Source organism: Dipodomys spectabilis, unplaced genomic scaffold, assembly GCF_019054845.1.
Source record: "Dipodomys spectabilis isolate Male_0828 unplaced genomic scaffold, ASM1905484v1 ptg000145l, whole genome shotgun sequence".
In the NCBI taxonomy this organism is placed as follows: domain Eukaryota; kingdom Metazoa; phylum Chordata; class Mammalia; order Rodentia; family Heteromyidae; genus Dipodomys; species Dipodomys spectabilis.
Window position 1 is genome coordinate 21,346,384 of NW_024870822.1, and position 243,793 is coordinate 21,590,176.

General features: G+C 42.9%; 1 protein-coding gene across 1 annotated transcript; it reads right to left on the reverse strand.

The window, feature by feature from the left end:
- Window positions 1–90,773: 90,773 nt before the first annotated feature.
- Parva (parvin alpha) lies at window positions 90,774–243,190 on the reverse strand. The gene is made up of 13 exons (XM_042691446.1): window positions 242,965–243,190; window positions 141,544–141,633; window positions 141,392–141,462; window positions 137,818–137,920; window positions 121,381–121,521; window positions 112,855–112,970; window positions 108,111–108,169; window positions 106,278–106,297; window positions 105,220–105,281; window positions 104,629–104,697; window positions 102,484–102,585; window positions 101,739–101,811; window positions 90,774–92,917 (listed from the first exon to the last, which is right to left on the reverse strand). Exons 1-13 carry the CDS (start codon window positions 243,098–243,100, stop codon window positions 92,841–92,843), a joined length of 1,119 nt encoding a protein of 372 aa, XP_042547380.1. The 5' UTR covers window positions 243,101–243,190; the 3' UTR covers window positions 90,774–92,840.
- Window positions 243,191–243,793: the final 603 nt, after the last annotated feature.

Sequence of the window (243,793 nt, forward strand, 5' to 3'; positions counted from 1 at the left end):
ACATTTGGGTCATATTTCCCTCACATAATTCTTCTCTGCCTTTTAATTGAAGTGTTTATTTATATTTAATATAATAACATAAATAAGGGCCAGATACAGTAGCTATGGTCCCAGCTACTCAGAAGATGGAGCTGGGAGAATTAACAGTTCTAGGCCAACCAAGGCAAAAGTTAGTGAAACCTTATTATTTTTTTTTTTTAAAGCTGAATGTGGTAGCACACATCTGTAATCTTAGCCACTTGGGAGACACAGATAGAAAAATTACAATCTGAGGCCAGCTCTGATCAGAAGCATGAGATTCTTACTTTTTTTTTTTCTTTCTGAAAAATTAAGTAGAAAGGGCCACAAATGTAGGTCAAGTGATAAAATGATTGTCTAGGAAGAGCAAGGTCCTAAGTTCAAATCCCAATTCCACCAACAACAAAAATCCTGATATCTTGATATATTAAGAGTTATATAATATATACCATTTTACTTTTTTGTATGTGTACTGTGGTTTTTTTTGTTTTTTCTTCCTCCTTCCTCCCCCACCCTCTTCCTCCTCCTTCCCTCCTGCTCCTTCTTCCCAGTCCTGGGGCTTGAATCAGGGCCTAGGCACTGTCCCTGAGCTTCTTTTGCTTAAAGCTAGCACCCTACCACTTGAGCCACAGCGTCACTTCCAGCTTTTTCTGTTTATATGATACTGAGGAATTGAACCCAGAGCTTTATGCATGTGAAGCAAGCACTTTACCACTAAGCCACATTCCCAGCCCTGTCTCTTTATTCTTCTATTTCTGCTTTTATTTTTATTTTTTTAATGTACTGGAACTGGGCTTGAACTTGGGCCCTTATGCACTCAACTGGCTTTTTCACTTGAGTCTATTGCTGTACCACTAGAGCCACAGCTCCACTTCTGGACTTTTTTGCCCAGCTTCATACCTTGATCCTCAGATCTCAGCTTACTGAATAGCTGTAATTACAGACATAAGCCACCAGCTATTTTTGCCTTTTTATTCTTTAAGCAAATATTATCTAGTACACCATTTTGACTATCTACCTTTGTTTTATTCTTGTCTGTTAGAAGGTCCCCAGGTATTACAGTTTCCATCTTAATTTATAACAAGCTAATTTTCATTAGTACTAAACTTAATTACAATAGTTAAAAAAGCTTTTGCTTTTTCAATAATCCCTCACCCCCTTTTTTTTTTGGGTCCGGTCGTGGGGCCTGAACTCTGGGCCTGGGTGCTGTCCCTCAGATTCTTCAGCTCAAGGCTAGCGCTCTATCTACCACTTGAGCCACAGCACCACTTCCAGCTTTTTTCTTTTTGCTTATGTGGTGCTGAGGAATCGAACTCAGGGCCTCATGCATGCAAGGCAAGCGCTCTACCACTGAGCCACCTTCCCAGCCCCTCAATAATTCCCTTTTTTGTGCTTTTCTTTTCACATGAACTATATATTATTTCTTGTCCTAGGGTCTGACCTCAGGGCTTCATGCTTGATAGACAGGTGCTCTACTGCATAGTCACATGTATGTGTGTGCATAAATATGTAGACATGTATGTGCACATATATATAAAATCTAATATAAGCCAATAAAATAAAAAATTAATACATCGAAGACTGTGACAATGAAGACTCAGGTCTCTTGACTATAGACCTAGACACATTGATAGGTCCTCGTTTCCTAAGGTGTTTGTAGAAAAAACACTAGATACAACACTGTCTCAACAGAAGTTGTTTTTATTCATATGGCAGTGCAGTGTAAAATTTCATGGCTTGCTTTCCTGTGACTAAACTAGATCCCATTTTCTTCCAGTTCCTGGGTCCTCAGAATTGATAGAGAAACATGGAGAGCTCTATTTGGTTTTTGGAACCCTGACCCAGAAGAAGCCTAATGTGGTCATTAGGAGCATGGATTATAAGATTAGGCCTTATGGACTGGCACTTTACTTCTGTCATGATCACTGTATGATTCAGCTGTTCTGAGCCTCAGTTTTTTCACTTGTAAAATGGAGAAATAATAAAACTTACTGTTATGCACTCTCAGTCAATTAACATTTATCAAGTATTTATTTACTCTTGGCATAAGTGCTTTCTACATGATGAGGATGATAAAATATAACTTTTCATACTACATTAGTTTTACTTGGCTAGAAGGAAGCCAGGTAGCTATTTCCCAATGACAAGTTTATACCATGGAAGGGGAGGTTTTGATAAATGTTCATCTTTACCCAGCAATAAAGTTTACTCTGAATAGGAGAGTAATGGCTATTGTTAAAGGTATTGTGCATAGAAACAAATGATTCCAGCTACTTGTCTTTTTTTTTTTTGGTCGGTCGTGGGGCTTGAACTCTGGGCCTGGGCACTGTCCCTCAGCTCTTCAGCTCAAGGTGAATGCTCTACACTTGAGCCACAGCACCACTTCCAGTTTTCTGGTGATTTATTGGCTATAAGAGTCTCATGGACTTTGCTGCCCAAGCTGACTTTGAACTGCGATCCTCAGATCTCAGCCTCCTGAGTAGCTAGGATTACAGGCCTGAGCCACCAGCGCCCGGCTACTTGAATCTTATGACAATGATCTTTTAGTTATTTGGAGGTGAAATTATGTGTATCATTTTATTCTGTGAGCAGGTCTGAATATGTTCCATTTTAGTTAAAGAGAGTTAAATGGGACATAGGGAATATCAAATAATAGGAAACTTCTTTCATATACATCCTTGCTGCTACTCAACAAAAGGAATATACAGCTAATACCAAAACTACTGAAGAGAGAAAATTGCTCCAGAGAAAACCAGGGTTATAAGAAATTAATCTCATAAAATCTTTCTTACTAATATATATATATATGCTTGTTATGCTGAAGAATTGTCCTTTAATTTTTTTGAATATTTCTATGAGATTTATTTTTGTCTGTCATGGGGCTTGAACTCAGGGCTTGGACTCTGAGTTCTTTTGCTCAAGGCTAGCACTCTACCACATTGAGCCACATTCCCACTTCTGGTTTTTTGGTGGTTAATTGGAGATAAAAGTCTCACAGCCATTCCTGCCCAGGTTGGCTTTGAACCACGATCCTCAGATCTCAGTCTCCTAAGTAGCTAAGATTACAAAATTCTCCTTTATAGATCTAGGAATACTTAGACTATTCACAAATAGCCATTTCCCCTTTTAGGAAATAGCTTTTCCCATTTCATTCTGAAGTTAGGCGTGGTCATCTGATGTGCTTTGACCAACACTTCGTGTATGGCTGTTGTGATGTCATTCTTTATTAATTTTTTATTTATTTTTTTTGTCGATCATGGGGCTTGAACACTGGGCCTGGGTGCTATTTCTCAGCTCTTCAGCTCAAGGCAAGCGTTCTACCACTTGAGCCACAGTACCACATCTGTTTTCCTGGTGGTTAATTGGAGATTTTCCTGCCCAGATTTTCCTGCTGTGAACTATGGTCCTCAGATCTCAGCCTCCTGAGTAGCTAGGATTATAGGTGTGAGCCACCAGCACCTGATTAGTAATATCATTCTTGAGTAGAGATTTTCTTCTTTTGCTGTAGTGGGTCTAGAATTCCGAGTCTTGGGCTTGTTCAGCTTGTTCACGCGTGGCTGGTACTCTACCTTTTGAACCATGCCTCCAGCTCAGTTCTTTGTTAATTGGAGATGGAGTCTCTTTGCGGTCTGGGTTGGCTTCAAAGTGTTATTCTCCAGATCTCAGCTCCCTGAACAACTAGGATTACAGGCACCTAGTAGAAGATTTAAGTTTCAGTGTTTCATTTGCCATGTTTCTTCCTTTGCTGTGGGGACCAGGACCCCTCTTCCAGTCAGGTCTGAGTATTGACAAAGAATGTCACCTCAATATCAATCAGAATTGCACATACAGCCCAAACAAGAAAACAAAACAAAACAAAAACAACCTTGCAGTGTTAAGCCACTGAGATCTAGAGCTGTCACAACTAACTGATCTTAACTAATGCAAGAACTATCTGATTCTCTTTTCTTTAAATAAGTTGAGGTATGTAGCATAGATGGTTAGAGGCACAGGGGGATAAAGAAACATATGTTCAGTGATGGGTTACTCCAGTGGGAGCCAAGACAACATGAAGAAAAGTTCCACCCAAACCTCATTCTCTTTTCTTTTTTCTTTTGGTTGTGGGGCCTGAACTCTGGGCCTGGGCACTGTCCTTCAGCTCACAGCCAATGCTCTAGCACTTGAGCCACAGCATCACCTCTGGCTTTTTCTGCTTATGTGGTGCTAAGGAATCAAACCCAGGGCCTCATGCATGCAAAGCAAGTACTCTACCACTGAGCCACCATCCCAGGCCCCAAACTTCATTCTTAAATCTCATCTCCTCCTCTGGGCTAGTCTGACTCCATCCAGGGGTAGCTTAGCGCTTTTCTTGGCCATCACAGCAATATCACAGGCAGTGTTTCAGCCTTGCTTTATAACAGATTTATTTTACATCTAATGTCAGTTTTACTTAATTCATAGTGGCATAGTGGGTATTGGTTTATTGGACAGTATCTCGAATTGACAGGATTTCTTTCTATCTTGAAGACTACAGATCTCTTATAATTCTTTATTAAAAAAAATTTTTAATTAGCCTACTTTAACTGTACAAGGAAGGTTTCCTCTGACATTTCACACATGTATGCAGTGTATTCCAATAATCTCACCCACTTCATCACTTTCTCTTACTCCTCTTCTTTCTTAAAATAATCTCAACAAGTTTCCTTGTTCTATTTTTATACATGTACATAAATTACATGAACCACACGCATTCATCCTCTTTGTTAGCCCTACCCCTCTGACAGGTACCCAACCCCCTATCACATTGATTCTTACTGGACAATACTACATTCAGTTTATTTGGAAAGCAATCAAATTTTAATATCAGGCATTTCTTTTTGCAATCAATGGAGGTTATTTTTCCATCCTAACAGAAAGAAAGGCTAACTTTAGAAGTCACTGTAGAAAGATAAGGTCCCTTGGAGCTACTGTTTGTATAGGTAGTTGATTCCAGATCACAGGTTGGACTGTTTGTTGAATCACAATGGACCATTGTGTAGATAAAGGTGCTAAGTACACACTACCTGAGGGAATTACTGAGTTAAGCCAGGTGCTTCCTTGATGTCAGCTGGAAAAGAGAGGTAGCTCCTTTATCTTGCCCACAGATGGGACAAACACCTTCATAAAAAAAAAAAAAAACTTGTTCATCTAGTGTTCATTTAATTTATTATCTTGTTTATTTCTCAAATCACAGTGGTCACATATGGAAAAGTTTTAAGCATTTGATGTTACAATATTTATTGTTTAAAAAAATTAGAGCTTAGATGCAGTGGTGTATGAATGTAATTCCATCTACTGGAGAGGTAGAGATCAGAAAGATTATGGCTTGAGGCCAGTCTAAACCATATAGTTTGTGAAGTAAATAAGCCAGGTAAGGTGGTGAGTGTCTGTATGCTATCTAGGCAGGAAGTGTAGATAGGAAGATCATAGTTCAGGCGGCCTGGATAAAAATGCTAGATTATCTGAAAAATAACTAAAAACCAAATGGGTTGAGAATATGGCTCAAGTGGCAGAGTGTCTGCCTAACTAGATCAAGGCCTCGAGTTTAAACCCCAATACTGCCCCAAACAAACAAACAAACAAAATACCTGGGTTATTAAAGTCAAGTCACAAAATAGTTCTGAGCACCTTCCTTTTTTTAATATCAGAATGACATTCCTATCTGGTTCCCCTCTACCATGTGAAGTAGAATTCAATTGCCATATAGCTTTATTTGAATTTTAAACTTTTCATTGCTGGCTGGTTATTTAACTTCTTCAACTTTGTGCTTTGTGCCCTTCTCAGATTTTGCATTTTTATATAAATTTTAGAATCAGCTTGACAATTTCCACCAATAAACATTGCTGACATTTTCCTCAGGATTACATGTAGTTTGTAGATATAGGGGTTTTGAGAAAGCGGTCTACAATCCTGAAATCCATTTAATTCATAAAAATGGTATGTTCTTCCATTGCTTAGCTTTTTATTTCAGCAACCTTTTGTGGCATTTATTAATATTGTGTTTTTTTATTCAGTTTCCTCTTAGATGCTATTCTACTTGTGGTAGCTACAAAGTGGTTCCCCAACGTACTGAGTCCTAATCCATGAAACTTAAAACTGTACCTTATTTGGAAAAAGCATTTTTGCAAATGTGATTAGGGATCATAACATTTGGAAACTAACCTGAATTATCTGGTCAGGTTGTAAGTTCATTATAGGTATGCCTTTCCTGACCGCCCCCCCCCCCCCCCTGTCTTTTGGTGCTGTGGAGTGAACTCAAGTACTCATGCTTGCTGAGCAGGTGATCTACCCCTTGAGACACTCCCCTAGATCATTTTCTTTCTTTCTTCCTTTCTTTTTTTGGTTGGTCATGGGGTTTGAACTCTGGGCCTGGGCGCTGTCCCTCAGCAATTCACCTCAAGGCTAGTGCTCTACCACTTGAGCCACAGTGTCACTTCCAGGTTTCTGGTGGTTAATTGGAGATAAGAGTCTCACAGACTTTCCTGCCTAGGTTGGCTTTGAACCGTGATCCTCAGGTCTCGGTCTACTTAGTAGCTAGGATCACAGTCGTGAGCCACCAGTGCCCCGCCATAGACCTTTTTCTTTTAGTTATTAAAAAAAAAAAAAGGATCTTAGTCTATACCCAGGCCAAACTGATCCACAGTCCTTCAGCTTATGTTTCCCAAGTAGCTGTAATGGCAGTGACATGCTACCACACCCAGATTTTGTTGTTTGAAAGCGGCTTTTTTTTTTTTGGGTCTGGTCATGGGGCCTGAACTCTGGGTCTGAGCGCTGTCCCTCAGCTCTTCAGCTCAAGGCTAGCGCTCTACCACTTGAGCCACAACGCCACTTCCGGCTTTTTTCTTTTTGCTTATGTGGTGCTGGGGAATTGAACCCAGGGCCTCAGGCATGCAAAGCAAGTGCTCTACCACTGAGCCACCTTCCCAGCCTGAAAGGGGCTTTTTTTTTTTTATCTTTTAACTTTTCCCTTGGTTTACCCTAAACTTCATTCTCCCAATCTCTGTCTCCAGAATAGCTGGAATTATAGGCATGAGCCACACCCTTTGACCCATCACAGGTATTCTTTTGAAAGTAGAAAGATATTTGCATAGACACATGAGGGAGAGAGGTTATGAAGATGGAGCAGAAAGACTTGAAGATGCTAGCCTTGAAAATTGGAGAGATTGGGGGCTGGGGGGAGGATGGGAAGGGATGGGAAGGGGAAACAAAGGAGGAGGCTACAATGCTTGATAAGAAATGTACTCATTATCTTGCCCATGTAATTGTAACCCCTCTGTACAGTATTTTCACAATAAAAGAAAATTGGAGAGATTATGGGATTATAACCTGTTTATACAACTATGTAGCAATAAATAAATCAACAATAAATAAATAAAAACAATAAATAAATGAGAAAGATGATCCCCAGCCTTCGAATGACCCCACCCTCTAGACACTGAAAGGACCAAGGAACAGGTTTCCTTAGATCCTCTAGAATGTACTTGGTTCTGTTGAAATCTTGATATTCCCCTCGCCCCCACATGCCCCACGCCCCTAGGTGAAACTCATTTGGTGTCCAGAGCTACAAGAAAAAGAAAATTTTATTGTTTTAAGTCACCAAATAAATTTGGTGATTTGTGCAGCCTCTGGAAAAACAACATACTTGTTTTTAGGATTCTTTTCAGGTATAATTTACATTCAGTAAAATGTACAGTTTAATGATACATGACTGACAGATGCACACAGGTAACCACTGCTGCAGTGGAGATTCAGAACATTTTCACTAGCACTAAAAGTCCCCAAAGGCCCTTGGAAAACAATTCTCTCCCTATAGCTACTTGCCATAGCTGCTGATTTAATTTCTTCCTCTAGAGGTGCTTTTTCTATATGCCATGTAAATGGATGCGAATTACACCATCTATAGCTTTTAGAGGTTGACAACGTATCTGATGAAGATGTTTGCATCTATATTTATAAGAGAAACTTTTTTTTTTTTTAAATTTTATTTTATTTTATTTGAGAACATACTGTACAGAGGGGTTACAATTACATGGGCAGGATAATGCATACATTTCTTACCAAGCATTGCAGCCTCCTCCTTTGTTTACCCTTCACCTCCCTTCCCAGCCTCCCCCCTCCCTCCCACCCAATCATACCCCCCCACCCCCCCCACCGACATTGTAAAGCTGGTTTTGACATGACATTTTGTACTTCTCATTGTTGCAACAGGTCCACCTGAATCCTTAAACGACTTGTTTGTCCCCTATAAGAGAAATTTTTATGAAGTTTTCTTGTGTTTTTTTTTTCCATGTTTCACAATCAGATAAGCTGTAGATTTGCAATATGAGAAGTTGGGATGTTAAAGCAGAACTAATATAACTTTTTAAAATATTTGCTATTATTTACCAAAATATTATCAGGACTAGAGTTTCCTCTATGGAGATATTCGAAACTACTCAATTTCTTAATGCATCTAAACTACTCATGGTATATGTTTCTTCTTGAGTGAGCTGTGGTATTTCACAATTTTCAGGAATTTATCTATTTCATCTGTCAAGTGTGGTTTTCATAATGTTTCCTTGTTACCCTGTTCTGTCTGTAGGATCTGTAGTGATGTCCACATCCTCCTCGTTCCACATTCCTGTTGTTAGAAATGTGTACGTTCTTTGTGAAAATATTTCTCTTGGTTCATTTGACTTATCAATTACAATGAGACTTTTTAAACTGATCAGCTTTATAGTTACATTACCTTTTTCTATTTTCAGTTTTGAATATTATTTATTTTGAAGGCAAGAATTCCTTGTTTTTATTTCTATGGAAATTTGAGTTGATTTCTTGCATAGATTCTGCTGAGGAGTCAGCTATCAGACTGTTCTGGTGCTTTCATTAGGTAATGTTTTTCTCTCCCTTCCCCTCTCCCCAATCTTTTTCTCCTCTTCCACTTCTCCTCCTCCCACTCTCACTGGCTGTCTTCTCTTGTTCTCTCGTTGCCCTTAATAGTTTTCAACCTTTTTGATTTTGGTTTACATCGCTTTTTTTTAGTAGTACTAAAAGTTGTACTCAGGGCCTCATGCTTGCTAGGCAGGCACTCTACCATTGAGCCATGTCTCCAGTCCATTCCAGCACTTTTAATGTGATATATGAAGATTTTATTTTCCTTACATATACCCTGTCTTGGTTTGTTTCTGTGACTTTTGATTTTTTTTCCAGTTTGTGCACCATCTTCTCACTTCCCAATTATGTATTTACCATTTCATAGTTTTCTATTAGAAAAGTTTTCTCTAGAAGCTTTTTGCATGTGTGCATGTGTGAGTGTGTGTGTACATGTGTATATGCGCTTGCACAGTGTGCACTGGTACTGAGAACCTCAGGGTCTGAGTGGTGTCACTTAGCTTTTTCCACTCAAGGCTGGCTTTTTGGTGGTTAATTGGTGGAGATAAGAGTCTTACATACTTTATTGTCTGGGCTGACTTTGAACTGTGATCCGGACATTTCAGCCTTCTAAGTAGATAGGATTACAGGTGAGAGCAACTAGTGTCTGGCTTCTTTCCTTGCTTACTGTTAAGTGACCTAGCTTCTAGTTTACCAATCATTTCCTTCCTAGATATATCTAATCTTTAACCTACTTAGGAATCACCATATGTTTCAGTCTTCTTCTTCTTTTTTTTGAGTTTGTTACAGAAGATTTCTTTTCCATATCTTGGAGTTCATTTTGATTAGTATCATCTTTTTTTTAGTATATATTTTTTATTGTAAAGATACTGTACAGAGGGGTTACAGTTTCATGAGTAAGGTAATGAGTACATTTCCTATTGAACATTGTTACCTCCTCCTTTGTTTTTCTATCATCCCTTCTCTCCCTACCTCCCCAACTTACCGCCTCCCCCTCCGCCAAGTTGGAGTTTCAGTCTTCTTTTTTTTGTTGGGTCCAGTCATGGGGCCTGAACTCTGGGCCTGAGCGCTGTCCCTCAGCTCTTCAGCTCAAGGCTAGCACCCTACCACTTGAGCGACAGCGTCACTTCTGGCTTTTTTCTTTTTCCTTATGTGATGCTGAGGAATCGAACCCAAGGCCTCAGGCATGCAAGGCAACCACTCTACCACTGAGCCACCTTCTCAGCCTGTTTCAGTCTTCTTGAGGGCTTGTGTATTCTTGGTTTTCCCTACCTCTAAACTATGTTTTATTTTCTTTTTCAATATGGGGTTGGAACTCTGGGCTCGTGCATTTTCCACATAAACAGTCTACCACTTGAGCCACATCCTCAGCTCTTTTTTGCTTTGTTTTTCTGGAAAGGTCTCAAGTGTTTGTCTGGGGCCACCCCTGGACTATGATTGTCCTTGGTACTTGGTCCTTGGTATTTGGCTTCCCAAGTACTTGGGACCACAAGCACATGCCACCATGCCCAGCTTATTGACTGAATGAAGTGAGATCTTGTTAACTTTTTGCCCAGGTTGGTTCTGAGCCAATTATCATCCTGATCTTTGCCTCCTAGGTAGTTGAGATTACAGACATGAACCACTACATTTGACTGAGACGTAGTTTTTGTTGTTGCTTTTGGCAGTTGTGGGGCTTGAACTCAGGGCCTGGGTGCTGCCCCTGAACTCTTTTGCTAGCTCTTTTGCTCAAAGCTAGTGCTATATACTACTTTGAGCTACAGCTCTACCTCTGGTTTTTGAGTGGTTTATTGGAGATAAAAGTCTCACAGGACTTTTCAGCCTGGACTGGATTTAAACAATGATCCTCAGATCTCAGCCTCCTGAATAGCTAGGATGACAAGCATGAGCCACCAGTGCCTGGCTTAAGGTATAGGGTTTTTCTTGTTTGTTTGTTTTTGGTTTTGGTTGGGATATGTGTATATGTGTGAAGTACTTATTGAAAATCCAACATTTAAAATGCAATTTTACTGTTATTATTGTACAGAGGGATTACTTCATAACTCATAAGAAACAAGGGGAATGTGGCTTAGTGGTAGAGTGCTTGCCTAGCAGGCATGCAGCCCTGGGTTTGATTCCTTAGTACCACATAAACAGAAAAAGCTAGAAATGACGCTGTGAAATGAATACATTTGGACAATGTCATCCTTTCACTTTCCCCCAGTTTCTACCTGATAGCCCTGAAAACTCAACCTTTATGCTAGGTCTTAATAATCCAATGTCTGTTTCCAAGTACTGTGGGATAGCAAATTCTGCCTGATTTCTTACTCTTTTATCAGCATCTTTGTTTCTCTATATTTATCAACTAATGCCTGGCATGGAAAATTCATGTCTATCTATCAGATTCCCTCACATTGCTCCATGTCTAGATTGTGTCAGGAGCTTTCTGTTGTCTTCAAGGTTTTAAAGAAAATTTTAATAAGTTTTCCTGGTAATCTTAGCTACTCAGAATGCTGAAATCTCAAGATCATGGTTCAAAGCTAGCCCAAACAGGTACATCTGTGAGTCTTTTATCTCCAATTAACCAACAAAAAAAGCCAGAAGTGGAGCTGTGGCTTGCTCAAGTGGTAGAGTACCAGCCATGAGCAAATGAAGTTCAAGGACAGCACCCAAACCCTGAGTGGCACACACACACACACACATAGACACACACAGACACACACACACACATACACGCTTCCTCACAATGGCACCTGAGTTTCATAGTTTAGGAATTATTTTCAATTCTGACTAAAACACTTGCCTTTTATTCAATGTAAATTTTTTTCAAGTCTGTTGAATCTTGTAAATCTGAGTCTTTTGTATCATCTATCATTTTTCCTGTGTTGCTTTTATGTTGCTTAGGCTGGTTATTTTTACATCATATATCAGACTTTGTTTCAAAATTATTTGAAAATTGATGTGAGGATATAGTAACTGTGTTCTTTTCCAAAGATGTTTGCTTTACTTTTGCAGAATTTCTAGAGCCACTAGTAATTTAGGATATGCTTAAACTCATTTCAGCACATGAGTTGATTTGAAAGTTGGACTTTTTCATTCCTGCAGGTGACTCACTTCTGATTCATCTTAGTTCAGATGTAGCCCTTTTAGGATTCAACCCCAAGTCCAGCAAAGTTGATCAGCTTCTCCTTCTCTTAGTTCTCAAGTCTGCAAAGCCATCAAAAGTTGCTTAATCTCTAGATAATTCTTGTCACTTCTGAGCATCTGTCTCTTCATGTATCTTGGCTCACCCTATCTTGACAGTCTTTTGGGATTTTCACTCTTTTTTTTCCCTTGAACTCAGGGCCTGGTTGCTGTTCTCAGCTTTTTTGTTCCAGGCTAGCACTCTACCAGTTAGCCACAACTAGACTTCTGGCTTTTTGGTAATTTATTGTAGGTAAGAGTCTTACAGAGCTGGGCGCTGGTGATTCACACCTGTAATCCTAGCTACTCATGAGGCTGAGATCTGAGGATTGTAGTTCAAAGCCAGCCCAGGCAGGAAAGTCCAAGAGACTTTATCGCCAATAAACCACCAGAAAACCAGAAGTGGCGATGTGGCTCAAGTGATAGAGTGCTAGCCTTGAGCTGAAGAGCTGAGGGACAGTGCCTAGGCACAGAGTTCAAGCCCTATGACTGACTTGGAAAAAAAAAAAAGTCTTATAGACTTTCCTGCCCACACTGGCTTTGAACTGCAGTCCTCCGATGTCAGCCTCCTAAGTAGCTAGGATTACAAGAGTACACCACTGGTGTCCAACTGATTTTTACCCATGTAAGTAGGTATAACTATATTTTAAAATCCAGTTGGATAGATGTTTTTAACAGAAAATGCGTTTATTACTTCTGCATTATTCAGTAACCCCATCTGCCACTTTCTTCAGTGTTTTATAATTTTTAGAAGTTCATTTTCTAGGTTGTTTCCGATTCATATATTCTTTTATTCCTCTCCCGTATTTTCTCCTTCTGTGTTTATATTTTTGTCTTAAGTTAGTGTACATAAAAAAGCTTTCCTCAAAATGCTCATCATCCCTGGCCATAAAGGAAATGCAAATCAGAACAACTCTGAGATTCCATCTCATCCCAGTAAGATTGGCCAACATTGTGAACTTGAACAACAACAAATGTGGAGGGGGATGTGGGGGAAAAGGAATCCTACTGCGCTGTTGGTGGCAATGTGAACTAGTACAACCACTCTGGAAAGCAGTCTGGAGGTTCCTCAAAAAACAAAACAGACTTTCCCTATGACCCAGCCATACCACTCCTAGACATCTACCCAAACATCATGAGCCAGGATATAAGGACACCTGTACATCCATGCTCATTGTTCCACTATTCACAATAGTCAAGATGTGGAAACAGTCCAGATGCCCCACCACAGATGAGTGGATCCAAAGAATGTGGTACCTATATACAATGGAATTTTACACAGCCACTGCTGCGGCTGCCGCCGCCGCCGCCGCCTCCTCCTCCTCCTCCTCCTCCTCCTTCTTCTTCTTTTTCTGTCAGTTGTGGGGCTTTAACTTGGGCCTGGGCACTGTCCTGAGCCTCTTTGTGCTCAAAGCTATCAGTCTACCACTTGAGCTACAGGGCCACTTTTGGTTTATGAGTGACTAATTGGAAATAAGAGTCTCACGGGGACTTTTCTGCCTGGGTTGGCTTCGAACCCTGATCCTCAGATCTTACCCTCCCGAATAGCTAGGATTACAGGCATGAGACACTAGTACCTGGCTTTCTTTCTTTCTTTTAGTTTTTGATGATTCTGTCTTCTTTACCTTATGTATGGTGTATTCAGTGTACATCTTCGGGAGGGTGGGGGGGTAGGCACAGAACTTGAGGGGAAAAATAGTGAAAAAGTGCAGCAGTAGAGCTCACTGGAAATTGATGAAAGTGAACTATACAACTCGTGGGTGAAGGTGGGAATGAGGGACTGGGAGAGAATGAGGAAATCCATGACACTGTATGAAAGGAAATGTACCTATTACCTGACTCATGTAATCGTAATCCCTCTGTACATTACCTCTATAATAACAATAAAATAAAACTTTAAAGCTTCCCTCAACTACATGGTAACAAATTTTTTTTTTTGCCAATCCTAGGGCTTGAACTCAGGGCCTGGGTACTGTTGATGAGCTTCTTTTGCTCAAGGCTAGCACTCTACCACTTAAGCCACAGTGCCACTTCTGGATTTTTCTGTTTATGTGGTACTAAGGAATCAAACCTAGGGCTTTGTGCATGCTAGGCAAGCACTCTACCACTAAGCCACCTTCCCAGGCCCGCAAATACTTTGTAATATGTCATGTATATAAGCAGTACTAGGGCTTTATCTCAGGCCTCACACTTGCTCTCTTGCTAGGCAAGTGCTCTATTACTTGAGCCCCACCTCTAGCCTCTTTTTACATTGATTATTTTTTGTCAGTTGTGGGGCTTGAACTCAGGGTCTGGCCTCTATCCCTGAGCTTTTTTGTGCTCAAGACTAGTGCCCTACCACTTGAGCCATAGTGCCACTTCTGGGTTTTTGGAGTGGTTAGAGATAAGTCTCATGGGGATTTTTATGCCTGGGCTGGCTTGGAACCTTGGTCCTCAGATCTTAGCCTCCTGAGTAGCTAGGATTACAGGTGAGAGCCACTAGCACCCGGTTTTGCATTGGTTATTTTTTGAGGAGGCTTCTCACTTTATGCCTGGATTCAACCTGTGATCCTTCTACTCATGCTTCCCTGTATTGCTAGGAAGACAGGTTTATACTTCCTTGCCTAGCCTTTGTTTCTTCCCTGTAGCTGACACAGCAGATAGATGTGTATCATCATGCCCAGACATTGGTGGCAATAATTGTATGAATTTCTTTTTGTCTAGGTTGGTCTTGAACCTTAATCTTCCAATCTCTACCAAATACATAGCTAGAATTAAGGTTTAAACCATCATGCCTGGTCTAATGTATCTTAAAAGTGAGGCATAAATGCTGGTTGGAGAGGTATGTGTGGGAGTGTGTGTGTGTGTGTGTGTGTGTGTGTGTATGTGTGAGAGGGGGGGGAAGAGGAGAGAGAGACGGTGTGGGGGAAGAGTTGTTAGTAGACACCACTGAGCAGGTAATCTTCATGATTTCTTTCAGGGGAGATGAAAATGTCAGTATCTTTGCCTTTGCTCCTGAGTATGTTGATATTCTTAGCTGCCAATGTCTGGGACAATTTGATTGCTCAGTCTAATGACTTCTCACTTATTTCTTCAATACTGATGGCAAGGATTTTTCATTGGGGACAACCAATGTCCTTCTGTCTGTTCACATTAGCTGAGCATTTCAGTAACCTTGGAGATTCTGTTCTTTTTATTTAAAATAAAAATAATAAGGAAACCTTGGTGCTTTTGAAAATATAAATATGTTAAACACATGGTAATTTTTCTCATGCCCATGTCTCAATTCTAATGAGTTCTGCGTATCATGCAATTTGGACTCCAGTGAGAGAGCCAGGTTCATTCCTGGTCTGTTTTGCTGAGTTGTTCCTGGACCAGGAGATGATATACAGAGAGCCTGGATCTGGAAGGATTCAGGAGCTGAAATTGGTGGTATGAGGGAGTGGTTAGAGGGGCAATGTCTTGGGGAAGAGGTAAATGAATTGGAGTAAAACTTGAAGAATGAGTCATGAGTGAACTTTGAAGTGGGGTTACTAGGCAGGAGTCTGGAGACAATCCCAGAACCCCGAGGTATAGCTTCTCCATTATAGGCAGGATGTGGGCTCCTCTGATGATTTTTTAAAAAATTGTTTACTTATTTTACTTTGTTTTACTTATTATACTTTATTTACATAAGGAATAGAAAGTAAAAGTCCATCTTTCTCTTTCCCTTCAATTCCTGCCTTTATGCATTTATATACACACACAAAATATGTCTGTTAGCTGGTGCTGATGGCTAAGCTTTGTAATACTAATTACTCACAAGGCTACATCTGAGGATTGAGGTTCAAAGCCAGCCCAAGAAGGAAAGTTGGTGAGACTCTTTTCTCCAAATAACCACCCAAAAGCCAGAAGTGGAGCTATGGCTCAAGTGGTAGAGCACTAGCCTTGAGCAGAATAACTCAGGGATAGCACACAAACTCTTAATTAAAAAAAAAAGTCTTCCAAAACATAAATGAGGTCTGTACACACTGCTTTTATTTTTTATCTTTATTTTTTGGTCCAGTCGTGGGGCCTGAACTCTGGGCCTGGGCGCTGTCCCTCAGCTCTTCAGCTCAAGGCTAGCGCTCTACCACTTGCGCCACAGCGCCACTTCTGGCTTTTTTTCTTTTTGCTTATGTGGTGCTGAGGAATCGAACCCAGGGCCTCAAGCATGCAAGGCAAGCGCTCTACCACTGAGCCACCTTCCCAGCCCTGTACATCCTGCTTTTAATTCAATAATGTATGTTGAATGAGTGGGAGTATAAGTCAGTGGTAGATAGAGCCTGGCATGTGTGAGACCCTGGGTTCAATCCCCAGCCTTGAAACATACCCCTCCCACCCCTCATACACATATCCATGTATCTTTGTATATTTTGTAGAATCAGAATATCTGTCATTGTTGTGTATTATTTTAGATAACAGTGATACATACAATAAAACAGAAGAAAATCCATATTTCTGAAGTCTTCTCATATTGGGATACATAGATCTATCATATTTTAGAGTTACAGAATTATTCTATTTATTTATTTTGTTGGTTGTAGGGCTTGAATGAGCGCTGTCCCTCAGCTCTTCAGTTCAAGGCTAGCCGCTCTACCACTTGAGCTACAGAGCCACTTCTGGTTTTCTGGTGGTTTATTGGAGATAAGAGGTTCATGGACTTTTCTGTCTAGGCTGGCTTTGAACTGAGATCCTTAGATCTCAGCCTCCTGAGTAGCTAGGTTTATAGGCATGAGCCACCAGCACCTGTCTAGAATTATTCTATAGTCTGAGAGATATCTATTATTTTCTCTGAGTCTTGCCCTCCAATTTGTAATGGTTTCTCTATTTTCTAGTGCTAGGGTATAAACTCAGCCATATGTCTGCTAGGTAGGGGCTCTACCACTTGAACTATGCCTCTGGCTTTTTTAGCTTTTCAATTATTTTTCAAATAGGCTCTTAGGCTTATACCTACATCTTCTTAGATTGTCATCATCCTATTTATGCCTTCTGCATAGCTGGATGAACAGGGGTGAGCCACCATGCCCAACTTTTTTTTTTTTTTTTGAAAAGGTGATGAGCTGGGGGATTACAGTTACTTAGGTATGGCAATAAGTACATTTATTTTTAATCGTTGTTAGCCTATCCCTCTTTATCTCCCACTTACCCCATGCCCAATTTTTATTAGCTGAGATGGAGTTTCACCTAGTTTTTGCTTGGGCTGGTCTCAAATTGTGATCTTTTTATGTCCATCTCACAAGTAACTAAGATTATAGGTATGAGCTACTGTGCCTGGTTTTGATTGGCTAATCAAATGATTTTTAAGTCTAATTTATCTTTATTAAATCTAGTACTTTATTTTGTCTTATCTAAGAAAACCTTTGCCTACTCCCAATGCTATGAAATTTTCTTGTGTTTTATTTTAGAGTTGCAATGATCAATAATCTATGGGTTTTTGTTTGTTTGTTTGTTTGCTTGCTTGTTTGTTTTCAATCCTCAGGCTTGAACTTCAGGCCTAGGCACTGTCCGTGAGGGTTGCTTTTGTTTTTGTTTTGTCAGCCATAAGGCTTGAATTTAGGATCTGGGCACTGTCCGTGAGCTCTTTTTGCTCAAGGCTAGTGGCCACTTGAGCCACAACACCACTTCCAGTTTTCTAGTGGTTCAATGAAGATAAGAGTTTCATAGACTTTCTTGCCTGGGCTAGCTTTGAACCACAATCTCAAATCTATACCTTCTGAGTAGCTAGGATTACAGGAGTGAGCCACCAGCAACACATACCCTAAGCTTAGGTTGATATTCTACAACTTGAGCCATAGCTCTACTTCTGGCTTTTTGTTGGTTAATTAGACATAAGAATCTCAGACTTCCCTACCAAACTGACTTTAAATTGCAATTCTCAGATTTCAGCCTCCTGAGAAGCTAACAGATGCTACAGTGAGCCACCAAAGCCCAGCTGATATTTTTTTAAGTTATATCAGTTCCTTTATTATTTTTATTATATTTTATTATTATTATTATTGCTCTAGGGCTGGGAAGGTGGCTCAGTGGTAGAGCGCTTGCCTTGCATGCATGAGGCCCTGGGTTCAATTCCTCAGCACCACATAAACAGAAAAAGCCAGAAGTGGCACTGTGGCTCAAGTGGTAAAGCACTAGCCTTTGAGCTGAGGAGCTAAGGGTCAGCGCCCAGGCCCAGAGTTCAGGCCCCATGACTGACCAAAAAATTGCTCTAGAAATGGGCACTCACAGAACTTTTGCTTGAACTAGTGCATCAGAGGCTCCTTACCTTTTGTGATAGTAAATTTTACATGATAAAAGTCAGTGCTACTAATGGGTATTACATTAGTCCATTTTTCTTCTTCTTTTTTTTTTTTTTTTTTTGGGTCCAGTCATGGGGCCTGAACTCTGGGCCTGGGCACTATCCCTCAGCTCTTCAGCTCAAGGCTAGCGCTCTACCACTTGAGCCACAGTGCCACTTCCGGCTTTTTTTTTCTGCTTATGTGGTGCTGAGGAATCGAACTCAGGGCCTCATGCATGCAAGGCAAGTGCTCTACCACTGAGCCACCTTCTCAGCCTGTCCATTTTTCATAATTACAATAATGGAGGTGGGATGGCTTCATAAATAATGGAGAGGCCACGTGCCAGTAGCTCATGCCTGTAATCCTAGCTGTTCAGGAGACTGAAATCTAAGGATCACAGTTCAACGTCAGCCTGGGCAGGAACATCTGTGAGACTCTTATCTCCAATAAAGCATCAGAAAACTGAAAGTGCTGCTGTGGCTCAAAATGGTAGATGGCTAGTCTTATACAAAAGAGCTCAGGGAAAGCACCCAGGCCCAAGTTCAAGGTACATGACTGACAAAAAATTAAAAAATAAAAATAAAAGGAAAGAAGGTTCATGCAGATTACAGTTTTAGAGGGTGAGTCCAAATAGCATGCTCAAATTCCAGCAATGACTTTCTTGGGGTCTCTTTACCTTAGGGGAGATGACAGTGATGGGAATATAGGTGTGAAGAAGAGATCACATCTCTAAATAGCAGATCCAGGGGACAACATTAATACCTGGATTGCATTGTACCTGAAGCCATATATCTGTGGACTCTCACTTACATGAACCAGCAAATCCTTATTTTGACTTCAGAGATGTTGAGATATGATTATTTTAACTAGGAATGACTCTTAGGTCGCTAATTAAAATTAGTAAGTATTTAGCATTACTCATTTTATCAGTCTTCTATGTACATTTAAATTACTCCAAGTCTGCATTGTTATAAGTGCTTTGGCTCCAACTTGGGTGGTTAGAGAAGAGGGGAATAGAGGAAAGTGTTAGCTAAATAGAAAGACTCATGTTTAGTGAGAGAAGCATTGGATTTCAAAAGAAAAATGAAACTAGCCAATGCTAACTTTGAGGCCATAACTAAGCCAAGGAGAGGGTATTGCCCCATCAGACTCTTCTTTGGAGAATTGGTAGCCTCTGCCCTGGGACAAAGCATTAGCCAGAAAGGACATGGGGGCTATTCATAATGCCTTTATATTAGTGCCAGGTGAGGGGAGAAAGTAGAGGAGCCATGGGGCTGTCCTGCCATGTGCCTAGAGCTGGGCTTTTCACAGTTTTGCAGTATTTATGGTCATGGTCTTGTCTTCAGCCCTCTCCCATATCTTCTCTATTTACTCATATACCATGTCATGGCACTCTGCAAAGGTGGCTTGTAGACCTTCTCTTAGTCTTATAAGAACTCCAACAGTTATAACAAAGAACCATAGACCAAATAGCTTACTATACTATAGACATTTATTTCTTGTAATTCTGGAGGCTAGAGATCCCAGATCAGGGTACCAGCATGATTGGGTCTGATGAGGGTCCTCTTATGGTTTGTAGGTTGCTGTTGAATCATTTTATTCTTACCTGGCAGAAAAAGAGTAAGAGAGTTCTGGAATTTCATCCATTATCCATCCATCCATCCATCTATTCATCCATCTATTCATCCATCCATCCATCCATCCATCCATCCATCCATCCATATGTTTATTTACTTAGCGTTTTTGAGACAGGGTCTCACTAGTTAGCCCAGTTTGGCCCAGAACTCATTGTGTAACTTCAGCTGGCCTACAAATTCCTAATTTTCTTCTTTCAGCTTTTGGCATGTACTTCTCTGCCTTGATTTCTTTCTTTCTTTCTTTTTTCCTTTGTGGTGCCCTGATTTATTTCTAAATGATTTTTATAAGGGTCCTAATCAAATTTGTGAGGACTTCATCCTTATGGCCTTATGATACTCTCTCCCCAAACCTATCTTCCTAATACCATCACATGAGGGGTAAGAGTTCAATATTTAAATCTTAAAAAGGACACAAATAGTTCACTACAGACTCTAGACCTTTTTGAAAACAATTATTTGAGTAATTTTAATATTTTTAAGGCCAAAATCTGTGATAATGACATTATTATTAAATGACATTGTTATTTAGTAAGTGACAGACAGCCAGGCGCCGGTGTCTTACACCTGTCATCCTAGCTACTCAGGAGGCTGAGATCTGAGGATCGAGGTTCAAAGTCAGCCTGGGCAGGAAATTCCATGAGACTCTTATCTCCAATTTATCACCAGAAAACCAGAAATGGTGCTGTGGCTCAAGTGGTAGAGCGGTAGCCTTGAGCTGAAGAGCTGAGGGACAGTGCCCAGGGCCAGAGTTCAAGCCTCTCAACTGACCAAAACAAAACAAAAAAAGAGGCTTCAAGATAAACTCTTTAAGTTAGAAAGATCTAGGTCAATAACTGTAATGAATTAAAAAATGAAGGTATGGTTGAGTATGGTGATACAAGCCTGTAATTCCCAAAGGGGGAAAGAATAAGAAGTGAAACCCTATCTCAAAATAACAAAACAATGAAACTTCGGGTAAGTTGTTTCTTATGCCTCTTTTGTTTGTTTGTTTTGTTTTTGCTAGTCCTGGGCTTGAACTCAAGGCCTGGATACTGTCCCCTAGGCTTCTTTTGCTCAAGGCTAGCACTCTACCACTTGAGCCACAGCACCACTTCCACCTTTTTCTGTTTATGTGGTACTGAGGAATCGAACCTAAGGTTTCATGCATGCTAGGTAAGCACTCTACCACTAAGCCACATTCCCAGCCCTTATGTCTGTTTTTAACCTATCATATGGTGTTAACAGACACTTTCTATAAGTGTTGTGAAGATTAAATGCCCTAATATTTTGACAACAGATAGGGAGAAGAGTTGTTGAATGCTAATAGACACTTTCCTTGAACCTTTATTATCTGAGATGTGTTCAGAGTCTCAAAATGAGGGAGGTCTAGAATAATGTGGAATCCATGACTTTAATTCTTTCCCTCCACTACCCAGCTGTTCACAGGACAGAGAAGGCTTAACTAGCACCATTGCTAGGGAAGGGAGAATATAGAGATAATATGATACTTGCTCTTTCTTCTTCTTCAGTATTGGATGATTTACCTTTCTCAAACATTCTGTAAGCCCTGGTCAATGTAGAATAAGATCTCAGGCCTCTTCCAACTCATGTCAAGACTTCCTGCTTGCCCCTAATCCCCCCCAGTTATCCAAGTTCTCAGGGCTTCCGGCCCAGGCTCCCCCTAGTGGCTGCTGTGGAAAAGCATCCAGTGCTGCCAACTGGAGCAAGAAGCCTTGGTGCCCATGGAGGAGAGGGGTCAAGAACACATGATGGCAGCCATTTATATTTACTGAGCCCTAACAGAACAAACACTTCACAGTGCATACCCAGCTTGTGATGCAATCCTTCCCCAGTGAAGCAAAGCACTCATACTCTGCTCCGGGGATTCCAGGGCCAAAAGAATAAACAGAGATGGGAGCCGAAAGGGTGGGGGAAAAGCACAGAGTTGAGATTGAGGGAAGTGGATGAAGAATGGGTGGAGAAGGCCAAAGCCTTTTATGACCCTGCTCAGTCTGAAGTGGCACCCATGTCCCTCTAGGCTGGAAGGACAGTGCCACAGGGCTCAGCCAATCTTGGCTGAGGGAACAACGTTGTCCAATCTGGGCCTGCCCAGGGGGACTGGGCTCTCAGCAGTCAGTGCCTATTCAGAGTCACACATTCACACCAATGCCAGCCTCCAAGAGGTCTCTCAGAAGCCTCTGCTGTATAATAGCCAGTACTCCCTGTAAGCTAGGTCCTTTGTTATCTCTACCTTAGAGATGAGTAGACTGCCTTTCAAAGACTGTATGTTCCTGCCAAGGATCATAGGACACACAATGGAAAAGTTGGTAGCTCTCTACTTCTGGCTTGGTGCTGGTGGTGCACACCTGTAATTCTAGATAATCAGGAAGCTGAGATCTGAGGATCAGGGTTTGAAGCCAGCTGGCGCAGGAAAGGCTGTGAGACTCTTTTAAGCTCTAATTAATCACCAAAAAGTTGAAAGTAAAGCTGTGGCTCAAGGAATAGTGATTGTCTTCAGCAAAAAAAGAAAAGGAAAAAAAAAAAAAAGCCCAGAGGCAGCACAAAGTCCTTGAGTTCAAGCCCCAGAACTGGCACAAAACAAAAAACTCTCCTCCCTCAAACAACAAACAAAAAACCCCCAAATCTCTCTACTTTGACAATTGCAAATCTTGTTTTCTTTCCATCAGACAATCTTACACCAAATACAGCAATTGTCTGTTACCTACAGACACTATCAATCACAGAACTGAAGAAAATCTCAGAATTGCAACACAAAGGAAAAGCCTTCTATTCACAATTCCACTTGCATATCCTTCCCTTGTATCTTACCCATTTCACTCCGTCCCTCCCTTCCTCGCCGGTTATGGTTTGTTCCACAAGCTGTTCTTTTATCTAAGAACCACTGCCAAGCCACAGTTTCCTGTGTTTTGTCTTATTATCCAGGGAAGAAAGTGGTGTCTGCTGGCCTGGTCTGAGACTCTGAGCCATAATTACTTCTGGACTGTTTGAGTCTATAAGGCTGGTTGAATTTCTCCAAGAAACAGCACAATTTTTTTTTTTTGGTCGGTCATGGGGCTTGAACTCTGGGCTTGGGCACTGTCCCTCAGCTCTTCAGCTTAAGGCGAGCGCTCTACCACTTGAGCTACAGCGCCATTTCCAGTTTTCTAGTGGTTTTATTGGAGATAGGAGTCTCATGGTCTCTCCTGCCCAGGCTGGCTTTGAATCTGGATCCTCAGATCTCAGCCTCCTGAGAAGCTAGGATTACAGGCGTGAGCCACCGGCGCCCAGCAAGAACCATAATCTTGCTGGGCACCAGTACTTCATACCTGTAATCCCAGCTACTCAGAAGGCTGAAACTTGAAGATCATGGTATAAAGGCAGTACAGGTAGGCAATCAGAGATTCTTTTTTTTTTTTTTTTTTTTTTGTCAGTCGTGGGGCTTGAACTCTGGGCCTGGGTGCTGTCCCTCAGCTCTTCAGCTCAAGGTGAGCGCTCTACCACTTGAGCTACAGTGCCACTTCCGGTTTTCTGGCGGTTTATTGGAGATAGGAGTCTCACGGTGTCTCCTGCCCGGGCTGGCTTTGAACCGCAATCCTCAGATCTCAGCCTCCTGAGTAGCTAGGATTACAGGCGTGAGCCACCAGCACCCGACTCAATCAGAGATTCTTATCTCCAATTAACCAGCAAAAAGCCAGATCTGGAGCTGTATCTCAAGTGGTAGAGAATCATCCTTGAGTAAAAGAGCCAATCAAGACTGTGAGGCCCTTTGAGATCAAGCCCCAATACTGGAACAGACCCAGACCTAGACTCACACACACACACACACACACACACACACATTTCTTTCTCTCTCTCTCTCTCTCTCTCTCTCTGCACCTATCAAGAATCATATTCTGAACATAGAAATGAAGTTTAATATGTAAATTTACTCATCACCATAACCATTTGATGGAGGCAAATCCAGCATATGGATGAGAAATGGACTAAAGTGATCTGTCCTAGGTCGTATCTTTGGGGTAAAGGAGCAGGGACTTGAACCTAATAAGTCTGAATTCCAGTCTCTCATCTGTCTCCTGTCCTGTATTACACTTCTTTCTTGTTTAAAAAAAGTTCTTTCCTGGGGCTGGGAATGTGGCTCAGTGGTAGAGAGCTTACCTAGCATGCATGAAACCCTGGGTTCAATTTCTTAGTACCACATACACAGAAAAAGCTGAAAGTAGTGCTGTGGCTCAAGTTGTAGAGTGCTAGCCTTGAGCAAAAGAAGTTCAGGGACAGTGCCCAGGCATTGAGTTCAAGACCCAGGACTGGAAAAAAACTGCTTTTCTTTTTAAGTCAACTCTAGCTAGATACTAGCATAATGAAATATACCTATTATACATATATAGTGTGAATTTAGATAAATGTGAGCTTAGATAAATTTGTACTACCCTAAAAATTTGCTTCAATCCCAACCCAGGTAACTAACCACTGGCCTGCTTTCTATTAGTAGGTTAGTTTTGACTTGTCCTAGGATTTCTTTATATTCTTTTATTTATTTTGCTCTAAGGCTTGAACTCAGGGCCTTATGCTTATTCTTCTTGCTTGCTCAAGACTGGTGCTGACTTTTGCTGCTTAATTGGCATTTCTTGGAATTTTTGACCTGGGCTGGATTTGAGCAGCTGTTATTGGAATCTCAACCTCCTAAACAGCTTAGATTAAAGGTATGAGCCACCGGCATTTGGTTTATAGTTTCTTTCTTTCTTTCTCTTTCCCTCCCTCCCTCCCTCCCTCCCTTTCTTCCTTCCTTCCTTCCTTCCTTGCTTCCTTCCTTCCTTCCTGTAGGTCACAGGACTTGAACTCAGGGCCTGGGTACTATCCCTGTCTCTCTGTGCTCAAGGCTAGTGTTCTACCACTTGAGCCACAGCGCCACTTTCAGTCTTTTCTGAGTAGTTTATTGGAGATAAGAGTCTCTTGGACTTTTTTGTTAAGCTGGCTTCCAACTGAGATCCTCATATCTCAGCCTCCTGAGTAGCTAGGATTACAGGTGTGAGCTACCAGCGCTCAGCTTATAGTTCCTTATTAATAACATAATGTAATATCAACACATCTGGGCTTTTTTCCTTAGCATAGCCTTTGAGATCTTCACTTTTCAATCATGCATAGTAGAATGCTTTTTTCTTCTTTTTTAATCACATAGTAGTCTGCTGTGCCCATTTACCACAATTTGCTTATTCATTTATCATTTGTCTTTTTTTTTTTTAAATTTTGTTTTTGGGTCCAGTCGTGGGGCCTGAACTCTGGGCCTGGGCGCTGTCCCTCAGCTCTTCAGCTCAAGGCTAGCGCTCTACCACTTGAGCCACAGTGCCACTTCCGGCTTTTTTCTTTTTGCTTATATGGTGCTGAGGAATCGAACCCAGGGCCTCATACATGCAAGGCGAGTGCTCTACCACTGAGCCACCTTCCCAGCCCCTATCATTTGTCTTAATAAGCATTTGTGTGGTTTCCAGTTTTGAAATGTTATGAAAAGTGCTGCTAGAAACATTTGTCTATACGTTGGACTGCCTTGCATTTGCTAGGCAGGTGTAGCCTGCACAAACATTTATATTTGTGTTAATATGTATTTTCTATTAATGAAATTTTGAGTTGTATGCAAAATAGGTAACAAAGAAATAGCCCCTGGTTTTTCCAAGTGGCCCCATTCTATCCAACACTGTTGTTGCAGATTCAGTTGTTGTAATCCTCACCAACACTTAGTATTGTCTTGTTTGAAATAGTTAGCTTTTACGCAAAAACTTCAGGTTATTCATAGTGGTTCTTATTATGATTTTAACTTATACTTCCCTGAATATAAATAAATCTTTCAACTGGGGTCTTTTTCAAATTGTCTTTGTTATTAGATGCCTTTGCTAATTTGGAATTAATCTCTAAAACTTTCCAAAAGGGATTGAATTAAAGATACATATTTTGGAAAAATTGATGTTACTAATTTTCTAGTCTATGAACATGATATATTTATATATATATATATATATATTCTGTAGTTTCTCTCAGAAGTGTTCAGTTTATTTTATTAAATTTATCCTTAAGTAGTTCATCTTTTTAGATATCTTTATGAATGATATTGTAATTGCTTCTCCAAAAGGTTGTTGCTACTTTGTTTTGAGGTTGAAGAGTTCTTATCATAAATGGATATTGAATATTGTCAAATACTTTTCCTATATCTACTGAAACATACCATATCCTGTTGATAAAGTAAATTACATTAATTGGTTTTAGCAATATAAACCAAGTTTATATTCTAGGAAGAAGCCCCACACATATTATAATTTACTGTCCTTTAAAAATATTCCTAGCGAGCAAGGCACTGGTGTGTCACATCTCTAATCCTAGCGACCCAGGAGGCTGAGATCTGAGAATCATGGTTCAAAGCCAGCCTAGGAAGGACAGTCTATGAGACTCTTCTTTTTTTTTTTTTTTTTCTGGTCGTGGGGCCTGAACTCAGGGCCTGGACACTTTCCCTCAGCTCTTTAGCTCAAGGCTAGCGCTCTGCCACTTGAGCCTCAGTCCCACTTCCGGATTTTTCTGCTTATGTGGTACTGAGGAATTGAACCCAGGGCTTCATGCATGCAAGGCAAGTGCTCTACCACTGAGCCACCTTCTCAGACCTTGTTTTATTGTTTTTTTTTTGCGGGGGGGGGGTGTCTGGTCGGGGGCCTGAACTCTGGGCCTGGGCGCTGTCCCTCAGCTCTTCAGCTCAAGGCTAGTGCTCTACCACTTGAGCCACAGTGCCACTTCTGGCTTTTTTTTTCCTTTTTGCTTATGTGGTGCTGAGGAATCGAACTCAGGGCCTCAGGCATTCAAGGCAAGCACTCTACCACTGAGCCACCTTCCCAGCCCCTTTTATGAGACTCTTATCTCTAATTAACCACCAGAAAACCAGAAGTGACGCTGGCTCCAAGTGCTAGAGCTAGCCTTGAGTGAAAGAGCTCACCAACAATGCCCATGTCTTAAGTTCAAGCTCCGCAACGGACAAAAAAATAAATTCCTAGAGCCTGGCATTGGTGCCTCGGCCTGTAATCCTAGTTACTCAGGAGGCTGAGATCTGAGAATCACAGTTCAAAATCATCTAAAGCACACATGTCCACAAGCTCCTTTTCTCCAAATAACCAGCAAGAGGGAAATAGGACTCCATAGTAGAACTTCAGCTTGAGAGAAAAAGCCAATAAGAGTACAAGGGCTAGCTAATGTTTATTCTTCTTATTTCAGACAAGCAGCTTTCATTGATGTTTGCCTATTTACCTAGGTTTTTTATTTTATGCTATTGGATATCATGTTTCTTTTTTCTTTCTTTTCTTTTTTTTTTTTTTGTTGGTCATGGGCTTGAACTCTGGGCCTGGGGGCTGTCTCTGTGCACTTCAGCCCAAGGCAAGCGCTTTACCTCTTGAGCCACAGCACCACTTCTGGTTTTCTAGTGATTTATGGATAAGAGTCTCATGGACTTTCCTGCCCCGGCTGGCTTTGAACTACGAGCCTCAGATCTCAGCCTCCTGAGTAGCTAGGATTACAGGGCCCAGCACTTTGTTTCTTTTAATTTGTGTATTTTAGATTTTAGATTTAATTTCCTCATAATTTTCTATCTTTTTTTTTTGTGGTACTTGAGTGTGAATTTGCTAGACAGGAATTCTACTACTTAAACCATGATTCCCACATTTTTGCTCTAACTACTTTTGAGATAGGGTCTTAATTTGTGCTCAGGCCAGTGTGTCTCTTAATCCTCTTATTTACACATCCTGCTGTAGTTGCCATGACAGGTGCATTACCACCACACCCAACCTTTTCTGTTGAGATAGGGTCTCGAGAACTATTTTGCTTAGCCTTGCCTTGAACCTCTATCCCCCTGATCTCAGCCTCCCAAGTAGCTAGGATTACAGGTGTGAACCACTGCATCTGACTTCCTTTTTCTAGCTCTTTAAGGTAAAAACTAAAGCCACCAATCTCATTGTTTGCTCATTGACTTAAAGTTTGTTTTCCTGCTTGCTCTTTCATAGCCAGGGTCATGTTAAATGCTTTCTCCATTGTTTATATATTTTATTATTTTGTAACGTCTGGTCTCCTATAATAGAGTATGTTTTGTTTTGTGCTGATCCTTGGGCTGAACTCAGAGCCTGGGTACTTTTGTTGAGTTTTTGTGCTCTAGGTTAACACTCCACCATTTGAGCCACAGCTGCACATCTGTCTTTTTGGTGGCTAATTAGAAACAAGAGTCAGATGGACTTTGCTGTCTGTGTTTGGCTCTGAATCATGATCCTTGTATTTCAGCCTCCTGCTTAGCTAGGATTACAGGCGTGAGCCACCAGTGCCCAACTGGAATCTTTTTTTTTTTTGGTTGGTTTTGGGGCTTGAATTCTGGGCTTGGGCACTGTCCCTGCACTCTTCAGCTCAAGGCAAGCGCTCTACCACTTGAACCACAGTGCCACTTCTAGTTTACTGTGGTTTATTAGAGGTAAGAGTCTCACGGACTTTCCTGCCTGGGCTGTCTTTGAACCACGATCCTCAGAGCTCAGCCTCCTGAGTAGCTAGGATTACAGGTGTGAGCCACCAGCACCCGGCTTGGAATTTGTTTTAATAACTTAAATAGAGCCATATCTTTTCATGTTGCACAAATGTGGACATAAGGTTGTATACATTCTGATCATTTAGTAAGTTATTAATATAACAGCACTTTTGTGAGTTTCCAAACCCTAGATATGGATGTAAACAATAGGGGTCATGGATGTAAGAGCTATTGAGTTAAGATTTCTAATCAATCATCACAAGCCAATTCAGCCAGCATCTCTCCTTGGGAAGGGTCTTGTAGGGATGGACACTCTCCTCCATCATTCATCCCGTTCCTCATCTTGTATATTTTCTTTTTTTGTACTTACGTTATATAACATGAAAAGGTAGTGTGTGGGTCTGTCTTTCTTACAGTAGTCTTAGTTTTTGAGAAAGGGGCTCTGTTTTCTTCCTTGATGTCAAGCACAATGCCTTACATATAAAATCATTCAGTAAATGTTTGTGGGGAGAATAAGAGAACAAAGGCCTTTCTCTACCTCTGGAGTCTAGTGAAACATTTGGAACATATGTAGCCGTCTGTGTGCTCCCTCGTGCTGTATTTCAGAGAATAAACATGCAGGCCTATTGTGTGTGTTTTTTTCAAATGCATTGGAAATGGAAAAAATGTCCAGCATGTGTTGTGAGTTACCGCTCTTGCTCAGAGAAGGGTCCGGAATCAATCAACATTTAGGACCTGGCCCGCAAGTGGATGGCCCCACCGCTCTCAGCCTTCAGCCTTTCGCTTGTCTCCAGAGAAAAGAATCTCTAGCGGATAGAACTGGTTCAAGCCAAGCTCGCCTCTCTTGCCTTTGTTCTTCAGGATGACAATGGCTTCACAACGTAAGAGGGCCTGCAGCTCCTGTCTTTTCAGAAATGCTGGATTCAGAGCTCTTACACAACAGAAACTCCAGCCAGATCAATTTGTTCCCCCTCCCCAGGCTATTATCACAGTGCCCTTGCCAAAGCTCTCCACACGTCTTCATAATCTTACATGTTTAGTTCTCCAAGCACTCCCCACCCTGTTATCTCGTCTAATCGTCACCACAGCTGTCAAGTAGTCCAGAGGGCCCCAAATGGAGGAGAGGCAGGCAGCCCTGCAGCCAGCAGCCCCAACTCAGGCCCTGCACTGCTGCTGACTGCTGGGCAGCAATGGGCACGTGTCTTCACTTCCCTGAGCCTCGGTTTTCTTATTTGTGCAATGCGGATAGTAGTATTTACTTGGAAGGTTTCTTAAAGGTATAATCATTTAGTAATACTAGGAACCTGGCAGGTGCTTGCTTTCTACATGATAGACAGTAACATTTTTTTGTGTTCTGTAGTGTTCTAAGTATTTGGGGCTCCTGTAAGCCCCAATCCAGGTAAGATCGAAGTGTAGTGAATGAAATAACAGAGTGTCAATGGACAGCATCTTATGCTCTCAATCACCTATCTCCAGCATAACAAGGGTAGGAGAAACTTAAAAAATAAAGTCTATCATCCAGGTGTGGTGATGCATACCTGTAATCTCAGCTATTTGGAAGATGAAGGTCAGAGGATTACAATCTGAAGTCAGAGACCCTCTCTGAAAAACACAAAAATCACAAGCAAGTGTCTGGAGGCATAATTCAAGTGTTCCCTTACTTATTTAGCAAGTGTGATGCCCTAAGTCCAGTCCTCAGCACTGGTCCCACAATGTAAAGGAATAAAAATAAAATTAAAAACTACCAGCTGGGTTCCTGTGGCCCAGTCCTATAATCCTAGCTATTCAGGAGGATGAGATCTGAGACTCATGTTTCAAAAAAATTCTGGGCACACATTTCCAAGAAAATATAACTACTGAGCAAAAAGAAGTGCAGTTGTGGCTCAAGTGATAGAGTACACTGGCCTTGAGTGAAAAAGCTAAGCTATGAGGTTCTAAATCCAAGCCCCAGTACTGCCACAAAAAAAACAGGTATTTAAAACTATCAAAGAACAAAAGCCCTAAAACCCTTGAACAAAGAGGTTCTATAATTTAAACATGGCAGGAGAACAAATACCTGCTTTGGAACTGGTGACCTTGTACTTAGAAAGTGGTCACTTTGGGGAGTTTGGTTGCTAGGAATATAATTTAACAAAAATTGAACCAGCACCTATACTGGGCTGGATAAAAGTTTAAAGTGGTAAGCGACTAGATCAGTAACAAGAACAAAGGTTTGCTCTTCAGCAGGGCTGCAAAGATATGAAAGATACCCAGGGTGGAGCTACACTGCCTGGAACATCAGGAAAGACTCTGTAAGAGCATGGAAGGGACTTTCCTCCCCTAGTATAACACTTACTCACCCAGCCCTGATGAGGTTCATGACCATCAATGTGGTGTGCTGAGTGTTCGCAGGCAGAAAGACGTGAGAATCCACACTGTGTGGATGAGCTGTACAGTCTGCAATAAGTTGGCTCAGTGCTTGTGTTCATGCACCTTGAAGCACAGATGCTAACGATACAAACTTGGGATACTGAAGGATCGACATTGACTTTTCCAGCTTCTTCATTTAGGCAACTTCCGTCACCTAAGAGGACAGAAGTTAGATTAATATAAACATGTTTTCCTAGGAAATCAGCTGTAAACAAAGGTGTGTGTGTGTGTATACATACATATATATATATATATATATATATATATACATATATACACACTGGTACTGGGTTGAACTAAAGGCCTTGTTTGTTTGTGTCTTAGCTCAAGGTTAGCACTTAACCCTTGAGCCAACCTCCACCTCCAGGGATTTTTTTTTAAATTTTAATTTTTTTATTTTTTGGTGGTTAATTGGAGAGAGAAGGGTCTTATGCACTTTCCTATCCAAGCTGACTTTGAACTACAATCTTTAGAATCTAGCCTCCAGAGTAGCTAGGATTACACAGGTGAGCCATTTGTGCCTGGCATATATCAAGCTTTGATGCTTAGAAATTCTAGGCTTGCTATTCCTGCAACCCAACATTAGACATACCCATGAGGCCCAGGCAGTGATTGAGATCGTAAGTCCCCTTCTAGGGACAGCTGTATTCCAGTAAGCTCCCTGAGCAAGCAGACCAGAACACAGGCAGATCAGAGGATCACCATGTGGCTGAGGCAGGCATGTCTGATTTACTCCTCCCAATTAACCAATGGGATGCGCCACTCTCTCCAGGGCAAATGAGTGAACAAAATGCTGAGAACTTGACTTCATTGGAGATCCTTCATTCCACACAGAAACATGAAGCCTCAGGGAGGAGGCTTACCTCATCACCAATAGTCAGGAGTTGTGAGGATTGACTAGTAGGCAACATGTTTATCACACTAAGCACAGTGGCTGGCACTTTAGAAGCTTCTAGAGCAGCAAATTAGCAGGACTCTGTACTATATATTGTCCTTCATCCTTTTATTAACATATGCACAAACAATGCAAAACTACAAATCCTGGCTGCTAAAAAAAAAGAGTGTATGGCAAAGTCTTCAGGGGACTTTCTTCAGCTGTTCTGTTCACAAGGAACCTGGGTAAGGTTCTTCTTAGCCTAGAACTCCCTTTGGGAAGCAATGGCTTAAACTGATCTGAAATATCAACACACCTTTATACCATTACATCCTGTCTTCATTTGGAGATTATCTTTTAGCTTGAAAGTAGGGGGTCCTAACCCCCTTATTTCCCCCAAACTCTACTCTACCCATATTCAGAAGCTGCAAATCTCAGGATGTATAAAGTACTACATCCTGGAACGAGTAGTTTTCTAGGGAAAATCATTTTGGTAAAAATGGTAGGATTCTGGGAATAGTATGGTAGGTAGAGGTGGGTAGCAATGGGAGAAGGAATAGGAGCCAAGGATGGGGCCTTGTATGCTTCTATCCATAAATGCATCTGACCTAAAAGTCAGCAAGAAAATTCAATGTCAATCATGTGACATGATTCCCCAGCCCAGGTGATGAATAGATTTTATTTTTAGCAGTACTAGAGTTTAAAACTCAGAGCCTCATACTTGTTAGGTTGCACTGCTTGAGCCACACCCTTACTAAGTCTAATTTTATTTTATCCTTAAGATGTTGTACAGAGGGGTTTCACTTACATGAGTAAGGCAATGAGTACATTACTTGTCGATCATCGATACCCTTTTCCCTTCCTTGTTGTTGTCCCACTATCCCTGCCCCCACTCCCCACCTCCCATACTCCTCCCACCCCCCCCTCACTGCCCAAAGTTGTAAAGTTTGTTTCCAATATACTGTCCTGTGGGTATCCTTGTGGCAATGGGTCAGCCAGTGTCCTTGTTTCAGCATTTTGTTATTCCCCTTCCCCTCCCCAGATTAGATGTATGTATATACAAGATACAAGGTATCAAAATCAAATACAATGACAACAGGAGATATGCCATAGGGAAGGAACATACAAAGGAAACAACAACAAAAAATAAAATCACATGGTACATTTAAAACAATAGCAATAAAGACCTCTTGTGTCTTGGGGTTCATTTCACTTAGCATCATCTTATATGGTCATTTGTACATGGTTTTTGAGCTTTTCAGCTCATTTGATAAGATTATCCTATATGCATACTAATTATTGCAAATAAGGGAAACCATGGAATCTAAATTTCTTTGGGACTGGGTAACTTCAATTAATATGATTTTTTCCCAAGTCTTTACATTTCCTAACAAATGAGGAGAAAGACAATTTTTTATTTATTTTTTATTTTTTTTGTCTGTCGTGGGGCTTGAACTCTGGTTCTGGGTGCTGTCCTTCAGCTCTTCAGCTCAAGGCTAGCACTGCACCACTTGAGCCACAGCATCACTTCTGGCCTTTTTCTGCTTATATGGTGCTAAAGAATCAAACCCAGGGCCTCATGCATGCAAAGCAAGCACTCTACCACTGAGCCACCTTCCCAGCCCTAAAGACAACTATTTTAACACACAAAGGGAGCAAGAGCAAGGGGATCTCATGACACCATGACCTCTACTTATTGGTATAAATTGAATCCTATTCAAAAATAAGTTGAGGTTTATTATTGTTATTGTTATGTTTTTTTAAAGTGCTCTATAGAATTACTATAGCATAAAGTAAATGGAAAATTATTCTCTGAGTGCAAGAGAGGAACCATAACCTTTAAAAATGTATTATTGCAGGTGAAAGAAAAATCTTTTCTTTTTAAAATTGGAAGTCTTGGGGTTTAAACTTGAGTAGGCAGTGTTTTACCCTTGAGCCACACCTCCAGTACAGGTGTTGGAAAATCTGATGTTAGCCATGGAGGCAAGTATCTTTAGAGGCAAATTTCTATGTTTAGGTGTCTTCACAGTGGTGCTTCCTTTTTGTTTCAGCTAAAACTCTGGATAAACTTACAGAACAAGCCAAGGTCACTGAGTTACTCTGACTCATTCTTTTAGGTGAGCTATAGCAAACTTGTCTCATTTTAAATCTGAGCATGCCCAGAATTGTGCCCACTATCTTTGCTTTTGCTTTTTTTTGGTGGTTGTGGGGCTTGAACTCTGGGCTTAGGCGCTGTCCCTTAGCTGTTCAGCTCAGGGCTAGTGCTCTACCACTTGAGCCACAACACCACTTCTGGCTTTTTCTTTATGTGGTGCTTAGGAATTGAACCCAGGGCCTCATGCATGCGCGGCAAGCACTCTATCACTGAGCCACCTTCCCAGCCCTATCTTTGCTTTTGAACTTTACTTTTGAAATACTTTTTTTTTTTGTCAGTCTTGGGGCTTGAACTCTGGGCCTGGGTGCTGTCCCTCAGCTCTTCAGCTCAAGGTGAGCGCTATAGTGCCACTTCCTGAACTTTACTTTTGAATCTTAAACTGAGCATGACCAGAAAGGTACCCACCCCTATACATACCCGTCCTTTGTTTGAGGGGAAAGTCTTACTTTGTAAGAAACTCTGATGCTTTCCTTATTCACTGCTGGTGGTAAATCTTTCACCATTCTTTGTTTTGCTTGAGCTCATTGGCTTTACACTCACCAAAATGAGAACCTATGGAACTTAGTTATAGTGGCCTTCTGACAAAAGACAAATGCTCCTTGGACAAAAAATAGCATGGGGTAAACAAGCCATTTCCTAAAGCAGGACTAATATTACTGTCAATGGCCAACATGATTATATAGATAAATATGAAAACTTAAGGGCAACAAAATATTCCATAGGAATTTATGTAGAGAAAGCACAAAATAATAGATTACCAACAAAGGAACAGAATTTCTCTTTGACAATATTGAATAATTAAAAATCAGAGCAATGTTTACATAATTTTGAAGGAATATAAAAAGGAACAAAGAATTGGTCAGCAACCAAATGAGAGGTGGGTCTTAATATAATAATTCATTTGGACATGATGGCCTAAGCCTATAATCTCAGCATTTGGGAAATAGAGGCAAGAGAATTATAGGCTATAGACCAAGATTTGTCTCAAACCAACCAACAAAGTTGTAATAGAATAGAATAGGTGATGAGTGCTCAAAACAGGTGACAAGGTGAACAAAAAAAATGAATCAGTTAGGCTCCTGCCAGAAAAGAGAATCCATCCATGTATCTAGGTATTTCAAACAGAAGGAAATTTAATATAGGCTATTTGTTACTTAGGGGACTGTAGTTCTGAGGACATGGATCATTTACTTATATTTTTATTTATGGTGTTGGAAATCAAACCAGGGCCTCAAGCATGCTAAGCAAGTACTCTACTGTTGAGTCCCCTCTCTAGCTCACCTGGATCTCAAAACATATGTAAAAATACAGATTCAGACTCAGCAAGTTTGACCTGGGAGCCTGAGATTCAGCATTTTAAGATGTTCCCAGATAAAGCCAAAGCCACTGGTTCCAGAAGTACTTTTTGAATGGTCAGGAAGTAGGGGAAGTTGAGGAAATCCAAGATTAGCAATAGCAGGAAGTCACAACTTTCCTTAGGGCTGATGGAACACAGGGAAAAGATGTTGTTTTGGTGGACTGAATGGTAACTAGCAACAGCTTCCTGATGGGGGTGAGGCCTGAGGCGGGAGGGGCCTTCTGACTGGATCTGGAATGTCAGTGCACACACACACAACAGCTGCTGTAGACCTCTGCTGCAGGCAGAGCTCCAGAAAGTGAAATATCCCATCTTCTCTCGTCCTCCCAGCTTGTGATCCTCAGGCTACCACAGTAGTCTAATCTACCTCCCTAAGGCACTGTGAAGACTCCTTGGCTCTCAGCCCTCCCTTTGGCTCACTCTTGAGGTTTTTATTCCATGAATATAACAAACAATTATACTCGGTCACAACTTATATCCTCAACATTTTTTTCTATCAGAAGTAACCAAAAGGGCTCTGTAGAAAGAGGATCCACTCTCTTAGAAAGTGCTGGAGAGGCCAGGCGCCAGTGGTTCACATCTGTAATCCTAGCTACTCAGGAGGCTGAGATCTGAAGATCACAGTTCAAAGCCAGCTGGGGCAGGAAAGCTGTGAAACTCTTATCTCCAATTAACCACCTAAAAACTGGAAGTGGCGCTGTGGCCCCAAAGTAGCGGAGGGCTAGCCTTTAGCAAAATAGCTCAGGGCCAGCACCCAGGCCCAGAGTTCTAGAAAGTGCTGGAGAGGGAGAGTAAATAGGAGAATGAGGAAGAAATAGAGTCTATATTAATAACCAATAGTTTTTTTTTAGTGTGATTGGACTATTGTAGCTCCTGTCTTTCATTGCCTTGGACCAAGTTCTCTCCTGCTTCAAGGCCTACCATGGAATGCTTTTCTGCTTTGTGGTTGTGTGACTTCTGCTGATCTCAGATCTTAGCTTAAATATCTCTTTTTATTGTTAATATAAAGGTGATGTACAGAGGGGGTACAGTTATGTAAACCAGGTAATGAGTACATTTGAAGAATGTCTCCTCTTATTCCCAGTTTTTCTCTCTCATTCCCACCTACAAGTTGCATAGTTCATTTTCAACGTAGTGAAAACGCTGCCTTTGTTCACCCTTGTACCCCTGTTTCTGTGTTAAATGTCTCTTACAAATAGAAAGTTCCCCAAGGACCCCAGGCTAAGAAAGATCTATCTGAAATAATTGACTCTTTTCTTTGTTATTCCTGGTACTTACAACACACGAAACCATGCATGTGCTCATGTGGTTAGAGTCTATGTCCCTCTTCTCAACTAGGCCACAAGAATGAAAATCTTGACTACTTCAAGTGCTATATTTCCTCCTATGCCTGGAAAGCTTGATTAATGAATGGATGAATCCTCTAGTTCATTAGTTAAGACAAAGGCAGATTGCGTGTTTGAAGGACATAGTCTTGGTTTTAATAATGAATGTGGTTATCCTCTTGATAAATGGAAGACACTTCACTTGATAATGACCTGAAACATCAGGATATTATTCTAAACATTTCTTTCTTTTTTTAAGGTTTTTTTTTTTTTATCGTGTGTGTGTGTGTGTGTGTGTGTGTGTGTGTGTATGTGTGTGTGTCAACCACTTTGAGCCACAGTGCTACTTCCAGTTTTCTGGTGATTAATTGGAGATAAGAGTCTCACAGTTTTCCTGCCTAGGTTGGCTTTGAGACAGCATCCTCAGATCTCAGCTTCTTGAGTAGCTAGGTGTGAGTCCCCAGTGCCAGGTCATATATAACAAGCTTTAAGTTTAATTTAGTAAGTATTTGTTTCCTTTTTCTAACCCAAAGGAAAAAGAGAAGATCTTGACTGTGAATAGCAGAAAGTCTTCGAGGAAGGTTCAGATCTGGATGACAGGTAAGCACAGCAGGCTGTAGAGATGCAGCAGCCCCCAAGGCATCTGGTGTGGTTCTGTATATCCCCACTGCAGAGCTGGGGGCGGGGAGGGAGTCTTTGTAAGAAGTTGAATCTGATTTGGAGTCATAAGAAAGTCTGGCAGGTTGTGATTCCGGTAGTCGTGAGCTGAATTGTAAAATGTCTGAAATTTTCTGAGATGGTTATTAGACGTAATCATTATTGAAAATAAAGGCTTATAAGCATATAATTGCATTGAAAACAAAGGTATCCAATGTCCCAAGTTGATTATTTCTGAATCATCACATTTTACTGTTATCTATGCTCTTGAGTTGTGCATGTCTGTTGAACCTGAAGGGTGGAACTAGCACCTACTGGCCATCTCTTGTCACTCCATGTTCAGTGACGTGATGGACATTTTGAATAGTCTAGAATGGAATGATTCCACCATGGAAACTGGCAACTGCAACAACCCCCCCCCCCCAACCTTCCTGAAAGCTGGTTATTAAGTATTTGTCAGCACACCACTGGTTTAATCCCTGGATGAAGGGCAAAGTTCAGAGAGTTATGTAAAAAGCCTAAGAAGGGGACAGAGAGGGCGGACTGTGCTTTCTACCGTCAGTTGTCTGAGATAGCTAGCCCTTTGCTATAGGTGGCTGAAGGCTGGAGTTGGAAACTTTTGGCACAGTCCTCTTTTGGTTTTAAAAAAGGAAAGGAATTGGGTGTGGTGGTTCACACTTCTGTGCTTGAGGCTAGTGAGGACAAATTCAGAGATACTAGCTCAGTCAATAAAAAAGCTGGGCGTGGTGGCATGTGCCTGTCTTCCCAGCTGTGTGGGAAGGGCATGGAAGAGGACGGAGTGGTCCAGACCTTCCTGGGAAATAAGTGAAATCCTATTTGAAAAATTACAAAAGCAAAAAGGACTGGGGGTATGGCTGAAGTGGTAGGATACCTTCCTAGCAAACGCAAATCCTGGAGTTCAAACCCCAGTACCCCTCCCCGCCTCAAAAAAGGTGTGTGTGTGTGTGTGTGTGTGTGTGTGTGTGTGTGTGTGTGTGTGTGTGTGTAAAATGCTGGTGAAAATGTAACCATGAAATAAAAACTTTTACGGAATAGGTCTCTTGGGTATATAGTAAGTAGCTGCAGAAGCGGGTGGGATTATTTTTCCTTTTAGACCTAATTAAACTTGGAAGTGACATGTAAGTTTGATATATGTTCATAAATTTCACAGTTGTCCCACCTGGCTACTGCCCACTTACTGCCTTGTCCATGGCTGTGGAAAATTACAGGCTGCTTGGGAAAGATTTGGAGTGTTTTTGGCTCTTGTATTTGGAAGAGGGTCTGGGATGTTGTGTAAAAAAGTTGGCCAGCCTGCTATGCTTTCCTGGCACATTTTTATCTGCTAGAAGGTCTTATTTTAATTAATTACAAAGTTGTATGTACTTATTGCAAAACCCCAGACTACAAGTAGGTTACAGAGATACAGAGACAACACCCTGTAAGTAAATTAATATAATGTTTTGGGATTTTTCTACCTATATGCATATAACACACAAAGATGAGAGTTAAATGAGAACATCTACAAACTTTTCGTTCACTTTAAAAACCTGCAACATGTGAAAATATATGCAGAAGATGCCATGAAAAGATGGCATCTTTTTTAGTAAATTTTAGTAAATTATAACTAAATGAACACCGGCGCCATCTCTACTGAGGTAGAGACAGCAAACTGCAGCTTAGATCTGTGCCCTTCATAATCATAGCACTTCCTGATATTCAGTGGGAAACCTTCATTAAATCGTTTTTTGTTTGTTTGTTTTTTGTCGGTCGTGGGGCCTGGGGCACTGGCACTCTACCACTTGAGCCACAGTACTACTTCTGGCTTTTTCTGTTTATGTGGTGCTGAGAAACCCAGGGCCTCAGGCATGCTAGGCAAGCGCTCTACCACTGAGCCACCTTCCCAGCCCTCATTAAATAGTTTTAACTATTTTGAACTTTATAATAGACAGACACCAAGCTAATGCATTTTTGCATCACTTTTCCTTTTATTTATTCTTTTTTTTTTGGTCGGTCGTAGGGCTTGAACTCTGGGCTGGGCTTGGGCCCTGTCCCTGCGCTCTTCAGCTCAAGGCGAGTGCTCTACAGCTTGAGCCATAGCGCTACTTCTGGTTTTCTAGTGGTTTTATTGGAGATAAGAGTCTCACGGACTTTCCTGCCTGGGCTGGCTTTGAACTGTGATACTCAGATCTCAGCCTCCTGAGTAGCTAGGATTACAGGCGTGTGCCACTGGTGCCCGGCCTTTTATTTATTTTTATTAATGAGGTTCATCTTACTTTAAGTAGCTCTAGTTCATTTTTATTGATATATAGTAGTCCATTGCAGGGATACAAATCACTTTACTTATTCGTTGGCTGCCAAGTATCAATGGACATGTGATTTTTCTAGTTTTTTTTAATATTATTTATAATGCTATTTTGAATGTTTCACATTTTCTAATATAAGTGTGTAAAATTGTCCTATGATGAAAACTGAAGAATACTGAGTTTTATAACTTAGTAATATGACCTATGTCTTGATAATTGGGATCCTTATTAATCTTTATGTATGTATGTATATTTGTGTGCATGCATATATAAGCATATATATGTGTATCTATACACATGTATATATAAAAAATTTCTTTTGAACTTGTGATCTTTGCCTCTGCCTGCCAAGTGCTAGGATTACAGGTGTGTGCATTTACACTTTATTAATTTCCCTTGAGAATGTATTTTCGTTTTGTGAGTATCTTGCATATTTTGTGTAATATTTATTTCTGGTTTCTACTTATAAAAGCTATTTTTGTGTTTTTGTTTATAAAAACAATATAAAATATATTGTCCTTGTATTCAACATTTTGTTCAAACATACTCTAGTAATTTATTTACAATTTTAACAATTCTGCATATACCATAGCATCAGTGAGCATTATCTGTTCTGCTTATTTGTTTGCCATTGTGTATAGTCTGGGATTCCTGCTGTGACACTTGAATAGAGGTGACACCAGTGGGCAATTCTCTCTCTGTCTGCTATGGTGCTCTCCTAAAGGCCCATGTTGATTCCCAGGTGGCATTATAAGGAGGTAGTGGAGTTAAGTGGTCATTGAGGGTGTCTTCAAGGGGGATTGTGGAACCTTAGTCTCTTCCTTTTCCGCTTTGCTTCTTGGCTCATGAAGTGAACAATTTGCTCTGCCACATGCTCCTCCATGATGTTCTACACTACACAGGAGCCAAAAGCAACAGGGCCACTGGACCTTGAACAGGGACCTCCAGAACCAGAAGGTCAAATAAGCCTATTCCCTTTATCACTTAATGGCCTCAGGTATTTCATTAGAGAGATGGTCAACTCAAAAGGTACATGTCCAATCCCCAAGATAGTATTCCATAGGTCAAATATAAGGATAGTATTTTCTATTAAGCTTTTGTCTTCCTAGTTATAATATATAAGACTCTTAATTTCCTGGGGTTCAAAACCAAGCACACGAATAACTAGCTGGGTGATCTTTAGCAACTCTCCTGACCAATCTGTGTGTTAATGTCCTCATCAGACTTAAAGAATACCCTCTATTTGATCTCATGATGGACAGTTGGAACATAGATTAAGTCCCAAGGCATCAAGTGAGAGAAGTAAGCCCAGGCCAGCAAGAGTGAGAATGAGAAGCAATGTGAGGTGGGGAAGGCTGTGGGGAGGGGATGCAGGACACTGCCTTGCTTGCACTGGCCACTGTCTCATGACTGGCTATGAAGACATCACCTGTTGCTCAGCAGTGAGTCACTCAGCCACATATGATGACTCTCGAGAGGCTGCACAGCCATCCTGGCCTGGCCTGGGCAGTCAGAGGGAGGCAGCGGAACAGCCTTAGCACATCTGCCTATGACTGACTAGTCATCACTTGCCCCTGGGATTTCTCTTTCCCTCACTTCTTGGCTGTATCCTCAGGCTGTCAGGAGAAGCAGTGAACAGCTAGCCCTGTATTCTCCCAGGCGCACTTCATCTGAGTGTGATGGGTGAAGAAGGGTCAGAAGCTTCTGGTAAGAAAGAGCCAATCAGCCAGGAGCAGCAGGACTGTGTTTGCCGAGGCTGCTGTAAGGAAGAACAATGGCTGCATTTGGGGGACAGGTGAGGCCAGGAGCTGCCTAAGAGATCACTTTAGGAGATTAAGTATGCACCACTTAGATTTAATTGTAGATAGATTAGATCCTTAGAACTGTCCCACACGGAACAGGCTTTCTATACCATTAGCTAATGATCAATTTATAACCTTTTTTTTTTTCTCCTATAGACACCAAACTTGGTGAAATGCTTAGAGAAATCTTCCCCACTCAGCTATTATAAAAATAGAATCCATCTGGATTTTATTTGGGTATAAGCAGTGAAGTCAGAATCATACTTTATGTTTTTCCAAATGACGTGGCACCAGTCCAAACACCACATTTTAAAATCTCTTGTATTTTTCCTTTTGCTTTGAAATTTGATTTGTTATATATTAAGTTTGCATATTTACTTGCTAATTTATTAAGTTTCCTGTTCCATTGACAAGTCTGTAAATTCTATTATACTGTTGTAAGGATCATGGCTGTGTGATAAACAAGCAATAGAGGACTTACTGCCATGTTATGTTCCTCTTTTCTCCAAAGGGTTTTCCTGGTTGTTTTCATATTTATCATTTTTAGATGAAGTTAAAAATTACTTCCTAAAGTTCTTTGTCCTAAAAAATGTTCTATTGGGATTTTGGTTACAAATACATTGTTTATGGTTTAGGTTGTAAAAATGTATACTATTGAAATATAATTTTTAAAATAGTTTTCCTATTCAAGATTTAGTATTTTTTAGTAGAAGTTTATAGTTTCTTATAAGTACCAAACATTCTGTGTTTTATTATTTCTGGAAAATTTACAACTTTCTTTAGTTGTGGATTGTTACCTTCTATCTTTATTTTGATCTGCTATTATTTGTGTATCTGGAATTCTTTTTCTTTTTCTTTTTTCTTTCTTTCTTTTTTTTTGGGGGGGGGGTCGGTTGTTGGGCCTGAACTCTGGGCCTGGGTGCTGTCCCTCAGCTCTTCAGCTCAAAGCTAGCACTCTACCACTTGAGCCACAGTGCCACTTCTGGCTTTTTTCTTTTTGCTTATGTGGTGCTGAGGAATCGAACTCAGGGCCTCAGGCATGCAAGGCAAGCGCTCTACCACTGAGCCACCTTCCTAGCCCCACATATCTGGAATTCTTAGTGTGTTTCTGTGCCAGAACTGGGGTTTGAACTCTGGGTGGGGCTTGCGCTGTGGGTGTCAAGCTCTCACTCAGCCTATTCCACTTATGGCTGGCCCCCTACCATTTGAGTCATGCCTCCAGCCTAGATTTTTGCTGGTTACTTGGAGATATAATCTCACACACTTTTCTATCTGAGCTGGTTTCTAAGTACTGTCCTCCAAATCTCAGCCTCCTGAGAAGTTTGGATTACAGATGAGCCTCATTGGTACCTGGCACAATTCTATTTTTAATTTTAATAATTCTTTAGAGTTATATTTTACGCAAGTGTGCCCATTTCAAGTGTGTGATTCAGTGATTCTCAATAATGTTATTGAGTGATGCAACATCACTATAAATTGTTTTTTAGAATATTTCCATTCTCCAGTAAGATCCTTCATGCCTATTTATAGTTGATCATGGAGTCTACCTCATCCCTAGGGCAGCATCCCTGTACCTTTTGCCTGTGTAGATCTGACTGAACACGCAAATGAATGAAGTCCCTTGGGATATAGATTCTGTGTCTGGCTTTAACTGGGCATCATGTATTTCAGGATACATCTGGAATGCTGCCTGTATTAGTAGTTTGTTACTTTTTCCTACTAAATAGTGTTCTGGGTGCTTATCCTGCCTTTTGTGTTTTCACTAAAGATGGACATTGAAGTTGTTTCCAGTTTTGCATTATTATGATTAATGTGTCTGTGGACATTCATATGAGGTACTTGTGTATGAATACGTTTTCATTTCTTTGGGGTAAATACTTAGGAGTAAAATTGTTGGGATCTGTGGTAATTTGATGCTTTACTTTTTGAGAAACTTCCAATCTGTTTTCTAAAGTGGCTACACTGTTCCCATCCCTTGCTCTCAACAATGCAATTGCTAAAATATTTATTTTGCACATGACTACTTTATGGGATAGTTTTTTATTTGCTTAATAGTTTTTCTGTTGAGGGGCTGGGAAGATGGCTCAGTGGTAGAGCGCTTGCCTTGCATGCCTGAGGCCCTGGGTTCGATTCCTCAGCACCACATAAGCAAAAAGAAAAAAGCTGGAAGTGGCGCTGTGGCTCAAGTGGTAGAGCGCTAGCCTTGAGCTGTAGAGCTGAGGGACAGCGCCCAGGCCCAGAGTTCAGGCCCCATGACTGGACCCCCCCCCAAAAAAAATAGTTTTTCTGTTGAGGCTTAGGCTAGAATATTTTCTCAATTGCAAGTGGATAACATTGCAACTCAAACTAGTTTAAGAAGAAAAAAATACTAAAAGCAGTGCTAACCAAACACAACTGGAATTCAGGAACTGCAAAGATAACTAGGAGGTGACTTGTTGGTTGTGCCTTTTCACTTGGACAGGATGATAGATACTCAGCACTGACAAAATTGTTGTTGTTGTTGTTGTTTTGGTTGTGCCGAATGGGACCTGGGGCTTGAACTCAGGACCTGGGACCTGTCCCTAAGCTTCTTTTTTGCTCAAGGCCAGCATTCTACCACTTAAACCATAGCTCCACTTCTGGTCCCCCTCCCCCCCCATAGTTTTGTTGGACATAAGAGTCTCACAGACTTTCCTGCCAGGGCTGGCTTCAAACCATAATCCTCAGATCTCAGCTTCCTGAGTAGCTAGGATTACAGCATGAACACCATGCAAGTGTCTCTACTGTATTCAAACTCACATTTCTTTAGGCATATGCCCAGGAGTGCTATCAGTATATCATATAATAGTTCTTTTTATGTTTTTTTGGGGGGGGGACTACATACTGATTTCTTTGGTGGCTGTACTATTATATATTCCCACTAACAATGTATAAAAGGTTCTCCTCCCACACATCATTGCCAGAATTGGTTGTTGTTTATTTTCTTGATGACATATAGTCTGACTGGGATAATATAGGGTTTCAGTGTCATTTTGATTTGCATTTCCTTTATGGCTAAAGATGTTAAACAGGTTATCTTGTATTTCTTTTTTTGGGAGCTCTCCCTTCTTTTTTTTTTTTTTTTTTCTCTCTTTTTTTTTTTCTCTCCCTTCTTTTGGTGCTTAATTTTTTGAGCTCTTTGAGTTTCACGTTTTTATTTATTTTTTACAATTTGACAATTTTTGCTTTTTAATTAAGGGACTTAGATCACTTACATTAAAGATAATTATTAATATGGTGAGATTAAATCTATCATTTCATTCAGCTACTTAAAGATAATTTATAAAAGGAAAAGCACCTGTCTTATCTAGTCTTTGTTACCTTTATCCTCCCTAATGTCTTTTAAATTAATTATTTTCCATTTTATCTTCTATGTTGGATTATTGGCTATAACATTTATTTTAGAAGTTTTAGAAGTTGCTTTAAGATTTATGATATATGTCTTTAATCTATCACATTTTTACCTGCCAGTGATTTATCCCACTTCATGCAAGGTTTAAGGAGCTTCCAGGAGTATGTTTCCATTCTTTCCTCTTAAATTTAATGCTTTTATCATGCATTTATTTTTATTTTATTTTATTTTATTGTCGGTCATGGGGCTTGAACTCTGGGCCTGGTCGCTGTCCCTCAGCTCTTCAGCTCAAGGCTAGCGCTCTACCACTTGAGCCACAGCGCCACTTCCATTTTTTTTCTGAGTGGTTTATTGGAGATAAGAGTCTCACAGACTTTCCTGCTCAGGCTGGCTTTGAACCACAGTCCTCAGATTTCAGCCTTCTGAGTAGCTAGGATTATATGTGTGAGCCACTAGTTCCCAGCTGCATTTATTTTTATATATGTTATAAAAACCCACAATTGTTACTGATTATTTAGAGAATTAGTTACTGTTATGGACATTATTAACAAAGTAAGTCTCATATGGTTATTTCCAGTGAGCTTCCTTTTTTTGTCCATCATGGGGCTTGAATTCAGGACCTGGGTTCTGTCCCTGAGTTCTTTTTGCTCAAGGCTAGTGATCTATCACTTTGAATCACAGCTCCACTTGGGGTTTTCTGGTGGTTAACTGGAGATGAGTCTCACAAGCCGGGCGCCGGTGGCTCACGCCTGTAATCCTAGCTACTGAGGAGGCTGAGATCTGAGGATCACAGTTCAAAGCCAGCCCAGGCAGAAAAGTCCGTGAGACTCTTATCTCCAATAAAACACTTGAAAACTGGAAATGGTGTTGTGGCTCAAGCGATAGAACGCTTGCCTTGAGCTGAAGAGCACAGGGATAGCCCCCAAGCCCACAGTTCAAGCCCACGACCCACCAAAAAAAAAAAAAAGTCTCACAGACTTTCCTGACCAGGCTTGGTTTGAATTGCGATCCTTAGAACTTGGCTTTCTAAGTAGCTGGGATTGTAGGCCTAAGCCACTAGTGCTGGCTTCAGCTTTCTCTGTATAGATTCATATTTCAATCTGACATCTCTTGGCTTCTGCCTGTTAATCATTCTTTTTTTTTTTTTTTTTTTGCCAGTCATGGGGCCTGAACTCTGGGCTTGGGCGCTGTCCCTCAGCTCTTCAGCTGAAGGCTAGCACTCTACCACTTGAGCCACAGCGCCACTACTGGCTTTTTCTGCTTATACGGGGCTGAGGAATTGAACCCAGGGCCTCATGTGTGCACTCTACCACTGAGCCACCTTCCCAGCCATGTTAATCATTCTTATAGTGTGGATTTGCTCATGATGAGCTCCTTCTACTTTTGGATATCTGAGAAACTCAATTTCACCTTCATTTAAAAAATACTTTATTATTAGTATGAAGGTGTTGTACAGAGGAATTACGATTACATGAGTCAGGCCATGAGTGTATTTCCTTTTGGACAGTGTCTTCTATTCGCAGACCCTCCCTGCTGTCTGCACACATGAGTTGTATAGTTCATATTCATTAATGTCCAGTGAGCTCGACTGCTGCACTTTTTCATCCTTTTCCCTTGAGCTCTGTGCTCCCACACTCTTGAAGATATCCATGTGACTACACCCATACCTAAGGTAAAGAAGACAGAATCATCAAAAATTAAAATCTAAAAAGGAAACAAAGTCTTTTGTTTCCATATTTTAAAGTTCATTTCAGTATGTGTATTATTTTATATAACTATGAAGAGGCACTTAGGCATTGCACCTTTGTGATACCCTCCCCTTTTGGTCTCACTGTATGTGAGTATCTAGAATCCTGTATAATGTGTCATAGCTCAGTGCATTTTAGACCCAACTTCCACATATCAGAGAGAACAAGTGCTGTTTGTCTCTCTCTGAATTTGGATTAGCTCACTTAAAATGATTTGTTCTGGTTCCATCTCTTTCCTGGCAAATTACATTATTCTTTCTAATGGCTGTATAAAATTCCATTGTATATAGGTACCACATTTTTTGGATCTATTCATCTATTTTGGGTATCTGGACTGTTTCCATACCTTGGCTATTGTGAATAGCATGGCAATGAACATAGATATGTAGGTGTCTTTATCATGTCCTTGCTCATGATATTGAGGGTAGATGCCCAGGAGTGGTATCACTGGGTTGTAGAAAAGATCTATGTTTAGATTTTTGAGGAACCTCCAGACTGCTTTCCAGAATGGTTATATTAGTTTACATTCCCACCAGCAGTGCAGGTTCCTTTTCCCTCATATCTCCAGCATTTTTTGTTCAAGTTCACAATGTTGGCCAGTCTTAATGGGATGAGATGGAATCTCAGAGTTGCTTTGCATTTCCTTTATGACCAGGGATGATGAGCATTTCTCATGTATTTCTTTGTTATTCTTACCTCTTCTTCTGAGAAGTCTCTCCTTAGCTCCTTTGCCCATTTATTGATTGGTTAATATTAGGTTTGGGAGGGGTTAGTTTCTTTTCACCATAATTTTTTTTTTTTGCCGGTCATGGGGCCTGAACTCTGGGTCTGGGCGCTGTCCCTCAGTTCTTCAGCTCAAGGCTAGCACTCTACCACTGGAGCCACAGCGCCACTTCCAGCTTTTTCTGTTTATGTGGTGCTGAGGAATCGAACCCAGGGCCTCATGCTTGCAAGGCATGGACTCTACCACTGAGCTACCCTCCCAGCCTCACCTTAATTTTTGAAATACATCTTTGATGGGTGTAGAAATGCTAATGATGTGCTTTTTCTTGGTTTTGCTTTTGAACAATATCGTCTGTTGTCTTCTTACTTAAACTGTCTCTAGTGTGTTATCTTCGGTCTCCCATGACACATTGAAGTGTGTTCTTTTAAAATGATATTTGGGCCTGGGAAGGTGGCTCAGTGGTAGAGCGCTTGCCCTGCATGCCTGAGGCCCTGGGTTCCATTCCCCAGCACCACATAAGAAAAAAAGCCAGAAGTGGCACTGTGGCTCAAGTGGTAGAGTGCTAGCCTTGAGCTGAAGAGCTGAGGGACAGCACCCAGGCCCAGAGTTCAGGCCCCACGACCGGACCCCCCCCCCCCCCAAAAAACAACAACAACGATATTTGAACTTTAAGATTAAAATACTTCAAATTCCTTTCTTTATCATCACTGGTTTTTGGACAATTTAATTATGGGCTATAGCCAGGAATGATAGTGCATGCCTGCTTGTAATCCTAGTTACTTGGGAGAAAGAGGCAGGAGAATCTCGTTTAATGTCAAACTAGGAAAGTTAATGAGATCCTGTCTTAGAAACAAAATACTAACCGAAGGGTGGGGATATGGCCCAAGTGGTAGAGTTCTTGTCTAGCATGTATGAAACTCCGATTCCACTCCCAGTATCATAAATAGAATTATAAATGTTTTAATGTTTTTATTTGCTAGTAGTTAATCCCTCAGCAGATTATATTAAATGCCCAGCTATATAGAATTCCCACAGATAAACTCTCTTGAAATGAGCTCACAAAATAATTGTTTCAGACACTGGCTATCTTTGGTGCTTTCAGATCATATGAAGACTGTAAATTCAGTGTCCAAACCTAGTCAACATGGCCAAAATCTTGAGATGTCCCTTTTTTACAGTCTTGAGTCTAAGACTGATAGACATCTCACAGTCCTTGAAGGCTGATGGGCTGCCTTTTATTTTTTAATTTTTATTGTTGTTATTGCCCGAAAGGTGGCAAGCTTCATGTCAGCGTTTCTGCTCCAACCTGAAGCATCACATGAGCTCACTGTCTCACATGTAGAAATCCTCATTTGTATGGCTATGAAGCTAACATTTCTTTTCACTAGGAACTTTGGAGTTCATTTTTATTTTCAGATTTATCTTCATTTCTAAAAGGTGGGGATTTTCCTCATAGTATTTGTTATTTAATAATGTTTGCATTTAATTGCATATTCGTTTATTTTATTATTTATTTTTGTGCTGGTACTGGGGCTTGAACTCAGTCTCTTACTCTCACTTGACGTGTGTGTGTGTGTGTGTGTGTGTGTGTGTGTGTGTGTGTGTGTGTGTGTGTGTGTGTGTGTGTGTGTGTGTGTGTGTGTGTGTGTGTGTGTGTGTGTGTGTGTGTGTGTGTGTGTGTGTGTGTGTGTGTGTGTGTGTGTCCATCCATCCTGGGGTTTGAATTCAGGGCCTGGGCATTGTTCCTGAGCTTTTTTTGCTCAAGGCTGGCATTCTGTCACTTTAGTCATTGCTCTATTTTTGTTTTGGTGGTTAATTGGAGATGAGACTCATGAACTTTCTTTCATTGTCTGGCTTAAACTGTGTTCCTTAGATCATATGTATATATGCATATGTGTACATATATATATTTAATTTGAATACATTCAAAATATATAACATGAAAATAAAATTTATACAGTTTTATATTTATACATTTCTATTTTATATTAAAACAACCAATTCAGGGTTCTACAACCAGAATATAAAAGAGCTGATTTTTTTTTTTTTGGTCAGTCTTGGGGCTTGAACTCAGGGTCTGGGTGCTGTCCTTGAGCTATGCAAGGCTAGAACTCTACCATTTTGAGCCACAGCTCCATTTCTTGTTTTCTAGTGGTTAATGGAGATCAGAATCTCTTGGGCTTTAGGATTATAGATGTGAGCCACCAGTGACTGGTTATTTTTAGTTCAACCAGAAAATTATTTTAAAATTAAATAGTTGTACAAGTGGTTTTCATTCAACATGTCATCATTGCTATCATTCTCCTCCTCTCAGAGATCTGATTTTAGTTGGATCTATCTGATTTGGAAGTCCTATTCTTTCCATTGATCTACACTGCCTCCTTCAGGTATATAAGCCTCATATGATGATGATGATGATGATAATGATGATGATGATGATGATGACAATTTATTTGTATGCGCTAATTCTGGAGCTTAAACTTAGGGCCTGGGCACTGTTTTAAGCTTTTTTTCTCAAGGCTGGCACTCTACACTTGAGCCATAACTTAACTTATGGGTTTTTGGTGGATAGTTAGAGGTAAGAGCCTCATGGACTTTTCTTCCCAGCCTGGCTTTGAACAGCAATCCTCAGATGTCAGCTAGCCTCCTAAGCAGGATTACAATTGTGGACCGCCAGTGCCCAGCTCACATAGAAATTTTGAGAGAAAGAAGGAAATACGAATGAGTTCTTGTTGAAGAAACCTTTTTGTTTTTTTCTCTAGTGGGAATTGAATCTAGGGGCTCAAACATTCTAGACAGGCTTAAATGAACTTCTGTACTTAAACTTTTATTTTTTAGTAGTACCATGATATCTCATACACACACACACACACACACACACACACACACACTTGTGCATACACACAGCCAAACAGTGTTTGTAGTGGTAAGGACTTAGGCTAAGTGTGCTTCATGTCTGTCTGCTGTGGGAATCAGGTAAATGGCAGCCAGGATAATTTTGGTTCTTTTTAAAATTTTATTTTATTTTTATTATCAAGGTGATATACAAAGGGGTTACAGTTACATAAATAAGGTAAGAAGTACGCTTCTTTTTCTTTATCTTTTTCTTTTTCTTTTTTGTTGGTCGTGGGGCCTGAACTCTGTGCCTGGGCGCTGTCCCTCAACTCTTCAGCTCAAGGCTAGCATTCTACCACTTGAGTCACAGTGCCACTTCTAGTTTTTCTGCTTATGTGGTGCTGAGAAATTGAACCCAGGGCCTCATGCATGCATGGCAAGCACTCTACCACTAAGCCACCTTCCCAACCCTCCAATAACATTAAAGGGAACATGCTTACTGGAAAATCACTAGTTGATCCAGTCACCTTTCCTTTCCATAAAAATCACTAAACTATTAAAATTAAAATAAAACATAACTATTAATTTTCTTTGGGACTGGAGGCATGACTCAAGTACTAGAGTACCAGCCATGGGCATAAAGAACATAAAGCCCTGATTCTATCCCCAGGTATTGGCACAAAATTTTTTTTCTTTAAAGTTTCCTTATTTCTCTAGTATATTATAACCTGAAAACTCAAGCCCCCTTTGGTCATTCTACCAGTTCTAGCTGGCTCTAGGAAAACAAGTATGATTCAGAGTCAAGAGGATAGGGTAGGATTAGGAAAACCTCTTTGAGTCAAGATCAATATTGTTTAGCTTTTCTTTGCTGTAGTCATAAAGAAGAGTTATGTTCTACAGAGTTCCATTTCTTCTTGTAACTCTGGGAGTTCCAAATATTGATTCAGAATTTGAGGATTCCATGTGGGCAAAGGACACCTTTGTTTTCAGATATATTCATGGGATTATGACAATTTGTCATGGAATAGATGAGCAGAGACAACAAACTGCAGCCCATGAACCAGATATGTTCTTGTAAATCAATAGAATTAGAACACCATCAACTCAGTCATCACATTGTTTGTGGTTAATGTCATGCAACAACAGTGGAGCTGAGGAGTTGTGACAAACCATCTGGTCTGCAAAGCCAAAACATTTACTAACCAGCCCTTCACAGAAAAAGTTTGGCCAAAACTAATCAGGAAGGTTTTAGCTTACAGGTATGATGACACATACCAGTAATCTCGGCACTTCAGAGGCCAAGGCAGGAGGATTGAAAGTTAAAGGCCAGTTTCAACTGTACAATGAGATTCTGTTTCAAAAAGAACCAAAATTTAAATGGAAAGACTTGGAAAAAAATCATAATAAATGAAGTAAGTGAGACCCAGAGAAACAAAGGTCCCATGGTTTCCCTTATTTGTAATAATTAATATACATCTAGGATAATCTTAGCAGATGAGCAGAATAGCTCAATAGCTATGCACATATGACATATAAGATGATGCTAAGTGAAATGAACACCAAGACATGGACACAAGAAGTTTTTTTTGGTTGTTGTTTTTAACGTGCTATATTATTTTTTTTCTTTTGTATGTTCTTCCCCCTGTGGTATACTCCCTGTTGCCACTGTATTTGATTTTGGTAATCTAGTATTGTATATATGTTTATTTGAATTAGGGAAGCGAAGGGGAACAACAGAATGGTGAGACAAGGACAAGGGGGAGCCAATGCAACAGCGGAATACACAAGACACTATGTTGGAAATGATCTGTACAACTTGGGGGAGGAGGAGGGGAGAGGGAAAATAGAAAAAAAGTGAAGGAAAGGGTAACAAGTTTGACAAGAAATGTACTTATTGCTGGGAAGGTGGCTCAGTAATAGAGTGCTTGCCTTGCATGCATGAGGCCCTGGGTTCAATTCCTCAGCACCACATAAGCAGAAAAACTACAAGTGGCGCTGTGGTTCAAGTCATAGAGCGCTAGCCTGGAGCTGAAGAGCTGAGGGACAGCGCCCAGGCCAAGATTCAGGCCCCACAACCGACCAAAAAAAAAAAAATGTTACTGGATTTTGGGTTCATCAAAGTTGTATATAGGCTTGGCTGAATTTCTATGGAATTGATTGACCTGACTAGACAACTCAAGAATATGAGTAAGTTGAACCCTTAGCTATGTATTTTAATGTTTTTTTCTTTCATGCATGTGTTTCTAACGCATTTATAAGATTATCTCTTTGTTGCTTTGTATGTCCCTCCCCCACAGTATAACCCCTGCTTTCACTATATTTGATGTCAGTATAACTTGTGGAGGAGACGGGGAAAAACAAGTCGTTTAAGGATTCAGGTGGACCTGTTGCAACAATGAGAAGTACAAGTTGTCATGTCCAAAACGAGCTTTACAACGTAGGTGCGGGGGTGGGGGGGGGGGGAAGGAGAAGGGGGGAGGGGGAAGGCTGGGAAGGGATGTGAAGGGTAAACCAAAGGAGGAGGCTGCAATACTTGGTAAGAAATGTACGCATTATCCTGCCCATGTAATTGTAATCCCTCTGTACAGTATGTTCACAAATAAAATAAAATTAAATTAAAAAAGAATATGAGTAAGACACTTGAATTGTATCTTACTGGAGAAGGTTAAATGGAGTCTGCATAGCACACCACTTATAGATATCATAATGACTTTTAGTTGGCTTTCAGTTTGGACCAGAACATTTTTTTTTTTTTGTCAGTTGTGGAGCCTGAACTCGGCCTGGGCACTGTCCCTCAGCTCTTCAGCTTAAGGCTAGTGCTCTACCACTTGAGCCACAGCGCCACTTCTGGCTTTTTCTGCTTATGTGTTGCGGAGGAATCGAATCTAGGGCCAAATGCATGCAAGGCAAGCACTCTATCATTGAGCAACCTTCCTAGCCCAGAACTAACTTTTTTTTTTTTTGTCGGTCATGGGGCTTGAACTCTGGGCCTGGGCGCTGTCCCTCAGCTCTTCAGTTCAAGGCGAGCGCTCTACCACTTGAGCTACAGTGCCACTTCCGGTTTTCTAGTGGTTTATTGGAGATAGGAGTCTCACGGTCTCTCCTGCCCGGGCTGGCTTTGAACCGCGGTCCTTAGATCTCAGCCTCCTGAGTAGCTAGGATTACAGGCGTGAGCCACCAGCGCCCGGCTCCCAGAACTTTCTTATATATTATTATTTTTTTCCTTTTCCAAGTCTGGAGTTTCTAATTGTCTTTCTGTTTTTATGTTGATAAAAGGATAATTTGCTTTTATCTTATAATCAGATTTAGCTAGCTTCCATTTTATTCTATTACTTTTTATTTAATTTTTCGGTGCCTGTATTGGGGCTTGACCTCACGACCTTACACTCTCCCTTAACTTTTTCACCCACAACTGATACTTTACCACTTGAGCCATCCCCCAATTCTGGCTTTTTGTTGGTTAACTGAAGATATGTTCCACAAATTTATTGCTTCCAGGCTGGCTTCAAACAGGGATCCTCAGATCTGTTCCTTTTTTAAAAAAATTAAATAATTTATCGTGAAAATACTGTACAAAGGGGTTACAGTTACATAATGAGTACATTTCTTTTTTATTTTTTTATGAGTACATTTCTTATCCAGCATTGTTAAAGGGTTGGTTTTTTGGTTTTTTTTTTTTGGGTCCGGTCATGGGGCCTGAACTCTGGGCCTGGGCGCTGTCCCTCAGCTCTTCAGCTCAAGGCTAATGCTCTACCACTTGAGCCACAGCGCCACTTCCAGCTTTTTTCTTTTTGCTTATGTGGTGCTGAGGAATTGAACCCAGGGCCTCATGCATGCAAGGCAAGCACTCTACCACTGAGCCATCTTCCCAGCCCAAGGGTTGAGTTTTTTGTTTGTTTTTTATTGTGAAAATACTGTACAGAGGGGTTACAATTACATGGGCAAGATAATGAGTACATATCTTATCAAGCATTGTAGCCTCCTCCTTTGTTTACCCTTCACCTCTCTTCCCAGCCTCCCCCCTCCCCCCCACCCAATCATACCCCCCCTCCCCCCACCCCCCACCACCGACATTGTAAAGCTGGTTTTGACATGACATTTTGTACTTCAGTGAGTACATTTCTTATCAAGCATTGTAGCCTCCTCCTTTGTTTCCCCTTCCCATCCCATCCTCTCCCCGCCCCCCCACTCAACCCTCCTCCCCTCCCCCCACCAAAGTTGTAAAGTTCGTTTTCGACATAACGACTTGTATGTCTCATTGTTGCAATGGGTCCACCTGTATCCCTTCCTCTCCACAAATTATACCAACATCAAATACAGTGAAAGGACGGGTTATACTGTGGGGGAGGGACATACAAAGCAACAAAGAAATAATCTTATAAATGTGTTAGAAACAATCGCATGAAAGAAAAAAACATTTGAATACATATCTTAGGGTTCATTTCCCTAACATCAACTTATCTGACCTTTTCTGCTTGACAGACATATACTAGTTATTGCAAATAAGGGAAACCATGGAACCTATGTTTCTCTGGGCCTGGCTTACTTCACTTAATATAATTTTTTCCAAGTCTTTCCATTTCCTAACAAATGGGGCAATGTCATTCTTTCTGATGGAGGCATAGAATACCATTGTGTATATATACCACATTTTCTTCATTCATCTACTGAGGGGCATCTGGGTTGGTTCCATATGGTAAATAAGGCTGCAATAAACATAGTCGTGCTGGTAGCTTTAGTGTGGTCTTGTTTGTGAACATTTGGGTAAATGCCCAAAAGTGGGATTGCTGGGTCATAGGGGAGCTCTATGTGGAGTCTTTTGAGGAACCTCCATACTACTTTCCAAAGTGGTTGAACAAGTTTACACTCCCACCAACAATGCAGTAAGGTTCCCTTCTGTCCACATCCCCTCCAGCATCTGTTGTTATTAGAGTTCTTGATTCTAGCCATTCTAACTGGGGTGAGGTGGTATCTCAATGTTGTTTTGATTTGCATTTCTTTTATGGCTAGAGAGGTTGAGCATTTCTTCATGTGTCTATTGGCCATCCTTCTTTCCTCTTCAGAGAAGTTTCTCTTTAAGTCTTTAGCCCACTTATTTATTGGGCAGTTGTTTCTTTGAAGATTTGTTGTTGGGGGATTTAATTTTTTTGAGTTCCAGGTATATTTTAGATATGAGACCCTTATCTGTTATATGGCTAGTGAAGATCTTCTCCCAATCCGTGGGCTTTCTATTGATCTTGCTAGCTATGTCCTTTGCCATACAGAAGCTCTGCAATTTCATGCAATCCCATTTGTCCAACCTTTCTTTGATTTGTTGTGTTTCTGGGTCTCTCTTAAGAAAATTTTGGCCTGTGCTAAGGAGACCTAGGGTTTCTCCTATTCCATCCTGTAATGTTTCAGAGTGTCTGCTTTGACTCTGAGGTCTTTGATCCATTTGGAGTTGATTCTGGTGCAGGGTGATATAGAAGGATCTAGCTTTAGTTTTCTACAAGTAGTTAACCAATTTTGCCAGCATCATTTACTGAAGAGGCTGTCTTTCTTCCAGATTAGATGGCTATAGGTCTATAGGTTCATTTCTGAGTTTTCAATTCTATTCTATTGGTCCTGAGGTCTGTTCTTGTGCCAGTACCAAGCTGTTTTGATTACTATGGCTTTATAGTAGAGCTTGATGTTGTTTTTTAACTGTTTTTTTTTTTTTTTTTGTATTTTCATTTTTGGTACCGGGGATCGAACCCAGGACGTTGCCCTTGCTAGGAAAGCGCTTTGCCACTGAGCTACATCCCAGCCCCTCAGTTTCTTGAGTAGCTAGAAATTACAGGTGTGAGCCATGGGCTCACTAGCTTCTTAATAAACCTTTCACTGAATTTTTACACATAGACAATCAGGTGCAATAATAACTTTAAACATTTTTCCTTTAAATACAGAGGCTCACAATGTTCTTTTGCATCTGGTCTTTTTACTTGGCTGTATGAAATGAAAAAATATAATCCATCTTTTTACATGTGCCTAAACATTAGTCTCTAAGAGTAAATTTCTGGGTCAAAGTTTATATTTATTTAAATTGTGATAATTCTTCCAATTTGTCCTCTGCAGAGATTGTAACAATTAAGACCCTTGATAGAAATACGTGAAAGGACATGCTTCTTTACAAGAGCATTATTACACTGTTCCAAAATCTTTTGAGTTTGGGCCAGGCTAATGCATGAGAAATAATGCCCAAGTATAGCTTCAATTTGCTTTCATCTTCTTACAAATAAAGTTGAGCATCTTCTCACATGTTTTATGAGCTGTTTAGTTTTTGTGGGGGGTTTTTTGGTGAGGTTTTCATATCCTTCTTTCAGTTTTTCTGCTTAGGTTTTAGTCTTTTTCTTGCCTATGTCTAGCATGTTTTCTAGGAGGATTATAACTCTGTTCAAATATGAATTGCAAATAATTTTATTTTTATCATCTAACTTGATAATGTGATAAATTTGATTTCAGTGATAGTACTTTTTAAATCTTGAATAAGTTTTATTTTTAATTCCTTTTAACTGCAGTCAAGTTTAACAATATTAGGGGCTTTTAGGTTTTTTTTTAAGTTAAAATCTTACTTTAAGATAATGAAGAAAATTATTTTTCTATCCTACTTTATGGTTAATTTTACTCATCCATATTTGATTGATTGCTATCTATCCTGGTATACAAAGTAAGGTGTGGATATCTCTAGTAGTCTGTCCTTATTATTCAGAGATCCTGTATTTATAAACTTGCTATTTGCTATAACAAGATTCTTACTTATGGAATTGTGAATATTATTTGTACAAAGAGGTATTATGGTGATAGTTTCATACATTCATGTCATATGCTTACACTTTGGTTGAATCCACTCCCTCTATTGACTTTCTTGTTGCCCTCCCCACATTTATAATCAGTTTTCAATGGGTTTATTGTCATATATACATATAAAGTACTTTGGTCATAATTGCCCCTTAATTGATCGTTCCTTTTATTCTCCTCCTCCTGGCTCACTTCTCAAAATAGTCCCTGTTTTTTGTTTTTGTTGTTGTTTTTGTGCTGGTCCTGGGCCTTGAAGTGAGGGCTTGGGCACCGTGTCATAGCTTCTTTGATCAAGGCTAGTGCTGTACCACTTGAGCCACAGCTCTCCTTCCAGAATTTTGGGAGATCGTTTATTGGAGCTTAAGAGTCTCCCAGATTTTCCTGCCCAGGCTGGCTTCAAACCACAGTCCTCAGATCTCAGACTCCTGAGTAGCTAGGATTATAGGCATGAGCCACCAGTGCCTGGCAAAAGTCCCTGTTTTGCACCCCCACCCCCTTTCCTTTCTCTCCCTCCCTCCTTCCCTTCTGTCTTCTCTCTCTCTCTCTAAATTGTTTTTTTTAATTTTGTTTTTGAATCCGGTCGTGGGGCCTGAACTCTGGGCCTAGGTGATGTCCCTCAGCTCTTCAGCTCAAGGCTAGCACTCTACCACTTGAGCCACAGCGCCACTTCCGGCTTTTTTCTTTTTGCTTATGTGGTGCTGAGGAATCGAACCCAGGGCCTCATGCATGCAAGGCAAGCACTCTACCACTGAGCCACCTTCCCAGCCCCTCTCTCTCTAAATTGTACATATCAGAAATATGTTATTTGCTTTCCTCTGTCTTATTTTTGATTCCATCCATTTTCCTTTAAATGACATAATCTCATTCTTTATGGTTGAATAATTCTCCATTGTATGTGTATATACACACATTTTCTTTTTATCACATTTTCAATGTCATATTTATCCACTCATCAGTTCAAAGACAGCTAGGCTGATTCCATAGTTTGGCAATTGTGAACAGTACTGCAAATAAATAGTGTACATATGTATTTCCATTGTATGCTAATTTACATTCATTTGGCTATATGCCCAGGTGTGGTATATAAGAAACATAGTTCTATTTTTAGTTTTTTGAGCAACATCAAGAAACTAAAGCTCCATAGCAGCTAGACTACATCACTACCAATAGTGTTTAAGATTTCCTCTCCCCACATTGCTTTTGTTGGTTTTCTGGATAATAGCCATTCTGACTGTGGTAAGATGGAATCCCAATGCCATTTTGATTTGCATTTCCTTTAAAGTTAGGGTTGTTAAATATCATGTATTTGTTGGCCAATTTGTACTTCTTCTTTTGAGAACTAATTTATTTGCCCATTTATTGGATTATTTGTTGGTGTTTAATTTTTTGACCTCCTTAAATATTCTCGGTGTTAATCTTTCATCAGATTAATAGGTGGCAAAGATTTTCTTCCATTCTATAGATTGTCCCTCAAATCTAGTAATTATTTCTTTTGCCATATAGAAGCTTTCAATATGATGCAATCCCTTTTGTCAGTTCTTTTATTTCCTGAGCTATTGGAATTCTATTTGAAAGTCATTGCCTGTGCTTATACGGTCAAGTTTTTTTTTTCCCCCTATGTTTTCCTCTAGTTCTTTTTAAGATCATTGATCCACTTTGAATTGATTTTTGTACAGGGTGAGCAATAAAGGTCTAGTTTATATATTCCATGTGTGGGTATTAGGTTTTCCCAATACCATTTGTTAAAGAGGCTGTCTTTTTTTAAAGGAGTGTTTTTGGCTCCTTGAAAAAATCAGAGTGCTATAACTGAGTGGGATTATTTCTGGTTCTTCAATTTATCTAAAATTTTTGTTTTCATTATTATGGATCTGTAATATAATTTGATGTTTAGTATTGTAATACCTCCAGCATTGCTCTTTTTGCCCAAGGATGTTTGGATAATTGGAGTCAGTTGTGTTTTTGTACAAATTTTAGCTTTGATTCTTCTATTTTTCTGAAAAATGATTTTAATGGATATTGCATTTAGTCTATATACTACTGTGGATAATATAGACATATTCACATTATAATTCAGTTAATCCATGAGCATGAAGGGTCTCCATTTTCTAGTGTCATCTTTAATACCTTTCATCAAAATTTTACAATTTTATTGTAGAAGTCTTTTATCTCCTTAGGTTTATTCTGGTTATTTAATTTTTTTTAAAAAGATATGAATAGTATTGTTTTCCTGATTTCTTTTTCATCCTGTTGATTATTGATACATAGAAAAGGTACTAATTTTTTTTGTATGTTGATTTTTGTGTCTGCTATTGTGCCAAAAATATTCAATTCTAGCATATTTTTTTAATAGGTGCATGGAGTTTTTAAGGGCTTTTAAGTATAATAGTAAAACATCTTCAAATTGATACAATGTGGCTTTTTTCTTGCCTATTCATATCCTTTTAATTTCTTCCTTTTTTCTTATTGTTCTAATAATTTAAGTACTACATTGAATAAGAGTGGAGAGAGTGGATAACTTTTCCTCATTCCAAACTTAGAAGAAATGGTCTCAAATTTTCCCCAATTTGTATGATGTTATCTATAGGTTTATTGTATCTAGACTTTTTTTTTTGTACTTTGTATTCCCAGTTCCTTTACGGCTTTCATATTGAAAAAGATGTTAAATTTTGTCAAAGGTTTTCTTTTTTTTTTTTTTGTGGTTGTGGGGCTTGAACTCTGGGCCTGAGCGCTGTCCCTCAGCTCTTCAGCTCAAGGCGAGCGCTCTACCACGTGAGCTACAGCGCCACTTCCGGTTTTCTAGTGGTTTTTTGGAGATAAGAGTTTCACGGACTTTCCTGCCCAGGCTGGCTTTGAACCGGCGATCCTCAGATCTCAGCCTCCTGAGTAGCTAGGATTACAGGCGTGAGCCACCAGCGCCCGGCTGTCAAAGGTTTTCTTAAGTCTATTAAGATGGTCATGTGATTTCCCCCTCTTTATTATGTTTATGTGATGTATTGCATTTATTGATTTGTTTATGTTGAACCATCCTTTTATCCCTGGAATAAAAGAAAGCTGATCATCATGTGTGATCTTATTAAAGCGTTGTTAAATTCTGTTAGCAAATATTTTATCGAGAATATTTGTATCTTTGTTCATCAAGGAAATTGGTCTATATATATTTTTTGTATTCTTATCTGGTTTGGTATCAAGGCAATATTGGCATTACAGAGTGAGTTGGGTGGCATTACTTCCCTTTCTATCTTATGGAATAAAATAGAGCACTTAATGTTAGTTTGTTAAGGTTTGATAGATTTTGGCAGATTAATCTTGGACTTTTCTTTCTTTTTTTTTTTTTTGTCGGTCGTGGGGCTTGAACTCTGGGCCTGGGCGCTCTCCCTCAGCTCTTGAGCTCAAGGCGAGCGCTCTACCACTTGAGCCACAGCACCACTTCCGGTTTTCTGGTGGTTTATTGGAGATAGGAGTCTCACAGTCTCTCCTGCCCGGGGTTGGCTTTGAACCACGATCCTCAGACCTCAGCCTCCTGAGTAGCTAGGATTACAGGCGTGAGCCACCAGTGCCCGGCAATCTTGGACTTTTCTTAGAAGAGGCTCTTTATTATTGCTTTAATTACATTGCTATATATTTTTATTTTTTATTTGCCAGTCCTAGGGTTTGAGCCTGGGTACTGTCCCTAAACCTATTTTGTGCGCAAAGCTAGCATTCTTCTACTTGAGCCACAGCTCCACTTCCAGCTGTTTCCAAGCAATTTATTAAAGATAAGAATCTCACAGACTTTCCTGCCTTGGCTGGCTTTGAATCCCAATCATTGGATCTCAGCTTCCTAAGTAGCTAGAATTACAAGTGTGAACCACCAGTGCCCAGCTCTAGTTACATTACTTTTATAGATATCTTTAGATTATATCATCTTGAAGTCTGCTTTGTCAGATGTGAACATTGCTACTCCCACTTTTATTTTAGGTCCCATTTGCTGGACAAATCTAATACTATCCTTTCACTTCAATCTTGTGTTAGTCTTTGTGTTTTTTGTTTGTTTTTGTGTTTTGTTTTGATTCAGTCATGGGGTTTGAACTCTGAGCCACGGTGTTGTCCCTCAGCGATTCAGTTCTTCAGCTTAAGGCTAGCACTCTACCACATGAACCACAGCGCCACTTCCGGTTTTCTGGTGGTTTATTGGAGATAAGTCTCAGGGGACTTTCCTGCCCAGGCTGGCTTTGAACCATGATCCTCAGATCTCAGCCTCCTGAGTAGCTAGGATTACAGGCATGAGCCACTGGTGTCCGGCTTTGTGTTTGTCTTTGTTACTGATGTGTGTTTCTTGCAGGCAAATAGTGGCTAGATTTTTTTTTTTTTGGTTGGTCATGGGCCTTGAACTCTGGGCTTGGGCACTGTCCCTGGGCTCTTCAGCTCATGGCGAGCGCTCTACGCTTGAGCCACAGCATCACTTCCGATTTTTTTTTTAACCCAAATCACTGTTCTATCTTTTGGAGAATTGAGACTATTAACATTCAGAGTTATTACTGAAAGGTATATAGTATTTTTCAGGCTTATATGTAAATGCATATATGTATCATTTTAATTGATAGTACAAAATTAATTTTAAATAAACACATAATTGTACATACTTATGAAGAGTACACTATAACATTTCAATACATGTGTTCAATGTGTAATAATCAGATCAAGGTAATTGACATCCTTCAAACATTTGGGATTTTTGTGTTGGAAACATTAAAAATCTTCTCTACAAGCTATTTAAAAATATTCAATTAATTGTTGCCAATCATATGTTAGCCTTCTGTGCTACATAGAACACGAGTTATTCCTCCTGTAAAATTATAGAGATGGTCTCATGAATTCTTTCCTCTGCCCCTTCCACATCTTGCTCATATTCATTTCTCTACTACCATAAGATCAGATTTTTAGCTCCTACTATGAGTAGAACATACTGTATTTTTGTGTGTCTGATTTATCTTACTTAATATACCCCACAGTTCATCCATGTTACTGCAAATGACATGCTTGTAATCATACATGTTATATAGGGAAACAATTGGGACATAGGGTGAGTATTTAAAACCACAACGTGAAAGCTGGTAACCTGCAAAAATAACCCTGAGATCATTATTCATGGCTTAAGAAAGATCTCACAGTGTGATTGGCACTACAGAGCCTAGGATCGGGCTAGTCACTTCGTTCGAAGAGGAGAAGCCACATGAAACACGGCAGGGTTAGCAAATCACTGGTCATAGAAACACTGAATAATGCCTTCTTGGTGCAAATAGCAGGAAAGGCACAAGTGGCACTTATGGCCCAGAGGGAAGTCTTCTCTGTGATCCTTCCCCAAAACTTCCAGGCTCTGCTGACAGCAGAAGAATTGACAAGCACCTTAGCATATGACTTTCTTTACAGGAATGCTAAGAAGCAACCTGAAGAAATTCAACTCTGTTTCTTAAACTGATCAATAAGGAAAGAATGGCTAGTTTAGTAGGACTAAATAGAAATCATTACACATAGCCATAAAATTACTGAAATTGGCCGGGTGCCAGTGGCTCATGCCTATAATCCTAGCTACTCAGGAGGCTGAGATCTGAGGATTGCAGTTCAAAGCCACCCTGGGCAGGAAAGTCTGTACGACTCTTATCTCCAATTAACCACCAGAAAAGAAAACTGAAGTGGCGCTGTGACTCAAGTGGTAGAGTGCTTGCCTTGAGTGGAAGAGATGAGGGACAGCATCCAGGCCTCAGAGTTCAAGCCCCATATAACAACAACAAAAAATAAAAACAAAAATAACAAAAAATGACTGAAATTGTTTAATCAAGTAAGTTTCTCATCTGACTATTAGATAGGAAAGTAGTCAGGTGAGTATCCTAGGAATCAGAGTAATTATAGACACATAATAAAAAGTAACATAGGCATGGTTCTCTATGCTGAAACTTTGAGAAGGAAAATATAGGAGGAGAGAGGAGGGAGATAACTGACATTAATTATGTGCTTTATGTGCATGTGGCTCAGGAATTGATGGTTAGGACAATGAAGGGAAACCTAGAAATAGACTCTTGTATTTATGGAAATTTAATATGTGATGAACACAGTACATCAAAGAATGGTGACGAGAACACTGGGTTTCCATTGTAAAGTTAGAGCCCAAGTTACCACCCCAAATAGATTCCAGATACAATACAGAGTTAACCATAAAGATGAAACCTTAGAAGAAAAAAAGTGGAATATTTTATCATTGTGGGTGGGAAAGGGACACAAAACTCAGAAACCATATGTAGAAAGAAGTTGCTGAATTTGGTTACATCAAAAATTTAAAAACTTTCAAATGGCAGAACAGATCAAAGAGCTGTGTGAAGAGTTTTGCCATGTTTGTAACATGCATTGATCCTAAAAATCAGCAATTAAAAGACACTGAACACAGTAGGAAAACAATGGACAAAGACAATGAGCAAGACTATTCCTAGGAAATTTGCAAATGGCCAACAATGGGTGGAAAGCAGTCGATGTTTCAGTTAAGCAGGACATTATAAGTTAAACAACAACAAAACATTCTTCTGTTGATGTTTTAAAATGATTAAAAATGGATAATATCCGTTTTTGGCAGGGGTAGTGGGAGACAAGTAATTCCAATTCCAATTTGAAATGAATGCAGCCTTTTTTTTTTTTGGTCAGTTGTGGGGCTTGAAACTCAGGGCCTGGGCACTGTCCCTGATCTCTTTCGCTCTATCATCCTACTACTTTGAGCCACAGCTGAACTTCTGGTTTTGAGGGGTTAATTGGAGATAGAGTCTCACAGGGATTTTTCTGCCCCAGCTGGCTTAGAACTGTGGTCCTCAGATCTCAGCCTCCTAAGTAGCTAGGATTACAGGCATGATCCACCGACACCCCGCCAGCAGTTTTTTCATTATTATTAATATACTTTATTGTTACTATAGAGGTGATATACAGAAGAATTACTATTATATGAGTCAGCTAATGAGTACATTTTCTTTCATACAGTGTCTTCGGTATCCTCCTTCTCTTCCAGGCCTCCCCCCTGTCACCACCCCCAAGTTGCATAGTTCACTTTCATCCATGTCCAGTGAGCTCCACCACCGTACTTTTTCATCCCTTTCCCTTCAAGTTCTGTGCCCTTCCCCCAACCCTTCTGAAGATGTACACTTACACAGCATTTTTTTTTTGGGGGGGGGTGTTGGTTGTGCAGCTTGAACTCTGGGCCTGGGCACAGTCCCTTAGCTCTTCAGCTCAAAGCAAGTACTCTACTATTTGAGCCACAGTGCCACTTCCAGTTTGCTAGTGGTTAATTGGAGATAAGAGTCTCATGGACTTTCTTGCTTGGGCTGGCTTTGAACCACAATCTTCAGATCTCAGCCTCCCAAGTAGCTAGGATTACAGGGGTGAGCCACGAGTGCCTGGCTTACACATTTTTTAAAATGTGAAAATGTTCTTTCCTTCTGAAATAATTCAACTTCAAGGTATTCATTCCGACAATGGAACCCAGGGTAGTACCCTGATCTTTCCAGCAAGATTGCTTGCTTGGTTGTTAATTTATTCACTGTTACTGTAATAAGTCATTTAAACTAATTATTTTCCAGTTTTGCTGTCTAAAAAGTGGGGATGACTGGGAACTGGTGGTGGCTCACACCTGTAATTCTAGCTGCTCAGGAGTCTGAGAGCTGAAGATTGTAGTTCAAAGCCAGCCAGGCAGGAAAGTCCATGAGATTCTTACCTTAAATTAGCCACCAAAAAGCTGGAACAGTGCCCAGATCTTGATTTCAAGCCCCAGTATCTAAACACACACACACACACACACACACACACACACACACACACACACACACACACACACACACACACACACACGGACATTAGTAATACTCCTTCAGATTGCTGATGTGAATATTAAATAATCCACATAAAGTACTCAGATTGTCATCTGTAGCATAATGTGCCCTCAGTTATGAGGGTAGACACATCTAAGGTATTTACTGTAGAATTTTATATAAATGTAAAAAAAACCCAACCAAACAACTTTATGGAGAAAGAGTAAATACTATTGAAGATCATACAGTTCTTTCCATAGACGAACTAATGAGTTTGGTTGAGTTTTGCTTTGTTGAGTTATTACTATGTGCCAAGTCCTATCCTGGCAGTAGAGGTACAATGGTGAATAGAACACAATTTTTCACTGGACAGGGAAGTGCTCTAGGAAAGGTGTCAAGAAGGCTTCCTTCCAGTGCTAGAGATCAAACTGAAGGCTTCATGAATGCTGGACATATGCTCTTGCATAGAGCTGTATTCCTGACCTGAGCTTTTAAAATTAACTAAGGCTGCACTATGCAGGCTAGGCTTATCTCAAAGTCTTAACTACTGATGCTTCAGCTTCCCCAAATGCTGGGATAAATTGCAGGTATATTCCACCATGCTTAGCTTGTGTGTGTGTGTGTGTGTGTGTGTGTGTGTGTGAGAGAGAGAGAGAGAGAGAGAGAGAGAGAGAGAAAGAGAGAGAGAGAGAGACAGACAGACAGACAGACAGACAAACAAAGAAACCTAGCCATAATTAGGGGAAAAATGTTAGTTTCTAATTTTAACTTAAAAACAGCTCCTCCCATATTGATCCTTATAATGTAGAATTCTGGGTACTAGCCTTGTTGTTTGTGTGCCTATGAAGCAGTGAGGAAGCACTTAAGGAAAATGAATATTGCCTTGGGTTTGAGTCCTCTTTCATGTGGAAGGACAGAGAAAACACCGGAGAGGGAAGGTGAAAAGAGGGGCTGGGTAAATTCCTCTCAAGTTATTCCTTGAGTCTGACAGCAGAAGGAAAGACAGAAGATTCGCCACAAAATTGAATCCTGCATGAGAGGTTTTTGATAGACTCCTAGCTTTAGTGTCCTGTGCAGTCTATGGCCCTCAGCTACAGGACACACCAGGATAGTGTCAATTCCCTGCCCTAGCCTGGGTTTGAGTAAGGGCTGACTGTTGCTGGCATTCTGCAGAGCATTGTAGAGCCAGAGAGGCTCCATGCATTTTTCCAAGACTTTTGGATCATTTGTAGTTTGCCCCATAATTCCCACACATTTGCTTCTTAATGTCCCAGAGCTCTTGCTGCTGCAACGTTCCCATCGGAATGTGGCTGGCTGCCAAAGGACCTCATGTGCATTCCATTCATCTCCTTGGTTGGAAGGCAGCAAGGAAGCCAAGTTGGCTGCTTGCTTAACCATTTGGGTCCCAAAGTTACCCTGAAAGGATTTGCCCAGCTTGTGGGATGTTCCCCACATGCATGAAGTAAAACAGAAGGTAAGACAAAAGGAGAAATATTTATTTATTCCTAGGCTCCCATCTGGAAAACAACTATTTTTAAAGGTAGCCTAATGAATACCACATCCTTTGGTTTGTTATGCAATCTTCCTTCAGAAAGGCATTTTCAAGTACTGGGGCTTTGAGAGGTATGACTAAAAGCAATGTGACTAATTTTTCTTTTAAAGCAAACACTCTAGAATGTAGTCAGTGAAATAAAGATGGTTGTCATGCAGGAAATCCCACTGGGTGCTTGCCCTGAAGCCCTCAAGATGCTCCAATGCCTGTCAAATTCCTTTAAAGGAATTTACCAGCCAATCTGGCTCTCATTATATTTTACTTTCTGTTTATCATTTTTCCCCCTCCTGTGGTTCTAAGGGGTCCTGAGGATAAAGTATAGAGATCCAGCCCCATTGAGGGTCTGATGGCCCCTGCTGGCCAGTGGGAGAAGTTAGCATGACCTGGGTTTGAATCTCAGTGTAGCTGAATGTGGGTTGTGTAACATCAGGCAACTTTCCTGGCCCCATTAGTTACTGTCCTTATTTCTAAAGAGGAGATGGTAAAATCTGCTATAGAGGGTTACTGCGAGGAGAAAGTTAACCAAAATATATAGGAAGTAGCCTTTAATCAGAAGCTGGTAGAGATGAATGTTCAACACATGAGAACTTCTAGGATTATAATTGTTTTAATTATGTAGTGAGCTCAGCTCTCTTTTTTTTCTCCTGGGCTAAATTCTTGAAAATTTCATTATATTATTGTGCATATGAGCCATGTAAAGTACCAAATTGAGTATATTCAAACGATTAAATGATTTTAGGCACTGGTGGCTCACACATACAATCCTAGCAATTTAGGAAGCTGAGATTAGAGGATTGCAGTTCAAAGCCAGCCTGGGCAGACATATCTGAGAGACTCTTAATCTCCAAATAATCAACAAAAAACAGATGTGCTGTAGCTAGAGAAGAGCATCAAGTCCTGAGTTCAAGCCCCAGTATTGGCACATTAAAAACATTAGACAATGAATATAAAATATCCTTCCCTTGGTTTTTGATTGCTAGTTCCCTTCCTCAGTATAACCAGCATGACCAAGACCTGCACATATCCAGATTTGATTGTATTATTTAAAAATTGGATCATGAGGGGCTGGGAATGTGCCTTAGTGGTACAGGGCTTGCCTTGCATGCATAAAGCCCTGGGTTCAATTCCTCAGTATCACATAAATAGAAAAGGCTGTGGCTCAAGTGTTAGCCTTGAGCAAAAGCAGCTCAGAGACTGCGTCCAGGTCCTTAGATTAAGTGTCAGGACTGGCAAAACAAACTGGATCATGAAAACACTTGTTGATATAGTTCTTTTTCTTCTAGTTTTATTGAAGGATAGCTGACAAATAAAATTACATATACTTTTGTGTATTGTGTACAGGTCCTAGAGCTTGAATTCAGGGCCTGGGAGCTGTTCCTGAGCTTTTTTGCTCAATGCTAGCATTTTATCATTTGAGCCACAGCTTTACTTCTGGCTTTTTGGTTGTTAATTAGAGATAAGAGCCTCACAGATTTTTCTGCCTAGGCTGGCTTCAAACCACAATCCTCAGATCTGAGCCTCTTGAGTAGCTAGGATTACAGGCATGAGCCACTGGTGCCTGCCCAATTGTATATAGTTAAGCAGTATGACATGATGATTTGTTATACATCTACTATGCAAAATGATGTCCCAAATCAAGTTAATCATTATATCATCTCACATAGCTACCTGGTGTCTATGTGTTGAGAACAGCGATCTCTCAGTGATTTTCATATATACTACTAGTAACTGTAGTCATGTATTATCAGACCTCAGAATTTATTCATCTATTAGTGATAATTTATGCCCTTTGGCCAACACCTCCACTTCTCTCAGCCTTTGGTAATCACTGTTTCATTCTGTTTCTATGAATTTGACCTTTTTAAAAGTCAACATGTAAGTGAGATCACACAGTATTTATCTTTGTGCATCTGGCTTATTTCACTTAACATAATGCTCCCTAGTTTCTTCTGCATTAACCCAAATGGCAGAATTTAATTCTTTTTTCATGTGTAGTTGGATAATACTCCATTTTTCTTTATTCATAATCCATCCATAGATCCATGGATACTTAGGGTATACTCATGTTTTAGTTGTTGTGAATAGTTCTTTAAAAAATACACAAGTCCAGATAGCTCTTCAATAGATGGAATTCAGTAATTTTCTTTGGAAATTCTACCCGGAAGTAGAATTTCTTGGTCATACAATAATTATATGTATATTTTTTTGTGCTATTGGGGAATTGAACTCAGAGCCTGTCTGCTAGGCAGGTGCTCTACTACTTAATCTAAGTCTCCATATTTCATTGATTTCTTTTTCTTTTTTTTTGTTGGTCATGGGGCTTGAACTCTAGGCCTGGGTGCTGTCCCTGAGCTCTTCAGCTCACACAGAGTCTCACAGACTTTCCTGCGTAGGCTGACTTCAAACAAATTCTCAGATCTCTATCACCTAAGTAGCTAGGATTACAGTTGTGAGCCACTGATGCCTGGCTTTGTCTCTCTTATCTATTTGATACTAGTAATTCTAACAAGTTGAGATGATATCTCCTTGTAGTTACGCTTTGCTTTTCCTGATGATAAATGATGTGGACTCACCTATGTGTATGTTGGCCATATGTATGTCATCTTTGGGAAAGTATTTACTCAATAACTTTGTGGACCTTAGAAATCTGATGGTGTAATAATATTTGGTATTGGGATATGCAAGCTCCTTACATTTTTTGAGTATCTCAAATCAGATAGATGGTTTGAAAATGCTTTTCTCATTCCCTGAATTGCCTTTCTCTTTGTTGACTGTCTCCTGCTTGTTCAGAAGCATTTTAGGTTGATTATAATCCCATTGTTTAGTTTTGTTTTGGGAGACTACTGTCAATGAGCATTATTTCTAGATTTTCTTCTAGGAATTTTATGGTTTCAGGTTCTAGTGCATCTAAGTATTTAATCCATTTCAAATTAACTTTTGTATTGTAAGATAAGAATCCAGTTTTGTTCTCTTTTGTGTGTGTGTGTGTGTGTGTGTGTGTGTGTGTGTGTGTGTGTGTGTGTGTGAGTCATGGGGCTTAAACTCTGGGCCTGGGCTCTGTCCCTGAGCTCTTCAGCTCAAGGCGAGTGCTCTACTGCTTGAGCCACAGCACCACTTCTGGCTTTCTGGTGGTTTATTGGAGATAAGAGTCTCATGGACTTTCCTGCCTGGGCTGGCTTTGAACTGCGATCCTTAGATCTCAGCCTCCTGAGCAACTAGGATTACAGGCAGAAGCCACCGCCGCCCTGCTTATTCTTTTCTATATGGCTATCCAGTTGGCCACCTACTTCGAATTTTTGGCACCCTTTTTAGATATCAATTGGCCATATAGGCAAGGATTTATTCCTGGATGTCTATTCTGTTCCAATGGTCTATGTATGTATGCCAGTACTGTACTCTTTTAATTAATTTTAATTAATATCTCCCTCTTTTTTCTTATTTCTTAACACTTTAAAAAAATTTTTTTTTTGATATTTTGGGTTTCCATATAGATTTTAGGATTATTTTGTCTACTTGTGTGAAGTTTAGGAATTCTGACAGAAATTGAACTAAATCTGTAGATCACTGTGGGCTTTTTTTTTTTAATGACTGTGGCATTCTGCTGTCTAGATATATCGTAATTGATTTAGCCACTTTCCTATTAAGGAACATTTAAATTGTTTCTAATGTTTGATTATTATAACAATGTAACAAAGACCATTCTTATACATAGCTACACTACTTCTACAAAGCAGAATGGCAACTCAAAGAAATATGATAGGCTTCTTAAGGTAGCTCCTGGCAATGTTGTTGGAACTCATGTGACTTCTTGGAAGTGAAGAAGTTGATCTGATTGGATAGATTCTGGATGTTTTCCCACAAATGTCTCATTATTCCTAGATAACTCATAATCACCCCCAAATATCATCTATTTGAAAAATACAGAGTTTATAATAATATAAAAATGATGACATTTTAGTCTAGACACTGATGTCCTGAAACCCCTTCAAGATATATAATAAGTGGACCTGTTTTCCTGTGGCTGGCAGTGAAGAGTCAAGGATGCTGAGATTCCAGACAGCCACTCCAGAAGCAGGTGTTGAGAAGATTCACACTCTAATTTGCTGCCACAGCTTGAAGCAGCGAAATGCATTAAAATGTGCCACATTGGTTAATGTGGGCTCAATTAGATGAAGGTTGTCACTTTGGAAGGGGAGGGGGGGAATTGTTCTTGGTAGCTGTCTTTGTGGATGCCCAGGCCTTAACTGGCTGTGTGTAGAGCTGAATGAGAACATATATGGAAGGTTCGGGCACAATGCAAGCACAAATGAGGTCCAATGATTAGCTTTCCTGGATGAGAATAATGATTCCAGAATCACTAGAAAGGCACACGTGGCGAGGAGGCAGGGGAATGGAAGGCTTTCTAAGAAGTCTCCACTGTCAGAAGTGTGGATCCTCACATGAGCTCCATGCAAATGAAAACCGGTCCCAACACCATCAGGAGCCAAAGAAAATTCTTGGTTGGGGTTGAAAAAAATGTCAGATAAATAGCTTCTCTCTTGCTCTCAGCAGGCTGCAGCTATCACTGCAACCCGGATCTGGCCTCTGTGCAGGTCTGGCAGGTTTCACTTGGGCCAGCTGCTGTGATGAAATCGCAGTAATTCCAGGTTTTCCTCCACTCTGAATGGAGCCAAAGGCAATGTGGGATTCTAGCATCCGGCTTACTTCACTGCCTTCTCTCCAGGCCCTCCTTGACTCTCCAGCTCCTGGTTTTTGGATTTGTAACTGAGTGGGATGATAGAGGAAATCTTCCAGGGTGGCCTATGAAGTCTGGAAAATGTTTACTGCAGTCAGTCCAAGAAACCTATAGTAAGTCTATTCAGGTGGGGATGTGATGTGACCATGGACTGACATAGCACTGTATCCAACAGTTGGCTAGATTTTCTACCAGGAATCCTTGATAACAGACCTGATTTAATTCATTAACAATTGGAGGAGGGAGGAACTATTATCCTTGTTTTACAGAAGAGAAAACTGGTCTCAGGAAGATTGATTCTTGTACCGCAGGACAAATGGATGGCAAATAGAAGTATCTGGGTTTGGACAGAGATGTAACCTGGAATATCAGTCCTCTGCACGTTTGCACTACACTATACATAGCCCTGGCCACAAGCAAAAAGTCTTATCTAAAGTCCAGAAGGAGATAGGGACAAGGGAACTAAGGTGAACAAAGGGGAAGAACAGAGGCACAAGTGGGAGAATGTACAGGTATGTAGGTAGAATGTGGAAAAGCAACAACAGCTCTGGTTATGCTCCACCTGAACTCAACCTCTGAAGACCTCACGAGTCCTAGGAACCAAGTGGGAGGTTACTGGCCAGATTGCTCCAGAACTTCTAGCAACTAGCATGGGGACTGACCTATGAGAAGTTGCTTCTGTTTGTCCCCAAGGGAAAGGAGGAAGTTTCCTGATCAGTTCAGCATGGAAGTACTTGTGTTCACTAGGGGAGTTGGGATTCAGACATCATATCTCACAGAAGCAGGAGGTCTTACAGTGGGACTCGCTGGGGTTTAGGGAGGGAAGTTTATTATGTTTTACTTCTTTTTTATTTTTATTTGCAAGTCCTGGGCTTGAACTCAGATCCTGGACGAGGTTCCTGAGCGTCTTTCGCTCAAGGCTAGTACTCTACCATTTGAGCCACAGCTTTACTTCTGTTTGTTTTGTTGTTGTTTTGGAGTTTATTGGAGATATGAGTCTCAAGGACTTTTCTGCCTGATCTGTCTTTGAACTTCGATCCTCAGATTTGAAACTCCTAAATAGCTAGGACTACAGGTATGGGTCACTGGTGCTCAGCATGTTTTACTTTTTTTTTTTTTTAATGCATTTCAAATAGGTTTCTCAGGACAGATGGATGGCTCATTGCTTAGCCACCTCCCCCATCTCCCCCCTCCCCTCCCCTCCATTATGGGATGCTGAGAGGATATACTATCAGGATATAAAATATCCTCAAGCCAGAGTGGTGAAAGAACTCTGAGCAGAATCCATCTTGGCAACATTCACCAGCCCAAACCATAAGCTATGATTGGAAGCGTGCTTCTGAGCAAAGGTGACTAATAAAAGACTTTTTTTTGGGGGGGGGGGTCCGGTCATGGGGCCTGAACTCTGGGCCTGAGCGCTGTCCCTCAGCTCTTCAGCTCAAGGCTAGTGCTCTACCACTTGAGCCACAGCGCCACTTCCGGGCTTTTTCTTTTTGCTTATGTGGTGCTGAGGAATCGAACCCAGGGCCTCATGCCTGCAAGGCAAGCGCTCTACCACTGAGCCACCTTCCCAGCCCGTCTTTTATTTTGTGCATGTGGCAGCTCAGGCCATGCTCTTTTGCTCATCCTGAAACAGCAGTCTGGTGGTGATCAATCTGATGTTCAAAATGGTAGAAATACGGGATTCCCAAAATGACTCATTAGGGATTTGAACCTGAGGAAAAGCCTGATAGAATGGCTCAAGTCTGTAATATTAGCTACTTGAGAGGCAGAGACCAGGAGATCATTGTTAAAGGCCAGGCTGGGCTAAAAGAAGTTTGCAAGACTAATAGAGTATCTAGGGCAGCAATACATACCTGTTATCTCCAGCAACATTGGGAAGCTCAAGTAGGAGGATCATAGCCTAGGCTGTCCTGGGCATAAAGGATGACCTTACCTCAAAAATAACCAACACAAAAAGGGGCTGAAGGCATATGATAGAGTACCTGCCTAGCAAGTGTGAGGCCCGAGTTCAAATCCCAGTACTTCCCCTCCCCCCTAAAAATAGGAGGCAGTGTCATTAAAGGCTGTCAGGGAAGATTTTTGTTGCTTTAAAAAAGAGGAAAGCCAGGCTCTTGTGGCTCATGTTTATAATCCTAGCTACTTAGGAGGCTGAGGTCTAAGGATTATAGTCCAAAGTCAGGCTGAACAAGAAAGTCCATGAGGCTCTTAGTTCCAATTAACCACCCAAAATCCAGAGGTAGAGCTGTGGGTTCCAGTGGTAGAACATTAGCCTTGAGTCGAAAAGCTCAAGGACAGTGCCCAGGCCCTGAGTTTAAGCCCCAAGACAGACAGACAGACAGACAGACACACACACACACACACACACACACACGAAAATAAAACACTTTTTCCTTTTCCAATGGTTATTGTTGAAATTTTCTGAGGTGGCTGGAAATGAGCAACAGCCTTGAGCTGTAACAATTCCTGAAATGCTTGTTACATAGACCAATGTTCCTTTGGTTTAGGCCAGTTAAGTTAGAACATTCACTGTCTTATAGGCAATCTAGGTGACACACTTCTTTGTGGAGGTCCTAATGTTTGTTTTCTTAACTATGGCTGCTGGGAAACAAGACAATCGGGAATATTGTAGGAGGAATTCCTGCCTACCTTAATTGGATGACTGTTTTCCCAGGGTTCATAGTGGCTTGATCAAGGGTGATGGTATTGGGATGTGCTGTGGACTTTGAAGAGGTTGTGGCCTAATGGGAGGCCCTTAGTTATTTGTGTCCCTGAAGCAGATTTTGGGACTCTGATCTATCCTGCCTGTCCATTTGCCTATTTTCCAGCTCAAATGTGAGTACTCACTGTGAGTACTTTTGCCATGCTTTTGGAGGCCCAAACCAGTGGGGACAGCTAATCTTGGACTTGAACCTTCAGAAGCATGAGCCATCATAAAGCTCTCTTCATTTCACAAGTAGTCTGTCTTGGGTGTTTTGTTGCAGTGATAGAAAGTGAATCTGTCACCTTTGTGGGAAATGCACAGGTCTATTGACATTCTTTGCTTTGTGTTACTCACATAGCAACACTAAAAAGCCATAGAAAGGATCTTCTTAGGGGAATGAGAAGTGGTGTTGGGAACTTGAAAGCATAGGGGATGTGGAGACAGACATTTTGAGTCTGATCCTAGCAATTTCATTTCAGTCCTGAACTTCTTGCCTACTCGTGTAAGTTCTTATAACTTCAGTTTTTAATCTGTCTTCTTCCCTTCCTTTTTCTTTCTTTCCTCCTCCCCTGGAATACCCTTCGTTCGTTCGTTCGTTCATTCCTTCCTCCCTTCTTCCCTCCCTCCCTTCCTTTTCAACCTCCCTCCCTTCCTTCCTTTTCAACATCCCTCTCTCTATCCCTCTCAGTCTCCCTCATTTCTTCTTTCCCTCCTTCCCTCTCCCCCTCCTTCCTTCTGGTTCCCACTCGTCCCTCCCTCTAACCCCTCTCTCCATCCCCTCCCATCTCTTTCTTCCCTCCTTCACTTCCCTCTCTTTTCTTTTGCAGTACTAAGATTTGACCCCAGGGCTTTGCATGTGTTAAGCATTTTACCACAGGGTCTGGTCCATTTTCTGTTACTGGGACAGAATATCTAAGATAAACAACTTAAAAGGAGGAAGGACTTATTTTCAGCTCATGGTTTTTGAAAGTTTCAGTCCATGGTCACTTGGATCTATTGCTTTGGACCATGGAAATGGAGGACACCATGGCAGGGAGGGTGTGGTAGTACCAAGCTGCTTACCTCATGAGGGCCAGGAAGCAGAGAGAGAAGGAAAGGTGGGGTCTCAATACACCCTTCAAGGACACACACCCAGTGACCTACCTCCTCTAATTAATACAACCTACAGGTTGTTCCTCCTCCCAATATACCTCAGGCTGGTTGGCACTTGGCCTGTGTTGGACATTTCAGATCCAAACCTTAAAATCACCAAACTATACTTCTAGCTTGACCTCAGCTTTCTTTTTTTTTTTTTTGGGTCCGGTCATGGGGCCTGAACTCTGGGCCTGGGCGCTGTCCCTCAGCTCTTCAGCTCAAGGCTAGTGCTCTACCACTTGAGCCACAGCGCCACTTCCGGCTTTTTTCTTTTTGCTTATGTGGTGCTGAGGAATTGAACCCAGGGCCTCTGGCATGCAAGGCAAGCGCTCTACCACTGAGCCACCTTCCCAGCCCCAGCTTTCTTTTTTTTTTAATTTTTGGCTACTAAGGCTTGAACTCAGGGCCTCATTAGATTGGTGCTCTACTACTTGAGACATATCTTGGCTTCAGCTTTTTGCTGGCTAATTGGCGATAAGAGGCTCTAATATTTGTTTGTTTGGGTTGGCTTTGAACCTCCATCCTCAGATCTCAGCCTTCTGAGTAGCTAGGATTATAAGCCATTGGCACCAGGGTAAGGCCTCTGTTTTCTTATCTACAAAATGGGGACAAAGCATACCCTACCTAAGGATGAGATCACAGGAGAAAAAGTCAAAGTACTTTGCAATGTGCACTCAAAGTCATGGATAATTATTCTGAAGGAAAGACCATGAAGCTAAACAAGGAGCAGAAAAGTAAAACTTTCACTTATCTTCCATGAAACAGAGATGAAATGTGTGGGCATTTGTGGGGAAACTGTCGGTCATCTGTAGGAGATTGTTCAGCCCCTTTTTCTTTACCAACTTTGTCAAATAGCACAACTCTAAGTGGCTCTAAGGAGGTTAAGAGCCTGCAGGGAAGGTCATGGAGTCCCTTGGACATTGACCTGTTGCCACCAGCTATTAATAGTTTAGGAGTCTTTGGAGTAGAGCCCAAGGTCTTCTTCCCCAGAGACATTAGAGGGGTCAGAATGCTGCCTGATATGGTCTGCGGAACTTGTGATCCCTAGAATTCTCCTAGTTGAGGAGGTGTATTTATTTATTTATTTATTTATTTTCAGCATCTGGAATAGCCTAGTAAGATTCCTCCCTCAGTGTCTGTAACAGGAGCTGCTAGTCAGGTTTGCATTCACCAGTGATTAGTGAACCTCTTTCATCATTCTCAGGCCACACCAGTGGCCTAGACACACACTATCTCATTACACTATCACAGCACTAAGCAATGCTATTGAGAAGGAACAGAACCCAGCTCAGGGCAGGGTAAGACTTGTCCAAGACCATGTAGTTTTGTTTTGGGCCCGGTTGCTCAGTTCAAAGCCAGTATTCTAACATTTAGATTCTGTTTTGAAGACTGAGAACCTTCTGGGTCTTCAACAAAGAAAGCCAAGTTCTTGATCATGCCATCAACAACAGTAAAGAGCCTTGGGTGAAGGTAGATCATATACTGGTTAAAATCAAAATTTACTTTCATAAAAATCGTTTTCAGGTTAGGAAGAAAGGAAACAGGTATATTTGTTTTCCTGACCGCATTCAGGGGTGGTTAGTGTTAGCGTTAGGGATAGTTTCTGAGTTAAGGTTAGGGTTAGGGGTAGGAAAGGCTCCGCTTTAGGCTCAAAAGGATTTTCTTCCAACAAGTAGAAGCGAAGTACATGTGAAAAAGGAAACTACAGGAGTTTCCTTACATTTGCTCTTTGGCATCATTTGGGTTTGGTTACTGAATGCCTGTAGGGCTGTTTAGGATTCAAGTTGTGAAACCAAGCTATGATATGTGGCTTGGCACCTGGACTCCGGGGGTTAGAGGGAGTTGATGTGCCCATTGTCATGGCTCTGAACTAGAGTTATTGACCATGGGCACTGTTTGATCTGGGAACAGGCACAGCCTTCTCTCTACATGACTACACCTGATCTTATCATTCCAAGCTTAGAGAACTTGTGAGAACTTCCATGATCCCTGAATGAAGAACAAAGGCAGTTCTCTTAACTGAGGTTATTTGAGGTCCTTCAGGACCCAGCTCTAGTACTTTTAAAAAATTTACTCCATCCATAAAGAGCTACTGACAATCCCCAGGATACCCATTCTGAGATCAAGGATTGTATCTAATGATTTTCACTCACCTCCCTCCCTCCCTCCTTCCTTCCACTGCCCAGTACAGCACCTGTGACAGTGAAGGCTACAAGAAAAGCTGTCAGTCTTGTCAACTGGGTCCAGATGGGAGTAGTGCAGGAGGATGGAGCATGGAGTGAAGAGAGGTCTGGCTCCAGACAGGAAGTCCTCATTGCCTACTTTTGCTATAGGATTGAATTCAGAAGATCCTGAGCTTCAGAATACTTCAGAATGCTTTTCCTTTAGGATGGGTCTAAGTCCAGTGCTATGTGGGGCCCGAGGTCTTGGCTGTTACTGGTAGGATTCCTCTAATGGGTTCAGTACTACTAGACTGTGACTGATCACTCTTCTTGGGTTTGGGTGGCAGTGCATCTCAGAGAGGAATGGAATAGTAGCATAAATATGTTCTGAGTGCAGGTAAGATACCAGGACTTGGACTGAGAGCTTCTATCCTAGGAAGCATATTCAGAGAGCAACAAGGTTGCTTCAGATGCAATCTTTGAAGACAAAGTATAGGAAGCAAGGAGCTTGGTTGGCTCATTATGTGAACTAGGGTCATTAAACTTACAGTTGGGGTCTATCTAAGTTAGTTCTTATCATCACTAATGCCATAGGGCTAAGAGGAGGTTGGCTGGGAATGACAGATCATGCCCTATTCTGCAGTGAGAACCCCTCTCAATTTCCCCTGTTTTCTAGCATGTCAGGTGGGGAAGCAGGAGGCCTGAGAATGACGACAGGAGTGATCGGCTCCCTGGCTCAGACACAGTTCCTTTTCTTCCAGCTCCTATCATTCCCTACTTTGGATCTCACTACTCAGCTCTCACTGGGCGGCTCCATCTGTACATCTTCAGGGAATTCTGGGCCTCTGCATTGGCTCAGTTTGCTCTTGTGTACAGTCTTGGTGAATTTAGTTACCATGGAAGTTGCTTTTGTCTAATTCATCTATCCTTTGAGAAATCCCCAAGGAACTTTTCTTTCTTTCTTTGAACATTTTTATTATCTGTAAGTAGTTGTATAAAGGAGTTGCCATTCTGAAGAGCAGTTTCTGAATACAGCACATCTTGACCAATGTTACCCCTTTCAAGATTCTCATCTACCCCTGCCAAACCCATCCCTTTCCTCACTTTTCTTAATTTTTAGCATATGTATTGAATTTTCCCAAGGGATGTTTCTTTACATTGCCCCCCAGCGTTTTGGGGGGCTGGGTGTGGGTCAATATGCAGTCTTTCCTGCTCCTGGGTGGCAATGATCAGCTAGCTCAGCTTTAGTTTGTGCTGTGGTTTCTCCACTGCTTCGCAGAGGACAAAGCATGCCATTACTTTTTGATCTCGCCATTCTCTTGAAGGCATGTACTTTCCCACATCCTATGTGTTCTTTCTGAGTCTTCAGAGCATGTCTGTAAAGTGGGGGATCTATCACCTTCATGCTCTAGTTTTGAAAGAGACTCAAAGAATATACTCAAGGCTATAGCTGGAACCAAATACAGAACTCCTGGCTGTGTATGGGCTCTTTCCTTACAGCCCAGTTTACATCCTCAGACATCTAATGAAAGCATGGCCCTCAGCCAGAGGGGCCATGCCCAAGGGCTTCCTTTAATGTGTGCTCTAACCACCAGGGTGCCTGGCAGCCATTGAAAATACCTCTTGGAGAAGTGTGTGCTTACCCTATCCAAACCTCACCTGAGCTGTAGAAACCCTGTGGCACTGCTCCCTCCGACCATCTTCTATAGTTAGGCTCATGGTCTTCAGATTTCTGTTGTTATTGATAGTAGCTGAGCTCTGGGCTCTCCATCCTTTGAAGGGGACCATAACCAATGGCCAGATGCAGAAGCTTCCATATTAATAGCTCCACATGACCCCTGGAGGAGGAAGCCAAGCACTGGGTGTGCATCAGAGGCTCAGTTGAGCAGACTGAACTCATAATCAGCAACAAGTGCCTTGGGAAACAAGAATGCCAGACAAAGAAAATGAGGCAGCAGCTCAGGCCATGTTGGGGGAGATGATAGAGGTACTGTCTTGCTCCACAGCCTCCCAGGCTTCAGCCACTAGGCTTGAATGGCATAATGTCACCAGGGCACTGAAGGCCCACCTGTGGACTCAAGACTGAAGGAGGCAGAAATTACAGTTGGATGCCTCATTATGAATTGCACAGATTCCAAGGTGCATGTGTGCTGGGCAGTGCAGGAGCCACTGGGGACTGCCCTCCCCATCTCGTCTATTTTTCTTTCTAAGCTATGCAGAACAAGCCCTGCCTTCCTTCCTCTGTCCTGGATGACATTTAATAAAAAGCTTTTAAGAATGTGCTAGCTGGCTGGGCACCAGTGGTTCACGCCCGTAATCCTACTTACTCAGGAGGCTGAGATCTGAGGATCACAATTCAAAGCCAGCCTGGGCAAGGAAAGTCTGTGAGACTCTTATCTCCAATTAACCACCAGAAAACTGGAAGTGGAGCTGTTGCTTAAGTGGTAGAAAGCTCACCTTAAATTGAAGAGGTGAGGGACAGTGCCCAGAGTTCAAACCCCACAACTGACCAAAAAAAAAAAAAAAAGTGCTAGCTGCAGTGTCTCATGCATATACATGCATATAAACCTAGCTACACGGGACGTAGAAACAGAGAGGATTGCAATGTATGGCTAGCCTTTGCAAAATATCTTTTAAGACCAATAAAGCTGGGGATGTTGGGGTGTGCCTGTCATCCACTTACTGAGATCCAGGCTGTGATCCATCAGTTTCAACCTTCTTTGAAAAGTAATTAACACAAGAAGACTGGAGTCATGGCTCAAGTGGTACAGTGCCTGTCTTGTGAGTTTGGGACCCTGAGTTCAAACTCTAGCACTGCAAAAAAAAGTTATTTTTTCACATTAGTTATTTTGATTGTACATGTTTATAGGGGTGCAATACAATTTAATATATACATATATGCAATGTATAATGATCAACTTAGGGTAGTTTAACATTTCCCATCTGCTTAAACATAAAATAGTTTTATTTGTAATAACTGGGTATAATGTGATATTTCAATATATGAATAAGGTATGTACTGATCAAATCAGGGTAATTAATGTTGCTATCTCCTTATCATTCTTGGTGTTTGGAGCTTTCTCAATCATTCATAAAGTATGTAATAGGTTGCTGGGAACTTTATACTTCTACTTGTGTCTGCACTGCTATAAACCATTCTGGAATGTTCCTTTGGCTCCTCATGGCTTACACCAGTTCTGAGTCTAATGTAGAGAGATGGATTTGACCCATGTCTGATCTGTGAGCACATCTCTGCAGAGCAGCAGGGCATTTGGTTTAACTCCTGGCTCTCTAGCCTCTGGATTGCCAGCCCAATAGGGCTGACCTGAGGAATGAGCAGGAAATTGACTTGAGAAAAGCAGTGTACACAGGGACCACTTGAGCCCAGGGCCTGCAGAGGCCCAGGTGTGTGGCCTGTCCACAGAGAGCCGCCTTGGGCGTTCCTACCTTGAAACAGCAGGAAATTAGACCCACGTGGGCTGGGCATGAGTCATAAACAACCCAAGATCTTCATATCCCACACAAAGAGCTAGAGGTGATGTCAGGTCACACAGAGCTGGTTGGATTTCGTTCTGTCGTTGCTGAGCTGTGAAATGTTGGGTAACTCATTTACAACTCCTTAAAGTCTGTTTGGTCATCTTAAGAAATGAAGTGGGTAACACCCACCTCCCAGGCTGGCTGTGAAGATTAGCAACTATGCTGTGTGCTAAGAAGGAATTCAGACAGGTTAGCAATTTTAATATGGCCCTAAAAAAGGAGAGGGCAAGAGAATCAGGAGCCCCTGGCATCCAGCTTTGATACTATCCAGCTTGGAGACCTGGGGTGAGTTGTATCTGTGTAGGGTAGGGCTAGATTTCAATTGTTGTTCAGGCTTTGAGCTTCTACACACACTCCCCCAGCACCCCCCGCCCCCTTTCTTCTCTTTGCTTCCCAGACAGCCTCTGTCCAGGTTCCAGGGAATCTGGCTCTAACACATAGCCTGCTAATGGGAGCACCTGTGGGGAGCACATCACAGGAAGAGCATCTGTCAGGGAACAGGGTGCAGAGGGAGAAAAGCTATATCCAGCAAGGATGGCCAGATATTGGGTCCCAGGATAGGCGTGATGACAGGCTGACAGCTGCCTTAAGCAGAGGTCCTGGAGGACATGGGAGGAAGGGAGCCAGGGTCTCGAGAGGCCTCCGGGAGGCCCACAGCACCCAGCACAGGCCCTTTCTGCTTGCAGATTTTTCTAGAGCACAAGGGCTCCTCTGCTGGCTTCTCAGCTTTGGCCTGGCCTGGCCTTTTCCAGTGCAGGAGGAATCTGTGTGTGTCCATGAATACTTGGCTACTGCCTGGGGCTGCCAGAAATTCTGAAGGCAAAGGCTGAGGAATTTGAAATATTTATGACTTCGCAGGATTGCTCCCAAACTGTGAACTTCTCCAAAGAGCCTTCTGGACTTCATTGTGGTTGCTCCTCCACTTGTAGAACCTGCCAAGAACTCTCAGGTCCCATTCTACAGGGACACACTGGCTGCAGAGAGGCCAGAGGGTGTCTGTGAGGCTGTCTGGGAAAAGTATGGACATTTGGAAGCCCATCCTGCTTGCGCCAAAAGAAGGAGCAGGGGAGGTGGATGCCAATGGCTTTGAGACTTTCTGTGAGGTGAGGTCAGAAGCCAAAGAAGAGACATCTACCTTGGGTAGATTGGCATGTTTTTTTCTAGATATTTCCTTCTCTCTCTCCCCAGTGGTCTCAGAGCATACAACTAATCTTGGCTGGCTCCTTGCTTAGCAGGGCTGCTAAGACTGAGAACCATCCCCTTCCTTTGCTCACTGCTAGAATTCTTCTCACCTACCCCTGCCCTGGTGCATCTGCCTGAACTCTGTCCAGCCTGTATGCTTATCTCTCACCTGGAGACCTTCAGCAGGCCTGGTTTTTCTCTGTGGCATCAGCAGGTCACCACCTAGCCTCTAATTCCCTCTCCTCCCCCAAACTGCCCAGAACCAAGCTCTCCTATCCCACCAACTCCAGCCCACAACCATATATACACAGTCTGCCCCCTGCTTTCTGTGGAAGGATAGTCAGAGTTCCAAAGGACCATGACAGGCCATTTCTTTATTGAAGATGAAGTGAGACTTCTTTAGGCATTCAGACCTGTGCCTCTTCCTAGAGCACTTCCAATAGCCCAACATTTGGCAACAAAAAGAAAAACCCTTTAGAGCTTTGTTAAAGCCTCCTTCGTCCAAGTTCAGTTTCTTGCAGCCAGTTACAGAAAGCCTCACCATGTCCTCTTCTTACTAGTTGAGCTAATGATGCATGTTTAAGGGATCACTGACTGATCACAGTTGGAATCAGATTCTACTGACTGATTGACACTGACCTTGATGCCCTTGCCTCCTGTATGGCTTGAGGCACCAAGGCCAAAGGATGGTAGAAGGCAGAAGGCATGGGAAAGAATGAAGACTGCACAGTCAGACAAAGATGGCTGTGAGTTCCATCTGGGGAACCTCTGTTTTTTCTTCAGTAAAACAGAAATAACAATAGCATTTCCCTGGCAGGTTAGCATCCACCTGGGAGGTAGTTTACTATGATGTCTATTAAGAGCCATCTGCCAGGCACTGCTTGGAATCTAGTAAGGTTTTGTTCAGTCTTCCTTTACCACTGGCGATTGCCACTGACTCATGACCGCTCCTGAGAGGGAGTGTCCATTCTTCCCTTGGCCTTGGGAGGTTCAGGTTATATGGCAAAGCCAAACGGGGATGAGCAGGTTCCAACATGGAATGTAGTAGCCAAGAGTCAAGATGGGGGTGAAAATTTGGAAGGAGAAGCTACCCAATTCCATGTGGGGTCTGCATTGGTGTGTATGGGGGTAGGGCAAAAGAAAGTAGCCAGATAGGAAGTTAAACAGAGAATACTATGTATAGGGTAACATACTATTGTGCCATCTTAATGGCTGTAGTGTTCTCCTGTGTCTGAGTCCATATTGCCAGAACTCCGAGCTCTGTCACTTAGGACATGTGATCTGGATCAAGTCAAACTCTTTATCTTCATTTCTTCCTTCTGTACAATAGTGATGATACTAGTGCCTATTTCATAGGATTGTTGAAAGGATGAAATGAGATTCCTTGGAGAAGTACACACTGTATATGTTCATGAAGCATCACTGTGGGTATCTTTTGAGAAGGGTATAAATGCTTTTGGCTATGTCTCAAGAAGTTTAGGTAGGGAGCATGTGCAAGATGGATGACCCAAATGAGAAACTAGTTAGGAGGCCACTGCAATCTCCAGGCTTATCAGAAGAGTCATAATTATGAAGAGCCTTGGGAATCTGAAGAGGAGGGATCAATGCAAAACTGGTGGCCCACGAGGAAGCCATCAATGGAGTTTATTGGATGTGCTGTAGGAGGCTGAAAATTCAGATTGTCTCTGAGGGTCTGGACAGGAGATGGCACCTCTAGAAGAGATGAGAGATGTCCACATAAGGAGCAAGGCTGGAAAGGATAAAAATTCAGTTTGGGCTATGCCAAAGGGGCTTAGGACATTTAGAAGGTGTTGTGAATGTAGAAATGGCCACTAGATTGGGGAGCTGGGACTAGAAGGAGAGTGAGCAGTGTTGGGAGTCAGAGATGTAAGGAGAGAATGTTGACATTTGGGAGCTGGAGAGAAGAAAAGACTCTGCTTAAGAGCAGAGAATGGGAGCCAGGGGACCAGTGAGAAATGGATAAATATAGCTTATCTGAAACTGGCAGCCAAGTTCTTGGAGGAGGGGATCATCTAGCTTAGCTGGTGCTGGGGAGTACCTCCCTTGCTCCCCCACCTTGGCTTGCTGCAGTAGCTTAGCTCTGCTTGCAGAATCCTGTCCTCACAAATCCAGAACCAATCCTGGATTTCAGCTTTTTAGAAAGCGGAGGACAGATTTTTAGGGATTCATAGAAGAAAGGAGAAAGGGAGGCAACGGGGTCAGGATGGATCTGTATAACGCAGGGAGTGTTTTAAGGAGAAAATGAGAGAGAATGCTAGAAATGTGTTTGGAGTGGATGTTTGGGAGCTAGAGGAGAGATGCCTGAGTGTGTAGATGGTGGAGGTCATCTGTCCCTCATTCCTGCAATGGGGCAGGTGGAAGACAGGGCGGCCTTGGAATTGAGGCGGGAAGATGTAGACAGAGGCAATGAGAAGAGATTTGGGGATATTCCTTAAAACAGCGTTGGTTTCATGGTGAAAGAAGAGAGGAAGATCTGAGAAAGGAGGGTGTTGGCATGGGAAGGAGAAAGGTTGGTGAGATGAAGAGAATTCATGAAACCAAGGGAGGATCTTCAGAAGCTAAAGAAGGATGACCTAGTAGTCAACTGGTGCCATTCTGTGGGTTACAAGTAGTGCCATGTTGGGGAATAAGAGCTGAAACACGAGTGGGCAAGATGTAAAGATGGGTTTAGAAAGAGAGGCCTGAGTGTGAGGTCAGAGTCAAAATGGCTGGTGGTTGAGCCTACACTAGTTAGGTATAGGATCCTTCATGGCTACTTAAAATCTTTGCTGTAAAGACAATGACTTCTTAGCAACAAGTAAGACTTCAGAAAAATGACCACAAATCTGTTTGGCTTTAGAGTGAGTTGGGTGGTTTTTGTAGCAGCCAATCTGTATGAAACATGGTTACTGATCCTGGTGAGAGATGTCCCCACAAATTACATGCCAGCTGGGGCTGGGGTGATTGTGAGGGAATCTGGCTGGGACCTTCAATGTTATCTATCTCACCATGTCACTGCATTACTTCAAATGAGCCCCATTCGTCATTGCCACTAGGATGGCAGGGGCGTTTGAGAAGAGACCTTGCATTTCCTGATCCTGTTTTGCACACAGACTTAGGGCTGAATGTAGAGCAGGAGCACCATAGTGGTTCTCTGGTGTGGTCACATGACTTGCTCATGGGCATTCTGATGGTGGCTAGCCAGGAAGAACCCTGGAATTCTTCTCATCCCACAGCATTTGGAGTCCTGCTTTATCCATGCTAGGCAGGCTTGTGCTGCTATGGGTGATCACCCTTTTGTGGGGATTGGAATTATCATGAAAAGAACAGGAGAAAAAGCGTAGTATTTTATTGACTAGTCACTCTCAAAACACCTGGGTCCAAAAGGCCTTTAATCTGTAAATGAAAGGTGTATGGATGAATGTTAAAACTAAAGCTTGCTGGGCACTGGTGCTCATGCCTATAATCCTAGCTACTCAGGAGGCTGATATCTGAGGATTGAGGTTCAGTCTCTGTGAGACTCTTATCTCCAATTAACCACACAAAAACCAAAAGTGGCTCTGTGGCTCAAGTTGTAGAGCGCTAGCCTTGAGCACAGAGAGGCTCAGGGACAGTGCTGAGGCCCTGAGTTCAAGCCTCACCACGGACAAAAAAACAAAACAAAAAGCAAACAAAAGCTCTCTGGCAGATCCCTGATGAAAGCCCCTGATGAAGACCTTAGCTTCCCCCAGGCAATGGCAGCCTTGTTTCTGGGTCTGGACAACATGTAATTCCATTGTAGAATAGTAGGATATTAAGGGAATTTGCTGAGAGAACCAGTGATGTATACAGTGCAGGCTCTAAGAATGCAACCTGCCCCTTCTTGCCAAGTGTACCCCATTGATCAGAGAGCTTAGTGAAGAGATGGAGACAGACGAGAGCACCTGGGTTCCAGTAACCTAGCTTAGTGTGCCATTGCTGGTCATCATCTCATTGCTTATTGCTAATCCCAAATGCCCAGTTCAGTGAGAGTTTATCTTCTTCAGTATCATAAGAAATAAGGGAAGACGTGGTAACCATTGCAGCCTGAGCAAGGAAAGCCTTCAGAAATGCCGACAAATATTTGCCAAGGGCAGGCAGTATGTTTCTGCAGGCGGATGGCAAGGCCATTGTCAAGGTTTCCAGGAAGTCACAGAATAGCGGGATTGTTGTGCAGCCCCAGCCCCGGCTCCCATATGGAGCAAACGTGAAACAGATTAAACATTTATCTATTGTCCTGTCCTCCTCAATAAAACATCACACTCTTTAAAGTGGTTGCTTTAATGACGTTTGTGTGTCTTGGAATGCCGCCCTGGCTCAACCAATCCCATCCGAAGATGTGAAAACATGAAAATCGATAAAAAGAAATGAAAAGTCTGTTTTGCTGATAAGATGCCATTTATCTTAATCATGGGTGCTTCTCAGAATTTCCTAAGTGCTTTCAAATGTCAGCCATCAAAGCTAGACCCCCATGCGCATGGAGGAGGGGAGGGGAGCCGAAGCAAGGACCCAGACTGCTCTGCTCTTGGTGGCCACGGTCTACCAAGGAGAAAGCACTATAGTGGAGCCAGCACCAGTGACTGCTTCCCAAACCAGCCGCTCCCATGGGGGATTTCCAAGGGCCTTGAACTCTGGGCCTGGGCGCTGTCCCTCAACTCTTCAGCTCAAGGCTAGTGCTCTACCACTTGAGCCACTTCTGGTTTTCTGGTGGTTTATTGGAGAGTCTCATGGACTTCCCTGCCTGGGCTGGCTTTGAACTGCGATCCTCAGATCTCAGCTTCCTGAGTAGCTAGGATTACTGTCTTGAGCCACCAGTGCCCAGCAGATATTTTGGTATTTCAAAACTCCTTCCTAGGAAAGATACTTTACAGGACACCGATAGTGAGGCTTCGGTGAGCTCCTGTTGTAGGCTTTCTATAACATGATAACATTGTTACACTCATTGTGTTGACTAGTGAGAATAATTAGTACTGCACACCCAAGAAGCTTATCTAAGTCAGCTCTTCACATCCAGGGGTTCTGCAACCATGGGTCCAACCAAGTGCAGTCAGTCATCATTCCCCAACAGTACACTGCAACAGCATTTATGTTGTATTAAGTTTTAACGTAGAGGGAGCAGATGTGTACAGTTATGTGTAAATATGATGCCATTTTATATACAGGACTTGCGCATAAAGAGATTCTGCTATCTGTAGGTGATTCTGAAACTAATTCCCTGAGGGGACCATGGGATAGCTGTGTCTCATCCTGCACACAGGTTGGCTGGCAGCACTCCTGGTGTGACCTCACCTCCCTTGCCAATGGGATCAAACACAGCAAGAGCAGGGAGGGCATGTTGATCCCCAGAGTTCAGGATCTGGCCTGGAGTCTTCTTTATTCACATGCACAGCCAGATCCATTCTGTGGGTTCCTTTATCTCTTCTCAGAGGCCATGCTTAGAGGTTAGGGGAGGCCTGGGGGCTCCCATCCTTTCTGCAGCACCAGGAGAGGAGGCTATGGTCTGGCCAGCAGCTGTTGTTGAGGGCAGATTGGGGCTGTGTGGGTGCTTCACCTCCTTTCCTTGTTGCCTTTTGCTCTCCAGCTACGGACATTACCCAGAAATGAGAAGGGCAGGGCCAGACCTCCATGTTGTTCATAGAGCTTTCCTCAGTTTTCCCACAGAGAGGGAAAAAAAAATAATTTTCTTATAACAAAATCTGTATTCCTCTGATTGTAATCTGATTCCTCCCGAACATTCTTTGTACTGTAGCTGGCCTGGCTTTCTGCCAGTTCCTGTAGGAATCAAGTCTTCATCTTCCCTAGGATACTCAACCATGATGTGCCCTTGAATGGTTAGGGTCTTTGCTTAAGTAGTTCTGTGATTCAGGTGTAACCCTTTTTGACATTTTTTTCAACTTAAAAAATTATCTTTAAGTACTTGTACAAAGGAGTTGCTATTTAACAAAGCAGTTTATGAATATAATATGTCTTGATCAAGAAACCTTTTTTTTTCCCCTTTTTACTTGTAGTACTTGGGATTGATCTCAGGGTCTTGCATATGCTTGGCAAGCACTCTGCCACTTGAGCATAGCCTTCAGGTGTTATTTAAAAATGTTACTTTTTCAGACCTGTTTTGGCCTTTAAATCGAAATGAGAACACTTTCACTTTTTTGTATAGTTGATCCTTTGTCTCTGTGGGAGATTGGTTCCAGGACCAAGTGAAGATACCAAAATCTATGGATATGTAAGTCTCTTGTATATAAGGGCATTATATCTGCACGTGTGTAAGCCTCCCCTGTATTTTAAATCACTTCCAGATTACATATAATACTGTAAGGTATGTCAGTCTTTATGAACAGTTTTACATTATACTGTTTAGGGAGTAATGATAACTTAAAAAAAACCTGAACATGTTTAATGTAGGTAGATAAAACCAGGGTTTGAATTCAGGACCTTGTGTTCACTCATCTTTGCTTGTTCTGCTGGTGCTCTATCACTTGAACCACCCCGCTACTCTGGCTTTTTGCTGGTTATTTGGAAATGAAGTGTCATAGGCTTTCCTTTCCTGTCTCAGGCTGGCTTCAAACCACAATCATCTGGATCTCAGCCTCCTTTCCATAGCAAGGATTATGTAGCTAGACCACACATATATTTAATTTGAGACTGGCTGATTCTGTCACTATGAAACCTGTGAACAAAGGGCCAACTGTATTTCTCCTTCATAGTGGTTATCAGTTTGCAATGTGAATGATTTTTTCATGTGTTTTTTCTAGATGGTGATGTTACTCAACACATACAGACTGGGCATATGGCTCACTGGATAAATGAGTGAGCTCCACTGAGTACTCATTCTAAGGGGTAAACAGGCCAGGCTCAAAGTTGGGACCCTCTTTCTTCCCTTTGGAGTCCTAATATTCTTTAGGGTCAGAGAATTTGAAATGGATTCTGATTTATAAACAAAAACCTAAGCGGATTTAATTTTCTTAGCCTTGTGTTCCCAAGTTTAATTGAATGTGACTCCCCCCCACCCCCAGTATCATTAATATTGAACTTGAATGTTGCTTCATTGGAAGGATCTCACCTGGCAAGCCTGTAAAGCAGTCAGACATGGCTTGAGGGTGGCCTATCCAATGATGAACACCCTCAGAGCTGAAATGCTCTTGTAAGCATGTATCCATATATGCTATCAAACCAAGGCGGCTAGGGACATAAGAATTTGCAGCTAGCCTGGCTTACCTTTCTTTTTTCCTTGAGAAGCAAGCAAGAAGCAGGAAGTTAGTGCTTGTAGCAGCTCTTACTGACTTCCTTTCATTAAGGGCTGCATCTGAAAGTATTTAGGAAGCTGGTGTGTAGAGGTAGGTAGGTCCCTTAGTGAGTGAGTCAACCTGCCACCCAGACTGTGTCCCAGAGCAGTTCTCTTGCACTTGGGATCTGGACAACTCTGTTGGATTTTCCAATAGATCTAAGTGAGTGTGATGAGGAAGTCTGTGCAATGTCAGGACTGGTGAAGGTGTCAGGATTTAGCTCTTTTGCATGACTAGGTACTGCACAAGTAAGACACTCGAGGTGAGGCTGTATGAAAGGAAATGAGTCTCAGTTTATTTTGGACCCACCCCATAATAGGCAGGGCAAAAACTGTTTGACCTCTTGACTCCATCTGGTCTCATTTTCCAGTGGAAAAATAAATTAGTACTAATTTGGGGGAGTAGCTATGTATACATTTGCTCTAACAGTGGTATAGATGATTCACATGGGAGCCACGATGTATACATGTTGGAGAGTCTAGTTATTGGAAAATTATAGCCCCAGAATACTGTTGATGCAAATAAGCTTTGATATATGCTGCAGGTTAACCAAGCAACCCACAACAGAATAGACTGATAATGATGAAGCTAAGAGTAATTCATAATTAGACTCCTGATGGCAGCCCTTGAAAACTGCATCCAACTCAAGACATTGATGAAGTGCTCATAAAGAAACCTTGTCCCAGACTTTGGGAATGTGGACTCTGTACTTATGTAGGGTACTCAGCAACCTTTATAGCACTTTTTTTTTTTTTGGTAGCTGATTGCAATGCATTAAGCTAGTAAGATGTAAAAATGAAATCTTAAATCACATTCATCAACTGGGCTGGGGGGGTGTAGCTCAGCATTTTGAGTTCACGCTAGCATGCACAAAGCTCTGAGTTCAATCCCCATAACAATGTACTATGATGTTCCAAAGAAGACAAAAAAATCAGTTTAAGGCATACGAGGATGGATGCCTTTGATCAGATGTTCCCAGCTTCCCACCCTGCCCCTGTATCTCACTATGGAGAAAGCTTTTCCCCCTTTGGGTAGGTCTTTTCTTCCCTACCTCAAGCAGACTAGAGATGTATAGTGGATTCTCATTTTAAAACATTTTAAAAGCAATGTGTATGACTATGTATAATGGGCTATTAATATTTTTTTAAACCTAAAGATTTTAGTACATTTAGGTTCTGTCTAACGAATCTGCTTGAAATGGTCAAGCAGATAGGGGTGGGGTGAAGGAACAGAGAGAGAGATTGGGAGAGATAGGGCTTTCATTAGACATCCATTCATGCTTTGTTATACTATTTATATATTCACTATTACAAATAACAATGGATTTAAATTTAGAATAGTGGAAAAAAACTACTTGGTGATCTTACAGAGACTTGATTCTCTTCTTTTTTTTGGTAGCACTGGGGATTGAGCCAAGGGCCTTAAGCATTTAGGCAAGCGCTTTGCCACCAAGCTAACCCTAGCCTGAGACTTGAGTCTTAGTTCAGTTTTTTCTTTTTCAGACATGAAAGCTAAGTTTGGCTTATTTATGATTAGGATGCCTCTTTCCACCTTCAAATTCACAGTCACTTATCAATAAAAGGTCCAGAATCCAATGAGAAACATCTTGGGGAGACAAGAGGGCTGTACTGTAAAGATCTTAATCCTGAAACACAATTTTCTTATTATTAGACGTTATTTAAAAAAAACCCAAGTATCTCATTTTCATTTTAAACACCAGAGAAAAGTGACACCAGAGATAAATCACAAAAAAAGAGACAAAATTCACACAAAGCTGGTTTAAATGAACACATTCCTCCTATTTCATTCTGCTTTAGGAGACCAAAACCATTAGTGTATTGATTTGCTAGAAGACAGAAATAGGAACTGTACACAGTTTAGTGTTTCCTAATAAAAACAGGGTATTTCATTAATTATGTAAAAAAGAACTGTATTCTTATATATAAACAGGAGACAATATGCTGCCCTTTATACCTTAAATGCTCATTATGCTGAGAAATAATTAGTATAAAATATCCAAGGAAAGGTGGCATGTATGTAAATGTTCTGGATTCTGAGTTACAGCATAGAAAAGAGTAGGCTAAAGGAATGTCTTAGGAGTGGTGAGAGGCCGGACTAGGTGGTATAGGAACACTGATGAATTCCTCAAAGCAGATATGGGCTTAGTATAATAGGCCCAAGTTGTGGCAACACAGCCATGTCCTCCTGGAGAAAGCTACACAGGCTGGTGTCTCTCTGGTACATGTATGAAACTTGTAGAATAAAGATACAACATGAGCGCAAGTGATAATCCCAAGGCCTTGAGCATTTTAAGGGCGTAAGTGTTAAGTACCATAAACCTTACCTCTCTGTCTCTCAGGGTATCCCCTAGATATTATCCCCATGTCTTGTTCCCCCAGCTCTTTTGTGTCCCCGCCCCCAACCCAATACCCCTTCTTTTCCTATAGGACCTGACAGCCATGCACAAATAGAACTCTAAGTGGGGTTCACAGAAAGAAGATACAAGTAACCACAAGCCCTTGAGTCACCCACGCAAGGAAACTGTTCAGCTTTGGTCTAAATGACTTACATTTTTCCTCGCCTGAATTAGCTGGTAATTGCATGTGGGCAGACTTCACCAGAATGGTCTAAATGATCAATTAGAAAGCAAAAAGGAGTTCCTTTCTTTAAAGTTCAAGGGTCTCTGTTGAAGAGCCCTACTTCCCAAGCGAGACTCACAGGGGCCCGTGCCCAGCTCTCTGCAGTGCCTGAGTATATTGTACATTTGCCTAACGATAATGAATTGAGTACTTATTTTGCAGGAAAATATAGGGCATTTCCATTACATGCAATCAAGCAAAAAGGCTGCAAAATGTGCTACTCCATTAATTCTAAACAGAATCCTTCCCAAATGTCACCCTCAAACCAGAGTATGGGGTTATTATAAATCTGAAGGAATTAAGAGTAATTTTCATTTGCACAAAGGGTTTGAGAGACATGACTCCTGCCACACACACACTATTAATTGGGATAAATTCAACTAGCCAATTTCAGCATGAATCACCAAGCCCTGACCTAGCCTGCCCCTGCCCCGAGATCAGTGCTTCCTGTCTTCTTTGAGGATGAGGGTGTGCACAGGTGATATTTGTGTGTGTATGCTCATGCACGCGAGCGCGCGCACGCACACTCTTTAGGTGTGCTAAGAACGGGATGTAATTGACAAGTTATTAACAAATAGGCTGTTCAAAGAAGAAAAACCAGCTGAGTGTTGGCAGTTCATGCCTGTAATCCTAGCACCTGGGAGACTGAGGCATGAAGTTATGAAGTTTTGAGGCTAACCTGGGCTAGAGCAACATTCTGTCTAAAAACAAAACAAAATAGGGAGCAGAGAAGAAAAATACCAACAACTAGCAGGTCACTTAACCTTTGAGCCTCAGTTTCCTCATGTGCAAAGGAGAAGGGAATATTTACTTCCCTGGAATCAGGATTAAAGAGCTGGAGCACAGGAGGGCACTTAGGAGGGTGGCATCTTTGGTTTCCATCAATGGCAGCTTGTGGTCTCCATGGGCATCTTCTGGGAACTCTGGGCCTACACTATTCCCAAGGCATGCAGAGGGAAAGCTGGACTGGCACCTTTCCCTTCACGGTCGGGTGAGTCTCCAGGGCCTAGAAGGTGATAGATCAGCCCACTGAGTTACTGGTCATCTCCTTCCTGTCCTCAATTTCCACTATCTCTGGACAGACACTGGGCTTGTGGGGGGAGCACAGAGTAGGAGACAGGTACAAGCAAGGTGAGGCGGTCCCCGGAAGCTGGTCCAGTCTGCCATCAGTGGGGGCTGCTGGGTGGTGGGAGGCCTTGCCTCTCATTCCACGTTCCGGTACTTGGTAAAGAGGTTATACAGCACTCGCAGCGTGGACTTCAGGTCACAGTTGACGATATCTGCAGAGAAAGCAAAGCACCAGCTACCTGAGAGGGGATACCTGTTCCAGAGTTATTTATTGTCTCCCTTCCCTCTGTTGCTCATCCTCATGCCCAGCAGGACCCTGGGTTGGCTTATGGCCACCAGCTGTAGATGGTGGCATGGATATGCAGCAAGAATTGAGAGCAGGTGAGGGGAGAGTGTATAGGGGAGAGGTGGGAGTTTGCAGGGTCTCATCTCCCAATGAAATAAAGCATGCCCTACCACACACAAGCTTCACATCTGTTTCTGGGGCCTTTCTCCCCCTGCCTCTGCCCTTCATCACTGTGCCAACTGTATGCAAAGGAGATGCTCCCAGAGGACATAGGATTCCCCCCCTGCCCCCTCCCCCTCCCCCCTCCCACCAGGCAGATAGGAGGCACTTGCCAGGGAGGATTCAGGAAGTCGGCTTCTCATTACGGATAGAGCAGGCAGGTGGTGTGAGGCATTGAGTGGAAGTTGGGATGTATTTTCAAGTGGGTTCATCTAAGTTCTGAGCCTCTGAGTAACAGTTCTTTCTTGTCTTCTTGGAGAAGGTGGATATGAATGAGGATGTGAAATGATGGAAGGGGGCAGGGACCAGGGGAAGGGTTGACTGTGTCTTGCTAAAGCCAGCTCTTCCTGAGAGTCAGAAATAGTTTAAGACTGGAGAGGTGTGGTGTATGTGTGTATGCGTGTGTACATGCCCGTGCATGTGAGGCAAAGATGGGGTTGGGGCTGGGTCCTTAAAGGTTTGGAATTTTACATTGTGGAGTTTGGGTTATGCTAGGAGTACGCTAGAAGTTGGACATGCCCACTCTCAATGTTTGTATATACTCCTTCCGTCCCTTCTCTTCATTTATGTGTCTGTCCACCGTCGTCTTTGACTGCTCCTCTAATCTCTTCGAGCTCCCCCACCCTCCTCTCAACGCAAGGGCTTTCTCTGATTTCATGCCTCTATTCCTTCCTCTAGCCATCCTTTGAAGACTAAAGTAAACAAACAAAAAAAACTCTGTCTACTTTTTTGGAATGCATGCTTAGGTAGTAAAACTAAGGGAAAGCAGGAACAAAAGAAAAAAAAAAGCCAAACCCCTGATGATTATGAAAGTCAGGGCAGTGGTCACCGTTAGGGAGGGCTGAGGGATGTGTTCAGAAAGGGCACAGGGCGGGTTGGGGGCAGCCCCTGGAAGCTGCCATTACTCTTGTCCTTGACTTAGGTAGTGCTGGTGTGAGGGTGTCTGGTGATTTGTCTTAGGTATCTTTCTGACTGTAATGTTTGCACAATACAAATGATGAGAAGCATAGCCATGCAGGAGATGAACAATATAAGACAAGATAACAGCTTATCTGGGATTCAAAAGTGGGAGAGATCATGGAGCCATGGGGAAAGCAGGCTGGGCTCTGGTCTATAGGACCAGAGCTTGAAGGCCAAGCAGAGTGGAAGGCCTGGACTCCTTTGCAGACTACAAGGTGGTTCCCAAGCCTTGCTTCTCTTGTGGTTGTGGCTGCCACAGCCAGAGGCACTAAGGCCCAGGCTCTGTGCTGTGAAGACAAACACTGGTGGTGTTATAAGCTGAGGGTGTTGGGCTGGGAGCCTTCTTAGGCTCTACCTCCATGACTCCCTCATCTCTTCTCTGTCTGGTTCATCCTGGTTGGTACCAGCTCCCAGGGACCTCCCTAGAGGCCTGGCTGGCACAGCTTCCCGTTGTGTTCCCATGCTGGTTTGTACATACTTCTGAGCCTTTTCTGAGGGTCCAGGCTGAGGGCTTTGCCCTACTGTGCTGAGCTGAATCCTATTCTTAATTGCCTTCTACCAGCTGTAGTCCCATGCTTTCTGGCTGGTTCTTGTCCTCTCTTTGACATCAGCTGAGTGTTTCTTAGGTTTCAAGTTAAGTCTGACAAAGGGGGCTACTCTAAGGAGGAATTACTAGGAAGGCAAATGGGGGAATGGAGAGCCCACCAAGGGAGTGAGCATGGAAGGGAAGGCAGCGTGGTTCTGGGGCCACAGCAGCAGGCTCCTAACTGGTCTCCTCTTGCCTTTGCCAATTCATTCTACTTGCTGTAAACAGACCATTAGACATCTAGGTTTGGCTGTGAACTACACAAATCTATTACCATAGACTGTAATGTAAACTGGAGCCCCTTGGAGCTATGTACCTCACAGCCACTTCACTTAAGGTAGCTTCCCCTCTGCCCCCCCCAGCCCCCCAATTCTCGGCCATGGCTTTGCATGGCCCAGCCTACTCTCCAGTTTCATTTCATGCCACACCTGTCCCCTATACATCAGGGCCACACTGCTTTCTGTCACTGCCTCCCGGTGGCTGTCAAGGCCCTGCTCTACTGTTGCAATGTCTACATGGCTTTTTCCCTAGAGGTGGCCCTGGTTTTTCTTCAGACTTGGGTCTGGGTCTGTGTATGTCTGGGGGTGGGAGGTGGGGGGGGAGGGAAGTGTGTTCTCAGAGCCCCCAAGTGCTACCTTTGTAGCACTGGCTGCAGTTCTAAGTAACCTGCGTTTCTATGATTTGATTAGTGTCTGCATCTGCCTTGGGCCTCTGTGGCTTCAGCAGAGAGCTCAATTGCTGTAACGCTTACCATGCACAGACCTCCCAAAGTACCAAGAGATACATGAATAACCACTTTATCTAATTTTAATGCCCATTAAGTTTCAAAGCCCATCTTCACTATAGTTGTGTAATATTGGTAGTCAATTAGCTTCTCTGAACCAGCTTTCTCACTGGTGAAGTTGGATAACTTATTTCTTTGGACAGAGTCTTGCTATGTTGTCCAGGCTAGCCTTGAACTCAAGTTGTTCCTGCCTTAGTAGAGTGCTAGGATTACCAGCATGCCCTACTATGCTTAGTGAGCAGTAATATCATCATGAAAAACACTGGGAACATATGAATGGTCCCTTAAATAGTAGTTTTCTCATCTTTGCTAATAACAGAGCAGCTATCAGTACAACTCTAGGCGTCACCATTCATGAATATTAGGCCTTCTTAGGGAGTCTGAGTTGTTCTTCGTCATCACCACCATTGTGGTCAAGAGATACTGTGTACCATTTGTTCTTACCAAGAAAGCCAATTGGCTGGGTGCTGGTGGCTCATGCCTAGCCACTCAGGAGGCTGAGATCTGAGGATTGAAGTTCAAAGCCAGCCCAGGCAGGAAAGTCCATTAGACTCTTTGCTCTAATAAACTATCAAAAAGCTGGAAGTGGACCTGTGGCTCAAGTCATAAGAGTGTTAGCCTTGAGAAAAAAAAAAAAATCTCAGAGACAGTGCCTAGGCCTTGAGTTCAAGCCCTAGGACTAGCACAAACAAAACAAAAAACAAAGAAAAGTGGCTGACCACCCAGGTAGTTATGGACAGACTGGCAGACCACTAGAGAGGGCTGTGGGTTCCTAGGAATGCACTATGACTCCACACTACATAAACAGAGCCTGCTTCAAGCCTTGGCCTAATAAATTGTGTGATTAGCGATGCTAATCACAGTACTGCTGATTGCCTGTATGCACTGGCCCAGGGCCCTTGTTTGGGAGTAGATGGCACTGGGAAATTCCAGGGCAGAGCCCACCAGCAGAGGCTGTCTGGCAGGCTAGGAGTGAGGAGACATGTCAGATACAGGCACTCAGGATACAGCCTCTGGACAAGGAAAGGAGTCACTGCTCACTGGAATCAGTGAGTCTCAATTATAAATGCTTTTCAAATACATTAAGGTATTATGGGCATTTTTTTCTTGCTAAAAGACATGGACACAAGAATCATACACATCTATGAAATACAGGATGGCTTTTTCATTCATGGATATGTTGCACAATGTTCAAATCAGGGTAATCAACATAGCCATCACCTGAAACATTGATAATTTCTTTGTGGTGAGAAATTGGAAATCTCTGGGTTATTTTGAAATACACATACTTGTGGTAACTACATTCGCTGTGCAATAGAACAAGAGAACTTATTCCTCCTGTCTGACCATAATTTGTATCCAATGGCTGGCCTCTCCCCACCTCCTCCTCCACTCTGGTCTCATTAGTTTCTCATATAAATCAAGACTAGAATGGTGGTTATGAGATGAACTTTTGGAGGTTTAACATATTGGCAAGGTCATGTATCTGGCTTCACTTAACATGATGTCATCTAAATCTACCCATGTTGCCATAGATAAGTGTTTAATCTTTTTTATGGCTGAATAGTATTCCATAGTGTATATGTATCACATTTTCTTTATTCTTCCACTGATGGTCACTTATGTAGTTTCATTTCTTGGCTGTTGAAAATAGTGAACATGCGGGGAGTGGGGTGGGGAGGAGTATACAGGTATCTCTTTGACAGATTGATTTCATTTTTTTTGGCTTATACCCAGCAGTAGGATTGCAGGATTTCACAGTAGTTCTATTTTTAATATTCTGAGGCACCTCCATGCTGTGTTCCATGTGTATACCAAGTTATAATCCCACCAATGGGAATATTCCAGGGGGGGGTGTCTATTGAAGGTATTTTTGGAATTTTCTCCTGGAGTATGAACACATGTACCTATGAATGCAATTGTGGGTTCATGGGTGCACAGCTCCCCATTGCTGCTATAAGAAATGATCACAGGCCAGGCACCAGTGGCTCACTCCTGTAATCCTAGCTACTCAGGAGGCTGAGATCTGAGGATCACAGTTCAAAGCCAGCTGGGGCAGGAAAGTCCCTGAGACTCTCCAATAAAGCACCAGAAAACCAGAAGTGGTGCTGTGGCTTAAAAGGTGGAGCGCTAGCCTTGAGCTGAAGACCTCAGGGACTGCATCCAGACCCAGAGTTTAAGCCCCACAACTGACAAAAAAAAAAAAAAAAAAAAAAAGGATCACAAAATTTGGTGGTCCAGAGAAACACAGATTTTGTTGGTCATAGAGTTTGAACTCAGGGCCTGGGCACTGTCCCTGAACTCTTTTTGCTTGAGGCTAGCACTCTACTGCTTTGAGACACAGCTCCATTTTTGATTTAGCCTTTCTTGCCTGGGCTGTTTTCAAACCCCAATCCTCAGATCTCAGCCTCCTGAATAGCTAGGATTACAGGCGTGAGACACAGGGACCCAATGCAACACAGATTAATATCTCAGTTCTAGAGGTCCAAAGCCTAAAAGGAGTCTCTGGGGGGAAAAAAATCAAGGTAACAGCTTAGTTGTATTCCTTTTGGGGCTCTAATGAAGAATTCTTCGAATGTGACTTTCTGGCTTCTCAGGGCTGCCTCTGCATTCTTTGGCTCATAGCCTGCTCCTGTCTTCACAGCCAGTAAGAGCTGAGTGAGCCTTTCTCAGGCTACATGGCTGACACTTCCTCTACCCCTTATAAGGACTCTTGTGATTATATAGGGTCTGCTTAGATAATCTAGGATAATCTCTCATCTCAAGATCATAAACTTAAGATCACCATGTTTCTTGCCATGTAAGGGAATACAAATAGATCCCAAGAATGAGTGGATTGTTGTTTTTATTTTGTGTGTGTGTGTGTTGGGGGGGGAATCTTTTTGCTTACTACATGCTATATTAGATAAGGACTGTTTTCCAAAGAAGCTGTACCAATTTACCTCTCAGCAGCAGCTTCTGCTGTTCTATACCTTCGCTAACACCTGTAATGTTAGACTTCAAAGCTTTTGTCCTTGTTGGCTTCTGTACACGATTTCTGCATAGTGTACAGCCATGGTCTAAGTCCTTCTCCAGGTGACCTGATCTCTGGACCTGAGCTGCTGTCCTAGCCTGGTTGTTCTCCAGTTTTGTTCACCACAGTCTGGTCCCAACCCACTGCCTTATACTGCAGTTATTTAACAGTTTACTAAGTGCCCTACATACTTCAATCCTACATGGACTAGATTTCTTCTGAGTCCCTGCCAGCTCTCATAGCACAGGTCCTAACTATATTTGATGGTCAATTTACTTCAATTGTGAGAATGAGAATGAGGGAGGCATGTGAAGATGGTTAGCCCCAAATGAAAAGCCAACAGCTCAAGCTGGGCACAGTGCCTCACGCCTGCAATCCTAGTTACTCAGAAGACCCAAGGACTGATGTTTGGAGCCTGTCTGGCCAGACAAATCCAAGAGACTCCTAGTTTCAATTGAGCAACAAAAAGCCAGAAGAGATGTGGCTCAAATGTTAAACAGCGCCGGCCTTGGGTTAAAAAGCCACACAAGAATGTGAGGCCCTGAGTTCAAGCCCTAGTACCAGCACAAAAAAATAAACACAAAACAACAGCCTTGCATTCAACTGTTGTACTAGTCGTGAACGTGATATTCATTCTTGGCTTATAGCAGTCAGAGCAGTGAAAGATCATGCACCTGGGATCATCTGACTCTCAGAATCCAAATTCTTAAGGGATTTCAAGGTCTAAGAGATCTCCAAGGTCAAGCTGCTTAGCACAGAATGAAGTTTCTTGACCTTAAAAACATTTTGCTATGAAAAATGCTTCCACCACAGCCAATCTGACTTGGAGACATCCTCAAAGAATCACCCATAAAGCCTCTGGCATTTACTACGAGATTGCACAGGACCCGGAGGGAAGGCTGGGACGCGCTTCTCACTAAGTAGTTTCACAAAGCACCATTTCAGTTCTCCTTTACGCACTGGAAATTTTCAGCCCGGGCACAATGCCCAGTGCAACAACAAACAAAACAGATGTGATTTTCCACTCACACTGCTCGGGAAGTTTCATATTAAGCAGTTCAATAATTGCTCACGAAATGTCATCTGTACACTGAAATGTTCTTATAGATGACACTAGGAAAATCATCTGCCCCAAGGGAAACTGATGCCTGAGCATCCAAATGATCGGAAGGCACATCTGGATCTGTGGGCAGGTTTCGCTTGAAGAAGTTCATGAATGCCACAGCGGGAAGGAGGCCCCAAACTCTGCTGTGTCTCCTACCCAGAAATAAGTATGCGTGGTCTGCCCAGGAGACACTAGGAGTCCACTGTGAATGGTATCAAGATGGCAAGAGTGGCCTTTCCAGGAAGAAAGCCCCAGGGGGACAACAGCCATGCTAGAGGTCCTCAATTAGAGGTGATTGAGGCCTTGGTGGAAATGAAAGAATACAAGGTTCACCTTATGCCTAACTAGAATCCATTCCCCAGGTGGAACTTTGGCTCACTAACACATACTAATATCCACACCAGGCCTTCTTGATCCTTTCGATTTATCCTACCCTTTACCATCTTCACTCGCCTGTTCCCTAGGGTACCCAGACAGAAGAATGGCACCCTCTATCCCCACGCTCTCTTAGGCATGCCATCGCCTAGCTGTGACTGCAACCATCCTGGGTGACCGGTGTGTCTCTCCTCTTCCCTAGTTGGCAGTGGGAGACTTGAGGGCAGGCACAGTCTTACCCTCTTGGTGCATCAATATCTGCAGGGACTCAGCTTGGCTGCACCGGTACCTGACCTACTGCGTACTGAGAGCAGAGGCAGCCCCTCCCTCTAAATGACCCATAAAATACCAGCATGAGGACCCCTGACCAGCCTTCTCAGAGTTCCAGTGTGACAGATATTATCTACAATACAACATGGACTTGCCAATGCTGGTACAATGGAATGTTGCCGCAGTGCAAGGCAGAAAATAAATGTCTATACTAAGAAGGTGACTGAGAGAAACATGCCTCCTACTCACACATGGCCAAGTGTGGGCACAGGAGGGTGCCCTGAGCATTTGCATTTTCCTAGTCTTATCCAGTCAGCCCGCCCTCCATGCCCACTGATTCTGCATTCATGGATTCCAACTCAATGCAGCTCAAAAATATTCAGAAGGACAGAAGCGCCGAAACAAATCAAGATGCACTATACTCATAAACTGACACATTGCATTGAAACCCCTTTGTACAACTCCTTACAGATAATAAAGATATTCAAAACCAGGTACTGGTGGCTCATGCCTCTAATCCTAGCTATTCAGGAGGCTGAGATCTGAGGATCACAGTTTGAAGCCAGCCCGGGTAAGAAAGTTGATGAGACTCTTATCTCCAATTAACCACCAGAAAACCAGAAGTAGAGCTGTGGCTCAAAGTGGTAGAGTGCTAGCCTTGAACAAAAAGAAGCTTAGGGACAGCGCCCATGCTCTGAGTTCAAGCTCTATGACCGACCAAAACAAAAACCCCAAAGAACTGCAAAAGCACTGAGCATGTATGGACATAACATATATGTATACATATAACGAGTCATACGGCATCAATGTTAAGTGATGTAGGCCATGTTAAGTGATGTAAACCCGCCTTCGTTGAGGATTTAGTCATATGTTTTTGACCAAACATGGTCAAATAAATAAAATTTGAAACAAAACCCACGTAATTCCTGTGTACTCATTATGCTGCTCAGGAGATGTGGAGAAGCTCCCAGTCAGTCCCACATTATCTTCAGTGGGGTTTATGTTGTGTGTGATCTGTTTTCCTGCCTTTCATTTTGTGAAGCTCTGCCTTACCCCGAAGCAAATGGCAACCCCACCAAAGCAAGGCAAATGTGACTGTGCTTAATTTAAGTGATAAAGTGAAAATTTTAGATTTGTTGAAAGGTGGCACACCTAGCAGCAGTTGGGTGGCATTAGAGGAAAAACGAATCCAGTATCCACAGTACACTGTCGAGTTCTAGGCCTCCTGAGCAGCCATGTTTTTACTCGATGACATCTCTTGGAACTGTGTACTCACGAATACAATAGTCTACTGTACTATGACTATTTTATGTAGGGAAATTAAACATTCTGTAACCAGTCTTCCATGGATACCGAGGGACTAGTGTTTTTGCAAACCAAATTCTCAAATGAAGCGTTCACCATAGCATTACACACCCAGGGAAGGACACAATACCTTCAGGCCGTGGTTTTGGCTTTTCCAGTCCTCCATCTTGCATGAGCTCAAAGGCAAAGGAGACATTTAAGACCTGGCAGGAGAGATGCAGAGTATGTATTATGCTCAATCTCAGACTGTGGGGACCTCGGGATCTGTTCCTGGGCAGTGCAGCACTATAGAGCCCAGCACTATAGCCAGAAGGTGGATGCTGAGCTCATCTGAGGACAAGCATGAATGGAAGTGGGAAGACCATGAAGAGGGTGGGCTTGCTGATCTCAGAATGCTCCGAGAGCAGCCCTTTTCTCATCCTGTCATGTCCCTGCATTAAAAACTGGGTATATCTGTGCATGTATCTGAAAAGATCAGATGGCAAGACATCAAGAGGCAGAGAAGGGTCTCTACTCAGAACCAACTACCTCTGTCTAGTGAGCAGGATGCGGTAACATAGGGGAGGTTGTCAGAACCAGGTTGGTCATGTGCCACAGGGCTACCTAGCCCTGCAGCCACCTTCCCTATTACTTGTGAAGATGAGACTGGCCATGCACCAATAGAAACACATAGCTAGGAGGGGAGGCTAGGCAGCTGGTGAATACAAGGGCTGTTCTGGATGCTTAGGAGTATGTCAGTCACTCCTTCCCAGCTTAGCTGCTTCAGTCAGTCCTGCCTCCAAACACTGCTGACCCGGCAGAGGTTACCTTGGTAGCCTGCACCCAAATGTACATGATGAGGGTTCTGGGCTTCCCCCAATTCCCCTTTTACTTACCTTCTGTTCAAAACTATCTGGAGTCAGGAAGAAGCTGTGCAGGGGCACAAAGTAGCCCTCTAGGAGCCCCATGAGCAGCACCAGGTACACCCCATCTGCAAACTAGAGAGCGAGAGCCAGAGGCAAATGATGGTTTGTTGGTCCTGAGCCAAGCCCCGTTGGTGATGGTTCATCTGCCATGTCTTCCCACCCAATAGCCACCTCCCAGGAAGACTGCTGGCAGGGCTGCGCGTCAGTGGTCGAAGTCAGGGAGCTCTGCTATCAAGTTTTCTCAGTATCTCGTCCATAAGTCCAAGGCCTGCTGCCAACTGATCTATCATTGCTTAATATTGACTGTGCACCCCAATTTCTAATATGGGCATGGGGACCAGAGTTGGGCAAGTGTGGCTCATGGCCATTGAGGGGCTCACGGAGAGACTGAAGTGGAAGTACTGTGGTGGCTGCTCTGTATGAGACAGAACAGTCACCTACAGAAGCATCAGAGGTAAGAGGCACAGTCAGAGCGGGGCTGGGGAGTGCAAGGTGAAATCCAAGGCAAAAGAGGAGGCTTCCAGAGCTACTTGGCCTTCATTTGTTATACTTTTTGGTGATACTGAGGAGTGAACTCAAGGCCTTGTGTTTACTAGGCTAGCATTCTACTACTTGAGCTACACCACTAGCTGATTTTTATTTTTAAAATTGTTGTTGTTATTGTTGACTATTTTCACGGTAGGGTTTTCAGGTCAGCTTGGGCTATGGTCCTACTACTTTGTGTTTCCCTTGTGTTTCCCTGTGTGGCCAAGATGACAGGACTGTGTTGTGTCCAGCCATTGGCTAAGATGGAATCTCCTGAATTTTAATTCCCAGCTGATCTTTAACTGCAATCCCCTGATCTCTGCTTTTTTTTTTTTTTTTTGAGACAGTTTCACTGTATAGCCAAGGATGGCCTCAAACTCCTGCTTCAACCTCCTGAGTGGGGAGACTGCAGAGGTGTGCAGCACCACACCCATGACTTTTGCTGTGTGTGTGTGTGTGAGTTCTGGGGGCTTGACTCAGGGCCTAGGGCGCTGTCCCTGAGATTTTTGCTCAAGGGTAGTAGACTACCACTTGAGCCACACCTCTACTTCCAACTTTTTGTGGTTAATTGGAGAAAAGAGTCTCATGGACTTTCCTGCCTGAAATCCTTCCATTTCAGCTTCCCAAGTAGCTAGGATTATAGGTGTGAGCCACCAGCATCCTGCTAACTTTTGCTTTTTGCACAGAGAAAGAACTGTGGCATCATATGGGACTACCATTCTCCTTTCTCAAATATTACTTGCTCATGGCTAGATAGGCGGTCCAGGGCAGCTGTAAAAAGGTGGGCTCTGGTTTCTAATTCCAGTCATACTACTTACTAGCTATGGTACTCCGACCTTCTCTATACCTCATTTTTCTTATCTGTAAAATGGGGATGTTATGTTAACAGCATTCTCTTCCCCATAGAATTATAGAGAAGACTAAACCAGTAAAGTATTTGTGACCTGCTTGACTTGACAGTCAATACAAATGACTACTTTTATTCTTATCTGGGTAAACAAGAAAGCAAATCCAAACCTGACTTCCTAGGTTTGCTGGGCAGTAGAGCCAGGGAGGTTTGGTTCAGGGGAAAAGAGGCTTGTGGACTAAGTGCAAGGAAATCAGGGTAGGTCATTGTCCACTTGTACACCAGCAGGGGCCTGGGGTGAAAGCATTTTGGAGAGGGTCTGTATACCGGTATGGAGGTGACCTGAGAACAGATCCATGGTTGTATGTATGATTGATATTCTAGAACCTTTCAAAGGCTGGGCCACTATGTTTGTGGGAACAAACAATAGTTTGTTCACAAGAGTCCAGACTTCTTGGTCTTGCTCTAGGAAGAGAAGAACCATGGGCCTGGTGCAGCATGGGCCTAGAGCAGGTGCTGAATGAACTTTGCACGTTAACTAGCTGGAACTCATGGGCTCAGCCCTCCTCAAAGCGGTCGACCCTGAGTAGGGCCTGAGGACCGCTGAGCGGAACAGACCTCGTGCTTTGCCCCTCAGCCTGGAAAGCTGCAGGTTTGTGGGAAAGCCTAGCCTAGTGGGTGGGGCACGTGGACCACTGCCTGTCCACCACCTGCTTCCCACCCTTTCTCCAGCTGTCACCCACCTGGGTTTCCAGTTCTGTGACCTCCAGATTCAGTTTATTCAGGTGCTTGTTCACAAAGGTGATGAGGGTCTACAAAAAAGACACAGGGACATTGAAGTGGAGACTCCTATCTGTGCCACACTCAGGATTCCCCCCTGGGACTCCACCCTGAGAGTGGGCAGCCCGTGGAAAGGCCCTGGAGCCACAGGGAAAGGCACAGGTTCTTAGCAGTGCACGTGACAGAGGACTGAGAAACAGGCTGACAGGTAGGGCATCTGAGGCTGGAGTTTGCAGGGTGGGAAAGGAGCTAGCAAGATGGCTCGGGGATAAAATGATTCCCGAGTTCCTTCTTTGGTGCAGCTAATGACACAACTCCCCACTGTACCCACGGGAAGATCTGTGTGATGAACGGGGAGGGCTGGCAGTCATTTTGAAAGGGAAGATGGGACTGGTACCCCAAAGTACGAAACCTGGATGAGGCCCTACAGAAGAGACAGACAGATGGGCATCAAAGAGAGCCCTGTGTGTGCAGAGGTGAGGTCATGACACTGAACCGGAGGACAGGTTTCCCTACAGCACCCCCACTCACTCCCTCGGAGGCCTCACACCCACCTTTTTCACCACATTGAGTTTGTCTGGTGCGTGGTCAAACAAGGTGTCGAAGGCATCACGTTCTAAGAGAGAAGGAAGGAATGTGGGGTACAGAGCGCAGTCCTGGTGGGAAGCCCCACCGCCGGCTCCCACTGGAAATATCTGGGATGCAGGCAGTGGTGGGTATTCTGCAGTCTGGGATCTCGCTGAGTTGGGGCTGCTTCCTACCCTCTGGGCCTTTTTCTGTGTGTTCACCCTGCTTACAGGGATCAGTCCTCCACTGAGCTGATCTGCTGTATATGAGGACTTTGCTAGGCAACTGTCCTGGGCTCAGTCCTATGTCACAGAATCAGGGTGCACTCATGGTTCTAGTGTTCTGAAACTCTTTGGAAGGAGAATGCTATCCAAATATCAGAGTATTTCAGCTCCTTATTTTCAAACTCAAGATAGCCAAGACAAACACAGACAGAGATGGAGACCCTGCATGCTTGAGAGAATGTGAGTGCCTCCTCCAGAGGGATCTACTTTTTGTAAGTGCTTTGTGCCTCAGTTTCCCTTTCTACAAAATGCCACATGAAAGATGACTTTGCACTAGTTTGTCATGTAGATGGAAGGCGAGGGTGTGTGCTCTATAAACTCTGTGCTGTACCGAGGTCCCTTGTTTTCACCATAGTGGGCTATTTTACAAGAATACTCAGTAAATACCAAGATAACAGAAGAATAGCCACATCATATGCCCATGTAGATTCTTGCTACAACCTGGGGCTGGAGTGTTTGTGACCTTCTCCACCAAAGCCCAAACTGCTGGAAGGGGATCTCTGACCTTCATGGACTCCATAAGTAAGCCCAAAGGGATAAGGGAAGAAAGAAGGTGAGGGGCAGAGCCTGGTCTCCGAGAGCACTCATACGCCTCCTCCTGTTTCTCCCATACCCACAGGGCAAGCCTGTCCTGCAGGACCAGGCTTGTGCAGACCAGCAAATGAGGGATAGTGTCAGCTGTCCTTCCCACCCAGCCAGCTGGATCCCCAGGCTGAAGCAGACACACGTCTAGGCAGCTGCTGCAGCCTCAAATAACTCACCATGCCTTCCCGACAGAGCCCTGCAGGAAAGAAAGACAGCAGTGTGACTTTCCCCTCCAACTCTCAGGAGTCTAGTCCTGTGAGAAGAGTCAGCCCCTCCCTCCTTGCCACCAGCCTGGCCTTGGATGAGACTTCACATTGTTACTACCTCTTTTCTCTGTTGCTACATAGATTACCTGTGTTAATGCAAACTCTAGCCTCGTGATTCCTGCAGGGTTTGTTCTTGTCATAAATCATTCTATGGCTTGTAGTTACGAAAGAATACTGATGTTAGGGGGCTGAAGATTCTAACTGGTTCATCATGCTTCTCGGGACAGAGAGCAGCATGCCCTCCTTCAGTGTAGAGGTTTTCTGCCCTGGTGGTTGTGTACAACTACCTGGAAGGTCAGCTGTCTCTTGATGCCCATCCTGTGATATACAGCTGCACCTGCCACTGACCTAGGATGTTTTTTTTAGAGAAGGGGAGGAGCTAGACTCACACGGGCAGCTGAAAAACAGCAAAGTCTAAGTAGCAGAGACAAATTACTAATGAGACTTATTTCCCCTGTGTGACTTCCAGCAAGCTGAGGAACCTCTCTGGCCTCTAGATCTCTCTATCTCAAAAATGAGGACAGTAATGGCAAGGCACTTCAGTGGGTGTCATGAGCATTTAATATCTAGAGGGAAGTTACCTAATTCCTAGTATATAAAGTAAATGCTCAAAACATTTTTTTTTTCTCAATGTTTTTGGTTCTCATGATTCTTATGATATTGGTTTATCTACATGTATACCTATCACCCACTAAGGATCACCTATACTTAGTATCTTGGGAAGATTAATGGACATGGACTTTCTGTAGGATAGACCAAGGCTAGAGTGTCCATCACCCCTGGGCTCTGAGAGCTTATGTGTATAACCACTGCTTTAGGTGCCCTTATGCACCATGTAGTCTAGACAAGCAGAGCCCAGGACTCCTGTTGGCCATGCTGGAGAATGTAACAGAGCTTCCTAGAGATGGAACAGGACCTGCAAGGGGAGGGTTAGCCAGGACCAGGAAGGACAGGAAGGAGGGCCATTATGTCTCTAGGCTAGCAAAAGGCTCATCACTCAGATGAGGAGACTGAGGTTAGAGGGTTCAGATACTCAAGACTTACAGGTACCTGTTCTTTCCAGTGTACTGCTCTTATTCAAGGGGGACAGACAGAAAAGTCAGGGCACAGGGGAGGCCAGAATCTAACTTTGCTTAGCTTCATGTGGGATCAGGATCAAGGCCAGGCTGAGGATCCCAAAGCCTTCCACCAACCCGCGCTTTCTGCTTAAGATCAAAGCTCCAGTTCCTCACGGCAAGTCTTTCCCATGTCCTGATTTTCTGATTTTTAAAAGCAAATGTAAGTAACAAAACCAAACCCCTGAAAGACAACTCAACTCAAAAGTGGTGGGGGACATTTTTGGGTCATGGCACATGACCAAATAAATTAGATTCAGAAAAAAAGGAAGAAAAGCACCCTTGTGAAGGTTAACAATTTAAATTCAACCCTGTGTTTATGGCACTACGATTCCATGCTGGTTGGCTTTTTTGGGCACAGACTTTTTTTTTTTCCTGGAGTGCCACAAAATTAGAATTTTTCAATCACCGCTAATACCCCTTCCCCACTTCCCCACCCAAGTTTGTACCTTGAGCATTGAGAGGCATGTTTTGAATGCATGGAAAAGGCTAAACTATAATCATTGGCTGTAGTCTAATCCCTCCTGCAATCCCAATAAATGAAAGCTAAATATCAGCAAATGGGTGAATTTCGGAGAAACATCTGTGTTCCATTACAGACTCGTTGGCAACAATGGTGTTGACATACTCTGTGTTACCAGTTATTTCCTCTTGGATTTGCCGGGACTGGAGGATTCCTTCTCGTTTCTGAAATAGGGGAGGGAGGGAGAATTGGGAAAGAAAAGACAAAAATATGCGTCAGAAAAATAACAAAAAAAATGAGTAGCATTTCTGACATTGAGAAAGTTACTGGCGTTTTAAGAAATGTTCCTAGAGACAAGATAATCCTAGAAGGGAACAGAGGCCCTGAGTTTGGGGGGCCTGGACTGTACCATTAGGAGCAGTGCGATTAGTGTTTAGTCCAAACAAGTAGGCTGTCTCTTGGATGGTGAATCTTTCTTTTCTTGGAAGACTTTCTGCTGGAAGCAAACTGTGAGCCTCCCGGAGTAACACACAGTAAACCAAATGGAAATGAAGGCCAGGGTGTGTCTGCCCTCCAGCTGGGGCCATGGAGGGAGGCTGAGACTTTTAACTAGAGTTGCTGGATAGAAGAACCGAGGCCAACTTGGAGAATTCGGACAGAGGCACAACTTTCTTTTTTTCTTTTTAAACTCATTTTGCTTTGTTTTACTTTTTTTTTTTTTTTTTTTTACTGGAAGCTTTTTATTAATTAGTGTGGATCTTACATAGGTACCCTGAGAAAAATGAAGAGCATTTTGAGAGCCTCACCCAGCCAAGTCAGCTGTGCATCCATCCCTTGCCCAACCCTCTTCTAGCAATTCCTTCTCTAGAGGAGGCCCTGAACTGGAGTTAGAACAGATACTATGGAGTATGTGACCTGGCTTTAAGGCTTCTGAGGACTTAGGAGTAAAAGCTGTAGGAGGAAGTAGGCAAGGGAGAATGGTTCCCTGAATGGTCCTGGGCTGTGCCTGATTATCTTTACCTTAATGACTAAAAGGTTCCTTTCACTCTCAAAAGTGTTACGGACAATAATTCTGTGGCTGCTCTGTGCAAAGTGGAAGTGCTGGATGCAGGGTGGGGGTGTGGCCTTTCAGATGGATGGCCAGAAAAGCAGCCTTTGGTGGTGGAGGGTGGGGTGGTTCCTGAAGTAGGAACTTCCAGGAGAGCCAGGATGTGGCTAGGCACTGAGGGTCCACTGCAGGAAGGAATGCCCTCAGCCAACATGCAGAATCAGGACAGCACAAATCTGAGCAGTGATTCCTTTGGAAGGAAGGTATTAAGTCTCTAGGCAGCCCTGAGTGCTGGTTGGAGAGTTGTGCCTTTGCTGTGTGGCCTTGGGGCTAACGAAGGAGCATTAGGGAGCTTTTTGATGGGTACCAGCAGGCAAATTCACTAACTGGTGCTTAGACAGCCAGCACTGGCCACCTGGACGACAGTCTGGGCAGGATACAGGATTCACAGAGCAGGTTGGTTTCAAGGCTGAGGTGGGTGTTAAAGAGGGGCAGAGGGCCTGTGAGCTTAGCTGACACACCTTCTTTAGCCTCCTATCAAAACTTCCATAAATGTCCTCTTACATTCCCAGACAGCAGTGTCCTTGCAAAACTCTCTGACCAAAGGGAAAGCAGAGCTAGACAAAGCCAACAGTCTCACCAGTTTACACAAAGAATGAACTATCAAGCTAAAAAAGAAAGTAAAGGGAAAAACAGATATTTAAAGGTGACCAGGTGATAGATGATAGACCTTTTCAGAATTGAGTTTAGTAACATGTCACAGTGTCCCATGGGCTGGTGGAACCTTGGTCTTCTAAGACCATTTCCAGACATAAAACTTCACCTTTCAGTTCATGTGGAATTAAGTGCTTTTGTATAGATAGAATGGAAAGGAAATCTGGATTAAACAGGCCCTTGCTTATCATCTCGACTCTCTTCATTATTTATCCACTGGAGAGTTCTTCCTACAATTCATCCAGGAACTTTCTGAGGCCAACTTCTGTACCTGTTCACTTGATGAAACAAATCACTCTGTAACTTATGACATGGGCGATGCTACTTGGTATAATACATCCTCTTCTTCTATGTCCTCATGTTAACTTCCTATAGGAAATGAAACCTACAACAGCCTTCTAATGGTCTATGAGTAAGCTCAAAATAAGGCCTGAGATGTAGGCTGTTTCAAAATAGGAGGCCTCAAACCTTGTCATAATTTTTTGCCCACAGGTGTTCTAACAGCCATATTTTGCTATTTTCATTAGAACTGTTTATTCTAGCTGGTAGGAAAAATAAAGATGTTCAATAAATAAGTGAATAAGGGATTGAAATGGATTGTCAGAAAAGAGAAGGTACAAGAGGTCAGTGAGCATAAAAGTATTTCCACTAGCAATGGAAGAGGTGTATATAAATATATACCTCTTTTGTTATATGAATATAACAAGAGCATGTTTATACAATTGAAACATTTTTCAGGTCTTCCAGGAATGTTGGCACAAGCCTGACATCCCAGCTACTTGGGGAGACTGAGATTGGTGTTCAGGTTGAAGCGCATGACTTCAAGGTCCATTTCAACCATGGACATGGCGGTACATGCTTACTGCCCAAGCTACGGGAAAACATAATGGCCTGGTGCAGTGGCACCTGCCCATTATCCCCAATGATGTAGGGGAGCACATGTCGAAGGACTGCAACCTGAGCCAGCCCAAGCATAGCGTGAGACCCCACCTTGAAATAACTAATGGCAAAGAGGCTGGGGGTATTGTTCAGGAGGTCTGCCTAGGAAGTTTGAGCCATGAGTTGAAATAAATATGATTAATGAATGTATTAGCTACTTGGAAGGCAGAAATCAGAATTGCAATTTAAGGCCAATCGGGGCAAAAGGACTAACAAGACCCCATCATCTCACATAGGATCACAGTCCTATGCAAATCCTGAACAAAAATTCAGACCCTTTCTGAAAAATACCAAAGCAAACATGGCTAGGGAAATAGCACATGTGGTAGAGCACCTGACTAGTGACTACCAGATCCTGAATTCAAACCCCAGTACTGAAAAAAAAGTTATGTAGTCTTTCATTATGTAGTCTTTCATTTACTGTTCCAGGAATCGTGGTATTTAGTAGACTATGTTTTTTAGAGTAGTTGTAGGTTCACAGATGCTGAGATTTCCCCCAAGCCATTACGGATAACCTTGCAGAACTTGCAGTGACCAATCACTAGCCTCTGAAAGCGCAGATTTTTGTTAGAGCTGACCCTTCATGCACTACATTATTTTATAACTCTAGACAAATATATCCCTCACTGTAGAATTGTACAAAATAGTTTCATTGTTCCCTCCCCCACACCCTGCCCTCCTGCCTGTCCCCAATCCTCTGTGCTTCACCTATTCATTTCTCCTTCCCCCAATGGTACTTACAAAAAACACAAGATGGCTTCACCCATCATTAACACAGTGGAGATGACCTGGTCCATCATGAAGATGCTTGTCTCCAGAATGTACTGTGTATCTACAGCACATACAACATGCCAAGCACCCTATCTCATATAAAAGGCTCAATAAATGAGCACAATTAGTACCTGACAGTCCGCTGCACTTTAGAGTCTGACTCACGGCTTAGCACCTTAGCACGGTTAGCTGATAGCCTTCTGCTTCCTAGTTGTAGTCTTGCTTCCTGGCAGGTAGGGCCATTATTCTTAGCTTATCTTCTTCTGATACCTGAAAGCTCAGCTTCTAAGCTCTTTTATCCTGCAGACTGGCCTGGCCTGACCTGGCAAAGTTTCCCAGCCTGCAAGCCTTTCCCTCACTCAGGGATAGCAGAGTGGCCTCTTGTTGTCTATTCCAGAACCCTGGGTAGCCTCAGGTATCCAGGGAGCTGCTTGTGCAGAGAGTTTGCCTTCACTGCCTGTTTATTTGGAAAAGAACAGAAGCACACAAACAGAACGATGACCTTGTGCTAAATGGGCATAAAGTTGGAAAACAAAATTGTATTTGAGTATTTAATGGGGTTAGGAGCGGAGTGCGATAGTCGTGGGGAGAGAGCACCCCCTCACTGTGGAAATTACACAGCCATATGTGAATGGAAATTCCATCCAACCATCTGGAAAAGATGACCTGAGGTCCCGGCTTTGTTGGCTGGTGAGTGAGGAGCAGCAGTGCCTCCAATCCAGGTATGGCCAGCGAGGTCTCACACATGCATACACCCCTTCCCCCACACCCAGCTACCTCCCCCAATACCTCATTTCTCCATAGCTTTCTGGGCACCCTGCACACATGTGTGAACATGAACACACACCTTTTCTTCTGCCCTACCACACATGCCTCAGAAACATAACATATACCCCCAAATCTACATTCTACCATCTCCCAACAAAAACATGTAAACTCCAGGCACAGACCGCATACAGCCCTACTGTATATACTAGCACACTCCCCTTGCCCCATTCCTTTATCCATCTAGCAGGCAAAAGCCCACATGTATTTGATGTTTCTCATGTAACTTCTAACACACAGCCAAGCAGGCTCAGCACCCACCCAGCTGTACTGTCAGTTCTTCTAACAACATACCCAATGTGCTTTAACTCTTACAAGAATGTTGCTTCCACAGATTTCTTTTTTTGTGCTGGTCCTAAGGCTTGAACTCAGGGTCTGGGCACGGTCTCCTTTTCCATCCAAGGCTAGTACATTACCACTTGAACCACAGCTCCATTTTTGAGCTTTCTGGTGATTAATTGGAGGTAAGAATCTCAAGGCAAGAAGTTGCCTGGGCTGTCTTGGAATCATGATTCTCAATCTCAGCCTCATGAGTAGCTAGGATTACAGGCATGAGCCATGTTGCTTCCACAGCTCTTTAAAGGCATATGGTTGTTGTGGTGTTCATCTTACCTGGACCACAACCACCTGGATAGAAACATGGTCCGGAAGTCGGATTGGTGCCCGGAAATACTGAGACAGAGCAACCAGTAGGTGTAAGATGGCCACCAGGCTCTTGGCGTGAACAGCTGAAATGGAAGGATTTAAAAATGAGAGTATTTTCTTCTAGGTCCTAGGCAACGTAAGTAGATAGTCAGAATGTACTCCACTCAGTGCCCCCTTGTCCCCCCTGAAGGTCCCTCAGTCACCATGGGCCTCTCAGTTCCTAGCCAGCTCCCTTGGAGCCCCTTCTTTGGGTCTTATTACTGCAGGGTTTCTATTTTTTTTTTTTCCTTTGTCGGTCGTGGGGCTTGAACTCTGGGCTTGGGCGCTGTCCCTGTGCTCTTCAGCTCAAGGCAAGCGCTGTACCGCTTGAGCCACAGTGCCACTTCTGGTTTTCTAGTGGTTTATTAGAGATAAGAGTCTCACAGACTTTCCTGCCTGGGCTGGCTTTGAACTATGATCCTCAGATCTCAGCCTCCTTAGTAGCTAGGATTACAGGCATTAGCCACCGGCTCCTGGCTAGTTTGCTTTTTTTTTTTTTTTTTTTGTCATTTCCAGGGGCCTGAACTCTGGGCCTGGGTGCTGTCCCTCAGCTCAAAGCTAGCGCTTGAGCCTACCACTTGAGCCACAGTGCCACTTCCCACTTTTTCTGCTTATGTGGTGCTAAGGAATTGAACCCAGGGCCTCATGCATGCCAGGCATGCGCTCCACCACTGAGCCACTGTCCCAGCCCAGGGTTTCTATTCTAACTCAGGATGCCAATGCAGTGTGAGTTCAGCTACTTGCTCCCCAGCCCTGTGTCCCTGTTCCTGCCCTTCAGATACTGTGAGCTTATCTGCTTTGGATTGTTCACACTACCTCTAACCAACATTGGACAAATGGGCACTGAGTCGGGGGCCCTAGGCCTCTGTTTGGGGTTGAGCTCTCTGAAGGAACGCACAAGAGCCACCCAAAGTGCTTTGCTGCTTTCCTGAGAAAGAAAAATGAGTGGTCAGCATAGGCCATGCCCGAGGGAACAGCTTAGAGTTGGTATGTATGACCCCAAAGGTTTCTAGCGCTGCAAAGCCATGTGCTGAATGTTAAGCCATTTACACTGGAGAAGGCTGGGCTATCCTGGCTTGTGGTTTTCTCAGTAGATAAGGAGAAAAAGGCTGATACCTAATGTCAGGCACAATGAAGCTTGAATTGTGACTGTGTAATTCTGCCACTTACTCACTGGTGCTCTGACCTTGGGTAGGACAGCCCACTTGAAGCCTCTGAGCCTTAGTCTGTTCAACTGTACAAATGGGTATGATGAGATTTAGGTTGTAAGGATTTCCAGAGACAATGAAGGCAGGGCTCCTGGAACAAAGCAGGTGCTCAGAAATGACTGATACTTAGAAAGTATAACTTACATGAAAGTACCTGGCACCTAGGCAATCAAAACACACTAGATTTCTCCCTTTTTCTTCTCATAAAAGGAAGATTTGCCAGGGGCTTTACCTGTGCCACAGCCCTATCAGCAACATGGCTTTTCCCTTTAGGGGCCATTTAAGTGAAAAAAAAAAGAAAAAACCCAGAAAGCTATTTGTGCCCCGAGTATGCACTGGACTCATTATGAGTGTGTCATTCTGTCTTCCCTGGATTGACAAGTCTGTGGAAGCAGAAGCTTTGAGAAATCACCAGAAAAGGAAATGATTCAGACATTCCTTTGGAATTCATTAGAGTTTCTTGTTATCTTCACTATTTCGACAGACTGAGAACAGCAGCTCAATATCTCACGACACAGCAGGCAATGGCTCTCCGAATGCTCAGCCTTCCAAAGAAGACAATGTTGGCATTGTCAACTGAGTTTTACCTATACTTAGTATAGCTCCAAAGAGGCTCCTGGCTGGGAGTGTTCTCCTAAAAGTGGTACCGTCACTAAGGGGCAGAGATAAAAAAATCACTGATGGCTGATCCTCTGGTTAGAACTGTCTTGCCACCCCTGGTCTGAGTCTGAGGGCTAGAAGTACACTTGCTGTCACCCTTCCTTTAATAACAAAACATTATGCTGGAAATGTTGTGGTCATATAAGCTGTACGTCATCTATACATCATCAAGACTATCTTGGTGAGCAATATGTGACAATACCAAAAGCATCAAACAGTTGTCAGATACGTTTGATCAATGCTCTGTCTGCCTGGGGATCCTTTCAAAAGGAATAATTACACACTATGAGGATAAAGATGTTAACTACTATGTAATATATTATCATCAAAATTCAACCCTGGGATACGCTAATCTCCAGCAGCAAGAAATAACTTTAAAAAAACGCAAAAAAAAAAAAAAAGCAGAGAAACCCTGTGTTCTAAAAGCTAATGGGTAGAGCTCATTAAAAAAAAAAAAGGATGAAGCCGGGCGCTGGTGGCTCACGCCTGTAATCCTCGCTACTCAGGAGGCTGAGATCTGAGGATCGCGGTTCAAAGCCAGCCCGGGCAGGAAAGACCGTGAGACTCCTATCTCCAATAAACTACCAGAAAACCGGAAGTGGCGCTGTAGCTCAAGTGGTAGAGCGCTCGCCTTGAGCTGAAGAGCTGAGGGACAGCGCCCAGGCCCAGAGTTCAAGCCCCACGACCGACAAAAAAAAAAAAAAAAAGATAATTATGAGTCCACTGATGGCTGCCTTCATTTCCCCAGTGACACCTGAGTTCCTCTCCAGGCTGGACCAAGCATATTTTCACAATCACTACGTTCCAGAGTTATAGTAGAGTCACAAAATGGGAGAACTTGTCCTGGGCCTGGGGGGCATCATTACATTCAGGAGGCTGAGATCTGAGGATGGAGGTTCCAAACAAGCCCAGGTAGGAATGTCTGGGAGAGTCTTATCTCCAATTAACCACCAAAGTGAAGCTGTGGCTCCACTGGTAGAGGGCTATCCTTGATCAAAAAAGCTTAGAGAGTGATGGACTCACGCCTGTAATCCTAGCTACTCAGTAGCAAGAGATCTGAGGATCACAGTTCAAAGCTAGCCTGGGCAAGAAAGTCCCTCAGACTCTTACCTCCAAGTAACCACCAAAAAAGGCAGAAGTGGAGCTTTGGCTTAAGCGCTAGAGTGTGCTAGCCTTAAGCAAAAACACCCTGGCCCTGAGTTCAAGTCCCAGGACTGGCACACATACACAAAAGCTCAGATATGTGCCCAGGTCCTGAGTTTCAAGCCCCAGGACCGGTGTGCACATGCACGCGCGCACGCATGCACGCGCGCACACACACACACACATACACACACACACACACACACACACACACAGTTTGCATGCACTGAAAATCATTAAGACAATGGAGGTATAAATATAGATAATGTAATGTTAAAGGTCAATTTAGTAGGAATGAGATAAAAATATAAATTTATGGACATATAGATCTATAAATGCATATGTATCTGTTTCTCTATATATGAACACACACAAATATAACGTGGCCATCACTTAGAATATAGTCATGCTAAAGTAGAAAGATAGCTCAAAATAATTCTAACAACTGCTGCATGTTTGGGCCCCTTCATTGTTGCTGTTTCTGGCACCTCCCCTGGGTGTTTTCTCCTCATGCCACTCAGTACTGTAAGGCTGCCCTAAGCCTGTGCTTGGGGAAGGATCAAAACGGGCTGAGTAAGAGCAAGGACCATGGCTCCACTGTATGTACTGTGCACAAGTCACTCCTGGGCTGGAAGACAGCTTTAAAAACAGCTATGGAATTAGAAATAGTCCTCTAAATATATTCTGTGGTAGAAACAGAAACTGGAGGTAGTTTGATAATATATATTATGACCTTGAAAATGTACATCCTCCTTAGTCCTAAGACACCACTCCTAAGTATTCATCCTAAAAGAACAATTATGGGTCTTATGGCAGAGAATTCATCAAACCATATTGTTATTAATGTGAAAATTCACATCTAAAAACACTTACCATTAGTTATAGCTATACAATGTCATTTATATAACAGTAGCATATCAAATAGTTAACAACTAAAAAGACATTTCTTCCTACATGTATAGGTTGATCTCACTTTTATAAAACACATAGACCCACACAGGCATACACAGTATTCCCCGAGTGTCTGAGGATCAGTGCTTGTGTTGTTTTACTTTATACAGCCCAAAGTACAGAATAATGATGCTGGCAATTCAGATATGCTGAAGAGAAGGTGTAAAGTGCTTCTTTAAAAGTGAGAAGGTAATTGTACACTGAGATTGCTAAGATCTATGTTAAGAATGAGTGTTCTACTTAGGGAATTGTGAAAAAGGAAAAAGAAATTGGTGCTAGTTTTGCTGTTTTACTTTCAAGTGCAAAAAAGTACAGTAACAGTGTATACTTGCTTAGTTAATATGGAAAAGACATTAAATTTGTGCATGTACAGGAAAAGACGTTTAGGGACCACCTATGGTTTCAGGCAGTTGGGGTCTTATAACACATTACCACCTTTGGATAAGGGAGGACTCCTGTGCATATGTACACACATGTATATTGTACCCCACTTATCAGACACACACACAAGATAACCTACACTAGTTAATACTAAAATTTCTTTTATTTGCATTTGGAAATTTTGATGTTATGAATAGGATAAAAGAGCAGCCCCAAAGCCCTAGATCAGGCACCTTGGTAATTCAGCAGTCTGTTCTTGCCATCCTTTTCTGAGTAGAAAGACAACATAGTGTCCCCAAATAGACAGCTAAAGCTGCAAATGGAGACAGGAGGGAGGGAACTCTTCCTCAGAGCTGGGTGCCACAGGCTATTCTGGAGAGGAGCTATATTTCCCTCTGTCCCTCGAAATGCTAATAGTGTTCTTGTGAGGGAGAACAAAAAGGGAAGAAGTGCTCAATCATTGATGAGTATTGGAGAACCCCTCGAAGGAAGACCCCTGCCTAGTTCTGATTTACCCTGTGTCCCACTTCCTAGAATACAGAAGAATGACAACAACAACACAGAAAAACACGAATCCCTTATTCTGGCTTCCATCCAAAAGGCTGAGAAGTAGTGTACATCAAGACCATGGTCTTAGGGTTGGGAATATGGCTTAGTGGTAAAGTGCTTGTCTAGTGTGCATGAAGCCCTGGTTTCAGTTCCTCAGGACCATATAAATAGAAGAAGTCAGAAGTGGCGCTGTGGCTCAAGCCACTAGCCTTGAGCAAAAGAAGCTCAGAGACAGTGCCTCGGCCGAGTTCAAGCCCCAGGACTGGTTTAAAAAAAAAAAAAAATAACATGGTCTTCAGTGGCTCTGGATGATTTGTTCAGTTTATGCTTACTTTAACTTTGTTTGAGAAAATGTATATAAGAATCATGATTATTCATATGTTCACGTGACCATTAAAAATATGCACAAAATATGCATGCGTTTACATGTTTTAGTCTATGCTTGTGTTTCCTTATTTTCTGTTAGTATTCTGTCATGCATGATTTCTGTCTGTCCTATGGCCTTCATAGTTAACAATTTGGGATATCTGCTTCTATTTCTAACTATCCTGTAGTAAATTTAAGCCCTAGGTTGATTATGATCCTTTTACAGTTTTTCAACCTGTTGCTACACCGAGAGAACACAAAGTTAAATGTCTTAGCTGTGTCTCTGTTTACATCCCATGAATTATTTCCCTTTCATAGAGCTCCAGAACTGAATTACTGGGTTGGAGGGTTAATTACCTCTGTGGATGCTCCCTGCAACGCCTCAAGACAAGAAGAGCTGGGCTTATTTACAAGAGGTAGTGGTTGGTTCCATAAGGAATGTGGCAGGCTCAGCTCTGAGGGAAAGTTCCCTCCCTCTTGACTCTATTTAGCAGCTCTGGCTGTCTATCTGGGGACATTGTGTTGTCTTTCTGCTCAAGAAAGGATGGCAGAACAAGCTGCTGAATTACCAACATCCCTGATCTAGGGCCTTAGTGCTGCTCTTTTTTCCTATTCTTTTTTATTTTTTTATTTTTGGGGGTCTGGTTGTGGGGCCTGAACTCTGGGCCTGGGTGCTGTCCCTCAGCTCTTCAGCTCAAGGCTAGTGCTCTACCACTCGAGCCACAGCGCCACTTCTGGCTTTTTTCTTTTTGCTTATGTGGTACTGAGGAATTGAACCCAGGGCCTCAGGCATGCAAGGCAAGCACTCTACTACTGAGCCACCTTCCCAGCCCTCTTTTTTCCTATTCATAACAACAATTTTTTTTTTTTGGTCAGTCATGGAGCTTGAACTCTGGGCTTGGGCACTGTCCCTGGGCTCTTCAGCTCAAGGCGAGAGCCACAGTGCCACTTCCGGTTTTCTAGTGGTTTATTGGAGATAAGAGTCTCATGGACTTTCCTGCCCAGGCTGGCTTTGAACCGCGATCCTCAGATCTCAGCCTCCTGAGTAGCTAGGATTAGAGCCACCGGCGCCTGGCCATAGTGGCAATTTTTTATTACTGAAACTTTCCAAATGCAGATATAAGGCATTTAAATATTAGTGTATATTATGGTATTTAGTGTCTCATTTGTACTCCTCTAAACATAATTATATATATATATATATATTATATATATATATATATATATATTTTTTTTTTTTTTTTTGGCCAGTCCTGGGGCTTGAACTCAGGGCCTGGGTACTATTTCTGAGCTTCTTTTGGTCAAGGCTGGCACTCTACCACTTGAGCCACAGCGCCACTTCTGGCTTTTTCTGTTTATGTGGTACTAAGGAATTGAACCCAGGGCTTCATGCATGCTAGGGAAGCACACTACCACTAAGCCACAAGCCCAGCCTAATATGTCTTAATTCTTGCAATATTTACTTAACCATCTGAGTAAGAATCTTCTTTATCCCCATTTTCAGATGAGAAAGTCAAGTCATAGAGAGGTCAGGACTATGAATGGAAGCTTCCTGAAGGCAAGGATTGTGCTTCTTCACTGCTGGATCCCTGATGGGCACATACTGAGCATATTTGCTATAGAGGCATCACTGGTCCAGGGTCACACAGGTGATAAAGAATGGAGCCAGCAATCAGACCCAGAGTCCCCCCTTCTCTGGCTTCAGGCGTAGTCATTGTCTCCCTCTGCTTGGCAGAGAATGCCCTGTTCCTAGTTGTGTGCTACTCACAGCAGCTCATCATGCTATGTAGCTGTGCCAGCAAAGGTGTAATTATGCTGAAGGAGGTACTTGGTGTCTGTGCCAGGGTGTTAGATATTAGAAACCTTAAGAAGAGATTTCTGCTGGCAGTGCTATCAGGTCACTACATTGAAAGGCATAGTTTCCTTTCTTTTTCCCAAATTTAGAAGTTTTTTTTTTTTTAATTTTATTTTGGGGGTGGAGTGGGGAGAGTCAGAATGTATGCATTTTAGCTTAAATTTAGTATATTACCTAGCCTCTAATACTTAAAACCGTCTAATCATTTGTACTGTCTTTTTTTTTGGTATTTTTATCTACTACAAAGATAAAACTACCTTTGGACTCCCTAACAGGACATACATTGTCATTACTAGATTTATCTGGTCTGTGAAGTTAATGTGGATTGTCATATGGACTCATTAAGTCTGTTCGGACCCAGACTGACTCTTGAGACAGCAGATGAATGAATGGTTTATACTTTCTAAGATCTTAGAGCTACATTAGCTGTGAAAAGCTGAATTTAAGCCAGATTCGGTAGCTCATGTCTATATCCTATCTACTCAAGAGGCTAATATCTGAACATCACAAGTCAAAGCCAGCCAAGGCAGACAAATCTATGAAAACTTTTATCTCCAATTAGCCAGCAAAACCTGGAAGTACAGATGTAGCTCAAGTGGTAGAGTGCCAGCCTTGAGCAAAAAAAGCTAAATGAGAGCACTAAGCATTGAGTTCAAGTTCCAGTACCAGCACATTTAAAAATCCTGTTTCAGGGGCTGGGAAGGTGGCTCAGTGGAAGAGTGCTTGCTTTGCATGCATGAGGTCCTGAGTTCGATTCCTCAGCACCACCTAAACAGAAAAAGCCAGAGGTGGCACTATGGCTCAAGCGGTAGAGCGCTAGCCTTGAGCTGAAGAGCTGAGGGACAGCGCCCAGGCCCAGAGTTCGGGCCCCATGACTGACCCCCCCCCCCCCCAAAAAAAAAATCCTGTTTCAGTGCTGTATCTTTGCTCCTTCTGGCAAAGGGAAGGAGCAAGGAGCATGTGGGCTCTGGAGACAGAGCTGAGACATCCCTTCCAGCTTTCCAACTGCATGGCCATGTGGACCCTGGCTTCCCAAAGCCCCTTCATGGTGGACACAGCAGCCTTCTAAAAGGCTTTGCTGGGGGTCTCAGGAGTGGCTCCATGGGAGTGAGAGATCTCACACAAAGCTGTTTCTACAGAGAGGGACACTGGGTTTTGACACTTAGATTTTTGGCAAAATATGATAAGATATGGCAAGTTCTCTTTCTAAGGAAGGGCATATGTAACTCAAAAAGAGATAGGTTTGTATACTTGGCCTGCCAGCTCTGGTTACTTGGGGGAAGACACACAGTAGCAACCCTAGGGTCATTTAACAGGGCCTGGGTCTTTTGTACAACTCACAGTCCACGTTCCACTTGATGCTCCGGGGAGGAAGCTTCAGGGTTTCGTTGATTTTCTCCAGGACAGTCTGCAGTTTTTGCTTCTGAGCAATCTCCGACTGTGTGACCTCAGCAACATTTAGCTTCTCACTCTCAAGTTTCTCTGGGGTATCAAGAAGAAAGAGAGTAGCTGTTACCTTGGGTCAAAGACAATTCTAATTCATGTACTTCACTCATTCATTCCTGTACATTCATACCCTCAGTCACCAAATGAGTATCTGTCCCTCACGATCTCCCTACAGATACCAAAAATCCTATAGAAAATGGTGGTAGTTGCATAAAACCTACACACATCTTCCTGATAATGATAATCACTTCTAGATTGCTTATAATGCCTAACAGAATGTAACATGCTGTGTTCCATGTTTTATGTTGTAATATTTAGGGAATAATAGGAAAGAAGTCTATATATGTTCAGAACAATGCATTTTTCTCCCTGAATCTTTCAATCTGCAATTGGTTGAATCTGCAGATGTAGAACCCATGGATACTGAGGGCTGACTGTGTTGGACAACCAGTATGGGTCAGTAACTACTTGTCTACTGGTGGTGGCACTAGTAGCTTCAGTATTGGGAAAGTGCGTGTGTGTGTGTGTGTGTGTGTGCGTGTGCGTGTGCGTGTGTGTGTGTGTGTGTGTGTGTGTGTACTGGGGTTTGAATTCGCCTTTTTTTTTTTTTGTTGGTGCTCAAGACTGGCACTCTACTACTTGAGCCACACCTCTACTTCAACCCTTTTGCTAGTTAGAAATAAGAGTCTCAAGGACCGTTTTGCCCTGGTTGGCTTCAAACTGTGATCCTCAAATCTCAGCTCTCTGAGTAGTTAGGATTATAGGCATGAGCCCCTGGTACGTGACTGTGAAAACTTCATGTGTGTGTGCCAGTCCTGGTGCTTGAACTCAGGGGTTGGGCACTGCTGTCCCTGAGCTTCTTTGACTCAGGCTAGCACTATAGTCCTTGAACCACTGCTCTACTTTTGGCTTTTTTGGTAGTGTAGTGGAGATAAGAGTCTCAGACTTTCCTGCCAAAGCTGGATTCATATTGCAGTTCTCAGACCTCAGTCTTCTGCGTAGCCAGGATTCTAGGCATGATCCCCAGGACCACAGGGCATTTAACTTGTCATACTTGAATTCTTTTATTCTGGGCTTTTCCTCTTTCTTCATTCTGCCTTTTCCAAAGACATCTTTGTGCCTCAGCTGGGCAACCTTCCCAGTGTTTCTCTGGCAGAGTCAACTAGCCAGACACTGTTCAAGAAATTGTGTTCATTCCTCTTTAATGTGCCACACCCAATCGTGTTTACCTGATTTAAGCATCTTTTTTCCTTTTAAATTCATGTGGATGCTAACTTATTTGATGCATCATCTTACATTAATTCGAACTTTTCACATTTTAATATTCCTAAAATCAGTTGTCTTAAATCTGATTGCATGCTAATGTGTCTGCTGGAAGTAGAAGATAGGTTATATCTGCCTCCACTGGGTAAACTTGACCAGAGTTCTTCCCTTCTGTTCTCAAGCCTATAATAGCATCCTCAAAAAATTGAAAAATTCTAAGCAAGAAAGCATTAGGTAATAGTTCAATGGAAAGTGATTTTTTTCTTTCTTTCTAAGGGTGTGCTATAAAAATCAGGGGTATACGCTATAAAAGTCAGTGGTATGCTACAAAACATTGTCTAATCATTTTACTTATATCAGTGGACTTGTTGGTAGAAAATATGTTGCCTGTTTCTGGATTTACCTAAGCCATTCAGTACCACTCATTCAGGATTGAGAGAACTGGTACACTGAAATGTGTTTAAAATTTCTTCTTCATACTTTGAAGGGCTACTGTACCAATGGATTAAGCTTTTACATCATTGCCTCCCTACAGTGCTTATTTATTTTAGGAGACTGTAGCTCCCAGAAGTCAAATGCCCTATGAGTAATTCTTTAAAGATGAGGCTGAGGTTGTTGGAGAATTTCTCAAAGGTTCTGTGGATTTATGAGTCCTTTTCAGCACCTTGGTAGGGTTAGCTCAGGTGATTCTTAGATATATTTCAAGTCATCATAGCTCTTTCTTCAGTGCATCAAGCTATCCTTCAAGTCTGAAGTTCAGAAGAAATGAGACTTAGTTAACAGTGATAGATCTAAAGGTCTTCCTTTGAATGGTAAACACTGAAGGGAATTTGTGTGCTTATTTCCATTGTCAGGCTGAATTCTTATTTTGGATCCTCTTCTCTAGAACAAAAGCCAAGTTGCTTTTTTTCCTTTTCTCCCTCCAATTATTTTTGGATGATGCAGTTTTCTATATAGAAGCGTGTTCTTTTCAGCGCATATTACAACTATCAACATTGGGAAGAGCTGCCCACAATGCTAGGCTGAGAGACTTCTGAAGCCTTATTTTGGCCTGGAGGAAAAGCCTGCTAGGATAGACCGCTAGGATATTGATGACTGACTTGGGAGTGGGCGGGGTGGGCCGGGAGAGAGGAGTGGCAGGAGAGCCACTTATTGGCTGGCCCTGCTGGATTACATCATTGTCTATGAATTTTTATATTTATAATCTGCTGGCATTGGCTTAGCTTTCTGAGTCTGTTATCTAGGTCAACAACGTTTTCTTGTACTGTTGTCCATTTTATTCTTGTTTTTGAAAAAAATGGTGGGAGATAAATATAATTTGGCCTCTTTAACCCCCTTCCTGGCACAAGGCTTCTGAAATTCTTATAACTTCCTTAATGACAGAGTGATAACTTCCTTAATGATAGGGTGATAAGAACATCTTTTTGAGCTTTTTGTGTCCAATTCCTGAAAGGGTTCTGAAGTGATGAAAGCTGCCAAGGCAATGAACCATGTGACCAGAACACGGGCCCTCTCTCGTCCTGAAACTCTAACTCATGGACAGGAAGAGGAGCTAGAGGTTGAGTTAATCACCAATAGCACCTAGGTAACCAAGACTTCATTAAAATGAAAATAAAAATCATTTCTTTCAGCTTTTTGTGCTTTGGCCTATTTTTGCAGAACTCTTCTTAAGAATTCTGTGAGTCACCTTTCACCAGCACCAACAGGAATCAGAATGGAAGAAATGTCCTTATGTCAATCTTGTTCACTTTGAAATCTTTGTTGAAAGTCCAGCTTTCATCTCTCCGCTGCCATCTTTATTCCTCTCACTTTTCATTGTTCTTTTGACTGGTAGTATAGCAATTTCTTCAGAGTTGAATATAAAATAATGTTTCTGCATATAGACAAGTTGCGTTTAATCTTAATGACTCATTTTTGTTGAATAAAGGCATAATTTTAGTCTAAGAAAACAAAACACAAAACAAACTCTAACCAAAGAGTTTCGGAGAACTTCTGTGTTGGTGAACACATGCAGATGCTGGAGGGTGATTCACCCAGAAAGGGTCTGGTGGCTCTGGGCCACTCTTCCAGACCTTGCCCTCTGCGTCTATTCCATTTGCCATTCCCAAGTTGTATCCTTGATAATAAAGTGGTAAACTCAAGTGCCTTCCTCAGTTTTATGGGCCATTCTAGAAAATTATTAAATCAAAGAAAGAAATGGGTCAGAGGTGTAGGAAGCCCAGACTTCTGCCTGCCATCCCAAGGGGATTCGGTCTTGAGGGAATGAGCCCTTAACCTGACGAGGAGGGGCCTGCACTACCACAGAAGGTAGTATTAGAATTGAAGTGTAGGATACTCAAATGTCTGTACAAAAGTAGAAAATTATTTGGTGTAGGAAAAAAAAACCCCAAAAAACGCTCTGTATATTTGGTGTCAGAAGAGTGATAAGCATAGAGAAATTCGGTTTCCTTGCTTAGATTTCCACCTTTTTTTCCCCTTAAAAACAGCACTAATTGTTTTTCTATTCTACCAGTATTTTTAACAAGTTGATGAAACTAAAATTGTAATGCATTCTTTCTAAAACTATTTTCCCTTTGGTTTTTAGCATCTGGCATTGCTTATTTAGGAAAAAAAACCCCCACTTCTATGGCTTTGCTCTATTTCTTCTGCAATACAATGATTTCTGAGAATGTAATTTTGAATTTTTTCCATTTTTGTCATTTTGTTTCAATTTTTGTTGCTAGATATTTTATGTTAGACACTGGTATTCAATGAATTGGTAGAGAAAATATATCTCAAAGTAATCTTTATTAACACACACAAGTGCACACAGAAGGAGGTCTTTCTTTTTAAGGCTATTAAATTTTAGGTAGGGTGCCAGTGGTTCACACCTGTAATCCTAGCTATTCCAGAGGCTGTGATCTGAGGATGGTGGTTTGAAGCCAGCCTGGGCAGAAAAGTCCATGAGACTCTTTTCTCCAATTAACCCACCAAAAAGCCAGAAGCGGAACTGTGGCTCAAGTGATGAGTGCTAGCCTTGAGCAAGAAAAGCTCAGGGGTAGTAGGCAGGCCCTGAGTTCAAGCCCCAGGACTTGTACCAAAAAAAATATTTTTTCCCTAATACTTATTATAGCACCTGTAGTCTGTATCTATAGTTTATTTTTATTTATTTTTTTGGTTGTGGGGCTTGAATTCTGGGCCTGGGCACTGTCCCTTAGCTCTTCAGCTCAAGGCAAGCGCTCTATCACTTGAGCCACAGGGCCACTTCCAGTTTTCTGGTGGTTTATTGGGGATAAAAATCTCATGGACTTTCCTGCCCAGACTGGCTTTGAACCGAGATCCTCAGATCTCAGCCTCCTGAGTAGCTAGGATTATAGGCGTGAGCCACTGGTGCCCAGCATATCTATAATTTATTGGTTCTGTTGACAATCTTCATGGTTGCACGTGCTCATGTTTTTGGTATTTCTCAATTTAAGTTCATTTTTCTCAGAATTTTATCTGTGGAAGTTATTTGTTGCTTAGGTTTAGAATTCATTTGTCTTTATTTTTTTAACTGTGAAAATATCTTGCCCATGTAATTGTAACCCCTCTGTACAGTAATGAGTACATTTCTTATGAAGCATTGTAGCCTCCTCATTTGTTTCCCCTTCCCATCCTCCCCCCGTCCCCCCCCCCCAATCCTCCTCGTTCCCCCTTCCCCCAATTCATTTTTCTTTAAAGAAGGAAGTATGTTTCCTTTTATCTCAGATTAATAGTAACCAGGGACAACTTTTAACTAAATTTTTGCCTTTGAATACAGACTTTAATAAGGAATTACCAGAGATGAACTTTATTTTTTTCCTCTTATGTATATTTAAGGTGGAAAGAGACATCCACCCTTATTGTTTCTGTGCGGGAAAAGATTTCCTAGTTTACTGCTTCAAGTATTGTCCTTCAAAGACTGGTCTCTGATTCAGTCTTTTTTCCCACCCAGATTCTACTTAGACTTGTTTCCTGACTCTGAATGAGTAATCCCTGAAACCTGAGGTCATAAGCCATTAGGAATGAGCACGTATCCAACTGAATTTACATTTCTTTGTTATTTTTGGATCAGAAGACTTTTCCTTCCCTTTCATACTTGCATAGCTATACCAAAACAAACAAACAAAAAACAACCCCCCCAAACCACCACCAACTATATTTTTAAAGGCTTATCCAGATTTTGTAAGCATGGAACCAGAGGCAAGGGTTAAGTGTCAGCCATGAGAGGAAAAATCTGAGCTAGAGAGGAAGGCCTTGAATTCAAACCTAGTTTGTTTTTTTTTTAAAGTTTTATAAGTGTGCTGTACCATGAAGACTAGTCACCCATAATGCTGGAAACATAAATCTATTTTTATAACTAGAAACTTTAAAGCACTCATAGTGATAACTTGTTTATGACTTTTTCCTAATTTGTCTTTGATATTCCACAATTTTTGATATCTTCATAGTTAGGTTTTAACTATCTTTATTGTATTTAGCAGTTTCCTTTTCCTCCTGTTTTAATTGGGATGGTTTTGAATGTATTGAGTATTATATCTATTCAGTTTTTTTCTTCATGTACTCAAACACTTTTTATGATTGATAATTTTCACAGCTTGAAGTTTCTCCATGCTTATACATTAAGTTCATTCCCCTCCATTGCAGCCCTAAGTTCCTTAGACCTCTTCCACAGGAGCAATTCATTACTACAGATATTCTGTACATTCCCACACAAGCATCAGAAGTGTCTCTGAATACACAGTGTCACACCATATGCATGGTTCTGTACCATGCCTTTTAATTTAGTGGGACATGTTAAAACCTATCAATCATCTATTGCAATACTGTGGTTTGAATTCAGTGCCTCATGCTTGTCAGCCAAGTGCTCTATGGCTGAGCCAGGCCTTTATGTTTGTGCTATTATTATTTTCTTGAGATAGAGTATTGCTTCCTGCCCATGTGTGCACTTGGATCATGATCCTCCTATTTTAAGGCTTCCTGTCCTGGATGGGATGACAGGTGCATGCAATCTTATTCAGACTCATTCTATGGAGGTGGAGTCTTATGAACTGTTCTGCTGTGGCTGGCCTAGCACAGCAATTCTCCTAATCTCAGCCTCCCACTGAGGACAGCAGGTGCACATCGCTGTGCCCAGCATACGTTGAGGTATCTGGCAAACTTGTGCTCCAGCTGTCCTTGAGTCACAGCCCTCCCTTTCTCAGCCTCCTACGTAGCTAGGATTACAGACATAAGTCACTGGCACCCAGACTATTTACTAACAAAATGAGGAAAAAGAAGCTTTCATCTTACTTTTGGGTTTTTCAGAATAGAGATAATGCTTCTTCTGGTTGAAAATCAGAAGGATGTGTCATCTTCTGCCATGACCAGGATCAGTCGATAATAGCAGGAAGACTAAGAGCAGCACTGTCATGGATTCACCATCCAGTATGGTAGCTACTAGCTACATCTGGCTATTGAGAACTTGAAATGTGGCCAGTGAGATGGAGGAAAAGGAGATTTCATTTTAATTCTTTCTAGTATCTGCACGTGGCTGATAGTTCTTACATTGGGCAGCTCAGCCATAGAGGTTTTATAGATTATCTTTCTGATTTTACAGAATGTTCAGAGCTGCATGCTAGCAGTGGTGCTAGAACAGGAATTTGGATCTCCTGTCTTTCTCTTCATTCCTCTCTCAATTATAGCACAGCAGCTATGGCAGCCTAAGTGCTTTTGGGCATGGGAAGAAATCCTTCAAAGCCTATGTGACCAAGCTCTTCAAAATGCTGCCCTTTCTGGGGAACATGGAGACACCCCACTCAACATCCCTCATGTGGACTCTGGCTATAGGACCTCTTAATGCTTTTCTCCCTTTTAATCCTATCCTCACATTCAACACCATTCTCACCTCACAGGGAGAGTTTCCTTCCTTGCCTCTAGGCAGCCCTCCTGTGCTCCTAGGATCCTGTCTCACAGTGCCACTTCTGACCATGACACTTTGCTCAGAAGCCATCAGAGGTTCACTGACCAACTAGCACAGCCCAAGGCTCTTTGTCCAAGCCTTTTTTGTTTTTAATTAAGGTAGCTGCATCTTCTTCATTTTCAACAAACATTTTCATTTTAAATGGTTTTTAGACATATAGAATAGTTACAAAGACAGCACAAAAGTTATGTTACCCTGAACTCAGTCTTCCCCTTCCAACAACACACTTGTCACCCAAGTGTTAACCCCATGATCCATTTGATTCTTACTAGTTTTCCCCCAATGTCCCTTTTGGGTTCTTGGAAACTGTCCAGGATGCCACATCTATTCCTCATAACTCCTTAGGATTCTTTGTTCTGTGATAGTTTTCAGACTTTCCTTGTTGCTTATGACAGTTTTAAGGATCACTGAGTTATACCCGTGTTTTCCTCAGGAGTAGACTAGGGTTATAGGCGAGGAGAGTTAGGCCACGGAAGTAAAGTGCCCTTCCCTCACACCCTTCCCTACCCCAATCAGAGAAAGCCGGTCACTAAATTCAATTCATCAAGAGGGTCCTGTTTACATAATTTAGAATGCTTTTGTAATGCTTTCATTAATTTTTTTAGTTGTTGGGTTATACAAATTTAGGCTTAAGTATATTGATTCATTTTAGACTTTGAGTTATAATCTAATATTACTATATAACCCAATATTGTTATTCATTATCTTCCTTCCTTATCCTTTTCCCCTCACTAACTTCAGCTCTACACATTGAGAGCTGTTTCAGGTCGGTCTTGAACAATTTCAACATGTAGTCCCCATATATAGGTATTTATCTTCTTATCTCTATATCCTGCTTTAGTCCTATAATGATTTTTCCCCCCTCTTTGCACCTTGGTGGTGCTGAAGATTAAGCCTAGGGCCTTGGACATGCTAGGCAAGCACTCTACCATTGAACTATACTGTATAACAAAGCTGAATTTGGCCATTTTTGGAACAGCTGTGGTTCCTGCTATTGGAGGATAGTGTTAGAAACCAGGACCTATGTGCTGTTTTCTCTGTCATCCACATATCCCATTCAGCCAATCCCTATGGGCACCCATTCATTTGCTCCCTGTCTCTACCACATTCCTCCTCCATCACACTTAGCAGTAATTGTCAGCAACTCTCTTGTGCTAGCTATGCTGCTTTTCTCCTTCCTCATCTCGTTGGCATTTTGCTCCTTCCACAGGCTCTGATCAAAGTATTTTCCTTTCAGAAAGCCTTTTCCAAACTCCCATTTGTTATATATCACAGCCCTCTGTATTACCAGGTGTGAGCTAGGAAGACAGTATTAATGCTCTATTTATACTTCTGCATCCCTAAACTCAGCAGTTAGCATAGTTTTTGTGTGAAGTATTATTTGACTATGAAAATATCAGCATAAATTCAGTTATTCACTAAGGTATGTCATGGGACAGAAAACCAAATGCATGCACACATGAATACACATATACACACAGTATGCCATCATTCTAGCTACTCAGGAAGTTCAGATGCAAGGATCATGGTTCAAAGCCAGCCTGGATATGAAAGACCATGAGATTCTCATTAGCAGTTAACCACCAAAAGGCCAGAAGTAGAACTCTGGTTCAGCGGTAGAGTGCCAGCATCCAGGCCCTGAGTTCAAGGGCCAGTGTTGGCATAAACAAAAAAGCATCTCCTATAGAAAGTTTATGCCTTATAGGCCCTTCTTGTTGCTTGTCTAAAAATGTCTGTTTCAGTCACAGGAAGAACTCTGTAACCTTAGAGCTCTTATCTCTCAAAACAGGCGCTCTCTGTTCCCAGAGCATGCATACAGCCAAAGATAAAGATCAGTCAGATGAAAGATGCACATAGCCATTGCCAGTGAGGAATCCTCCATAAAGAACAGGCCCTGGCTCATGTTCAAGTAACTGATTAATCCCGCTGTGTGGACATTTGCCTGGAATCACTTATCTCCTGTCTCCCTCATTCTGTCTATTGCCTAGGTGTTAGTGATACAAATGTAACAAGGTGCCATGGATTTGGCTGCATAACTGAGAGGTGGGGGAATGTGTCCCAGAATTGGACAAGTCTGTGGCTACTGGGAAACTGAGGGCCTGGCCATTATCAACCACCTCAGAAGCAGGTAATCCTAGGGAAGGAAAACTCCAGGCATGGAGTGAAGAGGCACTTTCTCCTTGTTCTGGGGGTGAGCAGCTCTTGCTCTGAGGCACAGAAAGGGCTGAAGCTCATTCTGTGAGAGGCTGGGCTGGACATCACAAAGACACAAGCCAGGGGCCATTATCTGATGCCCGTGACAACATGAACAGCTCAAGGAGGTGACCCATGTTAGGAGGAGCAGACCCTACAGCAGAGCCTGCTGTCCCTCTGTTCTTCTGGATGATGCAGGTGCCCTTCCCATTGCCCCCTACACCCTTGTGTTCACCTGCAGATAGCTCCTGGCTCACTGACAGTCCCACCTCCAGCCCCAGGCTCTCAGCTGCTCTCCTTTGCCATCACAGGATTACAACCTGGAGGTTTGTACTTCCTATATAGGTAACACTCAACCCCAGAATAAATATCCTTGTTTTCTATCCTGAGAAGGGTGATTTTAAGGCCTACTGTTAGCTAGTTTGTCTGTGCATCCTAAGATTGCCTTCCATAAACATTCCTCTACCAAGTTCTTAACATTTGCTTTTGGAAAAACCTATACAAAGGCCTGTGGCCTGGGTAACTGGGGAGATGCAGAATACAGAGACAGCAGTGGAGCCACAGTGTTAGGCAGCCAGGAAAGACTAGGGAGGAGCTGTTCCCAGAGAACTGACATGGGGGCATGGAGATGGGTGTTTTCCAGACGCTGCTGCGGAGAAAGGGAGAAAGCCTCTGTGCAATGCCTAGGTGCATCTGATCGTAGAAAATAATACTTATCGAAATGAACTGCAGGTAATGAAAACCAGAGGTTTTCTTCTTTGCTGCTGTTTTTTGTTTTCTTTTCCTTTCGTCTTGGTTGTTCATTTATCTATCTTTGGGAGGGTAAGGGAAGCACAGAAATGGAGGGACAAAGGGTGAACAAATGCAGCAGTGATACGCACTAGACACTCTGTTAAAAATGAACTGTACAACGTGTGGGTGGGAATGGGAGGGAAAAACAGAGAGAGGTAGGGAAGGGGTGACATTATCCAAAAAGAAATGCACTCATTACCTGACAGGTAACCCTTCTGTATATCACTTTTATAATAACAATTTTTTTTTTTAAAAAAAGGAGCCTCTGGCTACACAAAGATGAGCCAGGTCTGATGCTGCTGTCCACAGGGCTCCTGACTAGAGCACACAGTTAGTCCTTTTCAAGTGGAGTCTGCCCATCATCTGGATGAGACATGCTTATTCTGGATTTCACCATCACAATGCACACCCCCACCTCTGTGCCTACGTCCAGGTTCTACATCTTTGATCCATGATGTCATCAACACAGCTCCTGGACTATGTGAGGCCCCTGGGCCAGTCTCATCATCTTCTAATGCTGATGATCCACTGTTAATTCTCAAATGCCATCCCTTCTATTCTCCATACCCAACCAACTTGTTAAGAAGGATGTACAAGCCCAGTACCACAGGAATTTCAGGATAATATCATGACTTATTCATCTGAATATTACAAGGTGAGAGACTTGTACTTTAGTACAGGTGTCTGATCATTTATTATGCCATCATCAAGTTAAAACACTCATTAATATGCCATATATTTAAAATGCCCTTCTCTAAAAAAAATCAATCAGGGCTTCTTGGGAAGGTGGTTGATTCTAGGACAAAAGTAAGGAAAATAATCAGATGAACCTAGAATGAAAGTAAAGTACAGGGCTGGGAAGGTGGCTCAGTGGTAGAGAGCTTGCCTTGTATGCCTGAGGCCCTGGGTTCGATTCCTCAGCACCACATAAGCAAAAAGAAAAAAGCCGGAAGTGGCCCTGTGGCTCAAGTGGTAGAGCGCTAGCCTTGAGCTGAAGAGCTGAGGTACAGCGCCCAGGCCCCATGACTGGACCCAAAAAAAAAAAAATAAGTAAAGTACAAAGATAACATTTCCCTTGTTGTTTATCTTAGTTAAGAGAAATAACATGTATGCATAAGTTTCCATAAGTCAACCTGGGATAGCTTTCAGTGACTAAAGATGGATGTATATGAACAACAATAACAAAAATGAATGATAGCATTAGATCACAACCCAAAGTATAATTAAGTGACCAAATAAGTTAATGAGTGACAAGTAAACGAGCATGACAACTCTTGCTTATTCCTTCTACACTTATTAACAGGAACACTCACCATTAGACCACCACAATAACTGCAACACACACATATACACACACCACCACCACAACCACCATCAGATACGACACTAAATTCAGCAGAGGTTTAAGATGAAATGTTTGCATGGGCCGGGCACCGGTGGCTCACGCCTGTAATCCTAGGTGAGATCTAAGGATCGAGGTTTAAAACCAGCCCGGGCATTAGGAAAGTCAGTGAGACTCTTATCTCCAATAAACCACTCGGAAAACAGGAAGTGGTGCTGTGGCTCAAGCGATAGAGAGCTTGCCTTGAGCTAAGAGCATGGGACAACGCCCAGGCCAGAGTTCAAGCCCCACAACTGACCAAAAAAAAAATTTGTTTGCATGGTCTTAAAGTGTCTTCTCCCAAATTATATACAAAGATAAAAAGAGTAAAGTGATCTCTGCTGTTTTTTTTTTATTATAATCATGTAATATCACATGCCTTATTACCTGTGGTAAGTTATAGAGCATCATCAGATACTGCCTAGTAGTATGTACTAAGAAGGCTATATTATTTTGTTGGGATTCCTTCCCATAATGTTAATGCAATTGTGACAAAATAGATACATCCAAATTGAGCACTGTTCTGCCAAATAACTGACCAGTACTCCCCAAAAGTGCCAGTGTTGAGCTGCACATTTATGGCTCACACCTGCAATCCTAGCTACTCAGGCTGTGAACTGGAGATCATGGTTCAAAACCACCCTGGGCAGAAAGTACGTAAGACTCTTATCTCCAATTAACTCCCCCTCCCCCCACCAAAGCCAGAAGTAAATCTTTGGCTCAAGTGATAGAGCACTAGCCTTGAGCAAAAAAAAAAACTCCAGGACAGCACTCAGGACCTGAGTTCAAGCTCCAGGCCCAGCACAAAAGAAAAGAAAAAAAGGAAAGTTCCAGTGTCATGAAAGACATGGACTGGAGAAACTGTTATAGATTGAAGGGTAGAAGGGGATTTGATAACTAATTCAATATGGGAATGTGGACTAGATCCTAGGATCCAAAAGGGATATCACATTAGCAACTATTAATGTTAAACACTGTTCTAAAGTTACTCAGTTTTGATACTGACTGGTAGGATGGTTGGGTATGAGGGGAACCTGGGTGAAGAAGAACATATGGAGATTCTTTGCCCAACCTCTGTAACTCTAAGCCTAAAATTAGTTCAGAGTCAAAAGGCTTTTTAAAATGTCCTATTTATTCATTTAAGTGTCACGAGAACTAGTGAAATATAAAGATCTCCTATCAAGCAAGAGACAGTAAAACACAGATAAAAGGATTTTGGATTAAGGAAAATGAGAAGTTTTCCCCCTAAGGTAGCCATAATGGGGCCAGAGAATAGAGGTTAGAGCTAATCCTACCTAGGACACAAAGTACTAATAAGAGCTTCACATACTAACTAAAAAGTGAGCTGGATTTGAAGTACCACGTAAGGGAATGCAGTTGTCAGGACTTGAGATTAACAGAGTGGCAAGAATAAAGGTGAAGGAGCTATCCAAAACAGTTCCTAAGTTTCTTATTTAAGAAACTGATGTTGAGTGGTGAAAATATTCACCAAAATGGAAGACAGAATAGATTTGGTACGGAGGAGGAAGAGGAGAGAAGCAGCTCAGTCTGGGGGAGGGAGGTGGCTGGGGGATGTCCAGGTCATGTCTGGAAGGCAGTTAAACGTAATAGTTTTAAGGAGAGTGCTGTTCTGGAGATAGAGACCCATGGATGCTTATGACAGAAATGATGGTTGAAATAGATGGACTGGTAACCCAATAAGAGGGTATGAAAGAAGAACAAGTCAGGATGAAGAACGAGGAACCCTAATCATGGCAGAGGAAGAAAGGAGAAGGAAGACAAAGAAGCAAGTGTCAGCAGGCAGTCAAGAACCAGGAGAGCACAGAGACCACCTGGCTGTGATGAGATGTTCCGTCACATGCTAGCAGAAGAGGAGGAAGTCTGAATTGACACTGATGATCTTGACAGGAGCTGACCAGCTGTATGGTGGAAGGTACCACTGTATGGAAGGCACTAGCTAGCTCTGTGGAGGCAGGCACAATGAATGCCAAATGCTCTTTTGAGAAATTGGGTGAGAAAGAAGGAAGATAGGAATATGGCCAGAGAGGAACTCAAAAGCACAGGGGTCACTCAAAACTCAGTTTCTGGACTGATCCCTTTTGTTGCAAATTGATTCTTTCCATCTGCCTGCAGGTTCTGAATGCAAAATATCCAACCTAAGATATAGGTTTAAACCTTAAGTTTCCCAAAGCAGCATGATCCTGTAGTGAATCACTCTTTCAACATGAAACACTGAAATCTGAAATAACCTAATCTGATCAGATGTGGTGCCTGACTTGCGACTGCACAGATGTGACACTGGGCTGTTTTGTAACCTTTCCTGGAGGCAAGATTACTCCATGACCACGTTCCATTACTTCATGGCCATGTTCCACCATTTCAAGACAGCTTCAGAGCCTGGTTAGAAACTGCTGGAGGGGCTAACAGCTGCAGACACTGGAAGAGATTCTCAGTGAGGCTCATGGCTTCTCCATATCTATATGGGCCAAAAGCCTTTTCATTTCCTTTCTGTATTCAGCTGGAGTTTACAGCCTTTAAATATTAATACTCATTAATATTGATGTTTGAGTACCAAATCAGTTTAGCTTCCTAGAAATTACTAAATTTTATATTAGCCATTCATTCATTTAATATACATTGATTAAGTGTTAGGAAATCTGACAGTGCTGGAGAAGCCTGGAAAATAAATAAGACATGGCTCTCAACTCTAACAAGGCCTCGTGTACTGACTAACAGCTACAGATAACAATCCTGTTTAAGACAGACTTGTTTATATAAGTCTTGCATATAAAACAATCATGTGCATATACACAATACACATTTATTCAGGTCATATAGCCCTTATCCAAAATGCTTGGGACCAGGAGTGTTTCAGGTATTTCTCAGATTTTAGCTTATGTGCATATATATCTATATCTATATAGATAGATATCTTATGCATGAGACTCAAGTCTAAGAACAGAATTCATTTATGGTTCACATACTTTTGTATGTGTATGTATGTATGTATGTATCAGTACTGTGCCTTGAATTAAGGGTCAAAATGCTATCCTTTAATTTTTTTTCATCGAGGCTGGTGCTCTGCCACTTCAACCATAACTCCACTTCTGGCTTTTTTGGTGGTTAATTGGAGATAGTATTCTCTTTAAATCTCAGCCTCCTGAGTAACTGGGATTACAAGCACGAGTCACCAGTACCTGGCTGGTTCATATACATTTATGGCAGTATTTTGACAATATCTTGAGTGTATATGTCTTGACTGAAACTCACTAGGTTTCAGGTTTTCAGATTAAGGATGTTTGACATGTGTATGTTATATAAATGTTATATATATGTCTAAACATATAATTATGTCTAGACATATATAATATGTATTATAATATATAATATATATTTTATAACATATATATATAATATATAATACATATATAATATGTATTATATATGTGTACACATACATATCTATTCCTGTAGCTATATGGGGGGGGAGTAAATGTAGAAGAGGACAGACTCTTCTGTATGTGACTGTATTGTACAGGGTATAAAAGGGAGGTATAGGAGATTCAAAGAATAAGTAGTAATGGCAGCCAAAGTAGAAGGAGGAAAAATGGCCTTGGGGACAGAAGGAATAGCCAAGTATCAGGGTATAAATATACAAGCCCAATATGATAATGTAGTGATGGTGGAGATAACAATAGTGAAACTAGCAATGACGAAAAATTCCTGTTGGGCATCAGGAATGGTTCTAAGAACATCACGGGTAATACCACATTGGGTGAGCTACACGTGTGAGAGTGGGAGGGCATGTCTTGAATGTGGTGCTAAGGGGTCTAGATGATGTCTGGCAGGAAAGAGCTACAGGAGTTTTAAGTGAGGACTGGCACACGTTGAGATGAGAGGGAAAGGTGAAGAGTTTGGGAATTTTTTCAGTAGTTCAGAGAGAAGCAGGTCTGACAAATAAAAATGGCAAAGCAGATGGATCCAGGGGAGACTGTTGAGCAAAAAGCAATGAGCCTTGATGAACTCCTGTTCATGAGGGTGCCTAACAAGGAAGCGGAGAAGGCAGAAAGACACATTTTTGACAGAGTAGCTAAATTCAGTCCCTGGTGCTCCCAGGTGGAGGTGATAATGGGAAGCTAAGGCTTTGAGTTAGAACTGGCTGGGGAGGTTTGGGTCAGAGAGAGGGAGGGGAAACCCACTTTCATTCGAGCTGAACTTGTCCATCCACGTTAAGATTGCCCCTGTATTTTACTTTCCTTATATTTTTCACATAAAGAGATATGAAGTAAGGCAAGGTATATACTCACTTCACAGGCAATACACATATATAGAGACACAGTCCACCAAGCCCAGGGATACACATAGGTCTACAGGTCACGCAGCAACACATTCATGCCACACAGGTAATACTACAACGTAGTATACATGCACCTTTGTATAGATGGTGGGAAAACTCAGCCTAATAGATCCCAGAGGGACACACACATCAAAAGTTTCCTATACAAGTAAAAAGGCCATGAATGCGTGATTTCTGTATAGGGTGAGTATGTTTTCCAGCTATACAGTAGAGTCTTTTAATTTACCCAGCAGATGACCCTGGACTACCAGGGAAGCTGAGGCCCATCTGGTCAGATTCATTTCATATTCCAGAGGCTACTAGCCGTCTTCATTGCTCTGCTATCCCAGCCTACCTCCTAGCTAGGACCAAGCTATCATCCATTGCCACCCGCAATGCTCCTCTTACCAAAGAGCTTCTGCAGGACTTGTCCATCATATAAGTCTTCAGCCAGGTCTTTCACAATGATTCTTTCTCCAACCAACACATCATTAATCCAGTCAATGAGCACCTTTGGGGAAGAAGGGATAAGAGTGAGTTGTAGGGTATTTCTTAGAGACCAGCTTTTTTCATCCTGGACAATTAAAACCTAAATAAACTTCCGATTTCAAAAGCAGCAGTATGATCGCAGGACTATTGTACAGATTGTAGCTATGAGTCGGCCCCCAGTGACTCTGCCTTTTCACAGGAGAGCCTGCAAGTGCCGGCAGTACCAGTGTCCCTGCTATCTCTCAGCCCTGGCCATTTCCTCCTGAAGGTAAATAGCACTGTGGGTGGGCATCTTGTTCAGGAAGAGTATGGGCTCTGGCTTTATGTAAATAGGTTGAAATCTCAGTTCCACCGGCTCCCTTTATGTCCAACTGTCTATTTAGGTGTGCATGTGGGCTTATGTTACTCTAATACCTAGGAATATGTCTCTGCTTCTTTGTGACATATGGTATCATTTATAGACCTGTGTGTGTGCACCATGTCATGTAGGAACTTGTGTGTGTGTGCATACATGCACACACACTTCTATGGCCTATGAATCTAAGGCAAGCTGGTCCTCTGCTCTGAGTGCTTGGCTCCCTATCTCTAAAACGGAAGATGGCAGTATCTCTCCTAGGTTAGGTGGTTGAAAGAATTACCTGTGTCAAGGACCAAAAACTCAATTAAAGGGAGATCTTATTATATAAAGTGCTGTCCCATGAGGGCACTTGGCTGGGTGGTTACTCTCATCTATATGCTCAGAAAGGAAGAAAACAACCTAGGATTACAAAGCTTTCTGGGCTGCAGATAGCAGTGCTTTGTTGGTCAGTTCAGTCTAAAGCATGTGCTTCTCTCTGTACCCTTCAGGAACATAGTCCCCTCTCCTGTCTCAGCAACTGTCACTGGCTGATGGTATGTGCATCAGGCACTGATTGGAGATACCAAGCTGACATCTATGTAATCAACACCCTTGAGAGCCACATATCAGCAGTTCTGTTCAAGTAAGAAGACAAACACATACTGCTGTTCTTTTTTAGCTGTTCCTTTTCATTTATCTATCAAGATATTATTTATATATAATCAAATTAACTGATTCTAATTAAACTGATGAGTTCTGGTTACTGTACACAGGTATGTGAACACTCCTCCCTCCCTCCCCCATCCTGAAGACAATCCAGATACAGGATAGTTCTCTTGCCCTAAGAGCTGACAGTGGAGCTTGGGGAAGGGAGGCATCACTGCACATTGTTCTGTGTTAAAGGGAGGATGATGGTAATAATTGAGCACCTATGAGGTCTCAGGCATGTCCTGTAGCCAACGAACAGTAAGACCTAGTCTGTCTTAAGAGAAGCTTGTGGGGGCATATATCTAGTCAATTAAAGGATTATAATATAAAGGGTTCTATATGGAGAATCCATGCGCTACAGGAAAGTGAAGAATGCCCCCCCAGGATGGGAACAGGCAGGAGGCAGCAGGAATGAGTAGAAGATTAGGGGTGGGCTGGGAAGGTGGCTCAGAGGTAGAGCGCTTGCCTTGCAAGCATGAGGCCCTGGGTTTGATTCCTCAGCACCACATAAGCAAAAAGAAAAAAGCCGGAAGTGGCGCTGTGGCTCAAGTGGTAGAGCGCTAGCCTTGAGCTGAAGAGCTGAGGGACAGCGCCCAGGCCCAGAGTTCCAGCCCCACGACCGGACCCCCTCCCCCCCCAAAAAAAACAAGATTAGGGGTCTGACTAGCAGCATGTATTTCAAGGTGGCCAAAGTAGCCTACATCTACAAAATCAAACCCTTCTCTGGAAGTGGGAATATATCCTGCAGAAAAAAATGCTGTGTCTTTAGATAGCATCCTAGAGTTTGGAAAAATAACACATTGCTGTGTGCAGGCCCAAACTTCCTCTCTTACAATCTAGGCCTGAGTATAATATGGGGCTGGCAGAGCAGCGCTGAGACCTGTCCCATGCAGAGCCTACTCTGACCATGTCTCGATCTCCTGGGAAGCTGATAACTGCACAGCCCATTTTAGCATGGTTGACTAGACTAGCACAGAATTAGACCCCAGCATCCTTGCCAAAATAGGACCAGCACCCCTGGAAAGGCAGAATCTCAACCCACAGCTTCCCACCATCTGGCACAGCAAGGGAAGGGCAGGGCCTGGGCAGTCATCTGTGGGTACAGCACAGACAGAATCAGGAAAGGGCCAGACACTCAATATCCATAGCCCAGCCCCTCCTCTACTGTGGGGCTCAGATCATAGCCCCGAATGTAAGGTCACATGGTCCCCATATCCTTCTGAGAGTTATTTGGACTCTAGAATATGGCACAGATAGGAACGTAAGGCAGGAAAAAGACCAAAGGAACGTAAGGCAGGAAAAAGACCAAAGTAACATTTATAACATCTCCTTGGGGTAGACTGCCTTCAGTCCCACATAACATAGTCCAAATCTCAAGTGGCTTCTTCTATTTTTCTACCAAGCACTGGCTGCTTTGACTATGGAGACAGTAAGATTCTACTTTTAAATGGCTTCTAAGATTCCTTCTAATTTTAGTAAGTCAATATAGCAGGTTTTTGAAATAGCTACCATATTGATATCCTGTGCCTTATCCTAGGGATATGATGAAAACAAAAAAAAATGATAAAAAAAAAATCCCAAGCAGCTCACCATTTAGTGAAGGAGAAAGAAGTGAATGACAAAACCAAAGACCTGAGGCTACTGCTACACACAGAGGCTGTTGTTTAGCACTGTCGTTTAGAGGAGGCTTCCTGTAGGAAGAGACTGAGCTTTGGCTCTCCTTTGAAGAGCAGCTAGAGGCATTCTAGGTGGACAGCCAAAGTCTAGGGGCAGTGAGTGCTGGAAATAAGCACAAGTTAGTGGTCATCAGGCAGATGATCTGAGTTTGAAGAAAGAACTACAGCACACTCCAAATAAAACCCCCAGGAATGTGGGCTTTACTCTACAGCTGACAAGAAATGACAACCAGATTCTGAGCAGGAAAATGATCTGTATGTTTGCATTATGAATGACTTACTTGCCCTTTCTGTTACATGTATTCTGGCAAGGCTGAAGATGAAGGCACAGACCAGGGGAAAGAAGTGACGAGACGTGAACAGTTTGGGAAGGGGCATGATGCACAGTATTTCATTTAATGTTTCTGGTTGAATTTCTTCTCTACCCATAACCATAGACAAACTGCTTGGTTTTTTCTCACTTGGAAAATGGGAGTGATACTAATTCTTGTTTGAGTGTGCTTTTGAGGGATCTTGAGAAAAGTGGTGGAAGACTGGGAATGTGAGAGATATTGGCCAAGGTGAGCTTACTTGTCCTGACTTTTCTGGTGCTTATGACCAACACCAATCACCAGGTATGGGTACACGTCTACTCAACCCTGAGCTTCTCAAGGGCAGGGATTGCTGGAACTTTGTTCTCTCTACAGCTCACAGGGTGCCTGCAGAGGATGGGTGGTCTATAGGCACTTGGGGAGCTTGGCGGCTCCTGGAGCCTCTCTTACTCTTTTCTTACCTTCATCAGCTCCTGGAGTTTGGGGTCACTGCGTGAGTTTGGGTCCACCATTGTCCGCACTTCATTCTCCTCTATAAAAAAAGGAAAGGTATTAAGTGGAGAAGCTACACTTGAAGGCACAGAGCTGATCAACAGATAACAAGTACAGTTACCCAGCATTGTGTCCTCAGGGTCCAGCTCAAAGGGGATGGGGCTGAGGGGCAAGTTGATGGCATTCATTCCCTCCTCCTGCAGCTCCGAGACTGAAAGACAAAGGAGAGCCAGGTTACCTTTTGACAGATGACAGGAGGTTGGAGCTCTGTAACACATGCATTCAATATTGACAGAGAGGGGAAAAAAAGCCCCACAAAGGTTAAATTACAGCTGTTACTCAGCCTGCAATGGATCGATTCATAGCTGCTCCTTGCTAAGAGGACCTAATTGTCCCCTTAATCTCACCTCTTCCTCCTGTCACCTCTTGCACTTTCCTAAGAAATAGGAAGGTCTTGCCCATACAGAAACATGTTTTCTCAGACAGGATTTTGGAATAAACAGGAGCAGAGTGGGCATTGACATCTTTCTGATGCCTCTGCCTTCCTCCCCCCCCCCCCCCCCCCCCCACCATGGGCTCATTGCTTTGTATGCAGTGGATGCCCAACCATTGCTTATGGCCTGGAAAAAGGTTGCCAGTTTCAGCCTATGTTTGTATTGTAAGCTTCTTCTACATGTGGTTCAACCCTTCTCTCTTGAGCAGCCTTCCTTGAGACAGTCTTCTCAGGATCCACTCTCCTTCTTGTACCCAACCCCCTCAGCTGTGAGAGAATAGCTCAGTCCTAACCTCTTTCGAGGGTACTGATGGTGCACTTTGGCTGTAAGGATGAAGAGTCCCATTGGATGACTGTTAAGTTGTCCCTACTTTTCAAATCCTAGAAATCTACAATTCCATTTTCCTCAAGAAGCATTAAAATGGGACAATGACCACTAGAGACTCTCATCCAAGCGCTGAACCCCATACACAGAGCTTGGTTACATTTTTTTTTTTTTTAAACCACCAAACCAGTATTCACTGGGCAGTTGGTGCATGCTGACCTTGGATTACCCCTCCTAAAAGCCGTGACTTCCATCCCTTTACTTTTTGCCAATTAAGTACAGAAGGAGCATTTTCTCTGAAGGCGTTGGTCACCAAGAGGTTCTTAAGGAGCTAATATGGCAGCTGCAATCAACCTTAATAAAAGCAACAGCCCATCTTTCCTTTTTTTTTTTTAAATATTGACTCTGGCCTCTCTGATTGCCAGCACAGACTTGCAAGAACTCTTAAGCAAAAGGCAGCCACTTACAAAGAGTTCTTTCACATCAGCAAACTCACTGATAGTTGCAGTTGGTTAGGGAATGAGTCTGCCTAACAAAGAAATAGACACCATCTTAAAGAGACACAGCCATATTAGGAAGCTGGTGTTTAAGTCCTTTAGCTGGGACACTTGGCATTACCCGTCACCAGCTTGACTCTTCAACTTCACACACATCCACTGTTTGGTAGAATTCCCTTTCATAAAACGTAGCAGGAAAAGAGGTGACTCTTCGAAGCTTTAATGGTCTGGAAATATAAGATTTCTAGCCAAGTGCAATTGCTTCTCTTTTTTCTTTTCTTTTCTTTTTTTTTTGGGGGGGTCCGGTCGTGGGGCCTGAACTCTGGGCCTGGGCGCTGTCCCTCAGCTCTTCAGCTCAAGGCTAGCACTCTACCACTTGAGGCACAGCACCACTTCCGGCTTTTTCTTTTTGCTTATGTGGTGCTGAGGAATCGAACCCAGGGCCTCAGGCATGCAAGGCAAGCGCTCTGCCACTGAGCCACCTTCCTAGCCCCTCTTTTCTCTCTCTACTCTTCTCCTGTTTTATTTTCTCTCTCCATCCCTCTGGCTTGAACCCAGAGTGTCCCTTAGCTTTTTCTCTCGTGGCTAGTGCTCTATTACTTAAGCCCCACTTCCACTTCTATGCGGCTAACGAGTCTCAAGGACTTTCCTGCCCCAGCTGGCTTTGAACTTCCATCCTCAGATCACAGCCTTTTGAGAAACTAGGATTACAGGCTTGATCCTGACCACAATTTCTTCTTTAGACTTCTACAATTTTTTTCTTATGTCTTCTCTACTATTTTTTCTCTCTTCCATAGGCTTTTTCTTACAAAAAAAAAAAAAGCACAATTTTTATTTTGCAACAAGCACTTTAGTACATATATTAGGAAGGGGGGAAAACTATGCTTACCTATGGATGCAAGGCTGAGTCTCTTAAGACATGGAAGAAATTTGCTGGGATTTCAACACCTTCATACCTGCCCTAACAGCACAAAAACAAACCCCTTATTTCCCTATTCTTCTCCTCTATAAATGACACCTCTGTTTACACATTGGCTCAAGCCCAAATCCAATGAATCATACCTTTAAGTTCTCCCTTTCCTTCCACTTGTGGAAGTTTTTCAGGCTCTACCTCTCAGCACCATCTTGGTTCAAGCCACATTGGTTCTTTCATCCTAACTGGCCCACTATCTGCTCTGGCATTTCCCCCACTTACTTGCCACATTGCAGCCACAGTATTCTATAAACTGTATTCTATAAACTGGAAATAGGATCATTCATTTTCCTATTCTCAATTATGGCTTCTCAGCATACTCAGTCAGCCAACTTAAAGACCCTTTGTTCATCTCCCTGTCATGTTTTATTTTCTTCCTAACATTCATAATAAATATTAAGCAAGAATTATTAAGTATTATCTCATCCTACGGCCCCCTCCCCAACTCCTGCAACTCGGTCTTTTCTTCATTGTTAGATCCCCAAGAGGCCAAACGGTTGCAGTGGTTGGGAGCCAGACTGCCCAGATTCGAATCCAGGAGCTGCTACTTTCTAGTTGTGTGGCTCCAGTCAAAGGCAGTTTCATTCTGCAGATGAGGAAACTGAGGCACCGGAAACTGATAATAATGCCACACCTACTACGGTTGTTGGGAAAATTAAGTGCATTAGCATATGCATTCAGAAAAGCACCTGATATTTTCTAATACCCACTCAAAAATATGTGTTTAATATATAAAATCCAAATCGCAAGACTTAACCCACACAGGTTATGTGTAAAAGCAGAATTTGATAATATCTTTTTATGGGACGGAATGGATTTCACCTTGGGAGAGAGGGGAACATCTATGTTTTCTCCTGACCCTGTATGCACATGCGCATTTCTGAAGCAGCATCTCCCAGCTTGCATTCTGTAAAGGAAGAAAGGTTGTACCTGTCCCAGGATCCTTGCATAGCGAGGGCCCATTTGTAAACACAGAGGTATTTAAACATCTCTGAAGTGTGACTAGAAAAGCAATAGTCTCAGCCAGGACTCCTGAAGGTGGGTCTGAATGAGATCTCTCCTTGTAGTGTAGATCATTGTGGAAAATGTTTTCAGATGAAAAAATCTGTAGTCAGAAACCTTCCCTCAACCCTGCCTCTTTAATTCACTCACAGAGACATAACAAACCTAAGAAGAAAGGCTGAGATATGTTTGCAATTGGAAATGTTTTTTTCAGGAAACGATTTGGTACAGAAACATCATTCCCATTCCATTAACTGCTGACTCTCAGCCAATTGTTTGTAAAAGTGAATATGCAAACTGCCCAGTTCAGGCCTGGCCCCCTGCCCCATGGGGCCCCATTAGTGGCCACTTTCCCAAAACAGCCTGCCTGCTTTGGAGGTTTCATTTCTATTAAGCCAGAGCAGGGCCCAGCAGAAGCCCCTTGCCAATATCTGTACTCGGGAAAGACAAAGAGCTGCGACTGAATTTTCTCAGCACAGAATCTGAATATGATGTTTATCCCTGAACCTCCTCTAACAATCTGAAACTAGGTCTGAATGTGCAGCCCTCTGTGTCTCACAGTGCCATTAGTCATGACTTGATAAACAGCTTAAATGCCTGGCTGAAGGTCAGGCTTGGGAAGGCGGGAGACTGCCTGACCTGTGCAGTGCTTACCCCAAGAGTGGGGTCTTTCATTTTCTAGAATCACAATCTGATGCTAGATCCTGTTGTACAGTAGAAAGTCTGTGGATAGATTTTGAAATGTGAAAGCGCTGGATTTGAATCCACTTTTATTTTTATCAGATGTAGGTCTCCTGTGACTCAACTTCCTCTAAAATGAGGTATTAAAGCATTCTCTTTAAAACAAATAGCTGACCCTGCCCATTACTTCTTCCTTATTCTTTAAGTTTAGCTTTATTTACTTATATATGTATTTTTTTTTGGGGGGGGGGGGGCGTCTAGACTCATGGTTTTGTGCTTACTAGGCAGGTGCTGGGCCAGTTCAGGAACACTGCCAGCCCTTGGGTGTAGGTGGAAAACCTAAGCCATTCTGTTTATGCTTTCCAAATAGCTGGGATCATGCATGTGCTACAATACCCAGATTTTTTATTGATTGAGGAGGAGCTTGTGAATTTTTGCCTGGCCTAATTTTTTTTTTTTTTGGTCATGGGACCTGAACTCTGGACCTGGGTACTGTCCATCAGCTCTTCAGCTCAAGGATAGAGCTCTACCCTTGAGCCACAGTGCCACTTCTGGCTTTTTCTGCTTCTGTGGTGCTGAGGAATCGAACCCAGGGCCTTATGCATGCAAGGCAAGCACTCTACCACTGAGCCACCTTCCCAGTTGGACCTAGTCTTGAACCTCCATTCTTATCATCTCTGCCTCCTCAGCAGCTAAGATTACAGGTGTGAGACATTAGGCTCAGCTTTAATCTTTTTATTAAAAGAACTTTCACTTGCTTCCAGTATATACTTCCCTGTCCTGAGTCTCAAGCTGAGATACTAGTTGGTTTAGTCACAATGCTTAGTCACTGTAGCAGTGATTGGCTCAAGTACTGTCACATGATACAAACCTAGTTAATGAACTCCAAGAGGAAATTTCTAGGAGCTTCTAAGGAACAGTGTTCCTCTATTTTAAAGAGAAGCTCAAGCGTGGTGTGCCTGTAACCCTAGGACTTTGGAGGCTGAGGGTAGAAGATCTCATGTTCTAGCCAGTCTAGGTGCCACAGTGAACCCCTGACTCAATAAACAAAGAAAAGAAAGGCAAAAGGGGGCAGAAAGAGAAGCCCAAGGCAAAGAGGTATTTTTTCCTAAGAATTCTTGAATCAGGATATTTTGCCTAGATTTGTGGCTGAAACTTTGAGGTGAGTAGTCCAAGAAGATGTTGATATGCTGAAGTTGATAGAAATAAAGAAAAGGATAGGGCTTGAACTCGGGGCACTGTTCCTAAATTTTTTTGCTCAAGGCTAGTGCTCTACCACTTTGAGCCACAGCTCCACTTCCAGTTTTCTAGTGGTTAATTGGAGATAAGAGTTTCAGGGACTTTCCTGCCCAGGCTAGCTTTGAACCATGATCCTTAGATCTCAATCTCCTGAGTAGCTAGGATTACAGGCATAAGCCATCAGTACCTAGCCTAAAGAGGAGGTTCTTGATACTGCTGAACCCATCCCAGGAGCTACTTTTGCTCTGTATATGTCTAGTTGTAGGAAATAAAAAAATACAACTTACTAGTTAAGCTAAAAGAACATTTGTTTTCTGGGACTTGAAGCCCAATCTCACTAATCAATACATAGGGACATCAGGATTATAAAGTTAATTACAGATCTATTCTATTCACCCATTAAGTCCTCCCTCCTTTTTGCCTACTTACCCTAGGCTGTACAGAATACTACAGGATCTCTTACACCCTAGACTATGTCTAGAGACTTGAACACTGTGGGGAAAGTAAGTATGGAGAAAAGAATGAATAAAGACTTAACAAATGAAAAAACAAAGTGTGTGTGTGGGGGGGGGGGAATTCATACACACAAGCTCAGTAATTTCTTCATTTAACCAGTAAGCATTACTCCTCTGAAGTAATCTCATATCAGGTTTGGAGACTTGACTCAATCTATTCAGAGAGTGAGTTCATGAACAGGCCCATGCACAAAATAAGCAATACACTGCCCTCAGCCCGAAAGGGCTATGGGAGGTCAGATGGAAAGAAGCTGATTTTGAATGAAAATGGGGAGGGATTCCTAGAAAGGGAAACATTTGAGCTGGACATCGTATAGTTAAATTTTCATCTAACACAAGTATACCACCAAAAGCACATCTGTATCAAAGTAACAGTGAGAAGGAAAACAAGACAGGCATAAAGAGAGGGGGTAATTATAGATGCTCAGGGGAAAGGGAAAAGAGTAGAGTGACCAGTAATTATGTAGGGTTTAGGGTGTTAGGATCTTGACTTCAGTCATAAAAAGAAAAAATAAAAATACCTCAAACACCTAGAAATGAGGAATGCTTGCAAGGTTGCAAGAAATAAGATAAACATATAATAAGTCAATTGCTTCCTATATATGAAAATGCATCATTGGAATCTGGAATTAAAAGCATAGTATCACTTACACAAAATGTAATTCTTAGGTATAAATCTAACTATGTGCAAGATTAATATGCAGATGATCACAAAGCCCTCAGCCAAAGTTATACTAAGATATTTTGTGGATATTAACCAACTGATTCTAAAGTTTATATGAAGAACAAAGTTGGCAAGCTGACCCTATCAGTCTTCACAACCACTCCAAAGCTATGTAGTCAGAATAGTATGGTACCGATAAAAGAACAGACCCAAGGACAATGGGACGAAATAGAAGACTCAAGAAGAGACCCACATATGGAGACAACTCATTCTCAATGAAAGAGAAAAAGCAATCAGTCAGAAAGGATAGTCTTGGGTGTCAATACATATTTAAAAATCAATCTAGACACAGATCATATGCCTTTCCCAAAACCTGAAATGACCACAGATTTAAATATTAACATGATACTATAAACTCCCAAAAAGAAAAATTCATGAGATCTAGGCTTTGGCAATAATTCCTTTAGATACAAAACCAAAATGACAATCTATAAAAGCAAAATTGGTAAGTTGGACTTCATTAAGATTTCAACTGTGAAAGACTTCAATACAACAACTCATAAACAGAGGAAATATTTGCAAAGCTGAGAAAACTTGTCTGTAATAATAAAGACATCTTAGAACAATAACAAAAAAACCTAAAAAATGGTCAAAAGATCTGAACAGATTTGTCACCAAAGAAAACGGACAGATGGCAAATAAGCGTAATGAAGATGTTTCATTAGCATTTGTCTCCGGTGATGATTCCTCATCACTAATCATTAGAGTAATAACAAAGCCGTGAGGTATCACAACAAATGTATAAAGATGGCTGAAATGACAACAGCAAAGACAAAGATGTAGAGCAACATTCATTTCCATTTATTGCTGGGGAGATGCAAGATGGCGCAGCTACTTTGGAAGACAGTTTAGTACTTTCTTACAATGCTATGAACCTACTATATAAGCCAGCAATCACTATCTCAGGAATTTACTCAGCTGATTAGAGAATATGTTCACACAAAACACTGCAAATACTGACAGCAGTTTTATTCATAATTTCCCCAAAATGGAAGCAAATGAGTTATCCTTCAGTAGATGAAAGCACTGTAGAGTATTAATATGATGAAAATATTCAGTTAAGAAATGAGCTCTCAAACCTTGAGACATAGAACCTTAAGCACATATTCCTAAATAAACAGGATTTGTCTGAAAAGGCTGTTTAACGTATACTTCCAATAATAGGGCAATGTAGAAAAAATGAAGAGCATAGAAAGAAACAAGATTAGGGTTCACAGGATCTTGGGGCTGAGATGGGTTGAATAAACAAAGTACTGAAGAGCTTTTAAAATGGTAGGAGGATTCTGTGTGGTACTATGTGGTGGATACATGATATGTACTTGTCACACCCATATAAGCTTGTAGCATAAGGAGTAAACCTTAAGGTAAGCAATTAAATTTTTTATTAAGCATCACTCACTCCTTGACCTTGTGGACAAGTATAAGAATTGTTTAGGAGGCTGGAGAGCCATGGTTGGAAAGCAGTAGAATCTATCTACATGAAAAATGAGACAACCACAAAGTGGGGATGGTGCTGACCTCAGTATCTTTGGCAGTGAGTATAAGACAGCACCCGAAGATCATTCTAGCCCCACAGGACAAGCTATAATTCCCAAGCTATAAATCCCAAGTTTCCAGGAAGAAAGTGCAGTTTAGCTGTTTTTTTAAAATTGTTTTCAGAGGGAAAGAAAAGAGCTCCCTCACCACTCAAGGATGCCCCACAGGATCATTTCTACTTTCTAGGAAAGGGGGTCTCTCATAGTGAAACATCTCTGTGGTCCTTCAATAATTTAGAAGTTTTTTTTTTTTTCTATCCATGGTTCCTGATGTGAATCTTTCTACCAGGCACCTATGTCTTCATTTTCTTTTGCTGCAATAGACAATTAACCAGCAATGTGGTGCCTTAAAATAATCCAGATGTGTTATCCTTATATCCTTACAGATATGTAAGTTGGAAGTCCAATATGGGTCTAATTGGGCTAATCTCAAGATGTCCTTATGGCTGTGTTCTCTTCCTTAGGCTTTAGGAGATGGTTCCATTTTCTTTCCGTTTCTAGCTTCTGAAGGTCAACCTTATTCTTTGGCTTGTGGATCCCTAAAGCCATCTTCAGAGCTAGCAATGGGAGGAAGGGTCAAATCTCACACTGCAATCACTCTGTCTCTGGCTTGAATAATCCAGGGTGATCTCTGTGTATTTTAGAATCAGCTGATGAACACAGAGGAAATTCTACATGCAACTTTAATTACCTTTTGCTATTTAAGGTAAATTTCTGATGATCCCAGGGATCAGGACAAGGACTTCTTTGGTAGAGCCATTGTTCTGCCTACAATGGTTTTTTCCATTAAAGAGATAGGTTCTGTTCTTAATACTCACCCTTCCCTACAACATGTGGATTCACTTTTCCTCCACGTGAAATTGCCAAAAGAAAATGCAAAATCCCCACCCTGCCCACCCGGTCCCTTAAACAAGGGAAGTTTTATTACTCTTTAACAAAAATGATACTTGTTTCTGCAGCCATAATATATGACATGGCAGCCTGTTCTCGGTGGCTTCAGCAGACCACTAGGGTCCTGCTATACTCTTCTGTATTTCACACAGCTGTTTAGTAACTAGGATTTCACATCCGGGCCTTGGAGCACAGCCAAAAGAAGGAAAGGGAGAGGCTGGTGTTGTGATGGGAATTGATGTGAGGCTCTATAGCACTGAGTCTTATAGTTTCTACCAAAGTCTTTTTATTTGGTTGGTTTTATAGTCTCTGCAGAGCTGGAAGGTGGCCAACCAAATGGCCCCTGGGCATGAATTCACTGTTCACACAGCACGTGATACAACTGCCCTCCAATTGCCAGTAAACTTGGTGGGAATCAGAAGCACTATTGGCAGGCTCTGAGCCATCAAAATAATCTGAATGGAAATACTGGTTGTGGTCTCAAGCCATGGGAGTTAAATTTAAACACTGCATAGAAGTCCTGGGGAACAATATATCACTGTTCTTTGTCTTCGGCCAGGCCCTGGCCTGGTATCTCTTTAGAATCACAACCATTGCCTTCTGCCCTGACTTAAGCAGATAGTGGTACTCATGTGTTAACCTGGGAGTATATTAGGGTTGCACATGGTTGTACATGTGTGTGTCCACATATAGCAAGCCTTTGGAAAAGCCTTGGGGACAACACAGAACTTGAGCTGGTAAGCTGTCCAATTCCATGGCAAGCATAGGGACAGTGAGCAACCTACTAACAGAGCTGACTCTGCTTATTTCACCAACTGCATTTCTGGTGCCAGGCTAGGAGCTATGAACACAGACAGACAAACACCTAATGGCTGGCATTAGCTGATTTCTATAGGACAACTACTTTTGGTGGCTCTCAGAGACCTGAAGAGTATCAAGGAGTGTTGTCTCTGGGAGAGGGGGGATTTCACAATGGCAGAGCAACGTGATTAGGACCTCTGGCAGGTCTGACTGATCCTGAGAGTACGGTGCTCCCACAGGGTGGTGGAAACATAGGAGAGGTGTGTTGGAGATGTAGAGGCCTCTGGTGGGCCAGCAGGGCCCCAGGCAAGGGGTATGTGGGCACAAGAGACATCACTGCAGCCTCTCCACCTCACTTCCCTTCATCTTTGTGCATCCTGAGTCAGGTTTCCTTTCTGCATCTCATTCTCTTTGAACTTCATACCTACATCTGTCTTTTGAATTTCCAAGTGGTAAACTCTGCAATAATAATAATTCATTGTGGCTGCTTAGGAGACATGTGTGTTCTGATTAGGTCAGTGTGCTGGTGGGCTAAGTCTAAGTTTCTCCCGAAGGAGCACTTTTGTGAACAATGATGATGGTAAGGCAAACTGTACTTCTTTTGGACCAGGCATATGGACGTGATGTACATACACTTATACACACACACATACACATACTAACTTAACTTTCACAGCAATTCCATAAGTACCATTCCATTTTACAGATGAGGTAAGTAAGAGGTAAGTTATGTAATTTTTCAACACCACATACTACAAAGTAGCCCTAGATTTGATCCCAGGCTAGCTGCCTCCAGCTTTCAAACCTTAACACCACATTGTCCTAGTTTTCTTTAACAGCTTTTCTTTTTTCTTTTTGTTGGTCATGGGGCTTGAACTCTGGGCCTGGGCTCTGTCCCTCAGCTCTTTAGCTCAAGGAAACCGCTCTACCACTTGAACCACAGTGCCACTTCCAGTTTTCTGGTGGTTAATTGGAGATAAGAGTCTCATGGACTTTCCTGCCTGGGCTGGCTTTGAACCCTGATCCTCAGATCTAAGCCTCCTAGTAGCTAGGATTACAGGCATGAGCGCCCAGCTCAGCTTTTCTTTTTTTTTTTTTTTAATCAAATTATTTATTTAGTTCATTAGATAAGGCAGATGAAATGCACTTCGAACACAAACTTGTACCACTCAAAATCCTAAAATATTTATCACACCATTTTTGCAAACCACATTTATATGAAAGCCAAGATGTTTAACAGGGACAAGTATGCACACACTGAGTCCAAGGGTGCCTGGCCATTCTGGCAGCTTAGCCCTACAGGACAGACTTTAAAAAGTGATATTTGAACAGTAGTTTAATGTTAAATAATGAGTTTAGCCAGGTATAATGGCTCATACTTGTAATCCTAGCTCCTCAGGAGGCAGAGATCTGAGAATCACAGTTCAAAACAAGACCACCATGAAAGTCCTTGAGACTCTTATATCCAATTTACCACCCAAGTGGTAGAATGATAGTTTTGAGCAGAAAAGCTCAAGGATAGTACCCAGGCCCTGAGTTCTAGTCTCATGACTAAAAAACATAAATAAGATAAATGATTGACCTATTTTTGGCTATACAAGGAATACATAATCCCTTAAGAGAGCTTTGAAAATATAAAAAAGTCACAAAACAATCCTCCTATGTAGAGATAAACTCGGTTAACATTATGCCTTCTTGTAAGCTTTTCAATGATTTATGCACATACTACTTAGCCATCCCATAGCTATTGGACACTTAGGTAGTTTCCAGGTTAGGGGAAGAGACTTCAAGGCTGAGTAATGAGCAGATGTGAAGGATGGTGGGGTCTCAGGCAGGCAGACCAGCCAGCATAATAGCAAGGTGTGGCCTGAAGACTTCCATGCATACTCCTGTATACAAGTGTGGGCCATTTTAAGGTCTTTATCTTTCATGGATAAGAAAGCCCACATTTAGACAAGTTTGATAACTTCCCTCAAAAGATCCTCAGAACTGTTAACACTCAGCTATTCCCCTTTCCCTAATGTCTCGGCATGGGTTCAATTCCAAGAAAAGGATGATGAGTGAAGAGAGGGAGATGGGAGACCCAGGGAGATCCAGTTAGGGTGCATCAGCAGGTGGCTTCCTGTGGCTGGGAACCTGGGTCCATCCCAGAGGAGACTTCTCCTCAGTCAAAGCCTTCCTCCCTGTGCCACCCCCTCCGGCCCAGATGTTGCCTCTCTGCACTTCCAGGTTGCCATGGTTGCAGGCTGAGGGGTTGAGAAGCTAGAGCCCTGGACAGGAAAGTCCAGTGTGCTGGAACCACACAGAGTGCCACAGCTGGACCAAAAGGAGGTGGCCAGGGGTGGCTATGAGCTGCCAAGGCATCTGCTGTGCATACCCGAGGCGGGGGGGGGTGGGGGGGTGGGTCCAGGACCTCTCTTCCCAGGAGTGACGTCAGGAGACTGGGTAGGAGATGAGAGGACATTTTGAAGAGAAATTCAGGGTAAGAACAACCTCCCTCCCACCTCCCCACCCTCTCCACCTCCCCACCCCCTCCACCTCCCCACCCCCCCCACCAAGGACAGGGCAATCAAGGACAGACCAGCTGCAGAATCTGGTTCTTTGTTGTATGATGCTACCAGTGCCACTCCTTAGTCCTGACTCTATGGCATGTCCATGTGGGAATTCTGTGATGATCAGAATTAGAGTCCTTTCCCACCCTCCTCAGGTCAGGTCAGAGAGGATGCCAGGCTGGGACCCTGACAAGGTCCTGTGGAAGCCTCTGGGAATAGGGGAAGGGTTCCAACTTATTCTGGGGACTTTCTGGGCATGAGGTCACCCTTTATGACCCCCAGGGGAAGAAATGCCTGCTTCCTGGGAACAGAGCTTATGTCTCAGAATTAGTTGGTCCCAGAGGCAGGATCACAGTACTGAAACCAATGATTCCTCCAACTGTCACCTGCTGTGTGCCACATACTTTGGGGGAAGAGAATGCACTCTTGTCCTGGGAGCTTACAGCTGTGCACACCCTGAGTTAGAGAAAGGGGACTGACTTTGGCAGAGCTCCAGGCAGTAGAAGAGAACCATTAGGGGGCCAGCTGGGATCAGGAAGGGCTTCATGGCAAAGAGGACACCTGACCTTTCTGTTGACAGAGGTCTGTTCTTTCCACCACATGCAGATACCGTGTGCAATCGCACATCTGTGAGTATATGAACACCTGTCTCCCTTATGACTCTGAGTGCCCCAAGAGTGGAGGCCCTGCCCACCCCTGTCCATCAACAACTGACTGACATACAGTAAGTGCTTAATGCTTGCTTACTGAGTGAATGAACAAGATAACATGACAGGCCCCTAACTGTTTTCCTCTAGTAATAGAATTCCACAGCCAAATAAGCTGTTCTACTTTCTACGCAGAGCCACAGCACAAATGGCTGTTGGGTCTAGGATCTGAAAAGGGATGCTGGGAAGGGAAGATGAGAAGTGGGGCAGCGATGGAGCAGTAGCGAGGATGAAGGCCGGTCTCCAGGTCAGTGTTCGTGCTTGAAGCACTTTTGCTGATCATTTTTGCTTATCCTCCAGGCAAATGGACAAGTCTAGTCCAGACCTGGAAATCCATGGACCATGGCACCAGAAACAGAAAAGGCTACCAGTCATTTGTGCAGCAGGAGCGCCAGAACAGCTCCCTGGTTATTTACCTTTCTCTAAACCCACAATCCATGTTGACAGCAAATCTGTACAGAGAACCTATTAAAAGAAATTGTAGTAAATCGGAGATGCTTTAACTGTCTGGCGAGCTGCTGATTGCAGGCCTAACCCTTCCCTTGCACCTTCCCTTTGTACAACCTTCCATTTGATTCCATTCAATGGATAATTACTGGGTCTTGACTATGGGCAAGGCAATATGCGGCGAGACTCATTCCAGGTTCATCTTCCTAGCGCAAGGCATGATTTCACTTATAGACAAAAATAAACACACAAAACAGAAGCATAGAGTGGCAAAGGACACCGGAAACTATAAAGACCATTTCCAAAAAGAAAACATTTCACCTAGGTAAGAAAGCATGGGCTGTTACCACATGGCATTCATTCATTTCAATGGATGTTTAACAGCACTCATTGCTGAGCAATTTTCCTATGGCACTCTGTTGGGTTCTGAGGGATGAAGAGGATGAAGAGAAACCAGCCCCAGAGTAGAACAGAACATTTTATGGGGTACCAGGAAATATCATTTCTCTCATCTGGAAGAGGAAATCAGGGAGGGCTTCTCAAAGGAGGAGATGCTTCAGTTGTTCCCTAAAGGCCAGTTAGGAGTTTACCAGGGAAAGATAAGATTGGCCAGAAGGCAGTACATCTATGGGGTGTGGTCACAGAGTTAAGCCAAGGCCACACAAGCAGAACATAAAAAAGTATGGGTTTAATCCTGAAAGCAATGAGAAAAATTAAGAAGGATTTAAAAAAAGTTTGTTGGGAGGCCAAATAAATGTTTGCTAAAGGATCCAAGTGTGTATCTTCCTGTGATGTCTACAACTGCAATCAAGCAATCTGAGCCTGGATTCTAGAGAACAGTAGACCTCAAGTCAATCCCAGCTCTGCCTTCACTTCCTCCCTCTACAATGGGAATCATAAGACTTAGCTCACAAGTTAGCAAGGAGACTTTGATGACATAACACATGTATAATGTCCAGCACAGTAGAACATGCCTGAGTGAGCATTAGTAACTGCTGGCTTGCTTTTTCAACACCTTTTCTCCATGCATGCCTGGTAACGAGTAAGCACTGGGAGAAACCCAGGGGCTGCCCAGCCATGATCTAATGGAATGAGAATGACTTGGCAAACCAGCTGAGCTCAAACATCAAGTCAGAGGAGATGTTAAGAAATTAGCAATTCCCTTGTCTTTGGGTTTCAAGTGGATAAAAAGTGATCACATGATGAAAGAAGGAATAGAAACAGGTCCACACAAAGCTTAATGAGGCAGAAGGTCATTTTGGAGTAAGTGGCATGGTGCAAGCCCTGAGGCAGGGTGGGAAAGGAAGGAGTATGCTACAGGTATCATGGAGCCTGGAAGGTGGAAGCAGCGTGGTGAAGGCGATGGAGAGATGGATTCTGTGGTTCTACCAGTAAAGTAGTGATGACGGTTTGGATGAATTTTCAGAGGTGAAAGCAGGAAAGATGGTGCTCAATACCCACAGCATCTGGATTGTGGTCTTTAAAGATGAATGCCATTTTTCCAAGGAATCAGAGTTCCTTGGAAAAATGGCTAATTATAGATCTGAAAAAATACAAAGAATATATGAGCTGAGTCTAGTTCATCTGATAGCCAGAAATCAATCAACTGTTGATTTCTCCAAGGCAGAAGATTATCAAACAGGCTTCCACTGGCCAAAGATAGAAAAAAAAGTTAAACATCAATAAAAACGACAAGCGGCTATGGACTGAAATAGAATCAACTACACCTAAATCCATGAGGTAATAATGATACCAGGAAAACAAAACAAAATGTACTTCACTGGTCATGAATAGAGGACTAGGAAACCCATTCATTCTTTTTAAAACTTGTAAATACAACATTTTTTCTGTGTTTCTAAATCAAACTACACAGCTTACTGACCAACTGTTCCATGGGGGAAAGTTGGCCTTTTTTGTTGCTGTTTTTGTTTGCAGTGACATGGATTGAACCCAGGGCCTCACACATGTTGGCAAACGCTCAACCACTGACCACAGCCCCATGAAGTTGATAAAGCCTTTCAGGTGACAATGACTGACAATTGTCTTTGCAATGGTCATGAATGGTTCCTAGTATTACAAAATCAGAACCAGAAGTAATTCCTCCTTGTGCGCCCACCACCCCTGAAGAGATATGCTGCTATCAGCCCTGGATCAACACAATGATTCTGGGGAAATGTAGGAGTCATGGGTACATGTTAAATGACACCATCCACTACAATGAACCAACTGTAGAGTTTTAGACACTGTGTAGGTTTCTTCAGTAAACACATTTCAAGGAAATAAAAAGAGATTAGTTGAGGTCCGGTGGCTCACACCTATAATCCTAGCTATTCCGACAGCTGAGATCTGAGTATCATGGTTCAAAGCAAGCTTGGGTGGGCAAATCTGAGAGAGTCTAATCTCCAATTTACCAGCCAAAAGCCAGAAGTTGGAGGTAGGCTCAGTTGGTAGTGTGCCAGCTGTAAACAAGAAAGCTGATCAGGAGCTGGGGGACCTGAGTTCAAGTCTCATACAAGTGTACCGGCACATTGGCATGCACATGGCACACGTGTGCACGCGCACACACATATACGTACACACACATACATACATACACACAGAGCAGGAGCTGATCTTCACAAATTACAACACAGGGTCTCATTTTGTTCTGGAGTCCAACAAACTGTAGAAAGAAATGTTTAAATTTCTGGGCTGAATAGCTGAAAATATTATTACTTTTTCTATGTGAAATAATTATTTTTAAAAAAATCCTTATGTTTAAGATCTATATTGAATTACATGCCTGAGATTTACTTCAAAATAATTTTGAAGATCAGATGGGAGGTTCAAATGAACCAGGGACTGATTTCTCTTGAAGTGGCTGAAGGGTTCACCGGGGAGTGTATTATACTTTTCTTTCCATCTCTGCATATATGTTAGAAATTTTCCACTGTCAGAAGTTCTTAGTGTTTCCTTTCTTTTGATGGTACTGATATTTGAACTCAGAGTTTTATGTTTTTTAGGCAGGTACTTTACCACTTGAGTCATACCTCCAACTGTTTTTTGTTTTGGTTATTTTCAGGCAGGATTTTGTTTTTGCTTGGGCCAGCCTTGGATTGTGAGCCTCTTACCCGTGCCTCCCACATAGCTGGTATCATAGACACACCTGATTTGTTGGTTGTGATGAGAATCTTGGTAACTTTTTGCTCAGGATAGCTTCTGATCTTTGTTATGCCAAGTTCGCAGGACCCCACCACAAGAAGACCACCGAAAGTCAGACTCTACAGCTGTTTTATTTAAACGGACTGCAGCTCGGGCCTCATCCTACACTCCAACACAGAGGAGCCTAGGAGGAGAGCCCCAAGCTAAGGATTTGCAGGTCTTATGTAGGCACACAATCAACCAGGTGTTTTGATTACCATCACGTGTTGCTTTGCTAGACAGAAACAAGCAACAAGTGGTGGTCACTGCCTCAAACTTTAACCTTTCAATCTTAACCTTTTGAGTAGGCTGGGATTATAGGCATGATCCATGACACAGACTTTTTTTTGTTTCCTTTCTTTAAATGGCAATAAGGAACTAGATTCTGGGCAAGAGGAGCAGAAGTAAATGACAAGATTGTTTTCAGAAATAAAAAAATATCAGAACAATTTGTCCAACTGAGAATAAAGTCAGCCTAATAAAGAAAATCCAAATCATGTCTCAAGCAGCATTTCTATTCTTAATTTATAGTGATTTCATTATCAAGCTTTATAAGATGTCTATCAATGTCCTCAAGGAAAACTAACAAACACATTTAATTGCCATTTTTATACAGAAAAACTAGAAATAGCTGGTAAATATCTGACCCCATTGGGCTCCACAGAAGTGTAGTGAAATAACAATGAAATACTTCTCTATCGATGGCAGTATGAACTCTCTCAACACTCTCTTCCATTGTGTCTGTCCTAAGCCCCATCCCACTGACAGACAAACACGGCTCTGCTTCAGGCCTTCCAAGATGAGCTATGGCCTATGGATCCTTTGCAGTCTCACACTTTCTCCCTTAAGTTGTCATCTTCTCCAGCTGTGAAAGCTTCAACACAAATGCCTTCCCAGATGGAGCAAATGGGTGGCTTCGGGATTTATATATTTATTAATGTGGGGTTCTCATCTGTGATTAAAACCATGGATACCCCAAGGGAGCCAAGACTTCCAACATACCTTCAATGGAGTTAAGAAGACTTACTGTGGCCACCTTTTGGGCCCCATATGGCTGAAAGTTGTCACCTTTTCTCTGGCTTTATTAACTGCGGTCTTCTCAGAATTGGAATCAAGGAGTTCAAACTGATGGGACCTTGAGCCTGTCAAACTTCCCAGGGAGGCATTTCAGCCCAGCTGCCCACCCCCCTAAAGTGAATGTTGAAGCCATGTTTAACCTACAGGTGGAAGCTGAATAGAAAATCTTGCTAAGAATGTGCAAACATTCCATATATTCCAAACTGGGTGAGAGACCTGGAATTCTCATGAGCTCTCAAACTAAGATATCTATCCATTTTTTACGACTGTCACTAAGAATTATGGACTCCTTGGTGCCCAGCTGTGCAGGAGACCTGGTTGGTTAGGTCTTAGGAAAAGCATTTAGCAGGTACGTGACCCCTCAAAAAGACCATGTTTCTTTGTGCAGCTTGGGAGAGCAGAGGACAGTAAGTAATCAAATTACCTAGGCAGAGCTTTTCTTGCCCAAGTCCTTCACTTTTTCATTTCTTTGCTCATCTTCAGTTTCTCCCCCAACTCCTAAGCATCCCCTACCTCTCAACTGCTCCTCTCTTCCCCACCCACCCCTCACACACTCTCTCTCTCTCTCTCTCTCTCTCTCTCTCTCTCTCTCTCTCTCTCTCCCACAATGACAATGATCTCTAACAGAGCTAGGCAAACACAGGTCAGATGAGTATTACCTAGACACAGACAGACACACCCTTCAGAAGCAGAGGTCCCCATCACAGAAACAACCTCCAGAGATGAGCCAGGAGCTGGCCAACGAATCCCCAATCCAGACTCAGACTTACCTTTAGGGCAAAGTGCCCCACAGCCCATGGTTTACAAGTGCAGGCACAGTCATGGTCTCCTCATCCCAGAGCTGCCCTCTCCTTGTGGCACCCCACAGCCCTCTGCTCTCGGAACAGTCTTCACAGGCCAGAAGGGCTGTGCAACTACAGGATCTGTTCAACCGTTTCCCAAGGAGACTGCTGCCTGCTCAGTACGACTCGGCACAGAGCATCAGTGGAGAACAAGTGGCCGCCTATATAATTTAATAGGATGCCACTTGAGACTCATAGACCTGCTGCAAAGCAGGCGGGATTCTGACTCCCGCCTCATGGCAACCTGCAATCTGGATTGCCTGCTTGTCTCTGCTCCCTTAGGGGTTTACTTCAAGTGACCAGGCAGTGCAGGCAGGGTAGAGGCTGGGCTGCCACTTCGAAAGGGGTCAAATACTGGAACCCAGTGAGTCTTACCTAAGGGGTCCTAAAAAATGTCTTAGCCCATACACAAACACAAGACCACAAGCCTCAAGTTTGGCAGGGGCAAGCTGTGGGTATAGCTCTCAACCCTTGCCAGCCCTGGACACGCAGTAGCCAGGCTGTGCCCTCAGTTTTCTCTGCAGTGTTGTGAGGGACCTGACATATCAGGAGAGAGACACGTGAAGACATGCGAGTGCCTGTAGACACATTGGTCAGCACAAGTGTGCAATCTTTTTTTCTTCTCTTATTTTTGAATATGTGGCACTGTGGCCTTTGTGATTGCTAGTGGCCTGGGTTAATGAAAAGCCCTACCCGGGGAGGTGAGTGCTGGTATTGCTCCCCGATTCCACCTCCAGACAAAGCAGGGAGAGGACCAGTATGGCAGATGGGAGCACCCCTGTGGGTACTCAGGACTGGCTTCCAGGGTGCTGCTCAGAGAGGGTCAGCCCTGAGAGAAGTGGCTGCTTGCAGTCTAAATCCATCAGTGGATTCTCTCTTCTGGTTCCTTCTGGAAAGTCTAGGTCTGACTGTTCTGAGACACAATGCTGCAGGGTGCTTAAGTGCTCCCAGGCCTAGGAGCCGTGCATGCATTTTCAGGGTGAGGTAGTCAAATGAAGGCAGGGGTTAGGCTAAAGGAGCTAACACCTAGAACTTTCCCTCTCATCCTCTTTAGCATGTTGTTACCTCCAGAAGATAGATGAGGGCTTTTGAATGAGGGTAATGGTGGTGGCAGTAGGGAGGTAATATAGGGGTACTTCTCCTTTTTGGAAAAAGATAAAACTCTAAAACGCCCCTAAAAGCTACAGAAGGAGAAACTCTGGGATGATTTAGTATAAGAATCCATGGGTATTTGCAAAGGGGCTCCTTTTAGAAGTACAACTGGGCTAGGGATGTAGTTCAGTGGGAGAACACTTACCCAACATGTACAAGGTCCTTGGTTTAGTCCTTGGTACATGCCCCAAGAAACAAACAAAAATATAACTGTCAACTTCAAGATCATCACCCAAGAAGCACAACATTCTTCAAAATAGCCAATAGTATATGCAAATTCAGCTAGGATATTTTGATTAATAACTACTATATAGCTGGAAGTAAGCAAAGCCCCTGACATGCATTATCTCATTTAATCTATGGAATATAGAATCTACAAAAATGAATTTATGTTGTACCTACTGCCTAATACATTAGAGTATGTAAAAGAGAAATCTAGAAATAGCACCGTAGGACTGAGCTAAAAGGTTCTGATTCACAGCAAAGGAAATCTAATTAAAGCATGTAATGTCAATTACTGTCATTCATAATCATATTATACTTCCTCAGAAATAATACAGATATAAAAGTCTAGAGTTACCTGCATGCTTGATGTAAATAAGAATACAATTATCTAGGTTCTGAAAATATCCAGATATCAGACAGGAAAAATAAAAAAAGTATCTCTACCTAGCGTTATGTGTTATCAAATTTCATTAAGTTGGGACATGAACATCTATTGGTCCTCTGAGAGCATGTTGTAGGGGCAATGGAACATGCCTGAAAGCCTGGGGATTTAACATGGTCATGAGTTTATGGCTACTAGAGATCGGATGCCTTACTTGTTGATGCAAGTTCCCAAAGAGCTCTGCTTGTTTTAATTGGAGGAGGGGCACTCTATGGTAAAATATTCTTACTAGACAGTTTTGAGGTATGGTGAGTGACAGAATCACAGGAAAATATGGCAAACTAGCCAAGCCATAATCAGGGTTCAACTGGTCCATCCATTAGCAGCCAACATGCTGATGCTTCATTCTTTTTTCCTTCAGTCATGAAGTATATGTAACACACCCAGAGCTGAGCAGTGGGGTTGCTATGAGGCAACATGCTATGAGAAACAACATGACCCTTGTATTATTGGAGTTACAGTACAGTGGGAGAAATAGCCATTAATTTAAAAGCATGCAAATTCATAAATATAAGCTGAGTCCTAACGTCTACATATCTAAAAGGAGTATTAGAGCATTTCTATTCCACAAGGTGCCACCAGAGTTGAAATGATTAAACATGTATAAAGCTCTTGATATATAAACAATAAAAGTCTAAGCAGTGGTTGATGTTTATACAAGATACTCAGGTGGCTGAGATCTGAAGATCCTGGTTCAAAGCCTGCCTGGGCCAATTAACCACCAAAAAGCCAGAAGTGGAGCTGAGGCTCAAGTAATAGAGTGCCAGTCTTGAATGTAAAAGCTAAGGAACAGTACCTAGGCTCTGAGTTCAAGCCCACATATGGGCACACACATATACTCTCACACACAATAATAAAAATTCTGCTACAACTATTACCATTCTTATTCCCAATGAATGGTTCTACTAGTCACTGTTTTGTGGGACTCTGGGCAAATTACTGTTCTCATGTCCCAGTCTTCTCTTGCTGTTCAATTTTAGTAAAATAAGATAACAACATCCCTAATGGAAAACATGAAGTGAATAAATATGCAGAACGGGTTTGGGAGGATGCCTGGCACGCAGTAAGTGTTTGATAATGTTAGTTGCTACTGGTGATAATTATTTTGCAAAAATCTGGAAAGGAGATTGTGAAGACATCACATCAACTCATAATGCACCACAATCTAGTTCAGAGCTCCTTAACAGAGGCACTGCTGACCTTAGGACTGGGTAATTCTTTGATGTGGGGAGCTGTCCTGTATACTGCAGGACATTAAATGACATCTCTGGTCTCTACTATAAATGCCACTAGCATATCTCTGTCTCCCTTTCATGACAACCAAAATTGTCTCCAGACATGGCCTAATGTCCCCTTGGTGGGGAGATGGCTTCCAGTGAAAACCATGGATCCGGCTGGAAACTATAATATTCTAAGAGGAAGAAAGAAAAAGGAGTGTGGAAATCCTAGCTAGAAGAGCAACAGTAAGACAATGAAGAGAACCCTTCTCAGAAGCCACCAGAGGTGGCTAATACAGAGCCTTAAATGGTGCTCTAAAAGTCTATGACCTTTTAAAGAAACATAAAATCTCTTTATTGAGATTTAAAATTTCAAAACAAATTAGACATCATGACTAAACTCAAATTAAAGCCACTATAATATATGGAATATGATTTTCTGTTACGTCCAGTTCTCTCCTCTCACCAAAATTCCGATAAAGCTTCTTAGCTAAATGTCAACTCACACTGATTTAGATAAGCTGGAAAGGGGCAAAAAAGAAGAGAAGGGCAAGACGGGAAGGGGAATATTCAGGAAGGGTGAAGAACAGGAAAGCAACACCCATTGAAAGTCTGTGGAGATGAGTCCTAATGTTAACCCAGAGGCAGTGAATCTTCTTCCAAGATGGACAAAACCTGGTCTGCTCTGGTTCCCAACAGCTGTACCCCCTCACCTGCCCTTCCATGGCAGGGATCATCTGATTTGTAGCTATAATTCCTCCTGCCTCAGTTTTCAGGAGTCATTTTTGCCTGGCGCTATTGTAGGTTCAACAACATAATTAACTCCTTGAGAATACCTCATTCCAATCACAGGTACCCAGCATGTTAGCCAGACTGGTATCAGGAAGCTTCTGCTTTGGTCCCAATGGGTGAACCCCCATTCAATAATCAACATGGTACTTCATCCCAAGAGCCCTGGGCAAACATCTCTGCTCCTGGAAGGCTAAAACTTCAGAATGATCTGAGATTGCCACTTGTATTCCAGACATCGGAGCAACAACATCCCACCTGGAGTTCCTGTGGCCACATTTGGTCTAGCCATTGGGATAGAAAGCTCTAACTTTGCCCTAGACAGTTCTTTGTATACTATTTCAGCATACTATTAGCAGTTGTCAGTGACCTATGCTGGTCAGACTGTATCTTTACCTGTAGCATGCGTACTCATGGTCTTAGTGCACTCCTATCGTGCTTGGAAGGGACTTGGTCCAGGTCCCAGTCCTCCCTGCCTTTTCTCTTTCTGCTGAGGTCACTACCCATGCTACAGTATGGCCACACCACATACTAGCCTCTGAGTTTTAGTTATTTCTACTGCATAGCAGGAAAGTTAAGCTCTGCACATGAGACTCAGTCAGCACTCTTGTATACAAGGTACCCTGGCAGAAACAGGAAGGGAGAGAGGCTCTCCTGCTTCTCAGAGGTTTAATTGTACCAGACATGAATTTCTGTACTTCATCCAATTATTTAATTTTAACTCTGAATAGTCTCAAGAAGTAGGCATCATCAGTCACATTTTCCACGTGAAGAGATGATGTTCTAAGAGCTCTTAGGGAAAGGTCTGAATAGAGATTCCAGTATTGGAAACCTGTGTTCTCTCCCTGTACAGGAAGAGGTCTTGGTGATAAATGTCCCAGAGGACTTTTTGTCCTTCCTGGCTTGCTTTGAAATTTTCCTTTTATACATTTTGAGAGTATACATGGCATCTATTTACAGGGTCAGTGACTGAACTTGGCTCTTATGAATCTGTCCTCAGTCTCCTCTCCCCATTTTTTTCTACTATAAAAATTCAAATCACACAAAATGTGGGTCTGAACAAACTCTGAGAGGATTTGGGTACAAAGAATTCCTACAACTGCTGTCCTAGTGAGCAAAACACCAGTGGATCTTGGATTTTCTGGAAGGAAGTCAATAATGTTCAAACAGACTGAGATACTGTGTATAAGGCCCAGGGCTTGACAATGTGCCCTGTCCCTTGTTCCCTGCTGGGTATATGATGCATGCTGGAGATAGCCTGCAGTGGGCTGTACTCCAGACCTCTCTGGATGCCTGTCTTACAAGAGAAATGTGGACTAGGTATTTGCCAAGTTCACTTTTATGTAATGAACTCTCTTTATCTACTTCTGCTTTTATCTTTAGAAGATTAGTATTTAAGGCTTTAAAAACATCACAAAACTATATAGTAGAGATTCTATAACCTTTTCCTTGAAGTGAGGGTGGGTTGTTAGATTGATCTTTACATGAATGGAGCTGAAGCAATTTTATAGTCAAGTATAAATAGCTCTATTATAGACACAGAGAAAAGAGCCTGCCACCTGGTATAGCCAGGTACTCAGGTATTTATGAGTCATATTTAGGACAGCAAGAGAAGAGACGGAGCCAATGCATACAACACAGCACTGGAAGCAGCTCCTCAACCCATAAGGGGATCTGCCTAAAGCAGCAGCCAGCATTTGCCTCTGAGTCTTAACTACAGATGTATAGGATTCACAGTCATGTACTTACTTGCTTCTATTCTAATGGAAAACTTAGTTCCAGTCAGAACTTCTGAAATCAACAATAAGAAGGGAAAGGTGGGCAGATACAGTCCTGAGAGTCAATGTACACGTGAAAATGGAATCAGTTAATGAGGGTAGGGGTAGGGTCGGGAGAGATGGGGAAAACTATGCAAGGGATTATATTGGTCAGGATGCATTGTCCTCATAAACTGACATGTTGAACTGAAACCCCTTTGTACAACTAAAGATAATGTATTTTTTAAAAAGGAAACAATGGACCAAGAAGCACAGAAGACAATCATACCATAGAAGCCCAAGGAACTACAAAATTTGGATTCTTATCTAATCTTCAGACTTGGACAAAACTAGTTTTCACATGACCACAGTTATTACTGCTATAACCTCTTTTGTCAGTTAGCATTTAAAAATCTATCTCTCCATGTATTGACAAAGTGTGCCTGTCTGGTATTTTAGTGATAATAAAATATTCATTTATCCTAACCTATTACAATATATTTAAGCCATCACACAATTGTTTGTAATTTGGGCTGCTTCAATCTCTCTCTCTCTCTCTCTCTCTCTCTCTCTCTCTCTCTCTCCCTCTCCCTCTCTCATATTATTTCCTTAGGTTACCTTTCCAAAGTAGACTGAGTCAGAATGGAAGTTTGGTTCTGTGATCTTTTTGTATAGCATAACACTGTTTTCTAGGAGGAAAAATGAAAATCTAATTTGTAATGCCTTCTTAAAAGTCTGAGTGCATGTTTTCACAACACTCTTCCCACATTAGAATTTATTGTTTTTATTTACTTTATGATGGTATAATAGGTGTGATATAGTAACTCACAGTTATCTTCACTTGAATTTATTTACTTTTCTCTCTCAGATTTGTTTATAGTGAACATTTCTCTTGGTGTGAATTGTCTACTTATATCCTTTGACCATCTGTCCATGGAGGCTTAATTATGTCCTTTCAGATTTTTACAAAACTCCCCCGAAGTTCCTGGATACTAAGTTTTTAGTCATCATGCTTATCTCAACTATTTTCCCAATCCATTTCTTCTCATTCCTCGTTTTTGTTTTGTTGATTTTCTTTATACTCCAAAAGGGTATTTTTAAAAAAAATGTAATTGAACCCATCAAACTTGTCACTGATAATTTCTTCAATTGCTTCAATAGTCAGAAAATTGTCTTTCCTCAACAATTGGGATAAGTATACCATTAAAAAAAATTAGCTCTTTAAACCATCTGGCATTTGTTGTGGTATAGGGATACAGTGACCATATTTTCTGAATCAAAAATTGGAACATGTGATCTGACAAATGCCAGTGTTCTTATGGGTAAAATGGGACAGAATATTTGAAATTGAGACTGTGCTGGAAAATTGAGGACATATGGCTCCCATATGTATGGAGCAAGCTGTTACTTTAAAGGTACAGTGCCAGGCCCTGTGTTTCTCAGCTCCTGTCAGCTCTAAGAAAGAGAGATTTGTAGCCTAAGGCCCAGGGGCTCACACGTGGCCTATGCGCAAACGTACTAGATAGAAGAGGCACTAGATAGAAGGTACTAGATAGAAGAGGACATCAGTAGATCACATCCTAGAAGTTAGTTAAGTTTCAAGAAGCCCAGTGTTTGTCCCTGCTCCCTGCCCAGAAGGGATTGCATCAGTGGGCACATTTGCCCTCTGTCCTTAAATTAGGTCAAGAAGTATCCCCAGAAATCTGGATGCAAGAGGAGGAGAAGCAGTTTGGGCTATTTGTTTCCTGATCCCTTTGTTCCGGGGTCACTATGAACAGAAGTTGTAGACTGATTTATCACTTTCTCTACCTCTAGATCTTTGTCTCTTTGGGCCTAGGAGTGATAATGTAGTTGCTGAGTATACTAAGCCTACTCTTCTGTAACCAAACCCTTTACTAAGCTATATTCAAGTTCTACAGTTTGATGTGCTTTCCTTTCTAGCATGGACCCTGACAAATGTGTCCAAATATCCAAGCCATCTCAGAAAACAAGGATAAATATGATCAGAGTTAGTTTTCCATAGACCTGGGACTAAGTTGGATCTGGACACATACTGGTTAAGTCTAATCCCTTCTAGAAGTAGAGCCCTCCCTCAGACTACAGCCTACTTGACAACTTGGCCAGCCCCTTCTCTGGAGGACAGGGCACACAGACTCTACCCACTGACTACAGAACTGCTCTGTTCTGGGGAGACCACCACACGTAGAAATCCAGCTGCTCTTGAAATCCGCAATTTCCTTTCCTGGCTGCTTTCTGTTCCCTAGGCCCCAGCTAAGACCCATGATGTCTCAGGTTCTTCTATGTGGCAATAGCTACAGTGGGCTGAGTGTCATTATACACAGAAATCAGTTCGGTTATCATAAGTACTAGGTGGAAACTTTGTGTGTGGCCTGCTTCTTCACACCTGTCTTTAGCATCTACCCATTACTGTGGGCCCTTTGGACTTTGGCTTATGGTGCTCTTTGAAATGCCTTGTGGTATTTTACCTCTTTAACCTCTGCCCCGGATGCTACTTCTGTACCTTACCATTTAGCCAACACTAAGGTGCCTCCTTTCCTCCAATGTAGAAACCATAAGCAAGAGGGCTCTAGGGAGCTGAAGCCAGGTTCCGTGCTGCAAAACTATGCTGACAAAGAAATGTGGCAAACAGGAATGAGGCACTAAACAGGATAATGGGTGCCTGGACAACAGGCAAGTGGGTTGTCAAGGCTTCCCAGAAGTCCCAGGATTCCACTGAGACCTCAAAGGTGGGGGAGAGGACGCATGCCCAGAAGTAAGGTACAGGTCTGAGAATCAGCAAAGGTCATTACACTAAATCACTGCCAGGTGAGCACACAAGGAAGGGACAACAGAAATGCTACCACACCTCCTTCCATCCAAACATCTATATGTTCCAGTCTGGCATCCACTAGACTGCATTTCTGAATGCTAGGCCTAGAACGTGGAGAACGAGCATTAATAAATGCTTTCCCCCTCTCCGCCACCAAAAAATGAACAACCTCAACAGGGTGATTACCAGAAGTCAAGAGTTCCATTTTCTATCTGTGATATCTACATTTACAAGGAGGCTGCTTATCAGAAGTCTAGTTAATACTTTAAAGCACCCCAATATACCTTCGCAAGTTGCCCTGTTGCTTTTGGAAACCCCCTTTATGTCACTTAGGGGCCACAAAAGTCTCCTGCCTTCTATGCTCCTGAAGCTTCAGGAGCAGGCTCTTTCCCCACAAGTGCTCAGACCTGGGCCTAATGCTGGCTCTCTTAGTGAGCCAGTTCTCAGGCTGGGCTGCTGCAGGCTTACCTTGTGCCTGTGCCCATCTAAGCAGCATGGGCTTCTTGTTCTAGGCCTAAGGTTTCTGTCATCCTTAGGGCTGACCCCTCTGCCTCTTCCAAATAAGCTTGAGCTCCTAGAATTGCATTTACTGACCTTTAAAAAAAAAAAAAAAGTGTCTTTTGCTCCATTTCCAATATCTATAATGGGCTCCCTGGATCCATCAACCCAGATCAGAGTTTCAATTTCATCCTATTAGAGGTCAGAACACTGTAGTTGAGTCATTTCCATTTGGTAATGCTTGCTATGCAACTCATAGATGTACAGTATTTAATCTTATGACAGCTCTGCTAACTAAGTACTAGGATCTCCATTGGACAATGAGTCTCCAAAGAGTTAAGGAATTTGTCTGCTTCTATGCCCCACCTGAGAACCAGAACTTCCTTATTTTCACACATAGCTGCATCCTCATTTTACCTAACTTGCTCTCAAGTCTGGCTGATGGTGTCTTGTCTCCATGTTCTGCCCTGGTCCATGCATCAAGAAAGGGTTTGGCGGTAGGCTGCAAGGAAAGCCCCTTCCCCTCGGAATCTCTAGACTCAAGAGCTTAACAATTAGATAAGCTTAATTCTTCAACTTGCCGGCAGTTCTCCCGTGGCAAGCTTCTCCCCACCTCCCTCTAACTTACCTCATGCTATTTTTTGACACTTGACTATTACTATACATGTTTTCAAGTAGGCAGTGAACTGGATAGCAATTCCCTATCTCCGATTTCCTACAGCGCTGTGGAAAATTGTGTTACATTGGGCAGCAGGAGGAAAAAAAATCATAAAAATGTAGTTGTTTTTAATCTCATCCTGCCTCCTTCAGCAGATTTGGTCAGTGACCTCTCTCTGAATCATGAAAAGGCTTCAGAACTTGCTCTGATTTATATCTGCAGGAAACACTTCACTCTGCCTTACATTTTTCTCTTAATTACAAAAAAAAAATTCTCAAACTATAGTTTATTCCTTTCTAGACAGAATTTTTTGATACTACCTCAGGAAAAAAATATACACCCTTAATAGCTTTTTGGCTTCGTAAGTGTGGATTAACCAAAAGCACCCATTTCAACTAGAGCTTTGAGGCTTTCGGCCAATTAGCCTCCATGTATTCTGGGAGATTGCGCTGGGCGGCCCTCGGCTGTCAATTAAGTCATGGGAAAAGGATCACCAGTGATCTCACTTGGAGAGCAATCCTTAAAGAAAAGCATTAAAATAAAAAGTTTTCTACCAGAGAGTTTAGAGGCAAGGGTCTATTTTCATTATTTTTGGCATCTAAAGCCTGGCAGATGGTCTAATCTCTCACATCTCTATATTGTGAACTTGATTCCAGAGGAAAAAGAAAGACCACATTTTAGTACAGGTCAAGAAGGCAAAGTTTATAACTTCATCCCCTCTGTGGCCCAAGGCTGGGCCTCTGTGGATTATGGCCATTATTGCTTTGGTTGCAACCAACAGACCTTTGCCTTTCCTGATCTTATTAATTAAAGGAGAATGTAAAAAAAAAAATAGTATGGTAGGCAGAATCTGAAAATGGCCCCGTAAGATTTCCCGCTGTAATCCCAGGACTGTGACTATGATGAGACACCATGCCCTGACTCTCTTTGTGATCTGCTAAAAGATTTTGCAGCTGTGATCAGGGTTACTAGTTTGATTCTGAGTTACTCAAAGGAGATTAACCAGGTAAAACCTAACCTAATCACAAGAGCAGAGGTTTCTCCTGTGAGCAGAAGAGCAAGTAGGGGGTACTGAGCAGAGGTTTCTCCTGTGAGCAGAAGAGCAAGTCAGTGGGTACTGAGCAGAGGTTTCTCCTGTGAGCAGAAGAGCAAGTCAGGAGGTACTGAGTGTTTGAGGGCTTTTTCGTGCTGAAGGCTGCTTGGCAAGAGGCTGGGAATGGGTTTAAGAGCAGCCCCTGGCAAGGCCAGCAAACAGGGCCTCCGTCCTGCAACTACAAGGAACTGAACTGTGCCAACAACATGAACGAACTTAGCAGCAGACTCCTTCCCCAGAGACTCCACATAAAAGAGCCAAGCCCAGCCAACACCTGGGCTTCAGTTTCATAAGATCTGGGGCAAGGAGCACAGGTGAGCCCATCTGGACTGCTGGCATGCAGAAGACATAATAAGAGCAGCCAAGTATATAACACAGGGAAGTTGATGGGCACAGAAATCTCAATACAGTCAGGCCCTAGGGGGAAGGAGAGAAAGGGGCAAAACATTCTTTTGATCTCTGGATATACCTGGACTTTCTCCTGTTTCCTTCCTTCCCTCCTTCCTTGTCTCCCTCCTTCCCTTCGTTTCCTCCCTCCCTCCCTCCTTTCCTTCCTTCCTTCCTTCCTTCCTTCCCCTTCTTTCTTTGGTGCTGGTCCTGGGGCTTGAACTCAGGGCCTGGGCACTGTCCCTGAGCTTTTTTTGCTCAAGGATCATGCTCTACCACTTGAGCCACAGCTCCGCTTCTGGCTTTTTGATAATTAGTTGGAGATAAGCGTTTCACCACATTTCCTGCCTGGGTTGGATTCAAATTGCAATCCTCAGATCTCAGCCTGAGCCACTGCTGCCAGCTTCCATTTCTCTTTTGAGCTTGGCTATCTTCTGATGCTTGCATGTGACCACACAAGGTTGCTGGCCCCATGCCTTGACTGACCTCATAGGGCCAGTAATGACCATTAACCAAGAAAGTCACTGTGCCCTTAGTTCAAATTCCTAAGAAAGAAGCTGGTTGCTGGTGATTCATCCTTCCACCAAATAATAACTGAGCATACACAATGCCAAATTGTTCTAGATACTGGAGACCCAGAGATGAATCAGAGAAAATCCCTCTTATAAGATACTTATTTCTTATAAGGAGAATGGCAATCTAAAGACAGTCTAAATTCATATGGCTAGGAAAACTACAAGTGCTATTTGTAAGTAGGTGTTAACAGGTCTCTGGAGGTGGGAATTGGAGGCATAGGGAGAAGAAATTTAACAGAGATTTGAGAAGGACCCAGGTTAGATGAATACCTACCTCTCAAGCAGAAGAAGACTCTTTAAAAAAGAGGAAGCAGAAAGTATGAAGGCTTTGGGGGCAGAAATGTACCTGGAAAGTGTCCGGGTCGGGGGAGAAAGCAGTGAGGGCACGCGTTAGAGAAGAGTGGCATGGGGCCACTACAAGAATTGAACAGCTTTAGGGAGCTGACTATAAAGGGGACTGCAGTGGATGGATACAGATTGGTTGGTCTTTGGTTAAGAATCTAAACAAGGGGGCTAGGAAAGTGGCTTAGTGGTAGAGTGTTTGCCTAGCATGCATGAAGCCTTGAGTTGGATTCCTCAGTACCACATCAACAGAAAAAGCTGGAAGTGGTGCTATGGCTCATGTGGTAGAGTGCTAGCGTTGAGCAAAAGAAGTTCAGGGACAGTGCCCAGACCCTGAGTTCAAACCCTATGACTAGCAAAAAAAAAAAAAGTCTAAACAAGGTCTAAAACACAGCTTCCCAAGCCTGCCCCTATAGCTGGGCCCCTGAGCACTGGCACCATTTTTCCCAGAAAAAGGGATGATGGTGAGTCAGGCTAGACACCTACTCCCAACATAGCTGAAGCCAAGTATGACTAATTCTGTCATAGCTCAATCACCTCCTAAAGTGGAAGCCTTAGGGCTGTATCAAAAAAAAGGTGGGGGGGGGGGCGTCTCCAGGCAATAATGGGAGGTCACTGCGAAGTGGAGTGTCTGTCCCAGGGACTCCATTTTGGAGACAGCTGGACCCTCTTTCCATCTCTCCTGCCATCAAGTCTTGGGAAGAGTGAGAAAAATAACTAGCCAAAGGCTGGTCCTATTTCCCCCATTCCTCCTCTTTTTCCTTGAGAGGATGCATTAGGGTGCATCAGAAACCATGACAGGGACTCTAAGATTCACTGTTCACAAAAACCTCTGGAATCATCACAGGTGTTTTCTTCTGCCACGTCCTCCATCCCATTGCTTTCCTTCCTGAACACTGTCTTGATTATGCATCCTCCTTTTCTTGGGTCGTTGCGACATCCAGAGACATGAACTATCAAGGCTCTACCATACCTGTCTTAACCTCATCCTTCCTCTGAAGTGGCTGGGCCAATCCAAGGCCTGAATGCCTCTGCTCTACGTTCTTCACACCCTGGAATCCAAATTTTCCTAGAATCAATGCAGCAACCTTTTTCTGAGCACCAGCTTTGTAGCACTGCATGAGGCAGGGGTGGTTTCAAGCACTGATTCAAACCCTAGTTCTCCCACTGACAAGTTGCCTTAATTTGAGCTAAAAATGAACCTCCCTGAGCTTTACTATGAAATGGGGACAATAATACCTATCTTGACAGGGATTAGGGATAATGTAAGTAAAATCTCTAGCAACGAAACTGGAGCCCAAACAGATGCTGAAGACTGAATAAATGACAAGGCTTGAAGTATATAATTAATGTGTGGCTATCAATGGAATAAGGCTGGATGATACTTTGCAGAAGTTCAAGGTGAGAATGACTAGGAAGCAGAGCTCAGGCTGCCAGCTTCCTTTTATATTCATTCTTCATCTTCTCTCCTCTCCCCTATCTTTTGCTCCTCTATCTTGTCATCTCCTAGCAATGAAAGGTCAAGAGAGGATGGAAATGGGGTAGGGGAAATGGAGCATGCTCTTGAGTATGACTGGAAGAATCAACAGTCAGACAGGTTGTGCTGGGTGAGGTCTAGGATATGTCTTTAAGAATGGAAGATGGGCAGCAAGCAGCAGCAGAGCAAGGTTGCACAAGCATAGAAGAGTTGGTGAGATGGAAGGTGGTGGTCAGGGGGGACATGTGCTCAGAGGTAACAGGGGCCCCATTGTGGACCATGAGAGCAAAGTCATTAGTGGCACAGCTAATAGAGTGCAGAGAAAGTAATGGGACAGTGCGGCTGGTGGACAGGCAGCAAAAGGAGGCTGCTGAATTCATGAAGATAGAAAAAGGAGTGTGTGATGGAATTCAAGTGTCAAAAGTCCTTGGTAAGCACCAAGAACATTCCTGACAGGGAGGGGAACTTTAAAGGGTATGGGGAAAAGTGGCCCAGAACTGGAAGTGCATTGGAAAAGCAGGGAAGCCTGGGGAGCAATGGTGTCCAGAGTCAAGCCTAGGTTTCTAGAGAGCATGCAAAGAATGGGTTAAGGATCCAGGATGGTGGGAACTTTCTTGGCAGTAAAGCCAGGGCTCTAGAGGGAGGGAAGAGTGGAAGGGATTAATAGAGGCCTGGCAGGAAAGAGGGCAGCTGAACCTAGGGGAATGAGAAGACAGAAATGACAATGTGGCCAGAGCAGGGTACTCATTTCATGCTGGGCCCCACACCAAAGGAGGGAGGGCAACCCAGCACCCACTTTGCAGAGACCACGAGCAGCCCATTACCTGCTCGTGTAACTGGCCTTCACTGCCTCCAGCAAGCCTGCCAGCAGACACTGGTCACCTGATTGTAGTTCGAGCCACAGGCAGAGAGGCAGCAAGTGCCACCGAGAAGGGACAGAGTCAAAAGCCAGCTTGGTCTTGCCTATAGAACATGGAAGGAGACGAAGTCCAAGAAAAATCAAGAGACTTCATAAAGCCTAGTTTATTACTTTCCTCAGAGGATTTAAAAAGGTCTTTATGCCTTCATAATCCTAAGAAGCCCACTGTAAGGAGAAACCCAGGCCTGTCTCAACATGCTCCTTTCTATGCTGGCCTCTCCTGGGTGCTTGATTCTTTTAGAAGGCTCAGAAAAACATTCTCGGAATCATGAGGGCCTAGTTCTTATAAACCTGGCCCATCCTGCAGCTGCCATAGCAATCTAAGCAAGAGGAATACACACTTTTCGGGCTCTGCGATGTCACCCCTTGTCTCTGCTAGAGACTTCGAGGCCACAGATCTGTTCCATGTCAGCATGTGGACCTTGTCCCTGATGCCTTTCTAACCTGGCTGACAAATGACTCATGTGTTATGCTTTCATCACAATTTGAGAGTAGCCTACACACAAGTCTAGGGTACATTCACACGCACAATGGTGTGCTAAGGATGGCGCTCAGATTTGAGCTATGGAGGTTCTCACTGCCTGCCTCACGTTTTTCTCTTCATTTTTTATCTGTGCGATCAGGCATGTTGGAGAGAGAAAGAGAGGCTTGGTAACAACAGCTTCCCCGTCATTCTTGGTTACTTACATCTGTGGTCAATTTTCTACACTTTATTCCATAAAAGGTAAACGAGGCACGGTACTTGCAACAGGATAATCTAAACAATATGAACCATGTTACTGTTAAAGACCATCTGGTTGATCACGCCCAGGCCCAGACTTTTAACTCCTTGAGGTAAGAAAGATGTCAAACCCAGAGAGGTCCAGGCTCTCTTCTGGTCTCTTACTTTAGAATTCTTTCTTCTCTCAAGTCAGTTAAAACTACTACCTCAAGCTGGGTGAGCCAATGGCTCACACTGTAATCTAGCTACTCCGTAGGCTAAGAGCCGAAAATCACAGTTCAAAGCCAACTTGAGCAGACAAATCCAAGAGATGCTTATCTTCAATTTGTCACCAAAAGGCTGAAGTAGAGGTATGACTCAAGCAGTACAATACCAGCTTTGAAAAAACAGCTAAGAGATAGTGCCTAGGCCCTGAGTTTAAGCCCCTATACTAGCAGGAAAAAACAAACAAGCAAACAAACGGGGGTGGAGGGGACCCACCCCCAAAACAAACAACAAAAAAAACCCTACTGTCTCTAAGGACTCTAATATTCTCTGACTTTAGGCTGGCTCTTAGTGAAGATCTGCAAGCATTGTGAATGAGCAACTTGTGAAATGTTTTTACCAAATGCCTCTTCTCTTCTTTCTCTTTAAAAGGAAGCATTAAAAGCTTAAGGAAAAAAAAAAAAAAAAGCACTGTGCCCAACCCAAACTAAAATACTCAAGTGCTAGGGTTGTTTCCTTCATTTCTGCTTTTCCTACTTCAAGCCAAGGGATCATTTACATAATTTTAATTTCCAAAAGCAACTAGCACCAGTGAAGAAACAGTGAAGCCCATGCTTTACTTTTATTTGGGCTTACACATTTTCTGGCCATCTGTTAGCCAAGAAAGTTGCAAAGTCAAATAAGAGATGAGAGAATTGTAAGTCAGATGGTGTTTTTCATCTTTTGGGTGGGGAACTAATGATAAGAGATTCCGGGAAAGTTTTAGAAGAGTAAGGTCATTCCAAAAATGGAACCCAGCCTTTCTTCTGAGGTACAGCCTTCCCACCTGTGGAAGGAATTTAGCATTTGACCTAGAGGTTCAAGTGTATTTTCTTCAAGTTGTTCATTAAGCAGTCTAGCTTGCCCCAGCTCCCTCTACAGGTATTACAACCATCAGCAGAGTTCAATTTAATATATCTTTTAATTTGTTCAATCATGGTCTATCAAAGGCGCCTCCTTCCTGTATCTCAGCCACAACAGAGCCACTGTCTCCTCGGTGTGTAAACACAGCACAGCCTACACCAGTCATGGCTGGGAATGGGATTTCAGAAAGTAAGTGTAGAAAACAAGCTCACGTCAAATGGCCATTCCTGGTTCCATAAGGCTGTGTTAAGATCAACGGTGCTACTAGCAATACTGTGACTTCTCCCTGAAAGACATTCTAGAGGGCTGGGAAAGTGGCTCAGTGGTAGAGCGCTTGCTTTGCATACCTGAGGCCCTGGGTTCGATTCCTCAGCACCATATAAGCAAAAAGAAAAAAGCCGAAGTGGCCCGGTGGCACAAGTGGTAGAGTGCTAGCCTTGAGCTGAAGAGCTGAGAGACAGCACCCTGGCCCAGAGTTCAGGCCCCACAACCAGACCCCTCCCCGCCCCCCCCAAAAAAAGACATTCTAGAAAAAAAAAGAAAGGCAAGATAATCAAAAGTGAGACTAGTTGGCATGATACTCACATGATAGAATGTGGCTCTTCATTTGTCAAACTACTTTAAATTCTACAAGCCCAGATGACTGGTTACTTTTGTGTTTGCTTTGGTTGACTTGCCAAACATACTTCCACATCCTTCCTTTGGCCCCTACTCACCATGCAAGTTACCTTTTCTCAATGCACAAGACTACAGAGCTGAAGGAGTTAACGTCACCAGCAGGGCCCTTGGGAGACAAAGCTTTAGCTCCCATGATCATAAATCTCCTTCAGAGCAAGTTGGACTGGATTCTACTATAACTCCCCAAATTCAGCATTCATTTTCAGTTAGATAAAATGACATTCACATCCATTTAGACCATCTTCATTTCCAAACTCATTTATCTCATGAAATGACAACTAGAAAACATTCCTGTCCTAAACCTGCACATTATTTTTTTTTACAAAAAAAGGGTTAATGAACCAAGTTAAATAATTTAACTAATAGGCCTTCTGTGGAATTTACTTTTAATATAATTACTTAAACATCTGTGAACAATATTGGTAAAGAGTCACGCAAGCAAGAAAATAAGAAAAAAAACATGATTTAATCATTACTCAACTATGGTTGTCATTTCACAATGCAAAGCAAAGTAGAAGAATTTTATGTTTAATCAAAAGAACAATTTCGCTTATGATTCTATGTTTGGATATTGATCATGATATGGCCCTTTTCCAAAGACCTCTGTGGTTGGAGAAAAGGGCCCTATCTCATGTCATTTTGGTCAGGAGACCCCCAATATAAACAATTACCCCCATCAAGGCTGTGGCCAAAGCAGGGAAAGCTGGGAATTTCCAGCAACTGCTGGGTCAGATCTTGAATGATTGGTTAGAGTTGCAAACAACAGAAAGTAAGAAAAAGTCCCTGTGATAGGCAAGTGCAGCATAATATCTTGGTGCTGATGACAACAAAGGGAGTGACAAGAGTCAGAGGAGTCAATGGAGAGAGCAAAGGGGGTGAAGGCAGCACAGCTCCAGAGACATATTTACACAGTCATGAGTCCCAGATGGGCAAGGTTGAGCTTCTGGACGTCCCCATGGACAGTAAGACCTTAGCGTGGTGCAGGAAGGCCTGCTAAGGCTTGTGAGAGCACACAGGTAACTGTTTAAAGGACCTGGGATATGGAGATGCAGCAGTGCCCACCTGGGTTGAGAACTGGAAATAAGGAACAGGAATGTGCCTTACTAAATTCTCCGCTACTAAAGAGAAGATGGGCCACACAGCCTTGAAATGGGCCTGTGCCTTCTAGTGTGGTCTGGAGGTGAGGACTGAGCACACAGGTTGCCAAATGGCTCTATGACAGGGAGATGTGAGCAGAGGACAGTTAGCATATGTAACCACAGCAGGCACTGGAGCAAGGCTCTGTCAGGATATTGAAGGATCAGCTATTTACCGACCAGGGCAAAAATAACCTGCTGTGAGTCAGTCCTGGAGCAGGGTAGACAGGTTACTCCCCTCCAGTTGACACTTTTCCACATCTTTGGATAGGGATATTGCTTAAGAAGGGGAAATAAAGCTGAGGGTGGATCCAGGAGGAGCTTGTTTTGGTCAAATTTCTCAATCAACATTTGCTTTGCTGATAAACGTGTGCTCATTTGCCAGTAGGAAATGTGCCTCTTTGTTCTGGAGGCACGGTTGAGGGCAGAAAAGGCAGCTAGCTTCTCTAACCTGTCTGGCAGGGTTAGATTTCTTTCAGGAGGGGGGTTTGGGAGGCCGCTTTTGAAGAATGCTTTAGGGGAACTAGACAGCTGCCTTCATCATCAGTCCAGAGTCACCCCTATTAGAACATATAGCATTGTTCTTTCCTTCTTTTTCTAGAAAGAAAAGCAGATGGAAAATAAGTGTAAACTATAGAGCATACCAGTAGAGAAGGACATTAAATTTCATGAGTAGATGCGCAATGAGAGTAGCTTCAGAACTTGCTCTCATAGGCTCAGATTTAGGAACGCGGGGTTAAGAACCCTCTCTCTCACAGCCCCAGCCTCCTCCCCCCATGATCAGATTTAGGAAGTGGTGAGCCTTTGGATGGACAGGCAGCAGGAAGAAATAACTATATGTAAGTTTGGAAGGGCAAGGTGAGAAAAGGTCCCCAGCTCTTTACCTTAATAGATTTCCACTCTCACTGGGAAGGAGGGAACCAGCTCATACCACTTCTCAAATACTAAATGTTCAGGAGTTCAGTACAGGTTTTTTGCTGTTGTTGTTGTTTGGTTTGCTTGACTTGCCAAACATACCTCTACCATCAGCTTTAAAATATACCCATGATTACAACTTAAAATATTAACTTGAAAATAACTAATAAAGTAGTCTTCCCCTTATCCTTGGAGGAACATGTTTACATTCTCAGACCTCCAGTGTATGCCCACTAACCACAGTTAGCGGTTATAGGCGATAGAACAAGGTGATATTTACTGTGCCAGTCACAATCTGGTAACTAAGTGCCCATTGGGTGACTAGTACCTACAGCATGGACACAGAGGATAGAGGAATAACTCAACACAGGATGGCATGAAATGTCAACACACTTCAGACCAGTGTGAGCCGTTATTTCTGAAATTTTTCACTCTATATTTTCAGTGAGTAACTGGAGCTGTGGAAAGTGACTACTGAATACTTGAAAAAGTAATAAATACTCAAAACTTATTACCTATCATCACCTGGATGATCACTTCTGTTACTTTGTCAAAACATGCCTCTTCTCAGTTATACAACTGGAGAAACCCCAAAATTGGTATAATGATGATACTTACACCCTAAATTTGGCAAATGCTGCAAATGAGGGCTCGCTTTCTGGCTTTGTTGGTCACCTGGACTGACCATGGTGGAAGAAATGTCAAGGTAAATTAAACTAAAAGGTGAGTCGTGTCTGCAGTCACTACATGGTGAATAACATTTTTAAAAAGAGGAAAATACTCATCCAATATTTGAAAAATGTCGTAATGCTTACCCTAAGAGGTGCTCAAGCCTGGATTAATGAGTGAAGTTCTAATACAGGGCTGAACCTAAAAATGTCATGTACACAAAGGTGAAAAAGAGGATCACCTATCCGATTTAATGACAAGAAATTCATTGGGAAAGGGTTAGTAGATTGGGACAAAAGTTTCACTTGTCAAATTGCAACTCAATTGCAAATTCAGTTTTGCTATAGCTAGGAAAGCTCAACAGAATTCAATAGGAGCAGCTGGGCATTGGTGGCTCAAGTCTGTAGTCCTAGCTACTCAGGAAGGTGAGATCTAAAGATTGTGGTTCAAAGCCAGCCTGCCCAGTAAAGCCGTTGAGATCCTTATCTTCAATTAACTATCATAAAGGTAGAAATGATGCTGTGGCTCAAAGTGGTAGAGCATTAGCCTTGAGCACAAAAGCCTGACATCACCCATGCCCTGAATTCAAGCCCCAAAACAAGCATGAAGGAAAAGGAAAAGAAAAGGAAGGAAGGAAGGAAGGAATCAAGAAACATCATCTACCATGTAATTTACCATAAAGAGTACTGGCTATTTTATTATTGTGAATTGTGTGCTACACAGATTTTATATCAGTAAAAACCAATAAATTTATACATGCATTCCTTTATTTTTCTGGAAAAAGGAAAACATTATTCTCTCCTTTCTCACTACCAAATGGTTAAAGCATTAGGACTTTTAAAACTTAGAATCTCGCTATATATATATGCTGTTTTGTTCGCTAGTCCTCTAACTTACCCCTCCTCTGTTATTGCTCATTTAGCACTTAGCATTATATCTGTGTTGACTTTCAACCCACAACGTTTCAGGGTTGGGGATGGGGGGACCCCATCCAGGTAGGACCTGGGTTTCAACTCTGGGTCTTGTGCTTGCTAAGCAGATGCTCTACCATTGAGCCACTCCAGCAGCCTCTTTTTACATTGGCTACTTTTGAAGTAGGGTTTCACTTTATGCCCTAGCAAAGTTGGCTGTGTCCCTTCTACTACTGCTTCTCCCTGTGGTTGGAGATGTGTGACAAGTGTGGGCCACTGCATCTAGCCGCTGGTTAGGTTGGAGTTTCATAAACCTTTTTGCCTAGACTGACATCAAGCCTCAATCTCTGCCTCTCAAGTAGCTAGGGTTAAAGGCTTCAGCTAACCTGCTTAGCAAATTTACAATACTTTATTGATGTTCCATCTTTATTTAGACAAACATCAGCCACAAAGCTTTCTCTAAACCATCCATTTATTCTATTTATTATTCACGTATTTGGTGTCATTGAGGGTCAAAGTCAGGACTCGGTGCTTGCTAGGCAGGCGGTCTTATCCTTTGAGCCAAACCCCTAGCATTTGTGCTGTAGTTCTTTTTAAAACAGAGCCTCACATACATGTATACCTGGGCCAGCCTGGACCTTGATCCTCCTATTTCACTTTCTGTGTGGCTAGGATGACAGGTAAATGCCACCATTTCCAGCTTTATCTACTGAGATGGAGTCTTGCTAGCTTTTTACCCTAGCTGGCCTCCAATCCTGATCCTCCTGATTGCTACCTCTTCAGTCGCTAGGATTACAGGTTAAGAATCACTGCACCTACCCTTTCCAAACTTTTTAAGGACACTTTCTAGAACAAGGTGCTCATTCATGTATTCATGAATTGAATGTTTTCATTCAATTAGTGAAATCAGTCACCTTGCATTCGGAGTTTCACTTCTGTACCAGACACTGTGCTAAGTTACACAAACATCTTGTAATAATGACAGGTAATATGCTGAGGGCCAGGATTTGCTGAGTACCAAATACATGCCAGACATTGGGCCTGAGACACCGTATATAACACCTAGACATACTAGTGTCTGTGAACATGTGTCTGCTTGTGAAAGATGTCTTGAGACTATGCTTGGGTCCCAGCCCTAGCCTGGCTTAGGAGTGCTCAGTGCATGAATGGAAGCCAGGATGAGAGACGTAATAGTCTGGTTTTGGTGTGAGTGTTATCTGTTCTTCTTGTATCTCCTCTCCTTCCTTTTTACATCCTTCATTCCTTCCTTCTTGATATGAGGAACTCTAGTAGGAAAAGGAAACTGGAGTGGCCTGAACATGACATATAAAAGCAAGATTGCTTTCTAAGACATGTCATGATCTGATGATGACTAGTATAGATGGGCCAAGCCTCCCCTTTTGCACAACTTCCTGCCCATTTTTTTGCCATGACTCTGGAGACTTCCCCAATCACTTCCTGGGAAGCCCTGGGCATTATTTTAAAGGGTTGCTCACTCCCTAGCAGGGAGGAGAGGTCCTACAGGGTGGCAGGGAATCCTAACCCTATGGTTTTCTACTGCAGTTACACCTCTTAGGATAAGGAGGGGGTTGGGCAGGGGTAAGGACTGTCTTTCATGCTTTGTTGCCTCCTCCATCATACTAATTGTGCAAGCTTCCTGGGTGCATGCCCAGCTCAGGCACAGGGACACGGCTAAGAAAGCAGCAGCAAGTTTCCTCATCTCCCCATGAAAGAACTTCAGGGCAATTTGTTTCTCACTATTGTCATGTACCTGCCTCAGTGGTGTGATGTGTTTAACTAAAAACTTTACAACTCATATATGCCAACAGATGCAACATTTGAACTTTGCCTTGTGGGTGATCCAGGTGACAAAGTTTCTAGACAAATCATCTGTGTCTCCAAACTTGCTTTTCAAACCGAGGTCTGAGCCAGATGTTGTGATATATACCTGTAATCCTTTGAGGACACAGCATGGGCTACCAAGTGAGGGCTTGCTAAAACAAGACCTTGGGCTTACTGTGGTAGGGAAAACTTTTTTGTCTCTCTCTTTTTTTCTTTTTTTGGTACTAGTGCTAGAACTCAGAGCCTTGTGCTCACTTGGCTTTTTTGCTCAAGATGGGAGTTCCACTTCTCGCTTTTTGCTGATTAGTTGGAGATAAAAGTCTCATGGACCTTCCTTCTGAGGCTGGCTTCCAACTTTGATCCTCAGATCTCAGCTTCCTGAGTAATCCAAATTACAGGCTTAAGCCTGTACCTGTTGGGTACCTGGTTTGGTAAGAAACATACCTAAAGTAGGTGAAGCTCATTCTTATGCTGGTTGTTCACCAAGCAATCTCTGCTCCTAGAGGTACAAATGCCATTTCTCTCCTGAGAACTGTTGATATAAACTCAAATTGTTGTGTATTTATGTAACTGGTTTGTTTTTCTGTCTTAGGAAAGGATTTGAGCAGGGTCTTCAGGCAGATATGGGATAGAGGGCAGCAGATCTTGTGTCAGATTTCATGGCCATAAATTCCTGACCAATTTCATTATCTCATGCTATCAAAATATCTGTTTCAGTTTGGTTAGCTAATGTAGCAAGGAGTTATAAATAATGTTCCATACAAATGACAACTTTTAAACCAGTAATTATATTTCTTTTTTTCATTCACTATTTCCACTGTATTCATTAAAATGGATATGCTTGTTTTATTAGTCTGATCTTTATTTCATTGCTGGTCCTGTTTTTATTTCCTTTTACATGTCCTATTTTGGCTTATTATTGTTTCTTTTTAAGTGCTAAATTCTTTAAAATGCAAATCATGCCTTCTATTTTAGACTACATAAATCAAATATATTCACTGCCACATATATTTCTCTTTCTTTCTCCCTGTTCCCATGCTTCCCCTAAACAGTCATTTCCCTCTGGCCTCTCACCTAGATTTGTGACAAAGCCTCCTAACTTGGCTGCTTTGTTCCTATACTTGCCAACTCTACCTACTACACAGAGGTCAAAGCATCTGGTGATAAGGCCAAATGGCAGTCAGAGTGTGGGCTCCAGAAGTTCATGCCACGCTAGGTATAACCTGGCCCTTCATGAACATACCATGTGACCTCAGGCTGGTTACCTATCCCTGGGTCTTGGTCTCATCAACTGGGCCTCTAAGGCCAGCTTGTCCTTGATCACAAATTGTCTTGGCTCTGCCTAGTAATGAAGTTGTTTCTTTTCTTTACGTCTGAGACTGGGACTGAAACTCAGTACCTGCTGCTTTTGCTCATTAGCTAGGGCTCTACCAACAGAGCTACGCCTCCAATCCCATGGTTATTTCTCTTTTTTCAGCTGTGCATATTAATAGTGCCCACATCCTATGTACGCACTGGATATTAAGTGATGATGTATGTTTATTGCTTGGAGTGCTTAATATTAAGCACAGAAGACAGCTTAGAAGATTTATTATAGTTTCTACATAAAATGTTCCTGAAAGGCTCATAAGCTTGATTTCCCCCGTACAAGGTTCAGAGGTGGAGCTTTTGGGAAGTGGCTGGATTCTGAACACTCTGACATCCATGATGAACCCACTGATGAATTCTTAATCTGATGGCATTATTATCTGGATGTGGAGTCGAGTCAGAGGAAGCGAATTATTGGGGGACGGGGTGTGCCAGGCCTGGCCTACTTCCTTGCTCTGTTTCCTGTCTGCCATGAGGTTAGCAACCTCTTCTGCTACATGTTCCTGCCTCCAGGATGCATGAGTCGCCTTGGGACCAACTCCCAATAACCACGGACTGAGCTCTATGAAACCACACATCCCAATAAATTCTTCCTTAAATTGTTTGTCTCTGCTATGTGTCACGGCAATGCAAGCTGCCTTACACAGAAAATCTGAAATATGCATCCACTCACTTAACAACCAAATGCTCAGCTGTTCAGATTAGGACCTGCCTCACTTTATAGCACTCTCTTCTTACCTCACCACGCTCTAGTCTCAAACTTCGTGGCTTTTAGTTGTTTCTCAAAGCCACTAAGCATTTCCCACACCTCTGGGCCTTTGCATGTACTAGTTTCTATGAATGGCTTCTACACTTGGCTAATGACCCCCTGTGTAGTTCCCACAATGTCACTTTCTACTGTAATAGAGCACTGCTCAACCTGGAAACTAAATCTAATACTGATAGCATTCCCTTTATAGAACTTAGCACAATTTGCAACAATTTTGTTATCTGTCGCTCTATTTGTTTAAAAATCAATGTCTCCTACTAGACAATGAATGTCATGAAGCCAAGGAGCCAGGGTTCCACCCTGGGACCTCCCAACACCAAGCCTGTAGAAGGTAGCAGTAATGAGCTGTTGAATGAATGAGGATGGATGGCTGAATTAACTCCTTGGAAGGTAAGTGTGACCCCTTGCAGACACTTTTCCCTTTACTCCAAAAGGTTATACTAGTTTACTAAAGCTAACAAAGCCTTGTCCTTGATCACTGATTATCCTGGCTTTGCCTAATAATGAAGTGAGAATTACTAAGTCATCAACATACTTACTCAGTAAGTACATCTTACCATTTGTCACTCATTTAGCACCATAAAATGGACTGTACTTGCTAAACAAAATAGAGAACCTAGAACCCCTGTCACACACACATACTTCATTGCTACAGGGATATCAGACCTATGAGATACGTAATTATTATGTAGGAGGTAATTAGATACCATGACAAGGCTGTGATAATTACTTGCCAAAGTGAATGGCACACCTATGGAAACATCAGAATGTAAGCAGAGACAGCACCGAGAGAGTCCGACAGGTACTCTGTATGGGCCCTTGGCATGAGTGAGAGAAGAGGCAATGGACATTCTTTCTCTGCAAGGTGTCAGGAAGAGGCAACAGGCTGAGGGATAAGGATCAGAGTGCTGCCAGTGAAGCGATGAACCTGAGATGATTGGCACTGGGAAGGAAGGTGGGGCAAGGAGGAGGAAAGGAGGAAAGAGAAGCCTGGAAACATCCAAGGAAGAGGGCAGGTGGCAATTCCTATTTCAATCTGATGGCCACCATCATGTGCCTCTTGTCACCAAGCACTTTGCCTAGTGTTTTAGATCTAAGAACTTCACCTAGTGGTTTACAGTCAACAGTGTTTATTGAAGAAAATTATGTTAATGAAAAAATTAAAGCATGAGTAGACTCATGTCAAAGGAAATGCTACAGAAAGTTGTACCTTCTCTAAATACTTCCAAAGAAAGTTCCTAATGGATCCTCAGAACATCTCCAAAATTTCAAATACCAATTGCATAAATGGTTTCAGGATATAGACAGGATGGCAAGTCATATAACTCACATTAGGAAGGAAGGAAGACAATTTCAAAAGAGAAGGTGAAAGAAAAGAGAGAAAAAGAGGGAGAGGAGAGGAGAGTTGGGGAGAGAAAGACAGCGATACGGGGGAATGGAGAAAACACAAATGTGAGCTTGTCTTATTCAAAAGTACAGCTTAAATAGAAAGTAGTCTTCTATATAAAGCCAGAAGTGGTGTCACATGCCTATAATGCCAGCATGATGGGCGGGACGGGGACAGGGCTAAAACAGGAATATCACAAATTTGAGGCCAACATGGGCTACACTGTGAATAGTCTGAACTGTATAGTAAAACCTTGTCTCAAAAACTCCACCAACAAAAAAATCCTATGCCAGGAGCTGGTGGCTCACGCCTGTAATCCTAGCTATTCAGGAGACTGAAATCTAAGCATCATGGTTTGAAGCCAGTCTGGGTAGGAAAATCTGTGAGACTCTTATCTCTAATAAACTACTCAGAAAAAGCCGCAAGTGGTACTGTGGCTCAAATAGTAGAGCACTAGCCTTGAACACAGAGTGGCTCAGGGACAAAGAAGTTATGTTACAAAGGCAAGAAAATGATCATGATAGCTCAAAACTTTAACAGAAAAATAAATATTTATGTATAAGAACTATTCACTGAATGCTGAGAAGCCAATCAGTAACGCTCAATATTTTTTTTTTTTTGGGTCCGGTCGTGGGGCCTGAATTCTGGGCCTGGGCACTGTCCCTCAGCTCTTCAGCTCAAGGCTAGCGCTCTACCACTCGAGCCACAGCGCCACTTCCGGATTTTTGCTTATGTGGTGCTCAGGAATCAAATCCAGGGCCTCAGGCATGCAAGGCAAGCGCTCTACCACTGAGCCACCTTCCCAGCCCAGTAACGCTCAATATTATAGGAAAGGTTTAAAAAAAAACAAACTGATCTTCTATTGAGTAAGTAGAATGCAAATATAAAACCTACCAAGTGCACACCCATGATATAAAGTTAGAAAAAGGTAGTCAACGTTACTATTTCCAATTCTGAAAAAAAATTAAATGTTTGAGAACTTATATATCTAAATAATATATCCAGAGAAACAGAATTAAAATGAGAAAAATTAAAGTGTACCTAAATAAATATTTATTGATTCTGATTTAGAAAATTCATAATCATGTCAGTAATATCAGTCTATAAAACAAAAAAAAAAGATGAAGAAAACTGCAATTACATTCTGACTAGAATACTTTAGAATGTGATAAATTACCAGCAAAATTAGCAAGGAAAATAAATACACAATAATATCAAGGAAGATCAAAGGAGGATGTAATAATTGAATTGTAAGGCATATTATAAAGAGATCTTCATCAAAACTGATTTTGCTGGATCAAAGCCATGAGAAAGACTCTAATAAAATTATGACTGCAGAGATAGATTTAAGCATTTCGAAGTCCTTAGGACATAGCAAACAAAACACAGCTAAGAATTACAATAACGGATGAAAGAATTATCATTTAATAAATGCCATGGAGCAACCCAGCATCACTATGAAGGTATTTATTATATCCATAACTCACCAAATATGATAATCCATTCCAAAATGGTCACTGAGCTAGTTAAATCTATAAAGCAGGAAAATAAAAATAAAGGAGAGGGATGGTATATATATGCCAGCTGTGGCATAGTTTTTTATGACTATGAAACACTGAATTGTATTACAAAGCAGAGGTAGGTAGATTCAACTATTTTAAAGTACATTTAAAATCTCTTTAATAAAATGTAACAAAGCAAATACTAAGGGGAAAAGGAGCATCTTATTATGACAAATGGATTTGATATTTATAATCCAAACCGCAATAAGATTGTAATACTGGGGCTGGGAAGGTGGCTCAGTGGTAGAGCGCTTGCCTTGCATGCATGAGGCCCTGGGTTCGATTCCTCAGCACCACATAAGCAGAAAAAAAAAAGCCAGAAGTGGCGCTGTGGCTCAAGTGGTAGAGCGCTAGCTTTGAGCTGAAGAGCTGAGGGACAGCGCTCAGGCCCAGAGTTCAGGCCCACAACCGGACCCCAAAAATAAAAGCTTGTAATACTGTGGTCAACACACACAATATCAACATAACCTGACTTCATCTGACAAATGGCTAAAGAATGGAGGGGAAGCAGGAAAGAAAGAACACTATCAAGTGTCAACCTGTGACAGCACTTTCCCTATGCACTAGGTCCACGGTGTAGTGGGCCTGAGAAGTGACCCCTGGGTATGGTATTTGTTTCGTCTCACTAATAATTCAAGTAATATGAATCAAAGTACAGACAATGATGGTGTCAGATGCTTTGCATTCAGTAGAAATTGTATTTTGAATTCTGAGTTCCGATCTTCACCCAGACTAGCGCTGAATGACTGTCAGGCTGGAGATTTGAGACAGCTGCACAGAACAAGCGATGGTCTGTGGCCAGCTATGCAACTGAGCTAGGGCATTCTTGAGGAGTATGACATACCCTGTGACTTCCATGTTATGACAGGTTTATAAGAACATAGCTCCATCCTAACACAAGGTACATGTGTCACTATTTACTTGCATAAAAACTTTAGCATGTAGGGCTGGGAAGGTGGCTCAGTGGTAGAGCGCTTGCCTTGCACGCCTGAGGCCCTGGGTTCAATTCCTCAGCACCACATAAGCAAAAAGAAAAAAAAAAGCTGGAAGTGGCGCTGTGGCTCAAGTGGCAGAGCGCTAGCCTTGAACTGAAGAGCTGAGGGACAGCACCCAGGCCCAGAGTTCAAGCCCCGCGACCGGACCCCCCCCCAAAACAAACAAACAAACAAAACTCTAGCATGTCCTAGGATAAAACAATGCCTAACAGTGCTGCTGGTAAGCAAGGCCACTCAAACCACTGATGAGGTACTACTTGCAAAAGGTCTATACAACCATCCTTGCACTGAGCGCTGGTGTGGCTTATGCTTGTAATCCTAGCTACTCAGGAGGCTCAGATCTGAGGATCGTGGTCCGAAATCAGCCTGGGCAGGAAAGTCTGTGAGATTCTTATCTCCAACTATTCATAGAAAGTACCAGAAGTGATTCTGTAGCTCAAGTGGTAGAGCACTAGCCTTAAGCCAAAGGAGTGTAGGGACAGCACCCAAGCCCAGAGTTCAAGTCCCAAGAACAGTTCCTCCCTCCCCGCCCCCCCCCCCCAACCTCTCTCCAACTCATACACATACACACAAATCCTTATCTTGGCTAGTGCTCTACTACTTAAGCCACAGTTCTACTTCCAGCTTTTTGGTGATTTATAGTGAAAGTTTCACAAACTTTCCTGCCTGGGATGGCTTTGAACTGCAATCCTTAATTCTCAGCCTCCTGAATAGCTAGGATTATAGGCATAAACCACTAGTGCCCAGTTTTATCCTTGTCTTTGATCCTTAATTCTTGGGAGAGAAGATAGAAGGAAAAGTACAGGGGTATGTACAAAGCTTCTAATAGCATATCAATACAACCTGAACCAGACCCTATGTTCATCCACAATATAGCAATTCAATAGGAGTTGATGAGATCAATAAAAACTATGATTATGTGAACTGATCTGTGAATGGAAATATAAATAGAAAACAATTTTAATTGCTTTAAAAAGCAGTATAAAATGACTTTGGAGGCAGTGTTCAGTAGATTGTGGTTCCAAGCAACCCTAGGCATAAAAAAAAAAAAATCTTAGCTGGGCACCAGTGGCTCACCTTTATAATCCTTGAAACTCAGGAGGCTGAGAATTGAGGATAGTGGTTTGAAGCCAGCTTAGGCAGGAAAGGCTCCAACTAACTACCAAAAAGCTAGAAGTGGAGCTGCGGCTCAAGTAGTAGAGCATTAGCTTTGAGCAAAAGAGGCAGCTCCCAGGCCTTGAGTTCAAACCCTAGGACTGGCACCAAAAAACAACAAAAACAAAAACCATAAAACCCAAAACTAACAAAAACACCTCTAGAGACTCCACCTCAATCAATACCTGGGCTCAGCAGCACATGCCTGTTATCCGCAAAGAACATGAGAATCACAGACCAACCAAGACTCTACATTGAATATAATCACCACAAAAAAGAGCTGAAGGCATGGCTCAAGTGGTAGAGTGCCTACCTAGAAAGCATGAGGCCCTGAGTTCAATACCCAGTTCTGGGGGGGAGGGGGGAATCCAACATAAAAGAATCCTAAATGTTTTATAGTTAAAACATTTCAAATGATACATAGATGACAAATAAGAGTCAAAGCCCCTTCTTGAATGGACTACCCTCCAAATGTGGGGAAAAAGTCAAGTTAAAGCAGCAACAAGTGGCTTAAGACAGTTCCCTGGTAATGTTGAAATTCTTCCAGTAAATCTTGAATGACTCAATAATGTTCTAGATTTTATCTGTTTTAACATCTCCAGAGCGTATTTTAACTTCAGAAAAGCATAATCGGAAAAAGATCTGACCATATTTTTTTTTAATATAATCTTTTGGTGTTTCCTTTTATTATGTGGATTAAGGAACAGTATACAAATAATAGTTGCATAATTTCATTTCAAGATTGTATCAGTTATTTCCTACTCTTGAAATGCATAACTGACTAAAAGTACTACAATCAGAGCATTGTCAGTGATAGTCTGGTTTGTGGCAGTCCATACAATGATCATCAATGGCTTCAGACCATGTGGGCAGTGGGTACGTGACCTACTAGATATCCTAAGACCAGCTGTTGTTCACTTGAGCCAGATTGTGCTCTACAATGCCTACAAAGTATATAGATTTTAACAGATTAGAGAGAAAGGAGGGAAAAGAAAACAAGCCCTTTTGGAGATTCTTCTGGAATTTTGACTCATAGAAGATGATGATGAAAAATGGTGCTGAGGTCATTACCTTGCTAGATCATTATCCCTAGAAGAATCCATTCACTCTGGTGGCTTTATTAAAGGCTACCAAGCTAGAGGCCACTCCTAGGTCTTCACTGAGGTTTCCTACTGAAACTACGGAAACCCTTTCATTTAGGGCAGAGACATTAGTAATCCACCTTAGGCATCATTCTGGGATGTCCCATCCCTGTTACTCTAGCTATGTCAACCCATATTTTTGCCCATCCCATGTCCAGCAATCTATACGGGCAAACTCTGAGTCTATCAAGATATAAGCAGTAGTGACTTCATTGTATTACCCCTTTTCAGAGGTGGTACAGACTGTAAATTACAAAGATGTCTTAAACTAGTTGATAAGAATGACAGTTGAGGGGCTAGGAAGTTGGCTCAGTGGTAGAGCGCTCGCCTTGCATGCTTAAGGCCCTGGGTTCGATTCCTCAGTACCACATAAGCAGAAAAACAAAAGCCGGAAGTGGCGCTGTGGCTCAAGTGGTAGAGCGCTAGCCTTGAGCTGAAGAGCTGAGGGACAGCGTTCAGGCCCCACGACCGGACCCAAAAAAAAAAAAAAAAGAATGACAGTTGACCCCTGCCTGCGTGACTGATGAAGGACATAGGGATTTAGGACTCCTTCTTTCCTGGCTGGGAGGCATGAGAGGTGTTGTGCCTCTTATTGACCAGTGGCTCTGCTGGGCCTTGATAAATTGGGAATGACAGTACAAGTGTCTGCAGACCTGTCTTACCACCTGCCTAGCATATAGTGGGCACTGAGTAAATGTTACCTATGTCATCATCTACGAAGAGCAAGACTTGGCTTTGAATCCGAGACTACAGAATAACTCTTACTTCAAAGGGCTTCAGAGCTGCAGTCTGTATCAATATTCAAGTACTGTTTTGACCTATGTATTTGCTCAATATCTGGCTTATTCACTTAAAGCATCATTTGGCTTTAGATCTTTTCTCTACAATTTGCATCCCACAATAAAATGAAAGGTGTGTACCTAAGTTCCCTTGCTCCGGTGTGGTGCACTTGGAGAACATACCATTCATGAAGTCCCCAAATTTAACACTGAGAGTCAGACACAGTGGCTCATGCCTGTAATTCCAGCTGTGCAGCAGTGGAGATAGGACGACTGTGGTTCCAGGCTAGCCAGGACAGAAGTTGACAAGACGCTTTTTCAAAAACAAGCCAAGCAGGGTGGTACACACCTGTAAACCCAACTCCTGGGGAGGTAGACATGGGAAGATAGGGGTCGGAGGGCCAGTCCTAGGCAAAAGCACAAGACTGCCTGAAACATGACAGTGGTAGTTCAAATGGCAGCTTGTCAAGCAAGTGCAAAGCCTTGAGTTCAATCCCCAATACTGCCCAAAACTTAAACATTGCTGTAATAAGTCTCTCCAAAAAGGAAAATGCAGAGGCACTGATGGTAGAGTTAATACAACTGTCTTCCAAAGGGAAAAGAACTCATGAGCATGACACATGCTTCTGAGGGTTTGTGAAATGGACTAAACTATGAGAGTCTCTGAGAACTGACCCTTGCATTCCTAGCAATGAAGTCATCATTCCTGCCTACATCCACAAATGCCTGCTTTCCTTAATTTCCTTCACTAGTAGAAACTTAAAGCCTTTTATAAAAACGCATTATTCAAACAAGCTACATATGTATCTGGGGCATCTGAATAGCGTAGGCAATTGTACACACTAGTAGTAGAATTCATGTAACATTTGCCAAGAAAAAAAAAAGTACTTTTCCTCATAATGCCAGGAGACATTCTGAAGAATATATGAATCTTTGAATGTTTCTACAAGCATTTATCTAGGTGTCACCATGAACATCAGAAGAACTCAATTTGACCTCAGGGATAGCTGGATTCTACTCCTAAGAGACCTGGGACAGGGGTGGCCTTGGGTATGTACTGTGCCTTGGATTCCATGTCCAGAAAACGATGGTTGGGTAAGATCATTTTTCCTGGGACCCTTTCCAGCTCTGAAAGCAGGATGTCAGTTAACTCTAAAGTCAAGATATTTCCTTAAGAAGACTCAATCTCTTCCCAGGCCTTCAGAAGTTCTCTCAGAATGAGCCCTAGGGTCCATTGTGTCATTTGCCTCCATGGCCGAACTCTTCGTCTACTTAGTTCCATTGAGGGTTTCACTGAGGAACTCTGCCTTTAGTAAGCTAAATCCTCGTTTCTGCTCACAATAAGCATGTATACATTTGATCTTAGAAAAGAAAGGTCCTTAAGCGGATTTTCATGGTCTGATTAGAAACACTGGTGAACGCTGTACTTCAGTGTCCCTCACACTCCAAAGAATGAAGCAGAGGTGAAGAGAAGGAAGCCATTGAGCAGTGGAGCCTAGAACAAAGTCAACTTCAATGGAAAGACATCAGGACTGGAAGGGCAGAAACTCCATGGGCGGCGTCCTCTACTGCTGCACATTCTGAGCACCCTTCCACCTCTTCCCCCTTAACATCTACTACTCCCCTCAGAGGCTACTGATCCATGGCCCGACAGTCCTGTCCTCCTTTTAAAGACTACTTGTCAATGTTATAACTAGAATGATACTCTGCCTCTTTGAAGCTAGCATCACCAAGGCCAGGCCTCTGTTTCTAGAGGAGGATGTGAGAAGTTGCAGAAGCAGGGAGTTTCACAGTAGAGTCAGAAGCCCCGGACTCCCAAAACAGTGCTCTTTTCTTGCTGCCAACCTTGGTTGGATGGCTGCTGCTCTTAACTTCGTTCCAATGATACTTAAGCCTTCCAGCAACCATGGCCAGGCAGTCTTCTTCCTACCAACCTGAAGTTCCCTTCATTTTTTTTAAAGAACTAACAGAAAGCCAAGGCAGCTGGGCTGCAGATACTCCCTCCCTTGCTCCTCGGCTCTGCCTCCCTCCCGCCGGTCCCCTCGCCTGCTCTAGCTGTGCCTGGTTCATTGTTCCCGGATCCTTACCGGGAAGGATGAAAGGGACTAAGAATTCTGCTCTGCAGTCATTTCCTCCAGTCTCTGAAAGGCCCTCCCTCTCTCCTAATTAGCAGTCTCAGCTTCCTCCCATTGGGCTTTTCTCCTATGTGGTGCACAGTCCGTTTTATCCCGGTCAGTAAACCGGCTCCCCGGCCCCCCCCCCCCCAGCCAAAAATGGCCAACCTCTCCCTTCAAATTTCCTTCCTAACCCATGCTCTCTGTCCCCCATCCCTGTCAAGGGCCCATCTTTCCCCGGCTCATTTTTTATGATTTCGACTTTCTGGTTCTAAGCTTTTGAGAATCTTTCTTTGTCTGCCTCACAGTGTCTGGTAATGCGGTCTTCTCAGGCTTTTTTTTTTTTCTCTTGATGTTGGGCTGGGATCCAACCCCAAATTGCCTTCCCTCAGTTAGATGTTCTTATCTTTTTCATTAATTCTTTTGGACCTGCTGATCATGGCTTCAGGCTTGCATGGCTTCCCTTCCAAACCAAATGGGGAAAATATGCTCCTTCCGTCCACTCTAAATCACCTCAGAAGAACTCCCCAGTCATATGCAGAAAATAAACTAAACACCATCTAAATTCAAGTTTTCTGTGTATCAAAGGATGCAGTCAGCAGAAGGAAAAGGTGACCCCTGGAATGAAAAAGAACTTCCCTTTGCGGTGGGGGGGGAGGGAAACAAAGGAGGGGGTAACAATGTTCCATAGGAAATGGACTCATTACCTTGCTCATGTAACTGTAACCCCTCTGTACAGTATCTTTACAATTAAATAAATAAATATATATATAAAGAACTTCTACAACTCAACAATAAAAAACATAACAATTTTTAGAATGTATTTTTCCAAAGAAGATATACAAATGGGTAAGAATGACACAAAAAGATGCCTGGCTAACTAATCTTTAACAAGATGCAAAGGAGGGGCTGGGAAGGTGGCTCAATGGTAGAGCGCTTGCTTTGCATGCCTGAGGCCCTGGGTTCGATTCCTCAGCACCATATAAGCAAAAAGAAAAAAAAGCCGGAAGTGGCACTGTGGCTCAAGTGGTAGAGTGCTAGCCTTGAGCTGAAGAGCTGAGGGTCAGCGCCCAGGCCCAGAGTTCAGGCCCCACAACCGGACCAAAAAAAAAAAAAACAAGATGCAAAGGAAAACCATAGTAAGATACTACCTGCACTCAGTAGGATAGATACTATCAGAAGGAAGTTAGGAAGAAAGGGAGGGAGGGAGAGAGGGAGGGGAGAGAGGCAGACCAGCCAGGAGCTGGTGGTTTTTTTTCTTGTAATCCTAACTATTCAGGAGGCTGAGACCTGGAGGACTACAATTCAAAGCCAGTATAGGCAGAAAAGTCCAAAATACTCTTGTCTCCAAAATAACCAGGAAAAAAACCCACCAAAAACAGTCTGTAGTTGTGGCTCAAGTGGTAAAGGCTTTGCTGAGCAAGCAAGGGAAGCAACTAGGAGGTCCCGAGTTCAAACCATGGTACTGGGAAAAAATGGGAAAGATGAGTCTTGGTGAGGATATGAAGAACTGGCACTTGTATCCTGTTGTGGGGATGGCTACTGTGAGGGGGGAAAAATAAAAATAGAATAACCCAGATGATCCCACAAATGAACTTCCAGGCACATTCTTACAATGGAAGCAAGGACTTGATCACAGCAGTGTCATTAACAATCCCCGAAAGTGAAAAGAAACCCAAGTGTTCACTCGTGGATGAGTGGCTACACAAAAGGTGGTAAATACAATGAAACATTATTCATACAAGCAAATAAAATTTAAAAAATATTCAACTTTAAAAATTACAACCCTGTCACATTACAGTATAGATAACTCTTAAGAACATGATGCTAAGTGAAATAAAACCAGTCATAAAAAGACAAAGAACTGGGCACAGTGGCTCATCCTGTAGTCCCAGTTACCTAGGAGGCATAGATAAGATTCAAGGCCTCAGCAAAATGTTAGTGAAACCCCCATCTGAACAGACAGCCAAACCACAAACAAGCCAAACCAAAACAATGATTCCATTTCTATGAGGTACCTATAGCACATCCAGATTCCTAAAGGCATAAGGTGCAGGGCTTAGGGGTGTGGCTCAAATGGTATAGCACCTGTCTAGCAAGGATAAGACCCTAAGTTCCAATCCAGCACCACACAAAAATGCACAATATTGGTTGCCAAGAGCTGAGGCAAGAAGAATATGGAGCTGTTACTTAATGGGGATGGAGTTTCAGTTTTGCAAGACAAAAAGTTACAAGGTAGGTTGCACAACAGTGTGAACACACTAAAAGCTACCGAGCTGGACACTTGAAATGGGTAAGATGGCAAATTTTAAATTATGTGTATGTTACGACAGTTAAAAATAATAATAACTCCTCCGTCATGTTCTGATTGCTTCACCAATTCAAATAAGTTTGGGAAGTTATGCAATCTCTGCATGGTTCCATTTCCCCACCTGTAACTAAACTTAGTACCTACCTTGTAAGCCACTGTGGGAACTAAGTAAATTACTACCCCATAAAGTGTTGATGAATGTGCCTGACACAGAGTATTGTTCAACAGATGTTAGTTATTACAGTAATAGCAGTTATTACTGCGACAGTGTGCAAGACAGCATTGGAAGCACTTCCCTCCGTCAATGGCATTTAGTTTCCAACCCCACCACCACTCTCAATAAAGCTGAAGTTTTACAGATGATGAAATAAAGCACAGAGAGGTTGGGTGATCAGCCCGAGTCGCAAAATGCACAATTAAACAGGGCTTCAGTGATATGGCCTGATGGAGAAGAAAGCAGTCTTCACCTTGGCCCTAGATCAAGTCAAAATTGGATCCTGTGTCCCAGCCCTGAACCGAGGCGGATGAGGCTGTGGTAGGAATGGCTGAGAATCCTGGCTCTGCTCCAGGGCAACAACCCACCAGCTAAAGAATCCCAACTGTCTTCATCTTCCTCCCACCCATCCTGCCCCAGGAATGGAACCAGTTGGATGCAACAAAGGGGGGGGGGGAGGAAGGGGGGGAGAGAGAAAGGAGAGAAAGAGAGGAGAGAAAGGAGAGGAAGGAAGGGAGAAAGGAAGAGAGGGAGGAAAGGAGGGAAGAGAAGGAGAGGGAGAGAGCGCAATAAGAGAGGGGTAAAGGGAGAGGGAAAGCATGAAAGCTGCTTCCAGAGGTCACTAAAGGCCCCCAAGCAGATGGAAGAGCAAGCCTGACTGAGGCATGCCACGGAGGCCTCTGGGCAGGAAATGGCCTAAACAAGGGAGCAAAATCCAGGTCACCCAGCCAGAGAGAGAGAACAGCATCTGTGTGGGAGAATAAACACTCAGGTGGGCAGCCCTGGCTCCAGTGACAAGCTCCCACCCTGTACTCTCACTGGGCCCTTGGCCCACACTAAGATCCTTGAACAATACCCAAGAATGGGGCAGGATTCTGTTTGGATCCTTCTCAGGGTGCACAGTAGGTACCATCAGGAACATTCTAATGATTTGAAGTTGGGTTTTCTTCCCAATAAATGATTTATCCTCCCTACCCCACTGCAAGTCTTTGAAACTATCTAAGCTGGCCTCCTGTGGTTCTGGGCATTTTTTGTAGAAGTGGTGAGTCTCCTCCAGAGCATAGTAGACTCTCCTGGAGCACAAACCAGCTTGAGTAACTCATCCTGGAAAGGCTTCCTTCAGAGTTGCCCACAGATGGGCCTCTAGAACACAGGGCCAGCCTAATCGAGAAGGCAGGCTCAGTGCCCAGGGAGCCCTGGGAGGAGATCTATAAACCCAAGCTTGGGTCCTTCTCTGTGGAAAAAGAGCTTCACTCAATCCTCCTTCAGAGTGAAAATTTCTCCCCTCCTGATTGTTAACATTAGGCCAGTATTACATATGGTAGAAAATAAATGTTTAAAATGCAGACAGAAAAATTAAAATATTCTGAGTATCCTACCTATAGATTGAATCATTGTTCATGCCTAGGCCTACATTTCCAGACTGTTCCATGCAAATATAAACATGATATATATGCAAAGATATGATCTTTGAAAAAAATTTCAAGCAATACACTATAAAAAGAATATCACGGACTGGGAAGGTGGCTCAGTAGTAGAGTGCTTGCCTTGCATGCATGAGGCCCTGGGTTCGATTCCTCAGCACCACATAAGCAAAAAGGAAAAAGCCAGAAGTGGCACTGTGGCTCAAGTGGTAGAGCACTATCCTCGAGCTGAAGAGCTGAGGGACAGTGCCCAGGCCCAGAGTTCAGGCCCCACGACCGGACCCAAATAAAAAAAGAATTTCACATCAATAATACAGAACTATGCTATTATAATATAATAATTATCTATTTTAAAGGTGATGTGTAGTGGGATTACTGCTTCATAAGTCAGGTGATGAGTACATTTCCTTTTGGGCAATGTCACCACTTCCTTCATTCTCTCACTTTTTCCCTCCTGTCCCTACCTACAAGTTATACAGTTCATTCTTATCCTAGTGTCCAGTGAGTACCTCTGCTGCATTTATTCATTTCTGTGCCTCTTTCTCCCACCCCACAAATGAACAGACAAGACAAAAAGAGCTACAATTTTAAAGACATTATAATATTTCATTAAGAAATACCATGATTTATTTAATGGGGCTGCTTTTATTAGTCATAGTTCACTTGAAGTTTTTCACAAGTGTGATCAGTGCTGTTATATTCAGAGGTCATGCTCTCTTCCAATTATTTCTTTAATAAATTAGTCCTAAACATGAAATAACGGAATCAAAAAAAAAAAAACTTTTGTAATGTGCATTCATCCCTCGAAGCAGCCTATTTTCATGGACTTACAAGTTTCTTTCAAGTAGTGATTACAGGGGCTGGGAAGGTGGCTCAGTGGTAGAGCGCTTGCCTTGCATGCCTGAGGTCCTGGGTTCGATTCCCCAGCACCAAATAAGCAAAAAGAAAAAAGCCGGAAGTGACGCTGTGGCTCAAGTGGTAGAGCGTTAGCCTTGAGCTGAAGAGCTGAGGGACAGCGCCCAGGTCCAGAGTTCAGGTCCCACAACCGGACCCCCCAAAAATTAATAATAATAAAAAAGATGCTAAACAGAGGCCACGTGGCAGATGCACCAGCGGAGATGCCACACAAAATCTGGGCAAAAATGAGACGTAACTGCCCCCTTTCTGATTCTCCCTCATCTAACTTCCTTCTCTCCATTCTCCTTGCCTTCTTCCTGGCCCCTCCCCCCACTTTCCTTCTTTATTTTCCTCATCTCTCCCTTCTTATTTTTTTATCTTCTGAGAATCGCACTCTATCACGAAGCTGGCCTTGAACTTCTGATCTCAAATGATCCTCCCACTTCAGCCTCCCAAGTAGCCAGGATACAGGCAGTACCCCTATGCCAGCCTTTCCCTTTCTTTTCAAAAAGCAGGCCTCTCCTTTCTTATCCATGTGTCCTTTTCTCACTTCTCCCTGGAGTAGTAGTTAGGGACTCCCAGAGCATAAGGTTAAAGCTGCAGAAAGAGACATATAAGCCATCTGTGCAATCTTTTGGATTTTAGGCATTCATTATTTAAGTTCTGTGGAAATGGGCTCCTTTGAAGTCTCCTGACTCATCCTCCTCTTTAACTTTTTATTTCCTGTGAACAATCTGTCCATTTTTGGTATGATCTGTGTCACACGGCATTTCCATCAGAGGGGGCTGTTCCTGTGACCACCCCACTCTGCCTCCACCCTCCCCACAACTCCCACCCCCCCCCCACCCCCACTCCCCACCCCGGCTGTCCTACACATCCAAATGTGGCTGCTCCCATTGGAACCTGAGCAAGATGAAGACCTGTGTACAGACTCTGCTGTTCTAAAAGTTACTCTACCAGTCCTAATGCTCCTCTGAATTAATAATGTAGAACACATGCTCTGTCGGCCTGCTCAGGGGTGACAAAGCCATTTATGTTCCTAATGGCCACAATTATTCGACAGATGAAAATGTTTCTAAAGCCAGTCACACAGGCTGGTCAATCAACATCACCAAGGGGGAAAATCCCCCCTCAATCATTCCACTTAAAGACCTCTTTGCCAAAACAGCCAGGTCACCACAGCATTAAAATGTTGAAAGGAGAAACAAATGGAGACTATAAACAGTACTCCCAAGTTTTCAAACTCTCTGCCCTAACAAGGCAGGCATAGATTAGCATCAGCAGCTAAGTGGAGAAAGCCCTGGGCCTGCCTTTCACAAAGATCCAGGCAGGACTCTGGCGCATTTCAGAGCCCAAACAAATCAATTTACAAGGCTGCTTCTTTAAGGGGAGAAAAAATTAAATTGGGCCAAAAAGGTACAGTTATCAGCAAAATGCTAAATCTTCCTTTTTCCAGCTGGCTAGGGGGAACAGAAATCTATCTCTTTGATATCAGCTCAAATAAAATTTGAGTTATTGACTGTTCACGTTAATGCCGAATTTTACTACTATCATATTTCAAAATGAAATTATTCCAACATCTAAGGCTCAAATTAAGATCTACGATAATATATATTGCAGGCTAGAGAACGTCTTCTGCTCAGTGAGGTAAAGGCTGATCCCCTGGAGAGTAAACACTGGCCGCTGTTTCTCATGGCTCCGGCTCAGCAGAGATGACATCAGGGAGTGAGGCCAGGTTATCGCGGGACACTGGGCAGGCAGGGAAGGGGCGCAGGAAAGGGAAGGCCATGCCCTCCCCCCCCCCCGCCCCGTGGTCAAAGCTGTTTGTATGGCTTAAATGCAAAAGTGGTTGAAATATGGTTTTCTTCTATGTTTTACAATAATGAAAGGCTTACGAGAAAGGTTAGCATATGGCCCAGAAAAGTTTACACCCTTCCCCTCTGCCAAACAAATCCTAGCTTCTGATTTCCCTTCTCCTACAGTGTCTTTGGGAGATAGTCATAGATTTCCAGTGCCTATCTGTGAAGCTTGGCCAGCAGGTGACTTGTCACCTGGAAATTCGCTGCTACCCTCAACACATCACCTCATCCTGGTGTCGGGGAGGGGAGGGGAAGGGAGGGGAGGAGAGAGGAGGGAAAACTGGTTAGAGAGACAGTTGGGAGCTAAGCAGGCCTATGAGCTATGTGTTCCATGCCTAGCCTTCCACTCACAAAGATCCAGGCCTTTACTCTGCTAGTACTTTCTCCTTTGGAAGGAAGATGTCTTCTCCCCAAAGCTTTCAGGTCACAAGGCTTCCCCAACACCCAGCAGGCTCACAATTTAGATGTTGATTAATATCCACCCCAGGGCAGTGGGCAGCAGTAAGGAGTTCCTCACTTATCCCAGCCAGAGGCTTCACATGACCAATAGCATAAGGATCTAACAGCATTAAAAAAAAATTTACTTTGTACAATTCTTTTCACTTCTTAAATAAGATCATATGTTTATAAGGATTCATTGGTGTGTGTGTGTATATATATATATATATATATACACACCAATATATATATATATATATATATATATCAATATACATGTATATATACTTTCTGAGCATAAACTAAGGAACCAATGTGGGAGAAGACGTGGGGCAGGGGGGAAGTAAGGGGAAAAAGAATTGTTTTCAGCAGGTAAGAATGTCTTTTCCCTCTGCCACAGTGTATGACATATACAACATATACATATACAACAAGGTGAAGAAGGGAAAAAAAAATCCCACACGCTTTCTGAACCATTCTCTCATTTCATATTACAGTTTCTTCTTTCTGAACCATTCTCTCATTTCATATTACAGTTTCTTCTTTCTGAACCATTCTTTCATTTCATATTACAGTTTCTTCAGGTGTGCCGAAAAGAATTGGAAGTGTTTTTTAATACCAACTTAGAGCAACAAGAAAGTAGTGCAGGGCTGGGAAAGTGGCTCAGTGATAGAGCGCTTGCCTTGCATGCATGAGGCCCTGGGTTTGATTCCTCAGCACCACATAAGCAAAAAGAAAAAAGCTGGAAGTGGTGCTGTGGCTCAAGTGGTAGAACACTAGCCTTGAGCTGAAGAGCTGAGGGACAGCACCCAGGCTCAGAGTTCAGGCCCCACAACCAGACCCAAAAAAAAAAAAAAAAGTAGTACAGGCTTCTAAGAGAGAAAAGTGTTCTGTCTGAACCACACAGACTGCTCAGAGACTAAGCTGAAATCTCTGCCTTACAAAGTGGGCTGCTGGAACGCATAAATAACTCCTAGTTGGCATCCTTGATTTGTTGTTGTTGTTAAGAATTGGTGTGTAATTATCTTATTTACTAGAGTCACAAACATTGCTGCAGGGAAAATAAACCACTGTTTTTGGGATAAAGTTGCTGACAAAAGGTTGAACCAAGAAAAGTAATTAATAGTTCTATGCTGGCATGGAGTCTTGGAGTTTGGCTACGTGGATGTGCCAGGCTCCATGGAGGAGCACAACTTCCATGTGGTCCTTGGGTTTTCAGACCTGGAGTGGGGCAGGGTGCATACCTGATCCTAAGATCAATAGTGGCTTGGTACAGGACTTGGACTATCACATGAGACATAAGTCCAAGAGGCTTTTAATATTCTCCTTAAGTCACTATTGTGCAGAACTGTTTGGCTCTTTGGTTATAAACTTTCTCCTATTTAAGAAAGCTGTCCTTGGGCAATTAATGTCTTTCAGCTGAGGGCAGCAAGCAGTCTCCAAGTTTGGTTCTGAGCTCTCCTGTTCAGAATTCTCTTCTTGATCGACAGAGGCAAGACTGTCTCCAGGGCAGGAAGCTCTAGGGTCCAGTATCCTGGAGCCTGTACGGTGGGCATCTCACCTACCACAGACCCTGAGGGCTAAATAGGGAAGGGAAGCAGACAAGACCACAGGAGCTGCTGCTGAGTCAAAATCCCTTAGATGATTCCTCTTGTAAATGGGTAAAGGGTCCCATCTTGACATTGCTTTTACAGTAAACTAGATAAGTCTCTTAAATCCCAACAATATTACATTCTAGCAGCAATAGCTCTGGATACTCACTAGTCCATCATAGCTGCTAGTAATCTCATGGCCCAGAAAAGTATTATTCTTTTTACCATTAATAACAATGGGTTGATTGTTGTGCTTATACATTTCCATCTTGTGTGATAATCCTTTTCCTTCCCCTGGACATGACACATTTTATCACTGGCGATGATGCTATATCCTTCCAAGGTATTGTGGGTGATTAGAAAAGAATACAGATCCTAAAGCTACACAAACAGCCTGGACAAGTCACTTAATGGTCCCAAGCCTCAGTTTCCTGTCTATGAAAAGGAGATAATACCTTTGGGATGGAATGGTTGAAAGGAATGGTAGGAGCTATGCTGGGCTGATTCCTCTTGTGCCCAAAGACAAAACAAACACTTGGCACATGCCCATACCTCAGTCTTTGTGTCTGGAAGGGAGTAAGCACCCACTACATGTGTACCACTGTTACTATTACTGTAAATAGCAACAAAACCAAAATAATACCTATCACCTACTTAAGGTGAACAATTTCTCATTCAAGCTCCATCATTCACTTTGTTAATTCTTTTTCCCATCTCAAACAACTTAAAAACAGTCCCAAGATTTTGAACTCTAATTTCTCAGTGGTAATGAATCTTGGCTTTAGGAATATCTATGAAGAGTTTCAGATCCAAGGGGAACTATTAGCACTGAAGTGGAAAGGGAAATTAGGAAGTCTGAATGAAGTCAAGTCTGTATGAGCATTCTAACAGGACAATTTGCTCCTACAAATATTATTTCTTGGCTCCCTATATCTTTTGTCCTTCTCTCTGTAGACAGAGACCTCTCGGGTAAAGGACATTTGAGGCCTACACATGTTTTCAGAACAGACTGGTACATCCTGTCCTTGCTACAGAGCCTGGCACATTGGTGGCAAAACAGACCTCTCTTTTGACACACTTTCTTTGAGGAGTGTGCTGGACCAAGGCTTGCTGCTGAAGCCACCCCGGCCTTCCTCCAGGCCTGGCTGTGAACTGCCTCCTGGAGCCCCCTAGTGGCCCTTCCCATATTCACATCATGTTCTCAACACCCTTTGGGGAAGGGAAAATACAGCCTTAAAAAAACACACTCAAGTGCTGATCACAGGCAACCCTTTTCCACTGAGGTACTCCATGTTCATAGGACAAAGGAGGGTGCTTTCTTTGTAGAGCTGACCCAGGAATATTACCTTGCTCTATCACAGTCATTTGCTACGTGTCTCTAATACCTACTGTGTGCCAGGCCATGCTAGTGCAAGAAACAGCAGATTATGGCTCAGCCCTTGTGCTCACAAAATACCATAGACCAGGAGGCATTGGAGACTCAAGAGGGATCACACAAAGAGATGTGTTGTAGGAACCTTAGGGACAGTGCCAGGCAGCTCAGGGGAAAGGAAATAAAAGTAGGGAGGAGGTAACTGGACTCAAGTGGGGTCTGGAGTATTTAGCTAGCACCAGAAATGAGCCAGGCAGGAAGGATGGCATTGCAGCATGGCAGAAAGAGGAATCAACATGTCTCAAACCCAGACTCACTTAGGGACTGTCAGTGTCAGGAATCTGAGCGTGCTCACGAAGGGAAAGAGGGGGCTGGTGGCATGCACAAGAGCTAGACCAAGGACCTGAAAGGCCACACCAAGGAATGTGGATTTGATCTTCTCCATACCAAGGAACTTGTTAGACTTGATCTTCTGCACTGGGGACAGGAGGAGGGCGATGGAAAAAGAGGGAGAGAGTTTGCTGGTACTAGGGCTTAAACTCCGGGCTTCAAACTCTGTCTTTGCTCAAGGTTCTACCACTTAAGTCACACCTCTACTTCCAGCTTTTTCCTGGTTACTTGGAGTTAAGAGTCTCTCAGATTTGTCTGTTTGGCCTGGTTTCAAATCACAAGGATTAGATATCAGCCTCCTGAATAGCTAAGATTATAGGTGTGAGCCATCAGCTAGTGAGCAATTTTTTTTTAATGGTATCTTAGGCTTCCCACTGACATCTGATTCTAATTGCATGGATGTGGAGGCTAAGACAAGGCTGTAGTAGGTCATCCATAATCACTGTTCATATAGTCGAACAGTGAGAAGAACTTCAAGCAAGTCAGAGAGGCATCCTACTATGTTTGTGACCAGACCGCCTGAAAACACTATCAAAAACAAGAAAAACCTGATCAGCTACCACAGCCTAGAGAATGTGACACCTGAGGTAAAGGGGCCCTGAAATAGACAAAAACAAAACAAAACAAAAAACCTATTAGGTAAAACCTAAGCAAATCTGAAATGCATAAAGTCTGGGCTTTAGTCAATGATTATGTGTCAACATTGGCTCATTCTTTTGTAAGGAGCCTTCCCTGCCAGGGTATGATGTTAATGGAAGTGGAAACTGCTGCTGGGTATCTGGGAACTCTGTACTAGACCCATTTTTTTCCCCTGTAAATCTAAAACTGTTTCCCCAATTATAAACATAGCCAAAGGAAAAGAAAGGATGAGCTTTTTTATAACTAAGTGTTATAAATAAGAACCTAGAGAGTTGATTCTACTCTGATTAACATTAGTCACAATACTCTGAGTAACTTCACCACACAAGCAGTCTATTCAGGTATCTCCTGAGACCTGTCACCTCTGGTCTGCACTACAACCCTACAAACTAGGAACTGTCAGTTTCACATCTCCACTGACAGAGGAGAAAGTAAGGCACAAAGGCATTAGACAACTTGCCTGAGGTCAGTGAAGCTGGAGGCAGAGCCTAGACTTGGGAGCTCACCTCAGTTTGATGTCAGTTCAGATGCATAACCACGTGTCACCCTGCCTCGCCTCCCAACGTTCAGTTTGCTGTCCTGAGGTTTCATTTGATCATAACTCCCCTCCCCACCCCCTTAGGTACTTGAAGTTACTGTTCTTGGTAAGTGAGAAGAGGTCCTTGGCAATGTCCAATAAAGGAGGGATGTGGTCAGGTTTGGGTTTGGGAGCAGGCATTCTGGCAGCTTCAGTATGAGCCATGGACTGGCATGGGCACTAGGCCCCCGTTGCTAAGATTTTCTAGTGATGCTTCCAAAAGGGGGAGGAGATGCAACCAGAGAGAACCAACTTCCCTAAAAGGATAAAGCACAAGCCCTTGCGTCAGACCCTTTCAGACCAGACCCAACCAATCAAACCACAAGCATCACTGAGCCCCAAACATGTGCCTGGAATGGGCATGCCTCCACAGACAGGACCCAGATGCCAGTACTGGGAAATAACAGCAGCCCAGGAGGTGGAGCAGCTGGCTTGGGCTCCTGCAAGGGGAGCCCCAAGGGCAGATCTTACAGGGAGGGCTTCCTGAGGGTGGGGCAAACAGGGGTGCTTCATGGGAGAGAGCAGATGGAGGGACTTCAGATACAGCCCAAGCCAGCCTGAAGCACAGCTCCCACCCCCCGCTCCCCACCACCACCACAAAGACCCTGCCATGGGACTGGAGGGTCTTGGGGCTAAGGAGGGCAACCTCTCACCTGGAGCTATGCACCCTACTCCCTCCAGGTGAGCTGAAAGCAGGACTGGTGTTACCAACATACTTGACAGGTTACTAAGTGGAATCTGGTATCCCTAGAGATTCCACACCAGCAAGTCCCCTACAGTCACTTCCCCAAAAACAATGCTGTCTTTCATTGTCTGGCATGCTGTAGGCACCAGTCAATAGGCAGTGAACTGAAGACAGACTTACAAACTCAGACGTGTAGGTTATGCTGGAGTGTACTAAACCAGGGTTAAAATATTTGGTGCAAAAACCTTGCTTCCGTTGCCATGGCTGCTCTAACAAATTACCACATAGTTAGTGGCTTAAAACAACACACATTTATTATTTCACAAGCTTACAGGTCAGAAGTCAAAATGGGTCGAACCAGGCTGAAGTTAAGAAGCTGGAAGGGTTGTGTGATCTCCTAAGGTGCTAAGGAGGAGAATCCCTGGCCTTCCCTTTTCCAGGTGCTGGTGGTCACCTGCAATGCACAGTCCCTTGGGCCATCTTCAAAGCCTGTCAAGTCTCTTCCCTTTCTTTGCCCTTTTCCCATGGCCACAGCTCCCTCTGGCTCTCTCTTCTACCTTCTCCTCCACCTTTTTTTTTTTGGGGGGGGGGGGAGGGGTGCTGGTACCAGGGTTTGAACAAGGCCTCATACTTGCTCAGCTTGCTTGTTTGGCTTGCCTGCCCAGGTGGCCATCTACCACTTGAGCCAAGCCTCCAGCTCTTCCCTATTTAATTCTACTCTGTATCAACAAAGCAGGCCCTATGAGCAAGCCAGATCCTGACACTCACCTGCCCAAATCCCCCAATGCCTTTCCATGTGCCCTTTGGGAAAACTCCTGGAAGGCCTTGTGGGGCTCTAGCTATTGCCCACCTCCTACCGGTCAGTCTCCACGCTGCGTTCCCTGCTTCAGCCTCATGGACCTCCTTTCAGTTTGTGGACCGCAACTGCCTGTGACTGCTGTTCCCTTTCTAGAACACTAATCCTTAAGATCTTTACTTACCTGCTCCAATCTCATTATTCAGATCTCAGCTCAAACTTCCCATGCTCTAGGAGACCTTCCAGAGCCATCACTCGTGAAGCCCCTAGCCCCTTCCCACCACAAAGCCACCACTATCTACAATTCCAGTGTGTTTTATATTACCTGTGTCATGAGACCAGAGACCTAGTGTATCCTATTTAAAGCTACATCTGTAACTCCTAAAAGTAGGGCTGAGTATGTAGCAGACACTCAGTAGACAGTAGCTACATGAACAGGTCTGGTTTGCATGAGGAAATGCAGTGGTGGCCAAGTTTGCAAAGCTAAGGATTACATTCGAGCCTATCAGGAACTATCCCCTGACTTTCACATCAGAGAATTGGGCTGAGAGGAAGGATGGAATGACTGGGTCCCCTGCTCAGGGACTCCAGGCAACAGTAATAGAGTGGCTCCCAGTCAACCCACAGGATCACTGAGCACAGTCTGCAGGATCCACAGCATCACTTGTGCACAGTCTGTGATCCACAACATCACTGCACGAAGTCTGCACAATCCACGGCAAAGTCTACACGATCCACGGGATCTCGAAGCACAGTCTGTAGGATTCACAGCATCACTTGAGCACAGTCCTCAGGATCTACGGGATCACCGAGTCCAGGCTGCAGGATCTATGTGATCACTAAGTACAGTGTGCAGGATCCACAGCATCACTGAGCTCAGTCTGCAGGATCCATGGGATCGCCGAGCACAGTCTGCAGGATCCATGGGATCACTGAGCTCAGTCTGCAGGATTCACAGGATTGCTGAGCACAGGCTGCATGCTCAGCGGAGAAGGCTATGAGCAAAGGGGAGGACGTGGTCACTGCAAACCAGGAATTCCTAATAAGTTGAGGGAACGGATCCAAAACATGAAACAATCAGAGGCACCAGGAGGCGAACCATGCAGGGTTCACTGCCACGACAGGAAGAGCTGCAGGGCCAGATGGTGGGAGCACTGTGGGCCTCAGGAGCCAGGTTCAATAAGATGGGGGGGGGGGGGGGAATGAGGGTGGAAATGTCAAGGAAAGGCCTGAACAAAGGTGCAGACTCTAAACTGGCCGCACACAGGTGATGATCGGAAGGCGCATATTAGCAAGCTGAAGAAAGTAAGTTAGAGCCAGACACTGGAAGCTGAGTTGAGGACTTCATATTTCATCTTTTAAAAGGATGGGGGAGTCATGGCAGGTCCTGGAGCAGCAGAGGAGTTTTGGGAACTTATTTTTATTTTAGCAGTAGAAGACGGTAAGGGTTGAATGTCCTCATTTAAGGCCCTTCAAGAAGGCTACCTGAGGGCAACTCAGAAAAAGCTTAAAACTTGCCAAGTCTTAAGAACATCAGGCCACGTATCTATAGAGGGGTTCCTATTTGAGCAGCTGGGGACAGCTGGGAGGGTGTAAGAAGAGCCCAAGAGGAAATGGGATATTCCCTCTCCTCCCACTCCCACCCCCCATTCCAAGGTGAATATTTACAGTTTCAGGACCACAAAAAAAAATAAAGTCTCCAAAAGCTGGTTGGAAAGACTTTTTGTATTACTGAGCATGTTTTAAATGAAGCATTTAAAAATATCCCTTTCTGGTTTATTTTCTCTATGCTTCAACTCCAAGAATAACAACAACCTGTAGTTCTCCAGCCTTTCCCTAGCTCCAGGGTCACCTATGATGTTGTAGTAGGAAACAATATATTTGGATAATATTTTCCCTGAAGATATCCAAGGTAGAATGGATGTTGTGGAAATTAGCCTTTGAAAAGAAAAAGGAAGTTCCAGACTTTAAGAAATTGATACTTGCATATGCTGATAGTCACACGTGAACATTTTCACCCTCTGAATTTCCAGTCTATTCTACAGTTAAGAAGATGTCTGTGTTTCTATGGGCAGCCCTGAGGCAGTGATTTCAATGTATGACTGGGAGCATTGCATCATAGATTCCAGAGACTGAAGCCCAACCAAGCTAACCACAGGGAAGAACTCTCCAAAAAACATCCCTGCAGGGCCTCTGAAGCACCATATATGGGGCAGCAGCAATGAGCCAACAGGCCAACAGCAGCCTGGAGAGTACCAGAACAATGGCCTCAACACAGGGCCACTTTTCTCCCCATGGTCCAAGGTATAAATAAGAAAAGCAGGATGTTTTGGTGTGAATATGGTGGTCCCTCAAACTCAAGAGGTTAAACCTCATCCCCAGTGTGGTAGAGTTAAGAGGGGGTGATCAGGTCACGAGGATAGAGCCTCCCAAGAGCCACCGGTGCCTTTGAAAAAAAAAAAACCCCACGAAGTTGGGCACCAGTGACTCACATTTAGAATCTTTGCTATCCAGGAAGCTAATACCTGGAGAATTAGTTTCAAGCCAATCCAAGGCAGAAAAGTCTGAGACTCTATCTCCAATTAACCAGCAAAATACTTGACTAGAGGTGTGGCTGAAGTGGTTGAGCACCAACCATGGGCAAGCAAGTTGAGTAAGCTAAGCAAGAAAGGGAAGAAAAATGGAGAGGAGGGGAGGGGAGGGAAAAGGGGAAAAGACCCAAGACATCCTTTACACTATCCACCCTGTGCAGACACATCCAGATGGCACCTTTTGTAACAAAGTAGACCCTCCCCAGGTTGCTGGCATCTTGATCTTAGATCACTCAACCAATAAGTAGATCTGTACATTTAAAAGAGAAAAGAGAAAAAATCCATTTCTCACATTTAAGCCACCTAGGCCAAGATATTTTTGTTATAGCAGCCCAAACAGACTATTACAGAGTGGGAGAAAGCAGAACGAGTAAAAGACCATGTCAGGCCCACTGCCTTCAGTCTCAGCACCACTGCAGGTGCCTGAGGTTGGCAGGCTGAGCTAGGAGGAGGGCAGGAACATACTACTGAGAAACTGCAAACTTCAGTTCAGATAGACTAGACCTTCACACCAGTGAGTGAGTCATAATTACCTAACCAAAACCAACTTTCTCACTGGAAGAAATGAGAAAAACATGCAATCTGCCTGAGATATAACAGAAATATTTTACTGTATGCTAGGGAAAAAGTTTTTTCCTAACCCAAATCCTGTGGAAGTCAGACTATTCAATAAATTCACCATAAAATTAAAACCAAAAGAGTAGAATATCATTTTGGCTAGAAAATTCGCTATTACTTAACAATAATGCTGAGTTTGAAGAGAACATAGAGGAACCAGTCTATGTACTTCTGAAAGAACCACAAATTATTAAAAGTTTTCTTGGGCAGTGCCTCTCAAACTTTATGTGAATACAGCTCATTTGGGGAATCTTGCTAAAATGCAGAAGGTAGGTCTGAGGAAGGCCCAAGAATTTACATTTCTCATGATCTACACCAAGTGATTCCACTGAAGGTAGTGGTCTGAGAATCACACTTCTGAGCAGATGCATCCCAGAGAGAATTTAGCAATGTGTATCAGAAACTTAGTCTTCAAATCTTCAGTTTTTGATCCAGTAATTTCATGTTAATAAACATATTCTAGGAACAAAAAGGAATGAAACATAGAAGATGCACACAGAACTGTTCATAATAATGCCACACCTGCAGTCAAAGAAGAAAAATAGAACTAACTACTCAGGAGGCTGAGATCTGAGAATCAAGGTTCAAGGCCAGCCCAGGCAGCAAAGTCCATGAGACTCTTAACTCCAAATAACCACCAAAAAGCTAGAATTGGAGCTGTGGTTCAAGTGGCAGAGAGCCAACCTTGAGCAACCTGGCCCTGAGTTCAAGCCCCAGTACTGACACCAAAAAAAAAAAAAAGAGGAAACTGAGGATAATAAGGTTTTAGTGGGTGGCACACCAAGCTACCCAGCTGGTATTTGACACAGCCCAGATTCTTTCCTCCATAAACCACAAAATGAGACACATGTGAGTGATTCTCATTACTGTTCCCATACGGACCGTGGGAGGACCATATCAATTATAACAAGGCCTTCTCCTTGGCCTTCCACAGCCTTCTTCAGTTATTGCAGACAAAGGGTCATTACGGTCCAGAAAAAATGAGGATGGCCAGGGTCAGGTGCCAGGACTGAGGCCCTCTGGGCTCTGCCACGTGTCCAAAGCATCCTAGTGGAGACCCTGATGACTCAAGCTCCACAGCTGGAAGTTGAGCAGGCCACCCACATTGCTCAAATAGGCCCAATTCAGAGCTTGCTTTCCACTCAAAGCAGCCTCTCTAGTCCCCACCTTATTACTGGCACAAGGTCCTGACCACAGACATCCTCATGCCTATGAAACATGGCCCAACTGCACTCAGCAGTGCCCACTGTTGACCACTGCAAGTCCAGCCTCTGTGGACACTAGGAACAATGGCCGCAAGGCTTCCTCCCACACCCAGATCCAGCATGATCTAGGTCCATTTATGACTGGATCCTTTTCCTGGAACACTGATGCTGTCTTAGCATCCAGTGGGCTTCATTGTCTTCCTATCCTTGCAACAAGTGGGCTTATTTCTCCAAATTATAAGCCCTCTAGCCCAGTACCTTGGAATAGTCTATCACCTGCTACTCTAAGCCCCTATTCCTAAGCTGGAATAATATCCAGCATTTGCTACAAAAATGACTGGCCGGAATGCACATAGTTCCTATGACTGAGGTGTCAGCAAGTTGCCTCTCGAAGCAATCCCTAATGATGGTAAGAGCCATATTAAATGGTGACCTATAACCTAGTGGGTGGCTGCCAGTGTGCATGAGACTAAGAAACGCTAAAACATCCCAGAAATAAATTGTAATATGGCACCAGTTAACTCAGGTGTCCACATAGTGCTGCTGCTTCCATACTGATAAAATGGAAATTGGTCCCAGCTGTATCAGGGGAGGGAGAATAGGGCCAGGGGAACAGACATATAGATACAGGCATAGTCTTCAGTGTTTTGGTTTGGTTTCCCACCCCCCTCCCCCACAGTACTGGGGATTGATCTCAGGGCCTCACACTTGTTAGAAAGGCACTCTACTACTTGAGCAATGCCTCCAGTCCCTTTTTGTTTTTGAGTAGTGTCCTAGGCTTATCCTTTCCTATATTGTGATGCCACTGGCCTGTGTCACTGTGCCCAGGTACTGGCCAAGACCAAGTCTTTCAAGCTTCTTTTTGCCCAGGCTGGTCACTATATCTGCCACAGATCTAAACTTAGGGTGCTAATGTAGCACACAGGAAGATCACTCAATATTTGTGTTCAGGTATTTAGGATTTCCTAAAAACCATCCAGACTTCAGACGTTCTTCCTATGCTTCATAATTAACAAAAATATGGCATAAATGCCAATGGGTAAGTACTTGCAAATTTTGATTCATACATGCTAACAAATAAGACTTACAAAATAGGCCCAAATTCTATTAACAGGATGGGGGAAAAAAAGAGAGAAAAATGGAGAGGAAAATCGCGGCTGAGGAAGTCACAGGAAATATGAAACATCCCAGGTGCTTGCTATATTATGAATGAACTTAAGTGGGGTTTTCTTTAGAGGATCATGAAGGTTGTGTAAAAGAGGCCCCAGTGCTTGTGGCTGTAAAGGACTGAGCCATGGAGGCAACGTACATCACCACACACAGACTTTCAGGACAGATTTACTTGGCCTCAACTCTGAAAGAGTTTGAAATCTGTTCAAAGTAATATTTTTGTCTTCTAGTGCCCAACTGAGTATAAAGCAAAAGAGGAAATGGAAATAGTTATAATCACACAAAATGTTCAGCCTCACTGGTAATCAAAGAAAATTCAAATAAAACCAATTAAGACTGCTCCCATCAAATAAATTATAACAAATACAAAAGGGAAACTATTAAGTTCCACAGGCCTTCTCATAGACTACTGCTGAGAACACGTATTGACATATTCCCTTTAGAAACTAATTTGGTAATACCTGTAAAAAATGTGTATGTGTGTGTGTGCCTGCATGCGCATGCAGTTATTAGGATTTGAACCTAGACCCTGGGCACTGTTCCTGAGCTTTCGTTCAAGGGTGGTGCTCTACCATGTGAACTACACTTCTACTTCTGGCTTTTTGGTAGTTAACCAGAGACAAGAGTCTCATGGAGGACTTACCTGCCCAAGCTGACTTTGAACCACAATCCTCAGATCTCAGCCTCCTGAGTAACTAGGATTATAGGCATAAGCCATGGCTTGAAAATCGTAAAGGCCTAATATTTGTAATTCCGATCTATGATATCTATCCTACAAAAGTAATATTAAATATGGAAACATTTCTACAAGACTGTTAGCACTGAATTGTTCTGGTGGGAAGTAACTGGAAACTAAGCCAAAGTGTTGAAGAGTTGGTAACTATGGTATACCTTCCAGATGGAATATCATTACTCTTATTATGCTCTTTAAAATTATACTCAAGAATTGCTCACAGGAACATTGCCTTGGAAAATGTCATGAGAAAATAAAACTACAATAACAAAATGCTTCGGGGAAATACTGGGAATAAATAGGTAAGTGTCAAGAGTGTTAAGTCTAGGACAGTGTGACTCAGTGTGATGTGCAGAGTAACACTAGCCTGTGAGCTGCCTGTTATATGCCCATAACAGGAAAAGAAAGGAATTTTATACTAAGCAATTTGAAAATTTAACAACTTAACATTGCCATGCTATCCAAGTGCCTATGGCAGGGAATTGGCTAGTGAATGGGCTAAGATCAGCTTGAATGTAGTCAAATTCCACTGTAGAGTTCCAGGTTAAACAAACTGCACATGTAATGCCTAGCATATCTAGCTCACAAAGGACTAGAAATAAGAACTGGAGGCATGGCTCAAGTGGAAATGTGGCAGCCAGGAGCCAAAGAGTTGAGTGAAAGCTTGAGGGCCTGCATTCAAGTCCCTGTACTGGCATACACCATACATCATACACATACACACATACAAACACACACAAGACTAGAAATAAAAATGTCTCTGGGTTATGTTTCTTCTATACATTGACATGTTTTACAATACTACATTGCTATTAGGAAAAAAAAACCTTTTTTTTTTTTTTAGATTTTAGAAAAGATATCATGTCCTTCACTGCTGTTATCTTGGGAAAGCTTTTGTATAGCAAGCTTTTGTACTAAGAGGCAAGATGGCCTATTGGCTAGGGGAAACAGTTCTAGAGCCTACACAATCTTGCTTTAAATGATGGTTCCACCATTTACTAACTATGGGCTGGTTCTTTTTTTTTTGTCGGTCGTGGGGCTTGAACTCTGGGCCTGGGCACTGTCCCTCAGCTCTTCAGCTCAAGGCGAGCGCTCTACCACTTGAGCTACAGCGCCACTTCCGGTTTTCTGGTGGTTTATTGGAGAGAGGAGTCTCACGGTCTCTCCTGCCCGGGCTGGCTTTGAACTGTGATCCTCAGATCTCAGCCTCCTGAGTAGCTAGGATTACAGGCGTGAGCCACCAGCGCCCGGCTTATGGGCTGGTTCTTTAACCCCTCTTATGTCCCACAATATTTGTACATAAAGAAGGGGATAAAAACAGGAGTTACCTCCTAGCTATTCATATGCGTGACAAGATTGAGTATATACCTACACATATGTATAGATACTCATTATTTTGTATGTCTAGTCTTAAAACACAGTTCTATATAATAAGCTTTGTTATTATTACAAATTGTGGGGAGGGGTGAAGCCAATCAACTACATTTCATATCTTATCTGCAAGATGGATCAATAGGAAAAACAGAAATAGCCAGAAGCAATGTAGAGGGGTGGGCAGTACTGAGTTTGAACTCAAGGCCTTATACTCCCTCAGCATGCTTGCTGGGCTAGAACTCTACCACTTAAGCCATGCCTTCAGCCTGGCTTTTTGCTGGTTAACTGAAGTTGAGTCTTGCAGACTTGTCCATCCAGGCTGGCTTCAAACCATGATCCTCCAGCTCTCAGGCTAAAACTACAAGCATGAGCCACTCATACCAGCTATTACCAGATAATTTTAAGTGTTTTACGTATGCCAGGTTCTGTGCCAACCCCTCAACATGAATAAGTGCTTTAATTATCAGCAATACTAGAGACGGGCACTCCGCTCTTTTTACCTCCATTCTGTAGATGGGAAAACTAAGGTTTGCAGCAATGAGGTAACATGCCCAAGGTCACATATGCTTCAGCAGAGTTTACACACACACACACACACACACACACACACACACACACACACACACACACACACACACAACAGTCATTAGGTTTGTGCCCCTCCAGGGCACTGGGCTGGTACAGAGGACAGAAGTCCCTAGAGGCTACATTGCAACCCTTGTAAGAGCAGAAATGCCTCATGCCTCATTCCAGGGGGGAGCCAAGGTTGCAGTCATAAGAAAATCCCAGGACTTGAGGCTGAGAAGGTGGCTCAGTGCTTGTCTTGCATGCATGAGGCCCTGGGTTTGATTCCTCAGCACCACATAAGCAGAAAAAAGGCAGAAGCAGAGCTGTGGCTCTAGTGGTAGAGCGCTAGCCTTGAGCTGAGCCCAGAGTTCAGGCCCCACGACCAACAAAAAAGAAAAAAGAGAAGAAAATCCCAGGACTTGTTTAGCCTGGTCCCTTACTTGGTCCTCACCCAGGCCAGCAAACGACAGCTGGCCTTCCTCTACAGCCTAGTAGGGCCCTTGCTCTCATGGGGGTGACCTAAGCCTGGAGGAAGGCAGCTCTTGGAATGTAACAGAAGGGGGGGCATGAGTCACTCTGCCTCTCCCTCCTCGCCCCCACCCCCACCACAGCCCAGGGTGCACTTTATTATCCGTCATTTAGTTTTCTGTTCCTGGTTGTCTGTGAGCTGGTATATAGTCATCCCTAAAAGGATAGCAGTACATTTCAGAAGTCTCATCTCTCCCTCCCAAAATGGATGGGAGGCTGGAGGAGCAGACAGGAGCACACAGGCCCCAGACCTCCGCCTGAGGCTGTTCATCTGTGACTTCCTCCTCTAAGTAGAACTCTGGGCTTTCTGCATCAAAGAACAGCATTCCAGAAGAGGACGGAAATCTGTAAATATTTATCCTTAAGGTCAAAAGAAGACAACAAAAAGCCTTCCCCCAGGAAAACAGAGGCAGAGGGCCTGGGAGAGAAATGTTAGGGACACATGGGGTTTTGCCTTGTGCCTCACAACATCCTGCCAGCACAAAGGGCTTGAAGACTAGAACCTGGGAACTTGTTTTCTAAAAACTGTGTGGCCAAGGGAAAGCATTTCCAGTGAACTCAAAGATCAGAATAATCTTTTCAAGATTGAATTCTTAACAAGAAAAAGTTTAAAACTGGGAAAGGCCTTTTTCTTATTTAGCATTTCCTTTTGGGGGACCAATTTGGTTAAGTTCCAGCAAAATCCAAACCGAACACATTTCAACTCAGTAATTCCAACTCTAAGAATTTATGTTGCAGATAAACTGGGTCAGAGTGTTTTCATTTCTTTGTGAGCATGCTTAATGCAGCATGGAGTAGCAAAACATTACAGAAAAAGTTAAATGTTCATCCAGGGAGAACTTGTAAAACACTTTTATTCACTAAACGACACACCCATAAAACACAAAGCAGCTAGGTAAGTCCACAAGTGAAAGATACAAGACAAATAAGAGGAAAAGAATAGACAATCCATCACTGAACATTGTTTCAGTCATCACTTAATAGTATTTTAGCTGTGTAAAAACAAAAAAAAATATGGTTCTTTGTGTATGTGCACACATGCGCGCGCGCACACACACACACACACAATCATCTTCTAGAAGCCTGGGAGTGAGGGGCACTTTAAGGAGTCATATTTTTTCAGTTTAAATTGCTGGTCTCTCAGAATTATATCATAAACATATATATTTTAAGTAATTTAATAAGACTAGAAGTAACACCTTCAACTGATCAAACTTTCCTTGTGGAAAGTTCTAGAAGAACAATGTCCTTGAGCCTGGGTGGTAGCTAGCAGGGGCTCACAGGCTAGAACTCAGAGAGAATGATGAACTGCCTCCCTTGCATGGCCGGGCAGGGTGGGACCAGGTAGCCTGGTTCCTGGAGGGGGGAGATGAGGGGGTAGGACCAGGGGGCTGCCAGGTTCCTGGACCCTGAAATCTCCCTACCAGGCTTCTCTCTCAACGCCCATTTGTTGAACAAATGAACACTTTAAGGAAACTGCCAACACTTCTAAAGGCTAAGGGAACTAAATTATTAACAAGTTACTATTGTTACTGTTGATCTGTCATCATTTATTATTCTGGATGAATATATACACTATTTGTGTCATGGTGAGTAGAGTTGGGGTTCATTCCCAGGGAAGAAACGGAAATCTTTCTTTTACTTCTTAGTAGTTGAGGGTCCTTGGGTAAATCATTTGCCTTCTCCAAGCCTCAGTTGCCTTATCGTAAAATAGGTGACTGAATGTACAGGGACAAATGAAAGCCCACCTCTACCCCGGTATTAACCGACATGGATGTGTACAAGTAAAAAGAGCAGAAACTAAGCTCAGAGCACCGCCAGACACACCCCATCTTTTTCAACCTGCTGAAATTCAAAAAGTTGAACTGACAACTTATATTCACACATATTCCAACGATCTGAGTGGGAAAACAGGCTTTAATTGTCCTGATCCTGTCTCTGGAATATTGACTTTGGATATTTAATACCATCTCCAAATGTCACACTTAATTTGCATCGGGTTGGAAGCCAGACTACTGAGTGCTGCTGTTGATTTTAGGCGGGGACATTAGGGAGCCTGTGGCTGACCTTCCTCTTGGCCCTTGGCCAATGGTGAGCTGGCTTCACCTAGGACTCAGGAGAACTGGCCATGGAGGAGTCTGAGTCTTTGATGGATTTTCACTGTTTAATTAAAGTGCACCTGGGGCCTGGGCCGCACTTCAGCAAGTTATTTGTCAGCTTGCTAGTTGTTAAGATCGCTGCTACTAGGCCATGCTGGGGCCAGGGTATGAGGGTAGAGTCCAGACTGAACTCACTCTTAGCCCAGGAGGCCTGTGCACCTCCCAGGGGAGGCCCCACCACTCACCTTCAGGACCGATTCTCCAGGCACTGAATGCTTTCTCCTGAGTCTCTCACAATCAGAATTCTAAAGCTGACTGATGGCTCACCCAGAGTCCTCACCCACAAGACCTGCCACACAAAGCTCCAACTTTCAGCAAAGGGGTTTAGGTTCTGTCCTCAGGATTCACTTAAGTTTTCTCTGTGTGTGTGTGTATGTGTATGTGTGTGTGTGTGTGTGTGTGTGCATGTGTGTATGTGTATCTGTGTGTGTGTGCTTGTACACACAGGCCAACACTGGGGCTTAAACTTGGGGGATCTCACTCTTGCCTGGCATTTTCTGCTCAAGGCTGGAGATCTACCACTTAAGCCACATCTCCAGTTATACCTTTTTTGCTAGTGAATTGGAGTTAAGAGTCTCAAGGACTTTCCTGCCTGAGCTGGTTTCAAACTGAGATCCTCAGACCTCAGCCTCTTGAGTGATCTCCTGAGAACCACAGGTCTCAGCCTCCTGAGATTACAGGCATGAGGCACAGGTGTTTAGCTAAGTCTGTTTTTAATCACAATTAAAATGAACACCAAGTAGGGAGAACACAACAACCCTTCACACACCACCCTTTCTACAATAACCATGCCTTAGACATTTTATCCTATCATCCATAAACATTTTAATACGTATCTTGAAAAGATAAGGATTTTGCTATTGTTGTCATTATTGGAGAGTTTGAATTCAGGGCCTCACACTTGCACAACCTGCTTGCTAGGCTAGTGCTCTAACACTTAGGCTATACCTCCAGACTACCTTTCTGGTGGCTAGTTGAATGTAAAGTCTCATGCTTTTGCCTGGCCTGACCTCAGACCACTCTCCTACCTCTGCCTCTCTAGTAACTAGGATTATTTATGCCACCATGCCTAGCTAAAATAAGGAATTTTTAGTATAGCCACAACATCACTTTCACATCTTACAAGTTAGCAAAGATTCTTTAATACCATCAGGTTTCCTAGGAGTGGTTACATTTTCCTAGTTATCTCACACATGATGCACAGAAGTGCACTTGTTTGAAAGAGGACCCAGCCGGGCTCTAGTTATGTTTCTAGATTACAACCTCACTGTCTCTGGCTCGCTCACCTTCTCTCCTTTGCTCTTCAGTCCAGTATTCAAATCAGGATGATTCTTATTGGTATAACTTCCCAGAAATAGATCATAGTATACAAAAAGCTTCTGACTTTGAAGCAACTTGGATTTTAGATTAGGGATGTTCAACCAATGAAAGCTATGTACATATTTAAAACCTAGAACCAGAAACACTGCTAGTCCTAGGCATTTATTAAAGTATACAAACTATTCAGATTAAAAGCAAAAGAACATGTAAAAACAGCCACAATGGTACTTTGTACAGATGTAACAATTTGCTCACCTTCTTCTGGAAAAAAAAAAAAAAAGACTTCAAACCATCCAGGCAAACAAATGGAACAAACAATGGGAAGAATGAGTAAGAACCTGTCATCTCTCTAACATTTTTCCCAGACTCTTGGGCTATAATTCACCATAGTATATTAACAGAAGCTAACTATATTATCAAAAATTTCCATATATCACTTGAAGTTGCAGATTTAAAATCTTTGTTTTAAAAATGTAATACCAAGAATATAGCAATCTGGAGCCTAAAACTGTATTCCAAATAAGCAATTTCAAATTTAAAAATGAAAACAAAGGCATAGTAGGATTATGACAACTTGCTTTACAGGAAATATTTCAGGAATACAGTCATTCTGTGAGATGACTGTGTCTCATACAAGACAAAGCATGTCTCCAGTGCTCCCAGTCAATGTTAAGAAAATGAGAGGAAACATTCCCAACAGGCACCAACAGTCTGACTGAACAGCTAGACTGTCCACAACAGTCAAGACTCAAAATATGTGCAGTGGGGGCTGGGAAGATGGCTCAGTGGTAGAGCGCTTGCCTTGCATGCATGAGGCCCTGGGTTTGATTCCTCAGCACCACATAAGCAGAAAAAGCTGAAATGGCGCTGAGGTTCAAGTGGTAGAGCACTAGCCTTGAGATGAAGAACTGAGAGACAGCTCCCAGGCCCAGAGTTTAGGCCCCACAACTACCACCACCACCACCACCAACAACAACAAAAAAGATCAAATCAGTTAAATTGTTAAAAAAAAAAAAATGTGCAGTGAACTCTATGGAATTTAAAAATGGTGCCAGATTAGAGATGCAAATGGCCAAAAAAACATAGGTAAAGATGTTTAAGATGAGAGAGCAGCACAAAGAGAAACACTGTTCCTACACGATGTTATCCAAAAGGCGGATGATAAGTGCTGGTGAGGTTGTGACAAAACTGGGCTCCTTGTACCCTGCTGGCGAGAATGGAAAATGCTGTAGCTGTTGGAGAAAACAGTTTGGCAGATCTTCAAATTGTCCAACGTAGTCATCATATGACCCAGCAATGCCATTCCTAGATATATACCCAAGGAAAATGAAAATATGTCTATACAAAACTTAGATTTGAAAACTCATAGTGCTTGTCAGTCAAAAAATGCAGATAAATTTTGCGAGTAGGCAAGCAAGCTCCCCGAGTAAAGGACATCTTACACTACAACTTAAGGGTGCTAACCGGAGGGAGTTCTCAAGATGGCGACGGGGCAGTAGGGAAACGCCACAGCTCTCTCCAACCAAAAAGAGAGTTCGAGTTCCAACCTTTAATCTCCCCAAGAGACCGACAACAACAAAAAGACGAACACTCAGAGAAAAACCAGAGGTGGAAAATAACAAAAAAAGAAAGAGAGGAAAAGAAGAATTTCAGAACAGAGAAGAGCGAAGACCCCTCCCCCAACCTTTACTGGCCGCGCGGCAGTGCGCCAAGCCGCCGGCCAGCCGGCCCGGCAGGGGCTGCCGGAGCCACAGAGACACAGGGGGCTGCTTGCAGATCACCAGGTACCGGATTGCAGAACAGCGGATCGCCAGGAACAGAGAAACCTACCAGCCGGGAGTCTCCAGGAGGATCCCACCCCACCCATCACTCTCCACCGGAGCGGAGAGGCTCCATCCCGCCAAAGCCGCCCGGCACCAGCAGCGCCACAAAGGGACCTGTCGCGATCGCAACGACCCGGCGGGGGGCCGCCCAACCCAGCCCGCAACCACCCCAACTGAACTCGGACTGCAACAACAACTGACGGACTGCAACAACAACTGACGACCTACAGGGTGAGTACCCATCAGGGGACAGGGAATCCATCAAGGGAGACCAGAGCTGGAGGGAATCCCCAGACCCTGACCTAGACTCCCTACCCCAACACCCGGACCACAGGACCCACTAAAACTGGGAACTGTTCGAGAGCCCCACCAGCCGGTGGAGCACACTCTGCTGGCCAGGCCAGAGCAAGAGCGCCCCGGGAAGGGAGCTTAAATGCTCAAGCCAGGAACAGTGCCCCTGGGTCAAGACTACCAACAGTAGAAGAAATTTGAACTGTGTCCTCCAGGCTGCATAACCAAGGTGGTATACACATTAGCACAGGCCTAACGAGCGCGCTCCAGGCTGGGGCCGGAACCAGGCCAGGGGACCGGCGCCTGAACAAAGCAAAAAGGGTCAGAAGTGGGGCTGTGGCTCAAATGGTAGGGTGCCAGCCCTGAGCTGAAGAGCTGAGGGACAGCACCCAAACCTAGAGTTCAAGCCCACAACCAGCCCAAAACAAACAAAAACACATCAGGAGCCCATAGCAGACTCCAGTATTTGGGAGAGTGCATCCAGAGCATCTGATCTTCCCAAGAGCACCCGCAGGAGCAAACACAAGCAGTCTAGGCTGCTCAACCCTTCCAAAGGCGGGAATTGCTACAGCAGAGAGCTGAGAATCCTAAGTGAATAGCAGCTGGAAATAGGCTCCCAACAGAATCCAGATCAGACACAGACTCTCTCTACCAATAGAGAATCAGCAACCAAGCAAAGACAGACACACCAAAACAAGATTGAAGAGCAGTCTCCTGAACCCCCATGCGAAAATCACAGAGAAAAATCACAAGGTTTACCACTACCCAGGACAGCAAGCTCACCTCAAAAGCCAGCAGCCACGCAGGGGAGAGCCCCAGTGGGAGCAAAGCAGGAATGGAAGACAAAAACTACATCCAAGGGTTGCTGGAGGCAATGACTCAAGAAATAAAGCGAGAAATGGATCAGAAATTGAAAGAGCACAAGGATGAACTATCAAAAGATATACAGGATATCAAACAAAAATTGGATGCAAAAATAGAAGCTGCACAAACCTCAGTAAGAAGTGAGATAAACGCCAAATTAGAGGTAATGCATACTGATATCACCTCATTGAGAGGTGAGATCAGTACTCTGAGAACCAACATTGAATCCATAAAGGGATCCATTTCCATCATGCAAACCACAATAGAAGCCACGGTCAACAGAGTGAATGAAATGGAAGGTAGAGTGTCAGATACAGAAGACAGAATACACCAACTGGACCAAAAAGTGACAGATATGGAAAAATCACTCAAATTAAACCAAAGGGAAATTCAAGAGCAAGCAGATAATGCTAAAAAATTTAACCTTCGCATAATCGGAGTGGACGAAGGTGAGGAATTCCAGAGCAAGGGAATGCAACACCTATTTAACAAGATAGTCAATGAAAATTTTCCCCACCTCAAAAACGACCATCTTAACTACATCACAAAAGCTTATCGAACACCCAACAAGCAAGATCCCAGGAGAAACACTTCTAGGCACATAATAGTAACAATGATGGATCTGAATAATAAGGAAACAATCCTGCATGCAGCAAAAATGAAGAAGGAGCTATACTACAACGGGAAAAAAATTAGAATCACTGCAGATCTCTCCACACAAACAATGAATGCAAGAAAAGCCTGGGAAAGCACCATACGAGCCCTGAGAGCCAATAACTGCCAACCCAGACTGATATACCCGGCAAAGCTAGCATTCACATTCGATGGAGAACTGAAAACTTTTAATAGCAAAGAAAAACTAAATGAATACATAAACATTAAGCCAGCATTACAAAGAATTCTAAGAGGGGGGACACAACCTGAAGAAAGCAACCAGGAACTGGGACCTGCCCCAAACAGGCATTACTCAAAGTCTAACTGAGCAAGCACAGGAGGAAAGGAAAGAAGAAAAACTTAGGAAAACGGAATGGCAGGGACAACAATGCATCTCTCTATACTTTCTCTTAATATAAATGGGCTGAATTCGCCAATTAAAAGAAAACGAACTGAGGACTGGATCAGAAAACAAGACCCATCCATCTGTTGCCTTCAGGAGACCCACCTCTCAGCCAAACATACAAACAAACTCAGAGTGAAGGGGTGGAAAAGGATCTACCAATCAAATTCCCCCAATAAGAAAGCAGGTGTAGCTATCCTGATATCTGACAAAATAAACTTTTCATTAAAATCAGTACAGAAAGACAAGGACGGACATTACATATTAATAAAGGGAACAATCCAAGAGGAGGATATAACCATCATCAACTTATATGCCCCAAATATCGGTGCACCCAGATATGTTAAACAAATGCTCTCAAACTTACAGAATAAAATAGATCCCAATACGATAATACTAGGAGACTTTAACACGCCACTCTCACCAAAGGACAGGTCTACCAACCAGAGGATTGGCAAAGAAGCTACCGAATTAAGTGAGGCCATACTTCAAGCGGAATTAACTGACATCTACCGAGTATTTCACCCTAAAACAACACAGTACACATTCTTCTCAGCAGCTCATGGAACTTTCTCCAAAATAGACCATATCATAGTTCATTCAAGGAACTTAAGCAAATACAAAGGGATCGACATAATCCCCTGTATCCTATCTGACCACAGTGGAATCAAGCTAGCTCTCAATAACAAAGCATACCGCAGAAATTTCTCTAATACATGGAAATTGAACAGCACACTCCTTAACAAGGCCTGGGTAACAGAAGAGATCAGAGAAGAAATAAAGCATTTCCTAGAACTCAATGAAAATGAAAACACCTCACAAAGAAACTTGTGGGACACAGCAAAAGCAGTCCTGAGGGGCAAATTTATTGCCCTCAGTGCCCACATCAAGAGAATGGAGACAGACCAAGTAAATAATCTCATGTTGCAACTAAAACAGCTAGAAAAACAAGAAAAAATGGGACCTAAAGCTACTAGACGAAGCCAGATAACCAAATTGAGAGCAGAGATTAACCAATTAGAAAATCAGAAAACCATAACCAAAATAAACCAAACAAAAAGCTGGTTCTTTGAAAAAATAAACAAAATTGATGGCCCGTTGGCAAGATTAATTAAAAAAAGAAGAGAGGAAACCCATATTAATAGGATTAGGGATGCCACGGGAAACATCACAACACGTACCCAAGATATCCAAACAATTCTAACAGACTACTTTCAAAAGCTATACTCTCTAAAGGAAGAAAATCTGGCGGAAATGGATGCATTTTTAGAGAAATACAAGTTACCCAAACTGAGCAAAGAAGAAGTTAACCAATTAAATAAGCCAATATCCTATAATGAGATACAGGAAGCTATCAAAAGTCTTCCAACAAAAAAAAGCCCAGGACCAGATGGATTCACAGCAGAATTCTATAAGACCTTTAAAGAAGAACTAATACCCATACTCCTCAAGCTCTTCAGAGAAACAGAGAAGGAGGGAGCTATCCCAAACTCATTCTACGAAGCCAATATCACACTCATCCCCAAACCAGGCAAAGACCCAACCAAAAAGGAGAATTACAGGCCAATCTCCTTGATGAACACAGATGCAAAGATCCTTAACAAGATTCTAGCTAACAGAATCCAGAAACACATAAAAAAAATAATACACTATGATCAGGTAGGCTTCATCCCAGAGACACAGGGATGGTTTAACATACGTAAGTCAATAAATGTAATCCAGCATATCAACAGAGCCAAGGTCAAGAATCACATGATTATCGCCACAGATGCAGAAAAGGCCTTTGATAAAATTCAACATTCATTCATGCTAAAAGCTCTGGAGAAAATAGGAATAGAAGGAACATTTCTAAAAACAATAAAAGCCATTTATGACAGACCAATAGCCAATATTATACTTAATGGGGAAAAGCTACAACCAATCCTCCTAAAAACAGGAACAAGGCAAGGATGTCCACTGTCTCCACTCCTCTTCAACATAGTCCTAGAACCCTTAGCCAGGGCAATAAGGCAAGAAAAAGACATTAAAGGGATCCGCATAGGGAAAGAAGAAGTGAAACTATCCCTTTTTGCAGACGACATGATACTATACCTCCACGATCCCAAAAACTCCATCCCCAAACTTTTAGAAATCATAAGTCACTTCGGCAAAATAGCAGGATACAAAATAAACCCACAAAAATCAGTTGCCTTCCTATACACTGATAACGCACAGGAAGAGAGGGAAATAAAGGGAGCAACCCCATTCACAATAACCTCCCAAAAAATAAAATATTTAGGAATTAACCTAACCAAAGATGTAAAAGAACTATTTAATGAGAACTATAAAAAGTTAAAGAAAGAAATTGCAGAAGACACTAGGAAATGGAAAGACCTCCCATGCTCCTGGATAGGCCGACTTAATATAGTAAAGATGGTGATACTTCCAAAACTAATATACAAATTCAATGCAATTCCTATTAAAATCCCAATGACGTACATCACTGAAATACAGAAAACAGTCCAAAAATTTATATGGAACAACAAAAGACCTAGAATAGCCAAAACAATTCTAGGGGATAAAGACAATATGGGAGGGCTATCCATGCCGAACTTCAAACTCTACTACAGAGCTATAATCACAAAGACAGCATGGTACTGGCACAAAAACAGATCCGAAGACCAATGGAACAGAATAGAAGATCCAGATATAAATCCACAGGCCTACAGCCAGCTGATATTCGACAAAGGAGCCAAAGACATACAATGGAAGAAACACAACCTCTTCAACCGCTGGTGCTGGGAAAACTGGGCAGCCACATGCAGAAAACTAAAAGTGGACCCCAGCCTATCACCATGCACCAACATCAACTCAAAATGGATTAAAGACCTTAACATTAAACCTGAATCTCTGAAACTACTGCAGGACAGAGTAGGAGAGACACTTGAACTAATAGGCACAGGAAGGAACTTCCTGAACAGAGTCCCAGGGTCACAACAAGTTGGAGAGAGACTCGACAAATGGGACTACCTTAAAATAAAAAGCTTCTGCACAGCTAAATCTATCGCAACTAAGCTAGAAAGACAACCAACTAATTGGGAAAAAATATTTACCAGCAATATATCAGACAAGGGGTTAACATCCTGTATATACAGGGAACTCAAGAAACTAATCCCTCCCAAACCTAACAAACCAATTACTAAATGGGCAAGGGAACTAAAGAGGGACTTCTCAAATGAAGAAATAAAAATGGCAAAGAAACACATGAGGAAATGTTCATCATCCCTGGTGGTGAAGGAAATGCAAATAAAGACAACCCTGAGATACCACCTTACCCCAGTCAGAATGTCCCACATCCACAAATCAGCCAACGACAAATGCTGGAGGGGATGTGGAGAAAGAGGAACCCTATTACACTGCTGGTGGGAATGTACACTTATACAACCACTTTGGAAAGCAGTCTGGAGGGTCCTTAGAAAGCTAAAGATTGACCTCCCTTACGACCCAGTCATACCACTTCTAGGCATCTACCCTGAACAACAGGAACCAATATACAAGGACACGTGCACCTCCATGTTTATTGCAGCACTGTTCGCAATAGCTAGGATATGGAAACAACCTAGGTGCCCCACCACAGATGAATGGATCCAAAAATTGTGGTATCTATACACAATGGAATATTATGCAGCCATTAGAAATGACAAAATAATGGCATTTGCAGGGAAATGGATGGAGCTAGAAGGAATCATGTTGAGCGAGGTAAGCCAAGAACGAAGAGACAAACGGTACATGGTCTCCCTCATAAGTGGATGCTAAATCCAAAAGGTTAGTGATACGACAAAACTAACAGGACTTAAGAAACAAAGAACTCCCGCTCATCTGGTTGAACCACTACTAAATATCCTCATGCTGCTGATCACAAATATGGTATATAACATGTGAACACTGTTATATATTACAGACTGTGGTAGACAATTTGCTCCAGGGAAGTTAGAATGAACTTGTGACTTTGAAATTATGTAATCATTTAATCACAATCAAAAAAAAAAAAAAAAAAAAAGAACCTCGGGGAAGGGAGGGAGGGAGGGGATGGTAGGGGGAAAACAATGGAGGGGGTAACAATGTTCAAGAGGAAGTGTACTCATAACCTCACTCATGTAACTGTGACCCTCTGTATAGTAGCTTTACAATAAAAAAAAAAAAAAAAAAAAAAAAAAAAAAAAAATGCAGATAAGCTGGGCACGGAGGCTCATATCCCTAATCCTAGCTACTCAGGAGGCTGACTTCTGAGGATCAATGCCAGCCCCCACAGGAAAGTCTATGAGACGCTTATCTCCAGTTAAATCACAGGAAAAGCTGCGGCTCAATTGGTAAAGTGCTAACCCTGAGCAAAAAGAGTTCAGGGATAGTGGTTAGGCCCAGAGTTCAAGCCTCAGGACTGGGGATTGGAGGGGGGGGGCAATTCCAAGTGTCTATCTAATTACTACTAATTAATAGATAAGCCATATTTGGTAAGTTTATATAATAGGATATATGTCATCCATAAAAAAGTACTGATACATACGAATACATGGATGAGCCTTAAAAATACTATGTTGTGGAGGCAGAGGTAGGAGGACTGCAGTCAAGTATAGCCTGAGCAAAAACACAAGATCCTATCTGAAAAGCAAATTAAAAGCAAAAGGATTATGGGTGTGGCCCAAGAGGTAGAGTACCTAGGAACGACGAGGCTGGAGTTCAATTCCAGGACCATCGAAGGGAAAAAAAATGGAAAATGAAAAGACAGTCATAAAAGGCCTCATGTTATATAATCCCATGCACATGTAATATCTAGAATGATGTCTAGAATAAGCCAATTTATAAAAAGACAAAATAGATTAGTAGTTACCAGAGGTGAAGAATGGGGATATAGACACAGAATTCCTTTTGGAGGTAATGAAAATAAGCTGAAATTGATTATAACAATGGTTAGAGCATACCAAAAATCATTGAATTATACCATTTAAATGAGTGGACTATAATATTCAATAAAGCTCTGTGTGTGTGTGTGAGTGTGTGTGTGTGTGTGTGTGTGTGTGTGTGTCTGTCTGTCTGTCTGTCTGTCTGTCTGTCCTGGGGCTTGAACTCAGAGCCTGGTCACTGTCCCTGAACTTGTTTGCTCAAGGCTGGCATTCTACAACTTGAGTAACAGCTCTACTTTCATACTTTTCTTTTTTTGCTGATTAATTAGGGATAAGAGTCTCACAGACTCTCCTGACTGGGCTAACTTCAAACGTGATCCTCAGATCTCAGCCTACTGAATAGCTAGGATTACAGATAGGAGCCACTGGTGCCTGGTTCAGCCAAGCTTTTTTTTTTCTTTTTCTTTTGTTGGCCATGGGTCTTGAATTCTGGGCCTAGGTGCTGTCCCTGAGCTATTCAGCTCTAGGCAAGCACTCTACCATTTGAGCCACAGCGCCACTTCCGGATTTCTGGTGGTTAATAGGTAAGAGTCTCACAGACATTCCTGCCCAGGCTGGCTTTTTTTTTTTTTTCCCGGGTCATGGGGCTTGAATTCTGAGTCTGGGCGCTGTCCCTCAGCTCTTCAGCTCAAGGCCAGCACTCTACCACTTGAGCCACAGCACCACTTCCACTTTTTCTGCTTATGTGGTGCTGAGGAATCAAACCCAGGGCTTCATGCATGCAAGGCAAGCATTCTACCACTGAGCCACCTTCCCAGCCCCCTGGGCTGGCTCTGAATCGCCATCCTCAGATCTCAGCCTCCTGAGTAGCTAGGATTACAGTATGAGCCACCAGCATCCATATGGATATAATCCATATGGATTAGACCACTTTTCCTCTAGACAGTCTCACCTCAATCAAGAAACACATCCATCTTGAGGTGTGCAAGTGACAATGCCATGACAGGCACATGCTGATGCGTCTGAGGTTAAGATCATGGCTGGAAGAATGCCTTGGGGAGTTACTAGTGTCCCCAGGTAGGGTATGAGTTTGTTATCCATTCTTCCACAACCCAGTGACTAGCCTGAGAGAAGACAAACAGGGCTGTTTTCCTTCGTTTTCATGTGCTAGATCATGAATCACACTTCCCAGAACCAGCAATACTGAAAGGGCCAGGTAGCAAGGAGCCCAAATTACTTAAATTGATGTCATAGCATTTGAAAAGCTGACACATAGGCCTCACAACCTGAAGGACAATTGCCATCCATGCAATTCATGGCCCTGGACTCCCTTTTCTTACCTGTTCCAACACCAATTTAAGCAATTCTGAACTCTGATCTCCATGGCAGCATTGTCTCAGATTTATTGAAGTGTCTGGTTCAAATTGTGTTAACATACACCTCTGGCAGGGCCATTACAAGGTGTGAAATCTGGGTGCCCATTGCCTGGGCCATCTTCAGTGTACTGACAATCAGAAGGCACAAATCAATCTACATCTTCATAGTCATCAGAGGATCCTTGCAATTTATCACCATGTCAGCCCTGGAAGAGCTGCGGGTGAAAGGAATCACTCTGCTCTTGGGAATCTGGGCACGTGTTACAGGGGTTTTTGAACCCACCAACCCTCAGTCAAAGGCAATTGCAACTCCTTGCAAGCCACTATTGGCAAGGCTGTGAGCTGCTTTACAATGGAATTGTGTTCCCCTCCCCACTGTGTTTTGCAAACAGCATCAAAACTGTCAGCTCCTGACGCCCAGTCTTCTCTTGCAGCCGTCACTACTAACTACCTGTCATCTGCAGGTCTGCTCCACCAAGGCTGGGGGCCAGTCTTCTATTTAAGTTGGAAAATTCCTCCCAATGGAGAGGAAAATTCTGGCTGCTTCTATCCCCAGGACTACACTGGACTCAGACACATCTCTCCCATTCAGGACTCAAGGGCTCCACAGATGCTAAGAATTCTCTTCTTAAGAGTCCCTGTACCTCATCATTCCTTGTCCACAACAAACCTGGTATGTTCAACCCCTTAAACTCAGGAGTAGAACCATAGCCTCATCTCTCCTTCCCAGCAGGCCACACAGGCAAAACCATGCTGGCCAGGACAAAAGCAGCATGTGACATAATTGTTCTAAATTGCAAAGCCAATGGAATACTGCAATTATCAGATTAATTATTCTACCAATAAATACATCCTAGAAAGACAGAAGCACGGAGCCTTGGGGTGCCAGAAACCTAGATTCATGTCACTGTGAGAGCAGCCCTCTCATAGCTCAACACCACACCCCAAGAGCTCACAGCTTCCATCAGAGTCAGGCTGTGTTTGCCAGCACAGAACTGGGGAGCTGTCTCTGGATTTTAAGTGAGATAAAAGAATGAGTAAAGGGAATGGAGGTGATTCTCGATGAAATAAATGCTTCGGAGACATTCCTCCCAGGGAGAGCATCTGCCTGCCTGGGCAGGTGACTCTCAGAAATACTCGCTGTGGTGTTGGAGGTGATGGTGAGGGGCTCCAGCTGGCTTGGGTCCCTCTGCAGAGTGAGGTGAGAAACCTGGCAACCAATTCCCGTTTCAAGTGCTAGAAACAGAGCCCTGCCACACCAGCCTGATCTACCCTGAGCCTGTCTGCTCCCTTGATACCTCTGGTTCCAAGACCCAAGGGGGAAGCACCATTAAAAGGGGGACTTAAGCATGTCTACTGGGTTACCTCCATGCATCCATGATTACCAAATTGGGAGTAGGTCCAAGAATTTAAGAGCTGGGCTGTGAAGAGGACCAAACCTTACCAGGTCTCAGGAGTGGTAAGAGCTGAGGGGGCCAGGGCATGGGGGCTGTCCATGGTGGCATGGACAGCTTCATCTAGACTAGTCCCCAGGAGGCCACACCCCAGATGCTGTGGCAAGGGAGCGGAGACCAGGTGACATCCATAGCCACATATGGATGGCAGGGAGGGCAACACTGAATGTTCTAAAGTCAAGAGCTGCTCCTACTGAAGCTTTACTCTGAGATTGTTCTCAGCCAGGCTGAACATCTGCTCTGCTCTGAACTGGCACCCTCCCATCCAGCCCATTGGTGGACGGCAAGCCAGAAGCTAGCAGAAACTTTCATCCTAACAAGATAGGTTTTACTTTCAGTCTATCAGAGACACCACCAGACCCAACAGTAGGAATTCTCCTTATCAGTTCTATAGATATAAGTAAGCCAGATGTCACCCCTTGGCCCCTTAATTATAGTTCTGGGGTTCCATTCAAAGAACATTCTGAATTTTTAAAAAGAGCATTATTTCTAAAAAGAAGAGGAAATGGAGGAAGGGGGAAAAAGAGACAAAAAAAAAAAAAAAACAAGGTTAAGTCCATAGTAAGACAGTCACTTAATGGAATATTATGTACTTATAAAAGCCTTATTTAATAAAATTTATAATAACACAGAAAAACATAATATAGTAAAAATGAAATACAAAGAAGATAAAGAGTTTTATCTATATAACATACACAGTATACTAAAATTATAAAAAGGAACAAACAGATTTTTAAAAAAAGGATTGAAAAAATAAACCAACATGCTGATAATCATGTTGCCTTTGGGAGTGAACTGTGGCACACTTGTTTTGTATTTTCTACAAATCCCATAAGCATTTGGCAATTTTATTACAGGGGAGAAGAACTTCCTTTAAAATAAAAAATCAGGTGTTGCCAAATGCCAGTGGGTCACACCTATAGTCCTAGCTACTCTGGAGGCTGAGATCTAAGGATCATGGTTCAAAGCCAACCTGGGCAGGAAAGTCTGTGAGAGTCTTTATCTCCAGTAAAACCACCACAAAAGCCAGAAATGGAGCTGTGGCTCAAGTGGTAGCCATGGCACCTTGAGCAAAAGCAGCTCAGGGACAGCACCCAGGCCCTGAGTTCAAGTCCCAGGACAGCACACACATACAAAAAGGCAAATGCTAAGTGAGTTATTATTCTTTTTCCTACTAGAATGATTAAACTGCTAAAGTTCATCATCTCTTCAAATTATGGAATAACCTTTCCCTAAAGCTTGTGCATAGTGAAGATGACGACACTGGTCACAAAGTTGTTTACCAAGGCCTTGGCAAGCTGGCTTGTTCCAGATAAACAGAACATTCACTTAGTAAATGAACCTATCACACTTTCTCTCTCTCTTTCTCTCTCTCTCACACACACACACCAACAAATTTTAGGTGAGTTCTATAGAATTATGCAGCATTGAAATATGTATCCAAGGCTTGAACATTAAGGAGCTACAATTAAGAATTCCAAAGTTTAAAAAAAAAACTTAAAGGACAGGTATAGTATCAAGCCACTCCCCCATCCCCAGTTCTAGGGATTAAACTAAGAGCTTTGTACATGCTAAGGAAGCAGATGAGCTACATCTCCAGTCCTTTAAAAAAAAGTGCTTATTTTGAGACAAGGTCTCACTGAGTTTGTTCAGGCTGCTCTTGAACTTTCGGCTCTCCAACGCTGAGCCCTGACTAGCTGAGATTCAGGCATGCCCCACCATGAGGAGCTGATTCTTTTTCCTTTTCTTTCTTGATTCCTGAGGTTAATGCAGTGGCCCTGATTCTGATTTTGAGTGTAGGTGAGGAAATTAGTTTGGTGGGCAAAGAGGGTTATGTAGGGCTGGGGCAATAGGACAGACCTAGGGAATAAAAGGAATGATGAATCTAACTTGTTGAGTTTTCATCTACCTAAGTCTCTTATCTCCCCCAAATTATAGCAGCAAGCTATACCACCTTAGTCTTTCTTTGTTCAAGCACTCCAATGTGAATTTGTGTGAAGCCATTTCCAAAGAGCAATCTTTCCGGCCTCAGAGTACATCTCTCTAGCACCAAACACATACCAGGAAGTCCCCCTTGCAACCTCAACGCCACCACCAGCAAATCAGTACCCAGAGATTTAGAATCCACACATTTGGTCTCAGGGGCCTTTGTGTGTTCACTAGATAATGAGTCTAACCAATAATATCTGCCTACAACCAGTAAAGAGATGGCTGGGGAGCAGAAGGAAGTATTATTATAAAATATACACAAACACAGCTAAAAATTAGTTGAGTTCTAGATGTAGTCTAGGGACCAGAAAAACCATGTACAGTTGGAAGCGAGTTTGGAATTACCTAGGGACTATCTCAGTGGAAAAAAGCACCCACTGATGACCCAGGCAGGTAACGACCATTTTATGGAACAGGTGCTAAGGACCTGGTGCTGTGGCAGACAGCCAGGCACAAATGTGGGTCAAACATGACTCCCGCCTGCATGGCAGGGCATGGAGAGTGAGGAGGAAGGGCTGAGGCCCAGGGTCAAGCCTGAGGAGGCCTCCTGTCCAGGATGCTGGTCCGCAGACCAAAGTCATCCTTTGGATCTCCTCCAGATCTGGAGCGTTACAACAGACTGAAACTTACCAGAATCGTGACAACTATTTTTAGACGCATTTTGTTTTCACAAGGTATTTTATTCCTGAAATCGTTATGGAGCTTTTCTATCACATGCTGCGCTTTTCTCCACAATCGTTGAGTGGTGAAGGACTTCATCTCACCTTCTGTACTAATGGCTGAAATGTAATTATGAACTGTGCCTGCTAACCAAACGAGAGATATTCCATGAGACAAGAAGACTGATCCTTAATATGGAGGTGTCCTTGAGCCAGGGCCCACTTATCCTCATCTCTATCTCCTCCTCCCGACACAGAGGTGCCTTCATTAGTGGGGGAAAGAAAGAGGTCTTTGTGGTGATGTAATTCCCGGACCACCCTTTACAGACATTAAAACTGAATTGGAAAGAAGCCTGGTGAAATAAGAGCTCGGAAATCATAGACTAGCAGGCCTGCAAGGGCCCCAAGAGGTAATTCAGCCTAATCCCTTAATAGTCAAAATGGACAAATAACAGAAGAAAGGGGAAAAGATTCATCTGAGATTATACAACCAGTTAGTGGTGAGCAATTTTCACCAAGGCATTAAATATGGGGAAATTCATTCCACATAAATTCCAAAATTGATGTGTGTTAAATATGCCAAGCAGGAGGGCTAGTAGGAAGTCTGTGTCTATGTTGCAGCAGAGTAGAAAAAGGTGCTGAGAGTCACAGACATGGAGACATCCTACACTTCCTAGGGACACGCACAAGGGGAGACCCAAGTCAGGGCTTAAGGAATGCAGAATTTATGGCAGCAAAAGAAAGAAGTGAATAGAAAAGCTCGAGAAGAGTATGGAGTAGCTTGTATATGGTAAGAACAAGCAAAAGAAGGGGATGTGTTTGGAGGACAAAGAGTAACTTGCTGTAATTGAAGCGGAGAATTCTTGGAAAGGAAATAGAGAAGGCTTAGAATGCCATACTGTTTGGCATGAGGAGAAGTTAACTTGTGCGTTAAAAAATATATATTGAAGAAAAATTGGACTATAAGCCTGGGCACCACTGGCTCATACCTGTAATCTCAGGAGGTTGAGATTTGAGAATTATAGTTCAAAGGCAGCCTGAGCAGACAAATCTGAGACTCTTATCTCTGATTAACCACTCCAAAGCCAGAAGAGAAGGTGTGGCTCAAGTAGTAGAGCAACAGCCTTGAGCAAAAAAGTGAGAGTGCCAGGCCCCGAGTATGGGCACAAGTGTGTGCACATGCATGTGTATACACACATACACACACACATACACACAAAAGGACCAGAGATATGGATAAAGAAGTGGAATTAAAAATCTACAAGAAGGCAAACAGCGCTGCTGAGGTGTAAATTAAAACTATGATATTTAGAAGTTAAAGTCATTGAAATGAACGCCAAGAAATGGAAACAAGAGTTGTTTTTTTTTTTCTTCTTGTACTGTTTGCAGTTATTTCTTTTTTCTTGCTTTTTTCCTTTGGTTTATTCCCTGTTGTCACTGTTTTTTTATTTCTGTACCCTTTGTCTTGTATGTAAGTTTATCTGATTTGGGAAAGGGAACAGAGATCATAGAAATGGTGGGTGGGACAAAGGGTGAATCAATTCAACAGTGATACTCACTAGACACTATGTTGGAAATGAACTTACAACTGCGGGCGGTGGGAAGGGAAAAAGTGGGAGAACATGAGGGAAGGGGGTAACACTGTTCAAAAAGAAACATACTCATTACCTTTCTTATGTAATTGCAACCCCTCTGTATATCACTTTTACAATAAAATTTAAAACAAACACACAAATTGGAGTAAAGAAAACTAGACTATAAGACTGGGTACCACTGGCTCAGACTTGTAATCTCAGGAGGTTGAGATTTGAGGATTGTGGTTCAAGGCAGCCTCAGCAGACAAATCTCACAGACTCTTATATCCAATTAACTACCCAAAAGCTAGTGGAGGTGTGGCTCAAGTAGTAGAGCACCAGCCTCAAGCACAAAAGTGAGATTGCCAGTATACAATGGCCCAGTATACAGAGGTGTACATTAAAGTCGTGATAAGTCATCAAAACTTGGGATAGATGGCTGGATGGGAGAATGAAGTAGAATAAAACTACTGCACAAGGTCAGACACAGACTACTATTTTGTATAGCCTCAGTACTGAGAATAAGAAAATGCAGCAATGTCCTACCACACATGAACATTATGTGAAATTCAAATGTTAGTATCCATATCTACAATTTTATTGGAATACAACTATACTTGCTCATATACCTGAGGTCTAGGGCAAACATAATGCCTGCAAAGTCTGGCCTTTGCCGTGGGGGAGAGGGGGATTATCACTACAATCTTTCAGCCTTAGGTGTCTGGGAGAAGGAGAAAACATGTGTGGGCAAGTGGAACAAATAATTCCATTGTAAGTTTAGGATCCTGTGATACATCCAAGAGATGGTAGGATGATGTATTTGGAGAATGGGTAAAGATCAGCATCTGAGATGTAGACTAGGGAATAGCCTATGGGAAGGTGGCGGTAGAAGCTTTGGGAGCAAGGAGATAATCAAGGGGAACTAAGCTGAGAGCAAAGAGGGAAGTGAAAGAAAAGATCTAGAAAAGGGGAGAGACATGGGGACCAAACTCATTGTGCATAAGCTCAAGCTGGAAAAACAGGTCCAAAACCAAATGCCTCCACATACCCAAGTAGAATCAGGACTGGAAGAAGAGGCAGTGTTTTGGAGATCAAAGGTTTCTCCATAATGAGAATGGAATTAGTTCTCCATTGGCTTTCAGGATTCCACATTGTCCTGGTTTTTCTGCTTCTACAATGGTTCCTGTCCTCTTTCTCCCACCAGGTCCTCCTCATCTCTGAGCTTCTAAGTGTGGAGAAGCCATTGGCTCAGTTCTTGAACCTCTTCTACAATCCCATTCAGTCTGGTGGCTTTAAATACACATAGATGCATCTCCACTCAGACCCCTCCCCTAGAACCAAATACAAACTCTTAACATGTCCACATGGAAGTCCAAAAGGCTAACTAGACAGGTCCACAACTAGCTCCTCCTTTTCCTCTGAAACCAGCTTGTCCTGCAAGTCTCTACCACAGTTAAAACCAATTCCATCTTTCCAGTTGTTCAAACTCAAGGCTTTGAAGTCAACTCAATTAATCTCTCTCCTCTTCCATCTAATCTTTCAGTAATTCTCACCTGCTATACCTTCAAACTTTATCACTCCTCCACTGTTACAAGTACTCCTGACCCCTGACCCCAACTATCTGATATCTGGATCATTCTAGGAGTCTCCAGATTCATCTCCTGGCTTCTATCCTATCTCCCTTCAATTACTTAACCAGAGACAGATGGTGAAGAGAGAAATGAAGCCAAGTTATTAGTCTGTGCAAACCCACCCAACCCTTTCAGTTCCCAATGAGCAAAGGCCTATGGCCTCCTATACCATACACACAACCTGCCAGGATCCTCATCCCCATTGGACATCTCCACCTTCCATATTGTGCTTCCTCTTCTTCCAGCCATATGAACCTCCTTGCCCATCCAGTCCATGGTCAGTAATACACCAGGCTCATTTCAGTCTCTGGGTCTTTGTGCCACTCCCACAAATGCAGTGTTATTCTCCCTCATGTCCCTCAAGGTTTCATTCAAATATACATGTTCTTCTCCATAATGCCTTCTCTGGCCATCCTATTTAAAACTGTTCATGATTCCTCATCCCAAAGCACTCTGTTTCTCCCTTCCTGCTTTTTTTTTGTTCTATCACACTTAACTATAGCGAAACAATATGTTATCATATTGTTTATTATGTCACTTCCTATGGAGTGCATGCTGTATGAAAGCATAGATTTCCATCCGTAATTTCCTTCCCAGTGCCTAATGAGCCTGGTACAAAAGACACACAAGAAAACTAACTGGAGTCAGGTGCCTGTGGCTCACACCTGTAATCCTTGTTACTCAAGAGACTGAGATCTAGAGTATCACCACAATTCAAGGACAGCTCAGGTAGAAAAGTCCAGGAGATTCCATCTTCTAATTAGCAAAAAGCAAGACTGGAGACATGACTCAAGTTCAGAGTACCAGCTGATCAAGCAAGCTGAGTGAGCACGAGGCTCTGCGTTCAAAGCCCAGTACCAGCAACAATTACTACTACTACTAATCATAATGATTGGGAAAGGAATGAGATCCTGAATCAGAAAGTGACTAAGAATTGGAAAGGAGAGGTGAGTAAAGACAACCCTCTTAAGCCAAGCAGCCTAAGGGGAAACTCGTCCAATTTTCTTCACATGGGGAAAAACTCAAACATATTAATATAGTTAGTCAGAGTGACAAGACAATGACATAGTGACAATAACTAAGGTAAATGGCTACCCTGAGCTAGAAACGAATGATACGGAACAAGCTCCAGAAGAAGGGACCCCCTGAGAAGGGACTGAGGTAGTAAGGGATGGAAGAAGGAGGGCTGGCTACATTGATGGGTGGGAGTAGGCAGAGTGGAAGCAATCTGAGGCTTCTCATCCTGACCTTCAAGGTTCTACCTCAAGGTCTGGGCAGGCTTGAGTGGTGAGAGTGTGAATGAGACACTCCATAAAAGGAGAATGCAGGTTAACGAGAGAGCCATGCAGAGGGTTCTGCTCACCCTGGAGACCATGAGTCTGCTGCAAGATTGGGGAGTTTCCCCAGCAAGGCTAGACAGCCAATGAGAGTCAAGGTGTTACTAATAGCATTAATGTCTTTTTTTTTTTTTTTTTTGCCGGTCGTGGACCTGAACTCTGGGCCTAGGTGCTGTCTCTCAGCTCTTCAGCTCAAGGCAAGCGCTCTACCGCTTGAGCCACAGCGCCACTTCTGGCTTTTTCTGTTTATGTGGTGCTGAGGATTCAAACCCAGGGCCTCATGCATGCAAGACAAGCACTTTATCACTGAGCCACCTTCCCAGCCCAGCATTAATGTCTTCATATAAGGCTTACTGGTAATAAGTACTTTAGAAAGACATTTCTATATAAAATTGTTGGCCAGATTATTTTATATTCTGTCTTCCCAATCTTTGTGTTCTGCAGTAGGAAAAAGCAGGTATCGAATGATGAATGGGAGTTCTTGGATCCAGGAGAACTCTTTCTGAAACACTAGGATAATTTGTGAGCAGACTAATGTTAATGATCTTGAGCAATCATGAAGAATGAGGGGCAAGTAGAGAGCAGATTCTGCAAAATACAGAGCTGTGAGCTCACACATGCAGAGCAAGACTCAGACTTACATTACTAAAGTGATGCTTAGTGGGCCCTGAATGAGGGCAGCCCTGATCCCTGAGACCCCAGGACTCACTTACTAGGAACAGACATTTCTCACCAATTTCACTGTCTTCTTTTCAGAGCCACCCTAGGGTCACAGAAAGCAACTGGAACAGCGTGGTAGATGGTGGCCTGTCCTTCAGAAGCCATGCTCGCTCTCAAACACAGCCCCTGGATTAGCCAGTCCTCTGATTAGCAGAATCAGGACATTAGAGCTAAGTATAACAGAGATAAAAATAAAATCTTGCACTTGGTCTCAAAAGCAACTGGAACAGCGTGGTAGATGGTGGCCTGTCCTTCAGAAGCCATGCTCGCTCTCAAACACAGCCCCTGGATTAGCCAGTCCTCTGATTAGCAGAATCAGGACATTAGAGCTAAGTATAACAGAGATAAAAATAAAATCTTGCACTTGGTCTCAAAAACTCAATTGAGTAAATCTGAGATAGGGAAGGGAATGATCTAGGAACAACAAATGCAAAAGTATTATTAAGTAAACTGTTAACAAGTGCATTCAAGACTAAGTGAAGCTGCATTAATAGAATAGGGAAGTAAAAGTCATGTTAGGTGTAGTACAGGTACTACTGTACTACTGTACTGTTGACTTCTGGGTAGCTGACTGACAGGGTGGGCTAGGCCCTTTCCACTTCCTTCCACTTCCCACTGTGACCTAGCCTCTGCTAGATCATGTAGGTGGTGGATTCCACATACAGAATCACCCACATGCCCTTGCTCTGGCGGCTTTCTAAAGGGATCAGCCCCTAGCAGGAGACTCAAGGGCAAGAAGAAAGAGAATATACCTTTCCTGCAGCATTCTCTTCCCTTCCTCCTGCATAGTTCTAACATTTCTGTTCCTGCCAGACTGTCACCTTCCAAGCTCCAGCTTCTAATGGGTTCAAGTTGGCTTCTCTGTCCCTCAGGCCTTAGTAAGGTTAGCAGCTTTTAGCCGCTAGATATCTTGGCATCCCTTCTTGGTTCCCTTAACCCTGGCTCTGTAAGTAACTTTTCACTCTTGTTTTCAAAATCTCAACCAGATTGACCTTCTATTTCCTACAGAGTCCCTGATGAAATGGAAGAGACAGGATGTCAGAAAGCCTTAAGCTCGTGTCCATGACAACCACCACTAGGGTCAGTGGATGTTTGGCCTGGTCAAGGGGAGACTCCAGAAAGCAGTTATTGTCCACTTGAAAAGAATAAACAGCTACCATCAGATTCCAAAATAGCAGTGGCTGCAGGGAAACCATCTTTTATTTTGACTAGATGTAAATTGGAATGAATATTCTTGGCAGGTCACGAGCTTAAGTAATTCTGATTTACCTGGTATTATATGGATGAGCCTGTATCAGGAACACTGTTGGAACGGGTAGGAGAAGAGAAAGGGTAGAAAAGAGCTTGCCAAGCCAGGATTTCATGATGTGCTACTAACTGTAATCAATAGTTTGCCAAAATACAGAAACAATTCATAATTTTTAAATGGCATACAATTCCAAGGAACAGGATGAAATCTCTTCTCATCCCAAAGCCCTACCTAGCACTCCAATCATCCTTTACCCAGCATATCTATACTGTATATGCCACCCACCCATAGCCACTTAATAGCCACCTTGGTTATTGTCTCATCAAATCAACAGTCATAGTTTTGCATACTTGTGTACTACATACACATTTAAGTAGTAGCCTGATGCCTTATCACATGGCATTGTAATCACAATGTGATAAGGTGCTATACTATCACATGTCATTTTGATAAGGCATTAGACTATGACATGTTCCTCACCCAACTTCATCTTACCACAAAGATACCCAGCTCACTTATCATCAAAAAAGTTGATTTTTTTACTTCTCAACTCTTTTTTGTTGTTGTTGTTGGTCATGGGGCCTGAACTCTGGGCCTGGGCGCTGTCCCTAGCTCTTCAGCTCAAGGCTAGCACTCTACCACTTGAGCCACAGCGCCACTTCCAGCTTTTTCTGCTTATGTGGTGCTAAGGAATTGAACCCAGGGCCTCATGCATGCAAGGCAAGCACTCTACCACTGAGCCACCTTCCCAGCCCCATACTTTTTTCCTTCTTCTTTTTTAAATTATCTTTAAGTCAAATAAGTTCCCATCCTCAAAACAGTATATAAGTACAAAGTGTTTGACAATATTGTCATCTATCTCTCCTAACCCATCCCTTTCTCACTTTTTTTCTTTGAGATTAGGTGATTATATAAATTTCACATATTTCACAGTATTGGGGAATAGTGATACTTAAAGTCACAAACACATTTTAACCTTCACAAGGCAAATTGTCATTATCATGATCTATACAGTTTGTGAATTCTATGAGCTTTGACAAGTTATTTTTTCCACATCAGGTGATGTTTACATTTCTTTCCTTTTGCTTAGTGTAGGCTGTTTTCACTTATTCTATTCCTCCTCCTGGCTGCATATATGTACCATATATATGGTTATGAACATGGAGTCATTTAGCAATGATATGACAAAATGGGTGGTTGTCCTTTGTTTCTTGAGTCCTGTTACCTTGCCATATAGCCCCATACTTCTCAACTCTTAATTAAGACATCTTGAGAGAACATATTTACATAGCTTTTTTTTTTTTTGCCAGTCATGGGCCTGAACTCTGGGCCTGGGCGCTGTCCCTCAGCTCTTCAGCTCAAGGCTAGCGCTCTACCACTTGAGCCACAATGCCACTTCCAGCTTTTTTCTTTTTGCTTATGTGGTGCTGAGGAATCGAACCCAGGGCCTCATGCATGCAAGGCAAACACTCTACCACTGAGCCACCTTCCAAGCCCCTTTACATAGCTTTTATAACAGTAATACAGTATTGTTATAATTGTTCTATCTCATTATTACTGTTATTAACCTCTTATTGTGCCTGACTTAGAGAGTTAATATATAAGAAAAAGTATACAAAGAATTCTGTACTACCTGGGATTTATGGCATCCAGTGGAGGTCTTGGAAAAAATCCTTCATGGGTAAGGGGGAAGACTGGGATAAAAATTGAGGGAAAATCTTGGAGATGGGTTGGGGGTTTTTTGGTTTGCGTTTGTCGGTTGGGGGCTTGAACTCCAGTCCTGAGTGCTGTCCTTGAGCCACTTTGTGCTCAAGGCTAGGGCTCTAACACTTGAGTCACAGCGCCATTTCCAGTTTTTGAGTTGTTAACTGGAGATAAAGAGTCTCACGGGGACTTTTCTGCTGAGGCTGACTTAGAAGGGCGATCCTCAGATCTCAGCTTCCTAAGTAGTTAGGATTACAAGCGAGAGCCACAGATGCCCTGCTGAAGATGTGTTTTGATGACCCTCACTTTACAGAACAGCACCAAAGTTTTTATGCATTAAGATAACTTCAAAGTGAAACTTATTTGACACTTCAGCATCACAGCTTTCCAAAGAGTAACTTCCAATTCACTGAGCAGTCTACTGGAAAAAAAAAATTGAGACGATTTCTTTATACTTAGTGTATAGGCTTTACTCAAACTCAGGTCCTGTCTCAGCTCCCCCAACGCTGGTACTACAAGCTTGTGCCTGGCTGAAAACGTATTTTAACCCAGAAACTTCGACCTACCCATTCATTGCGACTGTTTCTTTGAGAACTGCCACCTAATCTTTCCCATACTAAACCAGGATGCAAAAGTCTCTTTACAGGAGAAACTACTGGGGGCGGGGGGGGGGGGGGGGGGGGGGAGATTGTTTGGATTCACCATGTTGAGAACAAGAACGCGGTTTTTGCTAATGCCCACACCACCTGAGTTGACCGCAAGGTCTTGATGCAGGACGTTGTTTGCATCTAACCCCGGCGTTCTCCGTGGGTGAGGATCGGTCGCCTATTTCACGGCGGACCCTTCGTTCCTTCAACCCATTTTTGGTAACGATCACCACCATCCAAAAAGCCAAACAGAGCCACGCGCGGCGGCGGCAAAAAAAAAAAAAAAAAAAAAAAAAGGAAAACCTTCAGCAAATCCAGGCACCGAGCCGATTTCAAAGACCAATGAAGGCCAAGAGGGAAGGTGACGGCGCCCAGGAAACTTTCCGAGGGAACTTGGGGAAAGCCAGCCCTCCGGGCGCAAAGAAGGCGGGGACAGCGGCCCACGAGAGGACTGCGGCCTGCGGCCTGGGCTCCGGCCCCGCCGCCTCCCGGAGCCATGCGGCCCGGCCCGGGCCTAGGCTAGCGGCAGCTGGGATAGCAACGCGGCCTCGATGGCGCAGGGACGCGGGGCGGCCGTGCGGGGCGCGCCTCGCTCCCACCCGATCTCACACAGGCGCGCGCGCGCCCAGGCGCACCGGACACCCGCCGCGCGCTCCCGGCCGCTGGGGGAACCCCCTCCCCGCCCCCACCCCCGGCCCTTCTCCCCCGCCGCGCTCCGGGCCGGGGCTACACTTACCCTCCTTGGCTTTCTTCCTCCGGGCCAGGGTCCCTCCGAGTTTCCCCAGGAAAGAGTCATCTTTCTTGCGGGATGGGGGCGATTTGGGAGTAGGGGACTTGGGGACGGAGGGCGACTTCTGCGGGGAGCTGGCCATGGCGGCGGGGCGGGCAGCCGCGCGCGGGGCCGAGCGGGACGCGGAGCTGCAGCTGGGCCGACGCGGCAGGCGGGCGGCGGCGGGACTGAGGCTGCGGCTTTCCAAACGGAAGCGGAATTATTCCAAACATTCGAGGCAGCTCCCGCTCGCCGGTCCCTTCCCTCGCTCCCTCCCTCGCGCCGCCCTCCTCCCTGCGAGGAGCTGCGTGTTGGCTGGTTGCTTGCTTGCAGGCTTGCTGGGGCCCCGGGGTCGGGGACCCGCGGCAGGCCCGCACCCCGGGGCTGCGGGGAGGGAGCGAGGAGGATGGCCCAGGGCCTGCACCGAAGTGGACGGCATTAAACCTAGCTTGATTAGAAACACATGCCCCACGGAAGCCACACCTGCACTGCTTTCCTCCCGTGTAAATTAGTTTACATCAAGGCCTCTACCAAATGGCCTTTAGCTTCGTGCTGCACCAGGGTTGGATTATAGGACAAGCTCATACATTAATATAGGACAAACTCCTACAGTATGTGGCTCTCTGGGTCCCAAAGGCAGCCTCTCCTGGAAATCTAACCTACTAGATAAGCTGGAGTCATGAGGTAATTAATGTGAGACAAATCTTTTCTGTATGTTCCATCACCTGTAAAAGAAAGCCAAGACACATTCCTTAGGATCATTGGCTTCAATTCCGTTATGCACATACACAAACAC

What these genes read in the sequence shown, in the direction of transcription:
- Parva (XM_042691446.1), bottom strand. Translation starts at nt 243,100, where the DNA reads ATGGCCAGCTCCCCGCAGAAGTCGCCCTCCGTCCCCAAGTCCCCTACT. An exon ending in AACTCCAGGAGCTGATGAAG is followed by an intron (nt 137,921 to 141,391) that starts GTAAGAAAAGAG and finishes TCTTCCCCAAAG; the next exon opens with GTGCTCATTGACTGGATTAA. An exon ending in CAGATAGTTTTGAACAGAAG is followed by an intron (nt 101,812 to 102,483) that starts GTAAGTAAAAGG and finishes CTCTCCTGCCAG; the next exon opens with GTCTTAAATGTCTCCTTTGC.